We start from the raw sequence: 270856 nt of genomic DNA on the forward strand, positions 1-270856 counted from the left end.
TCGGTTTTTCAGACAGGAGGAGGAGGAGGAATAAACATTTATTGAAACCAGCATTTTGGTTGGCTGGGCCTAAGCCTCCCACGTGGGGACGTCGAGGTCTTGCCTCTCCGCCAACTCGCGGTCCTGCTGGGTCGCCCAAAGCTGGTTGTCGAGCTGGGAGCTGCGCAATACTTCAGGTGGTGCGGATTTTCTTTTTTTTTAGATTTAAGAAACCATTTGCGCAGCGGTGCTTTAACTGCAGCGAGACCAGACATAGAAATGCACGGAGCCAAAAGCAAGAGTAACGCTATGACGGTCAGGCGCCTGTCGTGTTCGTACTCGAACTCCACGTCGAGGCAGAAACACTTTGCTTCACCTAATGCTGCCTTGAAATGATTAACAAAAACTCTTAATTAACATAATAATTAATAACTTCACCACAGTTGTTTATATGGAACAGTTGTAGGACGTGACAATACATAGCACACCTATTTTTTTTAGAAATCCCAATTGAAAAACAAGTAATTTGAGATATAACTAATCGAAATTCAAGGCCCCCATCGGGGCGATATTGAAACTGAGCGCACCGGATGCGGGGAAATGCCGCCGCTGTGTTACGTTAGACCGAAACTTCACGTGACGACTTTGAAAAAAACAACAAAAAAAAACATGTCGCAGCGGATCCCATCAGATAAGCAAGAAACACCACACTCCATTAATAAGCGGTCCACTTGTGTATTTTTTCCGACGAAGTGCCGTTTTTCGTGACCAGATTCTGTTGCGACGCGCCTTTTTTCAAAGCTTGTCACGTGAAGTTCCTGAAGTTCCCGTCTGACGAAAGACAGCGATGGCATTTCCTACGCTCCCGGTGCGTTCAGTTTTGATGTCCCCTGGATCGGGGCCTTCAATTTCGATTGTGAATATCTCAAACTGCGTGTGGATTTGGGGATTTTTAAAAAATCGGTACGCCACAAATTGTCACGTCTTACAGCTTTTCCATATGAATAACTGCCCTCAAGTTAATAATTAGAAAGTTAATTTAATAGTTTTGCGAATTACTAGTTTAATGTAACTTTAAGTGCGTCAAAGTATTTCTGCTCGGCGTAGGTTGGCGGTATGGGCCAACGCTGGCGAGACCCGCCGAAATTGGACTCGCGCCGCCGGAAAAGGAGAGAAGTGATCAGGACAGCAGCGATGATGGAAGCGACGAAGCAGCGACCGGGAGTCCAAGGTAAATACTACCTTAGCGTTGCTTGTCGACCTTAATTCCTTCTGCGCCCGCCGACAAGACATTGAGACCCTTCCCAGGGCCACGTATTCTGTAAATTCGAAATAACCCTTGTTTGTTGTTATTACTGCGTGTGCGTCGTGCTTTGTGCCATATAGCACTTTTGTGCCTCCGAAGGCGATACAGCAAAGAAGCGTGTGGGTGTGTGCTGGGAAGCTAGTCAGTGTCCGTAGCACCTTACGACGTCTCCCTTTATGAATTATCTAGCGCCGGCGGCTTATGGCTTTGGAGGACCTCACACTGCCACAGCGGCCGTGCAGGTCCGGACCAAACGTGCAGATCGGAACACAGCGAAAATAGCGACCACCTACTGATCGCATAACTGGACTGATCGCATAACTTAAATGTGGCGTAGGCTACGCCACATTTAAGTTATGCGATCAGTCCGAAGAAAAAAAATTGGGGAGGGGCGAAGCATGCAGGGAAGGGTGTTTCAGCTTCACTAACGTAAAACCTGTGGAGGGGCGAAGCATGCAGTGTGCGCCGGTGTTTCCCACAGCAATGTCACTGCTAATGGGCAATGAGAGACAGAAGAAAGATTAGACAGAGACTCGCCGTCCGCTTTTAATTAAGGTGTACACTGCGAATGTTTATCATTCAACTACACACAAGAGAAGTCTCCCAGCGGCACTACATTGCAGGTCAAGATCCAGTGCCTATATATACAGGGTGGCCGCTCAACGGTTGTGCAGGGCGAGCAGTCCGTTTTTTCAAGAAACTCGCTAGGAGACGTGGCCTGCGTCGGCGTTGTCTCTCACGGACGCGTTTTTGTTCCTCGCGAGCTGGTAGTTCAGCGTTCATCGCAGAAAGAGCGTTTCCATAGTCAACGCGCGCCGTTCGCTCTCTCTCGCCACACGGCGAGCGCTGAGGCGGTGGCGTGCAACACCAGCATCAGCTGCTGCTGGTGTTGCATGTGAAGCTTCTGTACGTGCTGCGCGATCATTTGCCGCTTGACCACTTCGGGTGTCAGGTAGTCCTTGGCGTGTGCTTGGTACGAAGGTGCATCCGAGCTGGATGAAGACTCCGAGGTCGACGATGATTCTTCTTTTTCCTTACTCGACGAGCACGATGACGATGGCGAAGAATCCTGGTTGCGTCGTGCAACAACCTCGCCAAGGACGTGCATATCCACCGCTTTCAAAGGCAGCGGAGATTCGTTCACGTGCACTGTTGTCGGCAGCGGAGTGTCGGTGTCCGTCTGGGCGTCTCGAATGACGACGGACATCGAGCGGACGTCTTCGGGTGCCTGATTCTGAGCCATGGTGGCGTGCTTGGAGGCTTCGCCGCCGGAGTCTCAACATGACTTGACGACCACGGTGTCTCTCGCTTCTCGACAGGCCTCGTTTCCGCTGGATTCCTCCATCACGTGCACGGTGTACTGCTGGGGACAGGCCCGTAGCCAGGGGGGGGGGGAGGGCTAGGTGCCGCCCCCCCCCGAAATTTTGGTGAAGTATGTGTTTTTACCAAAAATAAATAATAAAAATAGGCGTTTTTCTCAAAAAAACGCCAGGCCTGCGCTGAAATCGCAGCACAGTCACAGCGAAAGCTGGAAGAGCGGCGTTTCTAGAGCTCGTTGTAAGCTCTCTTGCGGCTACAATAGAAGTGCACTAGAATGGTACCCACTACGCCATAAATCACAATTTTTGTGAAGTTGGGAAGCACCTACTAAGCCATTATTCGTCATTCTGCGGAGAAGCGAGGCACCAGCTACACGTCTGTAAGGCATTATGTGCACTTTGTTGACGCGACGACTGATGACGATGAAGAATTATGGCTCAGCCCTTTGTAATGGGTTGGAAGCATTAAATGGCCCACCAGTTATGCAATTTGCATTGGGTGACGCCCGGTCGCTATTTCCCTCTCCCGTCATGCTGTATAACATACGTTGACGTGGGAGAGAGACGGGGGGTGGCGAAGAACTTTACTGAGACCCCGAGGAAATGGATCATGCGCTTATGGGCTTCCTTGGCAACCAATACAATTGCACTTGCGAGGAACCCACTACGCTATAAATCATTGTAGTTTTTGAGAAGTAGGGCAGCAGGCACTGTGCCATTTTTCGTCATTCTACGGAGAGCCGTGGTACCTACTAAACACATGTAAGGCATTATGCGCACTTTGTTGATGCTGTGCCTGATGACGACGAAGAATTATGGCGGAGCCCTTTGTAATGGGTTGGAAGCATTCAACAACCTACTCGTTGCGCAATTCGCATTGTGTGACGCCTAGTTACAGAATTCGCTTTGTGCGACGCTTGGTGCTTTTTTTACTCTTCTACCGCAGTCAGCGGTAGAAGCGGTTGCCGCAGTCAGCGGCAAACCGTGGCCTGCTGCTAACCACTTTTTATTCTTCTAATCGGCAGGATACCCCGTCACCTTCGTATCAGTGCGTGGTGGATCGGCCATCTACGGAGCCTACTTTCGTCTCGGAATACGCGTCGACGCATGCGCTGGGCTGCTATCGTGGACGTCTCAAGCTGTGTGCCGCCACCCCCATTACCGTTGAAGTCACCGATGCTGAAGCCTTCGTCCTCCTGGCGTCGACTGTGGTGTACTTAAACCCTGCTTCTGCCACACCCCTGTGCAGTCAGCGGCAAACCGTGGCCTGCTGCTAACCACTTTTTATTCTTCTAATCGGCAGGATACCCCGTCACCTTCGTATCAGTGCGTGGTGGATCGGCCATCTACGGAGCCTACTTTCGTCTCGGAATACGCGTCGACGCATGCGCTGGGCTGCTATCGTGGACGTCTCAAGCTGTGTGCCGCCACCCCCATTACCGTTGAAGTCACCGATGCTGAAGCCTTCGTCCTCCTGGCGTCGACTGTGGTGTACTTAAACCCTGCTTCTGCCACACCCCTGTGCAGTCAGCGGCAAACCGTGGCCTGCTGCTAACCACTTTTTATTCTTCTAATCGGTAGGTGAGCTTTTGGTATCGACCTGTTTCTATTTTTGTCCTACATATCTTTGTTTGCCGCTGACTGCACCAAGATGTCAAATAGTTGTGCCCTGTGCTCCCAGTTGCTGCCAACGGATGGCAAATTTGTGACGTGTATGTTGTGTAAGCGAGGGTATCACCTTGGCAAAAATTGTTCCGCGATTGCTGAGGGTACCTACACTAAGATGTCAATTGAGAGGCGTGAAGCTTGGTCGTGTCAGGCTTGCAAACAATCTGGAGCGGCGACAAGTGATGCTTCGTTCTCCCATCAATTGACATCAGTAAGCCAAGAACTCGATCAGCTTACAACAACAGTCGGAGCGCTTGTGGTTAAAGTAGAGGAATTACTATCGTTCAAATCCACGGCAGAAAGGCTGGCTGAGACTGTAGGAGAAGTACAAAAGTCTATCGAATTCCTCTCTGCGAAGTATGACTCCGTTCTCTCCACTGTATCGGATAGCCAAGCTGAAGTTGGTGAACTTCGGGCTCAGTGCGAGTCACTGTCCACAACCGTTTCTGCTCAGGATGCAACCATCCACACCATGAACACCGAGATCAATGCCCTTGAACAATATACCAGGAGATGCAACTTTGAGATACATGGTTTGCCCATCGAGCGCAACGAGAACCTCATGTCTATACTTGGCAGGGTGGCAGAAAATCTAAGTATAGAATTTCAGCCTTCGGATGTCGCAGTTGTTCACAGGCTGCCAGCTCGCAGGGATAGCATTCCGGCTATCATTGTTCAAGCACACACAGTTGCAATCAAACAAAAATGGCTGGATGCTCGCAAAGGTCTCCCAAAACTTGTGTTGGATGGTATGGATCCGAATACTCGCCTGTATTTCAATGATAATTTGACTCGTTTAAATCGGGATTTGTTTCGTCAAGCTCGCATGAGAGGAAGGGAAAAAGAATATAAGTTTGTCTGGACACGCGATGGAAAGGTGCTGGCGAGAAAGATGGAAGGCTCTCCTCTCGTCCGCATCGATACTCTAATGGATCTCGAGAAACTTATCTAAATATGGGAATTTCCAACACACCCTCATTTGGTAGCTTTTCAGAAGCCCATAACTTCATTTTGAGTTCTAATAATGCATTAACAGCTATTCATGTTAATATCCGCAGCATCCGGAAACACTGGAATCATTTCTGTGCGCTGATCTCTCCTTTCGTGTCTATTTGTGACATATTTGTGCTGACTGAAATTAATGCCTCCGCTGAATGCATTTCGTCGTATTCCATTCCCGGTTATCAACTGTTTTCATACACGCGCTCGCTGCGTAGGGGAGGGGGTGTGGCCGTATTTGTAAAAGACGCATGGTCGGTATCAAGGTTAACGCTTTCATTTTCGCAAGCAGAAGTGGTCGCTTTGCGCCTATGCGCTGCTGAGTTATCGGCAACTATATTGTCGCTCTACGGGCCCCCATGCTGCAACGTCCGATTGTTCTTATCAGAACTTGATGCAGCGCTATCATCCCATTCTCTTGACGACAACGTGCTTGTGCTGGGCGACATCAATATTGATACCCTTCGCCCTGCTGTGCCACTGGTTGCTGATTATCTTGACCTTTTATCGAAATGGGGTTTGGAAGGTGCTATACATCTACCGACACGTGAAGAATTTCTATCGGGAAAACTGGTGAAATCGTGCATTGACCACATTAACGTCCATTGTTCTAATCTTATTACACAGGCAGCAGTCGTTGAAACCAAGGTCGCTGATCATTATTTTATCTGCTGTAGTCTTGTAAACTACTCGAAACCTCCAAAAAAAGGCAGTACAAAAAAAGAAATTTCCATTGTACATCCAAAGCTTTTCGACGACTGTATTACAAAGCATGACTGGCACTCTGTATTATGCACTGTCTCCCCAGCCAATTTATACGATTATTTTGTTCAGATACTCGATAACTACAGGAAAAAATGTACCCGCTGTGTAAAGATACGATTACGCCGAGAAGAGAACAAATGGCTGTCGCCACAAATATTAGCTGCAATCAAGGAGAAAGACCTTTTGTGGACCCAAGCGAAACGGGCTTCGAACCAACCTGAGTTGCACCAAAAATTTAAACTATGTAGGAATCGAGTGAACGCCATGATCCGGTGGGCCAAGAGAAATCACCTACGTGGAAAATTTAGCGAAGCTCACTCGAACATGAAAAAGACTTGGTCTCTAATAAATGAATTAAGAGGCGTATCTAAACGTGATGGCCATCAGTTATCGCTTCTCTCGCGCTTTGCAGATGATGGAATCACTGTTGCGAATGAATTCAATACTTTCTTTTCACGCGTCTCTGGTATTGTTAAACCACACCCCGAAGTATGTACTCTAAAATACAGCGCATGCAAATCAGCGTATCTTCCTTCTATTTCAGAATGTGACCTCAAATCAATCCTTTTCAACTTAAAATCTAATAAATCACCTGGCATTGACGGAATATCAGTAGATGAGTTACGCAGAAACTTTAATGCTATTAAGTGTGTATTATTAACATTGCTCAACCATATCGTTGACACTGGAATTATCCCAGCAGAAATGAAAAAGGCCCTTGTGATACCGTTGTTCAAGGGTGCTGCACGAAATAAGCATGAAAATTACCGTCCCATCTCTATTTTACCTTGCATCTCTCAAATACTGGAAAAACACATCTTGCAAGCTATGTTCACGTACCTTGATGCCAATAACGTTATATCAAATGCGCAATATGGTTTTATACCAGGTAAAGGCACACAGGACTTCCTAGAGTATATTTCAGACCTTATAAATTCTGCTTTCGTAGCCAACCAGGTTGTATGTGCTCTATTTGTAGATGTCAGCAAAGCTTTTGATAGTGTGTGTCATAGTCTACTATTAACAAAACTCTCATTGACTGGATTTCGTGGGCCTTTTTGAAAATTACTTACCAACTTTTTAGACGGTAGAGCACAGCTAGTATCCATAGGACAGTACCGCAGCAATATAACCTCTATAAAAGCCGGAGTGCCACAGGGATCAATATTAAGCCCACTACTTTTCAACTTGTATGTCAATGATCTCGCCGTGGCTGTGTCTACTTGCATATTTCAATACGCTGACGACACTGTCATTTTGTCTCGGCATTCCCGTTTTCCAGAAGCAGTTTCCCTTCTGCAAGATTCTACGATATATTTGATGAACTGGTTCGCCAATAATGTGATTAATGTAAACGTCTCCAAAACACAGCTCATTTGTTTCCATAACCCACTAAAAAAAGTTAGTTTAAGCGTCAAATTGCTGGCTCACTGTTCGTCTTGCTCTCCGTGTTCTTGTACACCTGTTCCATATGTTTCATCTGTTAAATACCTTGGGGTACTTCTTGACAGTGACTTCGCCTGGAATTCTCACCTGGCGTATGTTTGTTCAAGGCTCAGGGCAGTCTCCCGTACATTATACACTATGAGATACTATACACCACTATCTATTCGCAAAATGATACTGAAAGCCTTAGGTTATAGTGTTCTTCGGTATGGTGTTACGGCGTTCGGTCACTGCGCGATTCGTTGGAAAAATAGAATAGACTCTATACTTCGTACAATTTTGAAAGTGATAAGTTATGATTTAAGACTGCCCTCAGGCACAGACCTTTTTAAATCATTACGATGCTCCAACTTTGATGCCCTTCTGACTGAGACAGCTGTCCTAAGGCATTTTTGGTCTAACAAGTTTAAAGGGGCCCTGCAACACTTTTCGAGCATGCTCAAAAAGCGCTGCCGATCGGTAGTCGAGGCTCCCGAGAACACGCGAGCCAAATATTATAGCGATGCGCACGGCCTGGAATTTACAATAAATTCTCAAAGTCAGCTGAAAATCGCTCCCTCTTCTCTCGACAAATGATGTATTAGTCCGCAAAATATGACGCGATTGTCGGCAGTTCCACCATTGGCTGATGTTATAATCACGATAACACCCTCATTATTACTTTCGTTGTTAATTTTGAGTTCAATAAGTAGATAATATGTATGTTTATATTATGTTATCGCGTTAAAAAAACCGAACAAACAGTAATATTAGCGCTTCCGGTCTCACCGACAGCTCGTCTGCTCGTAGTTGCGTGGTTCCGTTTTCTTCGCCGTGCGCAGTGCCGAAAACGTGAATATTTCTGTGCTTTTGACCATCGCCGGTTGCCGTTGAGAGTGGCAGCCGTTCGAGTGTTGCCTCGTCAGCTGAGAACTGCATCGTCGGCACGTTCTCACGACCGACCGAGGCACGGGCGCAGCGTGTCTCCGATAACAATGCTGGCGTCCGGTAATGGCGGCGCTTCGGTGTCGTCTGCCAGTGCCGTCTTACGAGGCGGTGTATCGGAGTATGGGCCGAAACCGATCTCAGCTGTCATTCGTTCCAAACGAGCGCGCACGTTTGCTTCCATGGTTGGCAGAGCGATGAAAACACTACGGCGTTCGAGGTGCACACCCAACATTACCAAACCGACGCGCAGTTTTCAAGCACGCGCGATACACAGCGCGATCGACTCCGCTCCTCCGCTCGACGAGAACGACGCAAGCCGACCGGAAGTGGCGGCACAGACCACGTGGTTGCGCCGAGACGCCAGAGAGAAAAAAATGAAAAAAAATGCCGCCGGCGCTGACGTCGCCTCCTCGCACCTCCGCCCTCCCTCCCTCCCCTCACGCCGCGCGCAGCTTTCCGCGCGCTCGCTGCGTTGAGTTGAGAGAGAAAGCTGCGGAACGTGATCTCTATAATTTGGTAACACCACTTAGACTTGACGGATTCGAAAAAATTTTGCGGCATATGGCTCGTGAAGAGTCATACGTCAATAATGGGACTATTCCAATATAACAAAGAAAGGTGTTGCAGGGCCCCTTTAAAGTTCCTTACGTCCCTACACGCTGCCTCCGACCTAAAAACCGTTTTCGAGTGATTCGCTGCTCCACCAGATACGTTCAGCGCACTCGTAGCTACTGTATACCGTCTCGCCTTAATCAACTACCCCCGAGTGTCTTCCGTGCAAAAGCAAAATTCAAGCTTAAGCAACTTCTCCGTCGTATCAATCTTTAACTACTTCGTGATGTCTTTACTTTTCCTTCGGTAAATGCCGCTGCGGTATCAAAACCTTAAGGTAACTATGTATTTCAGGCTGCGCATAGCTGTGGCTGTATTAAAGGCATTTAATTTTTTTTTCTCTACAGGTTTGAATGATGTTACATTGCTTTATCATGTGTTCTTTCGTTTTTCATGGTTTTCCCGCTTATTTTTTTTTCTTTACATCACCGAAAATCTCATGGTCTTCTATTATTGTATGTTTGCCATTTACGAATGGTCAACTCATGTAAGGCTAGGTGACGTTATATGTATTACCATTAGTTTCATTTCTTCGTGCACTGCTGTACATGTGCGTCTATTGTTTGTATGTATGCGCGAAAAGATAAAAAAAAAAAGGTGTCTGCATTTAAGTGGTCCTATAGACAAATGAATTCCTGTTGTCTGCTGTCTGCCGGCTCTGCCCTTCAAGCCCAATGAGGCTTTGGCAGGCCAATTTTGTATCACATTGTTACTGTGCCAAATGTTAATAAAGTATTATTATTATTATTATTATTATTATTATTATTATTATTATTATTATTATTATTATTATTATTATTATTATTATTACCACGCTATATTGCATATGCTAATGTGGTTCCTTCCCGACATGAAGCCTGTATAGGACCTTTTTGCAAAGCAGTTTCTAACACCGGCATGGCTCAGAGGTTGAATACCGGGCTCCCACGCAGAGGGCCCAGGTTCGAACCTCGTTCCATCCTGGAATGTTTTTCTTATTTAGTTTTTTTCTTATTTCGAGCGATACTGGTTACGGACACCGGCGGCGGCGGCGGCGGCGGACAACTACGGCGCCAAAAACGGCCGGTGAAATGATCTCATAACAGCTTTCGCTGTAAAAGTCAAGGTTTTCAGCAATTGCCCCCCCCCCCCCCCAAAGAAAATTCCTGGCTACGGGCCTGGTTGGGAATGTGTGGCGTAGCGAGTGTAGATCCAGCGCTGGCCTCTGGTGTAAGGCGCCATCTTCTTGCGGTATTCGGTGTCGTCGTACGCGGCAATGGTTTGCATGTATCCGGTTGAGTGCGGGTCGTAGCAGCGCTGCTGCTTGCCGTACCAATCGTCGACTCGCTTGGGCTTGAAGGAAGACGAAATAGAGGCCCTACCGCCAGTATCGGGGACTCGCTTGGCCTTGAAGGAAGACGAACCTGCGACCCTACCGCCAGGATCGGGTTTGAGCACGCGGGGCGCGCAGTAGAGCTCCGCGTACTGTTGCTTCAGGGGCAAGTCCTGGGTGTACTCGGCGCCGTGCAACGTATAGCACATGCGTTCGCCCTCTTGGTCTGGAAAGTGAAGCTGCTCTGGCAAGCTGCGGCTCCAGGCCATTGCGAACAGGGCTCTTGTAGTCGATGCGCACGGCGCACCCAGGGTCTCCCTTGGCCATCGGACTCGGCAAGGCGTATCCCCCGGGCGAGTCCTCCAGCTGAAGTGCCTCCCCGAAGTGCCTCCTCTTGGAGGTTAGTTTACCTCCTCGAAGCACGCAGCACATCATAAGTTTGTCGGCCGCGGGAGTGTTACGGAATAAAAGAGAACGAAGGGGCTGGGGCACGACAACTGCTACGGGCGCTGGCACGTTCAGTTGTTCCAATCTTTCGATATAGCCAGACGGCCGGGTTCCGTTTCCTTCGTCTCTTCACTACATTCGTACCGGTGCCGAAACCCGGGACAGTACGAATGTAGTGAACAGACGAAGAAGGAAACAGAACCATGCTGTCTGGCTATATCGAATGATTGGAACAACTGAACGTGCCAGCGCCCGTAGCAGTTGTCGTGCCCCAGCCCCTTCGTTCTCTCTTATTTTGTAACATCACGGCCGCGGCGGCCGCATTTCGATTAAGGCGAAATGCTGTACTTAGATTTAGGCGTACGTTAAAGAACACCAGATGGTCAAAACTTTCCGGAGCCCTTCGCTGCGGCGTCCCTCATAATCATGTCGTGGTTTTCGGACGTCCAACCCCAGCAATAATTATCGAAGGCGAAAGCCATCGTGTTTTTATTCTCAGTAGATTGTATGGATTCCCCCGTCCCCGAAAGCTTTCTGCACCTTAGCGTGCTTTTGCACTGCCTTCGGGATCGGAGACATTGCAAGCTTTCTGCACCTCACGTTACTCCGCGACCGGCCCACTATACATCGCGGACATCGTGGCTTGGTCATATATATGACCAAGCGACGATGTCATTTGAAGACGTCATAGTGTACGTCACATGATGTGACATCATGATCACGTCACGAAGTTCGGTGACCTGTGACGTCACCACGTGATGATTATTTTTTGCATCACTCGTGTTGACGCCGCCGACGCCAATGGTCACTTTTCGCGTTTGATGAGGCATATAAGGATTTCGCCTTAAAAACAGAACCAGAGCAAGGGACAACACCCGTGCTCTTGCACGTATATTGATGTATCCGGCGGAAACACATTGCAAGGGACAACACGCGTGCTGTTGCTCGTACATTGATGTATCGGGCGGAAACACATGCACCAGATGGAATATATTAACACGCTGCAGCGGGTGTGGGCGCACATTCATATGTCACATGTGTCAGGGCAAATTTATTCAAACGTATACTGCACACAAAACATGCACGGATACGTGACCACCCTTACTGCATGCGCAGTAAGGGTGGTCACGTCGCACACCACCACCACCGAGTTGAACTCCGCTATAAGATGCTTCACATCTAAAACCTGGGCTTTCGCTGACTGTATCGGTGTTACACCCCTGTCACACGCCACATGTCTTGTCATTTGCAGTAAACGGCATTCATACCGAATGTCGCCGCGGTCTTGCGTTTCTGGCCTACGTCGGTATACAAAATAGAATTCGCAATGGATGTCGATGTTTTTTGTCAGTCCAGTGCTGTTTTGCTTCTTATTGTTCTCCGCTGACGAAACTGCAGAGTTTTCTTCCATTCCTGGCAGACAGACATCATATCGCGTGCGAAATTCCCACCTAGCTGCCGCGACACCACTTAACCAGAATAACATGGGGGAACTGAAAAGAAAACAGTTTCGCCGCGAGGACGAAGGAATGAATGAGATAGCAACAAACTGGAATGTTACACGAAGTAAGGCTGGCAGCTAACTCTTTTGGATCCGATCTCGCGTAACCCAGCAAAACGCTGGCTTAAGGGAATACGACCACTCCAGGTACCGAAGCTGTTTTCGTGCTGTCAGTCCTCTAAACGCCAAGTATGCGGTGATAGCAGAGCAAGTTTACGAGCCATGTCTGTCGAGATAGCGGGCGCGCCAGCGCTCGCGACCGCGCCATTATGAGCAAAATTTGCAGTTGCTGCTCGAGCGACGCAGCATCCCCCCCTTTCCCCAGCGGCGTCCCTTCACGCTCCTTCGCGGGCCGTTTTCTCTCTGCCTGACGAGCAATAGGCGCCAGGCCTCACACGTCAAGCGATGTTATCTCATGTGCCCTTCGTGAGACGGAGACGGCCGGAACTTGTCATCTCTGCTTTAGGTGCGCTCGCGCGCTTTTACTAGAGCGTAGAACATACGATGCGCGGGGCGATGTTATCGATTTCGACTTTATACGGAGCATGACGGCGGTGGAAACGGCGACGTCAGAAACCCGCCGAGAGTGTCTATATAATTGTTAGTGCAAAAAATAAGAAAGAACAGATGAGCTTTTGCGAAAATGGCCGACAGGAGGCGTTGGTATCAAGTCGCAATCTTGGAAGGAGAATATAGTTGCACAAATTGCTGCAGCTATCTTGCTGAGCGTCAAACTTTGTTTCAAAAGTTAGCACAGCGATTAATGAAAACTGTAACTTTGCTTACTTTTTGTTCTAACTTACCGATTTTGTCATTTTTTGCCAGAGTCCCTGTCGTTGATTGTCACTACAAATGTCGCGCGCCAATGAGTTCGAAAAACATGGCTGATCCCTCCGTCTTAGAAATCGCTATAAATTGAAAGTGAAACGTGTCTTCACAGAAGTAGTTAATTGTTTATTGTGCATTGATATATGAGAGCTTGTACAATGCCCATTGGTGTTCGACATCTATAGCACCGTTTGACGTGGATGCACCCACGTTGACTCCTAGTCGTGGCACATCTCAGCGAGCAAGACCCATGATCACGATTTCACCGTTGTGGTAGCTGAAGTTATAAGCATACCTGGACAAAGCATATGGTGATCCCCGCGTAACGATGGCATCAAAAAGCACATAAAAACACAGGTGCTCAATATGAACTCCTTCAAAGTGTCGTCAGTTGAGGAGAGAAACGGCAAGGCGTGCGATCCCCAGTAATAGTGTAACCTACACCTGTGCTCGTGCAAACACTACCATACTGGGCTTCAGGAACGCGGGAGGCAGAAGCTCGTAGAACCGTGAACGCGGGAAGGCATTCCGCTTGCCGCTGGCGCGTGTTTCGCTGCACGAAAGCATTCAGGGCGAGACATTCGCCCGTCGACGTCGTTGCTGTTCTGGAACACTTATTGCAGCAGTTTTATTAGTCGGTGCTATCGCACTCGAAACACTACGCGGTGGTGAAACACTGTCGTTGCATGCGGAAGCTGCACTACGGCAACGAGCCATCACAGGGTAACATGACGCGAAAGGCAAACAACATAACCGGCGTAACTGCGTCTAGGGCGCCTCCTCGAGACCATCGCGACCAGCGTTCCTTCGCTGGCGCCGAGGCCTCCTAACTGCATCGTCACCGAATCGCTCCCTATCGGCGCTCTTAGTGTCATGATGCAGTACTGCACTTCACCGCTCACAGACGTCGACACCGCCCCGCTAACAAAGAGCACCGTGCCAGAGAGAGCGTGTGAGATATTAAACAGCGCGTTTGTTGAGCCCCGTACATGTGCGTCGGTAGCGCAGTGGGTAGAGCGTCGGGTACGTCGTGGACCGAGAGGTAGTGGTTTCCGATTCCCAGGTGACTCGTGTAAATGAAACTGTTTCTCATTTTTATTTGTCATACACTAATGTGCATTTTACCAACGTCATATCCGTAACGGAAATGCGTCAGTGAGGTCTTGGTGGATCCCGGCATGAAGCACTTTCGTGCTAAAAACGCATTCAAGGGGCGAATGCCATTAGCTATGAGACACTATGCCCGTGTAGCAACAGCAAAAATGGGATTAACACGTAATCACAAGCTGCGAATGTCATTACATGTGCCGTGTGCCGGAGGTATTACCCTTCTGGGGGTGTCGGCTCAAGTCTCTGCGTACAGCAAGCATCTCTGATGCCATATTTTATCGTATGCGCGAAATAGAAAGACGTCCTTGTTGACATAATGGGACCTTTTCTGAAAGAAAATTTTATTAGGGCCTATCTAGAATATAGTCCTTACATTTTTAACACACTAAGTTAAAAGAAATTGGACTCCTTTATTATCACCAGTCCATAAGAAAAAAAATGGCAGCTTCGCACTAGTGATGCCAAACCTGAAGAATGAGCGCAGCTGGGTGGCCTTCCTTGTTTCTCTATCATTTGCTTTGTTTGTTCTTTTTCTCTTTGTTTCTTGTGTATGTTTTTTGTACCTGTTGCTTTCTATTTCTTGCTTTCTATTTCTTTCTCTCTCTATTTATTCCTTTTTCTCGCTCTTTCTATCTTTATTGCTCTCTGGTCTCTTTTTTCTCTCTCTCTGCTTCACTGGCGCTCTTTGTTTGTTTTTCCTTATTTCTCTCTTTCTGTCTTGCCCTCTGTTTTTTCCTCTCTGTTTCGTGTCTGTTTATTTCTCTCTCTTTCTGCATCTTGCTCTGTCTTTCTGTTTCTGGTGTTTTTTCTCTTTATTTCTGTCTATTTTTCGCTTTATTTTTCTTTCTATAGCATTCTTTCTCTCTCGTTGTCTTTCTTTCCATCTCTTTCTTTCTCTCTCTCTCTCTTTCACGTGTTCCACGTCCTCCAGTTCGTCGAACAGAGTGTCAGTTTAACGCTCGCACCTGCTCGACTCGGTAGTGGGGCTTGCCCAATTCTTGTGGCGCACCAGTGGTTTTCGGCCGACACCAGTATCCTGTGGTTTTTTTACGGACACCAAAGTTTTCACGGCCGGCTTAAACAGCTCCGCCGTTAAAAATCACCAGTCTGGTATCTTCGTTTATACGTTTGGCATTCTTTGTTTTCTTTTTTCTTTATTCATCCCTGCTTTCATGGCCCTTCCCACGTAGTGGGTTGAGCCATCCCTCCAGAATCTAACCCAGCAACTGTCGACTGTGCCGATCTTCTCCGTGTGTTCTTCCATGTTGCCCTTGCCTTTTCATGGCGCAAGAGAAGTCGTGGTGAATACTGCCACTTGTGGTGTTGGGACGCCAGCTGTGGTATTTCGAATAGCAACCAACGGGTGTTAGTTCATGTTCGTTTCAGTTGAATTACGGTATCCACTCGTCAATGAAGGTTGTACTAGCTAACATCGTTATGTATACGCGACATTCTTTCCTTGTGACAACTTTCAGTTAGATCGACGTGCACTTGAATGTCGCCGTGTTATTTCCAAAAAATAAGAAAAAGAAGACAGAGCAGAACGAGATCATCAATGGAAAAATAAGAAACGAAATGGCGAGCGACAGCGAGATTATAGAGTGCCGTACAGTTATGTACTCTCACCAAGTGCCCAACTTACGGACCAGAATGCAAACAACTGAAAAAAGAAGAAATCCATGCCAATGCGCTCGCAAAGGCGTTTTCCGAGGATACAGAAAACGCTCTGTGCGTTATATTTTACGCGGATGCATACGTTTGCGCTTTTACACGCTGAATCGTGCGAAGACTAAAAAAAAAAAAATCAAAGCCTTTGTCTCATATTCACTGGTGAACGCGCAAGCGGCAGTCGACCTTCTCAAGGCCAACATTTGCGCGGCGTTTACTTAGACGGCTCTATACGCAGCAGCAATTCGTACATGTGTTTATTTACAGCGCAAGAGAGAAGCGTACGTCATACGCTTGAACTCCAGCGCAGGCCACAGTGGAATCAACGAAACATGTGCTGTGCTCAGGGTGTCGGAACGGAACGAAAACCGAAAACGAAAAATAAAAAAAAACGATATTTTCGACCGGAACGAAAACGTAACCGAAGCTTTATCTATTATTTCGTTCCGGAGTGAAACCGAAATTTTTTTTCAAGCGTTTTTCGGTTCACGAGAAAAGTTCCCAATCCGGAGCAACTGAGCTCATGCAATGTCAGCATATCTCAGGGTACAGTATTAGCGCGTACCTCAGGCAGGAATTCCAAAGCAAAGATATGTTAAAATTGTGCGAAAAACAAAAACAGTGGCAACTAGAGATGTTTTATATTAACGCAAGTGGACTTTTGAACTCCTGTCACGCAGGCCAGCGTGGAGAGGGCATTGTCGGCGCTGAAGTTTGTTACAGCGAAAGCTGTTATGAGATCAGAACAGCTGATTTTAGCGCCATAGTTGTCCGCCGCCGCCGGTGTCGCTATCGCGTGATACAAGAAAAAATTAAATGAGAAACAAATTTCTAGGATTCGATGGGATTTCAACCCGCGCCCTCTGCGTGGCATTGGGGTCTTCCACCACAGTGCCACGCTGGTGCTTGTGACTCCTTCGCAAAAATACTCGATACAGGCGTCATGTCGGGCAAGGAATCACGTTAATATATGTAATATAGCGTGGCAGAATAAAATAACAACCAGTCATCACACAATGCTAATAGCGCAAAGTGTATGTTGTTTAATGCTTCCCACCAATGTTGCGAAGTTGCCCCACCAGAATTAGAATGACTCCGGAATCACACCACATTTTCGCGACCCCGGAATGGCATCGGGACAACGCTTGCAGGAATGGAATGAGAATGGAATTAAGCGCCTTTTGCACGGAATGGAATGAAAATGGAATTACGTCTTTATCAGAAAATAGAGCCCGTTTTTGTCTTTCTGCTGTTTTTCAAACTTCAAAGATTAGTAAGTCAGAGCCTCGAAATTAACAAAAAAGCAGCATTTTTAAAATGGCTTGGATGATTACAAGCACGGTACATTTATAAGCAACGCGCCTAGTAGAAACCGAGGCGTAAACTAGTGTACAAACAAATGCATTATCCCAGCAGATACCGAAGGGAGAAACAAGTTATCCCTGCGCGTTGGTTCCCATTCATACCCCCACACGGAGGTGGCGAATACTCTATGCACAGCCTGATATTTATCTCACGAGCAATTTAGTAGCTGACACACATAAATACCCTTTGCGACAAGGAAGACATTGCACACCTGCGCACAGGCGAACACAGAAAGTTCTCCTCACCGCATCCATGCTTGCGAGGCGCGCTTGACAAGCGTGAGTGCTGGCGAGCAGTGCGGTCCAGTGCTCCGTATTCGATACAAAGGCACAATGTGCCCGAGCGGTGCACTGTTCCAACTAATGTCAGCAGATCTAGAGGGTGTTATTCCCAATTAACAAAATCTTAGTTTTCTTCATATTCACGACCGCTCCAGACGCGTGGCAAAACTGCTTAGTCTTCTTGAATACTACTTTTGTCAGCATAAAAATACGCTATGTCGTCATTTTAGCAGTAACACATTTAAGCTTAAAGAATATTAAAACACCACCATTCGTTAAAACATGCTGAGCATGCAAATACTACAGGTAGCGGGAGAACTGCCCCTATGGGAATTAGTACACTGTAAACGAAAATTAGCCGAGATGGGAGCTTTTCGAGCATATGAGCCCCTAAAACCCCCATGCCCCAATCATTTACTCCGTGGTAGTGGGGTGAAGTCGGCACATGTCGTCGTAAAACGCCCCTTGCTTAATGAGGGAGTTTATGAACGACATGACCTTGTTAAACTCCCCACGGAGTTTTAGATCACGTGGTTAGAAACTCCCTATGGGAGCTTTAAAAAGTATTTTTGGTCGTGACGTGCGTGTCACGTGGTTAGCAACTCCCTATGGGAGTTTTAGAAACCATTTTTGGTCGTGATGTGCGTGCCTGTGTGAATGTGCATGTGTGTACGGGCATCTGTTTGCAGCGACGATTTGCAGCGAGGATTTGCAACGGCCGGTTGGTTTGTGTAGACGTGTAGGACTATTTTCGCCACTGAACCGTTCTGGTCAGAGACAAGTTCAACTCGCGCCAGCGTCCGACCGCGAGCACATCGAGCTGGCTGTCCCGTGTTTATTCTCCCGTCAAGCGGCAGTGCCCATGTACACGAGTGCAAGCCTCCGACACGCCACGGATAGCTCGCTTCAACGTGCCGAGTTACGAAGAACTGCGAAGAATAATTTCATCGGTAACAAAAGTAAGCTGTTGCGATCGTCAGCGGGTTGTTTCTGGAGTTTCACCGGCTAAAACTTCGAAGCAGTAAGAAGTAGGCTTCGCTATGTCGTCGGCATCAAGCCGGCCGGCGGCCGGTGTGAGAGCTGCGCCGGCGACGCGCTCGCCCCGACCACCGGCAACGCTTGCTTCTCGGAGTGTCACCGAACCGATGTTTCACCGGCTGCAACTTCTAAGCCGTTAGAAGGCTTCGCTACGTCGTCGGTACCAAGCCGGCGGCGCGTAGCGAACTCGCACAGCCACACCGGTCGCCATGGCGAGTTCTATATACGAGCTCGCACCGGCCACCGGTGAAGCAAAGAATATGTTTCACAGAAAATAAAAGCTGCTGGAATGAGTAAGTTTAAATTGTCTCTTTGTGCCATGCAACCACCGTTGTCAAACGTATAGCGAGAAGGCGAGCGCCGATACGAGATAGATTGAATCAACATGCGGCCGCCGCTGCACTGCGAGCAACAGGAACCGCGACTACGAGCCGTCTCGTTCGTTGTAAGTGCATCGCTCCGTAGCTAAACGCGGATAGCGGACACCTGTTTTTTTATTGTGTCTGTGTAAAATAACGGCGACGAAAACTGCACAGCAGCAAGCATTTTGTGATCGCGAGCTGCCGTTCGTCGTATAGCCGTGCCGTACTCCTGCGAGAGGCCTAGCGACGCCGTCGGCAACAACGCGGTATACCGGCGGGGCGGCGCGGTTCTTCGCCGGTGTTGCTGAATGTGTGCTGCTGAAGCGTTCGTGCACGGCCGCTCGTGGTTCGTGTACGATTAGGTGCATTTTACAGACTCACGCACGGTACTGCTAAGGCGGATACATCCCATGCGGCAGAGTGCCAGCTGATAATCAAAATTCGCTAATTAAAAAGGCGTTGAATGTTAGGCGGGTTTATAGTAAAAGACGTGTGTACCTCAGTAGTATCTATAAGCCCACCGCAAATATACACGTACGCCATGAATGTTTGGTGCATAATTACGCGGAAAAGGAGTGTCCCATCCGAGCTACATTGGAGGTCAAGTTGTGATGCCTATATATACTCGGTGACCAAAGTTTGGTTGTGTAGCGCGGGTGGCGAGCGGCTGTGAGTGTGAGTGTTGTATTACTTTGCGAATGTTGTGTGCATGTTTGTGTACGTGTGAACAGAGTTTGCGTGTTTCGATGCTAATTTAATTAAAGATTCTCTGGTGCATGGTGCGACAGCGAAAAGCATTTTTTTTTCGATGGTTATAAAAATTTACTCCCGTACTTACCTCGAAAAGCTCCCCTATGGATGTAAACAAATACTCCCCTCAGTCCATCCAAAACCTCCGTCCTTAAGGGGGGTAAATTTTTTACTCCCCTGGACGGAGTATATAAAACCCCCATCGGGGCGTGCGCTAGAGGACAAGTCCATTTACTCCCATCTCGGCTTTTTTTTTTTTTTTTTGCTTACAGTGTAGGTTGGTTGTACTGCACGAAATATGTCACCTCGACCTTGTCAACGTGTTTTGCGTACTTTTGCAGTTCTTAATCCATCTGATGACATCAGCTTTATGAGGTGTTCAGTCTTAACTTGATAAAACTATCAAGATGCCTTTGCTACATCGAGGAATTACAGGGTTGGAATTGAACAGCCTGAACTGCCCGACCATTCCCAGAGTACGAATGGGCTAAGTTTTTTCATTCCGAGGAATTGAAAGGAATGGAATTGCGGCAAGTTCTAATTCCCCGAAATGGAATTGAAATGGAATGTAGGCGCCCATTCCGCAACACTGCTTCGCACCCACTGCAAAGTGCTCAGCCGTAATTCTTTATCATCATCAGTCACAGCACAAAGTGCACATAATGCCTTACAGATGTGTAGCGTGTACCACGAGACTCCGAAGAATGACGAAAAATGGCATAAGTTGAAACCCGCAATAACGAAATCGGCGGGGAAAGCAGAACATTTCGCTCTTGCGGGAATTTCGTTGGCGCGATAATGCGACAGGAAAGACATGTAATTTACAAAAGCACATTTTATTTCCAAAAGTCAGTAAGTTTGCTTTGGCGGGCCTTACCATGCAGCAATTTCATGCCTCTCGATCGGGAATCTCGTTTGCCACGGCACAAAGTTCGCCCCATGCACTGGTCAGTGACGGCGGCACTGCGCTGTCACCAGTAACGTAATCAAGGGCGCCTACAGGCGAACCTTCTTCCGGCTCCGCTGGATCAGCGCGGATCAGCGCAGAATCGTGGACAGCGAGCTGCGCGCAACGCCGAATTCTTCGGCGATGTCCATTTTTTCCCTGCCCTTTTCCACCTCACTGATGATTGCAGCCTTATCTTCCAGCGTGATGAACTTCCGCTTTTTCGTTGGAGGCGGCATCTTCGCAGGCAGCGAAATCGGACGAAGCAATCGCAACACACAGTTCACGTCGCACCAAGCGACCAAGCAAACGCTCGACAAATGGCTACACACACGCGACCATGTGCGCGCAAAGCCGACAAAGCCAAGCACAGAGCCAAGCCAACGAAGGAAACTCCATGAGGAATGTGGATTTGGCTACGTAGTCCGCGATAACGAGCAGGTGTTTCGGCAAGCCATCATCATCATCATCATTGTCGCCAGCTTTGTGTTTTTTTGTAAACAATTATGGCAGCTGCTTCTCAAGTGCGCTGTAGCGATAAGTAGAATTGAAAACTGGGCAAGTTGGTAACGATTCATAGCTGGTCGAGGTAAACAGCGCAAAAGACGAAGACAGAGTAAAGGAGGGACACGAGACGAGTTTTGCACAATTTAAGTGTAGCATGAATGCATTTCAGCAGTTTTCGTGTGTAGTTAATGTTGCGAGAGTAGATTATTTGCGCACTCGTGTTTCAAAAATATCGTTAATGAGGGACTGCGGTATGAATATCTTACGTAGTCGCGAGTTACGAAATGCATCGACTCCTATGGGCGTTCGTCGGTGCTCCGAAAATATTTCGTTGCGGTGAGAATTTCGTTCCTTCGGGATTTCGTTATCGCGGGTTTCGACTGTAGTGGGAACTTCTTTTACTTCAGAAAAAAATCACAGCATATCCACGGCGTGAATGATGATGAGTGGGCGAAGCTGCGGAGGTTCATCGGTAAACCGTGAATCTTCCGTGAATTCTGCCCAGTAAATCATCACCGACGTGAGATCGGGCGCGTTTATACTAGAGGTTCGATGAGAGTTATGACAACTTGCAGCTTACTTTAATTTTACCTGTACGCTGTGAATTTTCATTGTTTAGAAAACCATTGCTTTAGAAAACATCTGGCGTCTTTCGTTAAGCAGCTGGCGTCTTTTCGTTTTGCTTTAGAAATATCTGGCGTCTTTTCGTTTTGCTTTTAGAAAACATCTGGCGTCTTTCGTTGGTTTATTTCATCAATCAACGGCGTTTTGAACAAAATTTTTATTGTTTAATCACGTTTAGGAGAAATCTCACCAGGCACTACCTTGGAGGTAAACAATGGCTGCTAATGGGAATGAGAGACAGAAGAAGTCGGCTTTTAGCTAACACTTACACTTCTACTTCTACTAACGTTTCCTACTGGAACATGCCAATGGCTGCTAATGGGGAATGAGAGACAGAAGAATTCGGCTTTTAGTTAACGCGCACGCTGCGAATTTTTTATTGTTCAACAACGCACAGGAGAAATCTCCCACCGGCACCACCTTGGAGGTCAAGATCTGGTACTAGCGTTAAGACTGGTTACGCACTACGACGGGGGAAGAACGGGTGCCGCTTTAAGGAGCTTCGCCCCTAAAGTTGGGATGATTTATGGCGTAGTAGGTACCTTGCATGTGTGCTTGTATTATTGCCCCAAGAGACTCTCCAATGGGCTCTACAAAGTCCGCTCTTCCAGTTTTCGTTGTGACTGTGCTGCGTGTTCCGCGCAGGCCTGGTGACCTTTTTATCAGAACAGCGGTGTCGCACATCAGAGAGTACACTCAATGACGTGCTGCTTCTGAGGTCGTGCCCACTCTCTTGACACAAAGCATTGAGCCCATTAAAAAAATTCATATTTGCGTTTTGATAAAATAAATACTATGACTTTAAAATTAATACTGATTTGTGCTAGTTGGTAGGAATTCGTGGTACAGTTACTTCTGCTCCTCTGAAAAACGTGTTTTACCCTTGTCCCACTTTCCTATGAGGAGGGCAAGTATTAACAACATCACAAATTCAATGTTCTTTATGATTACCTTAACTTCAAATTTTTGCATAAAAAAACCGTTGCCAACCGTTACGGAACTTTTTTTTTTCGTTCCGGAACACAAACTCAACGGAACTTTTTGCGGTGGAACGAAACTAAAACCGAAAGAAAAACATTTCGCTCCCACATCCTGGCTGAGCTGATCAATTACTAAATGCGAAGCATTTCTTCCGTTCGTTCGTCCGTCCGTCCATCCATCCATCCATCCATCCATCCATCCATCCATCCATCCATCCGCCTACGTCTGGATGCTTTCGTGATCGCCTCCTTAGCTTCGTGTAGACCAAAATTGGCATGGGAGGGTAAGATAATTTGACGAATATGACTGTCTAGTCAATGCAATAACTTGAAAATCCTGTCGCATACGTCGTCAAACCCTTTCCTCCAGACACGTGTGGCACATACCCGTTTACCACTGGCCGCGGTGTAGGGGTATGCGCCACAGATGATTGACAGTTCATATCTACCCCGAGACGGGAGAACAGACACTGGTAATTTAAAAGCGAAAGCGTTAAGAAAAAGTGACATCGGCAGCGTTGACCCGGCGAATGCAAAGAATAAAAATTAGGATCCCAGCAGAAATCGGACCAAGGCATTCTACGTGGCAGTCAGGTATTCTATCACAGAGCCACGCCTGGTCTAGGAACTGCTTTGGAAAAACACGCATGCAGGCGTAACGTTGGCGGAACGTCAATTGTGGTTGTGGTGCGGGCTATCTAATTTTATAACAAAGCAATAAACATTATATATGTACTCCTACGATGCAGGTATCATGTCAAGTTAACGTCTGTGGTTCCAGTGTTGGCTCCGCTTTTATAGCAGTTTAAGAAACATTGCATTTGTAGTCCTGTGGTTCAGCAAACTATATTTAAGCGCTGCTGGATCCTGGAGGAATACGCTAACGAAAGTTACGTATGATATTCGCATCATCGCACCGTAAAGTGCACTTCGTTTTGATAATACTGACGTATGTGCTCTAACGTGAGTGCTGACGTTACGTCAGACCATAAGTTACCTTTTGAACGCCAGTGCTGTCGACATGACTGGTAAGCCCACGATGTGCACACAACTACTACACTTACAAAAACGCGTCGATCCACCTCATAACGCTTGGCTCAAAGCCAAAAAATGCAGCATAGAACTGCTCGCTGACTGCTTCGCACGAAACCGATTACCACACGGCGTGGGTATCTGCCGTATTTTTGATTGACCGAATTTTAGGGCGAAAGCCTTAAATGTCTCATCAAACGCGAAATTTCACTGTCGGCGTCCCGCGGCGTCGGGGACGAGTGATGCAAAAAATCATCACGTGATGACATCACCTATCACCTCAAGATGACGTCACAGATCGCCAAAATTTGTGACCTCATGATGACATCATCATGACGTCACGGTGACGTAACGTCACATCATGACGTCATCAGATGACATCGTAGCTTTGTGAAAAGGTGGTCCGATCACGGAGGCAATGCAAAACCAGGTGAGGTGCCTCCGATCTTGGAGGCAGTGCAAAACCACGGTAGGTGCAGAAAGCTTTCGAAGCGTGTCGGAGCAGGATCAATACATCGACTGGCAAGAAAAAGAAGATGGTTTTCGCCTTGGAGTCGTCGTAAGTGAATGCACAAGGGACCCTGTGAGTTTATTTTTCATGAGTCGCTCAGAGACACAGCCTTGCGCTGGTGGCTTGATATCCATACATTTGTTACCTGCATCCTCTTGAAAATTCGCTGTACCCACCCACGTATGAGAAATAGCATTATGATCGACTTAAATATGATTTCTTAGCTTGTTAAGTGACAAAATTAAGATATGATTTTGATGCACATCGTAGTGTTCTGCGGAATATTTATACCACGAAGGTCTTCCATCGTGAACCTAAATTTTTAAAAAATCATGTATAGCGTTTTACGTGCAAAAAACATGATAATATTATAAGGCACGCATTAGTGGGGGACTCCGTATTGTAGTTGACCACCTGGGGTTCTTTAAGGTTCTGTAACGGACGCCACAATTCATGTGCACGACTGTTTCCACACTTCGCCTGCATCGAAATGCGGCCGCTGTGGCTGGGAAGCGAACACGCGCCCACGAGCTTAGCAGCGCAACACCTAAGCCGTTAAGGTGTTGCACTGCTAAGCTCGTCGTCCTCCGTGGTATTATGACCACGGAGGACCACGGAGGTCATAATACCACGGAGTCCTCGGTGGTCATAATGCCCTCCGTGGTCATAACACCGCGGAAGGCATTATGATTGTTCGATCGATTGATTGATTGTTTGTGACTGATTTTGTTTAACGTCCTAATGTAATATTGAGCAAATGCCAGAGGATGCAGTGGTCGGCTACGGATTAATTTTATGCACTTGAGGTTCTTCAGCGTTAACATAGACATCAGTACACCAAGCCCTTTTGGCATTTGCTGCAATCGGGACGCAGCCTCAGCGGCTCGGAATCGAGTGCGTGATCTGTATGCTCACGTTCTTGATGTCATATCATGCACATTTATCATTGCAGTCGGTATCGAAACGTTATGCAATCCTACATGACCCCGACAATGACTGCTTAATAAATAATTTTGGAAAATCAGTACTGCGGAATCGCGCAAGGTAGAGTTATGGGTTATTAATGAGAAAAGTAATTCCCCTTTTAACAAAAAATCTTACGACTCTCGATCCGAAGACGTACATTCACGTTGATAGGCGGTACATGGATGTCGCGCTTAAGTAATCGGCTGCATGGATGTAGATGTAGCATAAAGAATACATTAGTACAGCTAAAATATAGCAAATGCGTTAGTCGACTTGTACAGCACTGGTATCAGAAATGACGTTAAATCAGGGCAACAGTGTTGATCTCGCTACAGATTCAGGCGTGTGGCGGGATTCAGATAGGAATACACGGCAGTGGAAAAGATTCAACACTGAGTTGTTCTACGTCGACCCCTCGCCGTCAGGCGTCACGCAGTAGAACCAGGTCACGTGACCAGGAGAGGAGGGGAGATGAGGGTATCAGAGCAGCTGCGCCACGCAGGCGACATGACCTGAGCGCCGGGGGAGGGCAATGAATTCCGCACGACTCGAGCGGCAGCGGGAGCTCGCACGAGAGCTCGCAGCGCCGACATCGAGCAGCAAACCCTGATCTTCGAGAGCAGGAAGCGCAATCCAAGCGGCAGCGGAGGGAAGCCACCAACCACAGGTTCGAGAGAAGGAAGCGCAAAGGAAACAAAGTCCACCACAGCGTAAGACGCAAGAGCCACCGTTAAGCAGGAACACTCCACGAATCACAGCAAAACACACGTACAACACCAAAGCACAGAAAGAAAACGTTGAGAATCACAGAAAACCACCGAAAGTCACAGCAGAACAGAGAGAAACGCAGAAGGAACCACCACAGCTCCACAGTTTTCTTACATTTCACTTCGGAGAACTGGGTTCAGCTTTTTGTTTTGTTTTTTTCGCTCAGCAACCACGGCACCGGTAGAAAATGCCCTTTGCTGCATTGAAAAGGAAATTGTAAAATATGGTGGTTGCAGGAAAAGGAATAAAACAAGTGGTCCCACCAGTTTTTAAATAAAAATTGTGCAAAATTGAAAATGTTTAAGAAATGATATCGCGGAGTCTGTAAACTAGCTGTGAAAATCAGAATCACGATCTTGCGAACTGCAAAAGGAGCAAGCATTAGACACCTTTAGCTGAGCGTTTACGATCCGCTCCCGTCAGACCTGCGTATGCTAGCAATTTACATACAAACGCGTAGAAGGAACTGTATTGTGCGTGCGCAGAACGATCGTGCGAGCAGCGGAACGTTGAACGCGAACACCCTCTAGAAAAAGGAGAAGGCCTTAGTTCTGTGCCCTTTCCACTCGCACCACGTCAGCAGATGGGGCGGACGCGTGAGGCGGCAAACGAGCTCGCCCAGCCACCGCGATGCGTCGGAGTATCGCACGTTCGTCGCGCGTCCGCAGAATCGGCGTTCCCCGCCGCGTCTTTGTGCTGCTCGTGTTGCTGCGAGTTTCTGTGTCTGCGAGTTTTGGAAATATGAAAGAAGGACACTGAGATGCTGTGATAATACTGCGTACCGTGATGCAGCAGCAACTACACCGGGGACACGAAGGTGCACCTGTTCAAGTTCCCGAGGTAGGAAGACTGTAGGATAGGGCGTGTTGGTACAACATGATTATGAGTGCAAATCAGTGCAACCGGCAGGAGCGCTCTGTGTCCTCTCTGCCGTCGCCTCCTGTCGGTTGCGCTGATTTGCACTCATAGTCGAGGTAGGAAACACTGAGGAACGCTTGGATACGCGCTTTGCCGCGAGATTGGATTATCGTTAGCGTGAATTTCAGGGTAAGCTTGCAGAACACCTTGCCGACTACTTCCCCTGACCTGCTCTGGGAATGCGTACGCAAGCAGGTAGAGACATAACATTCCAGCTGCAGCGTTGTTGTAAGCAGCGAGACTCAGTCGAAGATGCAGGACGTCCTTCCGACTCTGCTTTGCGTTGTAGGATGTGCAGTGTACGGGATCTTGAAAAAACTGAATTGCGCGAAATGCAGAGGCGCGCTGACTATGGTTACAACGATCGCAGTCTCTGCCGCTCATGAAGACTACGATTTCGTGAAGCATTTGGGCCGAGTAGGTTTAGTCTAATTTTCACCTAACGCTGTTGCTGACAGCTACGTTTTCGTAGAGCAGCTCGCTACGCGGCGAGAACTGCCAATAATGCCCGCACAACGCCAGGTCGTCACGAAGCTGACGCTGCAAGTGCTGGACAATAGCAATCTGACTTCGGCGCCTGTGAGAATGGTCACGCGAGCGAAGTAGTGCTAAAACGCGACCTGCGGTGCAGTACGAACGTATTTGCTGAAGAACTTTTGTTGCAAGCTGAATGGCAACCTACTCGACGCTGCCGATAAGTAGAAAAAAAAACGGAAAGCCACAACTGTCCACAAGAAATAGATGTATTGCTCCTCAAGCACAAAACGAAACTGGGTTGTGTTAATAAATGTTTTGCTCCTATAATTTCCTTACGGTCAGATTTCGTTCAAGGTAGAATCATTCTCGTTCTTGAAAGAAACGATGTTTTCAACGGTGCATCTGCGAGACCACCTCTCGTGAAGAGCGCTCCGTATTTTTACCAATCCACCCCTCGTGTGACGTCACGCGGAGGGAGTTAAGGCCTTTGGCCTCTCGATCTGCTGTGAAGTCATTTGAGCGGAGCGCGAAGGTGCGTCCACTTGGTTTCGCCGTCGATTTGCAGCCAAGCTGACCGTGTCTCTGCAAGACGCGCTTGTCAAAACGAGAAGTCAGCAGTTCTCTACGCTGCTTCGGGGTGCTATATCTGTGCGGAGCGGAGTGCAAGCGACGCTCAGCTAACACTATCTATTGTGACAGTTTCTATTGTGACATTGTCTATTATGACAGCTCTTCCAAGCGAAAGCAAGCAACGTTGCCTGGTCCAAACGAGATCCCACCAACTACATCAGCGAGTACCTGGAAGGTGAGGCATTCTGCTGGAACCTCACCGAGATTTTCGTCGTTGAAGACTCGTGGGAAGGCATCGAAGAAAGCATGATAGAGCGATTTGCTACGCCCATCGAAGACCCATTACGCAAATTCATGCACTGCAGACTCAAAAAAAGCATCAGGCACTACTACGACGAAAAGGCGCGCCTTCGTCGCCTCGCAAAACTGACGGATGCTCGCATAATATCGGGCGTGACCGACGGTGTGCCTGAAGATGTCGAAAAGCGCCTCGCTGTATTTACATCTCTACACCAGCCAAGTGGCTTGCTCCTGCGCTCCAAGCGGAACACTCTGTCCAAACAAATGTTTCCCAACGCTCGTCGAAGCGGCAACTCGTGCAACGGGAGCCTCATCCTACAAGACGATGGAAGCCCGCAGGACCGATGCGTACCCCTCGCAGTCAATGCCGATAGTGTGCATCTGCTGGTTTGCCAAATCAACTTCACTGACACAATCAGTGCCCTCGCCGTGAAATGGTGTCTGCTCTTGCTGACGACCAGGGAAACGAAGAGAGCGGCCCAAAGCTGCACTAATACGTTTTGGTGCACTTGCGAACGGACACCTGGTGAACGCAACCCTGAACACAGGAGCCACTATTACCTGTATCAGTGACGTGTTCAGAGAGCTCAAGCTGCAATTCCTCTTCATGCATCAGTGTCCAACAAGTCACCTCAACAACAAAAACTTTGGGCCACATACACGTACAATTGGAAATGGGGAATATAAAGCAGGCAGTCCAAGTACACGTTCTCCAAGGCATGAAGACTGAATTCTTGCTAGGCCGGGACAACGCCTCCCTTTTCAACCTTTCACTGAACTTGAACACCATGGCTTCGCTTCAAGACAACAAAGCTCTACACAACCCCTTCGGAAATCAAAAGTATGTCTTCAGTGCTGACACATCCCCGCTCAAATCCGCTGGCGTCACGCACCTTCCGCCGTCGCAGCAAGTTACTTTGAGAAATGTGCTTTACAGTTAGGAGGACATTTTCTCAGTCTCAGGTGTACTTCGGATGTATTGCAGATGAACGACATCGCATCGCCCTCAGCAACAACGTCCCGATTCACAAACCACCGTATCGATGCTCCCCGGCAGACAAAAAGAAAATGTCAGGCAAGTGGACTCACTTCTGAAGCAAGGTGTTGTGAGTCCCTCTTTTACACCATACGCAGCTCCTGTTACTCTTGCGGAGAAAAAAGGCGAAGGGCGTACTCGTTTATGCATTGATTATCGAAAGCTTAATGCTGTACGTCACTGTGCCTGAGTACCAACCTATTCCGAGCATCGACGATGTGCTGGACTATCTGGGAAGATCGAAATATTTTTCAACATTAGATTAGAGGCAACACTGGCACCAACATCAGGCTGTTGGGATGTCAAAATGAGCCCAACCGACATCCCAAAAACAGCTTTCGTCACTCCGAACGGCCATTATGAATGGCTCTATGCCTTTTGGTTTTAGGAATGCTCCTGCTACATACGAAAGAGCTGTAAAATCAGTGATAAGAAAACACAACTGGAAAAATGTCCTTAATTACTTTAACGATATCGCAGACTTCTCCGACATTTTCTGAGCACCTAAAGTACCTACAAGCTCTATTGCAAGGTCTAAAAACTGAGAACGTCAAACTGAAGTTGAAGAAGTGTCACTTTGCCCAAGCTTCTATTGAATATCTGGGTCACAGGGTGGCTCACGTAAAGTCCCTAGATTTTTATCTCTTCCTTGCAAGTACCGGCAGCCATTGAAGCGCCATCGACGAATTTCACTGGTTAACGCTTGTTTTCGGTAGCCATGTTCTTTCTAACGCTTTTTCAGCACCTGATGAAACGCGCGCCCCGCCCGCTAATGATGGGGGACTAGCGGGAGGAAAAAGGCGCGTCGCGTTCCCATATTGTCCGCTGAAACATGCGTGGCTTATATACTTAGACGTACGTGGCTTTGTAAAGCTTCCAAGTTAAGAAGAGCATGGCGGCAGATGCCGGCTGCGCTTGAGAGAGGGTCAAGAGAGGAGGCAGTTGTCGGTACTTAGGCAAAAAGGGAAAAATCTAGGGACTTTAGTCTCACGGTGCAGTATAGCCTAAACGAAGCAATGTAGAAGTAGTATTGCTATTCCCAAGACCAAGATTTCCGAAAGAGCTGCAGCGTTTTCTTGGCACCACCAACGTTTGCCGCCAGTTTATACCGCATTTCAGTGACATATAATTTTCCCACTTAAAAAATTCTTGAAGAAGGACATACCATGGGAATGGTATGTCATGCGAACAAGCTTTCGAGGAAATGAAAAATCGTCTGACCGAAGAGCCAATTTTAAGAATATTTTCTTGCAAGAAACCATGCATAATTTATTGCGACGCATCTAACGTACGCATCGGTGCCGTCATGAAGCAAGGAGATAATAATGGTAAAGAACACCCTGTCGCTTATCACTCGAGCAAGCTACTGAGGCACGAATTAAATTATGCCATAAGAGAGCTTTAATGCCTAGCTATAGGTGACGCTGTTGAGAAGCGGCACTGCTACCTCCATGGAAGACCATTCACTGTTTTCACCAATCAAGCTGCCCTACAATGGTTGAAAAATATCAGAAATCCCCAGGGACGTCTGTTTCGATGGTCTCTGAAGCTGTCTATGTATGACGCCAACATTCGACACCAAGAAGATAGCGAAAACATCGAGGCAGACGCATTTTCTCGGAGTTCTGTGGTTCAACTCCTTTCGTTACCAGTACTCCAAGGTTTCCAGGATGTTCACCCTTTCTGCAAATACACTACTGAAAACGGTGTCACTATCGCGACACTTTAAAGGAATTCGCAAAGTGAACGTGTCTCACAAGCTTCGACTGGGCCTTCTGGAGAAAGGACACTACCAGTTCGGACATGTCGGGTTAAAGAAAACTCTGGGGTTCTTGTCACCTCACTATTATTGGCCGGAAATCATCACAGACGTTTTATCATACGCCCGCCACTGTGACATATGCCAGCGATGCAAGAAACCTAAAACCAGGAGATTCGGATCGCTCGAGTCGCTACCACCCGCAGAAAAGCCCTTCAATATTTTAGCAATGGACTCTATAGGTGACTTTTCTGGATGCGGCTCCGCGAAGAAATTTATTCACTTGGCGACAGATGACGCTACGCGGTATGTCTGGGCGTTTTCCCACAAAAATGAAACGTGTGACGCATACATTCCGGGCCTCACCACCACCTTCGCTGCAGGGCAGCCAAAGAAGTTCCTTTCTGATCGTGGACCAGCTTTCACTGCAGGCAAGCTCATGCAGTTCCTAAAACACAACAAGGTCCACCAACAGTGATGCTACCGATGACTTCTGATTTGGGGAAGTTTTTAAAGCAGTAAAATTTTCATTTTGGAGAACTTTGGAGCAGCCACAATTTCCATCTTGGAGCACTTTGGAGCAGGTAATTTTGCATCTGGGAGCACTTTTGAGCAGCTAATTTCACATCCTGGAATACACTTGAGAAGCAAGTTGCATTTACATTCAAGCACCCGAATAATTATTATGGGGCTCTTACGAACACCTAGAAATATTTTGATTCATTGCCAATCTCATGGGGAAAGTCATTCAGTTGAGTGTTCTGGGATAACCTCTTCACCGATTATTTTCGACACTAGCAAATAAACAGAATACTGGATCAATAAAATTGTACTTTATGAAATAACCCTCTAAATACATCTCTGTTGTTATCAGTAGATGTGGTAGGCAAACGCCGCGACGTACAACAGTGCCTCAATGAAAAAGTCACACTGCCCTTTATGCATTCCCCTAAGATGACCCCGACGTGAAAGCCAGGTTCTTTTTCTTCTCGATCGATTGTATTGCTGGGCGCAACCGGACGTCCCTTAACTCGCCTCAAAAAGCCAACCTCCTCCGACACCGCCTTCCCTCTCTCTGAGGCCTGTCTGTGCTGTAACAAAAGCACTAGAGAGTTTTATTGATGGGCACCCAAGCGCTTGGGGCCCGAAGGGCTTGGGTACGCGCGGGGTTGCGTACCGCAAGTCGCACGAAGCTCACACTAAAGTCCCTCTATCTTTACAGGGACCTTAGGTCACACGCGCTCGCAGCGCCATAGCGTCTGGTCAGTCTAGTCGCGTATGGATTGATCTTTGTTCTTTTACAATTTAAAATGTTAAACTAAGCATAGATAACGGCGTGAAATGAATTGCTTCCAATAAAATATTCTTAATTAATATGGCAAACTTATAAACCCGAGAAAAAAAAAAGTTTATTTGCACGTGTCGAAGTTGCGACTGCAGCCGGTGTCATAGCCCGAAAACGACGTACACGTGGAGAACTTGTGGCGGATGATCGGTGTCGTCTTTTCCCGTGTACCGTTCATTCTCGTCAACTGTGTGGGTTCGTTGGCGTCTTATACCCCTGTCACACGGCAAATCTAATGTCATTTACAGCGAATGTCATTCGTTTGTAATGCCATTTGTTTGCTGTCACACGGGGAAACTAATGCCATTCGATGAAAACGACATTTCCTGTCGAATGAGTTCACGAAACACATTCGCATTCGATTTCGGACCGAATGGAGATGGCTGTTAACTTAAGTACACGCAACTTTTGTAATGTGTAAATATCTTATCTTCACTAGAATAACTTATTACTGGTTTGGATGTCGTAACAGCACGTGCAATATTTCCTAAACGAAAGCTACTCTCAACTACAGCGGCTGGATGCCGGCCATGTTTCATTTCTGCTCTGTTGTCGTTGTTGCCTATATCGCGGGTGTTGATCGTCCGATTGCACGTGTTTTGGTGATCAAGGTGGTGACTACACGAATTAGCTGCCGCCGTCTCATTTCTGCACCCGGAGTGTCAGTCGTGCTCCCACGCTTCGGTTCACTGTATTCACGCCCGGTCATATCGTCGGGCATGTTGGGTTTCGATTGGCTCTCGGCTTGACTTCGTTTGTGCCGTGCAGCTGTGGCAAGTTGTGTAAAACGGCTACGTTTATATTGCTGCATCATCTCCGTCTGAACCAAATCCTCCGTTGACGCTTCTTACGAACAAGAACCTCATCGATGTGCAATGTGGACGGTATTTCTCTGACGGCACTAGTCGATACTGGAGCTCACGTGTCCATAATTAGTGCTCGTCTTTGTCACCGACTGGAAAAAGGGCTCACGCCTGCTACTACAAAAGCTGTACGCGTCGCCGATGGCGGAACTCTTCCTCTCACTGGAATGTGTACAGCTCCCATAGGCATCGCCGACCGCTACGTTCCTTCCTATCCACGGTGCTCCATAATTGTCCTCATGACCTCATCTTAGGGATGGACTTCCTATCGACCCATTCTGCCCTGATAGACTGTTCCGCTGGTACTCTTTGCTTGGACCTTCCTCTTCAGCCGGATATTCACCCCAAACTTCAACACACTCTTTGTACCACGGACTTCATCCGCCTCCCGCCTAAAGCCCTAACATTCGCCGAATTCGCAACGACTTCATCCGTGTTTGATGGGGACTACATCGTGACGCCGATTCCTGATGTCGTTCTCGCGCGTGACATCACTGTGCCTCACTGCGTCATAACTAAAGCCGCTAACCGGATGCATCTCCCCGTTATAAATTTTGGCCTCACAAAGTAAGTCCTCCCTCGAGGCATCTTAATCGCCGCGTTGCGGTCCTTAGCCGATGACCACGTCACAACTTTTGCAGCAGACGTATGCTCCAATCTTCCTTGTCGCCCACGCGATGCCACATGCCTCGACATGGCATTACGCCCCATGATCGCCCCAGACCTCCCCTCAGCGCAATTAGCCGCCCTAATCCACCTTTTGGCTTCCTACCGCGACATCTTCGACCTTGACAATCGACCACTCGGCCAAACTTCTCTTGTGCAGCACCGTATCAACACAGTGATGCTGTTCCCATTCACCGTCTACCGTATCGGGTGTCCCTATCGGAGCGCAAGATTATTCAAGACGAAGTGGACAAGATGTTAGCTAAAGGCATTATTGAGCCCTCATCAAGCCCTTGGGCATCACCCGTCGTCCTGGTTAAAAAGAAAGACAACACGTGGCGTTTCTGCATCGATTACCTGCATCTAAATCGAATTACGGAAAAGGACGTGTATCCTTTGCCCCGCATTGATGACTCTCTCGATTGTCTTCATAGCGCACGCTACTTTTAATACATAGACCTTCGCTCCGGTTATTGGCAGATTGCCGTGGATGAGAAAGACCAAGAAAAGCCCGCCTTCGTCACTCCCGATGGCGGGTACCGATTCAAGGTTATGCCCTTCGGTCTATGCAACGCCCCAGCCACTTTTGAGCGTATGATGAACTCTCTGCTAAAAGGGTTGAAATGGTCAACATGCCTGTGTAACCTAGACGACGTCCTCGTATTTTCACCTACATTTGAGACCCACCTTGAGCGCCTGTCGGCTAATCTCGACGTCTTCCGCAATGCTGGCCCCAGTTGAACTCGTCGAAGTGTCACTTCGGCCGCCGACAGATTACAGTGTTGGGCCACCTCGTTGACGCTTCCGGTGTGCGGCCGGACCCTGCGAAAATTCGAGCAGTCACCAGTTTCCCAGTACCTTAATCCGCCAAAGCTGTCCGCAGTTTTGTGGGACTCTGTTCCTACTTCAGGCGGTTCGTGAAAGACTTTGCAGCAATCGCTCGACCACTTACTGATCTTCTGAAGAAAGACGTCCCATTTTCGTGGGGGTCCACTCAACCGCCGCCTTCTCTCACCTCATCACAATTTTGACGACACCACCTATATTGGCTCACTTTGACCCATCCGCCCCGACTGAGGTCCGAACTGATGCCAGTTGTTTACGGGAATGGAGCCGTCCTTGTCCAACGCCAACAGGGACACGACCGCGTTATCGCCTACGATAGCCGCCTCATTACACCTGCAGAGCGCAACTATTCCATCACAGAGCGAGAATGCCTTGCTCTTGTCTGGGCGGTCTCCAAGTTACGTCCATATTTATATGGCACTCACTTCTCCGTAGTGACTGACCACCATGCGCTCTGCTGGCTTTCATCATTAAGGGATCCTGCAGGTCGACTTGGTAGAGTACACTTTTGCAGTGACGTACAAGTGTGGACGCCTGCATCAGGACGCCTACTGCCTATCTCGCTATCCGGTTGGCGAGTCGCGTACCGTCCCTGACACCGACGCTTGCGTCTTCTCCTTTCCCAACTGAACCACATAGCCGACGAGCAACGCCGTGATGCATCCTTACGGGCTATCGTCGAGCGCCTCGAATCCTAACCTTCGGACCGACGTCATCGCTCGTTCGTACTCCAGAATGGTACACTATGCCGCCACATCTTTCATCCAGACAGCCCATCCCTCCCTGCTTGTGATACCCAAACACGTCCGCTCGACTGTACTCCACGAACTTCACGACGTTCCAACTGCCGGTCGCCTTGATGTGTCCCGCATATACCACCGGATCCGCCGTCGCTTCTATTCGCCAGGTCTCGCACGCTCCATCAGAAGATACGTCGCGGCGTGTGAGAAATGTCAGCGCCGCAAAACACCGTCGACGCTTCCGGCTGGGTTCCTTCAACCACTCGACATTTCGTCTGAATCCTTCTTTCGCGTCGGCTTGGACCTACTCGGCCCTTTTACCCTGTCTTCTGCTGGCAACAGGTGGATAGCTGTGGCCACAGACTACGCCACACGCTACGCCATCACACGAGCTCTTCCAACAAGCTGCACCACAGATGTCGCCGATTTCCTTCTCCGCGACGTGATCTTGCAACATGGTGAGCCACGCCAGCTGCTCACGGACCGTGGCCGCACATTTCTATCCAGAGTCATAGCGGACATTCTGCGTTCATGTGAAACGCGGCACAAGCTCACTACGTCGTACCATCCGCAAACAAATGGCCTCACGGAGCGGCTGAATCGAACCCTAACCGACATGCTTTCAAAGTATGTGTACTCACACCATTCCGACTGGGACCTTGCTCTACCGTACGTGACATTTGCCTACAATTCTTCGCGCCATGACACGGCTGGTTACTCCCCATTTTTCCTGTTGTTCGGCCGCGAACCCACATTGCCCCTCGATACAGTCATTCCGTTGCCAGCAGCTCCGCCCACTGAATATGCCTTGGACGCTATCAGCCGGGCCGCCCATGCACGCGAAGGCACTCATACTCGCCTTCTGAGCTCCCAAGAGAACAAACGCCGTGGGTATGATCAAGGACACCGCGACGTGCACTTTTCGCCCGGTTCTTTGGTTCTCCTGTGGTCTCCGACCCGGCACGTTGGCCTCTCCGACAAACTGCTCTCTCGGTACACAGGGCCATACCGAGTGCTTCGTGCGGTGACTCCCGTCACTTATGAAATCGCTCCTGCTGCCTCGTCGTCTTCATCCACGCCGCAGGCCAGCGACATCGTCCACGTCGCACGCCTGAAGCCGTACCACTCGCCCAATGACGTTGACGTCTAGATTAGCCGAGACGGCGCCTTTGCCGCCGGGGGTTATGCTACATGTAGGCTGCCGGAATGCATATTGTCGAAGCGCGTGTGCACCCGACGAAGAGGACGAAGGTCGCTGGCTGCTCGAGCTCGGAGCCGGACTGGTCAGCGCTGCAAGCGCTCTTGCAAATAAATCTTGTGAATAGCCTACAGTGCAAGCGACTCGTTACTCACGTAACAATATGCTAGGAGCAGCTTTTAGATGCGAAAGAATCTTATGCTCGGGGCAGTGTCCCTTCTGCGGCGTCCGCATCCATACTGCGCATGCGCCAACTCTCCCCCTCTGCTCGCGTGAGCGCGAGGAGGTGGTGTGAGCGCTGCCTCCGCTTCGTTTCTCTTCTCCCGTTTGTCTCTCTCCGCCACAGCTGTGCGCTCGTATATAACGCGGCGCGCGCTCGCTCTCGTTGCACTCTCTTTCGCAACGGCGCTATGGACGCTCGCGAAGCTGAACGTAAACGGCAACGCCGTGAAGCTTTGCACTCTCCTTCGCAACGGCGCTATGAACGGTCGCGAAGCTGAACGTTAAAGGCAACGTCGGCAAGCGAGTCTCGAAGCTGCGAGGCTGCGAAAGCGCGCGTTCGCTGTGCTTCCGTCATTCTCTCTCTGTTCAGCGGTGTGCGAAATGCCATGAACAACGTCTGCGCTAGTTGCAGCGGCAGCGCCACCGCCGTGGACCAGAAGAAGGCTCGGGAAGCCGAACCTAAACGTCAGCGTTGGCAAGCGGTAATTCAAACACTCCGACAACCACCGTCTCATACGTCACATAAGAGAAACGGAAACTCGATGCACACCCCCCGCTTTGCTTTCGCATCCCCCCCATGGTTGCCCGTAGGGGGAGATGATGAGTAATTTTTTAGTGATAAAAATTGTTTTCAAGGATACACGAATGTTACATGCAAGTTTTATTAGATTTTTATTTCTCCCAAAGTCACGGCCCGGGAGGGCTAACGTCATGGTAATCATTTTAAAATGATATAAAATGATATTCTCGTGTGTGTGTGGTTGTGATTGTTTTTTTCCTTATTATCTTTGTCTCTCTCTCGCTTTCTCTCTCTCGCATTAAGTTCACCTAATGTCATTCGTTGTAAATGACGTTAGATTTGCCGTGTGACAGGAGTATTATAGTCTGTCCGGTATTCCGCTATCACAAAGGTGTATCATGTGCCATAGCTGCCGCCACGTCAAGTGGCGCCAGCTATGGACGAAAAAAAAGAAAACTAACAAACACATAATTTATGTCCCCCGAGATTCCGGGAGCGCCCATCCTTTCGCTAAGCCTACAGCATCGATTATTTGAGTATGGCTCTCGAAAATGGTGCCGAATCGACACGAATACTTTGCTGTAGAAGCTTAAGGACATTAATCTAAAGCAAGTAAAATTAAACGTAAACATTAGGCAGAAGTCTGCCTGGTTGGGTAAGAGAAACAGGAGAAAATAGAAAACTCCAACCAGAAATTTATTTAAGGATGCCCGACTTTTCAAAGCCTGACCGGCTTTTTCTTCAGGGGTAAGACGGCCCGAGATGCACGGCGCTTATATGCGCCTTCTTGCCGAAACTTGTCGCAAGCCTTTGCAGTAGAGGGACGGCAATGTCCCCGTGGTGCGGTTGATGTTTCCCGCTGTCTGGTATATATGCCACGACTCAAGGATAGCCGCCGGCGGAAGCTGCTTTCTTGTTCCAGGATCATCGCACAAGTTTCGGCAAGAAGGCGCATATAAGCACCGTTTATCTCGGACTGTCTCACCCCTGAAGAAGAAGCCGGTCAGGCTTCGAAACGTCAGGCATCATAAAATGAATTTCTGGTTGGAGTTTTCTCTTTTCTCCAAAGCAAGTAAAAGCATCGATTCGAAGCAGGACGTGTCCTGCTAGGGACAGCTGATCTCCACTAGGAGGCCAGTAGTGGCAGCGTTGTTTATGGCCGCGCGCACGCACGGCCCCAGCGACCCGGAGACGCATGTTCTTGGGGCTTCGCGCATGCGCAGTACCGCCGCCCCAACGTCTTGGGTACGCAAGACGCTTGGGTACCCAGCAATGAAACTCTCTATTCTCGCAGTGCTTGCAGACTATAGTTTGCGCATGCGCTGGGTTGCCTGGAAGATGGAGATCCGCTTGAAGTCGAGCTTCCGCGAAAGTGTCCGAAAGTGCGTTCAACGGGGGACTACATGATTTAACAATCTTCGTTTTCCTATTACAGCGAAGCTATATATGGCTAGGACATCCTGTTTGTTCGCCGAAAACCCCCTAGTGCCCTCTAGGGAGCAAAAAAATAAATAAATAAAAATCCTCATAGGGTCTATTTTGCATTCGCGTAAGACGACTCGAAGTCGAAAGCTGTCTTCTTTTTCTTCTCACTCGATGTATTGATTCTCGCCCGCCACCCTGTGAAATCTTTCTGCACCTAATGTGGCTGTGCACCACCTCCAGGATCGGAGGCGTTGCAAGCTTTCTGCACCTCACCTGGTTTTGACCAGGATCACTGCCTCCATTATCGGCGAACCGATCACAGACAGTGCAAAGCGACGATGTCATGTGATGACGTTATCATCTGACGTCATGGTGTGTGACGTCATGATGGCGTCACAAGTTCTGGCGATCTATGACGTCATGACGACGTCATCATGTGATGACGATTTTGTGCATCACTCGTGCTGACGCCCCCGACGGTCAATTTTCGTGTGTGATAAGGCATCTAAGGCTTTTGCATTATTATTGCGTAATGAACGTTAAGAGCCTGTCCTCACATACCAAACTGGCCTCCGCCATGTCACCTCTGTACCGTGCGCTAAAGAGCTTCGCTGGTCATCCACCTCACAGAGTGGAACAGCTCCTTTTTTTGCGATAGCAATTATATGGGCACTCTGGACGGGTTTTGGCCGTCGCCTTTCGCGCCGCCGTTGCCGTTACCGTCATTTTCATATAATGTCCAAACTGATAGCATCATCCTGGCCATCGTATGTCCTACCTGCGAATAAACCTGTGCGTCGCCGCGCCGCCGCCGCCTGTGCTTGCTCACGCCGCTCGCGCTGCCGCCGAAGTCCCAAGAGTGATGACACCGCCGCCGCCGCCGCGCCATAATTGCAGCGCGCCGCCGTTAGTCTTTTTTTTTTAACCTGAACGGGGAATATGGACATAAAATATATCACTTCGCCGGGGGAGCTCTTTTCGATGTGCCCATGTAACTAACTGTTCATTTCAGACTCCGCTGATTGACGGGAGCTCGGCGAGCAGCCCCCAGAGATCCGCTTTTGGGCGCACATCTCGGCGGCCGTGCATGAACTCTGATCGCGTAAGCCATTGATTTAGGTCCAATGCGGCCGCCCGTGCAACGCACCTGTGAAGGTCGGTACGCATCAGCTGCATCGTTCTCAAACATCTGGGACGCATTCATATGCAAGTTCAGACTTGACGAGTTCCTCTCTCTCTACATTTCGTCCACTTCTTACGCTGGGAATGTGCTGGCGGGTTCGGTGTGTCGACGTGGTCAAGAGCGAGGTGACATCACGGCTCACCGCTTTTTCGAGTAACAGAATGCGCTCAGCCGAACTGGACTGTGGACATCTCCTTTGGATGGACACATCGAGGAAGCTCCCCGGAAGTTGTCGTATCTTTCTGTCCTCCAGAAGCCTCACGAGTATCGCCTGATCTCAACGCTGCCGCGTCCTCGAGCCTTAAAGGGCGGCGACCAAACTCGCTGGATAGCATAATATTGAAGTCTTGGACCTATTACACTGTGCATAGATAAATAAAAGAGATAAGTAATATATATCGACGCGTTAGTCCACGTTTTTCCTTTCATTCTTACTCGAGTAAATCGATAAATAAATACAGAAGCAAAGACAATGAAAAACTTAGAATATAGGTATGCGCGTGCTCGTCTCTCACGTAGACCACCACTCGCACCTGACTCGTAAATATCGCCTCTTGCGTGGGAATGAGCAAATAGGTATTTGTATCTACCTTCTTTTCCGCCGCTGCAGTGTATGGCTTTTCAGTTGTTAGTCGCTTTTCTGGTATCTTGACCACTCTGTTTTGTCCGGGTTTGCAAGCCCTGATTTTTAACACGAAAGTGTTTTATGCCTGGGTCCACCAAGTACTTCCGTTACGGTAATTGATAAAATGGACGCCAACGGGTGAGAAGGGAAAAAACCAAGAAAAAGATCCGCCGCTGGGAATCGAACCCACGATCATGCGGCCGCGACGGCAAGCGCCCGACGCTGATTCGACTAGCTACTTAGGCTTTTTTTTATTTATTGCCTGGCTTGGACATTGTACAGGGCAACATTGCACACTCACATAATACAATAAAAAGGAACACGCATTGCCATCAGTCCTATTTGGACTGATGTTGTCCTCTTAAAAATACTTAAGGGTTGCCAGAGGTTCAAACCTTGACAACCATTCTGGCTCGATCTCCTGTATTTTGCTACACTCAATGAATGCAGACATGCTTTGCCTGAAATAAATCACTGCTGGCTTTGAATCCGGGTCGAAGTGGTATCCGGCCATTCGCGCACGCGATATACAGTGGAGACCGGTCAACATCACTACATCAAATGGGACCCCCTCATCATTCGTTACTGCGAGATACCTTATCCCGTGTGGATCCAGTGGAAAACTAGCTACTTAGGCAGATGACGGACACTTCACGAATGCGCCGTATATCGTTCACACATTCTCTCTCGCACGGTGCTCTCTTTTAGCGGTATAGGTAGGCGGGGCGGAGCGGGGCGATGGCGCTGTCTGTGAGAGGTAAAAAGAAGTAATGCGTCACGATCGACACTTACTAGCGCTTACTCCGAGGTTGTGCGCGATATCGGAGGTAATGGTTAATGCGTCTCGATACCAGTGAGGGACACTGGCCGCGCTGGCTTCGCCGACGGACCCTAGACGCAGTTACGTTCTTTGCCTTTGGCTTCGTGTTAGCGTGCGACGGCTCATCGGAGTAGTGCAGCTTCCACATGCACCAACGGGAGTTATCCGCCGCCGACTGCTTCGATTGCGAGAGCACCGACTAACAAAACTGCTGCAACACGCGTTGCAGAAAGGACACGATTTCGACGGGCGAATGTCGTGCCTTGGTGGAGCGAGACAGAGGCCGGCGGGACGCACGCGTTTGCGGCTCAAGCTACGAACCTCTGCCTCCCGTGTTGCTGAAGCGCAGTGTGTGGTAGTGTATGCGTGAACGTAGGCGTCGGTAACCCATTGCTAGAAAGCGCACACCATGCCGTTTCTCTCCTTAATTGACGATGCTTTGAAGAAGTGCATACCGGGTAGCAGTGTTGGTTATGAGCTTGTTGATGTCATCTTTACGCGGGATGCACGATTCGCTGTGTCCAATATATGTTCACAACTTCAGCTACCACAACGGTTTAATCACGATCATGGGCGTTAGTCGTCGCGATAGAGACATGCCACTAGGCGTCAACATGGGTGTAGCCACATCAAACGGTGCTATAGCTGCCAAACACGAAAAGTCATTGTACAAGCTCTCATATATCACTACACAGTAAGCACTATACTGCTGTGAAGACATGTTTCACTTTCGGGTTATACCGATTCCTATGACGGAGGGATCAGCCATTTTTTTTTAAATGGCCGCAAAACAGCCTTTGAAAATACACAATTCTCTCTTTGAATGCAGAATGGTTTCTTGGTGTTTCTCGTCTTTCTTGTGCACTTCATGACGCCAGAACGGTGATTCACGTAACATCATTAGGGTACGTACTCTCGACTGGTTCATATACGAGAAATAACTGTTGTGAATAGCCCCCACACGGCTTTACCATGCAGTAGCCCACCCGTTCTTGCTTGTCTCGCGTGATCATTGTGCGCGGTTTACTGATTTCGCTCCATTTTATGCGTTTACAACTGCGCATGCAAAGATAACAGTGTAACCGACAAGCGCGAAATCCTGATAGGTTCAACGCTTAGTGCTGACATTGTACGCGCGCTTTATGAAGAGATATGTGGCCAGGAGATATCCCCTGTAAAAAGGGTGGGAAGGCGAGAAGGAAACCAATGGAAAAAGCGCCTGATTAGTTGATTTTTGAACGAACGAACTGTTTACAGCGGAGACGATGAAGCTTTCCTGGAAAAAGGCGAGGCCACTTCCACAGCTTTTGTATATTTCTTATTGCGAAAGCAATTATAGGGACACTCCGGACAGGTTTTCACCGTCGCCATCATGATCCGTATAAAGTCCAAATCGATAACATCGCTCCGCGCATCCTTTGTTCTACCCGAGAGTAAAAGCTCGCGAGCGCTGGCGAGGAATACGGCTAAAGCAGAGATGAAACAAGCTGGCCATCTCCGTCGCACGGAGGGTGCATGCAATAACATCAGTCCGCGTGCGAAGCCTGCCGTCGATTGCTCCTCAGGCAGAAAGGAGACGCCCCGCCCGTCTTTCTCTGGGAGAAGGAGCATGACGGGGCGCTGGGGGAGGGGGACTGCGTGGCTCGTGCAGCAACTGTGAACATTTACTACAAGGGCGTGGTCGCGAGCGCCGGCACGCGCGCTATCTCGGCAGACATCAACGAACGGCTCGTGTATATACGAAGGGCTTCTACGCGCTGTGACCACTGATACGACAAACTGCACGAAAACAATGACGGGGGCTGTCACCCCGTTAAACTACTCACTGCAGTACCTTTTTTGTGACTGCTCATTTCTTTCTTTGAAAGACAGACATTGAATTGAATTGAATTGAATTGCAAAAACCGCTTCGCTCCCGGACCGGCCGTTTTCCCATATACCAGCGTTTTGTAGTCACGCGAGATAGGATCAAAAAGAGTTAGCTGCTAGCCTTCGTTCAAATAACATTACGACATGTTGCTATCGCATTCACTGCTTCACCCTTTCGGTGAAACAGATTTTTTTTTTCAATATTCGGGGGACAAGTTTCTCTCCACCAACTCTAGAATCCACTGCCCTCCCCCAACTCCGCGCCACGCCGCCGCCGATCCAATGAACGCCGCGTCGTTCACGCACCGCCGCCGGAGGTGGAAACACCGGCGCGCTGCCGCCGGCGATTTTGGGATCTCGCGAGCGCTGGCGACGAAGGCGGCTGAAGCGAAGATGAAACTAGCCGGCCGTCTCCGTCGCCCGGAGGACGTATGCGATAAAATCAACCCCCCGTTCGAGGCCTGCCATCGATTGCTCATCAAACAGAGAGGAGACACCCAGCCCGCCTTTCGTAAGGAGCATGAAGGGACGCCAGGGGAAGGAAGGGGGCAGGGGCTGCGTCGATGGAAGGGCGCAGTCGCTGGCGCGCGCGCTATTTCGGGGCATGAGGAGACGGCTCATAAACTTGTTGTGGTCTCAACGCTTACTTCACATTACGAGACACGAAACTGCTTCGATCCCTGCAGCGGCAACATTTCTTTAAACCAGCGCTTTGTCGAGTCACGTGAGATCGGATCCATAAGTGTTAGCTGCAAGCTTCACTTCGTATAACAATACAATTTGTTGGTATCGCATTCGTTGTTTCACCCTTGAGCGAAACGAAGATTGCGATATCAATTATATGGACACTCTCGGCGGGATTTTGCGATCGCCGTCATGTCCCGTATATGTATATGTGTATAGATATATAAAAGCGACAAGTAAAAGTAAATCAGAAGGAAAAATTTCCGAAGCGCGCGACTGGGGATTCGAACCTGCTACCCTCGCTCCGCAGCGCGCTGCGTTAGGCAATTTCGCCACGCAATATAATCCTCCAGCATACTAACGGCGAGCTATTTATACACCAGTTACCGCCGGCAGTACCGAGATATCGCAGGTGCTTCAGCGTGTTCACTATCACCCGCGAGATGGCGCGAAGGGCGCGCTTTAAAGGTCGTCGCCCTGCTAGTAGCTGCGTTTGGTCGGCTGCTCTTGTGTTCGAAGGAGCAGCAGCGTTTGATACTCGGATCAAACGCATGCGGCGTTGGGTCAAACGCACGGGACGCCACATGTGGCGACATTAAAATTATGCGAGAAGCGGGTCAGGCTGCGTCTTTGCCCGCGCTGCATTTGCATTGTCTTGCTGGCGTCCCACGCTAGTTTTCGATTTTTGGGTCTTGGGACAACGCGAGCGGAAGAGCCCAAGTGTGGCTTGGGTTCTGCGCATGCGCCCTGGCTGCTCACAAATTTCATGGGTCTCGTAGCTCCTTGGGTCCCCAATTCTAAAACTCTCTAGTGGTTCGCTGGAGTTTGGATGTGTGCCTCCGACTTGTACTTTGATAAACAGGGCGTGGTGGAGGTTTGTACGCGCCGGCGGTGCGAGTGCCTGTGATAGATGCCCCGAAGCCCGAGACTCTGGCGCAGTTTGGCGCGATTTCCATCGATATTATCACGATGGCGCAATAAATACGATTTGGCGCACTTTGGCGCAGTTGCCGCAGGAGTGGAATCACTGCACCAATGATTCACGTCCTCCCCACACCCTCAATGTAATTGCATGAACGAAAGCACGAATCAGACCATTGTAACCCGATTAAAGTGCAAAATGAATGACCAGCCGCAGAAGTCTCGGGTCAAGCATGCTTCGGATGTTGTTCAGGAAGAGAACAGAACCCCAAACGAGATAACACGATATCCACTATCATACTTAATGTACGGAATACCTTCTTACGAGACCGTTTTAGACACGTCAACGGAAAGTGTGCAAGAAGCAAGGAAAAACGCGGTCAAGAGCACGGTCGCCTGCCGTGAGAAGAACATGACCATTTATGACAAAAAAAAAAATTTCTACCGCAAGATCTTCAAGTTGGCGAGCTGGCGCTCTACGAAACACATTGTCACCCAAGCAAACGAAAGCTGAATAGCGTTGAAAGCTGGGCTAGTTGGTGACTGATCGTTATACCGTATGGTGAAGTAGCGCACTTTTGACAGGGACAAATAGGACAAGAAAAACACGACACTCGCTACACTCACAACTAAATTTATTTCAGAAAATACTTCATTTATATATGCACCCGTTGACTATCGATAGCGTGCATAGATTTTTTGAACTATCGATAGTGTAAAGAAACTATCGATAGTACTACTATCGATAAACTGTCGATAGTAATATCGATAGTGCAATTGATAGTACCGTCGGTAGTAATACTACCGACATTACTTACCAATGATGCTGTGAATAATTATGCTGTTGCTGGCCGGCGATATTGCCAAAAACATTTGCGATAGCCTACAATCATCAATACTCAGTTTAATTAATTCATGATCAATTTTTGTGGCGAAATAAAGATTATTTCAGCAGTGAAGATGTAGGAGTGCGTATATCCATAATTTCATATTCAAAGGCAACCATATACAGCATGCAATTAAGAAAGCTAGTTCTTGATGTTTTTTATTTTGAAATCACTAAATGAAATATCAATTTGAAGCCGCACAGTACCGTCAAATGTAACGATCTTGTTTCCTGTACACTTGAATAATTCAACTTAATTGTCATGTGTCAGCCGAGATTTCTGGTGAAGGAGAGCAAGATCATCAACTCTCTTGAATTTAAGCCTGTTCCTTCTGCTCATCACACTAGGGGAATCAAGTTTATGCTGCAATGAGTTCGCGTAGTTGATTTTATACTATCGGTAGAACTATAAAACGAGTTATCAATAGCGTTATCAATATTTTTTTTACCATCAATAGTTCGAAATTGACTGAACTATCGATAGTATCGATAGTACCATATAGACCATCGATAGTTCTGCATCACTAGTTGACCCGCTCTCGGGGGGAGGGGGAAACTTGTGACGGTTCACGGGTGAAAGGAAGAGGAGGAAGGTGAGGACAGTTAGAATAAAGTGGACGCCAGGTCTCCTTCGTCACACACACACACACACACACACACACACACACACACACACACACACACACACACACACACACACACACACACACACACAGATATATATATATATATATATATATATATATATATATATATATATATATATATATATATATATATATATATATATATATATATCGATAAGTTCTTTGAAACTATCTACTTTAAGCGTGTTTATAAGGAAACCCACCGCGATGTACTTGTTACTTTGACAAAGTCTGGTCCACCAGACGAAACGTTAGTAAAAATATACAGCGCCGAATCAACGAAAGTCGTAGTTTCCTTCTTCATTCCTTATTCTATCGGGGTCCGCGTGATTCTTTTCCCACTACTATATATATATATATATATATATATATATATATATATATATATATATATATATATATATATATATATATATATATATATAGTTGAATTATTCAAGTGTACAGGAAACTGGCGGCGCTGACTGACGCTCCCACGTTTACATGCACACATATACCCTATAAAAGTGGACGGGGTATGGCCGCCGCGGTAGCTCAGTTGGTAGAGCATCGGACGCGTTATTCGAAGGTCGCAGGTTCGGTCCCTGCCCGCGGCAAGCTATCTTTTCGTCCACTTTTCTTTCTTCACATTTACCTTACATTTATTACTAAAATCATCCCCTATACTTTCCTTGGCATTATTGTCTATTAGTTCTCATTAATATTGTGTATAACAAAAAAAAAAACGAGCCCTCGAAATTCACGCTTCTTTCCTTCATTCATAGCGAGGGTCTCGTTCTGGCAGACTTGATGCTTTCAGGTAGTATGCGAGGGATTATTGGTCAGCTGCCAGCTCGTAACAAGTTCACGTGCTACGTGACGCCAACAAGGCAGAAAAAGAGTGTTCCACACTCGCCATCATGGCTACTGGCGGCGCTGACTGACGCTCCCACGTTTAAATGCACACATATACCCTATAAAAGTGGACGCGGGGATGGCCGCCGCGGTAGCTCAGTTGGTAGAGCATCGGACGCGTTATTCGAAGGTCGCAGGTTCGGTCCCTGCCCGCGGCAAGCTATTTTTTCGTCCACTTTTCTTTCTTCACAATTACCTTACATTTATTACTAAAAACATCCCCTATACTTTCCTTGGCATTATTGTCTATTAGTTCTCATTAATATTGTGTATAACAAAAAAAAAAACGAGCCCTCGAAATTCACGCTTCTTTCCTTCATTCATAGCGAGGGTCTCGTTCTGGCAGACTTGATGCTTTCAGGTAGTATGCGAGGGATTATTGGTCAGCTGCCAGCTCGTAACAAGTTCACGTGCTACGTGACGCCAACAAGGCAGAAAAAGAGTGTTCCACACTCGCCATCATGGCTACTGGCGGCGCTGACTGACGCTCCCACGTTTACATGCACACATATACCCTATAAAAGTGGACGGGGTATGGCCGCCGCGGTAGCTCAGTTGGTAGAGCATCGGACGCGTTATTCGAAGGTCGCAGGTTCGGTCCCTGCCCGCGGCAAGCTATCTTTTCGTCCACTTTTCTTTCTTCACATTTACCTTACATTTATTACTAAAATCATCCCCTATACTTTCCTTGGCATTATTGTCTATTAGTTCTCATTAATATTGTGTATAACAAAAAAAAAAACGAGCCCTCGAAATTCACGCTTCTTTCCTTCATTCATAGCGAGGGTCTCGTTCTGGCAGACTTGATGCTTTCAGGTAGTATGCGAGGGATTATTGGTCAGCTGCCAGCTCGTAACAAGTTCACGTGCTACGTGACGCCAACAAGGCAGAAAAAGAGTGTTCCACACTCGCCATCATGGCTACTGGCGGCGCTGACTGACGCTCCCACGTTTAAATGCACACATATACCCTATAAAAGTGGACGCGGGGATGGCCGCCGCGGTAGCTCAGTTGGTAGAGCATCGGACGCGTTATTCGAAGGTCGCAGGTTCGGTCCCTGCCCGCGGCAAGCTATTTTTTCGTCCACTTTTCTTTCTTCACAATTACCTTACATTTATTACTAAAAACATCCCCTATACTTTCCTTGGCATTATTGTCTATTAGTTCTCATTAATATTGTGTATAACAAAAAAAAAAACGAGCCCTCGAAATTCACGCTTCTTTCCTTCACACACACACATATATATATATATATATATATATATATATATATATATATATATAGGTCCTAAATTATGTTCTTTCAGTAACTAGAATCCCATTTTCTGCTCTTCAAGTGCAACAAACTTCATTTAAATCAGTCCAGCTATTGTCTCACAAAAACAAAAGCATTCATGCGTTTGTGCCTGTATTTGTGTAGGATGCAGGGGAGTTGTCACGTATAGCTAAAGCCTCCTATTAAGAGAGACAGACCAGGAAAGGGTAAGGAAGGGAGTCTCACGGGGAAGGAGGATAGATGATAAAAAGAACGAGAGAACCCGAACAGTGCCGCTTCATTCGAGAGTGCATAGTGGCATCCCAGTTAGCCAGTGAGGTTATATTTCTGATTGTGTTAATCGAAGCGGAAAGAAGCACAAAGCATGAAGCACACGTACTCACGTTTAATGAATCATACGAAGAAAAAGAGAAAAGGGTGGTGTGCAGTTACACTGTGCAGGACTCATTCGCTAAGCGTTGACAATATTATAACAAAACTGAGAGTATTCGCGGATGACTGCTTCGAGGACCAAAACATATTCTCTCGTCTGCCCACGTTGACACACACGGCAGCTATGCATCCTAGGATAAAAAAACGCTAATGGATTCACCTGTGCGCACCATCACCATACGCCCCACGTGGTACACTGGCGCAGTGTTCTGGGCAATTGTCGTTCGCAGGAAATAACAAACGTCCCTTATAGGCGGTGCGATCGCTCTACGCAACAGAGGCACACCGAGAAACTTTGGCTGAGCTTGGCTGAGCGACGTTCACGCTAGAGCAGCTACAGGACACGCCTGCAGTAGTAGCCGAGTGACTTGCACTTCTCGCACAGGTGCTGCGGGTGCTCTTTGCTCTGGTCCGAGACGTCCAGGCCATCCGGCTTCTCCAGTGGTCTCTGCGAATTAGCGAAAAATTCCCAAGAAACACTGTAAGGCATAATTGCTCAGTGATCATTATTATTTCTTGTTTCTCATTGTGTCTTAGGCACTGGAAACCTCACTATGAGCGAAAAGCATGATGTTGATTATGATAATGATGATGACCTTTATTATCATACCCTTTCAAACGGTGCAGCGGACCAGCACGGTCCCCTAGCCTTACCGTTGACAATGAGGTGTGACTCCATCTTTTACAGTCTAGTATCCCAAGCGTCAGGACGTATTCGCAATGCGGAATCGCGAACCCACTACACCATACTCATGGGAGACTTCAGTGCGAAAGTAGGAAGGAGGGCTCGAAATCGGTAACTATGCTTTCGAATCTACACGCCTTCCACGGGTCCTGTTCGGTAAATATACCGGCATTACATTACAACGACTTGAGTGATTTCTAGACTTGTCTCGCAGCCAACATATGCCCCATTCTTTTGTGAATACTTACTCTGGTATGTTTTACTGCGACGCTGTATATGGCTATGATTCCGTGTATTTTTCTGATGCGCCAACAAACACGCATGTGCCACACAAGCTGGGTAAACGCCACCGCTCACCACCGGTCCAATACTAAATGAAGGGAACACACGGGTGGCAAAGTCCAGTTAGGATCGTGCATGAAATGCCAAGCGCATGCGGCAAGGCAGACAAGAGGGCGCATGTCACGAAGCGGATAATGCGGCAAAAAGACGCAAGCACCATTAATGCTCGAATGGAAAATTTTTAAAGGAGCATACGCTAAATTCGAAAGGGACTTTCCAGACAGACATTTCTAATTTGATCTGCTTGATCTGCCTGTTCGAGCATTGAGACATGTGAAGAGCTATGTACCAGTAAAAATTAAAAACTATGCTAGGGCTGACGATACTTCGATTCTTGACTATTTGGACATCCAACTTGATATTTTCGAGAGCATCTCTGGTTAAAAATTAGTAAAGAGCTATGGCAAGAATTCAGATGTGTTATAAGTTATTGCATAGACAAATATGTTCCATCGCGTGTTAAAAAAACGAAACAGAGAAGTCGATGGATCATCCGAGATATAATTCATATGAAAAGGAAAATTAAGAGACTGCGTAAAGGAAGCACGTCGCCAGTGGTTCTGAGAAATCTAAAAACTGAACTCAGGCGTCCTTTGGCTACATCTAAACAAACATTTTTTTGAAAAAAAACCTCGGTGATTTCCTTAGGTCTTCACTTCAGAAATTTTGGCGGTATTTTAGCGACAGGAAAGAAATAGCTGATGAAATCCATGTTGGTAGTGACATTATAAGGAAAAAAGTCACAGTTTCGCCGCAAAGGCGAAGCAATGAATGCGATAGCAAGAAACTAATGCTATACGAAGTGAGGCTCGCCAATGGATACTCTGTTTGAACAGCGCTCCTGTTGCAAAGGCGGCCGAAGCAGCGAAGGAAACTAGCGTGCTTCAAGTGTCGAGCTGTGACACTTGATAGTTCGCGCTCATCGTCTGTTTGTTCGTTTAGCGGCATCCCTTGAGCTCGAGTGACTTTTGTACGCTCCGTAACATGAGCGCGGACACCACGGTGAAAGATTGAAACAACCCTCTTCCCCTCACCACCAGAAAACCACGCGAGCAGACAGCGAAAGGGCAAGGTTCTCCCTGCGCAATGAGAAGAAGCGAGCGAGCTCGCTGACGACTTTTAAATGCGTCCGTCGTGCTCCTAGCGCCATCTCGCTGGTAATGAAGAAACGCTTATAAGCGCCGGCCGTCTCTGAGTCCGTCCAGCGGTAAAGGGTGTGTATATAACGCTCGCCGTTAGCTACGTGGAGGATCTGCGTTTCGTGGCGTAGCGGTTAGCGCCGCTCGCTGCGGAGCAAGAGGTCCCTGGTTCGATTCCGCGCTTCGGAAGCATTTTTCTGAATTATTTTTCTTTGGGGCTTTTGTATATATATACATACTTATACATATACGGTGCATGACGGCGACGGCAAAATTCAGCCGAGACTGTCCATATAATTGCTATCGCAATAAAAGCATGAGATCGCAAACCATTTTAACAACTTTTCCAGTCTGTATTTAACCCACCAGAAACTACAGCGGGTACGGAAGAAGCCTTAACAATTCCCCCTACTGTTCCAATGGAAGCACTTGAAATAGCTAGGGAAGGCGTATTTCAACAACTACTCAAATTACATACGAAAAATTCGAGCGGTCCCGACGACATACCAACTGTATTCCTCAAGCGATATGTAGAATGGATGTCGCATTATCTGACTATCATATTTAAAAAAACTTATACAACGCACTCACTGCCACAAGGCTGGCGCACCGCATTCGTCATTCCTGTATTTAAAGGAGGCAACTGAGAACAGGCAAGAAATTACCGTCCAGTGTCTCTTACTTCAGTTACTTGCAAAGTGTTCGAACATATAATAGCAAAACATATACTCAGGTTTCTAGATCAGAACACTTTGCTGTACGCTTATCAACATGGCTTCAGGCGTCACCAACCGTGACACAGTTAATAGAGACAATTCATGATTTTGCGGGTGCTGTAAATATAAGACAACAGGTTGATGTGGTTTGCGTGGATTTTGCGAAGGCGTTCGATAAAGTACCCCATGTCCAATTCATCTTAAAATTACGCAATGCAGGAAGAATTGAACTCGTAATAGAATGGATTGAGGTATATTTAACAAACCGTACGCAGGTAGTAAAATTGGATGGCCATGTATCAGATCCTTTAGTTGTGCTTTCAGGAGTGCCCAAGGCTCAGTATTGGGACCACTACTGTCTCTCCTCTATATCAATGACATCAGTAGCCTAGCGGCAGAAGAGGGTGTCCAGGTTAAACTTTTCGCAGACGACTGCTTAATCTACGCCACAATTACCAAGCTAGACGACCAACTCAAAGTTCAGAATTGTTTAAAAAATTTAGATAATTGCTGTAGGAAATGGAAAATTTCAATAAATTATTCTAAATCTACATATACACACATCAGCAAAAGGAAAACTATCCATTCATTTTGTACAGCATTGGTGGACACTTGTTGATAATGCGCACCAGTTCAAGTATCTCGGGTTAACAATTACGCGAAAATTGTCATGGAATTAACATATAGATAACGTCTGCACGACAGTCTACAAAAGTTATACGTATTGAGGAAAAAACTAGAACATGCATCGTGTCACGTAAAACATATTGCATATAACACCTTCATTAGTACGATACTAGAATATTCAGCCGTTGTTTGGAGTCCCCATCAAGTGACCCTTAAGAAAAAGCTGGAAAGAATACAGAGACTGGCGGCGGCGTTTTATTTGTTCAACGTACCGAAGGAAGGAATCGATCACGCTGATGTTACAGAGATGCAACTTAGATCCTCTTGAACTACGGAGAAAAAAATATAGGCTGAAGTTATTTATCCAAATAATTCACGATCAACTTATGATGGATAAGCTCAAATATTTACACACCCCAGGCTAAAGAAACCCCCGAACTAATCACGATTGCGTCATAAAACCATACCAAACAAATACTGACACGTTTCGATAATCTTTCTTTCCAGATGTCGTAAAAATGTGGAACAAACTACCAAACGCTATTGTTGTTTTAAACGATGTCACCGACTTCGAAAATGCTGTCGAGGCACATTTACCAGATTGTTAAAATTAATTTTTTTTCAATGCCAAATGATATAAGCGACCTCATGTTCATTGTAAATATTTTGAAAAATGTCAGTGAATTTTGAATCGTTATTTAAGGAAATACCTGTTTTCATTGTGAAGCGCCAAATATAACGCAACCTTATGTAACTTGTACATTTTTTTATGTATGTAATTGTATTGTCCTCTCTGTTATGACCCTCTAGAGTGAGGGTTGACAGTATTAACAAATAAATAAAAAAATAAAAAATAAAATAATTTAGTTGAAGGGTATGTTATGGGCATCCACATGCGGGATTGCGAGTGTAGGCCCCTCTTTGAAAACACTGCGGTCCTTGCACGCAGTCGGGACCAAAGGGTGAGGGAAATCATCGAGGCTGAGGAAATGAAATGGTCTGGGGACGCATGCTCAAGCATGCCTTCCTTGCATCTTTCTGACAAAGAGCTTTTGTTTTTGGCGAGACATGGGAAGGGGGGCGGTGTTGGCACACGTGTGTGACTTATCGGCACTTTTCTTGATTTCACCTTTTGGTTTTTACTTCCTGGTTTTTTCTTTTCTTGCTTTCCCTGTGTGTATATATACATGCGTCTCAATCCAATAAACTTTAGTTGGAAGAATGCGCTGTGTCCTTGTCCTCTCGCTCGTCTGTTGCCTGTTTTTTGCGCTGAACAACATCATGACTGACTCGTTCCAACTCGCCCAACAAGCAACGATGCTATGTTGTGGGCTTTGGTTTGAAATTCTGTCTAACCTCTGTGCCGTGCGCTGAACAGCTGCGCTGTTCATCCACCTTCACAGAGTGCTCGCAATCAGGCTCTGGGCTTAAAATAGCAAAGCGCTGCCTTTTGTGTTATCATGCACATATTCCTTTCTGACTTTTTTTTTGCGCCTTTGTATCCCCAGTCTTTTAAATGCGAAGCATTTCTATTCTATTCTATCTATCTATCTATCTATCTATCTATCTATCTATCTATCTATCTATCTATCTATCTATCTATCTATCTATCTATCTATCTATCTATCTATCTATCTATCTATCTATCTATCTATCTATCTATCTATCTATCTATCTATCTATCTATCTATCTATCTATCTATCTATCTATCTATCTAGCCGCCTACGTCTGGGGGCTCTCCTGGTCGTCTCCATAACTTATTATATACCAACATTGGCATAGTAGGGGATCAGTACATGACAAACACGACTAAGTGGTCATGTCATGAATAACGCAAAGTACCTGTCGCGTACGCCATCAAACCCTTTCTCTCTGTCACATGTGGCACATAGCCGCATACCAGAGTTCATGTTATGCGGGTATGTGCCACAGGTGATACAGAGTCTCAACCAACACAGTAACCGCGAACATACACACATTGACAAGCAAGGAAAGTGATAATAATAATAATTGTTGGGGTTTTATGTCCCAAAACCACGATATATTTATGAGAGACGCCGTAGCGAAGGGCTCCGGAAATTTTGACCATCTGGTATTCTTTAACGTGTACCGAGATCTCACAGTACACGGGCATCTAGCATTTTGCCTCCATCAAAATTCGAGCTCCGCGGCCATGATTGAACCCGCGGCCTTCGGGTCAGCAGCCGAGCACCGTAACCGCTACACTACCGCGGCGGACGCAAGGAAAATGAGGAAGCTAAAGACAGTACACCCCTGGAAGACGTTCAACTACTATCCACTCGTCCATGTGGTATGCAACGTGGACCACGTGGATTACGCAAAAACCAGGGCCAGTGCTTCCTACAATAAATCTGCCTAAAATGTCCGGCCTCTCATCATTACCGGTGGCTTCAACATTGATATATAAAGACCCAACAATGCGTGGTCCTTATAGTGCGTGAAAGACGCCTTGGATGTGGACAGGTCATTAATAGACCTCGCTGCCACGTCCAGGACAGGAGGCATCATAGATCATTTCATCGTAAGAGGCATCCAGGATTTCCACCAGCTGTACTGTACCTCGCACTTCACTACACTTAGACCCCTCGTAACCGCGATCACGAACGGATCCGATTAACAAGTCCGGTCCAGCTGCTGGTGCTCACTGATCACGGTGATGATGACCTTGTTCAAGAACTGTCGAGAACCCCTTCCACACATGCACACGGGTTCGTGAAACGTGCGTGCGTTCTCCGTCATAACAGACAAGTGCAAGAATAACAACTGTGACAACTGCAACTGTGACTGTAACGTATGCGCAGTGTGCCTGCGCGTGCTACTCGGCTGAGTATATATATCCTTCCTGAATGAAGCTAAGGTGCGAGTAACGCGTGTCCTGTGCATCTGTGTCCTTTCTTTGTCCTGTTCGGATTCGCGCTTTCCAGTATTGAAGAATATAAACACTACATATCAGCTTACCGAGTCTGGTGTTGGTAACACCCATGTTGCTATTGGCATCGTTACGCAACTGTAAACAACTGGTTACATAATACATATGCGACTCTTCAACATATGAGTGTGCGTCTACCACTTCCACATTTCTCTAGCGCCATTCCGTAACGTTTCGCTCAATGTGAAAAATTACGCCAGAGTCACCATCCCGCGCATGCTTTGCATAACGTCGATTCCCACGGTACGTGGGACCTGCCGAATTTTTTTGTTTCCATATCTTGTATAGAATTTGCCGTCTGCTTCTGTTTCTTTTTTTTTTTGTGGCACCTTTATTTACCCTTTCTATTACCTTGCACTTGGTTTCCAACTTCCTTGATCTTTTCCTCCACTCAGTGTCCATGCCTTTTACGTACACGGTATTTGTGCGCTCAAACTGCCCATTTCTTTTCATTCATATTCCTGTATCTTTATTCAAAACTAATTTGTCTATTCGCTTCTCGCTATTCAAGCGAACTCCATTCTATATACCCTTGCACTAGCTGCCTCACTTGTGGTTTTTCCTTGGGCTCCAAATGCCAGTCGACCCACTGATCTTTGGCTCACTTTCGACCCCGGCGAGATCTGTATGAAGAAGACGAGCCCCTTTATAGCAAAGAACATCATCATCGCGGCTAGATTTTGGAGCCAAATTATGATGCGAGAATTCTCTATATCATTACCAGCTGCAAGAAATTATCAGGATTTGAATCACCTATTTAACCACGGAAAAGTACCTTATGTCGCACAAAAAAAAGTCTTGAAGTTGAAATTACTATGCGAGGCGGTCGTATACCATCATTAAATTTTTATTTACGCAGAGCTGCTTTGGCACGCTTCGCACTTAGTTCTTAATGTAGGGAAATTTAAATAAAAGAACTTTTTGTGATCACTTGTCCAATTTTTACTGCATTAGGAAAGCGAACCCTAGAAACACCGCTCCGCGTACATGGATGAGATCTAACTCCTCTCAATTTACGATCCTTTTAGTCGGTGAGAACCTGAGGAAAAATGTAAGCTCCGCCCACCGAATCGCGGCGCGCCTGCCCTTCACCTGTTAAAAACTGTCGTGCTATCTGGTTTCCGCTCGAACCATAAGTACTTTTCTCGCCTGATCTAAATGCTACGCATAATACGAGTTAAAGATTCGTCGTAGCCACCTGAAACATTAAGCTCGGCTGCGCAGCGATGTCAGAATCCCTGAGATAATTGCCAGGTCGTTCAAGTTTCCGACATAAAACCAGCGACACAAACGTGTGTCTGTGAGGGAAAGTCAACTATCAGAAGCGCTGAGAACTGCTTGACGTCACGAAAATGAGTGACCACTATTGGATGGGGCATTTATGCAAATTCTCTGTGGTAGGGACAGCGGTGGCCGTGGGCGGAGCTGACATTTTAGGGGCGAAGCACCTTAGGGTCTCGGCGTGCATCGTCGTCTGCTCTCGGGACGGTCCATTTGCTTGAGCGCAAGAGAGGACGCCACCGCCTCAGCGCTCGCCGTGTGGCTAGAGAGAGCGAACGGCGCGCGTTGACTATGGAAACGCTTTTTCTGCGATGAACGGTGAACTACCAGCTCGCGAGGAACGAGAACGCGCCCTCGCCCGCGAGAGACAAAGCCGACGCAGGCAGCGTCTGCTAGCGAGTTTCTTGATTTAACCGACTGCTCGCGCTGCACAACCCTTCACCGGCCACTCCGTATATATAGGCACTTGATCTTCCCCTGAAATGTAGTGTCGGTGGAAGATTTCTCTTCTGCGTAGTTGAACAATAAAGATTCGCAGCGTGCACGTTAACTAAAAGCGGACTGCGGGTCTCTGTGTATAATGTTTCGTCTGTCTCTCATTGCCCATAAGCAGTGATTTTGCTGTGGGAAACACCGGCGCACACTGCATGATTCGCCCCTCCACAGGTTTCACGTTAGTGGAGCTGAAACGCCCTTCCCTACATGCTTCGCCCCTCGCAATTTTTTTCTTAGGTTGTAACCGACTATAGGTGTACTGACCCTTGAGCACAACGACGGGAAGGTATACGCACGGCTGTGTAAGATTTTATAGCACAGTCAGTGAGATTTAGGTTCCAATCACGCAATAAACACTTCATCTTTTAACTGAAGCATTCTCCATAATATTTTGATTGAATTTTCAAATTGCTCATTATTTTCAAAGAGCCAGTCGTGTGCCCCCCCCCCCCCTACTTTCCATCCATTTATACCAAAATGCAATATAATATATATATATATATATATATATATATATATATATATATATATATATATATAATTATTCTAATTAAGGAACAGCAATCACGTTTTCCTGTACTTTAAATATTTTCTTTTTATTGTTGCATTCTTGACCAATCTTACGGAGTGGGTGTGGGCCACCACCCTAAGGATGTACACCTACATCTACGTTCAAGCACAGAACTGCATTTACGAACGTTAGCGCTGACACGACTACTCGTTTCTAAATTCCACGCACTACCTCATACTCATTGTGACCCCAAAGTGCTCTGTGTTGCATCATTTTCGCATTTCGTTTTGCTTTTATTTTCACATGATCTTGGTGGATGTTCGCGCCCGCCTCGCCAGCCGCATAGCACGCGGCGAGGCTATTTGGCTACGCACTCAAGCTTTCCGTTTCGTCAAAAAAAAAACAATTGCTCAATTTTCCACTACGAAGTGTGAATGATGGATCATGGCTACCGAAACAAAACGGGCATTTGAGCTAGTTAGCATGTGTTCACCTTGGTAGAAAAGGCGCACTCGCAGACACAGACTAAGGAATGAAGAAACGTCTGTGTCTCCGTTTCTTCTTTCCTTAGGCAATGACTGCGAGTGCGCATTTTCCTTCAAGATGGCTACAGAACACGCAATTTAGAGCTTTCGTCTGAATGCGAAAATTAGCCACATGTCACGGAGAGATGCGAAAACATGAAAGGGGTACACTCCGCTCTCGCCTCCGCGCCAAACGTTTCATTTATCTCCGCCTTTCTTGTGGCATGCCCGTCACTCAGAACTATTATACTTGCGCTTGATATGAACGCACTGCGTATACATCGCAGCTTATAAAGCAATCTGAGTAAGCAGTGTGCATTCCAGGCATTATCATTTTGCTGTCACATTCTGCTGGTCGCGTCCACTGGCGCGTACGTTGTCAAAACAGAAAGAAGGCAAATTTCAAAATGGGTTGCAGGATATATAAATAATGGTGAGCCCCTTTCGTTTCGCAGCTCGCGACACAGCTGGGGTTCGAGTAAGGTCCCCTATTTAACCCCGAAAAGTTGGGGTGGCGCCGCCTAGCGGGGGGCCTCGATGACGTCACGGCACGGACTCTTTCGACGCCCGCCGTGTCGCGTTATGTTATGACGCCACATGACGTTATGTGGCGTCATGATGACGTGACAAATTTTGGCGGTCTGTGATGTCATGTTGACGTCATCATGCGATGATGTTTTGCATCACTCGTGTTGACGCTGCCGACGCGAGACTCCGACGGTCAATTTTCGTGTTTGATGAGGAATCTAAGGCTCTCGCCTTAAAATATTCAATCTTATTACAGCGCGGTAAAGAATAGCTAGAACCAGCCAAAGGGGCCGAAAGAACGGCGGGAAAGAGCTCCCTTTCTCCTTTTCCTGGCACCTATCACCGATTTTTCCTACTGTTTACCAAGCTGCGCTATCGGTGTCAAATGAAACACGAACAGCGGAGCGCGTTGCCCAGGCACTATATAAACTATAAAGTGCGCAACATCCTGTCATCACCCCGCCCTCCCGATTACGCAGCACTGCGCGATCGAAAGCATCAATGTGGCTCACGAGCGGCAAACCGCAGGAGAGTATCTACCTCTAATCATAAGGGTGCGAAGTGTACCACGCGCACCAATGCTGGCGTTTCGTTCGGAGCCGATAGTAGCATAACAAGTTTTAATGTGCATCTAACTTGCCCAGTCTACGCTAGTTGTCCGCAATAACCCGCTGGTCGGTGAACTTATGAATTTTATTTTGTCCGCAAACGTTTTGTGTACACAGGCCCACATGACTACAATTGGGAGCGGAGTGTGAATTTTCTTCAAATCAAGTCTGTTTACACAAAGCTAATTCATCGCGCTTCGCTTCCCAATCAGCGTAGACTCTCGTTAACGCGCTTGGCGGGACGTTTGCGCTTTCACGTAAGCTAGTTCAACGCCATCCAGCCCAGTGAGGACGCAACTAACTCGGGGGCATGATCGCGATGGCTGTGGGTATATATCGGATATGTTAAATATCAACGTTTCTTAACCTCCTGTAATGCTGGCATCCATCTATATAGAACTATCACTTGAAGGAAATACAGCTAGTAGTCGAGGAATGCCGTGCAAGGCGAGCGAAGTATGACGAAAATGCTGCTGTTCTAGCCAGAGCCTAGCAGACGACAAAAGCCGCATCCCCCGTGTTTAGTCACCGGAGCGCCGATCGCAGCGCCACCATCGGTGGCGCATGACGTGAATACAGGAAGTGCATAGACGGCACTGTACCACAGTGTATACGCAGGAGAGTAAGGTTAAGTGCTGCATTTAGTCGTCAAAAGGGGGGGGGGGGTGTCAAGTCACCACTACGACGGCGGAGCAGTCCTGAAAAACTCATGCCGTAAACGTACGTGTACGCCCTGATTGGTTGCTATACCCAAGTCAAGCTGTGAAATGCAGCTTTTTTCCCCTTCACACCTTACCACCTTACCACGTCTATGTGTGCTCCTATGTACTATTCGCCATGTGGTTGAATAAACTCAACTGAACTCAACACCCGGGCAATTACCCCTGTAAGGGGCAATTGCCCGGGTGTTGAGTTCAGTTGAGTTACAGTTACACCCGGGTGTGAACTCCCGACGGCGAGTTCATTCAATTTAGCAAGGCATATTATTCTATAACATACTATGCAAACTATACTACAAGCATGCGGACATAGGTCGGCAAACTCACTCATGAGTCGACTCACTCAGATCGAGCCTTGAGCCTGAGTTTGAGTGAGTCCGGGTGAGTAATATTTTGGTGAGTCTGAGTCCAGGTGAGTCCTCTAGAGATAATGTTTAGCGAGTCTGAGTCCGAGTGAGCCCTAAGCGCAAAATATACTTCTTGAGTGAGTCTGAATGATCGCCACACTATTTTGCCCACTTATGGTTCTATATACGTAACTTCAGCATTACTATCAGCCTTACGTTGGCTCACGTTTATACTCCCGCCGACACGCGCATACTTGAAAGCACTAGCGTTCATACGCCAGCTCAATATTTGTTAATCAGAGGCGTCAGTTACGTAGAAGGGGGGGGGGGGTGCGTTGCCCTCCCTCCCGCAAACTCTTTTGCAATAAGTTCTTGATAAAAATATCTCATGTGAGGCACCTCTTTCAATAAAAATGTCCTTACTGGATTGCAACCACTGATAACTCATATAGTATTGGTGTTAAAGAGCATTGACACCATGGTCGAAAAAGTCAATTGTGCGCTAACGGACTCATGAGTCGACTCACTCAGACTCAGATAGAGCCGTGAGTCTGAGTGAGTCCGAGTGAGTAATGTTTTAGTGAGCTTGAGTCAGAGTGAGTGCGCGTGAGAAAAATTTCAGTGAGTCTGACTCCAAGTTAGTCCGGTTGAGGAAAATTTTGGTGAGTCTGAGTCCGAGTGAGCTCCTAGGGCAAAATATATTTCATGAGTGAGTCTGAGTGAGCTCCACATTTTTTGCCGACCTATGATACGGACTACTGTTTCAATAAACCGATCAGGTTAAATCAACCCGCAGCATCAAGCAGCCTTTACGCAGCAATAAGGCGCAAAAAGCGTTCCCTTGCTGCGTTGCTGAAAATTTACACCAGCAGCGAATAGTGATATCCCTTGCAGCACCAAAACCATGGGCCTCGCCATATTTGGTCATGTGACATGATGATGATGATGATGAAACTGTGGCTTTCCCTTTGTATCGGGTGGTCGCAAAAAAATTTTGCATCCTAGCCTTCAATTAGATATTAAAAGAAAATACAGAAAAAAACAAAAAATACAGAAAAAATTGGCCGCGTATCTGCGTGCTTCGCTGCAAATGTCGTGTAAAGACGATAGAAGAGGCGCTGTGTGAGATATGGACGCCATCTGGCAATACGTCGGGAAACATGAGTGCTGTGTTGCGTGCTGGTAGTCCCGGCGCAGCAGCAGGCGAAGACCGGCGGTGACCAACGCGACCGGCGGGGACGCCAGCCAGCCCGAAAACGCGGTTTGGCGCGAAGCGCTGAAGCAGAGAAACGTCCGCACTCAACGAGTACACTCCACACACTCTTTTATTTACACGTCGCCTGAGTAAAACAGGAACGCCAGAGTGGCGCCCACAACCGGCAGCCTGAAGGCCGCCCACAACGCTGCTTTTTCATTTTTAAATATTTTTTTTCACCTTCTTGGCCTTCTCAAAACTAAAGTTTTTCAACACCAACCCATGGCATTCGTACAGTGCAATACAGAACCGAAACCGAAACACAACAATGAGCTCGTGCGAAGGGCACGGAGGAAGGCAAATTTCAGCGCAGTCGCATTTTCAGCTTTGTTGAAAGAGCGCTCACTAGACGACGACGAAGTAAAAGAAGGCACAGGACAGGCAGCGCCTGTCCTGTGCCTTCTTTTACTTCGTCGTCGTCTAGTGAGCGCTGTTTCAACAAAGATGAACGCATACCAACTCGCTCAAGCTTCCATTCTTATGCATTTTCAGCGCAGCTTAAGAAACTAGGGTCCTTAAAATTACGTATGTATGCATTTTCTATTAAAGGAACACGCCACCTAATACTTACCTAGTGATGTTGCACCTCAGATATGCATGATATTTACTTTTTGATCGACAACCTTCACAGGTAAGAACAGCCGTACCAGTTCAAGACGGCTGGCCCTTGGGCAAGTGGTTCAACTTTGGCCGAGTGGCTGAATCGAGGGACGTGCCGACAAACAGACAGACAGACAGACAGACAGACAGACAGACAGACAGAAAGACAGACCAAAATTTCTGCGTTTAAGTTCCCCAAGAAAGACTATTGTCTTTAAAAACGCGAGAAGAAAAACACTCAGAGAAGTGAGGTAGGGACCCGCTCCTAGTCCGGATCACTGGGTGCTTGTGTAAAAGTCAGAATGCGGTCCGCACTATCGTCTCTAACGTTCTTAGCGGCTCCGCGATCGGGCTGTTGGGTCAGCCACCACCACTGGCGTAGCCTCTCCTTGGTTGTCGTTACCACCATGTGGGGCGCCACGCAGTCGTGGGTCTCAAAGCCCAGCGCTTGTGCTAGGCTAGTGTCCTCTCGGTGGGCTGGCGACACTCCGACACATTCAGTGATCAAATGAATCGCGCTTTCTGCAGCCTCCCCACATGCTCGATAAACAGTGCTTTTCACAATTCGGGATGTGTCGAAGCACTGTCGGTATATAAGGGTTCGGAGGTCTCCCGCTCGTGCTTCAAATAGGAGCCTACTCCCTGCGTCGTTGTCAAAGAAGTTCTCCGTAGGTGGGAACGACTTGTGTGTACGGTAGAGCTCCAGGGTCGACTTGTCGAGCATGGCAAAGCGCCATTGTTCACATTCCGCCTCTCCTACGCGCTGTCGCACTACTTTAGTCAGCTTTTGGGTGCCTGACGTGTGTATCGGCTGGGCCAGGAAGCCAAACTTGCGGCTCAGCGTGCGCACCCGAGACGTCCACGCAGTCTGTGTGCTCTTGAAACCCATGTAGCGGGAAACGCGGCGCGCCCACCGCTGGTCCTCCATTCGCCGAAGACGGCCCTCATAGGCCACCTTGCTGCTTGCTGCGCCCGGCATTGAGCGCCCCCTGCTGAACGCCTGAGGTGCTATTCAGGACACTGAAGAATTCTGCCATCTTGTCAAATTTCGTAATGACGACATTGTAAGCCAATCAGAGAGGCCCTCTTGGAAAAGTAGATTTGACCAAACCTGGAATTCCACATGTAGCTTTGTCCAACATAGCACACCTGCTCGCTTATTTGCAACGGCTATGGCAGCTGCAGCCACCTCTCAGAAAGCCGCAGTGTCGGTCCCTGAGATGAGTAATGAATCTAGAGGACATGAAAGCTTACCTTTTAAAGCTGCATAGCGAGTGTGCGCTGTTGTGCCGCAGCACAAATGCCATAATGTCGGCGACCTTCGAACAGCGAAGGGGTCACCGTCAGTAAAGTGAAGGAAACCAGAGGCATGCACATACACACATTTCGCTTATGCTATTTACTTTTTAAACAAAGATAACAAAGGAAGACACACGAAAGGTACTGTCATCAACCATACATCTCTAATGACTGATTCGACATAGCTCATTAAAGTCGAAATCACAACCTAATTTTGCGGCACGTAAAAGACAATAAAGTCCTAATTTACTTTCTTTTGTGGCCGTTGGCGTCCGGGCTTGCACGTGAACACTCGCTGGAGCCCCCGGAGGGTAGCCGGGGGAACGAATTGAAACCAGGGACCGGAGCATAGCCGGTGTGGGTTCTGTCCAGACGGAGTCACTGTGCGTTTTTCGCCCAAGCCAAGGTTCGACTGCCCCAAGCTCTAGGTCAGCTTCTTCGAAGTCTTGCTGCGCTCTCCCGAGATTCCTTCGGGGCCGACTGTAGGGGAGGAGCCTTTCCTCCTGCTGAGCCTGGGCGCACAGTGTTTATACTGAACTTTGCCCAGCACCGGGACCGTGGGGCCCGCGCAGGGGGCAACTGCATGTTCTGCTGTGCGATTCGGGAGGCCCGCTCACGGGGATGGCTTCGCATTCGCACTGTCTGGCGACCTCTTCTCTTGGCGCAAATTCACTTGGCTTTTAATTATTAAACGATGTCCATTTGAATATGCACAGTCATGACAGAAGGATGCTTGGAATCGTGGAGCCTTCGCCCGGCCGGCCCCGACAACTGACGTCAGTCGTTGCTCTCTCGCGCTTTTCAGCGACTCAGCCATTCCGGAGCAACATTCCTGAGCAGGATGGAGGGGAGAAACAATGGCGCTCCGGGTGTCGACTCTTCGACGCCGTGCAGATGTCACCTGTCTGGTGCTTTCTTGCCCAGGTGCAGCTTCAACGAGCAGCCGATTCCCCAAAAAGGTTCATCCCATGTGTCCATCACCAACCGTAGTCACCTGGCCATTGACCTTGGGAGGCAGAGGCGTGCTCCTCATTATGTTCCTGCCAGTGCTGCAGGATTGATGGAATCCTGGCCAACGCGTGGAGAGGAGGCAGTGGGGGTGGACAAGTGTTGTACACGTTCCTCTAAAACAAGAAGGAAAGCTCGTTCATCGTTCCTTCCCAATCTTTGAGCGATTTCCCGTTACAATTTCCTTCAATTCGAAAGGAACGCGTCCCAGTTGCATTCCGAACATTGGAACGTGTCGTTCATTAACGTTACATTTGTCTTTTTAATCCACATATAATGTCCGATACTCCTGAGTCGAAACAAAGTGAGCAATTTAAAGCTCACATCGGTCTACATATATTCTACAAATTTGACATCGCCGGAAGCAGGTTATATGTAGATAAAAGAAATCTAAAGAAACGCTCCTAGACGAATTTTTTTTAGAGAGCACTGGCCATAGTACAGACATGTCTAAACGCAATTTCGGTGCTTCTCTATTACAAGTGCAACGCATGTGGCACTTTCCACCTCGGTCTTGAAATTCGCAGTCACGATACTGCACTTCAGATAATCGAATAGAAATGTCCACACATGCACCAATGTAATTAAATTTCTTGCGCGAGAAACCGCATCGAAAGGAACAATACATAGGCGTTTAATGAGTTGTGATTCAATATTGCGGTGTTAGTAGAAAATAATGTCCTGGATACGCATTCGAAACTTTAAAGCCCCTTGTTTGCACTCAGGAAAAGTTGCATCTCAATGCTGGTGCCCGACAGACGAAGTTGCTTTCTCATCAGCACTTCGTTGGCAACGCTGAAGAGCCGTTCCATTGAAGCGCTTGAGGGTACTGCCGTGTTGTATACACAAATAGGAACAAAGTCAACATAGGTCGTAGGGGCGAGGGCAGGCTCAGCGGGAGCAACAAGAATGTAGCGATGGATGTACGCGTATCGTTTATTGCATGACAGAGATGTTCCCGGTGCGACGGCTGTCGAACTGAACAATAATGTAATTATAGACCGACAGCCGCGGCGATCACTCGCATGTTGACGGAATGCCTGACAAAACAAGCATCCAAGGCACCGGACATGTTCCACTGCGGCGCACGCGTCCCCTGCGTTGTTTGTCCTCCTCCCCGCCATCCGCGCAACTGGTATCAAAAGACAGATTTGTCGATAGCTGGCGGCGGCATGCAAGAGATACTAAAGGGACGATCGAGCCAGCCCCTATAGACCACGCGACAAGAAAAATACACGCAGGTACTGGGTCGAAGCATCACAGTCGGCGAGCGCGCGAACATAAAACCAATAAAACGTCGGAAGTGCATGCTGCACGCTTCAAGGCGCTCCCTCCCAAGGGGCAGAACCAAAGTGCAACTTGGATGCAATTAAAGTGAAAACCAGGATGCACCATAGTCACGTGACAAGCGACCGGTATATTTTCGCGCCTCACGCGGTCGCCCATCCGCCCTGCTCTGCGTGATGTGCTGCGTGCGCGCGCCTGTTCAATGCCGTGGAACGTTTACGGAGGGAACGCCGTTCCCTCAGCCGTTCCTACATAAACGTAACGAGTTACCGTTACAGTTCCAACGATCCTGAACGGTACGGTGGCGCTCCTTCGTTCCTCCCAAAAGGAACTGGTTCCTGGAGCGTCGTTCCTTGGAACGCCGTTCCGTACAACACTGGCCCGGTGGACCCCAACGTTACAATTTAATCCGGCGCACCGAGCAGCACCGGAGCCTGTTGACTGAGATCGAACGATGTAAATACGTGTATTCTTTTCTTTCTTCAACTCGTCGTGATGAATGCTCCGGGCACGAAACCCACTCGTCCCACCGGCTACGCTACTCGGGTCGCAACAGTGGCTCGCAGCTCATGGGATTGGCCTACGTCGGCTGCATTGAAGTGGTGAGTGCCACGTGTTTGCTCTTTTCGCCAGACTCATTAGCGCAGATAGTCGGTAGTGTAGTAGTCTGATTTTGGTAATTTTGGTTCGTAGACCAAGAAGTGGGTGGCTCGTGGACTAGATTACCTTATAAGGGAACCACTGTGAATTTCTGAAATGGTCAAGCTTAAAGTCCAAGAACTCCTCGGAATTTGTCAGGAGCTGAACATTGAAGTCGGCTCGCTAAGACAAAAAAAAGCTAATTTTGGAGCTTTTAGAAAAGGAGCAAGTGAGCTTAGAGGAGGCCGGGAGACCAGAGAAGCCCGTTTGGAAAAGGAAGAGAAAGAGGAACGCGATCGTTTAGCTCGAGAAGAAAGAGAGAAGCGAGTAAGGAGGGATCGCGAAAACAAAGAACATGAAATCCGATTGAAAGAAATCGAGCTTCGCATATTGGCGGGAAATCAAAATTCAGTGGCGGTGAATCAAAGATAAAGGATCTAATCCACACCTTCAGGGCAGGTGACGACATTGCAATGTACCTCATGCATTTTGAGCGGGAATGTGAGAATGAAGTTTTCGTTAGGGAGACTTGGTCACAAAAACTGATATGCCTACTACCGTGCGAACTTTTCGGTGTGATTGCAAGAATGAGAAAGGGGGACTCCGAAGTGTATGGCATGGTAAAAGCTGCATTGCTACGCAAATATCTTTTATCGACAGACGCCTTTCGCCAGCGCCTCAGCACTCAAAGAAGGGCAACGAATCTCATTCAGACTTTGCCTACCAGATTAGAGCCAACATCGAGGAGTGGTGAAAAAGCGCGCCAGTATATGGCAACCATGACAAGGTTATTGAGCTCATGGTACTTGAGCAGGTTTACCGGGGAATTCCCGAGGAGGTAAGACTTCGGGTGCAAGATAGGATGACAGACGTAGACACGAACAGAGCAGCAGAATAATAGAGAGCTGTGCTAGTTGGTAAGTATTAATTCTAAAAAGACAGGGTGTGCAAACACGGACACAAGAAAGAGGTGAGGACACCACAAACGGCGTTTGTGGTGTCCTGACTTCTTTCTTGTGTCCGTGTTTGCACACCCTGTCTTTTTAAAAGAGCAGCAGAGCTCGCCCAAGGTTACTGCTCGCGCCGTAGTATGCGCAGTACGCCGCCAACCTCGGAGAAACGCGAAAAAGCGGACAGCTGGTCAGGAAATTAGGGAAGCAAGACGTTTGCCCGTAGTAGCTTGAAACCCGAGAATTCCAAGTTATCAGACACACAACAAGGGAATGACAGTGAGCTCACTGTCCTTCGAAGGTGCCTGCTGACATTACGCATGCGTTAGAAGCGCGGAAGCCCGTTATTTGTTACAGCTGCGGTGAGAAAGGCCCCATGGCCTGGAGCTGTAAGAGGCAGGTAGCAGTTGCCACTATTCAGGGATCGGAGGACAGCCTGCAGCCCTTGAATCCTTAATTGAGGCAGCTTTCAGTGAACGGCCGAATGCGCAGAGTATTTGGGACTCGGCAGCCACAATGGATGTAGCGCATCCAAATTGCGTATCTCCCGAAGGCTATAGAGGAGAGTGCCCCTGGATTTGGCAAGTGGCAGAAAAGCAAAGTGTCTGCCTAACCATAGCGAGGATTGTAATCGAGGGCCCATTCGGTCAATCGCACACGGAGGAGGCAATTTCAACCAACCCAGGCAGCACACAACGTCGGGCCGATATTGGTTTTACGGCGGCTGTGCGCGGCCCCACCTCGGGCCAGCGTTGCCAGCCTGGCGCCGATATCGGTGCAGCCATTGACTTTCGCCGGCAGAATAGGGCCGATCTTGCCGCCTTTCAGCCGATGTCAGGCTTTCACCGGCAACATTGGGCCAAGTTTGCCGGCGTTCTGCCGTCTTGCCGCCGATATCGGCTTAGCCGATTTCCTTCACCGGCAACACTGGGCCGAGTTCGCCGGCGTTTTGCTGTTCTTCCGCCGATATCGGCTGAGCCGATGGCTTTCACCGGCAACATTGGGCCGAGTTAGCCGCCGTTTTTGCCGTACTTTCGCCGACATCGGCCGAGCCGATGGTTTTCACCGGCAACATCGGGCCGAGCATGCCGTCATTCTGCCGTGCTTCAGCTGACATCGGCGGAGCCTATGGCTTATCGACGATGTTGGAACTTTCTTGTCTCCCTTCAGAGAGTTATACATTCCCCTGTTGAGAACGTCCTCCTGCGTTGCGGCGCTCCAAAAGTCCTCGTCACCGACAGAGGTACGGCTTTTACGGCATATTTAACGCAAACCATCTTGAAATAGAGCCACACAAGTCACCGATGGACATCACCCGTAGGCGAATGGCCTCACCGAGCGGCTAAATGAAACCCTCGCCGACATGCTGGCTATGTACTGTGCGTCGAACACATGACATGGGACGCCATAATATCTTCCGCACATAACCTGAAGTTAACAAGGCAGTGTAAGAAACGGCGCACATATCACGCCGTTCAAAGTAGTTCACGGAGGCCCCTCAACGACGCTGGACGCCGTGTTGCCGGCCGTCAGTGACGAGAATAACCTCGACGCTGCGCTCTACCTTCAGCCCGCCGAAGAAGCCCGGCAGCTCACCCGCCTAGGATACAATCGTAATGCAATAGAGCATTAAGCGCTTGAATATTTGTAGCTTAAGCTGCAGAATGCCGCTACATGAATTGCTTTACTAGCACAAATAACAAAGTTCAAATATTGTACCGTGCTAATGCCGCACGTACGACTCGGGGCGCGAAGTATCGCCGACTGAATAGCTTGCATTCTCTTATTAGTTTCTGCTATGACAATGACTAACAACTATCACTAGCACAGTCACTTTTCTACCAAAAAAGGTGGTCTTTAGAAGAATAACTGACTCAAATTAGATGGCCACTTTGTTGACCAGCTGTTCAACGCTATCAAAAAATGTTGAAACGTTATAACACATACCATTAACTTCATGGGCCAAATTCGAAGTAGTTTTGTTTTGTAAATGTGTTTGCCACTGGTCGGCCGACTTGACTAATCTATCCAGCATCAAAATTCACCTAAACATTACCGCACGAATGCTTTTAGCGGAAGAAGTTTTATGTGAATAATAATTCTCTGCATAAATTGAGCCTGTCATCATATTTATAGCGCTATATCCTTTCAGCCGCTGAATGTGTGGCGCGAGCGCTCATATACTACACGGACAGTTTCCGATCTCTGTGTTTACACATATTTACTCACGCGCGTGTTTGGGTCAAGCGTAACAAGCGCATTTGCTTCAGTGATGTCACATAATTTTACTTTATGAAAATTATGTGACAACTAGCTCAGCAAGGCGTGTTGCTGAGCTAGTTGGTTCAATACTTGAGAAAAATAGGTATGGTGCAAAAAAGACCGGACGAAGTGAAGACACGTTTTCTCGTTTGAGTGTTTCCAAATCAACGAGCCCGCTGACCAACGTTAACGAGCTGACAAACACATGTTTGCCACGCGTTTGTCAGTTCGTATTTGCACTTCGTTGCCGTTCATTTTGTGACATACATATCTTTTTCAAGTAAAAATCTCGCTCAACGATTGCTTCCCACGTGCTTTCAGAAACAGTCGCATAAAATTATTATTATGGCACGTGAAATACGATAAAAAATGCGGCTCCAACGTGGTGTACGTTTTCATGTAGCGACATGTGGCAACAAGTGATGCATCGAAAATTCGACGAACGCCTTCCTCAAACGGCATGCCCATAGACATGCTGGGGGGATCGCACACCATTGTGGTAGGCTGAGCCGTGCTTTCAAGAAGGGAGAATTCGACTTTTTTTTCGTCTTCTTCAACCTCTACACCCCCCCCTCCCTCCCTTCCCCTCGTTCAGCGTCATTGTTGCGAAACTCGCTTGACCAGGCAGGGTAGGGTGGCCGTCCCGACGGAGGGACAATCGTAGCTGCGGGAGCAGGTTTTTTTTACTCCGACCAGCAGAATTCTTCAAGAAGTGCGGTGTGTGGACATGTGTGGTGGAAAGTCAAAATCGTGCACGAGACGGATACGCGGCAGGATTCCGGCATTGTTTTCGGCAGAGATCACCGCAGCGAGAAACCAGTGGCCCCCTGCTTCCACGTTGAACTCGCTCACCTCATATAAGGCCACGTGTTCACTACTGTTACGTGTCATCAGATTTTTGTTCTCTTCTTATCGCGTATTTTCTATTTACCATCGTGTTTTGCGTATTCTGATAAGGTGCGCTTGCATTTTTGATTTTCTCGTGTTTTTAGCAATCCAACAGGCACACGTGAGTGGTTTTTATGCACGATTCCTTTCTGTTACACTCTTACGTTTAGATTAGGAATGCGTGCGTGTCTATCTTGTTTAGATGTAGAGTTCATTGGATCTTGTGGTACCGCTCGCAATGTTTTTCGCGTCTCGTGCAGTTTATCCATCTTTTTGGCCCTTAAGTTATCACTGAAAAAATTGCAATTTCCGCTTAAAGGATAACGCTAATTTAATTGCCAGTCATGTGTTGCGAATGCCTACCGTTCCTTGGTGAGTTTAATAAAGGTCGGGGGGGGGGGGTGCTCCTCTGCTCCTAATTAGCTCACGCGTTGCACAATCTTCTAGTCTAGTTGCCACTCTTAATCTCGCTTTTCCCGCAAGCCGCCTAACATTATCTTTCTTTTTTTCGGGTCCGTCTTTAATCCTATTTTGATGCTGCTTTCGTTTACATCTCCAGAATTTTTTTCGTGATTCGGCACCGTCGTTACTGAAAAGCGCGATATCGTCCGCAAAACGCAAGTAGCTAAGATATTCTTCGTTAATCCTTATTCCTATTTTTGCGCGTTCTAGTTCTTTCAATATTTATAGTGAATGTACCGCGCGTAACGTTGATGAGATTGTAACTCTTCGCATAGGCGTGCGCACAGGGGGGCAGGGGGGCAGCCGGCCCCCGTAGTCACCTAAGAAGAGGTGGGCGCAAGGTCTGCCAAACACATTGACTTAATAGGGAGGGGGGGGGCGCCGCGATTAACCTTCGCTTCCCCCCCCCCCTCTGAAGGGGAACCCTGCTCACGCCTATGATTTTGCGCCTGACCCCATTCTCGATTAGGATTGTCCTGCTTTTTTTGAGGAATACGGTGGCTGTGGGGTTGTTTTAGATGTTGGCTACGGTATCTATAAATGCTTAGATATTCCTTTATGGCATAATTATTCCGGAACTGCTGGCGTGTGCTCATACCTGTGAATAAATTTGCGTTTATCACCTTGCAAATGTGTTGCTCCTTAATTTCTCAGACGCATGCGTAGTTGGTGCAGCAGGCCTTTCATCAATTTAGTTGTGTTAGAGACAATATTAACTTTCGTTCTCGGCCTTGCACGGTTCGGCAGAATAGTGGGTCTTAATCGCACACTAAGACATCAGTGGAGCAGTCGTTCTAATTAGGCAGCATTTTTCGAATATGGCACCAATGGTAGTCGATGAATGCCGTTGGGCCGCGAATAGTCTATACTTGCGCTGCTGATTTACAGTACAGTAACTACAGTAATACCGAGCTGCCGTGGTCGGCACGCAGCCATTTTACTTTATAACACGTGTATCAGCCTGCCTGATCAAGTTACTTTACGCATCGAGCAACTACCGCCGGTGTCCCCATATAAACTAGGTGCAGACCACGACGGTACAGTACTACCGTACTTAACGCATGGTAAGCCACCACTGCTAAAACATAATAACGGGTGTAAACGGTCACGCCGGCGGCTACCCGACGTCGGCGGGGCCGACACCACGCCAGCATCGGTAGCATACATAGGCCCAATGACGGCTTGCCATCATCGGCTGAATAACAGCAGGCCCGTCTCGGACCGACGCTGGCTAGCCCACGTCGGCCCTAAGCCGGCAAGCTCGCATCGGCCCAACGGCGGCTAGCCCACGTCGGCCCGAAGCCGGCAAGCCCGCATCGGCCTAACGGCGGCTAGGCAACGTCGTGCCGATGCGGGTGAAAGTAGCGCGAGCGTGATTTGCCGACGTGGGGCCAATATTGCTGTCGTCAGTTGCCGACGTTGGGCCAAGATCGGTCCAATGGCGGCGTGCTGCCTGGGAACCTTCCGAGAAATTCCCTTATTTATTTTCAAATAAGTCGGAGGAAATGCTAAAGAAACGTGGAGAATCATTTGCCACTGATGTAGATTTCATGACACTTATCCCGTTCGAAGGCGTGCGAGCTGACGCAACAGCTGAGCAGCGCACCACTTGAAGAGCAGACGCCCGAGAGGTGAATAGGAAAACCTGAGGCAGGTGCGACGGGGAACGAATCGGTCATGCGGGTTGCCGAAAAAGAAACGGAGGCTATGGTCGACCAAAAGCGAGGAGCTCTCGGTAACGCGCGAAAGTGAAGACATAATCACGGGCTCAGTGTTAACACCCGCGTCCACTAGCAGGTGTCGGCTGGCCGGAACCGACCGGACAACGCTAGTGGCGATCAAAAGGCGGATCTCGCACTCTCTATGCTGCTAGATGCCATAAATAAAGAAGGTATCGCTAGAATGAACGTTTCGTTCTACACCCAAAACGAGGTGTTGCATCGCAGGTATGAGAACGCTAAAGGGCGGGTCTACAACCAATTGGTAGTTCCACTAGATTACCGGGGGCACCTTCTCGACCTGGCCCACAGCAACACTTGCGCGGGCCACTTAGGTATAAAGAAGACAAAAGCTAAGCTTGCTCAGGAGTTCTACTGACCCGGGTGCTGGAAGGATGTAGAGGTGTTTGTCCATGAATGCGACACTTGTCAGCAGATAGCTAAATCAACGGACAAGTGGAAGGCGCCAATGAAGTTAGAGCCAGTAATCACAGAGCCCTTCCGACGGTTCATGATTGACATGTGGGCCCTCTGCCCCCATCGAAATCAAGATATCGGTACGTCCTGACCGCTCTGTGTGTGCCACCAAGTTCAAGACTTCAAGACTTTCAAGACTTTATTGAGGTTGTTTACGATACCGTTCATGTAAATTCACAACACTGATTAGACCCATAGCCATAGGCTAGTAGGGGATCTAACGGAAAAATTATATAACCACAATAACAACTTGTGAAACAAAGCTTTCAGTGCAGTTCACGGAGGCAACTGCACTGAAAGAGTTGAGTTCTGCATGCGTAGTGAAATGCATTGTTGTCTATTTTTTCTGGAGTGGAATTTCCCTCTGAGATACAGTGGGACAACGGCAGCGTACTTACAAGCTGCCTTAAGACTACGTTCTTAGAACTTTGTGGCACAAAGGTCGCGCATAGCTCTATTCACCACGCACAGCGAACCCTGTGGAGCGCATGCACTCGGTTACTAAACGCGTTGTGCGTGCTCTATGCTTTGGGCATAAAGGTGACTGGGAGGGGTGTATACCAGCAGCGATGTTCTCTCTGAAGTCGGTCCCATACGAGAGTACGGGCTTTAGTCCGGCTGACCTTATCTATGGCAGGAACTTGAGAGGTTCGCTACACTTGATCCGAGAGTCATGGACTGGATACGGGGAGGACCCCTATGTTTTTTCCTACGTACTGGATTTGTTGGGACGGCTGAAAAAAACACGCTAAGTGGTGGAGAGCAGCATGCGCGCAGCACAGGCACTTTCCAAGGGCCGTTACGATTAGTCGTCTCGGAAGTGGGTCCTTAAAGTAGTCGATGAGGTAATGCTGTTGTGCCGTTCCAGAAAAAACAAGCTGGATGTACAGTGCGAGGGGCCAGCGACAGTAATATCAGTGCTTTCGGTAAAGTGGGGCCTGAAATGCCACAAAGCATGCCACAGTAACATCATGATACCCTACATGCGACGTAAAGCACGGGTAAATTTTGCACTCAATATTCCTGAAGATGAGGGCGTGGAAATCCTTTGTCTTTCCGATAGCAAGGTTAGCAGTACAGTGTCACGTACGGTAGACACAGAGAATACTCTAGTGAGGATCAAAAGGCAGATTTAGAGTGATTGGTGCGGGAATTTGCTACCGTTTTCTCCGAGAAGCCAGGCAAAATGGAGATGAGTACATTGAACTGACAGTTAACGAACCGGTCTGCTGCAAACCATATCGGGTGTCACCTAGGCAGCGAGAGATGCTGGAGGCCGAAATTCGCCGCATTATCGACCTAGGTGTTATCATTGAGGCAGACAGTGAGTTCACATAGCCTTTGGTTTTAATAGAACTTTTTGTTGGGCTAGTTGGTACATGCTTACTGAAAAACCAAAAAGACGCGTACCATCAAGGAAAAAGTAAGGACAGGACAGAAAGGGCGTCACACTTGACACGCAAACAGTCTTGAAGGAAGCGGTCGATCGGTCGGTCGGTCGGTCGGTCGGTTGGTTGGTACTTTGGCGCAACCCACTCCGGGGGATAGGCCATGAAGCGGACGGCGCCTTGCTTAGGAAACTAATTCACTTACTGAAGGAAAAAGTTGAAAATGAAATGTTTAACCTTTACATATTAACTCCCAAGATTTAAAAAAAAACGAAAAAAAAAACGCCTATATGGAAACAACAACAACAATAATAAAACGAATATATACAGTTGCATCGAAGACAACTGAATTCAGCTACACATAACGTTCAAGTCTTTTAGATTCTGGTAAAAAATTAGAGACAGCGTTGAAAACGTTCCTGTGGCTAAAACCAAATATCGTTGCCCCAAATGAAAGAATCACCGGAAGTGACAAATTCAAGCCCAATTTCCGTAGGGGTTCTTCTAGTAGTCTTTTCCTCTGTGTTTTAAATCTTCGGCACGTCAAAAAGAAGTTCTCCAGAGATTCCCTCTCATTACAGTGAATGCATAACGGTGACTGAGCCAGACCCGACCTGTGAAGCTAAAAGTTCAGTGGTGGGACTCGACAACGTAGCCTTGTAATTAGTATTTCTTCCTCCGTAGATGAACACCATCTACTCTTCCAAGGAAGCTTTAGCTGTGGGAAATCTGGTAAAAACAAAGGAGATTTATCGAAGTTATTGGCCGTGGTACGCTTTTCAAATCTCGCTGCTGTGACATACGCTGACGTGGGCAATACAGACAAAATAGGGCGATCATGGGATGATATTGCCAGTGAATCCGCATATTCATTGAGTGCTAGACCTCTATGGCCTGGTACCCACACTAATCGAACCAGCTGCACATGTCTGGGAATCAGCGAATAGAATGTCTGTAAAGTACTCGATAAATTAGGTGCACTTAAGGCAGAACAGACATAGCGGCAGTCTGTTAGAACAAGCACTGCTGATAGACACTGGGGCAGTGTACTGAATGCTAGGATTATTGCCAGCAATTCAGCCTGGTAAATAGGGGTGAATTCCGGTAACCGAATCGAGAATGACCAGTCTAGAAAGAATGATACAATTCCCACACCTGCCTTTTCTTCACAAACGGAAGCATCAGTCGCTATCACAGTGTTTATTTCTAGATTGGCCAAATGACCTTCCAAAATACAATTTAGATATTGATATGGTAAATTTTTCGCGTCCTTGGGATATATATCATCAAATTCAATCCTAATTGTTTCTACAGTGCTGAGTATATGCACTTCCCCGGCTGTTCTTATTCTGCTCTTCGTCCTTCTCCTCTTTGCGCTAGCTGTGCATTCGCCCATGCCCGAGCGCTGTCTTCATTACAACACATTGTGTTTTTGGGCTTACGCTCTTTAGATATCCGCAGTCAGATTAATCTTTTGTAGCATCTCGGGTCTCGCGATGAGAGTGGCGTGCAGGTGGCGCTTGTCGCATTGTGTGTGGCTGAAAAGGTCGTTTCTGGGAGTTGACCTGTCCTTGGAGAAGCCTTCCAGTTTGAGAAAGCCCTCCGGGAAATCAGGAGTACATCGTGGACATCACCAGTACATCGTGGACATCGATACAGCCACGGAACAACTCGACCTCCCGATGTCTCATCTGGCGGTGGGGGTGCTGTTGTGCCGCAGCAGAAATGCCACAATGTAACCGACCTTCGGACAGCGAAGGATACTGGGAATCGTGGAGTCTTCGCCCTGCCAGCCCCGAGAGCTGACACCACTCGTCGTTCTCTCGCGCTTTTCAGCGACTGAGACATTCCAGAGCAACATTCCTGAGCGGGGTGCAGGGGAGAAACAATGGCGCTCCGCGCACCTGCGGTGTCGACTCCACGACACCGTGCAGATGTCACCTGTCTGGCCCTTTCTTCTCCAGCTGCGTCTTCAACGAGCAGCCGATTCCCTAAAATGGGTCATCCCGGGTGTCCATCACCAACCGTGGTCAACTGACCATTGACCTTGACGGGGTGCACTATACGTGTGATGGTATAACAACCGGCACTCGTTGTGCAGCTTAGGCGGACGCACTAAGTCTCATAAAACATTTTCATATCTATGACGCAGTTCTTGTAGTTCACGACAGAAGAAATGTTCTTTCTGCTCGTCCTCATGTTGAATAAATAACGCTATAAGCGATCCGCGGCCCCTCGCCGGAACGTTGCTAGAGCGTTTCTTGCTCACGATTCAGGAGGCGTACAACGGCGGCGTACTGGCAGTGGCCCTCGGTGCGCGGTGCACAGACCGCTCAAATACTTGGTTGCTGCAACAATAGCTCCGCGTTTATATGCTTGAGTTCCGCATCAACAGATGGCACTACCAACCCAGCCGTTCACGTTTACCTCTCCAGTATCACACGGAAATTAGAGAACGGTAAGAAATTTGCGGACAAACTGAAGGTCTCCAGTAACGAAGCCAGGCGTTTGACGACAAACGCGTAGCTGGGATACTGCCACAAAAGTGCGCGTACACGAAGCGCGCGCCGCCGAGAGCCAGAGTCAACTTACAACTGCCGCCCACGAGATCTCGCCAAGCACAGAGCCTGCGTGCTTCAAACCGCGCAGACGCAGAACAGCTAGACCAATCCCGAATTCGCGACATGACTCCACCGCAACGCCAGCGTGCCCGAGACGGCCGTCAGCAACCGACGCCACGAGAGGATGCCAGGTTTTCGTGTTTTCCCATCTACTGGGAACGGGTCACTAAGATCGAAAGCTCTCGAACCCAGGCGAAAGCTAGCATAAGCGTGCAGAGGCGAAGGATCCAGATGACCAGCGCGACAGTAACAGAATCCCCGCGCTACAGTCAACAAATGTCAAGCAGAATTGCTTCGCACCGTGGACTGCTCAATGGGAACAAGCGCATCATGAAAATCATGATACACATGTCATGAACAGCGTGATTTACATTCCACGGCCTTGGGGCTCTTGCGGTCGTTCCGTGAATTTCATATATACCAAAGCTGGTATTGCGTGACAAGAGTTCATGACGAACACAATGACAGGTCCTAACGTGCAAATCATGACACGGATGTCATGTGCAGCATGATTTACATGACATGTTCTCGGGGCGCTAGCTGCCGTTTAAATGAATGGATATATAATAAAACTAGTAGGACGAGACATTTCTGTATGAAGAACATAACTGACACGTGGTAACTTGAAAATCATGAAAATCATGACATGTATGACATGATTTACATCCCACGCTCATGGCGCACTTGTGGCCGTTTCGCTAGATTGATGTACACCAAAATTGGTCTTGCGCGCTTTGACAGTGTGAAGAACATGAATTACAGGTGGTAACATGAAAATCATGACATGCATGTCAAGTATGTCATGATTTACATGCCACGCTCATGGTGCATTCGCGGCCGTTTCGCTAGCTTGATATACGCCAAAATTGGTATTGCGGGACCCGATTCTATGACGAACATAAGTTACAGGTGTTAAAATGAAAACCATGCCGCATGTCATGTATGGCATGATGTACATGCCACACTCATGGTGCACTCGCGGTCATTTCTCTCGTTTGATACACACCAAAATTGGTGTTGCTCGACGTGGCTGTATGACGAACATAAGTGACCAGTCCTAACATGCGAATCATGTTATATGCATGTCATGTACGGTATGATTTACATGACACTGTCATGATGCGCTTCCGGCCGTTTTGTTAACTGGATATATACCGAGAGGTGTATGGCATGACACGAGTGCTTGATGAACATAAATGAAAGGTCATGCATTGTATATACCAGAAGATACGTTTCATAAGCATGGTATATACCAGGTTGCGTATACATACGTGCATGCCGTATATGGTGAACTAGATGCCATGCCGTGAATGATTTCATTTGGCTCAAAGACAAACAAGACGATGTATGCAGCTCTTTGCTGCTGCTTCTTTTGACTTCTTGAACATGCCGCTAGTCCATGTGCTTGTAGCGGTAGTTGATGTTAACCCACCTGAGAATTTTCTTGATGCAACCAGCCAAGTGTGCATGCACATGTAATGGTTGTAATTGCCTGAATTAAGAATATGCGTTTTTTTGTGTGCGCGTGTTTTCTATGAACTATTGGCTCTGACTCGGTCTTTTGGACCACAACCGGCGTTCCTTGGAATTAGCCCGGCGACTGCATCCCTCCAATTCACTTGGTGGGACACATATGCTATGCACGGAAAAAAGTCGGTACATTGCGGAAGAAAAGTGATCAATTGAAAAGTCGTTGCACACACACACATACAAAACCTACAAGCCGAGTTCTCCGATCACCGAGTCGCCTGAACACGCTCGTTTTGTATCATCTTTCCCGCACAGAGGCCCCACAAAATACGCTGCAGAAACTCCGCTGTAGTTGTCGAAGTATGCGTATGCATTGTACCACTCGCTCATCTCCGCAGTTTTTGATGCAGGTGCTGTTCTGTTATAATACAAATTGTTGGGGTTTCCCGTCTCAAAACCACGATATGATTATGAGAAAAGCGGTAGGGGAGGGCTCCGGAAATTTTGATCGCATGGGGTCTTTAACGTGCGCATAAATCTGAGTACACGGGCCTCTAGCATTTTCGCCTCCATGAGAATGCGGCCGCCGCGGCCGGGATTCGATCCCGCGACCTGCGAGTCAGCAGTGGAACACCTTATAGGGACACTAAGGCAAATATTATGTCGACGTTGATTGTTGAAATAACGGTCCACAAACTCGTAGTGCTACTATTGGGCCAAGGAAGTGCTTATTTTGAAATAAAATCGCGTTTTAGTGGTCCACATCACGTTAGCGCACTTGAAATCACCAGCCTGAAAGCGGTGTTTCTCACGTCACTGCTGCCGTGCCCAACGTTGCCCGCCTTTACTGCTCGGCGGCGTGCACTGGCGGCGTGCGCCATTCGGGCATCCGGCAACATCACATGCATGCAGCATTTTGTCGAACTTTCTGTCAGAGCGACTTTCACGAGCGCGCAGAACACACGCGGCCGTACGCGATACCGAAAAAAAGAGAATTGAATGACTCTGCTACCACTGAGACGCGACCGCGTGAACCAAGCAGGGTGCCGGGCGAAGCGGAACCCTGCTTTGAACCAAGCGCGCCGTTCACGGAACCTTTGAATTAAGCGCGCCGTTCCCCATGGCAACGCCAAAGACGTTCTTTTTCCCATGAATCAAACAGAAACGAACAAGCAGCATTTTATTACGTCTCTTGATGCACGGAAGGTTCTTTTTTTATTGCAGCTAGTTTGATTACTAGTGATTAATTGTAGTCGAACTCTCTCACGTCATCGGGATCGTTTCCAAAATGTCCCGCTCGTGGCGCTCATCGTGTGATACATTTAGCTTAATTTCTCGGTAAGTAGGGCACTGCTGTTGATAATATTGCCGTTTTAGACGTTGTCATACATTGAGCTTTCACTCTGACATAAATTGTTATTTGCCTTTAGTGTCCCTTTAACCACTAGACCACCGTGGCGGGTCGTGCTGTTTTGTTGTTGTTGTCTTCGTTTTGTTTGATTGAACGACGAGACCTGTCTGTGGAGAAGAGGAAGTGGTAGAATACGTAAGCACACTCCTCTGTGCCTGTAGTTGTCCGTGTCCTTGAACTATAGTCGGTATTCCCGCCTTCGTCCATGGTAGGACCCTAAGAACGCTACCGAACGGTATCGTTCTTTGCATGCAACACCAGGCGTCCTTGGTCGCTATTATCGTCAAAAAACATTCTTATATAGGCATAACCCTGCGCATTAAGAATTGACGTGAAAGGTCCGAGTGAGTAAAGGTGTGGGGCAGCATTCGCGCCCCCCTCCGCCTTGCGCACACCTATGGTTCGAGGTCTGGCCTCCAGGGAAAAGAATAGCATCAAATGTACAGGTAGCTGATTGACCAGGACCTGAGTAACATATTTCAGAAGTCATTATACACTAGAACGGTTCGAATAAGAACGAATGCCAGCCATCTGTAACCTTGGTCTTATTTTACCGAAGGCAAAGATAAATTGCGAACAAAAGACTTGCGCAAATTCACCCCCTGCTTTGTCTACCAGCCCCCTCCCCTCTCCTTTCAACACACCGAAGGACTCTGGTTGGACTCACAAAAAGCGCCTGCGCTGGAATTGTTCTTAATGAGCATGTGCGCTAGAGAATCCTGATGCATGACATATTATTAGCGGAGGCCACCTCTCAACGGTAACATTGCACCTACGAGCGAAACGCTTTGTGAATTCGCTCCTAGTTTTTTTAACACACCCGAAACGAGTAGCAAACATTTTCTTCGTGAAAGAGGTAATTCCCGACAATCCTGATGTTGCACTTATTAGGAAATGCGGGAGAAATATGGCGAACAGCGTTTACGAATGAAAGGACTTGTCGAATTAACTCGTCTTCTTGAATTAACTCGTCTTCTTGTATATGTATACTATCTGTTTCCTTATGGCACGATTAAACGAACCTCCGATCAGCCGTTATTTCATATTCACAGTGAGCGTAAGTATATACACCCCAGATTGGAAAGAACGTGCCCCTTCAAGCAGGGACACTTTTCTACAAGAAAAAAAATGGCGAAGCTTGCACTTGTGGGATGCCGTGTCGATGGAAGGACGCATCCCAACATAAAACATAACGACTGTTTATTAACGTAGTAGTAGCAGCGGGGCGAGCATAGCGACGCTGCGCTTAGTCGGGTGGCGAAGGAATGATAACCTCCGAGCTTAGCAGCTCGGGTTTATAACCGCCGTCGGTGACGTAAGCCTCCGGTGACGCTGCGGTGGCGCTGTCCCTTATCGGCGGCGTGGTGCAGCATGCGGCCATGTCACGCCGAGCTGGCTAATGACGAGGCGGTGTCTGCGCCGGTTTGTGCGCAGTGTGTCGCCACATCACCCCCCCCCCCCCCCCCCCCGCGGAGTGCAGAGCCCTCAGGGTAGAAATCTGGGAGGCGTACCAGACGTCCAGAGCGTGTTGTGAAAGGAGCGGGGTGTGACGTCGGCGTCTGTGGATAGATGCCTGTGGATGGAGTGGCACTGCCCGGTTCGTTCGCAGCGATGTATGCGGGCTTGAGCCGGTCGATTGAGACGCGGACGTCGTTCCCGTTCAGGCGCAGAGTGAAGTTTTTGTCGTCGCGATGGACGACCAGGTAGGGTCCGCTGTAGGGTGGCTGGAAAGGCCTGCGGACGGTGTCGTCGCGGAGGAAAGCGTGTGTGCACGATGCTAGCTCCTTGAACACGAACGGTGTAGGCTTGCTGTGGTGGGCTGCAGGTGACGGGCGTAAGGCGGCGATGGTGCGACGGAGTCGGGCGACGAAGTCGGTGGGATCTGACGTCGTAGTACTGGATGGCGATGCAGCGAGAAATTCACCTGGGAGGCGGAGAGGTTCCCCGTAGACGAGCTCTGCTGGTGTAGCGTGGATGTCCGGCTTGAAGGTGGCGCGAAGACCAAGGATGACGGCTGGGATGGCCTCGAGCCAGGATCACGTCCGGGTCACCAGATGTGGGATGCCGTGTCGATGGAAGGACGCATCCCAACATAAAACATAACGACTGTTTATTAACGTAGTAGTAGCAGCGGGGCGAGCATAGCGACGCTGCGCTTAGTCGGGTGGCGAAGGAATGATAACCTCCGAGCTTAGCAGCTCGGGTTTATAACCGCCGTCGGTGACGTAAGCCTCCGGTGACGCTGTGGTGGCGCTGTCCCTTATCGGAGGCGTGGTGCAGCATGCGGCCATGTCACGCCGAGCTGGCTAATGACGAGGCGGTGTCTGCGCCGGTTTGTGCGCAGTGTGTCGCCACACACTGAGTCGCGCAAGGCTTGACGCAGCGAAACTGTACGATTTTGAAGTCTAATCTGGTTGCTTCTAGGTTGTTGCTAGGCTTTAGCTAGGTTAGTCACGACACGGATGTCCAAACTCGATAACCAAGCGCTCGGACCTCTCATAGATCTACGGGCACGTTGTCGTTGGCATAGGGCTTCCATCGGTTCGGGCTCTTCTCGCAGCCGCCGTTGCCTTTCCCGTTCCCTAGTGCGGCAGCTTACTATATCTTTCTCTCTCTCTTAGCGAACCAGTGGTGAGTGGTGAACCAGTGCCACATGTGTCACCACTGGTTCTTAGCGAACCAGTGGTGACACATGTGGCACATACGGTAAGCGGGTATGTGCCACAGGAGATTGACAGTTTATATCTTCCCAGGTATGGCGAGAACAGACATTGGTAATTTACGTGCGACAGCGTAAAGAAAAACTGACATCGGCAGCGTTGACCCGACGAATGGAAACAATAAAGATCAGAATCCCAACAGGAATCGAACCCAGGCATTCTGCGTGGCAGTCACGTATTCTACCACAGAGCCACACCACGTCTTGATACTGCTTTAGAAAAAGACCCTATGCAGGTTTAATGTCGTTGCAGCGTCAATTGTGGTTGCAGTGCTGGTTATCTAATTTTATAACAAACGAATAAACATTACGTATGTACACCTGTGATATAGGTGTCATGCCGGGTTAACATCAATTGTGGTTCCAGTGTTGGCTCCGCTTTCACAGAAGTTTAATAAATATTACATTTATTCCTATGATTCAGCAAGCTAAATACAAGCGTCGCTCGACCGCGGGGAATACGCTAATCAAAGTTACGTATGATATTCACATCATCGCACCGTAAAGTGCACTTTGTTTCGATAGTACTCACGTCCGTGCCCTAAAGTGAGTGCTGACGTTACGCCAGACCATAAGTTGCCCTTCAAACGCCAGTGTAGTCAACGTGCCTGATCAGGCCGCGATATGCACCCAGCTACTACTCTCACAAAAACACGTCGACCCACCTCCTAACGCTTGGCCCAAAGCCAAAACATGCAGCATAGACAACTACTCGCTGACTGCTTCGCATAACACCGATTCCCACAAGGTGTGGGATCTGCCGAATTTTTCATTCATATTCCTATATCTTTCTTCAAAACTAATTCGTCTATTCGCTTCTCGCTATTCAAGCGAACTCCAGTCTATATACCCTTGCACTAGCTGCCTCATTTGTGGTTTTTCTGTGGGCTCCAAATGCCAGTCGACCCACTGATCTTTGGCTCACTTTCGACCCCGGCGAGATCTGTATGAAGAAGACGAGCCCCTTTATAGCAAAGAACATCATCATCGCGGCTAGATTTTGGAGCCAAATTATGATGCGAGAATTCTCTATATCATTACCAGCTGCAAGAAATTATCAGGATTTGAATCACCTATTTAACCACGGAAAAGTACCTTATGTCGCACAAAAAAAAGTCTTGAAGTTGAAATTACTATGCGAGGCGGTCGTATACAATCATTAAATTTTTATTTACGCAGAGCTGCTTTGGCACACTTCTCGCTTAGTTCTTAATGTAGGGAAAGTAAAATAAAAGAACTTTTTGTGATCACTTGTGGAATTTTTACCGCATTAAGAAAGCGGACCCTAGAAACACCGGTCCGCGTACACGGATTAGATCTAACTCCTCCCAATTTACTATCCTTTTAGTCGGTTAGAACCTGGGGAAAAATGCAAGCTCCGCCCACCTAATTGCGGCGCGCCTGCCCTTCACCTGTTAACGACTGTCGTGCTATCTGGTTTCCGCTCGAACCATAACACACTTTTCTCGCCTAATGTAAATACTACGCATAATACGAGTTAAAGATTCGTCGTAGCTACCTGAAACATTAAGCTTGGCTGCGCAGCGATGTCAGAATCCCTGACGATAATTGCCAAGTCGTTCAAGTTTCCGACATAAAACCAGCGACACAAACGGGCGTCTGTCAGGGAAAGTCAACTATCAAAAGCGCTGAGGACTGCTTGACGTCACGAAAATGAGTGACCACTATTAGATGGGGCATTTATGCAAATTCTCTGTGGTAGGGACAGCGATGGCCGTGGGCGGAGCTGATATTTTAGGGGCGAAGCACTTTAGGGTCTCGGCGTGCATCGTCGTCTGCTCTCGGGACGGTCCATTTGCTTGAGCGCAATAGAGGACGCCACCGCCTCAGCGCTCGCCGTGTGGCTAGAGAGAGCGAACGGCGCGCGTTGACTATGGAAACGCTCTTTCTGCAATGAACGCTGAACTACCAGCTCGCGAGGAACGAGAACGCGCCCTCGCCCGCGAGAGACAAAGCCGACGCAGGCAGCGTCTGCTAGCGAGTTTCTTGATTTAACCGACTGCTCGCGCTGCACAACCGTTCACCGGCCACTCCGTATATATAGGCACTTGATCTTCCCCTGCAATGTAGTGTCCGTGGAAGATTTCTCTTCTGCGTAGTTTAACAATAAAGATTCGCAGCGTGCACGTTAACTAAAAGCGGACTGCGGGTCTCTGTGTATAATGTTTCGTCTGTCTCTCATTGCCCATAAGCAGTGATTTTGCTGTGGGAAACACCGGCGCACACTGCATGCTTCGCCCCTCCACAGGTTTCACGTTAGTGGAGCTGAAACGCCCTTCCCTACATGCTTCGCCCCTCGCAATTTTTTTCTTAGGTTGTAACCGACTATAGGTGTACTGACCCTTGAGCACAACGACGGGAAGTATACGCACGGCTGTTTGAGATTTTATAGCACAGTCAGTGAGATTTAGGTTCCAATCACGTAATCAACACTTCATCTTTTAACTGAAGCATTCTCCATAATATTTTTATTGACTTTTCAAATTGCTCATTATTTTAAAAGAGCCAATCGTGTGCCCCCCCCCCCTACTTTCCATGCATTTATACCAATATATATATATATATATATATATAATTATTCTAATTAAACAACAGCAATCACGTTTTCCTGTACTTTAAATATTTTCTTTTTATTGTTCCATTCTTGACCAATCTTACGGAGTGGGTGTGGGCCACCACACTAAGGATGTACACCTACATCTACGTTCAAGCACAGAACTGCATTTACGAACGTTAGCGCTGACACGACTACTCGTTTCTAAATTCCACGCACTGCCTCATACTCATTGTGACCCCACAGTGCTCTGTGTTGCATCATTTTCGCATTTCGTTTTGCTTTTATTTTCACATGATCTTGGTGGATGTTCGCGCCCGCCTCGCCAGCCGAATAGCACGCGGCGAGGCTATTTGGCTACGCACTCGAGCTTTCCGTTTCGTCAAAAAAAAAAAAAAACGATTGCTCAATTTTCCACTACGAAGTGTGAATGATGGATCATGGCTACCGAAACAAAACGGTTATTTGAGCTAGTTAGCATGTGTTCACCTTGGTAGAAAAGGCGCACTCGCAGACACAGACTAAGGAATGAAGAAACGTCTGTGTCTCCGTTTCTTCTTTCCTTAGGCAATGACTGCGAGTGCGCATTTTCCTTCAAGATGGCTACAGAACACGCAATTTAGAGCTTTCGTCTGAATGCGAAAATTAGCCACATGTCACGGAGAGATGCGAAAACATGAAAGGGGTACACTCCGCTCTCGCCTCCGCGCCAAACGTTTCATTTATCTCCGCCTTTCTTGTGGCATGCCCGTCACTCAGAACTATTATACTTGCGCTTGATATGAACGCACTGCGTATACATCGCAGCTTATAAGCAATCTGAGTAAGCAGTGTGCATTCCAGGCATTATCATTTTGCTGTCACATTCTGCTGGTCGCGTCCACTGGCGCGTACGTTGTCAAAACAGAAAGAAGGCAAATTTCAAAATGGGTTGCAGGATATATAAATAATGGTGAGCCCCTTTCGTTTCGCAGCTCGCGACACAGCTGGGGTTCGAGTAAGGTCCCCTATTTAACCCCGAAAAGTTGGGGTGGCGCCGCCTAGCGGGGGGCCTCGATGACGTCACGGCACGGACTCTTTCGACGCCCGCCGTGTCGCGTTATGTTATGACGCCACATGACGTTATGTGGCGTCATGATGACGTGACAAATTTTGGCGGTCTGTGATGTCATGTTGACGTCATCATGCGATGATGTTTTGCATCACTCGTGTTGACGCTGCCGACGCGAGACTCCGACGGTCAATTTTCGTGTTTGATGAGGAATCTAAGGCTCTCGCCTTAAAATATTCAATCTTATTACAGCGCGGTAAAGAATAGCTAGAACCAGCCAAAGGGGCCGAAATAACGGCGGGAAAGAGCTCCCTTTCTCCTTTTCCTGGCACCTATCACCGATTTTTCCTACTGTTTACCAAGCTGCGCTATCGGTGTCAAATGAAACACGAACAGGGTAGCGCGTTGCCCAAGCACTATATAAACTATAAAGTGCACACCATTCTGTCATCACCCCGCACTCCCGATTACGCAGTACTGCGTGATCGAAAGCATCAATGTGGCTCACGAGCGGCAAACCGCAGGAGAGTATCTACCCCTAATCATAAGGGTGCGAAGTGTACCACGCGCACCAATGCTGGCGTTTCGTTCGGAGCCGATAGTACGCATAACAAGTTTTAATGTGCATCTAACTCGCCCAATCTACGCTAGTTGTCCGCAATAACCCGCTGGTCGGTGAACTTATGAATTTTATTTTGTCCGCAAACGTTTTGTGTACACAGGCCCACATGACTGCAATTGGGAGCGGAGTGTGAATTTTCTTCAAATCAAGTCTGTTTACACAAAGCTAATTCATCGCGCTTCGCTTCCCAATCAGCGTAGACTCTCGTTAACGCGCTTGGCGGGACGTTTGCGCTTTCACGTAAGCTATTTCAACGCCATCCAGCCCAGTGAGTGACGCAACTAACTCGGGGGCATGATCGCGATGGCTGTGGGTATATATAGGATATGTTAAATATCAACGTTTCTTAACCTCCTGTAATGCTGGCAACCATCTATATAGAACTATCACTTGAAGGAAATACAGCTAGTAGTCGAGGAATGCCGTGCAACGCGAGCGAAGTATGACGAAAATGCTGCTGTTCTAGCCAGAGCCTAGCAGATGACAAAAGCCGCATCCCCCGTGTTTAGTCACCGGAGCGCCGATCGCAGCGCCACCATCGGTGGCGCATGACGTGAATACAGGAGGTGCATAGACGGCACTGTACCACAGTGTATACGCAGTAGAGTAAGGTTAAGTGCTGCATTTAGTCGTCAAAAGGGGGGGGGGGGTCAAGTCACCACTACGACGGCGGAGCAGTCCTGAAAAACTCATGCCGTAAACGTACGTGTACGCCCTGATTGGTTACTATACCAAATTGACGTGAACAGCGCGTGTAATACACAAAGGACGAGGAAACGACGAGGACTAGCGCTGACTTCCAACTGAAATTTATTAACACAAACATAGAAAAACGAGAACAAGTAGGCACACATGATCGCCGCTCATTTGAATTGCGCATGACGGCAGGCATGGAGAGGGAAACCAAGAACCAAAAAGAATTAATAAGCAAAAACCACGAAACCGCGAAAAGACGTCATTGAAGCTGCAGCCATCGCTAAAGGCAATTGTATCAGCAAACCTTCAATCGCCCTCACTGAAAAAGAAATAGATTACCTAAGTTCATCCGGCCAGATAACCTAGACATACTCCGGTTGCTTCTCCTGACGTCTTTTCGCGGTTTCGTAGTTTTTGCTAATTAATTCTTTTTGGTTCTTGGTTTCCCTCTCCATGCCTGCCGTCATGCGCAATTCAAATGAGCGGCGATCATGTGTGCCTACTTGTTCTCGTTTTTCTATGTTTGTGTTAATAAATTTCAGTTGGAAGTCAGCGCTAGTCCTCGTCGTTTCCTCGTCCTTTGTGTATTACACGCGCTGTTCACGTCAATATGGAATACCAACTAGCCCGGTCACACACGTTACTATACCAAAGTCAAGCTGTGAAATGCAGCTTTTTTCCCCTTCACACCTTACCACCTTACCACGTCTATGTGTGCTCCTATGTACTATTCGCCATGTGATTGAATAAACTCAACTGAACTCAACACCCGGGCAATTACCCCTGTAAGGGGTAACTGCCCGGGTGTTGAGTTCAGTTGAGTTACAGTTACACCCGGGTGTGAACTCCCGACGGCGAGTTCATTCAATTTAGCAAGGCATATTATTCTATAACATACTATGCAAACTATACTACAAGCATGCGGACATAGGTCGGCAAACTCACTCATGAGTCGACTCACTCAGATCGAGCCTTGAGCCTGAGATTGAGTGAGTCCGGGTGAGTAATATTTTGGTGAGTCTAAGTCCGGGTGAGTCCTCCAGAGAAAATTTTTAGCGAGTCTGAGTCCGAGTGAGCCCTAAGCGCAAAATATATTTCTTGAGTGAGTCTGAATGATCGCCACACTATTTTGCCCACTTATGGTTCTATATACGTAACTTCAGCATTAGTACAGGGCTGGGCAAAGATACTTTGAAATTGTATCGCGATACGATACAAGATACTCAGGGAAAAAGTATTGGAGATACAGATACAAGATACTGCCGCACTAAGTGTATCCGATACGATACTTGGCAATTGTATCTTAAGATACTTCGATACATTCTCAAATTTGTTATTATAGATCCATACAATGTAGCAGCAAACGCCTCTACACAAAGATGTGTCCTTGAAAATTTCTGAACTGTGACCTATTTGTTTCACTTGCATGAAATGTCTGTTAGTATCTCAAAAGTTTTGCCCTTCTTGCTCAAAGTACATTAGTTTCCTTCCAAAACAACTTATTGGGGCTTGTTTTAGCTTGTTCACAGGACAATTCTTTATACACTTCGCTGACAGCGGTTGTTGCTTGTCATTCTTGTAATTGATGGGAGTCGCTGCTCAACTTGCCGACCAGCTAGCGGGTTGCCATGTAATCACAATAACGTCAATAAGAAGCCTTCGCACGACGGCGCAAATACCGGTGTGGACTTTTACCTTGTCCGTAAAAGACAGTTTGCACAATACCGTATATCCGGTCAGGTGTACAGCAACAACAACTGTATAAGACGTTTTTTCTTCTTGGGGGGGGGGGGGGGGGGGGGGGGGGGGGGGGGGGCGCGGGGAACGCATGGTGTATACGGGGCTTGCGACCGTTCGCTAGCGGCCCGGCCGGCACACATGACCGTCTCCGTTCCATTTGTTTTTGTTTTCTAAATAAGTATGTTAGTGAGCTACACAGACATGACTGGTCTCAAGCATTTCTTTCGTGAGGAACACGTGGTCACCATGTGCTGAAACATAAGCGTGGAACAAAAACTCTATATTTCAATCCGCGTCCAGATTTCACTCGTTATGTACATCCGTATCGTTGTTTCTGGAATCAGGACTCAAAATCCCCTTCAGAAATGACGTATATATGAGATATGTCAAAGGCCTCCTTTCAAATGGCAACGTCATTTTGTTCAAACTCTCTCTGACCCCACCATCTTCACTGTCCCCGGGCCTTTGGAGCTAAATTTCGCGACTGCGACCCGCCGGCTATAAGCTGAGTTTGAGACCCCTGTTGTATATGCAGATGACGTAAACCTGCAATGAATTTCCATGTTCTACTTAGCTGCTGGCGTAAGGGATTCTTTGTTGATATACTCACTAACGTGCAATTTTTTAGCAATTTTTCTTGAACGAGAGAACATGTGCAACACAGAAATGTCTCAGACGTATTGCGTAGCTGCACGAAGCATCGCAGGACACCGCCGCTATTCGCGCTATTGCCGCTTATAGCGCCCTTTACGTAGCGATTAGTAATAAAAAAAATATTAAAGAAGGCCTAAAACCGGAAAACAAATATAAGTAAAATAGAGAGGTGGTTGTTTATCAAACATTCACATTGAATGAGTACAGACAGCGCCCTTAACAGCTATGATCACGAAGTATCGTCAACTTACCTGTTGAGACCAGGCCCGTAGCCAAAAATTTTTTCAGTCAGTCAGTCAGTCAGTCAATGAACTTTATTTATAAATTGTCCTGAGGAGCCGATTCCCCTCAAGAGGGAGGGTCGGCTGCGGGCCGCGCCCACGTGGGGACAGGAAGAGCGAGCCCCTCCGCGGGTGGGTGTGGGGGGGGGGGGGGGGGGAAGGGCACTTGCTGAAAACCTTGACTATTTGAGAAAAACCCCTATTTTCATTATTTATTTTTGGTATAACCACCTACTTCACCAAAATTACGGGGGGGGGGGAGTGGCCCGGGCCACTCCCCCACCCCCAACCCAGCCCTTAGCCCTGAGCCCCCGGCTAAGGGCTTGGTTGAGACAATGTGAAATTCAGTGCCTATGGAAAATTGCCTGAAACGGCTCGGGACGCTCATGAGTAAAACGGAGCATTCAGTAAAACAACGTTTCTCGAATCCCCTTCCTAACATCTTTAAGATGGCTCTTCCATTTTTATAATGCAAACTCAATTTCGCTATTTTCTTAATCGGTAAGTAGAATATTTTGTACTTTATACTCAAGGCACGCCCACATAATAATATATTTGTTTTCAAAATCGCCTTGGCAACGTGTAAATGTGTAAACAGTAGCAGAAATAAAGCAGACAGTTAGAAGAATAAAAGCAGCAATCTTTTTTTGAGAGCGCGTTACAAAAGACATACTGCAGTGACCAGACCGGAAAAACAGTGCAGAGACCTAGGTAATGTATGTGACGCAAAATTACAGCTAAGAAAGCACTTGTGCCTTGTGCTAATAATCAAATTATAATTTCATAAATTCATTGAATAAATGCAGATGGAAGTGAAAAATACCGTACGCCAAGACATTTTCTGTTAGGTAAACGCTTGCTCTATTAGATCTAGCATCAGTACCTGTGGTGCTAAAGTTGTTAGAATCTTATTTGCATATAAGTTAATTCATCGCATGCAAATCAAACTTATATCCTCGAGATCTTTTAAACCGCTAATATGTAAAATCCACGCGACGCAAAGCAACCCCATTCTTGCACGCATCACATTTCGTTACGGATCAAGACGCAAAAGAATCTGCAATAACGACACTGTAACAACATCAGAATTTGCGCGATAGACGCCGCACGCAGTGGAGTACGCGGCGCAGGACAGTGGTTATGAGCAAGTCTATAGCGGCATTGGAGCAACTAAAAAGAAAAGAAATCGAGAAAACAAAAGGTACGTGGGCTGGGCGTAGACGTCCGCGTGCTTGTCTTCCTGATCTACCCTCACTGGACGACTCTGGCGTAAAAATAACGTCACTGCCCTTAGACTTCTTCAGATCGCTTAGTGGCACCAGTACCAGCTTGAGAAGCGGAGTTTGGCCAGCGATTATTGTTTCGCACGGCTGTGTTGCGATAGAAGTATCTTGTATCTTAAAATACACGATACATTATCGAATGTATCGGAAATACAGATACAGATACTCGTCTTTCGAGACGTATCGCGATACAGATACAATATACCCAAAGTGTATCTAAGATAGTATCTAAGATACATGTATCTTCGATACTGCCCAGCACTGATGCATTACTATCAGCCTTACGTTGGCTCACGTTTATACTCCCGCCGACGCACGCATACTTGAAAGCACTAGCGTTCATACGCCAGCTCAGTATTTGTTAATCAGAGGCGTCAGTTACGTAGAAGGGGGGGGGGGGCGTTGACCTCCCTCCCGCAAACTTTTACAGTAAGTTCTTGATAAAAATATCTCATGTGAGTCACCTCTTTCAATAAAAATGTCCTTACTGGATTGCAACCACTGATAACACATATCTGAAGGTACGACACCAAAAGGCGCCAAGTGGAGTACCAATTATGCGAAGTATTGGTGTTAAAGAGCATTGACACCATGGTCGAAAAAGTCAATTGTGCGCTAACGGACTCATGAGTCGACTCACTCAGACTGAGATAGAGCCGTGAGTCTGAGTGAGTCCGAGTGAGTAATGTTTTGGTGAGCTTGAGTCAGAGTGAGTGCGCCTGAGAAAAATTTCAGTGAGTCTGACTCCAAGTGAGTCCGGTTGAGGAAAATGTTGGTGAGTCTGAGCCCGAGTGAGCTCCTAGGGCAAAATATATTTCATGAGCGAGTCTGAGTGAGCTCCACATTTTTTGCCGACCTATGATACGGACTACTGTTTCAATAAACCGATCAGGTTAAATCAACCCGCAGCATCAAGCAGCCTTTACGCAGCAATAAGGCGCATAAAGCGTTCCCTTGCTGCGTTGCTGAAAATTTACACCAGCAGCGAATAGTGATATCCCTTGCAGCACCAAAACCATGGGCCTCGCCATATTTCGTCATGTGACATGATGATGATGATGATGAAACTGTGGCTTTCCCTTTGTATCGGGTGGTCGCAAAAAAATTTTGCATCTAGCCTTCAATTAGATATTAAAAGAAAATACAGAAAAAAAATAAAAAAAATACAGAAAAAAACGCGAGAAGAAAAACACTCAGAGAAGTGAGGTAGGGACCCGCTCCTAGTCCGGATCACTGGGTGCTTGTGTAAAAGTCAGAATGCGGTCCGCACTATCGTCTCTAACGTTCTTAGCGGCTCCGCGATCGGGCTGTTGGGTCAGCCACCACCACTGGCGTAGCCTCTCCTTGGTTGTCGTTACCACCATGTGGGGCGCCACGCTGTCGTGGGCCTCAAAGCCCAGCGCTTGTGCTAGGTTAGTGTCCTCTCGGTGGGCTGGCGACACTCCGACACATTGAGTGATCAAATGAATCGCGCTTTCTGCAGCCTCCCCATTCTCGATAAACAGTGCTTTTCACAATTGGGGATGTGTCGAAGCACTGTCCGTATATAAGGGTTCGGAGTGCTCCCGCTCGTGCTTCAAATAGGAGCCTACTCCCTGCGTCGTTGTCATAGAAGTTCTCCGTAGGTGGGAACGACTTGTGTGTACGGTAGAGCTCCAGGGTCGACTTGTCGAGCATGGCAGAGCGCCATTGTTCACATTCCGCCTCTCCTACGCGCTGTCGCCCTACGTTAGTCAGCTTTTGGGTGCCTGACGTGTGTATCGGCTGGGCCAGGAAGCCAAACTTGCGGCTCAGCGTGCGCACCCGAGACGTCCACGCAGTCTGTGTGCTCTTGAAACCCATGTAGCGGAAAACTCGGCGCGCCCACCGCTGGTCCTCCATTCGCCGAAGACGGCCCTCATAGGCCACCTTGCTGCTTCCCAGGCAGCACGCCGCCATTGGACCGATCTCGGCCCAACGTCGGCAAATGACGGCAGCAATATTGGCCCCACGTCGGCAAATCACGCTCGCGCTACTTTCACCCGCATCGGCCCGACGTCGGCTAGCCGCCTTTGGGCCGATGCGGGCTTGCCGGCTTCGGGCCGACGTGGGCTAGCCAGCGTCGGTCCGAGACGGGCCTGCCGTTATTCAGCCGATGATGGCAAGCCGTCATTGGGCCTATGTATGCTAGCCGATGCTGGCGCGGTGTCGGCCCCGCCGACGTCGGGTAGCCGCCGGCGTGACCGTTTACACCCGTTATTATGTTTTAGCAGTGGTGGCTTACCGTGCGTTAAGTACGGTAGTACTGTACCGTCGTGGTCGGCACGTAGCTAGTTTATATGGAGACACCGGCGGAAGTTGCTCGATGCGTAAAGTACCTTGATCAGGCAGGCTGATACATGTGTTATAAAGTAAAATGGCTGCGTGCCGACCACGGCAGTTCGGTATCACTGTGGTTACTGTACTGTAAGTCAGCAGCGCTAAAATAGACTATTCGCGGCCCAACGACATTCATCGACTACCGTTGGTGCCATATTCGAAAAATGCTTCCTAATTAGAACGACTGCTCCACTGATGTCTTAGTGTGCGATTAAGACCCACAATTCTGTCGAACCGTGCAAGGCCGAGAACGAAAGTCAATATTGTCTATAACACAACTAAAGTGATGAAAGGCCTGCTGCACCAACTACGCATGCGTCTGAGAAATTAAGGAGCAACACATTTGCAAGGTGATAAACACAAATTTATTCACAGATATGAACACACGCCAGCAGTTCCGGAATAATTATGCCATTAAGGAATATCTAAACATCTATAGATACCCTTTTGCGCGAGGATAGCAGACCAAGTAGTTCGTCCAGGTGCTCTGGCCGAAAGTGACGCTCCTCATTCCCGTGACGGCCGCATGGACCTTCCATTTACAATGGAGGAGCTTGAGGCGGCACTAGCCCTATGCAGGCGTTCTTCATCACCGGGGCCAGATGGTATATCATATCGAGCCCTGTGCAATCTGGGTGAGACTGCGCGGGGAGAGCTGCTACGTCTGTACAACGCATCCTGGCAAGAGGGCAGTGTTCCTGACGAATGGAAGACAAGTCGTTTGGTACCACTTCTGAAGCAAGGCAAGTCCCCACTTGAACTTGCCTCATACCGCCCTATCGCACTGGCCAGCTGCGTGGGAAAGATAATGGAACGGATGATCCTCAGCCGCCTCGAGTGGTATCTTGAACGTTACAAGGTTTATCCAAACTCCATGGCTGGCTTTCGACGTGATCGCTCATCTATTGATAATGTCATTGATCTCGTAACGTATGTCCAACAGCAGAAATCACGCAAGCGTTTGTCTGCAGCCTTGTTCCTAGATGTAAAAGGCGCATACGATAACGTGCTACACGAGGCCATTCTCGACGCCCTTGAGATGGTTGGCCTGGGTGGTCGAGTTTTTCGATGGATTGCTAGCTACCTGACAGCTAGATCTTTGTGTCAACCGACGACGGCCCAACCACACGACACTATACCTGCAGGGGCGTTCCTCAGGGCGGAGTACTAAGTCCTACTCTGTTCAATCTCGCTCTCATTGATCTTGCCGAATCCCTACCATGCACGATCGAGACATCTATATACGCAGACGACATATGTGTCTGGACATCAGCCGTCACACGCCTCCAGATACGAGCGAGGCTTCAAAAAGCTGCAAGTGTGACAGCGAGCTATCTCGGGAAGCAAGGCCTTCAAATATCCCCGGAAAAATGTGCATTAGTGGCCTTCACACGTAAACCAATGACGCACTATGCCATTTCTATCGAAGGACGGACCATTGCTTATGCCCGAAACCACAAATTTCTGGGTATAATCATAGATAGAGACCTCCGTTGGAGCCCGCATGTGTCTTACATGAAACAGCGCCTGACAGCAATCTCCCAGCTGTTCAAGTTCCTGAGTGGAAAAACCTGGGGGATGTCGGTCGACGCAATGCTGGAACTGTACAGATCACTATTTCTCGGTTTTTTGAGATATAGTCTGCCTGTATTGACTAATACATGCAAGACAAATATTCGCACTCTGCAGGCTGTACAAGCTCAGGCTCTCAGAGTTTGCCTTGGCTTGCCAAAATGCGCGTCGACTGAAGCGACTATTTCCATCGCACGGGACCACCCTATGCAAACACACATTGCGGTTGAAGCCTTGAGAGCTCATATTAGGCATTTTTCCCGGGCCGATTGCCACCACCTTGCAACATTGCCTTCAGAAAGACCACGGGCATCGTATTGTGCAACGATTGCGAACCATTCTGCCCACCTTCCGTCAGGCTTCAGCCCCGCATCTAAGCCAGCGATACCTCCTTGGTGCTTCATTAAACCTGAAGTGCACCTCAACGTCCCGGGAATCAGAAAAAAATCTGAGCTCTCATCTCCAGTGCTGAAACAGCTGTCTCTGATTCTTTTACACGACAAGTACGCAGATCATGTGCATGTTTATACTGATGGGTCAACTACCCCCCAGTGTTCGTCCGGAGCAGTGGTCGTCCCAGCGAAAGCTATCAGCGTCACTTTCAAGACAGACTACCCAACGACATCAACAGCAGCAGAACTTGCCGCTCTTCGCGCTGCACTTTGTGTAGTCAACCGTGAACAGCCCCAACGATGGTCAGTCTTCTGCGATTCGAAGGCAGCCCTACAATCTTTGCTATCAGCCCTGCGACACGGACCATACGAGCAGTTGGTCTTCGAGGTTAGATATCTCCTCCATACTTCGTTAGAGAAAGGACACCACGTGACATTTCAGTGGCTGCCAAGTCACTGCGGCCTGATAGGCAATGAACACGCGACAATGCTGCTCGATCAGCTCTTCAAGGTGACAGGATCGAGACGATACCCCTATCAAGGACCGATGCTGCTAGCCAACTTCGAGTGGCTGCACAAGAAATGACTTCCTCCACTTATAACACAGTAAGCAGACTGCACAACCACCACCGCCACTGCCCGACCAATCTGCGTCTTCAGACACCTACGGGACTACGCCGAAATGATGCCACTCTGCTTTGCCGTTTATGGCTAAGAGTGGCTTTCACAAAGTCATTCTCCTTTCGAATCCAAATGGCTGACAACCCGTTTTGTGACAACTGTGGTAGCGAGGAGACACTACAGCACATCTTCTGCGACTGTCCTCGCTACAATGCGCAGAGGAAATCCTCGCCGTCGCTCTTGCTCGCATAGATCCCAGACCGATGACGGCAGGAACCATTCTGGAATGTCGTCGTGATAGGTCATCGCGGGTGAAGGCGACGAAGGCAGTGCTAAACTTCTTGAAGGCATCAGACCTGCACCGTCGCTTATAGACTAACGTCGTTATGATGACCGTGAAATGTGTGTGACTTTTTGTGCGTGCGTGCTCTCCTTCTCTCTCTCTCTCTATCTTTATATCTCCCCCATCCCTTCCCCCAGTGTAGGGTAGCATACCGGTCCTTCTAGACTGGTTAACATCCCTGCCTTTCCTTTCTCTCCTTCTCCTCCTCTATAGATACCGTAGCCAACATCTAAAACAACCCCACAGCCACCGTATTTCTCAAAAAAAGCAGGACAATCCTAATCGAGAATAGGATCAGGCGCAAAATCATAGGCGTGAGCAGGGTTCCCCTTCAGAGGGGGTGGGGGGGGGGGCGAAGGTTCATCGCGGCGCCCCCCCCTCCCCATTAAGTCTATGTGTTTGGCAGAGCTTGCGCCCACCTCTTCTTAGGTGACTACGGGGGTCGGCCGCCCCCCTGCCCCACTGTGCGCACGCCTATGAGAAGAGTTCCAATCTCTTCAACGTTATGCGCGGCACATTCACTATAAATATTGAAAGAACTAGAACGGGCAAAAATAGGAATAAGGATTAACGAAGAATATCTTAGCTACTTGCGTTTTGTGGACGATATCGCGTTTTTCAGTAACGACGGTGCCGAATCACGAAAAAAATTCTGGAGATGTAAACGAAGGCAGCATTAAAGTAGGATTAAAGACGGACCCGAAGAAAAGGAAGATAATGTTAGGCCGCTTGCCGAAAAAGGGAGATTAAGAGTGGCAACTAGACTAGAAGATTGTGTATACGCGTGAGCTAATTACGAGCAGAGGAGCACCCCCCCCCCCCCCACGTTTATTAAGTTCACCAAGGAACGGTAGGCATTCGCAACACATGACTGGCAATTAAATTAGCGTTATCCTTTAAGCGGGGATTGCAATTTTTCAGTGATATCTTAAGGGCCAAAAAGATGGATAAACTGCTGCACGCGACGCGAGAAACATTGCGAGCGGTACCACAAGATCCCATGAACTCTACATCTAAACAAGATAGACACGCACGCATTTCTAATCTAAAGGCAAGATTGTAACAGAAAGGAATCGTGCATAAAAACCACTCACGTGTGCCCGTTGGATCGCTAAAAACACGAACGAATAAAAAATGCAAGCGCACCATATCAGAATACACAAAACACGATGGTCAATAGAGAATACGCGATAAGAAGAGAACAAAAATCTGATGACACGTAACAGTAGTGAACAGGCGGCCTTATATGAGGTGAGCGAGTTCAACATGGAAGCAGGGGGCCACTGGTTTCTCGCTGCGGTGATCTCTGCCGAAAACAATGCCGGAATGCTGCCGCGTATCCGTCTCGTGCACGATTTTGACTTTCCACCACACATGTCCACACACCGCACTTCTTGAAGAATTCTGCTGGCCGGAGTGAAAAAAACCTGCTCCCGCAGCTACGATTGTCCCTCCGTCTGGACGGCTACCCTACCCTGCCTGGTCAAGCGAGTTTCGCGACAATGACGCTGAACGAGGGGAAGGGAGGGAGGGGGGTAGAGTTCGAAGAAGACGAAAAAAAAAAATCGAATTCTCCCTTCTTGAAAGCACGGCTCAGCCTACCACAATGGTGTGCGATCCCCCCAGCATGTCTATGGGCATGCCGTTTGAGAAAGGCGTTCGTCTAATTTTCAATGCATCACTTGTTGCCACATGTCGCTACAGGAGGTCGTGATCGCTACATGAAAACTTTGCGTACACCACGTTGTAGCCGCATTCTTCATCGTATTTCACGTGCCATAATAATAATTTTATGCGACTGTTTCTGAAAGCACGTGGGAAGTAATCGTTGAGCGAGATTTTTACTTGAAAAAGATATGTATGTCACAAAATGGACGGCAACGAAGTGCAAATGCGAACTGACAAACACGTGGCAAACACGTGTTTGTCAGTTCGTTAAAGATGGTCAGCGGGCTAGTTGATTTGTAAACATTTAAACGACAAAACGGGTCTTCACTTCGCCCGGTCTTTTTTGCGCCATACTTATTTTTCTCAAGTAATGAACCAACTGGCTCAGCAACACGCCTTGCTGAGCTTTTTACTATTTTTATAAAGTAAAATGTGACATCACTGAAGCAAATGCGCTTGTTACGCTTCACCCAAACACGCGCGTGAGTAAATATGTGTAAACACAGAGATCGGAAACTGTCCGTGTAGCATATGAGCGCTGGCGCCACACATTCAGCGACTGAAAGGATATAGCGCTATAAATATGATGACAGGCTCGATTTATATTCACATGAAACTTCTTCCGCTAAAAGCATTCGTGCGGGAATGTTTGGGTGAATTTTGATGCTGGATACATTAGTGAAGTCGACCGACCAGTGGCAAAAACATTCGGCAGAAGGCCGGATAACTCGGCCCAATGTTGCCGGTGAAAGACCAACATGGGCTGAAAGGCGGCAAAATCGGCCCAATTTTGCCGGCAAAAGACAACGGCGCCGCCGATATCGGCGCCAGGCTGGCAATGCTGGCCCGAGGTGGGGCCGCGCACAGCCGCCGTAAAACCAATATCGGCCCGACGTTGTGTGCTGCCTGGGTTGCTGCGCCCGGCATTGAGCGCCTCCTGCTGAACGCCTGAGGTGCTATTCAGGACACTGAAGAATTCTGCCATCTTGTCAAATTTCGTAATGACGACATTGTAAGCCAATCAGAGAGGCCCTCTTGGAAAAGTAGATTTGACCAAACCTGGAATTCCACATGTAGCTTTGTCCAACATAGCACACCTGCTCGCTTATTTGCAACGGCTATGGCAGCTGCAGCCACCTCTCAGAAAGCCGCAGTGTCGGTCCCTGAGATGAGTAATGAATCTAGAGGACATGAAAGCTTACCTTTTAAAGCTGCATAGCGAGTGTGCGCTGTTGTGCCGCAGCACAAATGCCATAATATCGGCGACCTTCGAACAGCGAAGGGGTCACCGTCAGTAAAGTGAAGGAAACCAGAGGCATGCACATACACACATTTCGCTTATGCTATTTACTTTTTAAACAAACATAACAAAGGAATACACACGAAAGGTACTGTCATCAACCATACATCTCTAATGACTGATTCGACATAGCTCATTAAAGTCGAAATCACAACCTAATTTTGCGGCACGTAAAAGACAATAAAGTCCGAATTTACTTTCTTTTGTGGCCGTTGGCGTCCGGGGTTGCACGTGAACACTCGCTGGAGCCCCCGAAGAGTAGCCGGGGGAACGACTTGAAACCAGGGACCGGAGCATAGCCGGTGTGGGTTCTGTCCAGACGGAGTCACTGTGCGTTTTTCGCCCAAGCCAAGGTTCGGCTGCCCCAAGCTCTAGGTCAGCTTCTTCCTAGTCTTGCTGCGCTCTCCCGAGATTCCTTCGGGGCCGACTGTAGGGGAGGAGCCTTTCCTCCTGCTGAGCGTGGGCGCACAGTGTTTATACTGAACTTTGCCCAGCGCCGGGACCGTCGGGCCCGCGCAGGGGGCAACTGCATGTTCTGCTGTGCGATTCGGAAGGCCCTCTCACGGGGATGGCTTCGCATTCGCACTGTCTGGCGACCTCTTCTCTTGGCGCAAATTCACTTGGCTTTTAATTATTAAACGATGTCCATTTGACTATGCACAGTCATGACAGAAGGATACTGGGAATCGTGGAGCCTTCCCCCGGCCGGCCCCGACAACTGACGTCAGTCGTCGCTCTCTCGCGCTTTTCAGCGACTCAGCCATTCCGGAGCAACATTCCCGAGCAGGATGGAGGGGAGAAACAATGGCGCTCCGGGTGTCGACTCTTCGACGCCGTGCAGATGTCACCTGTCTGGTCCTTTCTTGCCCAGGTGCATCTTCAACGAGCAGCCGATTCCCCAAAAAGGGTCATCCCATGTGTCCATCACCAACCGTAGTCACCTGGCCATTGACCTTGGGAGGCAGAGGCGTGCTCCTCATTATGTTCCTGCCAGTGCTGCAGGATTGGTGGAATCCTGGCCAACGCGTGGAGAGGAGGCAGTGGGGGTGGACTAGTGTTGTACACGTTCCTCTAAAACAAGAAGGAAAGCTCGTTCATCGTTCCTTCCCAATCTTTGAGCGATTTCCCGTTACAATTTCCTTCACTGCGAAAGGAACGCGTCCCAGTTGCATTCCGAACATAGGAACGTGTCGTTCATTAACGTTACATTTGTCTTTTTAATCCACATATAATGTCCGATACTCCTGAGTCGAAACAAAGTGAGCAATTTAAAGCTCACATCGGTCTACATATATTCTACAAATTTGACATTGCCGGAAGCAGGTTATATGTAGATAAAAGAAATCTAAAGAAACGCTCCTAGACGAATTTTTTTAGAGAGCACTAGCCATAGTACAGACATGTCTAAATGCAATTTCGGTGCTTCTCTATTACAAGTGCAACGCATGTGGCACTTTCCACCTCGGTCTTGAAATTCGCAGTCACGATACTGCACTTCAGATAATCGAATAGAAATGTCCACACATGCACCAATGTAATTAAATTTCTTGCACGAGAAACCGCATCGAAAGGAACAATACATAGGCGTTTAATAAGTGGTGATTCAATATTGCGGTGTTAGTAGAAAATAATGTCCTGGATACGCATTCGAAACTTTAAAGCCCCTTGTTTGCACTCAGGAAAAGTTGCATCTCAATGCTGGTGCCCGACAGACGAAGTTGCTTTCTCATCAGCACTTCGTTGGCAACGCTGAAGAGCCGTTCCATTGAAGCGCTTGAGGGTACTGCCGTGTTGTATACACAAATAGGAACAAAGTCAACCTAGGTCGTAGGGGCGAGGGCAGGCTCAGCGGGCGCAACAAGAATGTAGCGATGGATGTACACGTATCGTTTATTGCATGACAGAGATGTTCCCGGTGCGACGGCTGTCGAACTGAACAATAATATAATTCTAGACCGACAGCCGCGGGGATCACTCGCATGTTGACGGAATGCCTGACAAAACACAAGCATCCAAGGCACCGGACATGTTCCACTGCGGCGCACGCGTACCCTGCGTTGTTTGTCCTCCTCCCCGCCATCCGCGCAACTGGTGTCAAAAGACAAATTTGTCGATAGCTGGCGGCGGCATGCAAGAGATACTAAAGGGACGATCGAGCCAGCCCCTATAGACCACGCGACAAGAAAAATACACGCAGGTACTGGGTCGAAGCATCGCAGTCGGCGAGCGCGCGAACATAAAATCAATAAAACGTCGGAAGTGCATGCTGCACGCTTCAAGGCGCTCCCTCCCAAGGGGCAGAACCAAAGTGCAACTTGGATGCAATAAAAGTGAAAACCAGGATGCACCATAGTCACGTGACAAGCGACCGGTATATTTTCGCGCCTCACGCGGTCGCCCATCCGCCCTGCTCTGCGTGATGTGCTGCGTGCGCGCGCCTGTTCAATGCCGTGGAACGTTTACGGAGGGAACGCCGTTCCCTCAGCCGTTCCTACATAAACGTAACGAGTTACCGTTACAGTTCCAGCGATCCTGAACGGTACGATGGCGCTCCTTCGTTCCTCCCAAAAGGAACTGGTTCCTGGAGCGTCGTTCCTTGGAACGCCGTTCCGTACAACACTGGCCCGGTGGACCCCAACCTTACAATTTAATCCGGCGCACCGAGCAGCACCGGAGCCTGTTGTCTGAGATCGAACGATGTAAATACGTGTATTCTTTTCTTTCTTCAACTCGTCGTGATGAATGCTCCGGGCACGAAACCCACTCGTCCCACCGGCTACGCTACCCGGGTCGCAACAGTGGCTCGCAGCTCATGGGATTGGCCTGCGTCGGCTGCATTAAAGTGGTGAGTGCCACGTGTTTGCTCTTCTTTTCGCCAGACTCATTAGCGCAGATAGTCGGTAGTGTAGTAGTCTGATTTTGGTTATTTTGGTTCGTAGACCAAGAAGTGGGTGGCTCGTGGACTAGATTACCTTATAAGGGAACCACTGTGCATTCCTCAAATGTACAAGTTTAAAGTCCAAGAACTCTTCGGAATTTGTCAGGAGCTGAACATTGAAGTCGGCTCGCTAAGACAAAAAAAGCTAATTTTGGAGCTTTTAGAAAAGGAGCAAGTGAGCTTAGAGGAGGCCGGGAGACCAGAGAAGCCTGTTTGAAAAAGGAAGAGAAAGAGGAACGCGATCGTTTAGCTCGGGAAGAAAGAGAGAAGCGAGTAGGGAGGGATCGCGAAAACAAAGAACATGAAATCCGATTGAAAGAAATCGAGCTTCGCATATTGGCGGGAAATCAAAATTCAGTGGCGGTGAATCAAAGATAAAGGATCTAATCCACACCTTCAGGGCAGGTGACGACATTGCAATGTACCTCATGCATTTTGAGCGGGAATGTGAGAATGAAGTTTTCGGTAGGGAGACGGTCACAAAAACTGATATGCCTACCACCGTGCGAACTTTTCGATGTGATTGCAAGAATGAGAAAGGGGGACTCCGAAGTGTATGGCATGGTAAAAGCTGCATTGCTACGCAAATATCTCCTATCGACAGACGCCTTCCGCCAGCGCCTCAGCACTCAAAGAAGGGCAACGAATCTCATTCAGACTTTGCCTACCAGATTAGAGCCAACATCGAGGAGTGGTGAAAAAGCGCGCCAGTATATGGCAACCATGAGAAGGTTATTGAGCTCATGGTACTTGAGCAGTTTTACCGGGGAATTCCCGAGGAGGTAAGACTTCAGGTGCAAGATAGGATGACAGACGTAGACACGAACAGAGCAGCAGAATAATAGAGAGCTGAGCTAGTTGGTAAGTATTAATTCTAAAAAGACAGGGCGTGCAAACACGGACACAAGAAAGAGGTGAGGACACCACAAACAGCGTTTGTGGTGTCCTGACTTCTTCCTTGTGTCCGTGTTTGCACACCCTGTCTTTTTAGAAGAGCAGCAGAGCTCGCCCAAGGTTACTGCTCGCGCCGTAGTATGCGCAGTACGCCGCCAACCTCGGAGAAAAGTGAAAAAGCGGACAGCTGGTCAGGAAATTAGGGAAGCAAGAGGTTTGCCCGTAGTAGCTTGAAACCCGAGAATTCCAAGTTATCAGACACACAACAAGGGAAGGACAGTGAGCTCACTGTCCTTCGAAGGTGCCTGCTGACATTACGCATGCGTTAGAAGCGCGGAAGCCCGTTATTTGTTACAGCTGCGGTGAGAAAGGCCCCATGGCCTGGAGCTGTAAGAGGCAGGTAGCAGTTTCCACTATTCAGGGATCGGAGGACAGCCTGCAGCCCTTGAAGCCTTATTTGAGGCAGCTTTCAGTGAACGGCCGAATGCGCAGAGTATTTGGGACTCGGCGGCCACAATGGATGTAGCGCATCCAAATTGCGTATCTCCCGAAGGCTATAGAGGAGAGTGCGCCTGGATTTGGCAAGTGGCAGAAAAGCAAAGTGTCTGCCTAACCATAGCGAGGATTGTAATCGAGGGCCCATTCGGTCAATCGCACACGGAGGAGGCAATTTCAACCAACCTTCCGAGAACTTCCCTTATTTATTTTCAAATAAGTCGGAGGAAATGCTAAAGAAACGCGGAGAATCATTTGCCACTGATGTAGATTTCATGACACTTATCCCGTTCGAAGGCGTGCGAGCTGACGCAACACCTGAGCAGCGCACCACTTGAAGAGCAGACGCCCGAGAGGTGAATAGGAAAACCTGAGGCAGGTGCGACGGGGAACGAATCGGTCATGCGGGTTGCCGAAAAAAAAACGGAGGCTATGGTCGACGAAAGCGAGGAGCTCTCGGTAACGCGCGAAAGTGAAGACATAATGACGGGCTCAGTGTTAACACCCGCGTCCACTAGCTGGTGTCGGCTGGCCGGAACCGACCGGACAACGCTAGTGGCGATCAAAAGGCGGATCTCGCACTCTCTATGCTACTAGATGCCATAAATAAAGAAGGTATCGCTAGAATGAACGTTTCGTTCTACACCCAAAACGAGGTGTTGCATCGCAGGTATGAGAACGCTAAAGGGCGGGTCTACAACCAATTGGTAGTTCCACTAAATTACCGGGGGCACCTTCTCGACCTGGCCCACAGCAACACTTGCGCGGGCCACTTAGGTATAAAGAAGACAAAAGCTCAGCTTGCTCAGGAGTTCTACTGACCCGGGTGCTGGAAGGATGTAGAGGTATTTGTCCATGAATGCGACACTTGTCAGCAGATAGGTAAATCAACGGACAAGTGGAAGGCGCCAATGAAGTTAGAGCCAGTAATCACGGAGCCCTTCCGACGGTTCATGATTGACATGTGGGCCCTCTGCTCCCATCGAAATCAAGATATCGGTACGTCCTGACCGCTCTGTGTGTGCCACCAAGTTCAAGACTTCAAGACTTTCAAGACTTTATTGAGGTTGTTTACGATACAGTTCATGTAAATTCACAACACTGATTAGACCCATAGCCATAGGCTAGTAGGGGGTCTAACGGAAAAAATTATATAAGCACAATAACAACTTGTGAAACAAAGCTTTCAGTGCAGTTCCCGGAGGCAACTGCACTGAAAGAGTTGAGTTCTGCATGCGTAGTGGACGCATTGTTGTCTATTTTTTCTGGAGTGGAATTTCCCTCGGAGATACAGTGGGACAACGGCAGCGTACTTACAAGCTGCCTTACGACTACGTTCTCAGAACTTTGCGGGATAAAGGTCGCGCATAGCTCCATTCACCACGCACAGTCGAACCCTGTGGAGCGCATGCACTGGGTTATTAAACGCGTTTTGCGGGCTCTGTGCTTCGGGCATAAAAGTGATTGGGAGGGGTGTATACCAGCAGCGATGTTCTCTCTGAGGTCAGTCCCACACGAGAGTACGGGCTTTAGTCCGGCTGACCTTATCTATGGCAGGAACTTGAGAGGTCCGCTACACTTGATCCGAGAGTCATGGACTGGATACGGGGAGGACACCTATTGTAGCAAAACAGCCGTTTGGGAAGTTCTTCGAACTTCCTTTGTGTATAGACGCATGCGCCTTCATGATCTCTTAAGGGGATACCCATCTCGTTTTGTTTTGTTTCGGTGAGGAAAATTGCACAACGTGCCCTTTTTTTGTAACGTATTTATGTGTACTCTTTCAATAAACCTTCAGTTGCGAGTGTGCGCTTTGTGTCGTCGGTTCCTCCCTTTTGTCCTTGTTCCCATAGTGCGCCTATTTGCTTTAAGATATGAGGACACCTATGTTTTTTCCTATACGTACTGGATTTGTTGGGACGGCTGGAAAAAACACGCTAAGTGGTGGAGAGCAGCATGCGCGCAGCACAGGCACTTTCCAAGGCCCGTTACGATTAGTCGGCTCGGAAGCGGGTCCTTAAAGTAGGCGATGAGGTAATGCTGTTGTGCCGTTCCAGAAAAAAACAAGCTGGATGTACAGTGCGAGGGGCCAGCGACAGTAATATCAGTGCTTTCGGTAAAGTGGGGCCTGAAATGCCACAAAGCATGCCACAGTAACCTCATGAAACCCTACATGCGACGTAAAGCACGGGTAAACTTTGCAGTGAATATTCCTGAAGATGAGGGCGTGGAAATCCTTTGTCTTTCCGATAGCATGGTTAGCAGTACATTGTCATGTACGGTAGACACAGGGAATACTCTAGTGAGGATCAAAAGGCAGATTTAGAGTGATTGGTGCAGGGATTTGCTACCGTTTTCTGCAACCATATCGGGTGTCGCCTAGGCAGCGAGAGATGCTGGAAGCCGAAATTCGCTGCATGATCGACCTAGCTGTTATCATTGAGGCAGTCAGTGATTTCACCTAGCCTTTGATTTTGGTTGAAATGCCGGCACAGATTCACGGCCGTGCGTAGATTACCGATGCTTGAACTCGAACTCAGTCACGGTTGACCACACCTACTCTATCCCTAACATTGAAGAGAGAGTAGAGACAGTGTCCAAGGCGAAGTACATTTCTACATTAGACCTTGTTAGGGTATATTGGCAGGCCTCTTTAATAGAGCGCGCGAGTCGGCACGCTGCTGTCATCTCACCCATGGGTACTTTTTGACCTTTGATTAAGAGTTTTGGGCTCAGGAACGCACCGCATAGTTTCAGCCGCCTGATGGACAACGTTGTCCACGGGCTCGAGGAATTTGCGCTGCCTTACCTACACGATGTGGCGATATTTTCGGACAAATGGGAAGACCATGTTGAACACCTTCGCACGGTTCTAGAGAGGATCAAAAATGCAGGTCTAACTGTAAGGAAAGAGAAATGCCATTTAAGTTGAGCTGAAGTAAGCTATTTAGGGCACGTTGTCGTAAACAGGCGTCGTCGACAGTCCGAACTCAAGGTAGCCGCGGTGGTCGTTCACCGCCGTCCCAGCCCTAAGACCCAGATGAGAGCATTCCTCGGCCTAACAGGTTACTGTCAATGCTCTCATCTGTCAGCATTAGGTCCCGAATTACTCAGAGATTGCCAGCCATTTGACAGATAGCTTGCGCAAGACCGAACCTCTGAACTTTCAGTGGGACACTAAGAAGAAAGCCGCTTTTCAGAAGTTGAGGCACGCATTGAGTGAGAAACCCATTTTGAGGGCGCCAGATTTTGCAAAACCTTTAATTATTCAGTGTGACGTGAGCTAACGCGGTTTAGAAGCAGCGCTATTTCAGAAGGGCCAGAGTGTAGAAGAGCGACACGTTTTGTATTTGAGTCGCAAACTGAGCGTCATGGAAGAGGCTTATGCACATCGGAAAAGGAATGTGCTTGCATTGTTTGCAATGATGTAGTGTCTTTTGCGTGCAGTTGTGATACAGTGTAGGGCGTAGAGAAACATCTCACCGACTTCCTCGTCGACGGAAGCTCTGAAGTTTGCTTGTTTAGCTTTATTACAATGTTCGCTTTGTCCCAAATGGAATTACGTGTGAAAGAGTTACTGGGTGCTTGTCCAGATTAGTGTATACACTGTAATGCAGAGAAACAAGAGACAACGCCCATTCGTGGGCCGGCTGTTCTTATTCTGCTCTTCGTCCTTCACCTCTTCGCGCTAGCTGTGCATGCGCCCGTGCCCGAGCGCTGTCTTCATTACACTCGGCCACGCTGCGAGCATCAAGTTCTGCCCAAAAATGGCCCTTCTCTGGCGTTGGTCATTTCCTCGCTGGTGAAAACATTCAGAGGTCCTGGGTGCTGCACCATTACAGGTAGCACTAATGCTTCTGGCGGGCGACATTGGCTGCCTCGCGGAGGCCGGTCACGTGTCGGGTGTGGTTGTGGTGGTCGCGACTTGTTCTGCTGTGCTGTCAAACGTTTTGGTGGACGACACTGGCTGTGTCGAAGTGGTCTCATCGGTTGCAGGTCGTCGTGACAACTATCACGTCACAGTTGAGAACATAGGGCAGGAAATCGTGAATGTAGCGCCGCCACTCTCCAGAATAAGCGGGGGCGTCTGCGTGGTTCGCGGTGCGTCAAGGGGCGACGGGGCGTCTCGCTAGACATCTGCAGCAACGCAGGGCGAGGTTCACGCACTGGCTTACGAGGCAAGTCCTGCTCTTGAGGTAATGCTGACGTACTTGTTCTCGAGCTTGTGGTTCTTACCAAAGTACCGCGTGCAGTCAAGCCGTCTTGGGCAGAAGCCGTGTGATCAGCTGCAAACATGAGCTGCATGATCAGGTCTTCGATCACAATGACCTCAGGCGGGATGGGCACTTCGGCTTCCTTTAGGGAGACGGTGCTTGGCAAGTGGCGAGCGACCGCACACTCGGCCAATGACTGCGGTGACAGCCCCGGATGATGTGGCTCCTGGTTGGGGGTTAAACCGGGAGTGGTCGTTAGTGTTTCGTCACCGGCTGGTTGGGATAATGCTGACGTTGGCATACGGTAGAAGTCACCAGACGCCTCCAAGCACTCTAGCGCTGGCCAGCTTGGGTGGTGGCTCGCCGGCTGCTGTGGCTTGGAGGCGGTCTTAAAGGGGTCATGAAACGAAAATGAAACTTCCTGGTTGCAATTTTCCCTGATTTAATATGGATTAGACATACCAATTCCGAAATATTTCGGCACAATATCCATTCTGTAATTGATGACACCCATTTGAAATCGCAGTTCTTTGGAGATCGCTAGCGACCATGCGCGACCGTCGGCCGCTAAAAGCACTAAAATGTGACGTCAGTGATACGTCATGTTAAGAGAAGTTACAAAGAGAGCGTTCACTTTATTTTGCTCTGAAGTAATATAATTATAGGATACTAAAAAAAGAAAAAGCAGCAGAGCTATTTTGGCGCTCTGAGTTCTAAGCTGTACAATCACAGTGAGTGATCTGCTCGGTTCCGCTTTCAAGTACATCCGGGCTCTTTCACGTGTGTATCCATGCCTTCCCGTCGGTTTGCTGGGCTCGGTCAGTGCAGTCAGTGCAGCGTCGCAAGTTTTGTTCTACTGTGTGTTCTCGGTGGCTTAGTCCTCTCTATGCCAACTGTGTGCGTCGTCAGACAGTGCCGCACAACTTATGAAAGTGCGAACAACGTTCGCTTTCACAAGCTGCCCAGCGAGCCACAGCGCAGAGCAGTGTGGCTTCGAGCTATCAACCGCGATGGCCCCGATGGTCTGGGCTCAGAAAGTGGTTTCGTGTGTTCCGACCACTTTCTGCCAGAAGACTACCAAACCAACCTCAATGTCCTTCGGAGTCTCGGTTTGGACACAAAAAACGCTCGCCTCAAGCGTGACGCCGTACCGACGCAGAACCTCTTGCTCGACGCACCACCGAAAAAGCTCAGGAGGTGTGAGGTCATGGTCGGGGCTTCCGCTAGCGCAGGTTTTTCCACGTGGTCTCGATACAGGTGCCTCCACGGCGCAGGCTTCTTCACCGTCGTCGCCGCTGCCGCTGTCTTGCTCTGACGATGGCCGGTCTCGCACCCGCATGGGTGCGTCGGCGTACGGCTCAAAGCCTAACAGCCGACTCCGCTCTAGCAGACGACGCTGTAGTTCGGGAAGGTCAGCCATCGCCCGCTGTGTGTCCATGATGTTATGGCTGTAGTTATGGTGTTGCCGGCACCACAATCTAAACAGTATGATGCTACGAACCACGGTCAACTAAAACTCAAAAACATCGCTGCGTCGCCATGTTTTGTCAACGACAGAGACTTTTCATTGGCTGTCTTAAAATGACGTCAGCTACACAGTTGACTGGAACGTGAGCGGGGAAACCGAAATATCGCTTTTTTAGTAATTCAGCGAACCCAGACATCAAACGAGTCGATGTATAGTACTAAATGGACGGCCAGGATTCTGAATACACACGTAGTTGAAAATTTTTGGAGGACGTTTCACGACCCCTTTAATCCCTGCCAAGGATGGTCCTGTAGTGGGTATCGACGCGAAGTTTGACATCTGTAGGGGAAAGTACACCTTGCGGCTAGTGTCGATGACTGCCGCAGGGCACTCCGCGAAGCTGTCCGTGGAGCAGCTACCGGACACAGCTGCGCCGTGCCTTTCACGATCTCGGTCACCGTGAGAGGGCAGAATGGTGTGGGCTCGAGCTGCACCGTCGGGATTGTGCGTCTCACAGCTCCCATCCGCGGTAGACAGTGGGTCGGTAGGCAGGGAGTCGGAGGCATGAAAAAGCGGGCGAAAGAGACTCGTCAATTTCGCACACCAGTCCGACCAGGATCGCTGCCGGACGCCTTCGTAGGCATGCCATGCCTTGGCGACATCGCGAAGGCGGTCGACGGCAATCAGCTATTTTTGATGGTCTGACCAGGCGTGGTGGATGCAGAGCGAGTTGATAGTTTCAACCCAACCGACCCAGCCGCGGAAGACCGGCACTGCCCAAACAGCCGACGATGGTGAAGCGGCAGGCAAGAACCCGGAGTTCAGCGACGTCACGCGGTGGTGCTGACGACAGAGTTCCATGAGGACACGCATGAGTTCCGCGCCGTTGTCGGTTGAGGCACCCGACGGGCCATGGGCGGTGTCCACGGTGTACGCGGCGGTCCCGGTCCTCACAGCAGATGAATCCATTGTCAAGGACGCGTGGACGGCGTCCCTTGTCGTGAACAGGGATCACGGCGTCGATGAAGTGGTGTGGAGCCGTCGAGGAGGCCTAGGCGCCGTCCCCGTACGGTGGTTGCAGCGGCGGCAGATTAGTAGGTGCTGAGGAGGCCTGGACACCGTCCTCAACTCGCGCTTACTGCGGCTGCACGCTGGCGGGTGCCATGAACGAGGTTCGCGCTTACGGTTCGATGGTCGTAGACTGCGCCATTGTAATGCAGAGAAAGAAGAGACAACGTCCGTTGGTGGGTGGTTGGTTGGTTGGTTGGTTGGTTCCTCAGTACTTTGGCGCAACCCACTCCGGGGGATAGGCCATGAAGCGGACGGTGCCTTGCTTAGGAAACTAATTCACTTACTGAAGGTAAAAGTCGAACATGAAATGTTTAACCTTTACATATTAACTCGCAGATAAAAAAAACAAAAAAAACGCCTATATGGAAACAACAACAACAATAATAAAAACGAATATATACAGTTGCATCTAAGACAACTGAATTCAGCTACACATAACCTTCAAGTCTTCTAGATTCTCGTAAAAAATTAGAGACAGCGTTGAAAACGTTCCTGTGGCTAAAACCAAATATGGTTGCCCCAAATGAAAGAATCACCGGAAGTGACAAATTCAAGCCCAACTTCCGTAGGGGTTCTTCTAGTAGTCTTTTCCTCTGTGTTTTAAATCTTCGGCACGTCAAAAAGAAGTGCTCCAAAAGATTCCCTCTCATTACAGTGAATGCATAACGGTGACTGAGCCAGACCCGACCTGTGAAGGTAAAAGTTCAGTGGTGGGACTCGACAACGTAGCCTTGTAATTAGTATTTCTTCCTCCCTAGATAAAACACCATCTACTCTTCCAAGGAAACTTTAGCTGTGGGAAATCTGATAAAAACAAAGGAGATTTATCGAAGTTATTGGCCATGGGACGCTTTTCAAATCTCGCTGCTGTGACATACGCTGACGTGGGCAATACAGACAAAATAGGGCCATCATGGGATGGTATTGCCAGTGAATCCGCATATTCATTGAGTGCTAGACCTCTATGGCCTGGTACCCACACTAATCGAACCAGCTGCACATGTCTGGGAATCAGCGAATAGAATGTCTGTAAAGTACTCGATAAATTAGGTGCACTTAAGGCAGAACAGACATAGCGGCAGTCTGTTAGAACAATCACTGCTGATAGACACTGGGGCAGTTTACTGAATGCTAGGATTATTGCCAGCAATTCAGCCTGGTAAATAGGGGTGAAGTCCGGTAACCGAATCGAGAATGACCAGTCTAGAAAAAATGATACAATTCCCACACCTGCCTTTTCTTCACAAACGGAAGCATCAGTCGCTATCACAGTGTTTATTTCTAGATTGGCCAAATGACCTTCCAAAATGCAATTTAGATATTGATATGGTAAATTTTTCGCGTCCTTGGGATATATATAATCAAATTCAATCCTAATTGTTTCTACAGTGCTGAGTATATGCACTTCCCCGGCTGTTCTTATTCTGCTCTTCGTCGTTCTCCTCTTCGCGCTAGCTGTGCATGCGCCCGTGCCCGAGCGCTATCTTCATTACAACACATTGTGTTTTTGGGCTTACGCTCTTTAGATATCCGCAGTCAGATTAATCTTTCGTAGAATCTGGGGTCTGGCGATGAGAGTGGCGTGCAGGTGGCGCTTGTCGCATTGTGTGTGGCTGAAAAGGTCGTTTCTTGGAGTTGACCTGTCCTTGGAGAAGCCTTCCAGTTTGAGAAAGCCCTCCGGTAAATCAGGAGTACATCGTGGACATCACCAGTACATCGTGGACATCGATACAGCCGAGCTGCACGGAACAACTCGACCTCCCGATGTCTCATCTGGCGGCGGGGGTGCTGTTGTGCCGCAGCAGAAGTGCCACAATGTAACCGACCTTCGGACAGCGAAGGATACTGGGAATCGTGGAGTCTTCGACCTGCCAGCCCCGAGAGCTGACACCACTCGTCGTTCTCTCGCGCTTTTCAGCGACTGAGACATTCCAGAGCAACATTCCTGAGCGGGGTGCAGGGGAGAAACAATGGCGCTCCGCGCACCTGCGGTGTCGACTCCACGACACCGTGCAGATGTCACCTGTCTGGCCCTTTCTTGTCCAGCTGCGTCTTTAACGAGCAGCCGATGCCCTAAAGGGGTCATTCCATGTGTCCATCCCCAACCGTAGTCAACTGGCCATTGACCTTGACGGGGTGCACTATACGTGTGATCGTGTAAAAACTGGCACTCGTTGTGCAGCTTAGGCGGACGCACTAAGTCTCATAAAACATTTTCATATCTATGACGCAGTTCTTGTAGTTCACGACAGAAGAAATGTTCTTTCTGCTCGTCCTCATGTTGAATAAATAACGCTATAAGCGATCCGCGGCCCCTCGCCGGAACGTTGCTAGAGCGTTTCTTGCTCACGATTCAGGAGGCGTACAACGGCGGCGTACTGGCAGTGGCCCTCGGTGCGCGGTGCACAGACCGCTCAAATACTTAGTTGCTGCAACAATAGCTCCGCGTTTATATGCTTGAGTTCCGCATCAACAGATGGCACTACCAACCCGGCCGTTCACGTTTACCTCTCCAGTATCACACGGAAATTAGAGAACGGTAAGAAATTTGCGGACAAACTGAAGGTCTCCAGTAACGAAGCCAGGCGTTTGACGACAAAGGCGTAGCTGGGATACTGCCACAAAAGTGCGCGTACACGATGCGCGCGCCGCCGAGAGCCAGAGTCAACGTACAACTGCCGCCCACGAGATCTCGCCAAGCACACAGCCTGAGTGCTTCAAACCGCGCAGACGCAGAACAGCTAGACCAATCCCGAATTCGCGACGTGACGCCACCGCAACGCCAGCGTGCCCGAGACGGCCGTCAGCAACCGACGCCACGAGAGGATGCCAGGTTTTCGTGTTTTCCCATCTACTGGGAACGGGTCACTAAGATCGAAAGCTCTCGAACCCAGGCGAAAGCTAGCATAAGCGTGCAGAGGCGAAGGATCCAGATGTCCAGCCCGACAGTAACAGAATCCCCGCGCTACAGTCAACAAATGTCAAGCAGAATTGCTTCGCACCGTGGACTGCTCAATGGGAACAAGCGCATCATGAAAATCATGACACACATGTCATGAACAGCGTGATTTACATTCCACGGCGTTGGGGCTCTTGCGGTCGTTCCGTGAATTTCATATATACCAAAACTGGTATTGCGTGACAAGAGTTCATGACGAACATAATGACAGGTCCTAACGTGCAAATCATGACACGCATGTCATGTGCAGCATGATTTACATGACATGTTCTCGGGGCGCTGGCTGCCGTTTAAATGAATGGATATATACTAAAACTAGTAGGACGAGACATTTCTGTATGAAGAACATAACTGACACGTGGTAACTTGAAAATCATGACATTCATGTCATGTACGATATGAATTACATGCTACGCTCATGGCACACTCGCGGCCGTTTCGCTAGATTGATATACACCAAAATTGGCATTGCGCGATGTGACTTTATGAAGAACATGAATAACAGGTGGTAACATGAAAACCATGACATGCATGTCATGTATGTCATAATTTACATGCCACGCTCACGGTGCATTCGCGGCCGTTTCGCTCGCTTAATATACACCAAAATTGGTGTTGCGCGACGTCACTCTATGACAAATATAAATGACAGGTGGTAACTTGAAAATCATGATATGCATATCATTCACGGCATGATTTACATGCCATGCTCACGGTGCGCTCGCGGCCGTTTCGCTTGATTGATATACACCAAAACTGGCACTGCGCGATGCGACTGTATGAAGAACATGAATAACAGCTTGTAACATGAAAACCACGACATGCACGCCATGTATGTCATGATTTACATGCTACGCTCATGGTGCATTCGCGCCCGTTTCGCTGGTTTTATATACACCAAAATTGGTGTTGCGCGATGTGACGGTATGAAGAACATGAGCAAACAGTTGGTAACATGAAAGCCATGACATGCATGTAATGATTTACATGCCACGCTCATGGGACATTCACGGCCGTTTCGCTAGCTTGATATACACCAAAACTGGTATTGCGCGACGCGACTGTACGAAGAACGTAAATGAGAAGGGGTAACATGAAAATCATGACATGTATGACATGATTTACATGCCACGCTCATGGCGCACTTGTGGCCGTTTCGCTAGATTGATGTACACCAAAATTGGTCTTGCGCGCTTTGACTGTGTGGAGAACATGAATTACAGGTGGTAACATGAAAATCATGACATGCATGTCATGTATGTCATGATTTACATGCCACGCTCATGGTGCATTCGCGGCCGTTTCGCTAGCTTGATATACGCCAAAATTGGTATTGCGGGACCCGATTCTATGACGAACATAAGTTACAGGTGTTAAAATGAAAACCATGCCGCATGTCATGTATGGCATGATGTACATGCAACACTCATGGTGCAGTCGCGGCCATTTCTCTCGTTTGATACACACCAAAATTGGTGTTGCTCGACGTGGCTGTATGACGAACATAAGTGACCAGTGCTAACATGCGAATCATGTTATAGGCATGTCATGTACGGTGTGATTTACATGACACTGTCATGATGCGCTTCCGGCCGTTTTGTTAACTGGATATATACCAAGAGGTGTATGGCATGACACGAGTGCTTGATGAACATAAATGAAAGGTCATGCATTGTATATACCAGAAGATACGTTTCATAAGCATGGTATATACCAGATTGCGCATACATACGTGCATGGCAAACATGTGATATATGGTGAACTAGATGCCATGCCATGAATGATTTCATTTGGCTCAAAGACAAACAAGACGATGTATGCAGCTCTTTGCTGCTGCTTCTTTTGACTTCTTGAACATGCCGCTAGTCCATGTGCTTGTAGCGGTAGTTGATGTTAACCCACCTGAGAATTTTCTTGATGCAACCAGCCGAGTTTGCATGCACATGTAATGGTTGTAATGGCCTGAGTTAAGAATATGCGTTTTTTGTGTGCGCGTGTTTTCTATCAACTATTGGCTCTGACTCGGTCTTTTGGACCACAACCGGCGTTCCTTGGAATTAGCCCGGCGACTGCATCCCTCCCATTCACGTGGTCCGACACATATGCTATGCACGGAAAAAAGTCGGTACATTGCGGAAGAAAAGTGATCAATTGAAAAGTCGTTGCACACACACACATACAAAACCTACAAGCCGAGTTCTCCGATCACCGAGTCGCCTGAACACGCTCGTTTTGTATCATCTTTCCCGCACTGAGGCCCCACAAAATACGCTGCAGAAACTCCGCTGTACTTGTCGAAGTATGCGTATGCATTGTGCCACTCGCTCATCTCCGCAGTTTTTGATGCTGGTGCTGTTCTGTTATAATACTAATTGTTGGGGTTTCCCGTCCCAAAACCACGATATGATTATGAGAAAAGCGGTGGGGGAGGGCTCCGGAAATTTTGATCGCATGGGGTCTTTAACGTGCGCATAAATCTGAGTACACGGGCCTCTAGCATTTTCGCCTCCATGAGAATGCGGCCGCCGCGGCCGGGATTCGATCCCGCGACCTGCGTTTCAGCAGTGGAACACCTTATAAGGACACTAAGGCGAATATTAAGTCGACGTTGATTGTTGAAATAACGGTCCACAAACTCGTAGTGCTACTTTTTGCCAAGGAAGCGCTTATTTTGAAATAAAATCACGTTTTAGTGGTCCACATCACGTTAGCGCACTTGAAATCACCCGCCTGAAAGCGGTGTTTCTCACGTCACTGCTGCCGTGCCCAACGTTGCCCGCCTTTACTGCGCGGCGGCGTGCACTGGCGGCGTGCGCCATTCGGGCATCCGGCAACATCACATGCATGCAGCATTTTGTCGAACTTTCTGTCAGAGCGACTCTCACGAGCGCGCAAAACACACGCGGCAGTACGCGATACCGAAAAAAAGAGAATGGAATGACTGTGCTACCACTGAGACGCGACCGCGTGAACCAAGCAGGGTGCCGGGCGAAGCGCACTTCGGCGAAAACGGAATCTTTGAACCAAGCGCGCCGTTCCCCATGGCAACGCCAAAGACGTTCTTTTTCCCATGAATCAAACAGAAACGAACAAGCAGCATTTTATTACGTCTCTTGATGCACGGAAGGTTCTTTTTTTATTGCAGCTAGTTTGATTACTAGTGTTTAATTGTAGTCTAACTCTCTCACGTCATCGGGATCGTTTCCAAAATGTCCCGCTCGTGGCGCTCATCGTGTGATACATTTAGCTTAATTTCTCGGTAAGTAGAGCACTGCTGTTGATAATATTGCCGTTTTAGACGTTGTCATACATTGAGCTTTCACTCTGACATAAATTGTTATTTGCCTTTAGTGTCCCTTTAACCACTAGACCACCGTGGCGGGTGGTGCTGTTCTGTTGTTGTTGTCTTCGTTTTGTTTGATTGAACGACGAGACCTGTCTGTGGAGAAGAGGAAGTGGTAGAATACGCAAGCACACTCCTCTGTGCCTGTAGTTGTCCGTGTCCGCGAACTATAGTCGGTATTCCCGCCATCGTCCATGGTAGGTACCCTAAGAACGCTACCGAACGGTATCGTTCTTTGCATGCAACACCAGGCGTCCTTGGTCGCTATTATCGTCAAAAAACATTCGTATTGTCACGTGCGTCGTCGTCACTGGAATCCACAGAAGACGAGGGTGCGGCAGACAAGGTTTATTAGTAAGGAGGCGTACTTGTGCCTCTCGCTTAGGACACAAAAGGAACACTAACAGGATCAGAGCGGCGTGCCCATGCACAGCTGCCGTTCCACCAAAGAACAACCCACAGCTTACGTGCTGCCAGTTATTTAAGCGCTGAGAAGACAACACAGAACATGCGCACACCTATCATCAGATACTGCACTGTCTGATACGAAGGGCCCATCGAAAGTTAATCGCAGTCCGCTCTAGCCTATCTAAATGACGCGACGGCTGTCGCTCTATAGTGGCAGCTGCGCAGAACGGCATGGCACGTGGCATTGCTCCCCCCCTTCAAAAACATCGCCTCGATGTTGAAAGCAAGCACTGAAGTCATAAGGTACTGAAGTTTTCACAAAAAAGATAGAGGAACAAGGGCACATAATGTCTGCTAGCGCGCATAATAAGGTTTCAAACGCACGACGTGAACAATTTCAGACCGCACACGTCGACGCTGGGAGTCTGTCACACCATCCGGGACGATTTCATAGTTCAGTGGCCCTACGCGACGAGCAATTTTGTAGGGGCCAAAATAACGCCGCAGAAGCTTTTCGCTGAGGCCTCGTCGGCGAACTGGTGCCCATAGCCAAACTTGTTCGCCGGGTGTGTATTCCTGATGGCGGTGTCGCAGGTTGTAGTGTCGGCCATCCGTCGCTTGCTTGGTTGCCGTTCGCAGTCGAGCCAGCTGCCTGGCCTCTTCAGCGCGTTGTTGAAATATCGCTACGTCCGGGTTAGGGTCGCCTTCGTTTACATGCGGCAACATTGCGTCCAGAGTCGTTGTCGCTTCCCGTCCGTAAACAAGAGCGAATGGTGTCAGCCCAGTTGTCTCCTGGGCGGCCGTATTATATGCGAAGGTGACATATGGGAGCACTTCATCCCATGTTTTGTGTTCAACATCGACGTACATCGACATCATGTCCGCCAGGGTCTTGTTGAGCCGTTCTGTGAGACCGTTAGTTTGCGGGTGGTATGCGGTAGTTCGGCGATGGGTGGTGTGGCTGTACCGCAAAATGGCTTGCATCAGTTCGCAACACAAGGCTGTCCCTCTGTCAGTGATAACGACCTGAGGTGCACCGTGGCGCAGGACAATTTGGTGGACGAAGAATCTGGCGGCTTCTTCAGCAGTGGCTCGAGCAAGGGCGCGGGTTTCTGCGTAGCGAGTCAGGTAATCTGTCGCCACAATGATCCACTTATTTCCTGCGGTAGACGTCGGGAAGGGTCCCAGAAAGTCCATTCCGATTTGTTCGAAGGGCCTTGTTGAGGGTTGAAGTGGCTGGAGTAGTCCAGCGGGTTTTGTTGGCGGTCTCTTGCGGCGTTGACACTCTCGGCACGTCCGTACGTAATGCTTGACGTCTTCTAGAATGCGCGGCCAGTAGTAACGCTCACGGATCCGCGAAAGCGTTCGTGTGCACCCAAGATGCCCTGAGGTTGGTTCGTCATGTGACGCCTGCAAGATTTCCTGACGCAATGACGACGGCACGACGAGAAGGTAGGTGCTCTTCCTAGAGTCGAAGTTCTTTTTCACAAGGACACAGTCTTTTAAGCAGAATGTGTGAAGAGCACGCCTGAAAGTTTTGGGTATCTCCGTACGTTTTCCTTCAAGATGTTCAATGAGACAGTTCAGTTCAGGGTCGGCCCGTTGTTGGGCGGCTAAGTCGGAAGCGGTGATCATGCCCAGAAAACTGGCGTCGTCGTCTGCACACGGTGGTGGTTGCTCAACCGGTGCTCGAGACAGACAATCTGCGTCGGAATGCTTTCTTCCGTTCTTGTGCACTACCGATATGTCGAACTCCTGGAGCCGCAAGCTCCACCTTGCGAGACGCCCGGATGGATCCTTTAGGTTCGCAAGCCAGCATAAAGCATGGTGGTCGGTAATGACGGTAAAAGGTCTGCCGTACAAATATGGGCGGAATTTGGAAGTTGCCCACACAATTGCCAAGCATTCCTTTTCGGTCGTGGAATAGTTGTACTCTGCCTTAGACAAAGATCGACTGGCGTAGGCGATGACGTGTTCTCGTCCGTCCCGCCTTTGAACAAGAACGGCACCGAGGCCGACACTGCTAGCGTCGGTGTGGATCTCTGTTGCCGCGTTCTCGTCAAAGTGGGCCAAAATAGGGGGCGCTTGAAGACGTCTTTTGAGCTCCCGAAACGCTTCTTCTTGGGGTGCTTCCCACACAAACGAGCTGTCTTCTTTCGTTAGACGTGTCAGGGGCTCGGAGACCTGCGAGAAGTCCTTGACAAAGCGCCTATAGTACGTGCAAAGTCCGAGGAAGCTTCGGAGGCTCTTCTTTTCGCGGGGCTGCGGGAAGTCTCGAACTGCAGCTGTCTTCTCTGGGTCTGGTAGAACGCCGGCAGAACTGACGACGTGACCAAGGAACTTCAGCTGCTCGTAGGCAAAACGGCATTTTTCGGGCTTTAACGTAAGTCCTGAAGCCTTAAGTGCATCAAGTACCACTTTCAACCTGCTGATGTGTTCCTCGAAAGATGGAGCGAAGACTATGACGTCGTCCAAATACACCAAACAAGTTTGCCATTTCAGGCCAGCCAATACGGTGTCCATTACCCTTTGGAAAGTTGCAGGGGCAGTGCAAAGTCCAAATGGCCTGACTTTAAACTGGTATAGTCCATCTGGTGTAATGAACGCCGTCTTTTCGCGGTCCCTTTCGTCAACTTCCACCTGCCAGTAGCCAGTCCTTAGATCCATAGATGAAAAGTATCAGGCATTGCAGAGACGATCGAGGGCGTCATCAATTCGAGGGAGCGGATAAACGTCCTTTCTCGTTACCTTATTGAGTCGGCGATAGTCGACGCAGAATCTTGGAGTGCCGTCCCGTTTTTTCACGATCACGACAGGGGAAGCCCACGGGCTTTGGGAGGGCTCAATGATGTTGTCATGAAGCATTTCTTCTACCTGTTTCCGGATTGCCTCGCGCTCTTTCATGGACACACGGTACGGCGATTGGCGACTTGGTTGCACATTTTCATCAGTTATGATGCGATGTTTCACAAGCGTTGTCTGGCGGATTTTGGGTGACGTGGCGAAACAATCCTGGTAGCTATAGAGCAGTTTCCGCAGCCTTTCGTGTCTTTCCAGGGGCAACGCCGGATTCACGTTAAAGAACACGTCATGTGTATGAGGATGGAGTGCGTCGTCGATCGTGAGTACATCGCTTATGTCCGGGATGGTCTCGAATAATGCCACAGTGGTGCCCTTTGCAAGGTGACGATATTCCGAGCAGAAATTAGTGATTAGTACACTGACGGTTCCTTCAACAATGTGAACGATTCCTCTGGCGATAGCCAAACCTTTTTCAAAGAGCAAACTCTGCTTGGCCTCGACCAAAACTTCCGCGCAGATGCAGCTGTCAGCGCCCACGGGGATGACAGCACTCGAGCGTGGTGGCAATGTGACGTGCTCATCGAGAATCATTAGCGCCGCTGATAATGCAGGACTTGGATTTCGCGTGACGCCCGTATCAGGTGACAGGGTGATTGCGCTCGAAGATCTATGATTGCTTTGTTTGCCGAAAGGAAGTCCGCACCGAGAATGACGTTCCGAGAGCACTGGTCCAGGACGACGAAAACAGTAGGGTATGTATGCCCTTCCACATCCACACGAGCTGTGCATCTTCCCTTTGGTGTTATGACGTGACCGCCTGCTGTTCGTACCTGCGGGCCTTCCCACGAAGTCAGCACCTTCTTCAGCTGATCGGCGAACACCGCACTCATGACGGAGAAGTCAGCACCGGTATCAACCAACGCAATTAAGTCCCGGTTGTCGATTTTCACTGCCAGATCCGTCGATTTTACCTTGGCGTTGCAGGTCTGTCGTGGTGTACTGTTGCGGCTTGGACGGAACTTAGTGCTGATATGTCGCTCGTGTCTCTCACACGCTGCAGGTAGTGTTGCTCCAGTGGGACTTTCGGGCGGGGGAGGGCCTTCAGGGGTGCGCCGGGCAGCAACCACGCCTCCATTGGTTGCCGTCTTTAGTTTCCCAAATGAGGGCTAGGGGACCTTCCCCGTGATGCTCCTGTGTTGGCAGGGTGTGGTGATGGGTAACGGCGAGACGAAGGCGATGGTGACCTGTAGCGGCCCGCTGGCGAATTTTGTCGCTGCAAATAGTCTTCAGTCTCAGCTGGCCTTTGACCAGGTTGCGGACGTGAAGCGCCGACGTGAAATCCACGTATTCCGAGGTTCCTATAGAAACAGTTACGGTACAAGTGGCCAGGTTCGCCGCAGTGGAAACACAGCGGGCGATGGTCGTCAGTCCTCCACACGTCGGACTTTCTAGGGACGGCTCTTTCGGCAGGAGGTCGGTAGACATTTGGTTGTGGGCGTGGCGGTGGAGAGTACGTCGGTTGGGCGGGGCGCACCGGGTTGCGCGCGGCCGCGGCGTACGACATAATTTGCGGTCCTCGTGGAGCCCACTCAGGCTCCTGGCTTGGTGGAACTAATGGTCCGGTCCCCAGCGCCTGCTGAACTTCTTGTCTGACGACATCGCTCAACGTCGCGACTTGAGGACAAGAACTCGGGAACATCTTCCGTAGTTCCTCTTGCACAACAGCCTTTATGGTGTCCCGAAGGTTGCTGACGGTTACAGCATTAAGCTCGGCCGGCGACGTACCGCCTACAAGAGCAGGGCGTCCATACTGTCTCCGCCGCACATCGAGAATCTTTTCCATGGCGGCAGCTTCCGTTACAAATTGGGAGACAGTTTGCGGTGGATTGCGCATTAATCCAGCAAAACGTTCTTCCTTCACTCCTCTGATAAGGAATCAGAGTTTTTTTTCCTCTGGCATTTCCGGATCTGCTCGACCAAATAGATGCTTCATTTCTTCGACGAAGACAGCGACGCTCTCGTTAGGGAGCTGGAAGCGTGAATTCAGCTGCCTCTCCGCCCGTTCCTTGCGAGCGACGCTTGAAAACGTCTGAAGAAGGCTGCCTTTGAAATCCTCCCACGTCCTAAGCACGGATTCGTGGTTGATAAACCAGGTACGCGCAGACTCTTCCAGTGTAAAGTAGACCCACTGCAACTTCGCTTCGTCATTCCACTTGTTGATGGTCGCCACGCGCTCGAACTGTTCCAGCCAGTCCTCGGGGTCGTCGCACGGCGTTCCGCGGAATTTAGGGGGTTCACGGGGTTGCTGCAATACGACGGCTGTTGGCAACTGGGCTTCACTCATCTTGACAGGCCTGGCTTCTTTCGTGGCGGGTGGTTTTTCTGGAAGGAGGCCGTGCTCCGGGGGAAGTCCTAGCTGTCGGCGGCTTCTTCTCTGGTCGTCTTCCTTTGCTTGGTGAGGACTGGTGTCACGGCTGCACGAGGGGTTACTGAACATACCCAGCACCTCCACCAGATGTCACGTGCGTCGTCGTCACTGGAATCCACAGAAGACGAGGGTGCGGCAGACAAGGTTTATTAGTAAGGAGGCGTACTTGTGCCTCTCGCTTAGGACACAAAAGGAACACTAATAGGATCAGAGCGGCGTGCCCATGCACAGCTGCCGTTCCACCAAAGAACAACCCACAGCTTACGTGCTGCCAGTTATTTAAGCGCTGAGAAGACAACACAGAACATGCGCACACCTATCATCAGATACTGCACTGTCTGATACGATGGGCCCATCGGAAGTTAATCGCAGTCCGCTCTAGCCTATCTAAATGACGCGACGGCTGTCGCTCTATAGTGGCAGCTGCGCAGAACGGCATGGCACGTGGCAGTATATAGGCATAACACTGCGCATTAAGAATTGACGTGAAAGGTCCGAGTGAGTAAAGGTGTGGGGCAGCATTCGCGCCCCCCTCCGCCTTGCGCACACATATATAGTTCGAGGTCTGGCCTCCAGGGAAAAGAATAGCTTCAAATGTACAGGTAGCTGATTGACCAGGACCTGAGTAACATATTTGAGAAGTTATTATACACTAGAACGGTTCGAATAAGAACGAATGCCAGCCATCTGTAACCTTGGTCTTATTTTTACCGAAAGCAAAGATAACTTGCGAACAAAAGACTTGCGCAAATTCACCCCCTGCTTTGTCTACCAGCCCCCTCCCCCCTCCTTTCAACACACCGAAGGACTCTGGTTTGACTCGCAAAAAGCGCCTGCACTGGAACTGTTCTTATGAGTATGTGCGCTAGAGAATCCTGATGCATAACATATTATTAGCGGAGGCCACCTGTCAACGGTAACATTGCACCTACGAGCGAAACGCTTTGTGAATTCGCTCCTAGTTTTTTAACACACCCGAAACGAGTAGCAAACATTTTCTTCGTGAAAGAGGTAATTCCCGACAATGCTGATGTTGCACTTATTATTAGGAAATGCGGGAGAAATATGGCGAACAGCGTTTACGAATGAAAGGACTTGTCGAATTAACTCGTCTTCTTGTATTAACTCGTCTTCTTGTATATGTATACTATCTGTTTCCTTATGGCACGATTAAACGGACCTCCGATCAGCCGTTATTTCATATTCACAGTGAGCGTAAGTATATACACCCCAGATTGGAAAGAACGTGCCCCTTCAAGCAGGGATACTTTTCTACAAGAAAAAAAAATGGCGAACCTTGCACTAAGTCGCGCAAGGCTTGACACAGCGAAACTGTACGATTTTGAAGTCTAATCTGGTTGCTTCTAGGTTGTTGCTAGGCTTTAGCTAGGTTGGTCACGACACGGATGTCCAAACTCGATAACCAAGCGCTCGGACCTCTCATAGATCTACGCGCACGTTGTCGTTCGCATAGGGCTTCCATCGGTTCGGGCTCTTCTCGCAGCCGCCGTTGTCTTTCCCGTTCCCTAGTGCGGCAGCTTACTATATCTTTCTCTCTCTCTTAGCGAACCAGTGGTGAGTAGTGGAATTTTCTCCCCCTCACCCTCCTCCTGACCGTCACATCTCTCCTCCTCACGGTTACTTGCCTTCCCCACCCTCTTGCTCTCAGCTAGCGTGCCTGGATAGCCGAGTGGTTAGGACGCTCGCCTTCGGATCGAGGGTACGCGGGTTCGAATCCTGCCTCGTGAAGAAGATTTTTTCGGCAAGAATTTCTCTCTTTCTTTATATCTTTCTTTCCGTCGCTCTGTTTCTCTCTTTCTTTCTTTTTTTTTCTCTTTCTCTCTCTCTCTCACTGTACTCGTTCTCAGGGTTATTACAGGCCACGCCGTAGCGGTGAGTTGTGGGATCTGCCCAAATTCTGTGGCACATACCCGTTCATAATGATGATAGTTTTCTGATAGGCCGCACACACAAATTACGGCTAGCTTAAACGGCTTCGCTGTTAAAACTTGAAGGGCGCTTGAGCATTTCCTTCAAGAGCAGAACGCGATAGCGTAATACGGGCCCCGTTCGTGTCGCCTTCTCAATCGCTAGACTGGTTTCGCTTCTCGGTGTACACCTCCACCGTGCTGCAAGGAAAGGGACGCCTGTACGCGTAACATTGTCCGTTTGAAATTATCCTAGAATGCCTACTGCATGTACAGTATGGTCCACTGTTAAAGGGAACACTCCAATTAACACCTTTCATTTTTCTGGCCCTCTAACAGCAAGTGGAAAGGGAAACATTGTCCATGCACTGCACGAGTCTGTCAAAAAAAGGCAGAACTGTCAACCACGAGTAGTTTTATGCAAATCTAAGCCACTATATTTTTGCAAGAGAGCGAAATCTAAACATGCTCTGCACGCAAGTGTTCCCTTTAACTGTGGACCCGTCTGTACAGTTGCGAAATGCCAACTACACCAGGGTCGTAGCCAGAAATTTTTTTCGGGGGGTTCAACCATACTTTATGTATGCTCGTGCGTGCGTTTGTATGTGCGCGTGTATATATACGCAAGCAAAACTGAAAAATTTCGGGTGGGAGGGGGTTGAACCCCCCAACATCCCCTGGCTACGCCCCTGCACTACGCCATAATTCTTCCTTTTGCGAATTGGTGAACTATAGCACTATGCGTCCGTAAGGAAACACACGAACCTGCCCAGCTGCGCACTGTGTTGGTGCTGTTGCTCATGATGATTAATTATGCCTAAGCGCTTTGCAATGGGTGGACCTTTAAACCACCCTCTCGCTGCGCAATTCAGATGTTTTGACGCCTGGCGCGATTCTACGCTTCTGCCACGCAATATTACACGAGTAGAGGCCGGATTTTTAGGCTTTAAAAAAGCGCGTTTTAGGCGCCAAAAATAGGCAGGGAAAACAACGTTTTAGGCCTCCAATGTCGTAAATATAGGCACAATAAATTTTTACGTAAATGCAAATAATTTCAAAGGAAGACGTGCGCGACCTATATTTACGTCAAGAAACCAAAAAATTGTTATTGTTTAAGGTGGTACACAGGCACCATGCAGTTGAACGTAGCCGTGCAATTGTCCTTTGACACGCACGCCTTGCAGAACACGGCATCTCCGCTTATTCTGCAGCATGGTGAGTCAAGTGTTCACTGTCGAATCAACACACACCTCTCTACCTTTCTTTTCGGCATGACCGAGAAGGGCAAAGCAGCAGCAGGCATCCAAATCGCTTAAAGACCAGAAGGAGGGGGTTCTTCTTACTTGCCGGGTCGAATCGCGTAGAACCAGTTGCTCCCCTGGCGGTAAACACCTTAAAAAGTAAATTACAAACCGTAACGTAGGAAGAAATTTTTTTTTTTGGGGGGGGGGGGGGGGTTCAATTATACTTTATGTATGTTCGTGCGTGCGTTGGTATGTGTGCGTTGGTATGTATTCTTGAACCCCCTCCCCCTGGCTACGCCCCTGATTACAAGCTTCACTGTCCCCTGACGGCTCTCCGCAATTTTGCATTCGACAAACGCTCGCGCCATGTCAGCGCGGCGGCGTATGCTCACCCACGCGTCGGACTTCACTTCTGCTAGCGGTTTTTTCCGGGACTTGGTTGAACCAGAGGACTAGGTTGAACCCCATAGAGTTCCGAACAGTCAGTGTTGCGCGGTAACATGAAAAACAGGCTCAAACTGGACCGAGAAGTGAAACTTGAGGTTAAATAGTGTTCACATAGGCGCCAGTTTTGAAAATAGGCATTTACAGGCACTTATTGGCATATAGGCACGAACGCCAAAAATAGGCATTTATAGGCACTATAAAAACACTATAAAGCCCTCCTTAGCCTCTAATTCATGCTATTAAAGTGGCGCGATAGGAGCGTAAGGAACAAATAGGCATTTGCCTAAAATGCGGTCTCTATACATGAGTTAAGGAGACTCCTTGCACTGCATAACATTCGTATAGGGTTTTTTTTTTTTTTTCGCAAACGGTTTCAAGAAGTGGCATGGCTCTGTGATAGAACACCTACTTGCCACGCAAAAGGCCTTGGTTCGATTCACGCTGGAACCAAAGATTTTTACTGTTTATTTATCGAAGATTTCTACTGTATCTGTCTCGATTTTTCGCTCAAGAACAAGGACGATTTTTCAGCCAGCCTTTATGGTATGTTTTCTATGTGTATAACAGTAATAGCAGTCTGACTTTTCTCTAATCACGTGTTTGGAGTGGTTACGTTTAGTGCAGCTGTCTCGCACTCTACCATCCTGCCCTTAGATCCCCATTAAAAATACGAAAGCGGGAATATAGGACGGAATCGCGCCTGTGCTTCAAATGCGTTTATTTTTATTTTTCCTCTTCCGCGCGACGTGCACTGCGGGCAGCGCCAACGCTCGCTCGACTGTGCGGTGCATAAATGGAGCGAACCGCGAGTCGCAGGTGGCCAAAGACGCAGCGGGGCCTGAGCGGGGCTGACTGTAAACGCGATCGCTGTCGCCCGCTGAAAATCGACGCCGCTCGACAACACCGCAGGGATCCTCATCGCCGCCTCGCACAACGGGGGGAGGAATGTCGGCCGTGAACGTGGAGCACGTCACCTTCGGCGTGCTGATGGCCGCCAACCTGGGGCTCGGCCTGTACTTCGCCTTCTCGCGGCGGGCCCGCAAGGCGTCCACGGCCGACGAGGTGTTCCTCGGGAGCCGCAGCATGGGCACGCTGCCGCTGGCCGTGTCCGTGCTCGCCTCCATGATCTCGGCGATCGGCGTCATCGGCTTCGGGGCTCACTACTACGCGCACGGATTTCACTACGCCTGGAGCCTGGTGTCGGCGCCGCTTCTCGTGCCCGTCGTCACGCTCGTCGTCATTCCCGTACTCTACAAGCTGCGCGTCACGTCCGTCTTCGAGGTGGGTGCACTACAAAAGAGGAAAGAAACCTGCTCGCGCTTGGCGCGCTGGGGGTGTGATATACGGTTTCGCTCGGAACGCTACAGCGATTGTTCCGTCCGCCGCGGTCATAACGGGACGCAACGATTCGCCGAGCGTTTCGAACGGATCTGAGGGCAGTGGCTTCCGTGCGGTATTTCATTTCATTTCTTAAAATTCGATTGTACTTTCAAGACCAAGGTATTCCACAGAGTACTGGGCAAAAATACATAAATATATATGCAGCAAAGGATAACTGAAGCCAGGATGCGATGATGTCCGCTACGGCTGAAGGAAGCTTTGCGTTGTCCTTGATTGTAACAAGTGCGCCGGGAAGGTGATTCCATTCGTGAGAGTTCCCGGAAACGAGCGACCCGTAAGAGACGCTGTGACACTGAATAATTCTAACCATGTGGTTGTGATCAATTCGACATGAATGTCTAGGTTGGAGATGATATAATGTTAGAGCCCTGATAGAAGTTGTGGAAATAGGATGTATTAATCGAAGAAAGGCGAAAACACTCGAGTCGGGCTGAGAGCGGAGGACGTTGCGAAGAGTTTTGTATGAAACTCGCGCTTCATGTGCGGCTCCAATTGCTAGAAATTAAGCACGCGGCATGGTTTTGGATTAGTTCAAGTGATTGAATAAGCGTATTCGAATGCGAGTTGTAGACGGATGAAGCGTACTTCATTTGATTGTTAATTAGCACTTTATGTAATATTAAATTTGATAATACAGGAGCAGAATAGAAATGTCAGCCAATATAAGTTAGTATGCTGCTAGTAATGTGAATTACCTAGCCGGTGCGCGAAGAAGGCGAAAAGTGTCGACTTTCGTAACGCCTAGGCATTTATAGAAGGTTCCGCCGTATATAGCATTAAGGTTCAGCGGATGATGTTCGCTGCTAGTTGCACACATACCTTAATATATATATATATATATATATATATATATATATATATATATATATATATATATATATATATATATATATATATATATATATATATATATATATATATATATATATATATATATATATATATATATATATATATATATATCACATAACATCTCGACATTTTAACCTCTGTTCGCTAAGTACAGTGAAGCTAATAGCTTAGACGTGCGTCAACCTTGCAGAAAGAAAGAAGAAGCAACAACTTAATGAGGTGCGCTATATAGAGTCAGGTGAACGGCCGTGATAGGAGGATTCGTGTCTCATTTCGTAACATGTGTCATTAAGCGTATCAGCAAAAGGACATGCGTTCAAAAAAAATCTAAACGCCTAGACTGAATCTCTCGACCTTTCTTTTAACTCTCTGGAATTTAGGACGTGAGGTCAAGCTCCGCGATATACATTGGAGCTTAGTTATCATCTCCAGTGGCGGCAGGTGTCGCCTCCAGCCACTGGAGGGACATGTCCGCTGCACTGGCCATGTCCTCTACCAATGATCTCCAATTTGCTTTGTCCTGCGCGAGCCGATTCCAGTTTATGCCTGCAAATTTCTCAATTTCATCACCCCATCTAACCATCTGACGTCGTCGGTTACGTTTCCCGTCTCTTGCTATACATTTTGTCACTTCAACTGACCATTTGTTCGGTGTCCTTCAGACTACGTGACACGCCCAGGGGCATTTTTTTTCTGTTGACATCGACTAAGATATCATCTGTTACCGTTTTTAGGGGCGAAGCACCTTAAGGCCGAGGCATGTCCGTCCATCCGTATGTTCGTGCCCATGCTTACACACCTACTCGACCACTCGCCGTGATTCACTTCGTGGAGATGCGTGCGTGGTTTTAACAATAGGTTTAACAATAGACTAATACCAGTCATAATTGTGACAAAACAATATACAACACCTGCTAGCACAAACCCTTTATACTAGTCTGCGACTTCAACGTAAACACATTATGGACCTTACGACCTAGCTTTGTCGTCGACTCTCACTTGTCCGGTGCCACGGTATATAGAAAACCGTTGCTATAGTCGAAACATATATGTGTGTATGGGAATAAAAAAAGTTTTACAATAGACGAACATCAGTCATAATTGTGACTGTACAATATAAAACATCTACAAGCGCAAGCCCTTTATACTAGTTCGGCGACTTCAACGTAGACATTATGGACCTTACGACCTAGCTTTGTCGTCGACTCTTTATGTCACTTTGTGTCACTTTATGTCATTTTATGTCATTCAATTTACATTATATAGGGCAATGCTCGGGTAACGTGTGGTTACTCACCCATACATTACCCAGAACTGCGCCCACTCGTCATGATTCACTTCGAGGAGATGCGTGTTTTTTTCTCTAATCCACTGCGCTCTCCTCCTATCCCTTAGTGTTGCTCTCATGTTTCGCTCAATCGCACGCTGCTTGGTTTTTAGCTTCTTCTCGAATGTCTTTGTTATCCTCCTAGTTTCCGCCTCTTATGATAGTACTGGCAAAATACAATGGGTGTACACTTTCGTCTTTAGGGACAACGCTAAATTGTCTGCAATGATTTCGGAACACCTGCCATAAGTGCTCCAGCCCAGGCTTCACTCGAACGGACGTACACGCAGCGCGAACCGCTGAGCCCTAGCGTGATTGCGAGGCGTAGGTTGCCTTGTTAGCGCTATCTGCCTGATTATATACAATTAGATTTTCTTTAGTTATTAGTGTGTTGGTGCGTGCATGCAAGCCTTCGACCTATCGTGCTCGCTCCCTACTGAATCAGTAGCGCTGATTTCTTGCGCGCCAGATTTTGTTGTGTGCATTGCGTACGCTCTGCGGTACGCGCTTTGACAAAAGCAGCAAGATGGGTGAACTCTCAGTTCAGCAACCTGTGAAACAGGCGCTCCTGTCGTGCTTATTTCTTTCTCGTCTTTCGCTTGTGTCGCGCTGCCATTTGACGGAGTGTATACGCCTAGTGTGCGTGTGCGCCGACGGAAGCGCCATCGGCGACGAACTCGGTCATTACTCTCGGGAAACCAAGCAGACGGCCGCCGTGGTTTCCTACGTCGTTGTACGTGTGTTTTCGCGTTGTTCACGTTTCCGTAGTGAAATAAGCAACGTTCGTCGTATATGTGGTGGCGGAACCTTCAAGGGATGTCGAATAACAATTGCTGTGGAGTGGAATGCTCAAACACCTACAAAAACGCGCCCGGAACACGGTTTTACTTACCGCAAGGCCTCCTGAGCAAGAGCGACGGAAACAATGGATTGCCGCTCTTCGTTGGCAAAGGCGAGCCGCTTCGTCATTGTGCGAGGTAACACGTCGCTTCTTGTTCTAATGCTTTCGTTCTGCCATATCGGTGCTTGCTATATCGGTGCTCGCTGGATGCACTCGATCATGTTGACACTGATAGACGACCAAAGTTATCAGCCTGAGCATGTGTTGGTTCGGTTCGACCGCCGTGCCCCCCAAGGGCACTTCGCTCAAACGTTCTATATTTCAGAAGTGTTGTACTTCGGGCGAGTTGGTGATCCATGAACTTAGCTTGTACTAGCGCGGTACATGTACCGCGCTATTACAAGCTAAGTTCTATATTTATTTACAGAAACAGAAGTGCAGCAGTGGTTGACTTCAGAAAGAACAAGAAGTGATTGAGACGTCACCTTTGTAAACAAAACAAAGCGGATGTTCACCACGAGCTGCACCTCATAGCTGGGTCTTGTTACACTGGTCTGCGCGACGCACCTTTCATATTCACCGGCATGACGATTCACTCCACGCGGACGTTCGTTCTCCTCCGCAGTCGGTCATCACATGTCTCCTCGGCGACCCTCTTCAAAACTTGTCACTGCTCCCGCGGCGTCATCTCTTGATACTTTACTCACAGCACTAGATCATCAAACAACACGTCTTCTGCGGTCGAGCGAACGATGCTATCACTAGAACGACATAACTTCTTCGCTGACTGACTCCTCACTGACTGGTGGTAGTGGTTTGAAGAGGAAAAGGCGCCTAATTTCTGCAGCCCAGTCGGGAGCAAGGCGCACTGACTGACTCTCCGTCGCCCCGCACGTGCATTGCTTGCATCGCTTGCATTGCCTGTATCGGCTTGCGCCTGGGTTCGGGAAGCTGCGTATGATTCATCTGTGCGTAGCACAGCGAAAACTAGGGAGAGGGCTAGATCTTCTCACCGATTCGTCTGCGGAATCAGACGGCGCCGCCAAGGTCGATTCAAATAGGTCGCGAAGCTTCGGGCGAAAAACGGTTCAGAACTTATTGCCAACGACAACAGCAAGGGGAGTTATGGGTGCTGCGATTGAAGCGCGACTATGTTTGGAGGGAACAAACACTAATAGCGAAAAACCAAGTTTTATTCAAACGTAAAGCAATCTTTATGTTTTACAAATTATATTTATTTCCCGAACAATATTACGTAGGTGCAATGTGTCAAGAATGTACGACAGTGTTTAATTCTTACAAAAAACCTGTTTCTTAGCGCCCCCTGAAGAGAGGCGCACGTCATTTTCATTCAGTGCAGCTCTTGCGGTGCATGGAAAGGCGCGCTCGTAAGTTCGTCTGCGGCGACACGCCCCCTCAGGTGTTCTGGTGTTTCGCACTTGCATGAGTTCTGTGAATTATTGTGGTGAGAATTTGATTTTGGTGTGCGCGAAGTTGCGAGGTGCGTTTCATCGTTGGTGAACGTGTTGGCTACGGTGTTCAACGGACAACGGCACGAGGCGGCTAACATTTCTCGCCGAACGCTTTCCTCGGTATTCGCGGAAACGATGTGGTGTTCCAAGGATGCAATAGCAACACACGTACGCCTGGCGAGCCCTCTCTTCTAGATAAGACTCTAGGGCAACGGTTCGGAGTAGTGTGCTTGCTGGATTTTCATGGATCAGTATTCCTGCTGCCCGGTTTCCTTCGCGAACACGCGGTGCCTACTGTATTTCCTGTTATCGGTGAGCAGATCGCTAAGTTATCTGTCGCGCTATAATCACTACATTTCGCATGTCTTGATACGTTACACGTAAGGTTAATTTATCGGAGCAAAAGGCAAAACATAGTGCACGTAGTGTACGCACTTTTTGTACTTATTATGACATTTGTTGCTCATTGTGTAGGGTGTGTTAAACTACGTTATTAGGATCATTGAATAAAACTGAAATATCATCATTTTGGCATAACCGGGCGTCATTTATTCTCGTTAGAACTGAAGGACAGATGCAATGCGCTCTTTTAAGTCCCCTGCGCATGTGCGAAGCGAATAAGCAACGCTGCAAACATGAGAGGTACGCTGTTGCCTACTTTATTCACGCCGTGGAAGATGACACGAACGCAGAACAAAAGCTCAGAGAATAAAGTTTCCTGGTAAAACCAAGGCGAATTGCACGACGGTACACTTAAACACCGCTGTTTAGTCACGAGTCGATATTAGTTTAGCTAGCGTTGGCTTCAAGCGCATTCGCCAAGGGCTTGCCGGCTCGCCGCAGCGCGAGTCCTTAGCGATCAGGGGCCTAAGAAAAATATTTTGAGGTCAAATTCCGCGCTAGTGCCAACAAAATGACGTCACTTTTTAACCGGATATTGCGTCACATCCTCTTTATTTTTTGTTCCGCCGGAAGTGTTCCTTCCTCACACAGATGGCGCAGGGGCGTAGCCAGAAATTTTTTTCGGGGGGGGTTCAACCATACTTTATGCCTGTTCGTGCGTGCGTTTGTATGTGTGCGCGCATATATACGCAAGCAAAACTGAAAAATTTCGGGGGGGGGGTTGAACCCCCCCAACCCCCCCCCCCCCCCCTTGGCTACGCCCCTGAGATGGCGCTAAGCCCCATGAGCAGCTGATGAGCAGCCATTTCCTGAACGTATGGGCTTCTATGGAAGCTTCGCTACCATTTAAATTTACCTTGGCGCCGCTGGCGCCGCTTTGCTTTCTCGAACATCCCGATCTTTCGCGTGCGTTGGTTGTGTCGGTGGCGTCTTCTGCGGAGAGGGTAAGGGGCGCGCATTCGGCGCCTTTCTTACTTGTTTTTTTTTTTTTCGATGCGCGCGCTCTGTCGCGCACGAACCGTCGGCTCCAGGCTTTCATGCCGTCGTTCGAAATCGGCGACGTACGCTCAGTTAAGCGCTCGTTTGTGACAAACATCGTGCACAAGTCCACTTTTGTAGAGGCCCGCGCCTTTCCTGCAGCTGCCAGCGCAGAATTAGTTGTCTGTCACCCGCACGAAGGGAAAATAACAGCCGCGAACTTCATCCATCTCCTCACAGCAAAGCTGTGCAAAACGCTGTCGTCTGCTCGGCTTCCCTCACGTACTGTCGGCGGCGCCGGCTAGGTGGCTATCAGTGGCGCCTCTATAGGCGGTGCACAAGGCGTATAGACCAGAACACAGCGAATTCCATGCGCATCGCCATATTTGTAGACGCTACACAGAGAAAACGTGAAACTCCCGAAATTCAGCCCGTCGGAGAGCGTGTTTCGCGTCTTTTCTAGCCTGGACATTTTCGCTGATTTTATTGGAACATCAAGAACATCTTGCTCATACAAGTCCACAATGTATACAGTACGTGCTGAGTGGGCTGCGGAAGCAACCTCGTCAGATACGTACGGTGTTACATTTGTAAAAAAAACGTTCTCGCTGTAGTACGCGTGAATCGTAATTGCAGTGCAGCTCGCGAAGAGTGAAACGATGTTTTGTTGCCCCATATTACAAGTTGTGCACAAAGTTTTGTGAAAGCTCATCATTTCAGCATGCATCGCGTAATAATTAGAGTACGCTTTACGGGTAGTTTCGCGGAACGTAATTTTTGTTTCACGAGCGCTCTTACAATAATGCGTCTTGCTCAGAAAAGCGTGCTATCAGAGAGTATAACCTGCAGTATCGTTCAGCGATCCCTTTTGGAAGCTACCTGCGCGATTTTATTCTTGTAACGATGGTGCTTTACAAGCGAAACTGTGCTACTCTTAGTTAAGCCGGTTAGCTATGCCTGCGACGTAAAGGACACTGGCGCGAGTACTGTTTACTTACGTGCCAATATATGTATTATGTGCAGCTGGATGCCTCGTGTCCAAATAAATTTGGGGACATCAAACACTTAAATGAAAGCACGAAATTCTGGCCAGCTGTTGAGGAGCACCGTGCCATTTATTACATTTCGAAGACGAAATCTCGAAGGCGTGGATGCCATCAAAAGCACTAAAGCCTAATACTACGTTGAAAGTGGCAAAGCATGCTGATTGCTTGTGCTTGAAAGCACTACCTTGCACTACATTTTCGTCAAAGGAAACACTCAAAGGTATGAAGTGCACCCCCACACAAAGCTCGCGCCTGCCTTCAACCCAGCTGCGTGTCACTCAAATTAGGTTCGCAAAATGAAATAGGTGGGCATCACACTGCAGAATACACGCAGTTAGTATACTTACTCGCGCATTTTCACTCGGCTCCTAGTTTTTTTGCTTGAATCACAGTTATCCACTCGCGGCGAAGCTGAAAACACCGCACCGGCACTATTTCCGTGGCGTGTCGTAATCGTCGCAGACAACGCTAATATCCTCTTGTTGCGCTGCTTGTTTTGGCATCCAAAGACGACGCAGTAGTGCCCAGACGAGCTCTTATACGCTGAAGCGGCGTGAACGGGTACTTTTTCGCACTTTAAAGCCTCAGAACTGCAGCTTGCCCTGTTTACTTTGTGTAGCCCGCGCGCGTCTTGGCGGCCCGGTCAGCCCGGCGTCTGGGTGCGAGAGTATCCGCTCGGCTCGCCAGCAGCCTGGGTGCGAGACAGGCGTGCTCTGGTGTATAGCTCTGCGTAACTTGCAGCTAGACCGCATCGCCAGCGAACGCTGGGCTGACAGTGGATATGAGTGAGGCGTCGTTTTCGTAGAAGGCTCAGTGGATTCACAAAGCCCACAATACGTTTTCCGCACTCGTACAAAGCCATGTCGATGAACGGTTTTAACGGCTTTGCGTGCCATTGAATTGATAAAAAAGGATGTAGTGCTCGCGTATTTTTTTTTCTTTTTTTGCTCCTTTTCGGGACACGAAAAAGGCGTTCGATACACTGGACCATTTTTTATCAGCTGAGAAAACTGTACGTTTGCTTCATGGCTCCTTTTCCCGCACTTGTTTTATTTTTCAGACTTAATGTTCTTTTTTTATCTCCGCTCGTTTGTTAGGATAGCTGATCTTGTCAGATGGATGTTAAATGGTACCTGTGCCACACAGGCATCGACATGGTACTGCTTACCATGCAAAATGAACGATCTAACCTTCCTTCTTATTTTTTTCTAAAGTTTATTTATTGGGCTTGTTTAACATTGTACAAATCATGAGGTTCGAGCCCGTATCATGGAGTAGGATGTCATGTAACCACAGGTCGGCAGAAAGACTAACGCTCACTGCGAGTCACTCACGAAATATATTTTGCTCTGGGGGCTCACTCGGCCTCAGACTCAACAAACTTTTCTTCAACCGGACTCACTCGGACTCGATTTCACCAAAATATTACACACCCGGACTCACTCAGACTCAGACTCATGGCGAGAACTGAGTCTGAGTGAGTCGACTCATGAGTGAGTTTGCCAACCAATGCATGTAACAACAGGACTGCTTTACCTGAGATGGAATCTTCACCGAGAACCTTCACTCGGGACTAATTTACTGTGTCCACACTCAGTATTAAGGATCAACGTTATTACATCAGATGTTCTTAAATTACCGTAGCGGCTAGAATTGCTTGTACGCGTATGTAATCTCTGTGTGTGTGTGTTTGTGTGTGCGTGCGTGCGTGTGCTTTTATACGTTCATGCAAGACACTCGCAGCCGGCACGTTTGCCTCTTCTTTGCAATTGACGCGAGTACGCCGGCATATACATGTCCATTCGCTCTACCCTCTCTGCGACGGTTGTATTTTTTTTACAAAGAATCTGTTTTGCTTTTCTTTATGCCGTTACGCGTTCGCAAAAACTATCATGATCATGAATGGCCTCTACCTTTCTAGCGCGTGCAACGCAATAGCTCGGCCGGCGCGTGCTCTATTCGCCCACTTGTTCATCGTCCGCTTCGCTCCGCGAACATGTGGCCCCGGCGCGCGCTGTTTACCGCTGCACCGATTTGTCCGGCGTGGTATGCAAAAGCTGGGACGGGACGAGGAAACGAGTACAGAGAGAGAGAGAGAGAGAGAAACAAAAAGATAGAAAGAAAGAGAAAGATAGAAATCGAAAGAAAGGGAAGAAACAGAAACGAAAAGACAGAAAGACAGAAATAAATACACAAAGAGAGAAAGGTCAAAAGAAACAGAAAAAAAATAGATAGAAAGAACAGAAAGCACGAGACAAAGAGAAACAAAGAAAGAGAGAGAGAAAGAAAGAGGAAGCGAGAAGTAGAGTGAGAGGTAGAAAGAAATGTAAGAAAGTGAAAAAAGATAGAAGGAGCGAGAAGGATACAGAAAGAAACAGAGACAAAACAAGATATAGAAAAAACTGAAAGAGATAAAAGAGAGAAAGAGAAAGAAAGAGAGGAAGAAAGAAAGAAAAATAAAGAGGAACAAGGAAGGCCTCCGAGTTCCCCTGTTCCTTTAGGCTTGGAACCACTAGTACGAAGCTGCTTTTTTGCCGTTTTAGTCATTTATTGTGCCGCACGCGTGCGTTGCATGAACTTCATACGCGTGCACGAGTCAGGTTCGCTCATGCGCATTGAAGAGTACCACGTAAAACATGCATGCACTTTAAAGCAAGGAATTGGGCTGGCAACTCTTCTTCATCGGTAGTTGTGAACGGTGCTCATTCCTGAATTCTGGGGAGGTTCCCATGGCGGCACGCCCGGCGTGTTATTCTAAATGGGAAAGAGAGAAACGAAGTGCTACACGTGCAGTCGGATACAACTCTAGAAGTCCGCGGCATTTCCTCCTCAAAGGCGGATGCGCACACGCACGCACTAATGGGAGCACACTTGAGACTGACGTCATGAGCCAGACATCCGGTGACCCCGCCTTCGGAGAACATTACCATGTACAGAAGCGGGACTATTTATTTAGTCGCGGAGGCGATCGGCTGCCGCGTTTCAAACTTCTTAAGTTGTGTACGACTAGTACGTCCCCATACACAAGTACGCGCTGGCTGGTAGCTGTAAATACCAACAATTTAATGCATCTCGTTGAAACCAGCGTCTATCTGAAAAACTGAAGACGCCTTCGTTGCACGAGACGCACAGGCGTCGCTAGTGTATAGACAAAGCAGACCTGTCTTGCTTCGAGGCACGACATCTTTGGGTGTACATTAATGGCGGATTAGTACGTAGTTTGCTGCCTATACTCCAGCCGACTTCCACGTTGGAGCTCGTTCATCTGGCTCGTCTCGGTTGGAGTACGTTTCGTAAAAATGAGAGTAAACACATACAATCGGAAGTACAGCGAGCCCTAAAAATTAACTTTCATTTTATGTACGACAGGCCGCTGAACTTCTACGGCAGTGTTCGCCGACAGTCCATTTAACTTTAAAAATGCGAACATTGACCTAACAAAGTTCGTGTGATTGCGCCTACATTTACCAATGTGCGTGAATGAGTGCTCTCATTTCGAGCAAGCTTATACTACAACCAGATCGTCTATCGCGATGAAAATTCGCCTATAAACTATGACAACAAGCCGCGAAAGACTGGAAACACTGCTCGGCTGGCAGGCGGTTCTGTATGTTTCAAACGGAAGTGATGGGAAAGCACACGTGCGGCTTTTACAAGCACTAGGTTACAGACGGGAAATTGATTTTATGATTTTTGTATGTTTCATGATCTGTGCTAAAGAGAAAACAAAGTTAAAGCCTCTATAGTTGCCCTTTCTTGGAAAACCTCGTGATAACCTCGTGAAAAACAAGTGGCACATTGGCCGCATATGCTGCGTTCACCGTCATTTGCCTCAAGCTTGAAAAATATAGCGGGAGAATCAATCTATCTATCTATACGCTTGTGATGATGCGTGATCGCAGACGAGAATTGAACTCATATTTTGTATTGCTCCTTTTCTTTTAAATTAACCCGATGCTCACGCAAGTGCGTGTACGGGGAGAATGACCAGCCCGCGGTGGGCTGGTTGGCGCAGGTGCGAGGGCAAGCATGTGAGGGCGAGAAGGATGGTGGCTTGATGCGCGCAATCATCCGGCGCGTGCTATAGCGTTAAGAGGTCGTGTGATCGAACATCCGCTGACGCGTTTTTCAAATTCTAAAGAACGTAACAGCGGAACCTCCGGCTGCCGTCACATCCGGGCAATGTCAAAGCCTCTCCCGCGTGCGGCGTTCTCGCCAGCGATAAGTCACCCCTTCGCACGATGACTTCGTACAAGAGTTTCGTTATGTCGCGCTGATGTGAATGTTCGAGAAAGCTTTACTGAAAATGCATGATATATGCATGTACTGAGCGCAAAGAATCACCCGAGGGCATGCCTGTATTCGCTGAGCCCACAAAACTAAGACGATTTTAGTGCGCCGAGTAAGCAACAGCTAAGCTGACTCACCTTTTAACAAGGCACATAGCCTGTCACTTCAGTTATATGGAAATGAAGAAGAACGAAACAAACTTCATTCTATGGTGAGCATAGTGAGAAAGAGTCAGGCGCGTGGTTGCGAGTGGTGGAGATCGATTCCCACAGCCGCTCTATTTTTCTTCTTTTTTTTTCGGCGGTAATACTGCGGTAGTATATTGGTAGCCCCCGTCACCGAGCGAGCATTGCATTTTTTACCACTACTACTGGGAACGTGTGACCGGCAAACGTAGGTATCAGGGGAACACCTAAGATTATAATGAAGAAAGCGGCGCATGATCTTCGCGGCACCAACGAGGTGATGGGCACACCAAGGCTGAGATGATGATGGGCTGAGATTGTGGGCTGGGGTTCACCGAGGCCTCTGCATGCCGTACAGGGTCGAGTGTCCGCTACTGCGAGCAGCCAATTTTCTGTGCGAACACCCTCTGGCAAGCTTCGGTCCCGGCGAACCCCAAAACAGGAGTCGCAACCCGGGCGCCAGATTTGATGTCCTCACTGCCTCTTTCGCATACCGGAGGCGCCGCCTAATATGCAAAGTAATGATACGTTGTTCACACTTTGTACTGAAGACGAAGGTGTGGGCGTTTCGGCATGTTTGAAAACCAGAGGGAATGCAGGGAAACACCTCGGGAAAATGTAGTTACAGAAACAAGAAATGGCGTTCATTCAAGCTCGCGTGGCCTAATATGTATGCTATTAAGCCATTTTTTAATTTTTTGTTCGGGCAGGTTATGCAGGAGGACATTGCACTTCTTGTTCCAGTAATACATGGGGTTCATTCGAAATCTATTCGAAAAAGAAAAGCGCTGTCTATCCCAGCGCATTTTTCTTACGACGTTGTTCTAACGGAGGAGTTTTAAAAGATTCATTGCGACAGTTTTAAAAGATGCGACTACAAACAGTTAACAGGATAAACCGCTTGAACCTTCCTTAGTTTCATAAGCTTCATTAAGTCTATGCGCTTAAAACTCGCTAGAATGGAAACGCATTGAAATCCGTAACGTCGCACTAACACTGAGCTTCTGCAGTTTTGGCGCCGAAATTCAAGAATGAAAACTCGACCGTCATTTGTTTTTTTTTAATAATCACCATCTGATCGTAAAATCAAACGTCTCAAATGATACTTTCCCAGATTAAAGTTCCTTATTGCTCTGCACTCCCGAACGGCCGGAGGAGAAAATCATTCTGTCTGGCTTCCCACAATCGTCGCTATCGTTTTTTGGCTACCTTTGCTGATTCGCTCGCTCAGCCGCTCAGTTCACCATACGTAAACGCCTTCGTCAACATGGTAACGCTTTGCGTCCTACCAACGGTTGCTGGGTAGCCAGCAATCGGCGCAATTCTTCTCACGCTTTTAATCCTCACAGCTCATGGGATCTGCTTAAAAATTTCAAACAAGTGCTTTCGTGAGGTCTGGTCAAGTTTCTGACGCGCTCGCTAAACGGACGACCAGGTCTTTGTCCATCAACAGTTGTACCTATCTCCGCGAGAAACAGGCTTCATGTGGCCGCGAGCGCGCATAATCGTGCATCACTGCGGCCGATTTGTCGGGTCATTAATTGCGTGGCTACCTTCAATTAATGCTCGACACACAGCGCTCAGGAATACGCACGCGGCAATGGACGCGAAAACCTACAAGCTGACATGACATGTAGTGACAGCATAATATGGCGCTGTGTGACTCAACACTCGCGAAAAAGGAATTGCCGGGGTTTAAAACTCGGTTACAAAACGATAATTGAGGTAGTAACGTACGGACACGTCTGACAAGCTGTCGCGAGTAATTTGTGCATGCCGGACGCGGCGCACTGTTTCCATGCAGGCTGAGTTGTTCTCGCGCCTGCGTTGCTTTCCAACTTGCATGGAGCGAAAAGAAGAAACTCTCAATGAATGTCCCATAAACCGATGGGAAGTTCCTTAACCTTGTCCCTACCGAAGACGAGCTGGGCTCGTCCACGCTGGAAGGAGCGATTGGAGGCGCCGCAATGAAGCTACTTTAATTTCTTTTGTTGCGTTCGCTTTGGCTTCACAGATGGTGTAGTAAAAAAATTTAAAAACGCGCTCAAAGCGCGCATTTTAGTCGAGAAAGGACTGGGTTCTGGTAACGCGATTGAGAAAATGGCGTCTTCGTCTGCGCGCGAGCGGCGCCCACGTGCCGGCAACAGCCCCAGATAAAAAACAAAAAAAAAAAAACACAAAAAAACCCCGCTTGTTTGCCGAAGTTTTGCGGATTGAAAATTTTCAGTTCGCCTGCGAGTGTGGCAGTGCGTACACGTAGCAGAGTATGTTTTCTAGATCATCGGATACGGACGACTACCGCGTCTCAACGTATCGGTAGCGGAGAGCGATAGATGTAAACAAACCCGCACCGTCGCGTCCAAGTTTTTCTTTCTTTTTTTCTTTTTCTTTTTTGCAGTCTCCCTTGTCTCCGCATTTTTCTTTTTTTTAATTTCAGGAACATTTGCAGCACCGAAGGCTGTCGCTCGAGCAGCAACTCTGGACTTTGATTCCAAGGGCGCGGTCGCGATCGCTGGCATGCGCGCTTTCTCGGTAGCCATCAGCGGGCGGCTCGTGTACCACCTTCTACGTGCTGCGCTCTCAACGTGAAGTGACTATACGGAAAGAGCATATTTCCCTGGAAACGCCGTATTCTCTTATGCCAGCGTTTTGTAGAGTTAAGCGAGGTCGGATACAAACGAGTTAGCCTCCAGCCTCGCTTCGTACAACTTTACAATATGTTGCTATCGCGTTCATTGCTTCGCCATTGCGGTGAAACTATGACTGTTTTTTTTGTATCTTGCGAATGAAACGCATCCAAATAGTTTATTTAGTTGTTAAAAAACACGTAGAATCAGATAGGCCAATAAAACAAAGATCGGCGTTTTTGTACCGTTCTTGGCCAACAAACTCGATAGGCAAAGGGTTGAAGAAATGCAAAGGCAAACAACAATTCACGCTAGAGTGAAAGTTATGTGTAGCAGCGCTTTAGTAATCTAGAAATTAATGCAAATGTAGGACACGATTGGCGCCACCAGAGGCACATTGTAGTATCAGCCCGATGACTTCCTACATTCTCAGCCTGATTATTCATTATACTCAAACTACCCATGATGAAAAAAATTGGCGAAGCTTGCACTAAGCCGCGCAAGGCTTCAAAAAGCGAAACTGGACGATTTTTAAGACCAATCTAGTGTTGCTTCTAGGTTGTTTCTAGGCCTTAGCTAGGTGATGCAGGTTTCAGGTTGCTTCTAGATTGTTGCGAGGCTTTAGCTTGCTGACGCTAGGTCATTTCTACGTTGATTCTCAGCGCAGAGAGGTTCGACTTAAACCACAGACAGTCACAGACACGACACGGTTGTCCCAACTCCAGAGACAGAAACTCTCGCTGAAACCAAGCGTTCGCACCTCTCATAGATCTACGGGCACGTCGTTGTTGGCGTAGGCCTTCCATCGCGTCGGGGTCTTCTCGCAGCCGCCCTTGCCCTTCCCGTTCCGTAGTATTCTCTCGTTGTACGTACTCAGGGTCTTCAGCTCGCCGCCGTCGCTCCGCAGCCATTCTGTTGGGCAACTGTTGCCTTCTCTATTTTTATTGGACTAGTGGTGAGTAGTGGGATTTACCCATTTTCTGTGGCACATACCCGTTTATGATGATGAAAGTTTTCTGGATCAACTCACAAGGAACGGTTTGCGAAACAGCTTTGGTGTTAAAAGATCACTGTAGTGCATTGCAAGACGGCATAATGAGTTGCTTGTTTATTTCTGTTCTATTCCTAGCAAAAATAATTAACTCCTAACGTTACCCTTGAGGACGCGGGTGGGCGAAAGGTTTCGTTTTCACCAGGCTCTGCTCAGTTGGCGCAGTCGAGCCTCAAGAGTTGTTTAGTGGTCGCTTATTGCTGCGCGGGCTTTGCCGGCTCGTGCAACTTGCTCTAACTGCAAGTTAGAGAAAAATCCGTGTCCATGTAATGTCGTTGGATGCCCGAATTGTGTACGCCACTTGACCAAGAGCAGCTGCCGCAAGGAAATCGACGTGACTTACCACTGGGCGCCACGGAGCGAACTCCTACGTTCGAAGTGTTTAAGTGCCGCCCTGCGAGAGTGTGATGAAAAACCGAACAGTCCACTCGTGCGCTTGCTGCATTTTCGTGCCAAGGATTACTAAACCAACCAAACCTTAAGCAGGCCATGTAATGCGCCCTCCAAAGCATTGCTTTCCCGCAGCACAGTTCTGACGATCCTCCCAGGATGATCCATGCCCATGTATGGGAAATGGAATAATAAAGACACTGTTTCAAGGTTTTAAGAAACACAACTTTATTAATAGGAAGGGCTACATATCATTCTCGTGGCTGTTTTTGTGAGCCGTCCCAATTCATGCCTGGAAGCCAGCTAAGACGTACAGCTCTTCGGAGGGGATGGACGTTGGCCTGACGTGGATCACATGACGCTGCGCGCACAGATTTCAGGGCATCCATGGGTCGGTCGTGTCGCATTTCGGCGGCGTTAAAAGCGCCTCACCACCGAACGGTGCCAGCACAGAAGATGGGGAAGCCGTGCTGCGACAGCCGGATCGCATGCAGCATCCTGAACACAGCAATACCCGATTATGAAGAGCCTCGTTGAAATGATTCTTTCCGCGCAAAACATCGCAATGCAAGACGAGGAGCAGCGGTCAGCAAATCATTCGAAAACAAACGTAATAGGGTGTGTTCAGATAAGAACGTCGATGCATGTCCGCGGACCCCCTTTAATTTCGCTAAAAATATATATATCTTCCGGTTCGAGCCACGAGGGCCACGAAGCCATTCTCAGTCTTGCGAAAAAAAAAGATTTTGCCTTAGTCGAAAAAATTCGGAAGTCTCCACTCAGCACAACCGTTTTTTGAGAATTGCGCGAAAATGGGACTTTGACGAGGTCCTACAAAATAAATATTTGAGCTGTGAGTCTCAAAATTTTTCTTGACATACGACGAGTAACTCGTGTTTACCAAATATTGTTATCTTGCAGTTTGGTTGCCCATATTTTATGAAAAAGAAATCGCAAATACGGCACATTGCACAATAACGCTCTAGTTTTATATTTTTTTGCTTCGCGTCTATAATACTCAGAATTTCCAAAATTCCCCGGAGTGTTGCCACACATTAGTTTAACAATTTTGTTAAATATGATTGCCGAGAATGACGTCAAACGCAAACCAAGAATCAATAAGTGAAGGCATGTCTATAAAAATGCAATACCTAGAAATGCAATTAAAAAAAAGCCATCTTCGATATTTTTTAATCTCCCCAGAATTAAAGCCCAGTACGTGCTCTAACTTAATCTGTAAAAACGGGTTGTATTATTTCTGTGAGATCGGAGTTACAAAGCCGCCAAAGTGAACAAAATGACGTTCCCGCGCAACCACTTAAATGAGCGAGCATGTAGTTATTGTTGCCATTGTCATGATTATTAGGTCTTCAATATGTTCTCTCGTGTTCACGGAACATCAAATTGACAGAAAAAAGAGGAACTGTTGCTTTAAAGTGCAAATTTGTGCATATGGGCGTTTGTGGTCAACGTAGTATTGTTCCTGGCTAAAGCACTTATGGGAAAAAGTTCGCCTAGATGCACACTCGAGTCGGCTTTTCGCATGCAACAGTTTCTTCAGCCCTAATGCACACAGGACGCGAGACAGGCATTAAAGAAAGACTGGGTCCGCGCAGAATGTGTCCTGGAGACGGCACCAACGATCTCCGTCTTCTTGCGTCTGGCGTAGGACGTCCGACAATGACGTTTCCCTTCACCGCCATCTTCAGAGGAAAAATTTCTGTTTAGAAAACTACTACGTTTAGCTCATCATTACTAAGTTTAGCTCCTCAACAGCATTTTGCTCAGGAACAACATTTTCAACAGACACAGATGCATCTGTACATTTTACGACGATCTATTTGAAGAGGCTGAATCAATTTCCGAGACGGATAGTGTTTCGTTTGGCATAAAGCTCATGAACAAGGTGTTATCCAAAGGTTTTATACTCCCAAAGTTCCGCTTATAGCTAATCTTTTTCTTGTGCTTGTTCAGATAGAGCTAAACGCTCGCTTTGAGCACGTAGCACATTTCGTGCGTTTATTTTTTTATTCCACCTCAAGTCTAGTCATTACCTCCCTACCTGCTCGCTCCCTCTCCTTCTTCACCTCTATATATATGTCTGATGATGTGGCTATGTCTTGTAGCGCAATGGTGAAATGCAATGGCCGAATTCATAACGTGTACGTTTCCCACTTGCGCTACGATTTATGCTCATTATTTTTATCCCATATAATTGGCTTCAGAAAATAACCAAATGCAAAGTATAAAACATCTATTTGCGATCCAAATGCCTGGGCGGATCACTGACTGTATAATTGTGCAGGCGAGGCAAACATGAATTCCGATGTTAACGAAGGCTGGGGGACTTCTGACGATGGCACAGTTAGTACATTGTTAGACGCAGGGTTGGTTTGAGTGCTTTTTGTGATCAACTGAGATATATGAGCTTTCACGTGCTGCTGGCAGAAAAACCTATTGGCGCCTCCCTTTCCCCTTTCTCTCCACTGCGCACACCTATATGCGTATCAATAGAGTTGAAACATCTGTAGCGTCCGAGTGGCCAGTCTCCGGTAATGATTGTGTAGCAACTCAAGTTTGCGGTTGGTCGGCTAGCGGCATATGTTTATTATTTTTTAAAGACACGATCATCCCTTGGCGAGGACCAATATCTGAACGGGTAAAGCAAGTGAGTGATAAGGACCTTGAGTATTGGTTGTTGCCCAAACAACAGAGCCAGCGTTCAAGCGCAGCCGTGCCAAATTAAGCATCTCAGCCAATTGATATTGCTTTGCTCTGTAGAAAAGAGTGTGTGGTGCGAAAAACAAGAGACTGTAACTTTCTTGTCTCGCTTGATTTACTGGAATTTGCTGCGCATTTTTACCGGACCACACTTTTTAATGGTGTCGTTTTTCTCATTTTTCGTTTAGTTCTACAGTGTTTCACTCCTCAAGCTCAACATCTGATTGACACTGCATAATTTGAGGATTACCGCATAGGAACGACGCAGCACTACTGATGACACAGAGTGGTGTCCTCGTGTTTTCTGTCGTCCTGCGTCGTTTCTTTGCGCATAAACCTCAATATGTGATCGATAAGTGCAATTTTATAGCGGCATTTTGTGTTCCGCATCGTTCCAGCAGCACTCCTTGTTGGACGATCGCCACTTGAAGTGTCTATTATTCCCTAGGTTTCTATCTTCTTTGGTATTATTTCATACGTCGTTTATCTCTTCACTCGTCGTTAGCACCGTATATACTGAGTATTCAACAGAATAAATAGTATCGCTTATCAAACCGTTACACACTTGTGTGTAACTTTGTAACACTTGTGTGCACCTTTGTTCCACCTGCCAAACAAATTAGTGCATTTCAGGCTCTTTGAAAGCACCCGCCATAAATGTAGATATTTCATTAATCGACGAAACAAACCCCTCATCGATAGCGATTAATGGATTAAAGGCTAAACCGCTTAAATATTACTCCTTAAACGATAAAAAAAATCAATCGACGATTCCTATCTCAATATCACGTGCGATATTTTGAATTTCGAAAAAATGAAAAATTGCGAAATTTGTCTATACGTCGCGCACCAAGTTTGACATGAAATTAAATTACTCTGTCTTTTCTTGCACTGCTGTCGTGGAAGGGAACAAACTCGCGCATACCCAGAAAAAGGTGCCCTGAACGATCGCCACGACAGCACGCATCGCATTTCTGGAACGATTCAAACTTCCTCGTGTGCCACGAAGCTTCGCATGCGATCACCGTGCCGAGCCAGACCGCTCAGCACCGCCCTCTGCGCAAGTTCGAAAGCGAAATGATGTTTCGAATAAGTTATCACGTAAAGCCGCAACTGCTGCGAAAAAAGCTTGGGGCGCAGAACATGTCTGCTTGATGGGGCATCCACGCAGCGATACGCGCACCTCAGCGGCGGTGAGGGAGGCCAATATTGCGATTTTTCTCAACAGAGACGTCAAAAGCACACGAATTGCACATTCTCAGCATAAAGGCTGCAGCTACAGACTTTGTACTCGTTTCCGGGGATGATAAGTTTAACACGAAACCATTGGTGGATGACTTCACATTGGGCACAATTGGCCAAGCAATAAATGCGCAACACTCGTAGTATATAATACGGCCCATGGCCCAACGTGCAGGATTGACCTCGAGACTTCCGTAAAGAAGGCACAGCGGGACTGAAACAAACGCTTTCGCTGAAAACACGTGTGTGGTGTGTATTCGTCCCTTGTCCCTGTCGCGTTGTGCCTTCCTATCGCTATGAACCAACTGGCCCAAATCAAAGCCTTACTGTATAGTAGCAGTGGTGTTATGATTATCATCCTGCATCCCTCTTTCGTTGCGCGCCTCCGCTCACAAGGAATGTATGGTTAGGATATCTTGGTAAACTGCGCTTCTGGGAGCTTACCGCGAGGGCGAGTTTTAGTAAGCCAGAAAAGACACGAAAACGTAAAATACCGGGCTTGAAAAATTCCCGCACCATGACAATGACAGAGGATCTCTTTAAGGGGCTGTGCTTCCGCGCATGTGCGCCAAGTATTCCAGCTGCTGGAAACTGCGATAACAGACACTAAATTAGCGTAGCTATATGAGCCAGATGCAACAGTTTCGCATCTGCCCGAAGGTGCAAGAAGCAAGGCTAAAAATAGACCAAATGTTATACTAAGTGGCACATTTTGTGGAATTTTGCTGTTCTAAATAAGATAACTATGTTTTCTATTCACTGGCTGAAAGTAATGCGCGAATGAGAATTCGGGACTCGCTCTCACCTGTGCGCGATTTGCCTCCGCGTTTTCGCCTTCATTACCTCAAGATGTCGCCATGAGGTTAGGACAGCGGATGCTGTCGTAAGTTCATTTATTTTGATACTAAAGTGACAATCAAAGGGCCAGATTCAATTCTAAATTAGTCAAGTACTGTACCTATGCACTGAGTTTGGATAACTTTTTCCGAACAAAAAGGTGGCCTGAGTGCGCGAAGTATACAAGTGACACCCCTTAAATCATTTAACGCTGCGGCTGAAGCGCTTCTTTTCCTCATTTGACGCCAAAGAACGGTCAATTTAATGTTGAAAAAACTATTCCGTCAAAACTAAGTGTTGCTTCTTGGTGGTCGTTTAAGCGTAATATCAGTACTTGTGAACATCTGCCACAGTACCACTAACCAGTATACTACTGGCTTACCACTGTCATCATGCTGAAACTGACCAACCCGATTGACTGATCGATCGATCGATGAATGAATGAATCAATCAATCAGTGATGACAAGCGATTCTGAGACATCGAAATGCCATTCCACCGGGCACTGAAATTTTATACGGCTATGCAATGCTCTCTGCAAAGCGTGGAAATCCTATTTTAAATGCGAAGCATTTCTTAGCGAACTTCTGCGACTTTGAGCGTATCTATCTATCTATCTATCTATCTATCTATCTATCTATCTATCTATCTATCTATCTATCTATCTATCTATCTATCTATCTATCTATCTATCTATCTATCTATCTATCTATCTATCTATCTATCTATCTATCTATCTATCTATCTGTCTGTCTGTCTGTCTGTCTGTCTGTCTGTCTGTCTGTCTGTCTGTCTGTCTGTCTGTCTGTCTGTCTGTCTGTCTGTCTATCTATCTATCTATCTATCTATCTATCTATCTATCTATCTATCTATCTATCTATCTATCTATCTATCTATCTATCTATCTATCTATCTAGCCGCCTACGACTTTGAGCTCTCCTGGCCGTTTCGTTAATTGCATGTATACCAAAATTGGTATGACATAACATGACCGTATTGCGAGCATAAATGACAGGTCATAACATGAAAATCACGGCATGCATGTCATGAACAGCGTGATTTACATGCCACGGTCTTGGGGCTCTTGCGGCCGTTTCGTTAATTTGATATTTGCCAAGATTGGTATGGTGTGACAATAGTGTATGATGAACACTATGGTGTGACAATAGTGTATGACGAACACTATGGTGTGACAAAAGTGTATGATGAACACAAGTGACCGGTGTTAATGTGCAAATCATGACATGCAGGTCATGTACAGCATGATTTACATTACATGGTCTCGGGGCGCTCGTGGCCGTTTAAATGAATGGATACATACCGAAACTGGTATGATGAGACATTCCTCTACGACGAACATAACTGACACATGGTAACTTGAAAATCGGGACATGCATGTCATGTACGACATGATTTACATGCCGCGCTCATGGTGCACGCGCGGCCGTATCGCTGGATTTATATACACCAAAATTGGTATTGCGCGACGATACTGTATGATGAACGTAAATCAGAGGTGGTAACGAGAAAATCGTGAAATGCAAGTCGTGTACGACATGATTTCCATGACACTGTCATGGTGCGCTTCCGGCCGTTTTGTTAACCGCATATATACCAAAATTGGTATGGCATGACACTAGTGTGTGATCAACATAAATGACAGGTCATGCATTGTATATTCCAGAATATACGTTTCATTAGCATGGTACATACCGGATTGTACATGCATGCATGCATGTCAAACATGCGATTTACAGTGAACTAGATGCCATGGCATGAATGACTTCACTTGTCTCAAAGACAAACAAGGCGATGTAGCAGCTCTCTGCCGGCTGCTTCGCATTACATCGATTCCCACAATGCGTGGGATCTGCCGTCCTTTTTTTTTTCATTATTCACATTGGCCTGGCCGCATCAAAATTTTTTTGCAAGCCCCATATGCGAATGGAGGGGCAGATAAAGGCACAGCCTACACGTTCACAAACTACCTTCATTACACCCAAGAAGCCCAATATGGCCAGCGTCCTTTTGCTCGCCCTTGCCGAAAATGATGCTGTCGAAGCTGATGAGACACAGACGTGGCCCAGTTTGTAATCCCAGTAAGTTAGCAGCTGAGCTCTAAACTTACAGCCCTGGTAACCGCATGTTGCTGACTTCCTAAGAAATTCCAACTGTAGCCAGTTAGTGGCCTCGAAAACACGGCTTTCAGGGCAATGAACAACGTGTTTATTACTGCGGACGGGCATGTGCTCAATGAACTCCAGGGGAAATTCTATACATCGAATCGGTATCGCTATTGATGTTTCGTCGCTATCTGCCCCCTGAATGCTCTGGTGTTTACATCGCAAAGTTTTTCTTTTCGGTAATATGATTTTGTTGCGTTTGTATCCGTTCATCTCTAAGACAATTTTTAGAACAAGTCTGGCGCGTCTAATCGTCTTGCCTGGCAGTTGCGCACGGTTCTCAGCGCGGCTGAGCGCATACGCGGGTCTTGGAGGCAATGTGCGACGGGTTCAAAGGCTCAGAGCGATCCGAGATGGCTGTTAATTTCACGTGCACGATGTTACCGCTCGCTTAGTTCTGCAGCTTAATGGTGCTTAAGGTTAAAGCGCAAAAAAAGAAAGAAGAATAACGGATGAGAGCGGACGAAAGACAGTCGTCCGCTTTGTTTCACACCGTCTGTTATTTCGCGCTTTAAGCATGATGGTCTACCAACTTGCCCGAACCTCCTTAGTTTTTAAGGTCAACGTCAAGTTTCGGAAGCGCTTCGAAACGAAAGGCGGCACGAAGCTTTCGTTCCCTGCTGCTGGAGCTTTTCATCATGCCAGCGTTGTAACATCGAATGTTCGTGGTCGTGATTCGATTTGGCTCTTCAAGTTTGCCGGTACATAAGCTTGGTAAACTAAGATAGAGGGAAGGCTTAAGGTGTTACAAGCACCTTCATACGCCCATACTCTAAAAAAATAAAGAAATAAATAAGGAAAATATATGCACGTTTTTCTTGTGCATGCGTGACACCGCGTTTCTTAATTTATCTCGGAAACCAATATACAGTCAGTTTGTGCGGCCAATGAAACCATATATACGAACCTTCGTGCAGGTGTCTAATAGTTTACTATCGCTACCAATACTTCGCCTTTCAAGCAAAACTGTCCCGCTTTTAAGGGCGTTTCTGTAATCACTTTATGTATCTCACCGCTGAGCGCACCTGCGAAGCAGCGTCGGCGCTTGGCACGTGTAGCTGAAGGGTCAACGCACCGGGACGTGGCATTCGGGGCTTGCAGTGCGGAAGCACTAATAATTAAATCCCGGGGTTTTTCAGGCCAAAAGCAAGGTGTGATTACGAGGCATGCCACAAGAATGGACTCCGGATTTAATTTTGATCGCCCTTCATGGGTTCTCAGCGTGCGCCTAAATTTAAGTACACGGGCGTTTTTAAATCCGCCCCCACCTGGCAGCATTCACCACCGCGGTAATTTCTGCGCTCCGCAGCGCGCCTTATATTTTCAGCGAATAGCCCCGCTTAGGGCACGTTTACTGTTCTTGAGGCAGCCCTACAAAGTGGCTTGTCCGCATAACATGTGGATAACAAGCCTAACAGAGCTGCAAATAAGACAATTCTATCATCAGTTAGCAGAACAAGGGCGTAACATCACATTACAGTATAGCTACCAGGCCACTGCCACGTCATCGGCAACACGCACGCCGATAATGCGGCTGAAAGTGCTCAGGAAGAGGAGCACTTCCATTACGCTGTTAACAACTGATGCAGCAACAACAATGCAGTAACAACAATTCGCATGGTTTCGCCTGATGTCGCACGATCAATATGGAGCACAACCGGTTCACTGCATACGCGCCTGCGCCGCTTGGACACATTCCATCTAGACTGCCCCGAGACATGACAACTGTTCTCTGCCCACTGTGGCTGAAAATCTCATTGACGAACACTTTTGCTTGCCGTATCGGAATGGCTGACAGTGATGCTTGTGACGACAGTGGCAGCAAGGAAACCATCGAACACTTCCGCTGTCGTTGTCCTCGTTACAGCTGTCGCTGTTTCTCGAGAGAACATTGGACCGCGTCGACGACCAACCGCTTTTTCAGATCAGAAGGCCACCAAGGCGGCACTGAACCAGGCCAACGACATCATTTTCTGAGCGTATGCCTGTCTGTCCTTCTCTCTCACACTCTCTGGATGCGCTTTTCTTTTTCGCCATTGCGTCTCCATTTATCGCTTCCTCAATTCAGGGCAGCAAACTCGATATTTATTATCCGGTTAACCTCTCTAATAAAGAGCAATAGCGGCTATGGTGTCGCGCAGCTAAGTACGAGGGCGCGGGTCCAATTCCCCGCCATTGCGAGTGCATTTCGGTGCGAGAGAAATTGAATACCGCCCATGTACTTATAATTAGGCGCCCCTGAAAGAACCGTGATAATTCAGCCCAGAGACATATACTACAGCGTGCGTCAAAATCCTACCTTTGTTTCGGAACGCAATACCCGAGAATTTAAAAAAAGGCGTCCTACATTAATCCTCTTCCTCACCCGAAGCTCAGCAGAGTTCAGTCAGCTACTACGAGAATGTGATAGACGGGGTTTTTTCCGTCGCTGGGCTTCCTCAGTAAGATGTACTCGGACGTTGACTCTGGTTGCCCCGACTGCAGTGAAATCTTTTGTTCTATGGCTCGCATGCTCTGGCGATGCCTCCGCGTTGCCTAACAATCTTCTCTCCAGCGAAGCCGAATGGGAGGAGTTGATCAGATGCATGTCCCTCCAAAAGCAAGCACAGGATATCCAGAGGGCCCAGGAAAGGGCGGAGCGTCACGGCGTTCTGTCCTCTACGTGGGCGCGGCCAGCGGTTACAACGGCTGCCCGTTAGAGGGTCCTGTCAGTAATTCCTCAGGAGCAAATAAAGTTCGTTGTGTCTGTCTGTCTGTCTGTCTGTCTGTCTGTCTGTCTGTCTGTCCTACATTTGGATGACATTGCTTAACCGATACAAGATCTATCGCGCTTATTATTAAGGCGAAAGCCTTAGATGTCTCATCAAACGCAAAAGTGACCGTCGGCATCGGCGGCGTCGGCACGAAGTGATGCAAAAAATCATTATGGCGTGATGATGTCATCATATGACGACATTGTGACGCCGCAGATCTTCAATATTTCTGACGTCTTCGAGACGTCACTGACGACGACATCACATGACATCGTCGCTTCGCCAAAGGTGGGTCGTCCCCAGAGGCACTGCAAAACCGCGTGAGGTGCAGAAAGCTTGGAACGTCTCCGATCTCGGAGGCAGTGCAATACCACGTTAGATGCAGAAAGCTTGCGGGGTGGGTAGGAGGTGGGGGTGGGGTGCATCAAGACAATCGACTTAGAGGAAGAAGAAGAAGATGGCTTTCGGCTTCGAGTCGTCTTAGGCGAATGCATAAGGGACCATGTGACTTCTTTGGCGGACATATCGGATCAGCAGATAAGGCTATTGGTCACTGCACTGGTGTACACTATCGTAATACGTTGTTTACAAATAAATGAAGGTGAATATATATGGCGCACCCTTCCTGCGCACTTTGCCAAGTTTGATTCGTCACCGATATCACGCTAAGTGCTGCCCGACGTGAACTGTGCCGTTTGAAAAAGCTCTACATTCAAAAGGCAGCACCTAGATTATAGAAAACACAGTAGCGGCATGATACGGACTACCTTTACCGTTCATTTTACTGCACCACGTTACACTGACATTTTGTAGCGTTAGCTACACTTGCCTAGCCGGAGCCCATTTCGCGGGGATGGTCATGAGCCGTGCTGCGCATGCGCGAGGATCAGTGATGTCACACAGCTGGGTCACCGGAGCTGGCATCTCACGCGCTCTTCGACACCGCCGCGCGTGGCTCGCCACTGCTGGTCTGCGCGTTCGGGAGGAGTGGCGTCGTAGGCGCGGCAGACACGCTGGTGCCGGCGCGCGCGGACTCCGCCACCGCCGCACGCGGCTCGCCGCTGCTGCTCTGCGCCGCATTCGAGAGGAGTGACGTCGTAGCCATAGACACAGTGGCGCCGGCGCGCGCGCAGCTATTCGCCTTCGCTGTGCAGTCGCCGTCTCTGACACTGCGCTCGGGCCGCTTGATAACGCCTCTGACTGGCGTTTGCAGGTGGGTAACGCCATGGAGAAGGAGAGCGCAAATGCTGCTCGACGGCGCAGAAGAGCCGATAAGCTTATCTCATCGGATCCCGAGGTAGTTACCTGGCAATTAGCGGTTCAGCGTACGAAGAATGAACAGAAGGAGGCTAATAATCCTAGACAATCTGGAAAGCTAAGAATATGCAGCTGAACCTTTGGCTAACGCTACGTATATCCTGGCATAGCCGAGCTAAGCCACTGCAAATTTTTTTCTTTAGTTTCTCAAAAATGTATGCTTAATGTCTCTACGCCGTGTCCACAAATTGAACAAGTGGTGTAATTTTCAGCAGCACAAACGCCGATGCACCAAGTTTCTGCTAACAGTATTTCGCACCAACAAGCCCGAATTTTCAGGCGAACCTTCTTATGACTCACAGACTTCGGTGGCGGCGAAAAACCCGGCGCCGGAGAGCGTACAGAAATGCTGCCCTCGAAGGTGCGTCGGCCACATTCGCATTTGTGCGCGCCGTTTTTCAATAATTCATGCTCTCTCGATTGTGGCCTTGTCGGTGGTCAGCCGTTTCTGATGTGGCAGTCAGACCTGTTATCGAGGTGCCTTGTCATTTCACATTGCCACATTTCATTGTTGCCTGGATATGAACGCATGACCGTCGTTTGTTGCCCGTAGCAACTGAAGTGGTGCGCTGCTGAGCACGTGGATGAAGGTCCTACTCCCGGCATGGAGGAAGGAAGCAGTCAGGAGGGAGCATTGCGCAACGTGATAGAAACGTGATATAAGAAAGAGAGAAAGAAAGAAAGAGAAAGAAAAGAAAGAGAGAGAGAAAGAAAGAAAGAGAGAGAGAAAGGAAGAGAGAAAGAAAGAAAGAGAGAAAGGAAGAGAGAAAGAAATGAGAGAAAGAAAGGAGAAAGAGAGAAAGAAGGAGAAAGAAAGGAAAGAGATGAAGAAAGAGAGAACGAAAGAAGAAAGAGAGGAAAGAGAGAAAGGAGAAGAAGGAAGAGAGAGAGAAAGAAGATAGAGAGAAGAAAGAGAGAGAGAAAAAGAAAGAAAGGGAAAGAAAGAAGAGAGAGAAGGAAAGAGAGAGAGAAAGGAATAGGAGAAAGAAAGAAAGGAAGAAAGAAAGAGAGAAAGAGAGAAAGGAAAGAAGAGAGAAAGAAAGAGAAAAAGGAAGAGAGAAGAGAGAAAGAAAGAAAGAAAGGAGGAAAGAGGAAAGGAAGAGAGAAAGAAAGAAAGAGAGAAGAAAAGGAGAGAAAAAGATAGAAGAAAGCAAGAGAAGGAGAAGAAAGATAGAAAAAAGAAAGAGAGAAAGAGAGAAAAAGGAAAGAGAGAAAGAAAAGAGAAAGAAGAAAGAAAGAAAGAAAGAGAGAAAGAAAGAAAGAGAGAAAGAAAAAGAGAGAAAGAGAAAGAAGAAAGAAGAAAGAAGAAAGAAAGAAAGAGAGAAAGAGAGAGAGAGAAAGAAAAAGAAAGAGAGAAGAAAGAAAGAGAAGAAAGAAAGAAGAGAAAGAGAAAGAAAGAAAGAAGAAAGGAAGAGAGAAAAGAAGAAAAGAAGAAAGAAGAAAGAGAGAGAAAGAAAGGAAGAGAGAGAAAGAAAGAAAGAGAGAAAAAGAGAAGAGAGAAAGAAAGAAAGAAAGAGAAGAAAGAAAGAGAGAAAAGAAGAAAGAAAGAGGAAAGAAAGAAAGAGAAAGAAGAAAGAGAGAAGAGAAAGAAAGAAGAAAGAGAGAAGAAAGAAAGAGAGAAAGAGAAAGGAGAGAATAGAAAGAAAGAAAGAGAGAAAGAAAGAAAGAAAGAAAGAGAGAAAGAAAGAAAGAAGAAAGAGAGAAAGAAGAGAGAAAGAAAGAAAGAGAGAAAGAAAGAAAGAGAAAGAAAGAAAGATAGAGAGAAAGAAAGAGAGAAGAAGAGAAAGAGAGAAGAAAAAGAAAGAAAGAAAGAAAGAGAGAAAGAAGGAAGAGAGAAAGAAAGAAAGAAGAAAGAAAGAAAGAGAGAAAGAAGAAAGAGAGAAAGAAAGAAAGAGAGAAAGGAGAAGAGAAAGAAAGAGAAGAAGAAAGAAGAGAGAAAGAAGGAAAGAAGAAGAAAGAAAGAGAGAGAAGAAGAGAGAGAAAGAAAAAGAGAGAAGAAAGAAAGAGAGAAAGAAAGAAAGAGAGAAAGAAAGAGAGAAAGAAAGAAAGAAGAAAGAAAGAAAGAAGAGAGAAGAAAGAGAGAAAGAAAGAAAGAGAGAAAGAAAGAAAGAAGAAGAAAGAAGAGAAAGAAGAAAGAAAGAGAGAAAGAGAGAAGAAAGAAAGAGAGAAAGAAAGAGAGAAAGAAAGAGAGAGAGAAAGAAAGAGAGAAAGAAAAGAAAGAAAGAGAAAGAAAGAAAAGAAAAGAAAGAAGAAGAGAAAGAAGAGAGAGAAAGAGAGAAAGAAAGAAAGAGAAGAAAGAAAGAAAGAAAGAAGAGAAAGAAAGATAGAGAGAAAGAAAGGAAGAGAGAAAGAGAGGAAAAGAGAGAGAAAGAAAGAAAGAAAGAAAGAAAGAGAGAAAGAGAAGAGAAAGAAGAAAGAAAGAGGAGAAAGAAAGAAAGGGAAAGAAAGAAAGAGAGAAAGAAGAGAGAAAAGAAAGAAAGAAAGAGAGAAAAGAAAAAGAGAGAAAGAAGAAGAAAGAGAGAAGAAAGAAAGAAGAAAGAGAGAAAGAAAGAAAGAAAGAGAAAGAAAGAAGAAGAGAAGAAAGAAAGAGAGAAAGAAAGAAAGAAAGAGAAAGAAAGAGAAAGAAAGAAAGAGAGAAAGAAAGAAGAAAGAAAGAAAGAAAGAGAGAAAGAGAAGAAAGAGAGAAAGAAAGAAAGAGAGAGAAAGAAGAGAGAAAGAAAGAAAGAGAGAGAAGAAAAGAAAGAGAGGAAGAAAGAAAAGAAGAATGAGAAGAAAGAAGAAAGAAGAAAGAGAAAGAAGAGAAGAAAGAAAGAGAGAAAGAAAGAAAGAGAGAAAGAAAGGAAGAAGAAGAGAGAAAGAAAGAAAGAAAGAAGAGAAGAGAAAGAAAGAGAACGAAAGAAAGAAGAGAGAGAGAAGAAGAAGAAAGAAAGAGAAAGAGAAGGAAGAAAGAAAGAGAGAAGAAAAAAGAGAGAAGAAGGAGGAAAATAAGAAAGAGAAGAAAGAAAGAAAGAAAAGAAAAGGAGAGAAGAAAGAAGAAAAAGAGAAAAGAAAAAGGAAGAAAGAGAGAAAGGAAAAGAGAAGAGAAAGAGAAAAGAAAGAAAGAAAGAAGAAAGAAAGAAAGAAGAAAGAAAGAGAGAAGAGAAGAAGAGAGAAAAGAAAGAAGAGAGAAAGAAAGAAAGAGAGAAAGAAAGGAGAGAGAGAAAGAAAGAAAGAAAGAAGAAAGAAAAGAAAGAAGAAAGAAGGAAAGAGAGAAAGAAATAAAAGGAAGAGAGAGAAAGAAAGAAGAGAAGAGAAAAAAGAGAGGAAGAGAAAGAGAGAGAGAGAAAGAAGAAGAGAAGAAAGAAAGAAAGAGAGAAGGAGAGAAAGAAAGAAAGAGAAAAAGAAGAGAAGAGAGAGAAAGAAAGAAAGAAAGAAAGAAAGAGAGAAAGAAAGAAAGAGAGAAAAAGAAAGAAAGAAGAGAGAAAGAAAGAGAAAGGAAAGGAAGAAAAGAGAAAGAAAGAAGAAAGAGAAGAAAGAAAGAAGAAAGAAAGAAAGAAAGAGAGAAAAAAGAAAGGGGAAAGAGAGAGAAGAAAGAAGAAGAGAAAGAAGAGAAAGAAAGAAAGAGAGAGAAGAAAGAAAGAGAAGAAAAAGAAAGAGAGAAAAAGAAAGAGAGAGAAAGAAAGAGAGAAAGAAAGAGAAGAAAGAGAGAAAGAGAAGAAGGAAGAAAGAAGAGAGAAAGAAAGAGAAAGAAAGAAAGAAAAGAAGAAAGAGAGAAAGAAAGGAAAGAGAGAAGAAAGAGAAGAAAAGAGAGAAAGAAAGAGAAAAGAAAAGAAAGAGAAGAAAGAAAAGAAAGAAAGAGAGAAAGAAAGAAAGAGAGAAAGAAAGAGAGAAAGAAGAAAGAAGAAAGAGAAAAGAAGAAGAGAGAAAGAAGAAAGAGAGAAAGGAAGAAAGAGAAAGAAAGAGAGAAAGAAAAGAGAAAAGAAGAGGAGAAGAAAGAAAGAAAGAAAGAAAGAGAGAACGAAAGAAAGAGAGAAGAGAAAGAAAGAAGAAAGAAAGAAAGAAGAAAGAAGAGAAAGAAAGAAGAGAGAGAAGAAAGAAAAGAGAAAGAAAGAAGAGAAAGAGAAGAAGAGAGAGAAAGAAAGAGAGAGAGAAGAAAGAGAAGAAAGAGAAAGAAAGAAAGAAAGAAAGAGAAAAGAAAAAAGAGAAGAAAGGAAAGAGAGAGAAAGAGAAGAGAAAGAAGAAAGAAAGAAGAGAGAAGAAAGAAGAAAGAGAGAAAGAGGAAAGAAGAAAGAAGGAGAGAAAGAAAGAGAAAGAAAGAGAGAAGAAAGAGAGAAAGAAGAGAGAAAGAAAGAAAGAAAGAAGAGAAATGAAAAAGAAGAAGAGAGAAGAAGAGAGAGAAAGAGAGAAAGAAAGAAAGAAAGAGAAAAGAAAAGAAAGAAGAGAGAAAGAAAGAAAGAGAGAGAAGAAAGAAAGAGAAGAAAGAAAGAAAGAGAGAAAGAAAGAAAGAGAAAGAAAGAAAAGAGAACGAAAGAAAGAGAGAGAGAAGAAGAAAGAGAAGGGAAGAGAAAAAGAAAGAGAAAAGAAGAAAGGAGAAAGAAGAAGAAGAAGAAAGAAAAAGAAAAGAAAGAAAGGAAGAAAGAAGAAAAGAGAGAAAGAGAGAAAGAAAGAAAGAAGAAAGAAAGGAGAGAAAGAATAAAGAAGAAAGAAGAGAAGAGAAGGAAAGAAGAAAGAAAGGAGAAAGAAAGAAAGAGAAAGAGAGAAAGAGAAAGAAGAGAGAAAGAAAGAAAGAAAGAGAAAGAAAAGAAAGAAGAACGAAGAGAAAGAGAAGGAAAGAAAGAAAGAAAGAAAGAGAAAGGAAGAGAGAGAAAGAAAGAGAGAAGAAAAGAAAGAAAGAGAAAGAAAGGAAAGAAAGAAAGAAAGAGAGAAAGAAAGAAAGAGAGAAAGAAAGAGAAGAGGAGAGAAAGAAAAGAAAGAGAGAAAGAGAAGGGAAAAAAGAAAGAAAGAGAGAAAGAAGAGAGAAAGAAGAAAGAAGAGAGAGAGAGAGAAGAAAGAGGAAAGAAGAAAGAGAAAGAGAGAAAGAAAGAAAGAAGAGAGAGAAAGAAGAAAGAAAGAAGAGAAAGAAAGAAAGAAGAGAAAGAAGAGAAAGAGAGAGAAAAGAAAGAGAAGAAAGAGAAGAAAGAAAGAGAAGAGAGAGAGAATAAAAAAAAGGAAAGAGAAAAGAAGAAAGAGAAGAGAAAGAGAAAGGAAGAGAGAAGAGAAAGAAGAGATAGAGAAGAAGAAAGAAAGAGAGAAAGAAAGAAGAGAGAAGAAAAAAGAAGAGAAAGAGAAAGAAGAAAGAAAGAAGAAGAGAAAGAAGAAGAAAGAAAGAAAGAAAGAGAGAATGAAGAAAGAAGAGAACGAAGAAAGAAAGAAAGAGAGCAAGAGAGAAAGAAAGAAAGAGAAGAAAGAAGAGAGAGAAAAAGAAAGAGAAGAAGAAGAAGAAAGAGAAAAAGAAGAGAGAAAGAAAGAAGAAAGAGAGAAGAAAGAGAAAGAAGGGAGAAAAGAAGAAAAAAGAGAAAGAAGAAAGAAAGAAAGAAAGAAAAAAGAGAGAGAAGAAACGAAGAAGAAAAGAGAAAGAAGAAAAAGAGAAAGAAAGAAAGAAAAAGAAAGAAAGAAAGAGAGAAAGAAAGAAAGAGAGAAAAGAAAGAGAAAGAAGAGAGAAGAAGAGAAAGAGACAGAAGAAAGAAAGAAAGAAAGAGAGAAAGAAGTATACCAACAAATGTATGTGAAATAGCCTAGATGATTCTTACAATAAGCGCTGCTGGTATCTTGACGATACACATTAATATTTATTTGAACGGTCCTTTTGTTGAGGAGAGTGCAATTGAGAACGACAAAGATGAGATAAAGAAACGTCCTCTTGGTGTCTGGGCCAATGTTATCAATCAGTTTTTATACAGCGCGCTGTTGGCACAGTGCCTAAACCATTGCATTTGTTATTTGCAAATGAATCACCATTCTGAGGTGAATAACTACCATTACCAGTAACTTATGCTAAACCAGTAATCTGTGGGGGTGACACAAATATATTGATTGCAGATGACGACGAAAGGGCAGTGTGGTATGTGAAGTCAGCGTGCGTAGCTAATGGCGTATGTCTATTCCATTTGAGACGGTATTTTTTTGTGCTTCATTCGCCCAAAACACAAGTTTTAAACATTCGAATAGCAACGCAGCCAGTACGCAATAATCCAGCTCTAATAAAATATTAAGGCGTCTTCGTGGTCAGTCACATAAAAATTGACTCAGCGCGTAAGTTCAGTAATTAAGCAAGCCTAATTTGGTCTGCACGTATTAGTTGGATGTGAACGTTTTTTTTAAGTGGCCCTTCTGCTAGTTACTGCAGCCTTCTCCAACCCCCCACTCTTTCTTTGGGGAACCGCATACAAAAAAATTGTACCCAATATACATACCTCAGGAAAGAGGCTTATACGAATGATAACTCAATAGCAAAATTGCGTTTTCGATCCTGAATATAGTTTTACGTCTATAACTTCAATGATGTATATTTTCCTCCTTTTATGTATCCAACTAGCTCTGACAAGTTACGTTTAAAAAGTCTTGATTATTGTTCCACGGCGTTAAGTAAGCAATGCCCGCGTTTGCATGTTCTTGGAGGAATTAGGAATATGAATAACTGACCACATATAATTATGGGGTACGTTTCAACTCATTGTGCTGATTCCCCTTTTTTGTTGGCCTTCTGGAATTGCACACACACTTGTTTCCATGCTTCCTTCAGGCTTATAGTGTTTCCGCAACTCGTGTGTCCGTTAAGGTGTCGCGCTTGGAATGTGACATCATTTGCACCACATGCAATAACACCTAATCAATAAATAAATGCCATAAAAATGTGCCTTTTTTCCCTGCATGTCTCTTTAAGAGACATATCTAAAGTACATATATCGGAATTATGAAATATTAGGTAAGAAAAACAATACTGGGCAATAATCTGCAACTTCTGTCTGTGAGTGTGTACGGAGATAGGAGATTATGTTGTCGATTAGGCATTTAGAACTTCACGCTGCACACAGAGTTAGGGCGTAAGAAACGCTTCGAAGTCGAAACGCACGAAGCAACTGGTGAAATCTGTAAAACCAGTGTGTACGTTGTCCAATAAAATAATGTTCAAATGACAAAAATAGCGCATTTTTTTTCTGTAATGTTTTCTCCAGCGTCCCTGCTAATCATGAACAAAATTTTTAAACCAATGAAGACAGTGAGTGATGAATCGCGCGAAATATTTTTTGTCCCCGTTATAATGTGGTGCAAGCAGCTGTCTATTTCGAGACATAGGAGGAGAACCAGGTGGACGTACAGGGAGGGTAGCCACTTTTCAGACCACCTGCCCTGCAATAGCTTTTCACGTTTGAAAGCGTTGATACCTGGATCGGCTCGTATTTCGAAAGATAGAGAAGGTGATCTGAACTATCAACACCATCAAGTAGTCCACCAACGCTGTGAAAGTATTCTATTTCGCACTATTTCTAAAATATTTCGTCATCAGCCGAAAGCCAACTTTCGGTTACGTATAGGCTTATAGTTGTGTTCGCTGCTGCCTAGCGAGACATTATTATCATCAAAATGTTTTTACTAGCTTCGGGCATTAATATGAATTGTAGGAGCGAGTTGACGTGAACCTTTTGCATGAGCCAAAAAAAAATTTATGATGCTAATTTAAGCTGTTACGAAAGATCTGTAGGTCACCGTCACTATACAGTTTGGAAGTCATTGCCGTTCACATCCTTCCTAGCTTTGACTACGATGTTTTCAGTTCGCAGGTAAAGCCACCTGTTTTGCTGTTTTGTTCCAGAGCTGTAGCGGACAGTCTTTCTGTTTGTTGGCGTCAAAATGTTCGTTGACATTTACTGCAGCGTCAGTGCTGTCGCAGAAGCCCAGCGTCCCTGTTTTGAAACGTGCTTTTCGAGCTTTGCAGGGAAAGTATGTTCCTTTAGTACGAAAGCAAAAGCGGACGACAAAGGATTTTTTTTTTCTTTTCAGCATGACGTGCAGGAACGCATTGCAGAACATCTGCGTGGGTTAAAATTTCGCTGTGCGCATCCTGACTCCCTCGTACTGAAATAGATTTTGCCGGTGCACTGTTCGTCAGTGTAAATCACTAGGACACTTATTGTCTGGCCGTCCGGTTCATACACTTAAGCAAGGGTTAATTCCTTATTAATTCCTCATACGAAGTAACCAGCGGTACCGCATGAAATTCTCGCCCTTGTGGCGAAACGGTGGAGCACCTCTATGCCCATAGCTCATACTTGTACGCAAACAGTGCGCTCTGCGAGTCAATCTCAGCCCTAAATATCCACCTTTCTAGGAGACATCCTGGTACGTTGGCTGAAACAATAGTTTTTTTCATGTAGAATGCCCCAAAAGTCCCAGTGCAAATTTCAAAGGCAAAAGAACCGCGCGAGCACCTGTGTGACCGTGCGGCATTCGTAGTAGCAAGAGGTTGTTTATTTGAGGAAATAAACAGGAGGAGGGCGGGAAAACGACAATTTTTACCGACCACCGCAGGGCATCTATCTAGCGTGAGCAGCTATGAACAGCGAATGAGTTTGAAGGGGAGTAAAGGGCGGGGGCAGGAGATGGACGGGTGCTGCTCATATTTGTACACAAAGAAGTACATAACGAACGCCTCGCAGTTTACTTGCGCGGTGACCACCTCGCGAGAGCGTTCGCTTCCTGGCCGCGCCCACTTGCGGTGCTGTGTGCATTCACCCCTGATTTTCTTCTATCTTCCATGTACACTTCCCCAAGCGACATAAAAAGGACTTTCGAACGTTTTTTTTTTTTTTTTTTTTTAAGAAAGCGCCACATGCTGATGTTACCAGCTTTTATATGTACTGCCACAGTCCTTCAATCTTTCGAAAGACTCTCGCGCTACTAACATAGGAGGACTCTCGTACTACCAACACTTTTATATGTATGCGCGAGCGTGTGTGTGTTTGTTTTTGTGCGCGTATATATGCACACACAAACTGAAAACTTCAAGGGTACAGTTCAAACCGCCCCTCTGGTTGTCTATGTTCTCAGGGGAAGAAGGGGAACATTGCCAGAGATTACTTCATGGATAGCGACGCATAAAATTTCAGAAGTACCACGTGCGAATGACACAAAAGGCCATGCCCATGAAGTCTCCAAGTAATTTTCGAATGCGATTGCGGGCGCGTTGTTCTATAGGGTGCGCTCTTCTTGACACACTAGAAAGTCGGGTTAAATTGACTTTAACGACATCAGACTGCATTGTATTCACTTTAAAGAAACCGTTGGGCGCGTGGTCAACAAGAGCCACATAAAAGTGCGCTTTGATAGCATTGTCATTTTTTGCTCGAAGACAGCGGAACTTTTAGGCATTTGCGATCATTTGCTTTATATTGGCATTTGCTTTATTGTCACGGCGTATATGCAGTTGCTGATTCTTATGTTGCTCTGTTACGTTGTGTTATTTTGACTTGTACGGGATAAAGAAAACTGAGCATTATGATGTACCACCTGTTGAAGAGCCAAGGACTATAGCCGGCACCGCATTTGTGCGCAGATATCGCGTTGTATATTAATGATAATAATAAGGATGATGATGGAGGTAGTAGCGTTCTTTCTTTAACTCTCCGCTCTTTAATACCGCTGCTACTTGGATTGCAGCTCGCGACACCAACATTATGGCTACTCATCTCGAAACGTATTCACTCGTTCCTTCTGGGCCTTCCATCGTTCCCTCTCCTTGTGCCCACGACGGTGTACTGTGCTCCCTTGTGTGGGTTGCAGGAATTAGCGCCTTTGCTGATCTCAAGTTACAATCTCCCTAGCGACCCCAATAGGGATTCCGAACCTGTCAACCACGTGACAAATCAATAGCGACTGATTTCGACCGCATACATTTATTATGGATACTCGCTTTGAACCCGTACTCCATGCAGTAAATTCTTATTCGTGCGTATGTTAACAAAACATGCTACATGAAAGACCTTTGAAACGCTAAGCATAATAACGTCATTAATGAGATATACCACCGCTAAGAGGCTAACGCGCGTCCACACTAAGTCACGGGCAATGGGCCTTGAGCACGACTATGAGTGGGACGGTGGGTGTTATATACACAAAAAAATAGGGCAGTTTCGCACTAGTGGAGTCAAGCCTGAAGGAATCGCGGAGCTGGGCGGCCTTCTTTGTTTTCTCTTTCTTTCTTCCTCTCTGTCTTTCTTTCTCTCTCTCTGTTTTTTATGTCCTTTTTTCTCTGCTTATTTCTATTTATCTATTTCTCTCTCTCTCGCTCTCTCTATTTCTCGCTTGCTTCCTCTTTCTTTCTCTTTCCACCATTCTCTTTATTTTTCTCTTTCTCATTATTTATGTGCTATGCTTTACTCTCTCCCCTCCTCCTGAACCTCCATTTCCCTTCACCCCCTTGCTATACAATACTATACAAGGCTATGCTATGCTCTGCTACCGTGCCTGGATAGCCGAGTGGTTACGACGCTCGCCTTTGGTTCGTGGGTACGCGGGTTCGAATCCCGCCTCGCCAAGCAATTGTTTTCGGCAGGAATTTTTCTCTTTCTTTAAATCTCTTTCTTCCTCTCTCTGTTTCGCTGTACTCCTTGTCTCGCCCATGAGAATTGTTGCATCCTACGCTGGAGAGAGAGATAATATTCCTTAATGAAAATCCCGGAGAGGTTAGCCTGGTCTGTCGCCTTGCTTGCTACTCCGGGTGTCGGGTGATGACTATGGTATATAGTATATTCCCACGCTGGATAAATCGGCGCACCTGTTTTGGAAGCGAAGCGGAAAAGGACGAAGGGGAAGAGAGCGCGTGCCGGTTCATGATGATGATCATTTCCGTTCACCCGTCACGGACAAATGCTCGGCTTAAACAGCTCAGCAGTTAAAAATAACACGACCTTGAAATTTTATCTGGGAACCTTATGCCGAACTACTGTCTATTCCTGCGGTAACCCGGTAATTGATAAATGCCTAAACGGTAACAATTTTACGGACTAGCTAAATTTCTGTTTCATCGGAGACTCATCTCAGCTGTTCGCAAGTGCGCAGCCCTTGCTTCGTTGTAATGAATAAAAAACGCTATTTGAATTCGGAATTAAACAGCCAAGTAACATTAACAGCATGGTCAAAAAAGTAAAACTGCTTTTCGTTGGAATCAACGCTTCAGTATGGTACAAAAGCGCCTCGACTAGGTTATCACTGTAGTTATCACGAGCATCGACCAACCGACGCGGTGCCTTCTATATATGTAAGGCTGGAAAGTTATACATTGCGCTTGACTCTGGTGTAATGCTGCATAGTGCTCGTCACCAAATTACTCAACTCGTCATCGATTGCTCTCGCGCACTCGCAGCTTACGTATCTGTGTTTGCTTCACCGGAACCTCGAGTACTGTCTGCCACTGACGTCGCTCGCGTGCAATGAGCCCATTGCGACGGAACTGCGTTCAACACGTACCGGCATTCCGACAATATTCCACGTGGGCTCGTATACGACTGCAGAAACTCCAACTATTTTTTCTGTTTTCTTTTTAACGTTTCCCTTGTCATATTTTTTTTCTTGTCGAGCGTTTCCTGCTACGTGCACGCAGCTGACAGCCTCAGTTGAAAAGGAAGGGCGAGATCCCGTGTCTTTGGGCCTCGATTTACGACAAGCAAAACCTCCCGACAGCTCTGCTTGAATGTATAATTTTGCCAACCAAACACATTTGTCGCGCACCCGCCGTGGGAGCTTAGCAGCGCAGCATCGTGTTGTGCTACTGAGTTCGAGGACGGCGGCTTCCGCACGCGAGGCGCAATATCGTGTTATCACACTTGGACGTTGCATGGGCCACCCCGCCAACGACGAAACCGATGGCGAATTTTCGCTGGCAGTGTCCTTATAATTGCTATTGCAGTAATAAGACTCCCAAGCTCTAGCGCCAGGCACAAGGTGCCCTTGCAAAAATAGATTTAGACACTCTATAGACTGTCTACATACATTTTTGTAAGGGCGTGCGCAGTGTCTGGGAGGCGTGATAGTCTGCAGTCGCTTGTATATGCCCAATGCCGTTATTATTTTTACGGTGATGAGCGGACGACTTCGCCAAAATATATGCCGCCGTGACAGCTAAGTGTGCGCTTCTGACGGGGCTAATGCGATGCTTGGTTGCCGCATTCAGTGTATTTTTTGCGTACGCGTAGTTCTGGGTCATATTTACACAAATGTGCGAACAGTGCATCTGGAACATTATCTAAATGCAATATTCGAGCGCTTAAGTGAAACGACAGCTGCTGCTCTCTGTCTACCCGACAGTGTGCCGCATTACAACCGGCACAAGTCTTTACGGTGCACACAGAGCGTAGTTTCATGCACGGTGGAAGCGTGGAACGAAGTGCCCGTCAATGGGTTCCACGAATAGCCAGCTTCCTTTATTCTTTGGCCCCTTAATTGAAGAACTACCTAGTATCTCAGATACCACAGTGTCGCGGAGGTTTATTGTACCTCTGGGGCCTGAGGTCGTAATACTCTTTTATAATGGGATTACTGTTTGTAATTGGATGGGTCAACAACCGTCTAACTGGAGCGCTTGCGGCAGGGAAGTAAATAATTGCACATCTTTTGCACACCTGCTCATTTTATACTATGGGGCGGCAGGTACTGTGTGCTAAGTTACAGTCAATAAAAAGCTGGCTGGCCACTGTCAGAGCGCACAAGGACTGCGACGGACCTGTCAGCTGTTACGAAGATGAGGGAACCCAGTGCTTGACAGTCGACGTTACGATGTGGCGAATGGTCGAAAAAGAGAAACCATCTACTGATGCTTGTCAATGCTAATGCTTATAGCATGGTAGTTCATGAAGTGCTTCTTAAAGTACTTATCTGCGCCTACATTAGACTGAACGGTGGCTCGATGACACTCGCACAACGTTGTGGAATATGCGCCAAGCGTCAGCGCGGGATATTGTTAAAGGCATTCTATTCCGCCTGATGAGACATGAACCTGTGACGTAGTGGTTAGAGCATCTGATTTCGGCACTAGAGGCCCAGAGTTTAAATGCAGCAGTCGGAACGCGTTTTTAATAAGTGAGCATTCTTTAGCGTGTACCCCGGGAAAATCGTGGCTGTAACGCAGCACGTTTCCCTCGGCAATACAAGGCATTCAGATCCACATTTTGCATCCACAGCAAATGCATGAGTGGCGCATAGTTATTAACGACTCGAGCGTGCGGCTTACCAAGTATCTCGAAACTCGAACCCTCGACCTTCTGGGCATATGTAAGTAAATGAACAAATCAAGGGGGAAAAAAGAGAACGTTTCAGTGTTCTGAGACTCGAACATACGACGTGACGCTTGGAAGCCACGTGCCTTCCCCATCCGGCTAAACACCCACTGCTTGGAGAAGGTTTATATATCTGAACCATTTGTACCAGCGACGGCGGTGGCGTTCCTATACACCGCCGTGGCTCAAGAACGCTGAACAGCAGCGGGAGTTCAAAGACTACGGCGAAAGCTGGGAACAACTAGAGGCACAGAGGAGTACGCCGCAAGCATTCTGCCACTTGCTCATCGCCACACGTACGTCGCGTCGTATTATCAAGCAAAACGTAGACAGCGACAACAGCAGCAGCATCAAGAGTGACGGAGATGAGCAAGTGGAACAATCCTTGTATTCATACTTAGACAACTCAGTGGAATGTCTGCAATTTTTTTTTATATGCTTATCCAGTGTAGAACGTCCCTCCCGGTTATACCGCATCCGGTCCTGTAAGTGTCAGATACCGGCCAGTCGGTTCAAATGGCGGCGAGGTAGCTAAAAAAATGCCATACGTATATGTTTTTTTTTAAATAACAGTCAATAGCCCTGTGCAGGCCACCGTGAAAATTCGTGACGTTATTGGCAGCGCGACACGAAGGCTGATAATGCGCTTTAAACATTACAACATACCAACAATTTACTCTCAATACAACCGCTCCCTACCTAGTATATAGCGCTCAAACCTAAACTCAGACAACAGCGTATTTAATGAAATTGCTTGTCTGAAAAAAAAAAATATAGCTACCTTTAATGCCCGTCATGGAGAATTTAGGGGCATACCCTCTTCACTAATTAATTATGGCTTGCAAATGACTAAAATATCACAATTTCGCCACGAGGGCGAAGCAATGAATCCGATAGCACCAAATTAGAATGTCACGCGAAGTACGTCAAGTGCGACAGGAGTTACAGAGATTTGTCGCACGCTGTTTTTGCTTTCTCTCTTCTCTCGTCCCGACGAGCACGTTGGAAGATAAGCAGGGAGGGATGGCATGGGGGAAGGAACTTACGTCACGCGCGCGTCATGAATGCGCGGCCGACTTTCAGGGGGATCGCGAGCGCGCGCGCGCAGGCCCGTGACGGCCTCCCGCGGCGGCCGCGGTAACTATGCAGCCCACTATGCTCAGATCAGCCAATGACCGTGAATTTGGGTATATGGCGCGGTCATTTCGTTACATGCTATCATTTCTATAAAGAGGAGGGAAAGATTTCTATCTGACTTGGAGAATTAATTGTAGATTCCAGGCTGCGTGCTGCGCTATAACGTTTGGCTCGCGTGTTCTCAGGAGCCTCCGCTACCAATCGGCAGCGTTTTCTGACCATGCTGAAAAAGTGTTGCAGTGCCCCTTTAAGTTCCAAGAGGCGACCCTCATTGACCTACGCAGGTAACTTTTTTTTTTATTCGAAAGTTTGCCCAATGTCAGAAACTAAAAAAATTCCGGCAAGTCCCGCGCATTGTGGGCATAAATTTGATGCGAAGCGTCAGTCAGTAGTTGCTCATGCCGCACTTTGAGCCAAGTCTTCCGTGGTGGATCGACGTCTTTGTGTTACCTGAGTAGTTGTGTGCATATCGTGGGCATACCAGACCAATTGGTTATCTCTTACCTCCAGTGTTTGACGTAACGCCGGCACTCACGTTACAGCACAGGGGTCGCTTGCAAATTATCGCAATTAAGTGTAACCACCGTCATTGGCCTATTCCTACGGGGACGAGCTGCTTGTTGAGCCATAGGAGTACACATGCAAGCATTGATGTGCTACATTGAGATTGCCAACTGCAACAAATGGTATGTCTTCTCTTGAATAATCCATGTAAGGTGTCTTACAAAGTTTCAATGTATATTTTCGCTGTCCTGAGTTGATACAGACTATCAATAACCTGTGGTGCATATTTGCATACCATGGGTCATAGTATGCGGGTGCGCGCCACACGTTACTGTGGGAAAGGGCTTCAAGACGTGCGCGACAGTCATGTCTTGTTTGAAGGTGAAAGCCTTAGATGCATCATCAAACGCGTATATTTACCGTCGGCGTCCCGCTTCGGCGGCGTCAACAGGAGTGATGCAAAAAATCATCACGACGCCACCACATGACGTTATCATGAGTCACAGATCGCCCAAAATGGTGACGTCATTGTGACGTCACATAACATGACGTCATGCAATAACGTCATCACATCATATTGTCGCTTGGTCAAAGGAGGGCCGATCACGGAGGCAGTGCAAATCCAAGTGAGGTGCAGAAAGCTTACAATGCCACCGGTCCTGGAGGTTGCACAAAACCACGTTAGGTGCAGAACGGTTTCGGAGGGGGCCGGGGGAGGAAGAATACATCGACTGAGAAGAAGAAGATGGCTTTCGCCTTCGAGTCGTCTTAGGCGAACGCATAAGGCACCCTGTGAGTTTTATTCACGTCATAGATAGATAGATAGATAGATAGATAGATAGATAGATAGATAGATAGATAGATAGATAGATAGATAGATAGATAGATAGATAGATAGATAGATAGATAGATAGATAGATAGATAGATAGATAGATAGATAGATAGATAGAGAGAAAAGGTGAAATTGCCTTCGGTTTACCGAGAAATGCTTCCAATTTAAGATATTGTTACGCGGAGTATTTATTTGGCAGTCGTTCCAAAGCAATGTCGTTGTCTTCTTCCTCCATTCAGTGGCGTTTCAACGCCCATGTCGGAGTGGCATTTCTATACCCGTGACAATGACTCCGGAGTAATTTTCACGACCTAGGGTTCTTTAAAATCAACGCGCACCTAAATCCAAGCACGCGGGCGTCTTTAGTTATACTTTCATGAAATTGTGTCCTTCATGAGCGAGAATCGAACCCGGGTCCTCGACCTTAGCAGCGCAATGCCTTTGTCCCTAAGCTACCACGCGTGCATTCCTTTTAAGGCTTAGACTATAGTTAAAAAAACGACAAGGATAAAATAATTACTGCAGCGACCTTACATATTAGTGAAGATCATATGTTAGCCGTCTTTCACATTGCGTGGCAGGTAGAAATTTTCCTAGGTAATCATAAATCAAAAGACTGAAATGAACCTTCACATTGGATTTCACATTCGGTGTCAATTGTATCATCTGTGGTTAACTACTGTTGTTCGAAAAGCAAGATAACACAAAAATGAAATATTAAAACAAATAAAAGAAAAGAGAGGGACGATAAGAACGTGAATGTCTTTGCATAACTCGTGTGGCTCGAACTCCCGGAAGTTATTTCGAAAGGCGCACGCACGGGGATGATTTTTGCTCTTTCTCGTTTGTCTGGCTGTCACGCTGGAGTGAATTATGAATCAATACCAATTAACCCAACATTTAGTTCTCTCAGTACTTTTTCGCTTTGTTTTTTACTATTTTCTTTTTATTCTTTGCTGTTTGGGAGAGCTCGCCTACTTGGTGTCGTACCTCCCATTTCACTTCCTGGTTCTAAATCAGTATTTGTATTTTATTTTTATTTGTTACTTCTATGCTATCTTCGTATTGTAAGTTACATATTTCTTTGCGAGTACCAGCTTGAATTCACCTGCTTTTGCCCTGACTGCGTCTTGCTTTACCTAGACTAAAGTTTTCCTGTCACCTAACTGAGAGAGAATCCTCGACCTGACTGACCGAAATGATGACTGCCTTTTACCCTGCCTAGTACTCATCACAGCCTACACACTGGGGTCAGCAAAGTGTGTCAAAAAGCTTTTCCGGGCCCACATCTTGTTATAGAGCTTGAATGAGGAAGGTATTGATATACCTCATGATCAGGGTCACGTGGCGAAAAGGCGGCGTGTGGTACCAAAAAGGACATGATCACACAACAAACGAAAAAAAAAAAAAAACGCCAGGGCTGCGCGGAAAGCGCAGTACAGTCACAGCGAAAGCTCGAACAGCGGCATTTCTAGAGCCCGTTATAAACTCTCTTGGGGCTACTAAAACAACTACACTAGCAATGTACCCACTACGCCACAAATCACAAATCATAACTTTTGTGAAGTTGGGAAGCACCCACCACGACATTACTCGTCATTCTGCGGAGAAGCGAGGTACCATCTGTAAGGCATTATGCGCAGTTTCTTATGTGCAGTTTCTTGACGATGAAGAATTATGACTGAGCCTTTTTGTAATGGGTTGGAACCTTTAAAGGACCCACTAGTTTACGTAATTCGCATTGTGTGACGCCCGGTCGTTATTTCACTCTCCCACCACGCTTTATAACATACGCTAACGTGAGAAAGAGATAGAGAGAGGGAATTAACTTTATTCAGACCCTAAGGAAATGGATCATGGGAGCCTTACGGGCTTCCTTGGCAACCAATGGAAGTGCACTTGCGAGGAACCCACTACGCTATAAATCATAATTTGTGTGAAGTAGGGAAGCAGCCGCTATGCAATTTTTCGTCATTATGCGCAGAACCGTGGTACCTGCTAAACACCTGTAAGGCATTATGTGCACTTTGTTGATGCTGTGGCTAATGACGATGAAGAATTATGGTAGAGCCCTTTGTAATGGGTTGGAAGCATTCAACAACCCACTCGTTGCACAATTCGCATTGTGTGACGCCTTGTTACAGAATTCGCGTTGTGTGACACTTGGTTGTTATTTTACTCTTCAACCACGCTACATTACATAGGTTGATGTGGTTCCTTCCCGACATGAAGCCTGTATAGGGTCCTTTTGCAGAGCAGTTCCAAGCACCGGCAGGGCTTGGAGGTAGAATACTGTGCTCCCACGCAGAGGACTCAGGTTCGAACCTCGTTCCTTCCCGGAATTATATATATATATATATATATATATATATATATATATATATATATATATATATATATATATATATATATATATATATGCGCGCGCTTCAATTTTCTCCTAGCCTCAAGATGCTAAACAAAATGTTTTTTTTTTCTGTTCTTTGCAGTACCTGCGCCTTCGATACGGGAACAAAGTAGGACTGGGTGCCTGCGCCATCTATTTATTTCTCAGCGTAAGTAAACCGAGCTGAAAACTGGTGGTATAGTATATTGTACTTGAGCGCAACGGGGCTATAGCTACTTCAGTCGGATGTATGCGTATGGCTTTCGCCTGACGACTTCGGTCGAGAAGAACTGTTGTGAAAGCAGGAACAGCAGCCGCCGTGGCCACCAGTGTCGTTGGCTAACACAACCAGCGTTACACGTTCAGAAATACCCAATAATCTGGACGGAGGTAGGGCCCCTGCCGCCGCTGAATTGTTAGGGCGTCGGACGCGTCATCTGAAGGTTGGGGCTTCTCTCTGCCCCGACGGCAAGTTGTTTTTTTTTCTTCCATTTTAACTCATTTCTTTGATGTCCTTATCACTATACTTCAATTAAAATTTAACGATAATACTTTTCTTAGTCTCGTTATCTGTTGGCTACATAAAAGTTGTGTCTTATAAAAAAAACGGTCGCCTCGGTCCATTCGCCTTATTCCATTCAAATGTCCAGTTTGCATTCCTCAATTGCCACTCTTTCTATAGTTGAGGCCGTCCTGCCTCAGACAGCCTTCAGCTATGGACAGAGATGCCGCGTTTAATTAAAGTTGCATATCAGTGAAGCGTCGCTGTCAAGTTGCGATTCAGTTTGGGATTCAGCTTCAAAACACAAAGCAATTATTTACACAGTGGAAAATCTACACTGGCCTGCGGCTGAAGGTAACTCGTTAACGCATTTAGATGGGATAGTAGGTGCTTACTTAATGCGACCTTTTTTTTTGACGAACACACGCAACTACAGACTACACAGAACCAGGCTAGCGGATGGCCTGTGTAGGTCTGTGTAGTCTGTAGTTGTGTGTGTTCGCTAGAAAAAAGAACGGATACATTAAGTTGAAGATAACGTTCGCACTAGGAGGCCTTGTCGTTGCTTTATCAAAACGTTGGCTCCAACCTGTGTCGTCCCTCATTCGTAATTACACATAATTACCAGAGTAAGAGGACAGGAACGTTAAGAAAGAACACGTGACCACGCTTTTGTCTCGCGTCTCTTATTCTCCCACTTTGGGTCACTCAAGTGTCCGTCTAAGAGCCCGGCTTGCTTGATAATGAAGCTTTATTAAATACGCCACAGTCTGATGCTACAGCTGCTCCCACTCATTGTATATTAGCGCGCCGTGCGAATTCTGTGATCATCATCATCATCAGCCTGTCTACGCCCACTGCAGGGCAAAGGCCTCTCCCATGTTCCGCCAATCAACCCGGTCCTGTGCTTTCTGTTGCCACGGTATACCTACAAACTTCTTAATCTCATCTACCCACCTAATTTTCTGTCTTCCCCTCACGCGTTTGCCCTCTCTTGGAATCCAGTCAGTTACCCTTAATGACCACCGGTTATCCTGCCGACGTGCTACGTGCCCGGCCCATATCCATTTCTTCTTCTTAATTTCAACTATGATGTCCTTAACCCCTGTTTGTTCCCTGACCCACTCTGCTCTCTTCCTGTCGCTTAAGGTTACACCTATCATTTCCTTTCCATAGCTCGCTGCGTCGTCCTCAATTTAAGTTGAACCCTCTTTGTAAGTCTCCAGGTTTCTGCTCCGTAGGTAAGTACCGGTAAGATGCAGCTGTTATATACCTTCCTCTTGAGAGATAGTGGTAGACTACCATTCATGATTTGATAATGCTTGCCGAATGAGCCCCATCCCATCCTTATTCTTCTAGTTATTTCACTCTCATGGTTCGGCACCGCGGTTACTACCTGTCCTAAGCAGACGTAGTCCTTTACAGCTTCCGGTGTTTCGCCACCTATCGCAAAGTGCTGTTCTCTGCCAAGATTGTTCCACATTACTTTAGTTTTATGCATATTAATTTTCAGACCTACTCTTCTACTTTCCGTATCCAGTTCAGTAATCATGAGCTGTAATTCGTCTCCCGCGTTACTCATCAATGCAATGTCATCAGCGAATCGCAGGTTACTGAGATACTCTCCATTAACTCTTATCCCTAATTCTTCCCAATCTAGGGCCCTGAAAACCTCCTGTAAACACGCGGTGAATAACATTGGAGAGATCGTGTCTCCCTGTCGTACGCCCTTCTTTATTGGGATTCTGTCGCTTTCTTTATGAAGGACTATAGTGGCTGTGGATGCGCTGTAGATTTCTTCCATTATGTTTATATAGGCTTCGTCGATGCCCTGATTCCGCAGTGCCTGCATGACTGCTGATGTCTCCACCGAATCAAATGCCTTCTCGTAATCTATGAAGGCTATGTATAGGGGTTGGTTGTATTCCGCGCATTTCTCTATCACCTGATTGATAGTATGAATATGGTCTATTGTTGAGAAGCCTGTACGAAATGCTGCCTGGTCTCTTGGTTGATTAAACTCTAATGTCGTATTAATCCTGTTAGCAATTACTTTTGTGAATAGCTTGTAGACAACGGACAGTAAGCTGATGGGCCTGTAATTTTTCAGGTCCTTGACGTCCCATTTCTTATGGATCAAGATGATGTTGGCATTCTTCCAAGATTCTGGTATCCTCCCTGTCGAGAGACACTTCGTATACAGGGTGGCCAGTTTCTCTAACATAATCTCTCCACCGTCTTTCAACAGGTCTGATGTTACCTGATCCTCACCAGCGGCTTTGCCTCTTTGCATTCCCTTTAGGGCTTTCTTTACTTCTCCTGTTAATACTGGTGGAATGTCAGATTCCTCTGGGATATTACTGCTTCTTACGTTATCATCCTGACTGTCTCGGCTGCTGTACAGATCTCTGTAGAACTCTTCCGCTACCTCAACTATTCTATCCATATTGGTTGTGACCTTGCCATCCTTGTCCCTTAATGCATACATCTGATTTGTGCCTATGCACAGTTTTGTCCTCGTAGCTTTGAGGCTTCTTCCGTTCTTTAGAGCATGCTCAATTCTCTCCATATATACTTTCTTATGTCGGCTACTTAGTTGTGAATTCTGTGATAGGTGACGCTTAAAATGTCATTATTCTTTTATCGGCTTGGCTGAGGGTTGCTAGCATGCTGGATTCGTTTAGTCCTGAAGACGTAACAACTCGACATTGTATTATTTTTAAAGTATATGAACACGCTGCGCCCTTCATATCTGCATCTCTTATCTACATTTGCTTCGTCATTCTTGCTCCACGTATGATAGTGTGTACGATTTTGTTCTTCTTGAGAGAGAATCACAGCACTGCGCAAAATGTTAACCAACTGCACCGGCAAAAGTGTGCGTGTGCGATATATATATATATATATATATATATATATATATATATATATATATATATATATATATATATATATATATATGTGTGTGTGTGTGTGTGTGTGTGTGTGTGTGTGTGTGGTGTGTGTGTGTGTGTGTGTGTGTGTGTGTGTCGTGCGCACGGCAGTTATGGGGAGGCGCCGCCCCCGGTGCACGCACGCACGAGGGACCTTCGAAAAGTAAGGTCCGTTAATACAGGAGGTTTAGGACAAAGTGTTGTTATCTACATACGAAGGGCCAGCTGCTGGTTTCTTCTGCAGGCTTCTTTGGATGCAGTAGTTGTTAGCCTGTCGGTCTAAGTGCACACGACAATGTCCACGGAATTCGACATTCCCGCCGGTTACAAAGTGCGAGCTGTGATTCAACTGTTGTGTGCGAAAGGATCAGCTGCTGCCGATATTCAACGATAGTCTTCTAGTTTATGGACTTACATGAGTCAATGAAAGGTTGTGCATTGACGTCAAAACATCAGTAATAGCTGCACAAATGTACATAACGAAGGGCAGAGTTGTGAGCCCAGTATATAGACCGACGCAGTCGCTGAACAAGTGAACGAAGAATTGAGATTTTGTCGGCAGTTGACGATATGCGTTCTGACTGATATATTTCATTTTGTTGGACGCTCCACTATAGACTTCGCTATAGCAGAAAATTCCAGATATTACAAATTGTGTGCAAAGTGGCTACCAGAAATGCTTACCGATGAACAAAGAAAGAAAGAATTTCAAATGGACGATCGCATTTGGACCTCCATCGACAAAGTAGAGGCTACTTTTTTCCACACGCTGTTATGGGCTACGAGACTTGGACATACCACGCTAACACAGAAAGAAACAGCCAATATAGCTGCCTTATAAGAAACAGTGTATGCGGTTGCCTTGAAAGAAATCTAACAGCGATCTACAGGGTCAGCGAGATGCATCTTTACCTGCTTTCAGTTCTTATCCTGCAAATGGGCGCGATATAGAATCGCACCCATTTGTAGAATTCGACAGCTGTGGTTATTAGGAAGCGTAGCTTTGTGGCACATTTACAGAAGCAATAAGAGAAAAGATAATAATTGTTGGGGTTTAACGTCCGAAACCACGATATGATTATGAGGGACGCCGTAGTGAAGTCCTCCGGAAATTTCGATCACCTGGGGTTCTTTAACGTGCACCTGAATCCAAGTACATGGCCCTCAAGCATTTTCGCCTCCACCGAAAATGCAGCCGCCGCGGCCGGCATTCGATCCCGCGACCTTCGGGTCAGCCGTCGAGCACCATAACCACTAGACTACCGCGGTGGGTCAAAGAAAGAGAAGAAAAGGCAGTTTCCGATGCCAACATATGTCACTGACTTAGTTTTTCTTTCTCCATTTTCTTGTATAACAAACACATTTCCTTTCGCAGCAAACCATTGGCGCTGTGGCACTGTTCTCGGCATCCGTAGCTGCAGCCACAGGTAAGCAACTGCACTATGACGAATCAGGTGATGTAATAGCAAAACAGCTTAGTTAGAAAGCAGCGTGACTGGGTTGGATACACAGGGCAAAAAATAAGCAAACAAGGCACAAGAGCTGTGTTTGTCGTATTCAGTCATTTTGCTGTAGTTTCGTTTGGTATACAATTGATGAGTGTCAGCGATGTAATACCCAACCGTTCTTGCTCGCTCGTTGCTTGAATGTTACAAGTGAGTGGGCAGGAATTGAATGAGCGAAAACGGATCTGAGAAAGTGTCAGGGCCACAAACGGGCACACTGCGCTATTCAGGTAAGGTCACTATAATGACCAAGTCATATATTCAATTCGTGGAACGACATCAACGTTACTAAAGCAGAAGCGATAGCCCCCCCCCCCTTTTGCTACCGTCTGATTCAGATTTCCAGAGCAACTCTGAAGACATCACCGTCCGGTCAAATTCCATTAAATTTATTGCATTTGAGAGGGAAAGTTAAATTGCACCAAATTAGTTAAGCAGAACATTGACTGCTTACTCCGTACTTTTCATAAGACTTTCTGCAAATACCAGTAAGCTTAAGAAAACCGCAAGTGCGACAGTCACAAATCCTTGGTGACTTCGCCCCCCCCCCCGTCCACACACACACACACACACACACACACACGCACACACACACACACACACACACACACACACACACACCCACACACACACACACCACACACACACACACACCACACACACAACACACACACACACACAACAAAAGTTATTGCAATTTTATAACGTCTAAACTGCACTCATGGTATACCCTCTTGTAAAGGCGCCAGCGGGAACCACTGCGTGCCCTCTTTTTTTCAACATGACTACCCATGTACGGAGAGTGAGGGAGAAACGAAAAGGCAGGGAGGGAGACGTTAAAGGGAGCATCTTAGACAATACGGATTTCTAATAAAAATGCTGTGACAGTTAGGCACCTGTCATCTACACAGACGAACTCTACGTTGAAGTTTAAATAGTTTGTCGCAGCTAAAGCTGCATTAAAATGAATAATTAGCGAAAACATCTTAATTAGCTTTCTTAGTTATCGGCCTGAGGGCCATTGTTTATATCGGTGAGTAGCAGGGCGTCACCAATTTATGGCATACCCATTTTTCAGAAATCCAGAAAAGCGGACGTAATTTGAGATATTCATAATCGGATGTCAAGGCTCTGAGCGCACCGTGTGCAGAGAAAAAGGCGGACATTTTGTTACGTCAGACTGCATTTTCCGTGACGATAAGTGACGGAATTTGAATGAAGGCGCGTCGTGGCACTACCTTATCGGGGAAACCGGCAAGCCACCTCACTTGTTTTGGTGCTTATCTGTTTGTTTCTCCGTTTCCACATTTTCTTTCGCTGTACAGCGTAAAACTCGGGAGCTGCCACAGCGGCTCTTCTTCTCTTGCACAGTGCGACTAGCGAAAGAGTACTCTGCGTCTATTTGTAGTTTAAAGAAATATGACACGCTAAGAATAAATAGGCGGTGAACTCGAGCAGATCTCGGACGACTTGAGCAGACTGTGGTGCGACGAGCCTTCATGCAAGTTTACTTGTCGTGCGCTTTGAATTCTTTAATTATGATTCAGATTTCTTAACTGCTTTGTCACGGGGCGTTCCCGTCTGACGTAAGAGAGTGATCGCCTTTTCTGCACTCTCAGCACGCTTGATTTCAATATCGCCTGTACTGCATCTTGAAATTTATTTATGAATATCTCAAATTACAGAGATTTCCTGAATTTCTAAAAAAAATGTGTAATTTCTGATAATTGTGACGCCCTACAATTTTTCCATATAAGCAACTTCCCTCAAGTTGATAATAAAAATTTAATTAACAGGTTCGGTTAATTAATCCGAAAATTAAATGTAGCAGCGCCAAAGTACGTTAGCCTCGACGTAGATCTCGTCTGCGACCACGACAGGTGTCGTGCTCTCATAGTATATTTTAAAAGAAAACTTCTCTATTGTTTAAAATAACACCCTGGAATAGCAGCCATAGTCCACCACCAATGCACCGTTCTGAAGAGACTCTGTCGCGTGTGGCCCTCCCCAGTAATCAGCGGTGTGGACGCGCACTTATCAAGAATTGAATAAAATGAAAGCGGCCAGCCTGAATCGCCTGCTGCCTGTGTGTATTCAAGAAGTGCGCGCATATAAGCGATGTAAAGACAGATAACGCGAGTCCAAGACGAGCGCTCTCACTCGAGCACAGGAACGCGTCAGCGGTACTTCCCCCACGTCCGTCCTTACGACAGGGCGATGCTCCGTACGGCTATAATAGTGTGCATGCCCACAGATGGTAAAGAGACGGTGCCCTTGCGTGTCAGTCGTCAGATATGACAGCTTCACTAGAGCCGCTTGTGGATGATAGCGACGCTCGTGAAAGGGGGCTTTGGCACCGCCCCCTTCTCCGGGTAGCAGTTCAGCGACCGTTCCACACCGCCGAAATCAATCCAGCAATGGACAACGTGAATGCTCCACATTGTGCGCAACTTCATGGCATCCAATAAATTACGTGACACAACATAGTTATCTGAAAGCGCTGTTTGATGGAAACAAAGAAGAAAAAGACAGTTCCTGAGTCAGCTCCGAACTCTGTGTGATTCGAGGTTGTTCATTCTCTTGTCACACACGAGGCAAGAAAATTTGAATTATGGGGTTAAACGCTTCAGAAATGCGCGCAGTGAATCATGAGGAACGCAGCACAGTGCGAGAGCTCGACAACAGTTCTAGTCGCCTGTGATTTGTTAAGGTGATCTCAAAACAAGGCCCACGAGCGCTCTGTGCAGGGGCGGATACAGGATTTTTCTGATGGGGATGTCAGCTTATGGGAAGTCATACTTACAGGGTACATGACACGGTCACGCAACAATTTGCGGTTTTCAGCGAAAAATAGAAGTGGATGTTCTATCGTGTGTACACATACGCGAAAAATGGACTGTAGATGAATATTTCGATGCAAAATAAACCCTAGTTAGCGCCAATAAACCCCGCCCACCGCTGGCGACGGCCATTTTGCCATGATGTGTGTGACGTCATGTGCTGCACGGACCGGAGCCTTCGTCTTCTACCAAAGTTTCAGCTGCTGCAAAGCGTTCAATTTCGATGCCAACTGAAGAAAACACTAATAGCTCACTTGCACGCGGAGCTGAGGACGGAGCAAAATCGTTCGCCGGAATGCCGATGCTCGCACAGCAAGCAGCTTGTTACGTCACGGCTCGCGAGTGCGCTGTGACGTAACGGCGCACGTCACGGCCGGTCGGGCAACACAGGCCACTTTTACCCGACTCTCAGGCCGCTCGCGTGTTTATAAAAATATTCAATTATAATTTAAGTGCTGGACCAAATGCGTGGAAATTTCGCCAGCCTGTTTGCGAACGGACAAGGGTTAACCTACATAACACAGATTACGATCGAAAATTGGGTGTCATGGCCCCTTAAAGTTAAGTATGGGGCGTCAGCACCCATACTCGGCTTATACATTAAAAAATTAGGGGGGAGGGGGTCAGGACATCTGGACGTTTCCTCTGGGATCAGCCCGTGGTTCTGTGTATAAACACGAGGACTATATAATGGGGCTGTTTAGTTTAATCTGTGATGCTAAGCTCGCTCTAATGCTCACTCGCTGCTGACGTGTGCGATTTTTAGACTTGTACAAGATACTTCCAAAGCGTAGGTAAGTTACGGAGTACCGCACAGAAAGAAGTGCTTTAGAAGAGTACGAAATACCGAATTCAGAATAGTATCAGGGCACAAAAGAGTTCTAATGCTGTTTCACTAAACTCTGTACGCAACAGCCGCGCCTGGCATAAGGGAGAAGCTTTGCGGCGATACTCATTGTCTTGCATGCATAATTGTGCGAACAGTAATTAAAGTTCGCGCCCGATATCTCGGAGGACGGCCGTGCTAGAAGAATTCTGCCAAGTGCAATTTTGCCGAAACAGGTCTGCCTCTAACTTTTCGATGCAAACATGCCCGCTTACTGCAGTCACTCAGAAGTTCATTATGCAAGTTTAGTTAACCGGGCGGCTGACAGTGAGAATTGTCATCTCCTGGCTACAAAACTTATTTGGAGAGGGGGTTCTCACGTACTTCCCAACGCGTAATTTTAGGAAAACTAGGAAACCATTGAACAAGATTTTAATCACACACACACACACACACACACACACACACACACACACACACACACACACCACACACAACACACACACACACACACACACACACACACACACACCACACACACACACACACACACACACACACACAACCACACACCACACACACACACACACACACACACACACCACCCACACACACACACACACACACACACACACACACACACACACACACACCACACACACAAACACACACACACAAACACACACACACACACACGCGCGCGCGCTATAAAATCCTGATACAAAATTCTGGCTACGCCCCTGCAAGAAGAGGCCTATAACCAAGTTGCAGGCGCGAGTGGCGTGCAGCCACTTGCCCGCTTCTCATCTTTTGGCGCATTCCGCGCTGCAGCAGTAATTACAGCACAGTAATTAACAATAATATAGCGGGTCGGGAATTTTTGAGTGTGTCTTCGTATGAGATGCAGAATTTTAGACATCCGAATTTCCGCAATTAGGGAAGTAATTATTTATTTAAGCAATTAATTTTCTCTAAGAAATCAAGTATGACAGCAAAAGAAAAAATATAACGACTATGTGCGCGAGTCTAAAATGAACAAATTCCATTGGTCGCGTCTTTGGATATCGTTGCCCTTTTATTTAATTAGCTTGGCTTGAGTTCGCTGGTACACACTGTAATGTCATCGAGTGAAACTCGGTACGGTACGTTATAACCAAACACGCGCGTAAGCTTGAATAAACAGTATCCAAGTAAACATGTGGAACAGATAGAAAACAGAAAAAACCTGCAATACAGGGGCAGGAAAAACTCATTACGAGCAGTACTTCATCCCGACGTTCCCGTTACTTAAAAACTATATGCTGCCAAGAGCAGTTCATTGCTCCCGATTCTTCGTTCTCCAAACCGGGATTTTCTTTCTTTCTCTTCAATAATACAACAGCAATCCTCTAGGCTATCCAGTGATAACAATTTAGCCCATCTACCAAAAGTTCGCCGGCAATGCCAAATTTTATAGGGGCCCTGCAACACTTTTTCGACATGGTCAGAAACCACTGTCGTACTGTAGTCGAGGCTCCTGAGAACACGTGAACCAAGCATTACATAGCGCTGCGCACAGCCTGGAATTTACAATTCTTAAGGTCATCTAGAAATCGCTCGCCCTTCCCTCGACAAATGATGCCATAAACAGAAATGGCCGCGCCATAAACACAAAGTCCGCGGCCATTGGCTGATTTGAGCATCGTGAGTTGCATGGTTACTGCGGCAAACGCGGGATGCCGCCATGTGCCCGCGCGCGCGCTCGCGATCACACTGAATGTAAGCCGCGCGTTCAAAGAAAAAAAAAAGAAAGCTCTAGGGCTAGCACTTCATGTAGCGCATAATGTAATTGAAATCCAGCGCTAATGTCGTTCTTGTGTAGCGATTGGTGTAGTTCTAAATCCTGCGCTAAATGCAGCTCCACTACCGTGAAACCTGAGCAAGTGCGTAGGGTTTCCCTACGTCAACGTTTGAGGTAAGCGTGTAGGGTTTCCCCGGCGAGAGTAGAATCTTGTTGGGGAGATTCGCAAACTCAGCGCGCGACATACGCGCTACTTTTTGCTGCGCTTTATCGACTTCCTGCTTGTTACGGCCGTTCAGACACGTGTCGTCTGCAGCGAGTTCCGTTAGGTTGTTTCCCCCTTCATATGTAGCGACGAAGATGCCGGTGGGAGGGGCAATCGCGCGCTTGGCGAGGCGGTGGCGCCTTCTCTTACGCGGCGCGGGTGTCAGCCGCACGTTTCCGAAGCATTTTTAGCAATTTTAAGTTAATTATTGCTATTACTTCTTGGTTTTATCGATTAATTTTATTATTTTAGCCTCTGTTCCCTTATTTTAACCCGGGTTTAAGCATTGCTAGCCTTATTTTGAACCTCTATTAACCACTTGACTGCGATTGTTGAACACGCCACATCAGATCAATGAATGAACAAGACGGGCCCCTAAAGTGCTACGCACTTAAAAGAAATTGCTCATGGTTATGACGCGTGCTGACGACACAGACGTAGCTAGCTAATTTTTGCGGCAGTCGGTTCGTGAGGCAATAAATACATTCTTAATGAAGCATTCGACGACTACTTCGAAAAGTGTTGCAGGACCCCTTTAGATCTACATTCAGTATATGCAGTGACCAAACACGCAACTTTATAGATAAAGCGTAGTGCAATTCTTACATGTGCTTCTGTTGATTAAAATGAAGCGTTGGTTTTACGCTATATTTTATTGTAACATTTTGCTTGTCACCGCAGTCTTTCACCTACCCATACAATGGACTACGTTGGGCATCGGAGTAGCAGGAACCGTCTATACGGCATTGGTGAGTTGATGCCGCCTGAATTTTGTATTTATCGCTGAGGAACAGCTTTGTTTGCATCTTTATCTTTCTCCAATTGCTGTAGTATTGCTCGTTTATTTATTGTTTGTGTATATGTATTGTTTGTACATTCTATACGTTTGTCTTGCTGTACCTGGCCCGAAGTGCCTCACGAAGAGTGGGCCAAGTAAGGAGGACACACTCTCCTTTTGCCCCCTCCGGGCATTTTGTGAAAATGCCAAATAAAAATGAAAATGAAAAAATCAAATCAAATGAATCATAACTCGGTACATTGGTAAGCTCTCGTTAGTTCCTAGAAATTCTACATCAGAAAACCGGCAGTCGTTCGTTTCCGGAAAATTATGTCATTTTTTTCATTTAATTTCCTGGCAACCTACTTTACACAATAATTTTGTTCTCTCTCTCTCGCTATCAATTTCATAGCTGCAAAAGTCATTAAAGAAACACTAATATAAAAAGGTAGAAGCTCTTCGGATGTTGCACAGTTAAAGCGAAACATGACACGTGCCCATCTAGAGGTTACAGACTGTCACGATAAAAGAAAATTCTAGCCTTCCTGTCGTTTTCGCGGCATCATATACACATATATATATAGCGGCATTGCTATGCGCCTCAGTGGCATCGCGATCGGCATGACCGCTGCTTGTTCTTCCCGCATATATATATATATATATATATATATATATATATATATATATATGATTTTATAGTATGTGTGTGTTAAGAGAGAGAGAAATCCGGTACCGTTGCACCATTCCCGAAATTAGCCAATACCTGTCGTTCCCGCATGCTACGTAGTTGGTTACGACATCACGAAGCAAGGAGCAAGTGATTTGTGGCTGTTTCTTGCACGAAATTGTCAAGTTCCTGCTGCATGCAGTGCAAAAGTCCCACGCTCCCTTATGCACTTGTCTAAGACGACTCGAAGACGAAAGCCATCCTCTTTTTCGTTTTTGTCGATTGTATTGATTCCCCCCCCCCCCTTCCTACGACCTACGAAACCTTTAAAGCTTTCCGTAGAAGCGTGAACTGTTGGGCTAGTTGGTGCGCCATGTGTTGTTTGAAGGGCGAAAACTTGACGGATGAAACTATATCGACGAAAGGCGATGAAACTATTTCGACACACATGTGCGGTTGTTTTCTATGGGATTAATTCATGCCTATCTAATTCAGTTGCAAGTTGAGCGTCTTTCCACTCTGTACCCTTCTTCGTCGACGTAGTTTCATCAAGTTCTCGCTCTTCAAGCTACACTTTAAAGCTTTCTGCACCTCACAAGCTTTTGCAGTGCCTCCGTGATCGGCCCACCTGTGACCAAATGATAATGTCATCAGGGATATCACATGAAGTCAGGTTATGTGACGTCATGATGACGTCATCGCATGACGATTATTTTTTGCACACTTGTGTTGACCGACGGTAGCTCTTGGCGTTTGATGAGGCATCTAAGGCTTAGTAATATTTGGCTCACATATTCACGGGAGCCTTGACTGACGGGCGATGTTTGTTTGCTACGTAACGTGCTGCAGGGCACCTTTCAGAAAAGTTTGCAGGACCCCTTTAAATTACTCCATCTTCTTGTCCGATTGCGCAATGCCCTACAGCGAGTAGCACCTGACACCAATCTTTAGGGCTACATTAAAGATAGCTATCGATATAAGTCGATTTCTTAAACGAGCGCCATCATTTACAAACCTGCAAACCACTGCATGCATCAGCCGCAGTCAAGAGAGACGGGCGGCGCTGGCGAAGGAAACGCTTGTGTACTCATGTTTAGGCGCACGTTAAAGCAAACCCCTGTGGCAAAGATGCTGCCGTCGATTATACAGGGCATCTACCATGGCGACACTATGTATTTGGAACGTTCTAATTTCGTGAATCGGTCAATATTTCATTTCCTCACCCAGTGTAATATCTTACTCCGGCTACTAAAATGCACTTAAAGCACACCCTCCTCACGTTCAACGACGCACTTGTGTCTCTGTATGTGATTATTTCCGTACAGTGCAGCTGGCCCACATTTGTGAAACGTCGGTACAGTCTGAAAACGTGAACAAACGGCAGTCAGCGGTTGTAATCCTTATGGCTAAACGGAAGCAAGCTATTCGCACTTCTAAATCAAAATGTTTCGGCCCTGTTAGGAATTCCGAGAGTTGATCTTCCCAGCAGGAAGGAAGCGGGGTTGACGCATGCAAGTGGAGACACGTGCTGGGCGGAAATTACAGCGGAAACTGGGTGAAATGTCGTTTTACGCGCTGCTTTTATTGCCGCGCTAAGGGAGGCTTTGTCTACGGCACGCGTATCGCGAAATGGCGTGTATTCGCGGGAATTCCTGTCGTTTGATGCCCGCGTCGCTCTTTTTCTCGCTCTGCACTTCAAAAAGAATTTATATCACCTGTGTTGGAATCGACGCGGTAACTTAGAAGAGTAGTGGTTTGGGTTAGTCGGTTTACAATTTTGTCCCTGTCCTGCTTCGCGCTACACCACCTCAACAAACCCATCGCTATCAATTACAACGGGCCCATTACAGCGGACACGCTATTACGTGTGCCTACACAGCTTCCATGCGCAGGTTTCATCGCTGGCCTTTGGCGAACGCCACTGTTCAGGATAATTTAAAGAATAATGCACATCCACCGCCGTGAACGTGAGCGGTAGCGCTTGGTGTGACCAAGCGCCACCGCTAGACTAGGTCTACAGGGTGTTTGGTTATTGTTTTAGACAATACAGATTTTTTAATAAAAAAATCTATGACAGCCCGGCGCGCCATTTTCGCACATGAACTCTTCTTAGAGGTGGAAATGATTTGCCGCAGGCGCAGTTACACTAAAATGATTAATTAACAAGAACTTGTTAATGAGCATTTAAATTATTAGTTTGAGGGCATTTTTTATATGGAAGAATTGTAGGACGTGACAGTTTATGGCATACCTATTGTTTTAGATATCCCAAAGTAGACACGTAGTTTGAGATACTAAGCATTGAAATTAAAGACCCCGATCCAGGCGATATCGAAACTGAGCGCTCCGGGTTTGCAAGAAATGCCGCCGTTGTGATAGGTCAGATGAAATTCTTGCATGACGAACTTTCAAGGAAGGCGCGTCGCAGCAGAACCTGCTCAGGAAAAACGCTTAATTGAAGGTATTTCAACAAATAAATAAAATATTGCAGCAGGATATTTATGAAGCAAAAAAGTCCCACACGGAGGTCATTCTACAGGGCTTTCTTTTTTTAGACAATGCCGATTTTTTAATAAAAATGCTACACAGTCAGGCTTCTGCCGTTCTTGACCATGAATCCTGCTTCGAGGCGGAAATACTTTGCCGCTGCTAAACGGGCATTGAAGTGAATAATAAACACAACTCATTAATTACCTCCTTAATTATTGACCTGCGAGATGTTTTTAACGGCGACGCTGTTAAAGCTGGCAGTAAGACGTCCGTTAACAAGAAACCCCTGCTGCGCCGTGCCCGTGCTAAAAAAAAAAAAACGCCGCAGCGCCGAGGAGCAGCCGCCGCCGAGCCGTCGCCATAGCAACCGCCACAGTTTCTTACACCGTGGCTCAGGGACAGTGATTTCAACACTTCAGAGCGGCAAGCTTTGCGCGTATTCCGGATCCGCCCGTGGCCGTCTATTGGCTGCCGCTTCTTCGGCCAAGCACGCTGGATCCAAGCGCCGCCGGCGTCGTCATTCCCGTGCTGCAGCACGACGAGCTGAGGATCAGCCAGATTCGCCGTGCCAAGCTTTGCGCAGCTTAGTGCAAGCTTCCCGCATTTTTATATGGGAACATTGTCGGGCGTCACATTTTATGACATGCCCATTTTTCAAAAATCGTAAAGGTTGCCTGTGGTTTCAGATATTCATAATCGAATTTTAATTACGAAGGTGACCGCGCATGGCACTCAGGAAATGCGGTCGCTTAGTTACGTCGGACCGGAAATACCCGTGACAAGGAAGTGATAAAATTTGAATGAAGGCGCCGCTATGTTATTAATAAACCAATCCATTTTACGAAGTAGCGAAGCACTCACCACGTGTTTCTAAGACAATATGCGCACCTACGTAGCTACACACTTTCTTGTTGCTGAGGTAGATGATGAGGAGGATGATGAAGAATAATGGCTGAGCCCTTGGCGGGAAGCTTTAAACCACCCACCTGTTACGCAGTTGACATGCGGAACGCCTGGCCGCGGCGGCCGCATTTCGATAGAGGCAAAATGCTAGACGCCCGTGTGCTTAGATTGGGCACCCGGGGTTCGTTAAAAAGCCCCAGGTGGTCGTAATTTCCGGAGCCCTCCTCTACGGCATCTCTCGTAATCATATCCTGGCTGTGGGACGTAAAACCTCAACAATTGTTATTATGGTGTGACGTCTGGTGCGATTCAACTCTTCTACTACGCGGGTACTATAGGGTATTTTTCCGAAGTAAAATTACAGTTGCACCGCAAGGGCGAACCAATGAATGCGATAGCAACAAACTGGAATGTTATACGTGGTGCGCAGCGCCTATAGGGGCGCCACCGAAAGCCGCGTAGTGGCGGCCGTTGGAACTGCAGGCGGGTTTCCTGCCGGAGACGCCTGCTTCCACTGCAAGCATGGCTGCAGTGCGTGCGTGAGATTTGCCGCGTGTCCGCGTCCCAAATAATTACTTCTGCGGTGACGGTGTGCGCAAAAGACCCGCACTTTATAATAATGAACACGTGCCCGATGTCACAGCTGTATGGGACGACATTGTCACCGTACGCGCCAGCTGTTCGCCACAGACGAGCATGAACAAGCTTCCCTACGAAGTGGAGCTCATCGTAAATACGCCGCTTTCCTCATAACACCCCGACCGCTAATGGCTTCATTTGTTGACGCGTTTTTTATGGACGCACTAGCTTCGTTTACATGCCATGTGTTTGTATAGTAGATTTTAAAGGAGTGCTGTCGCGCGGGCGAATAGTTTGCACAGGTGCGGCAGCGTGAAATTTCAGCGTTGGTAAAACATCCAATCAGCACTATAAACTTGAGACAATTAGCACGTATAGGACTCCGGCAGTAACCAAGTGAGTTGAGTTTATTGGATCGTTTGATGTTTTGCCGTTCAGAAAATGCCGCCTGCAGATCCTGGTGTTCTTCGTAGGCTCCCAGGGGCTCCCACGCTCTCTAAGAGGTCCATTAGGTTTACAGAAAGGTGCAAGAAGCGAGCAATTAGTTTAAAAAGTACATATTTGCAATATTCACAGTTTGAAAGCAAATGCGAAGAGGGGCCATAAATATTGCTTGTAAGCCACGTGCTTCATTGAAATCATTTTCCAAGGAGAGACTTAACTACAGTGCAGCAACATGGACATATTGGAAGACGTAGGACCTTAAATGTGCTTATAATATATTCACCGATTTCATACACAAGAAAAAAAAACAAGCACTAGCTAGCACCACTAGCAAGAATAAAGAACGTTTCGAATTGTCTCGAACGTCTCGAAGATTTCAGAATCGACCCCACGCATTAGACAACCTGTGTAACGTGAATGTGCATTAGTGGTAGACATCAGGGCTTAGAGTTCGCGCGTTTCCCTATACCGTGAACTCATATTAAAAAGTGTTCAAAAGGAGGTTGAATTTCCTGTCAAAAGCCTTCAATGCTCACAGGTGTCAGGTTGTACAGCCAATATGCAGGTAGATGAGGCAGGCGCACAGCGAACATCTGCACCGAGGCACTCGCATTCTCGTGACATCGATAGCTAGAGCATGCAGTCTATTCCGTGCGCGCATGTGTGATTGCACGGCGCTCTCCTGAAAGCGCCGTCACCTGCTTTTTAACACGCAGTCCTTCGTTTAAAGCGTCTAAGCTCAATGACCTCTTCATAGCTTTACCCCGCATTTTCTGGATTTGCGCTTCGCATCTCATCAGTAAGAACCAACTCATGCGCATTTTAGCTTCCAGAATGTAGACGAGGCGACCAACTGTAAACGTTGTAGCGTTTACTGAACCCGTAGCGACGCAAATGGGAGAAATAAAAACACGGTAATCGTTCTAACACTGCCGAAACAAAGCACGATTGCTTACCTCCTGCGTCGAGCAGCCGCAATCCACCACCGCCGTCGCTTTTGCTCGTGAAACAGCACCGGAAACTTGTAGAAGTGTGTTCCTGGCGGGTTTTTATACGTGTTCGAACCGCCAACTACGTAGCAGTTGTTTCTGGACATCACTGAAGGCTGACAGAAGCTTTAAATTACGATGGAAGACGCAAATTTAGCAGCCCCTACAGAATTTTGACGAGTCATCGACGGCAGCCGTGGGCGATGTTAAAGCATGCGCCCTTGGTCGTGCGACGGAGATGGCCGGCTCGTTTCATCGCTGCTTCAGCCGCGTTCGTCCCCAGCGCTCGCGCGCTCCCGCATAGAACATACGATGCGCGGGGCGATGTTATCAACTTGGACTTTATACGTAACATGAAAGCGACGGCAAAAACCAGCCGAGAGTGTCCATATAATTGCGATCGCACTAAAAGTTTCAAGCACTGGCGTGACTCTGTGGTAGAGCACTTGCTTGTCACTCAGCAAGCCTGGGTTTGAATCCGCCCCAAACCCTTGTTGTTTTTTTTCTTCAATGTGCGCGATAGCTGTGACGGACAGCGGCGTCGGCGGACAACTGCACCATCAGAATTGGCTGTCGTCGTGAGCTCATAACAACTTGCGCTGTAAAACATTTATGCACCGCACCATTCGTATAGGTTATGACAAGATGCAAAGTAGAAATCAGGAGGATACTTAATGTGCGACGCCTATACAGTCACCGATTTCGCGGGGAGGAGGTGTAAGCAGAGAGAAGGACGAGACACACAAAAACGCATGCATAAGGATACTATATCCCTTGCTTCACGATGGCGTATGCTCGTTCATTCTTCAAAAATGGCATTCTGCAGGAGCCTTAGAATTTCGAGCGCTATTTTGTTAAGATATCTATCTCCTTTAGAAATACATTTAGGTCGACATTATACGTATTGCGTTTCTTACGTGATATGCTGTCTAATTACGCTGAACGAAGAAACGTTAACGGGCAGCTATGACACTCTATGCTTCAACTGGTCAGGGTAACGGGATAGCATAAGCTCAATTTCGACATTTCACATCCATCTTGCGATACACCGTACTTCGCGCCTCTACCAGAATGCACGTTATGTTAGGGCAGCACAGAATGTAATCATGGGATTAAGAGGAAATCCAGAGACTCAGGCTCACGCCATCAGTGGCAGTGCGCCCTCGTCGTCTTCGTTATCCGCACTTTGCGGCACAGTGGCATAGACAAAGCGGCCAACAGCAATAATACCACGTAATACAAAATACATTGTTTTGCAATAGATAGATAGATAGATAGATAGATAGATAGATAGATAGATAGATAGATAGATAGATAGATAGATATAGATAGATAAAGAAAGAAAGAAAGAAAGAAAGAAAGAAAGAAAGAAAGAAAGAAAGAAAGAAAGAAAGAAAGAAAGAAAGAAAGAAAGAAAGAAAGAAAGAAAGAAAGAAAGAAAGAACTGAATTGCATGAGGAGGCGGACTTTACTTTTACGGGAAATTGGTATGCATAGTAGAATAACAGCATTTCAACGTGTTTTCTACAAAGCACTTCGCGGCACCTAAATTGTGTGGCCAGCGAATTTTCAATGTATCGTTTAACAAGACGTGTTGCTGAGTTAGTTGGCTCATTGCTTGAGTTGGCGCCTCGTGTATGTCGTCTCGAGTCCTCGTTCACTTAGCGCCGCACCATTTGTGTTCCAATGTATGTCGACACTAATTCTGAGATGCGCGGTTATTACGACTGCGATTGCTATTGGCGTGATGGTGGCTCGCTGCCGTAAACACTCGTTGAGAGAATGCATCCAAGAAAACTTACATATAAGAAAAACTTTGTGAATATGCCCCCTACATTCTGTGTATGTAGTTACAAAGCGGTTGTTTACATCGTAAAGAGTGCACTATTGCTTAGAATGATCTGTCGCAATTATTTCCGCAGGGCGGGCTTCGAGGCGTCGTGTGGACAGACTGCGTGCAGGCCTTCTTAATCCTGATGGCACCTGTGACAGTCATTGGAAAAATCATCTACGACTCGAGACGTACGGACGTTTTGCTGAGGCCCCTGAGTGACATAAACATGAAGGAGTACGCTTTCAGGTAAGCCATCGCGCCGACAGACATTCGTTGCACTAAACACGGCTAAGGAACAGGACAAACCAACTTGCGATAAATAATATTGGGGCGTATTAGCGTTGCGTAACACGTCATATATTAGCGAGTTCTATCTGTGCGTTGTACGTGACACGTTATCGCAGTATATCCGCGATATCTTAAAACCAAAGCACATGTGTGTGCTATAGCGCTAACTACCGCGCAGCTTATTGTCATTTCATAAAAACATAACAGCAATTAGACCTGAAAGCTGGGCTTGTCGGTTCCGTGTACGGGCATTGTAAAGTTTTGCAGCAAAAAACAATTTAAGAACGGAGGCAAGCGGCGGCTTTCTTTTCGTTTCGTTCCACATTTTAACTGTTTTTCTCTGGAACTTTTAAAATGCAGATTATACCCCAGCTCTAACACCAGCCTATAGATCGCCCGCCTCAATTCGCCTTCGCTGCGTTCGCTTCGCCGGGACAATGGTAAATGGTGAAATTGGACATCCCTTAGACCCGTCTCACTCTGTGTCTTATCGTTACGATTGACATTCTACGCTGGTAGGTATATAGAGAAAGCGCATTAATCCGTGAAAAGTCCTTTGGCTATGTGAGGTCTGAGGCAAAATTATCATTTCTGCCGAGAACGCTTCATAAATGCAGTGTGGAATGCGGCTAACTTCTGTGGCAATGCACTTCATTGCACATTTTGAGTCATCGCTTCATCCCTCTGTCACTCACTCAACAAGGAAAACTTCCCTCATGAAGTCACTACCTGTGAAGATAATGATCTCCACTCATGATATACACAAAGCCGGATGAGCAAAAATCGTAATTTTGTCTAGAGTTCCTTATTTTTAATAATTCAAACAATACCGCAAAAACTCGCGGCGTGCATAAGACAACAGTATAATTATACGAAAGATCAGTAAACAAATGTGTGAAAGCCACGCATTGCTTATACATCTGAGACAAATCTCACGTGAAAACTGCTGATAAATCTCGATGTGGCCAACGCATAAAACACTGACGTATGTGACGGGACAAATGGTGCAAGCGCTGGACTTCTTTTGTCTTGTTTCACGCGCATGCTTCTTTTTAGTTATGTGTCGAAGCTTGCCAGACGAATACTGGGCCCTTGTTTATGTTACTTCTGGTGATTATAAATTTTGTGGACACTCACAAGTTCGTACGTATAATGACCATCGCCAAGGAGATGAGGTCTTTGTGACCTCATCTCCTTATTAGCGCCACGTTGCTAGGCAGCGTTCAATGTGACCGAGGCCAAGTTAATGATAGCGGTGCACACAAAGCAATCAAAATAAAATGAACACGAAAAATGCTTGCCACCATTATACACAGTGTCACAAACGTCTGGAATTCTCGCTCGCCCGTCCCTTCGTGCCTTGGAAGGGCGCCGTGGTGTCGGCCGCGGCCTAACAGGCGCCAGGCCCCGGAGTCGAAGGTCGAACACGGCGACGCTCGGTTCGGAGAAAAGAGGTGCGATGACAGGCAAACACCTCTCGCTTCCCGGAGCCGTTTCGAGGGGAGAGCCGTGGTCTGTTCACCATTAGTTTTAACGACCGGCGCGGCGGTCTCCGGCTCGCGGAGGAGAGGAAATGGGTGAAGGCATCCGGGGACAGCAACATCAATTATCTCGGACGTAGCCCCGCGAGCCTGCTGTCACGCATCAACACCAAGAGAGAATTTGACTGCTTACGGGAGTTGACGTTGAGCCAGCGAAGAGCGCGGTCATCGGTGTCGCGAGTCTCGCGTAGGCGGCGAGCGCGGAGTGTCCCGCGCAACGAATCGAGTCGGCTGCAACACCGGGCACCCTCGTCGTCTACCGAAGCTGCGAGTCCATCGGTGGCACCACGTCACCTCCCCTACGAGTACCACGTGCTGGAATGGTCCGTACGGAACTTTTTATTGAGTGTTTTTTTTTGTTACCGTTTTCTTTTATTTTAACCAGCTGTAAAATATCATATCAGAGTGTGCTGCGTCGCATAAGAGTTCCGAAGCGGGAGCGCGTTACTTTTCTCATAATTTGTCCTTGAATTTTTGTTAGCCACAATCATGTCCATAATGACCTTGTGGGATGCCGTGTCGATGGAAGGACGCATCCCAACGTAAACGTAAGAACTGTTTATTAACGGAGTAGCAGCAGCGGGGCGAGCATACCGACGCTGCGCTCGGTCGGGTAGCGAAGGAATGATCTCTTCCGAGCTTGGCAGCTTGGTTTTATAGCCACCGTCGGTGACGTAAGCCTCCGGTGACGCTGTCCCTTATCTGAGGCGTGGTGTAGCATGCAACCGTGTCACGCCGGCCTAGATAGTGACGAGGCGGAGGCTGCGCCGGTTTGTGCGCACTGTGTCGCCACAACCTTATTAACATCCCGCGTTGCCTCTAATGTGTACCTGTTGTTGTTCATTTAGTACGTAGCTTGCTCTGTAGTTGTTCTTTTTATCGCGCATAATTTTTGTCTCCTCTTAGTTCCCATTGTACCGCTTACCGTTGCCCTTCTCATAATTAAATGTTTATTTGTTCCGTATCAAATGTCCGTGTCTGCTCGATGAGTCCATCGGTCATCCTGCACACCACTACACGTGCAACCCCGCACGGGTCGACCGGCCATTACAAATTCGATATGCACCACTCCGAGGCCTTTCAGGCGTCGCAGGCCTAAGCGTAAAGTGGAAGCCTGCGAGTCTGCCGCAACGCCGTTGTTAGATCGGCGGGGGCCTCACCGAAGTGTGTGACACACAGCATGTCCTCCAATAATAGCGCTCGCTGTGAAGTGCCGCGTTATAGGAAATGGAACACTTGCATACGCCCGACCTCTGCAACTGTAAACTCCCCCGGCGCGAAAATGCTCCAGCTGAAATCAGCAACACGTGCACACGAACTGATTTTTTTACATCTGCGGGAACGTTTCCCTCTTCGACAACTCGAGGCCGTTTCAAGGTATACGCCAAACCGGATATCGGTTATTAGTTGATGCCAGTGATCGCATAGCTGCTGCTACGATGATAGAAAGGCCGAGAGCGGTTGTACAACGAGTTGTAACATAAATAAATAAATAAATAAATAAATAAATAAATAAATAAATAAATAAATAAATAAATAAATAAAAAGAAGCAAAATACCAACCACTGTCCTATGTATAATGTATGAAGTAACGGGATTTTTAACAGCTCAGCCGTTTAAACTTTTCTTTATGCGTCCGACGTTCGAAAAACTCGGCGGGTATACACCACTGAAAGCAGATATGCGCCAAGCAGCTCCTGTACAGCATAGCCATCGATGCCTAGCGATAACCAATAAATTCCAGAAAATGCTTTGATGTGCTTAGCATGGCCCAAATACATGACCAAGTAGGCCCAACTGAAGTTTTATCGAAATTTTTATGGGTTGAAGTAGGCACAGACAATAGTTTCGTCATTGCTGTAGTCAGAATATGGAAGCGTCTCGACAAATGGGTCATTCCAGCAGTGTACTACGGGTACTACGGGTATAGGACGAAATGCAGCTGGTGATTCGGACTGCTCAGGTATGGGGCCCCAAGTGGGGGGACCTAGTGAACACCCTTATTTGAGCTCTTAATTCATTGCGGCGACGCTCAAATGGCGTTGTGCGTTTTCATCTTATGTCATCTTCGACAAATCGCACCGGTGCGCACCGGGGCATTCAGGCGCTACGACGATTGGACGAAACGGCGCACCAGGGCGCCCCGGTGCGCACCAGTGCGATTTGTCGAAGATGCCAATAATGTTGCGCTGTGAAATGCACAGTGACGCACGAAATTCGTACGTGCTGTACTTTTCGTATCTCTTTTTTTAACAACGAAGCTGGTTAAGCCGGTCGTAATGTTGACCCTGCCGCAAAGCTGTCATCATCATCATTAAACGGGTACCTGCCACAGAATTTGGGCAAATCCCACTGCTCACCGCTATGGCGTTGCCTGCAATAACCCTGAGAACGAGTACAGAGAGAGAGATAAAGAAAGAAAGAAAGAAAGAAAGAGAAAAATTCTTGCCAAAGAGATAAAATCATTCGCAAGGCGGGACTCGAACCGGCGTACCCTAGATCCAAAGGCGATCGTCCTGACCACTAGGCTATCCAGGCACGCTAGCAGAACATGCGAGCAGACCTAGATCGGGCGTCCTAAGAAAGTACGTACTCCCGGGGAGGAAGACGCGCATCTCGAAGGTAGACGTGTCGGTCGAAGGGGAGTACGAGCGGCGACGGGCCCGCGCTTCGCTGTGACTGGATTTTCGCGAGTCAGTGCAAACATTAAACTTTTTTTTTTTCTGCTAACTTTGTATGCACCATTGCCGAGTAGAGTGTAATGTATACGTGAAACTACACCAACTAGAGCCACTTCAAGCTCTTTTTACGAAGGTTTCATGGTGCGCATATGAATATAAGTGTTGTACCCGCATATACAGTTGACAGTGTTGCGCTCAATCACTTCGCCCTTCTTTTACACATTTTTGGCCTACTTTCCGCCATGTCAACACACCAACTATCCTAGCAAAACGTCGTGCTTTTCTGAAAACACCGCACCGACGCGATTCTCATCGTCGCTCGTAGTCGTATAGCACGCAGCGCTAAGTAACCTGCACGCTCCTCTTGAGCTAGTTATTTTTGGATAAAAACACGATAAAATATCGCCGAGATGACTTGTTCCATTAAGGCGAAAGCTTCAGATGTTTAGTCAAACGCGAAACGTGACCACCGGCGTTGGCGGTGTGAGCACGAATAATGCAAAACGTCACGCGATCAGAGATCGCGACTTGACGAAGTCACCATGTGACGTCATCACAACATCACAGATACCAAAAGGTGCGGCGTCATTATGACGTCATCATGACGCCACTATGGCGTCATATAACATGACGTAACATGGTGACGTCATCACACAAACTCATCGCATGGTCAAACGTGGGCCGATCCCGGAGGCAGGGCAAGACCATGTGAGGTGCAGAAAGCTTGCAATGCCTCCGATCTTGGAGGCAGTGCAGAACCACGTTAGGTGTAAAAAGCTTTCGGTGTGTGTGTGTGTGTGTGTGTGTGTGTGTGTGTGTGTGTGTGTGTGTGTGTGGTGTGTGTGTGTGTGTGTGGAGTGGGGTTGGAGGAGGAGGATCACTACATTGACTGCGTAGAAAGATTAAGGTAGCTTCGCACTAGGGGTGCCAAGCCTGAAGGAAGTACGGAGCTGGGCAGCCTTCTTTGTTTCTCTTCGGTTTTCTCTTTCTTTCTTTTTCCCTTTTTTCCGTTTCTTTTTGTCTTTTTTTCTCTCTTTATTTCTATTTATTTCGTCCTCTCTCTTTACCTATTTCTTTATCATTCTAGCTCTAATACACTTGTGGTATTACAAGTGTATGCTCGACAAGTGTACGCTAATACACTTGTGGAGCCCGGCGCAACACACTTTCCGATAAATTGAAATGTTATTCACTGCTCGAAGATTCAGTACGTGAGTACAAATCTCATCAAAGTGAAAGTTGCTTTGAGCGCCAAATAGTAAATCGTCATGTAGCCAGCCAATGTCACAGCTAACTAAATATAAGAGTCAAAATACGTCGGCATCTAGCACGCCTTAAAGTGACCACGTAGCGCGTGACGTGCCGAATAGTATGCGCTCGCGGTTTCCGAAGCTACAGTTTAAAAAATGTGACGTATATTGCACGTACTGCAGGATGAACCTCGACTTCACGAATGACGAAAACTTTTGGGCTTGCTTTCTTGGCCTGCTCGTCCACAATCTTCTTCGCACCGGCATCGATCAGAGCGTCGTCCAGAGGTACATGGCGTCCAGGACTATCAAGGAAGCGCAAAGGTATGCAGCGTATGATCCAGTAATCCACTGCTATAAAGACTGAATGATCGGCTCTGATTTAAGGGCCGTTCGTCGACAGAAAAGTGCAGTGCAAGACAGCTAAGCGCGAAACCTATGCACGAGGTTATAACAGTTTATAGTGTACTTTGTGTGTGCAGTATTAACGCACAGCGCCTGACAAATACATGAAGTCTTTTTCGCGCGCTGTTGCTCTGTCGTTAGAGCGCTCACTGGAACGCGAATAATAATAATAATAATAATAATAATAATAATAATAATAATAATAATAATAATAATAATAATAATAATAATAATAATAATAATAATAATAATAATAATAATAATAATCAATCAATCAATCAATCAATCAATCAATCAATCAATGATTTATTTAACGTGCCCAGGAACAACCGTAAGGTCTTTGTGCTGGGGCACGCAAAAAAACAATAAAAATAAACAATACAATACAGACAGTTTTCAGAAATAAATAGAGCAAAAACACGTAGACAAAGAGAAATGAACACAAAAGGGGAGGAGTAAAATAAGACAACACGAGAAATATTGACGGGGCATAAAAAATTAGATTGCATATATACAACTATGTGGAAAGACTGAGAAGGGAAGACTTTGTACATTGTGCCACACTATGTCAAAACAGTGCAAAGCTCGGATAAAAACAATGATTGTGGGCTATGAAAAACGTCAAGATCAAGAAAATTAACATTATAGAGACTTTGTATTCTGTGAACGGTAGAGTGTTGGAAGAAGCAGGCGGGTACATGAAACGGTCTGTTCTCTCTGGTTAACTTACGCGGAATTCGAAAATTTACACAATTGAGAAGTACAGGGCAGGATATGATACCGTGGACTAGCTTGTAAAGAAATAAGAGATCAGAGCGATTTCGTCGGCAGTGATAATAATAATAATAATAATAATAATAATAATAATAATAATAATAATAATAATAATAATAATAATAATAATAATAATAATAATAATAATAATAATAATCAATCAATCATTTATTTAACGTGCCCAGGAACAACCGTAAAGTCTTTGTGGTGGCGCACGCGAAAAAAAAAACAATAAAAATAAGCAATACAATACAGACAGTTTTCAGAAATAAAAAGAGCAGAAACACGTAGACAAAGAGAAATGAACACAAAAGGGGAGGAGTAAAATAAGACAACACGAGAAATATTAACGGGGAATAAAAAATAGATTCCATATATACAACTATGTGAAAAGACTGAGAAGGGAAGACTTTGTACATTGTGCCACACTATGTCAAAACAGTGCAAAGCTCGGATAAAAACAATGATTGTGGGCTAAGATCAAGAAAATTAACATTATAGAGACTTTGTATTCTGTGAACGGTAGAGTGTTGGAAGAAGCAGGCGGGTACATGAAACGGTCTGTTCTCTCTGGTTAACTTACGCGGAATTCGAAAATTTACACAATTGAGAAGTACAGGGCAGGATATGATACCGTGGACTAGCTTGTAAAGAAATAAGAGATCAGAGCGATTTCGTCGGCAGTGATAATAATAATAATAATAATAATAATAATAATAATAATAATAATAATAATAATAATAATAATAATAATAATAATAATAATAATAATAATAATAATAATCAATCAATCATTTATTTAACGTGCCCAGGAACAACCGTAAAGTCTTTGTGGTGGCGCACGCGAAAAAAAAAAAAACAATAAAAATAAGCAATACAATACAGACAGTTTTCAGAAATAAAAAGAGCAGAAACACGTAGACAAAGAGAAATGAACACAAAAGGGGAGGAGTAAAATAAGACAACACGAGAAATATTAACGGGGAATAAAAAAATAGATTCCATATATACAACTATGTGAAAAGACTGAGAAGGGAAGACTTTGTACATTGTGCCACACTATGTCAAAACAGTGCAAAGCTCGGATAAAAACAATGATTGTGGGCTAAGATCAAGAAAATTAACATTATAGAGACTTTGTATTCTGTGAACGGTAGAGTGTTGGAAGAAGCAGGCGGGTACATGAAACGGTCTGTTCTCTCTGGTTAACTTACGCGGAATTCGAAAATTTACACAATTGAGAAGTACAGGGCAGGATATGATACCGTGGACTAGCTTGTAAAGAAATAAGAGATCAGAGCGATTTCGTCGGCAGTGATAATAATAATAATAATAATAATAATAATAATAATAATAATAATAATAATAATAATAATAATAATAATAATAATAATAATAATAATAATCAATCAATCATTTATTTAACGTGCCCAGGAACAACCGTAAAGTCTTTGTGGTGGCGCACGCGAAAAAAAAAACAATAAAAATAAGCAATACAATACAGACAGTTTTCAGAAATAAAAAGAGCAGAACACGTAGACAAAGAGAAATGAACACAAAAGGGGAGGAGTAAAATAAGACAACACGAGAAATATTAACGGGGAATAAAAAAATAGATTCCATATATACAACTATGTGAAAAGACTGAGAAGGGAAGACTTTGTACATTGTGCCACACTATGTCAAAACAGTGCAAAGCTCGGATAAAAACAATGATTGTGGGCTAAGATCAAGAAAATTAACATTATAGAGACTTTGTATTCTGTGAACGGTAGAGTGTTGGAAGAAGCCGGCGGGTACATGAAACGGTCCGTTCTCTCTGGTTAACTTACGCGGAATTCGAAAATTTACACAATTGAGAAGTACAGGGCAGGATATGATACCGTGGACTAGCTTGTAAAGAATAAGAGATCAGAGCGATTTCGTCGGCAGTGATAATAATAATAATAATAATAATAATAATAATAATAATAATAATAATAATAATAATAATAATAATAATAATAATAATAATAATAATAATAATAATAATAATCAATCAATCATTTATTTAACGTGCCCAGGAACAACCGTAAAGTCTTTGTGGTGGCGCACGCGAAAAAAAAAAAAACAATAAAAATAAGCAATACAATACAGACAGTTTTCAGAATAAAAAGAGCAGAAACACGTAGACAAAGAGAAATGAACACAAAAGGGGAGGAGTAAAATAAGACAACACGAGAAATATTAACGGGGAATAAAAAATAGATTCCATATATACAACTATGTGAAAAGACTGAGAAGGGAAGACTTTGTACATTGTGCCACACTATGTCAAAACAGTGCAAAGCTCGGATAAAAACAATGATTGGGGCTAAGATCAAGAAAATTAACATTATAGAGACTTTGTATTCTGTGAACGGTAGAGTGTTGGAAGAAGCAGGCGGGTACATGAAACGGTCTGTTCTCTCTGGTTAACTTACGCGGAATTCGAAAATTTACACAATTGAGAAGTACAGGGCAGGATATGATACCGTGGACTAGCTTGTAAAGAAATAAGAGATCAGAGCGATTTCGTCGGCAGTGATAATAATAATAATAATAATAATAATAATAATAATAATAATAATAATAATAATAATAATAATAATAATAATAATAATAATAATCAATCAATCATTTATTTAACGTGCCCAGGAACAACCGTAAAGTCTTTGTGGTGGCGCACGCGAAAAAAAAAAACAATAAAAATAAGCAATACAATACAGACAGTTTTCAGAAATAAAAAGAGCAGAAACACGTAGACAAGAGAAATGAACACAAAAGGGGAGGAGTAAAATAAGACAACACGAGAATATTAACGGGGAATAAAAAAATAGATTCCATATATACAACTATGTGAAAAGACTGAGAAGGGAAGACTTTGTACATTGTGCCACACTATGTCAAAACAGTGCAAAGCTCGGATAAAAACAATGATTGTGGGCTAAGATCAAGAAAATTAACATTATAGAGACTTTGTATTCTGTGAACGGTAGAGTGTTGGAAGAAGCAGGCAGGTACATGAAACGGTCTGTTCTCTCTGGTTAACTTACGCGGAATTCGAAAATTTACACAATTGAGAAGTACAGGGCAGGATATGATACCGTGGACTAGCTTGTAAAGAAATAAGAGATCAGAGCGATTTCGTCGGCAGTGATAATAATAATAATAATAATAATAATAATAATAATAATAATAATAATAATAATAATAATAATAATAATAATAATAATAATAATAATAATCAATCAATCATTTATTTAACGTGCCCAGGAACAACCGTAAAGTCTTTGTGGTGGCGCACGCGAAAAAAAAAAAACAATAAAAATAAGCAATACAATACAGACAGTTTTCAGAAATAAAAAGAGCAGAAACACGTAGACAAAGAGAAATGAACACAAAAGGGGAGGAGTAAAATAAGACAACACGAGAAATATTAACGGGGAATAAAAAAATAGATTCCATATATACAACTATGTGAAAAGACTGAGAAGGGAAGACTTTGTACATTGTGCCACACTATGTCAAAACAGTGCAAAGCTCGGATAAAAACAATGATTGTGGGCTAAGATCAAGAAAATTAACATTATAGAGACTTTGTATTCTGTGAACGGTAGAGTGTTGGAAGAAGCCGGCGGGTACATGAAACGGTCCGTTCTCTCTGGTTAACTTACGCGGAATTCGAAAATTTACACAATTGAGAAGTACAGGGCAGGATATGATACCGTGGACTAGCTTGTAAAGAAATAAGAGATCAGAGCGATTTCGTCGGCAGTGATAATAATAATAATAATAATAATAATATAATAATAATATAATAATAATAATAATAATAATAATAATAATAATAATAATAATAATAATAATAATAATAATCAATCAATCATTTATTTAACGTGCCCAGGAACAACCGTAAGTCTTTGTGGTGGCGCACGCGAAAAAAAAAAAAACAATAAAAATAAGCAATACAATACAGACAGTTTCAGAAATAAAAAGAGCAGAAACACGTAGACAAAGAGAAATGAACACAAAAGGGGAGGAGTAAAATAAGACAACACGAGAAATATTAACGGGGAATAAAAAAATAGATTCCATATATACAACTATGTGAAAAGACTGAGAAGGGAAGACTTTGTACATTGTGCCACACTATGTCAAAACAGTGCAAAGCTCGGATAAAAACAATGATTGTGGGCTAAGATCAAGAAAATTAACATTATAGAGACTTTGTATTCTGTGAACGGTAGAGTGTTGGAAGAAGCCGGCGGGTACATGAAACGGTCCGTTCTCTCTGTTAACTTACGCGGAATTCGAAAATTTACACAATTGAGAAGTACAGGGCAGGATATGATACCGTGGACTAGCTTGTAAAGAAATAAGAGATCAGAGCGATTTCGTCGGCAGTGAAGTGATGGCAGTGATAATAATTCAGCAGTATTTGAACGAGATCCAGAGTCATTTTTAGCAAAGCGATGGTTATATATGCTGAGGAATTTTTTCTGGACTCGTTCAATGGTGTTACCGCTGGATTGAGCAATGCCATTCCATATCACGGACGCATACTCAAGTTGCGGAAGACATATTGCCGTGTACAATTTGTGTAGGGCCATGGGAGACCTGAATTCTCGAGATATTCTACAAACACATCCGAGAGAACGAAGGCCCCGCATAGCAGCACGCTTAACGTGAGAAGAAAAGTTTAACGCGCTGTCAACAACAACACCAAGATCACTGATTTCATAAACCTTGCATAGCGGCACAGAATTGACAGAGTATTGAAATGACACGCTAGATGTTTTGCGAGTGATAGACATGAATTTTGTCTTAGAGGTATTCAGAGAAAGGTTATTACCGTCGCACCATTCGGAAAAAGAGCGCAAGTCTGACATCAGCAAGCGACAGTCGTTAACTGAATGAATTTCCTTAAAAATCTTGATGTCATCGGCATACAAGAGGAAAGAAGAATTACGAATGGCAAAAGAAACATCATTACGTAAATTAAAAATAAGAGTGGGCCTAATACCGACCCTTGAGGGACCCCACTAGTCACTTTATACAAAGAAGACGTTTGGCCATTTACGGCAACATAACAATATCTATTGAGCAGATAGCTCTGCAGGAGATTCACAACTGACAAGTCAACATCAAAGTGCGCAAGTTTAACCATAATCAGCGTGTGGCTGACTACGTCAAAAGCCTTGCTCAGGTCACAGTAAATTACGTCAACCTGTCCTCTCTGAGAAATAGGTGTGGAGATCTGCGTCATGAAACTAGCAAGATTTGTGGTAGTTGAGCGGCCAGCGAGAAAACCATGTTGATTAGGAATCAATGAGTTTTTCACACTAAAAGACAATATGTCGTGAAGAGCCAGCTCGAAGATCTTTGATGCGGCACATAGTAGAGAAATCGGACGATAATTAGAAGCATCTGTTTTAGAGCCCGACTTAAATACTCGAAAAACACGAGCAGTTTTCCACATGCTAGGAAATGTGGAAGTGTCCAGGCAGTTATTAAATATCGTAGTTAGTACTGGGACAAATATACTACCATAAGCTTTTAGTATGGCGGAGGGGATGCCATCTGGCCCACATGATAAGGATGGTTTTAAGCGCTTAATGCATTCGCAGATAAGATTTTCATCCAGCGACAAAGCACTGGATGAGCTAACCGCCTTGGGCTGTTGTCTGATATCTGATAAATAATAATAATAATAATAATAATAATAATAATAATAATAATAATAATAATAATAATAATAATAATAATAATCAAATGTTTATTTATTTAATGTGCCCAGGAACAACCGTAAGGTCTTTGTACTGGCGCACGAAAAGAACAAAAAAAAACAAAAAAACAAAGGAAACATTCATAATAAAATATCAGGGATAAAAAACGTTATAAAATTGCACATATACAACTATGCGCAGGCAGAAAAAATATATGAACAGTGTACAAGGCTATGTAAGTACAGTGCAAAGCTCGTAAGGCTATGTAAGTACCCCGCAAAGCAACACGCATAGCGTGAGCAGAAAAGTGTAAGGTGCTAAAAGAACACCTAGATCATTGATCTCACATACCTTACACAACGACACAGAATTGACAGAATATAAAAATGGCACACTAGCTGTTTTTCGAGTGAAACTCATTACCTTGGTTTTTGAAATATTTAGGGAGAGGTTATTGCTCCTGCACCATTCAGAAAAAGAACACAAATCAGATTGCAGCAAGCGACAATCGATAACTGAATGAATTTCCGTAAATATCTTTATGTCATAGGCATACAAAAGGAAAGAAGAATTCCGAATGACAGAAGAAACATCATTAACATAAATTAAAAAGAGGAGTGGGCCCAGTACCGACCATTGAGGAACCCCACTAGTAGCTTTATACAAAGAGGATGTTTGGCCATTAACGGCAACGTAACATAATCTATCAAGAAGATAGCTATGGAGGAGATTCACAATTGAAGAATCAACATCAAAGTGTGCAAGTTTATCAACAAGCAGCGAATGGCTGACAACATCAAAAGCTTTGCTAAGGTCACAGTAAATAGCGTCAACCTGTCCTCTCTGCGAAATAGGCGTGGAGACTTGCATCATGAAACTGGCAAGATTAATAATAATAATAATAATAATAATAATAATAATAATAATAATAATAATAATAATAATAATAATAATAATATTATTATTATTATTATTATTATTATTATTATTATTATTATTATTATTATTATTATTATATCCCCACTGGTTCTCATCTGAAGTTATCAGTGCACTGAAGCATAAAGATCACGCACACAGGAAATCTAAATGTTCTCCTTCCAGCGAGTGGAAGGAAGAGTTCAGCTTCCTTCGAACTCTCTCTAAACGCCTATATAAACGGGATCATAGTTCGTATATTGAATTCTTAGAAAAAAGCGCCTCTGACAGGCCGGCTGAGTTTTGGAAGTATGTACGTAAACGGTCCAGAGAAAGCGGAGAGTCCTTCAGACTACTGGACTCAAATGGGGTAGAAGTGCATGCCGTCGCTGACTGTTTTGCCACGCATTTCTCATCCGTTTATAAGGCCTCAGACTCTAGCACTGATATCAGACAACAGCCCAAGGCGGTTAGCTCATCCAGTGCTTTGTCGCTGGATGAAAATCTTATCTGCGAATGCATTAAGCGCTTAAAACCATCCTTATCATGTGGGCCAGATGGCATCCCCTCCGCCATACTAAAAGCTTATGGTAGTATATTTGTCCCAGTACTAACTACGATATTTAATAACTGCCTGGACACTTCCACATTTCATAGCATGTGGAAAACTGCTCGTGTTTTTCCAGTATTTAAGTCGGGCTCTAAAACAGATGCTTCTAATTATCGCCCGATTTCTCTACTATGTGCCACATCAAAGATCTTCGAGCTGCCTCTTCACGACATATCGTCTTTTAGTGTGAAAAACTCATTGATTCCGAATCAACATGGTTTTCTCGCTGGCCGCTCAACTACCACAAATCTTGCTAGTTTCATGACGCAGATCTCCACACCTATTTCTCAGAGAGGACAGGTTGACGTAATTTACTGTGACCTGAGCAAGGCTTTTGACGTAGTCAGCCACACGCTGATTATGGTTAAACTTGCGCACTTTGATGTTGACTTGTCAGTTATGAATCTCCTGCAGAGCTATCTGCTCAATAGATATTGTTATGTTGCCGTAAATGGCCAAACGTCTTCTTTGTATAAAGTGACTAGTGGGGTCCCTCAAGGGTCGGTATTAGGCCCACTCCTATTTTTAATTTACGTAATGATGTTTCTTTTGCCATTCGTAATTCTTCTTTCCTCTTGTATGCCGATGACATCAAGATTTTTAAGGAAATTCATTCAGTTAACGACTGTCGCTTGCTGCAGTCAGACTTGCGCTCTTTTTCCGAATGGTGCGACGGTAATAACCTTTCTCTGAATACCTCGAAGACAAAAATCATGTCTATCACTCGCAAAACATCTAGCGTGTCATTTCAATACTCTGTCAATTCTGTGCCGTTATGCAAGGTTTATGAAATCAGTGATCTTGGTGTTGTTGTTGACAGCGCGTTAAACTTTTCTTCTCACGTTAAGCGTGCTGCTATGCGGGGCCTTCGTTCTCTCGGATGTGTTTGTAGAATATCTCGAGAATTCAGGTCTCCCATGGCCCTACACAATTGTACACGGCAATATGTCTTCCGCAACTTGAGTATGCGTCCGTGATATGGAATGGCATTGCTCAATCCAGCGGTAACACCATTGAACGAGTCCAGAACAAATTCCTCAGCATATATAACCATCGCTTTGCTAAAAATGACTCTGGATCTCGTTCAAGTACTGCTGAATTATTATCACTGCCATCACTTCACTGCCGACGAAATCGCTCTGATCTCTTATTTCTTTACAAGCTAGTCCACGGTATCATATCCTGCCCTGTACTTCTCAATTGTGTAAATTTTCGAATTCCACGTAAGTTAACCAGAGAGAACAGACCGTTTCATGTACCCGCCTGCTTCTTCCAACACTCTACCGTTCACAGAATACAAAGTCTCTATAATGTTAATTTTCTTGATCTTGACGTTTTTCATAGCCCACAATCATTGTTTTTATCCGAGCTTTGCGCTGTTTTGACATAGTGTGGCACAATGTACAAAGTCTTCCCTTCTCAGTCTTTCCACATAGTTGTATATATGCAATCTAATTTTTTATGCCCCGTCAATATTTCTCGTGTTGTCTTATTTTACTCCTCCCCTTTTGTGTTCATTTCTCTTTGTCTACGTGTTTTTGCTCTTTTTATTTCTGAAAACTGTCTGTATTGTATTGTTTATTTTTATTGTTTTTTTTGCGTGCGCCAGCACAAAGACCTTACGGTTGTTCCTGGGCACGTTAAATAAATCATTGATTGATTGATTGATTGATTGATTGATTGATTGATTGATTGATTGATTGATTGATTGATTGATTGATTGATTGATTATTATTGTTGTTGTTGTTGTTGTTGTTACAGTAGTATTGAAAGTTGGGCCATTTGGTACGGTAGCATGTTTGTGTACAGCGCGAGGATCGACGAAGACGGAAAGAACAGAACGTTCTGTTCTTTCCGTCTTCATCGATCCTCGCGTTTGTTGTTGTTGTTGTTGTTGTTGTTGTTGTTCATAGGTACCCATGTAGTCATCACCCTCGTCCTTGTGCACTGCAGCGAATCATTTAAAGCAGGGGTCTCAAACACGGGGCCCCCGCGGTGTTCTCGCTAGCGGCCCGACCATATTTTTTTTTAAATGTTCCTAGTAAGTATGCTAATGAGCTACACATGCATGGCTGGTATAAAGCTTTTACTTGTGAGGCAACCCGTGGAACAACTCCTTATTTCAGAACCGGCGTCCTGATTTCATTCATGTTGAAGATCGGTAGCGATATGTTGTTGGAATCATGGCGCCGAATCCCCTTAAAAAATGACTCATATCCGAGATATGGGAAATGTATTCTTCCATATGGCAAGGTTAGCTTTGTGCAAACTACCCTCACCCCCCCCCCCCTCCTTCCGCTTTTATCTCCTTCACTCTTCCGGCCCCTGTGGTTTTAAATTTCGTGACTGCGGCCCGCTAGCTGAGGTTAGTTTCAGGCCCCTGATTCAAAGGATGTACCATAAAATGTGCAAGAAACCCAGCCAATATGGAGCTCGGCGCTGTGATATTGTCTTGCGCACGTGCGTCTGTGTGGCCACGTACAGTCACTTTTTTGACAGCATCGACGTTTCTTGTTCAGTCAGTGGCACTTACTTATTCTGTCCGCGCTAAGACCTGGAGCAGTGTTCTGTAAGAGTCCGCAAAGTCGACTCTCCATTTCAGCGCGCGTTGATCGGGTAAAGCTCGATAGCCGCGGCTACAATTGTACAACTGGCGCCCGTCCACCAGCTCTCGAGCTGTACAGAAAACGGCGCGTCGTCTGCTACGGCACTTCCGGTTCAAGACCTAGCTCTTCGCGGCTCCGAGCTGCCGACCGTTCAGCGTAATCGTAGAGGAAACGCGTACACTTCTGCGACGCCGTTATTATCGCCTGCTTAGTGATCGTGGTCCCGTAATTATTTCGTTAGTAGATAGAAAATGGTTCGCATTTCACGGAACGAAACGCCCAAGTGTAAATGGGTAGTCGTTGGGACTGACACACGGTGAACGCCGAAGGGTGTGTCTCAAGCGTAGCAGCCCGTGCGCGTAGAGGATATGCTTTTGCAACACGCAGTTTTGGCGAATAAATTTGCTGGCGACTGTGATCTACAGCAAATTTGCGTTTCGACATCAAACTTCGCGTTTGGTGACGTTAGTTTAAAGGATATTAAAACCACCTAAATGATTCTACGGGTAGTGATTCATGCTGCGACGGGTATCATCCTCAGCTGTATATGATAACAAAACCTGAAGAGAAACTAGTTGAAGCGCGGAGACCCTTCGAGGTAGCGTATCCTAGCATTGCTTCTTCATTAAATTATCTGCACACTCACGGACTCACGATCCGCAACATTTTTCTACCTTCTAGGGGTGTTTTCCTACCTTCTTACCATATTTTCCCACCTTCTACACTGTAAACATTTTCACACACATAAGGGTGTTTCGGTCACTGAAAGAGCCTTCGTACACCCTTATTTCTCTCACAATTTTTTTCAAAGGGGTGTAAATACGACACAAACGCCATTTGCACACCCTTATTTCTGGCGCAACAAGGGCATATGTTCAAATATAACAACCTAATAACTGGTAGGGTGTGGGGATGTTTCTTGAAATGTTACACCTATGCACTTTTGTGAAGAAGTTTCGGTATGTTACCCTAGCGAATGTTTTAAGCTGTTAAACCTCAGTTACAATTTACAGCTGCGAGCAGCGACATTCCGGTTTTTTTTTTCTCTCGATTCCGATCGTTGTGCGCGCACACCCACTGCTACAACATTTTACGATATAGCATGCATGCACGAAATAAGTACAGTTGCATCCGGTATTTTCCCAGAGTGGGTAGTGAATTATAGCCATAGTTATCCTCTGGAAGGACTAGCCATGGGATTTGCTTTATAGTGCTTCAAAAGAGAGGGCGACGGGGGGGGGGGGGGGGGGACCGCTTTATTTATATTTTGAAAGGGACCCGACACAGTGGTTTAGTGGTTGTGGTGCTCGACTGCTGACCCGCAGGTCGCGGGATCGAATACCCGCCGCGGCGGCTGCATTTTCGATGGAGGCAAAAATGCTTCAGGCCCGTGTACTTAATTTAGGTGCACGTTAAAGAACACCAGGTGGTCGAAATTTCCGTAGCCCTCCACTACGGCGTCTCTCATAATCATATCGTGGTTTTGGGACGTTAAACCCCACCAATTATTCTTATTATAAATTTTTAAAGGGTGCTAATAAGCGTGTAGTTCTCCTTGTTGCGCCCTTTCCGTGGGGCTCTTGGGTGCGAGTTACAGACACTAAAAACATCTACATGGGTGTAATATAGTTTACTGAGTAGGGGTGTTTTTCCACCTACTTACCACATTTTCCCACCTTCAAAGGGTGTTTTCCCACCTTCTTACCACATTTTCCCACCTTCTTACCACATTTTTCCATCTTCTAGGGTGTTTTTCCACCTTCTTACCTCATATTTCCACCTTCTAGGGGTGTTATACAGCGAAGCTATAAACTTCCCTATAGGCTGTCCAGAAAATAAAGGAAGCTTAATCGCTGTGGTATGCAGTCACCATAGGTCGGCAAAAACTTTGGAGCTCACTGAGACTCACACAAGAAATACATTTTGCTCTGAGGGCTCACTCGGACTCAGACTCACCAAATTTTTCCTCAATCGGACTCACTCGGGCTCAGACTCACTAAACTTTTTCTCAACCGGACTCACTCGGACTCAAGCTCACCGACGTATTACTCAGACTCACGGCTTGACCTGAGTCTGAGTGAACCTGTGTGAGTCGACTCTTGAGTCCGTTTGTGTAAAATTAGCTTTTTCGATCATGATGTTGATGTTTCTTAACGCCAATATCTCTCATAAACGGTGCTCTACGATATGCCTTTTTATCTTGTACCTTCAAATACGAGTTATCAGTGGTTTAAATCCAGTAAGGACATCTTTATGAAATACCCGACTCACACAAGATATTTTTACCAAGAAATTCTCGGGAAAGAGTTTACGTGGAAACGTCAGGGCACTGTCCCCCCACCCCCCCAACTCACGCCTCTGATCAATAAATGTTCAGGTGTGCATGAACGCTTGTGCGTTGACATATGTGTGAATAGACTTGAGTATAAACGTAAGCCGATATAAGGCTGATAGTAACGCTGAAGATGAGTAGATAGGAGCATAGGTCGGCAATAAAAGGTGGAGCTCACTCACACTCACTAAATTTTTTCTCAGCCGGACTTACTCGGACCCAAACTCACCAAAATATTACTCACCCGGACTCAGACTCAGATTCACAGCCCGATCTGAGTATGAGTGAGTCGACACATGAGTGAGCTTGCCGACCGATGGCAGTCACCATCTTCGTGTTTGTCTGCGGAGGTTTTTCGTTCGTCAAAGATACATTAAAAAGGCAAATTAACAACTCTTCCAAAGGCCTTCCTTGAGAGCGCTGTTACCTTTGCATTCTTAATGTCATGACTCATGACCCGGCCTGTTCAGTGCGACGAATGCATGCCCTCACATATGTCTCAGTGCATAGTAGTTGAGGAGATGAAGCCAATTGTGTGGAGTGCAAAGGCAAAGGCGCTGTAGTGGCGCAGCGGTATAACATGAAACATGATCCCAAGTTCAAGGCGTGCTACCCGCGTATCTGAATAGAAGTTGCATTATTTTTTTTAACCTGGATGTACCACGCAATTGTACATGCTTCTGCTTAATGGGTTGCGTGATCTCTTGGCACTCTCATGATGTCTTCCAGAACGATGTGCATTGGAGTCTTCCTGAACATCATCTACATGATTGTCATCGGAGTGATGGCGATGGCCTTGATTTACTGGTTCCGAGACTGCGATCCCTTATTGACCGGCGAAATTAAGAAGTACGATGAGGTATAGTATTTTAGGTTGCCTGTATCTCTAAAGGCTGCATAGGCGAACGCTTCATACAGGAAACGTAGCCCAGGCGCACATAATTTCCTCTTAGTAGACGTAGAGTTACGGCACATGGCCTCCAAACGGAGTCATAGTTGTGAATCTTTTTCCCCACGAGCTACCCCGTGGCCATTCGCCGTTTCTCGGTCACGTGAAATTCTAAATTGCTGCAGAGAAGCTGTCTCGTGCAATCACCTTTCAAAGTACTATAGGGCTTTCGTCATAAATTCCCGGTACATGTGCCGCATGCCACTCATGGAAGGGCTGCATGCAAATTGCATGCCATGTCATGCAAGTAACTGCTGTATGTAAACTTCATTACGATTTCTTGTCATGCCTGCATGCCATCCATGTGATATCACTACATATTTTAGGTTGTTCTTATCATCGTATTCATCTCATGTCATGCATGAATTGTGTGTACTTCATGTCTTGCATGAAATGCCAGGCAACGATGTCATTTTTTTTCGCGCATGCTATCATTGTCTTCTCATTCGTGTCATGCGTGCGTGTCATTCATGTCATCTCATTCATGTACCGCAATTCGTGTCAGGCATGCATGTCGTTCCTGTCATGTCATTTTTAGCTTTTCTTTAAGTATCAAATAGACACTATTTTAGGCGCAAACACAAAATCATTAAGCAGAGTTGACGAGTTCTGCGCCGCATCCATGACAAGCATCAACAGAAACATATACGACGAAAACTTAGCCATTCAAGTAAAAAGAATTTTATTGCTACTACTAATAGTACACTTAAACACTATACAGTCGAACCCACATATATCGAACTCGCTAAAAAATGGGAATTAGTTCGATATATCGTATAAATTGATATAAAACGTTTCGAGAATTTACCGTGTTGTTAGTGCTAATTTCGGTGGGCAAGTTGGCTTCACGAAACTACTTTACGATAATGCAAAGAAGGCGGCTTACGGCGACACGCGCGTTTTTTTTTTTCTTTATGTCTTGTTTTTCCGCGGTTCGTAGTTGAGAGTGCGGGTCGTAGGCGAGCGAATACGGCACCGATGTAAATAGCGAACATCTTTACACGCACCTGTATTCGTCTTGTACCTAATATTGGGGTTGTTTTAACGCGATAGCGTTAAAGAGCTCGTATCGCAAAAATTCTGCCGTCGGCGTCGGCACCGTTGGTTGTGAGCAAAAAATCATCTTGTCCGTGACCGAAAAATCGAAAAAGCTGCAAATAAAATAAATAATAAAAATGTTCGGTCCGAGTGAGAATCGAACCCAGGCCGTCTGCGTGGCAAGCAGGTGTTCTACCACACAGCCACGCCTCTGCTTGGAGCTGCACTGAAAGTAACTTTCATGCTTCCCAAAAATACGCGTCCTGTATACAGGTGTCACAGTAGGAGATGTAATATCGCAGTAATATTGCGTGGTACAAGCGTACATTGCCATCGGGCGTCACACCATGTCAATATCATAACGACTCGGTGGTTTAAAGACAGCCACCCATTACAAAAGGCACACACATTACTGCGCGTATTCCCTTAAGACCACGTAGTGGGTGTATCGCAACTTCGAAAAAGTTTCTCGCGCATAATTGCTCCTGGTTTAAAGCATGCCACCCTTTACTAAGGCACACACCTTAGTGCGCGCATTCTGTTAAACACTCGTAGCGTTCGAAGTGCGCACTAGGGGCAGGATATCGCTATCGCGTTCAACTCTTAAAGGTGAAGCTTAAGCGTCCCCCAATTTTTCAGTATCATGCAAAGCACGCTTCTTCGGATGCTGCAGGCATCAGCGACATCAGACTTCTTTTGTGTACGGTCGACTGTGTTGATTATCGCCGTGTTTGCGGAGAACAGCGAGGTTCTTCCTTTTTACGGTAGCCATTGCGTTAACAAAGGGAGTTGAGAAGCGAACGGCGACCCCGCACGACGGCCACTACGACGAGGAATCATGGGAGAGAGCAGGCGATGGCAAGCGATAGTTTCTACTCTCTCTGCGCGGCGCCCTCCTAATCACACCGCTCACTTCCGCATGCGGGAAAGCCCCCTTTCCGCAGGAAAAAGCCAACTTCTTGTGAGGAAACGCCGACTTCTTGGGGCGTTTCGCTCTGCCCGATGTTCGATGTATGAAGTGTACCGGCAGTTTTTATTCGATGGAGCCGAAGACTTTCCTATGAATCGACGTTAAAGCATTGTCGTGTTCGAAAATAGTTCAATATGAAAGATAATGCAATTTATCGGAGTTCGATATAGACGGCTTTGGCTGTACACAGTAACTCTTTTCCGTACACGCTTCTGCAATCTTCATCAAAATGGCGGCGACTGTGTTACATAACTGCATGGTATGAAGAAGGGCTGCATCAAAGCGCAGCCTAAAATTTGTTTTCTTTTCAGATTCTGCCTTACTATGTGAAGCAACACCTCTTCAGTTTTCCGTGTTTTTCTGGTCTTTTCCTAACTGGCGTCGTCAGCGCAGCCACAAGGTATTGTACAAGAGCATTGCGGGACCTTAAGAGCTCGCTATTTTGTGTTTATTTACTCACTAGCTGCCAATCAGGGGTGGCATATCAAACACACTGATCTTATTGTTCTCGCAGCACGATATCCTCTATTATCAATTCTCAAGCCGCTGTGTGCTACATGGACGTTGTCTCTATGTTCGTCAAACTCGAAGATCATACGGCCAGCCACTTCACAAAGGGACTAGGTACGTTGATGGTTCTGAACTTTTTTTTTTCTTGTTATTCTGTGCCTTTCGGGCATACTTCCAAATAAAGTGCGGCCAATCAAGATCGTCGAAAGATGTCCGCCTCCCACGCTATTCAGCGACTTGTACTTGTAGCACGATGTTTTCGTACGCTGCAGATATAACCTAAAAGAAAAAACTTTCGCTTCTCAGATAAAGGGCGCTGACCACTGTATGTTAGGATGTTTCTCCACTGGAAACTCCACGTAGGTTAAATGAGATGGTGGGAACTGCTTGACAGTATCTGCTTTAACTTGGTGAAAATGGTATCAGACGCTTACTGCGCTTAATAGTTTTAGTTTCAAGTTCACGAGGTTATATTTTACAACTCATGGCTAGTTCAGGCTCCTCTTGTGTCCAGCACTTGTCCCACCTTCTTTATGGTGTCAATGTTGCTGATTTTTTTTTCGCGGCTCAAAGTGTGGTTAGGTTTCATGTACGTTTATGATTTCCAGCCAGACTCACTGCAAGTTGTTTGATACACTTCATCGACAAAGTAGTTCGCCGCGTCTCTCGACAAAACGTAGAACACTCAAGAACAATCCAAATGTTGGTAAAACCCTAAATGAGGGAATGATGACAGCTAATTGACAGCGCATCTGCACGGCAATGTTGGTACCTTATGACAACTACTTGGTGAAAATACAGTACATGCATCATCTGCAAGTATACTTTCTCCCGTTGAATAAATACATAGATAAATTAATTTATGGGGTTTCACGGGCTAAAACCTCGATATGATTATGAGGCACGTCGTAGTGGAGGGCTCCTCCTCCGAATTTATTGCAACCCCCTGACGCTCCTTCACGTACACCTAAATCTAAGTACACGAGGTGTCCTTCCTACTTACCCCCGTCAAAATGAATCGAACCCGCGACCCCGAACTTAGCAGCGCGACACCTCTGCCTGCTAAGCTACCTCAGCTGGTTGTCCAAAATAAAGACAGGTTGACGCCTTCTGCTTCTGCCTCTTTCTTTGTTTGTTGTGGGTCTTATTTACTCATTGTAGCAGGTACCGACAAGCCCCGCAACAAAGGTTATAATTCGTGCCTGTTGGTCTTCCATTAGAATGCACAAAGTTGCGCGATTGGGACACGGACAGAAGGGAGACGCGATTAGACACACGAAGCTCAAACCCACAAGTTTTCCTTCGAAAACTGCGCGACCTTTTATGATCCTGCTAATAACACAACTACATGCTAACATACTCGTGCAGGGGTCTCAGACTCGCCTTAGTGAGTGGGCCGTAGTCATGAAATTTAATGGTGCAAGTCCCGCAACAGTGAAGGCAGGAGCGGGGGTTTGGCTAGTTTGCAAAAAATGTCTGCTAACATTACCATTTGAAAAGTGACCTCTCCGATCTCTTATATATGGGTCATTTCCGGAGGGAATCAGGTGTCAGGATTCAAACAGCGTATCGATACCGATCTCCATACATAATGACTGAAATCTGTGCTCTTGAATCTGGATTCTGAACTACAGGTTTTGTTTCATGGTTATGTTTTGACACATGTTGACCGCATGGGATGGTTCAAGAACGAAATGCCTGAGGCCAGTCATGTCTGTAGCCCAGGAAAATACTTACTAAGAAAATGCAAAAAAGCATATGGCACGAAGACAGCCATGTGCGGGCCGAGCAGATAGCGAAAGCAATAAAGTTGTTTCCGCAATAAAGTTGTTTCCATCCATAGCGAAAGGTTCGGGGGCCGTGTGTTTGAGACCCCTGCACTAGTGTGTTGTTAGCATGTGCATGAAAGGTCGCGAAATTTTCGAAATAAAATTGTAAGCTTGCGCTTCGTGTGTGTAACCGTGTCTCGCTTCTGTCCGTCTCTCAATCACGCAACTTTCGACAAAGTGACGTGTCTTCGACATGGCCCGCAATTTCGGACCGTAGCTTCTACCCTGACGTAGAGAAGTCATCGTGGCTGAGCGCTGGCTTCGGAGTTATCCCTTGTTCTACACCTCACAATCGCATCGTGAACGTTCTACTGTGCATACCTCTTTACTGTTTCGATTATCGCACCACGTCATTCGGCAATATTCGCTAAAGCAAGTATATGAAGTTTTCTGGGCTGACGTTTGTCTCGAGCTCACGAAGTCTGCACTAAACTAACAAGCTTGTTTCGCATTGAAGACTCGGCTTGTCGCTATGTGTTGCGGTCCGCGTATTACTAACGTACTCACTTCTTGCTGCAGCATTTCTTTTCGGAATCCTCATGACCATCTACTCAATGATTGTGCCCTACTTGGGATCAGCAGTTCGGGTGAGTACGGAGCATGCGCCTAAGATACGAGGGAGGAGCAGCGGAAATGTTCATGTGTCCTTTTTTTGTTCTCTCACCAGGTGGTTGTTGTGATGCACAATGGAGCTTCCGGTCCATTTGTCGGGATGTTTCTCTTGGCGTTCTTATTTCCTTGGGCAAACAGCAAGGTAATGTAAATGCAGTATCTAACGTTAATGTCTACGTGTCCTGGTCAGGATTCATGTTCTTAGTTGTTTGTGTTGCTTTGATCTCTCTTTAATTGCAATCTCTCTTACAGGGTGTGGTTGCAGGCACGCTCCTCACAACGGCTCTGCAGTTCTGGCAAATGTTTGGAAAGATCTATTACGGGATCAGAGCACCCATGATGCCAGTCAGCACGGACTACTGCCCCGCTAACTCAACTATGACAATAGACGCGATGCGTACGTCATCCTACTCCGCTGCTCACAGGTAAGACTCCTACTATAAAAAAAATGTAAAAAAAAACATGTTATTCGAGATTCACTCATAACGCTGAAGTTCTAAATGAGGTTAACCTTTGAAAGATTCAAATACGTAGAAGCATATTTTATATTCGCTCCAAACACAGCCGCTCATTCAGTACAAATACCACATTAAGTTCTTCAAATCGGAACATAGGAACTGCACAATTAGCGGCGTATTATGTGCGCTTATGACTTCAAAAGATACCCTCAGAAGAAGCGCGCCTGAAGTGCGAAAGGCAAAAAGCTTTTCATAACTAGGACAGATGAGAGGAGAGCGCCCGTGTTGTGTCCTCTCATCTGTCTTCATTCATTTCGCGCTGTGCAAATATGTCGATGCTAAATCACCAACTAGCCCAAGCTACCATTCTCTCAAGAAGGGGGTAACCACAGGTGCAGGTTTTTCCCTTGTTAGAATCGGAAAATGGAGGGGTATCACCGCTTCTGTGAGTGATTCTGTGCATACCGACTTACTGATTCGACATTAGCCCCTTCAAAATCCGCGAATAGCTAATGAAGGCGCAGTTATATGGAGCCCATGAAGTATCTGTTCCTGATTTATTATTGATTTTGTTGCCTTGTTGCTATGTAAGATTCAACGATGCGTTCGCCAGTTGCATAACCCTTGTAAAAAACCAGAGCAAACGCTACTTTAAGAGCACTGATCGTGGAAAGGCGAGGATTTTTTTTTATTCAAATACAGATAATCACTGCCGCTTTACTTGATGAAATAACGATGTGATTATGAAGCACGCTGTTTAATTATTATTTGTTATTAACTTTGTACACCCAGTGCCCGGTACGCTAGTGTTTTCAGATTGTGTCCCAATAGGAATGTGGCCTTTGTATAGGAGGCGTTGTATTCACTAGACTTCTATGTCACTGGCGGCACACGTCCGTGGAGTAGATTGCGCTTGATGAAGATGATAACGGATGTGGTTACACGAAATCGGAGGACAATCTGAAGTAACTAGAAAGGCCGCTGGTTGCGACCAACGTGCAAATCGTTGTTCGTCATTCACGAAGAAAGTTAGGTGTTCGCGTGGTAGAAGTTTGGAAACACTTTCGATCGCGGAATACCTCAATTGAGATCACACTCAATCGGAAGCATTAAGCGCTGCTACACGGTCATTTTCAACCAAAATTGCGTCTGTCCTTGGTCATCCCAATCGTGATCCAAGCCGACGCGTCCGTCTTACAGGCGCCTTAGAAAACCAGAAGCTCACAAAGTTGGAGCACGCTTTTCTGAGGTTGCGTTAATGACACGACCATGTATAACATTGTAAACGTTTTAACGCGTTGCATTGACATATTACACCGAGGGTTTCGGTGAAATACATGAGTACATTGGACAGCATCCCAGTGAGAGTAAAGGGCAGACACATTCAGACAGTCCGTGTGTACAAAATGTTGCGTCTCTTCCCGAAGACCTGCAATGTGGCCACGCGGTAGATTTTAAGACATACGAACGCATTCGCCATCGCTACTACTGGCACGGCATGTACATTTTTTTTACGGAAGTTTTTTCAGTGTAGTTCAGTGCTGCCCTGACCGCGAACGCTGCAAATCGCCGCCCTTAGGCGTGTCTGACGCCTTACAGCCGCTTCCCTGCCTTGCCAAAGTCCTCGATCGCGTCGGCGTTGACCTCTACGGCCCGATTCCCATGACGTCGGATGACGATCGGGGGATCATATTTGCCGTCGCTACACGCAAAAACTGCTGTTTTACCCAGTGCTACAACGCTAGATGTAGCGCTCTTTCGTTCTACATCACTTTATCCTTCGGCTTGGCCGGTGCACCTCGAGAACTCCAGTGAAAGAAGCCGCGCTTCATCCTCTGCAGTTGTTGAAGGTTTGGGAATGCCACATCATTCATCGAAGGAGGTACAGGTATATGAAGTGTACTAACGGGAGCATACGAAGAACGATATTTTTATTTCCAGCGTTTTCAGGGAACTTTTTTTTACCTGTTTGATATTACTACACGTTCACACCTGCGTAGTGGCACATGGATGCTGCAGTGGTTAACTTTCTTATCTTTTTTTATTGCGATAGCAATTATATGGACAGTATCGGCTGGATTTTGCCGTCGCCGTCTCCGCCGTCATGCACCGTATATGTATAAGTATGTATATCAAAGTCCCAAAGAAAAGTAATGAAAGAAGAATGCTTCCGAAGCGCGGAATCGAACCAGCGACCTCTCGTTCCGCAGCGCGTGGCGCTAACCACTACGCCAGAAAGCGCAGATCCTTCAGGTAGCTAACGGCGAGCGTTATATACACACCCTTTACCGCTGGCAGGACTCAGAGACGGCAGGCGGTTATAAGCGTTTCTTCATTACCGGCGAGATGGCGCGAGGAGCGCGACGGGCGAATTTAAAAGTCGTCGGCGAGCTCGCTCGCTTCTTCTTATATTTGCGCAGGGAGAACCTTGCCCTTCCGCTCTCTGCTCGCGCGGTTTTCTCGTGGTGAGGGGAAGAGGGACTTTTCGAGCTTTCACCGCGATGTCCACGCTCATGTTACTGAGCATACGAAAGTCACTCGAGCTCAAGGGACGCCGCTAAACGAACAAACAGAAGATGAGCGCGAACTATCAAGTGTCACAGCTCGACACTTGAAGTACGCTAGTTTCCTTCGTTGCTCCGGCCGCCTTTGCAACAGGAGCGCTGTTCAAACTGAGAGTATCCATTGGCGAGCCTCACTTCGTACAGCATTAGTTTCTTGTTATCGCATTCATTGCTTCGCCCTTGCGGCGAAACTGTGACATTTTTGTTATTACTGGCGTAATATGATACAACGAGATGTTGACACAGAAAACAGGCGCTGGATACTCCTTGCCTTTGAGCTAGTAGAACATAAATACAAGGTGCAGAGTAATATATCAAATAACCTTATAGAAGTAACACCAGGACGTTTAAAAAATGTTTCGGACACATAACAAGTTTGGTATCACACCTTTCTTTATCTCATAACTACCTCTCTTTATCTATTTGCACTTGCGCACACTTCATATGATGATATTTATGAAACAGTGATAGCTATTTTTTTTCAACCTTTACTGATGGAATGCCCTCTGCATTTAGATGGTTGTGAGGACGCTGCTGCATTGTATCGAAATGCGCCAAAGGGTTTCCTCAACTGCATCTCTTTTGTTGCAGCAATGCCGATGTGTTCCCGTTGTACCGTTTCTCGTCGAACTGGGGTGTCTTGGCTTCTGCGGGACTCACAATACTCATCGGCCTGGTCGTCAGCCTTCTCACAGGTTGGTAGACTCTCTTAGCGCGAGAGAAATTCGGGATGGTTCTGTGCCCGTACACAACCGAATATGCACGCCAGAATTCGAAGTTTCGAACACTTCTGTGATGACGTTTCCGTTGTATTCTGCCCACACTCTCACTTCCAGTCCACTTGCTGAGAAATAAGCAAACTAATGGCTAGTGTCAGAGCTCGTTGTCATGGAACGGCGCGCACGCACACGTACGCACACACACGCGAGCACACACACACGCAAAAGAGGTTTTGCGTTGCCGCGCCTGTGGTAGTGACGTCACCGTGTAAGCACGCTATTTTTAAGCCATATCTATGGGTGGTGCCCATTTAACACCTATACGACCTTATCACCCACATGGCAGTGTTGTAGGCCGGATATGGCGTTGTAACTTGCGGATGTGAGACATCGTGGGAGGGGATGCGAGCGTCACAGTTGGATGGCCACATTTGCACACTCGTTCGCGTTTTAGTTACGTCATTCTCATTCCCCAGAAAACAAACCGGATATTAAGCGCACCTTTGCTACGCTGATTAAACGCCTACGGTAAGGACGAAAGATGCCCTAAATCTCATCTTCGCACGGGGTCTCGAAGACCTCAAAGTGTTTAAATGTGTATCCTACTTCAACGTCCACCGTCCCGTGCTTTCACTCGTGGAGGCAACGAATGGCGATGACATGCAAGTTCAAATATCATTGATATGACCAGTGCTGCTTACCTTGTATGAGGTGTGACGTTGCAGTAAACAAACACGTGTGTCTGCAGAATCAGTAGTGTTCGTGCGTGCGTAGTGCTCAAAATGCATAAACTGTCGCAATCATCGTTAGATAGTTTCTGCCACATTTCTTTTTTCTATCGATTCTACTTTTTTTTTCTTGTAGCCACAAACGTGCAATAGCGGCTACAACGTAATCATGGCATCCTGCCAGCCTTTAAGGGAGGCCAAGGTTAGATTATAATGCAGAAGTAATAACTCTGATACGGATCAGCCGCGTATTGAGACCGCCTGAGCGCGGCGGTAGTGAGAAAGACGAAGAGGAAAATGTGCGGTTGCCTCTTCGTCCATCGACATGCTGGTTGCGTTTAAGCAAGTGTAAATATTGCCACACACGCTCCTTTCTTTCTATGTTTTAGGTTACCGGCCCATTGCACGTGTAGCTGCTGCCTTGCGCAAATTGCGCCAGCATGTCTGGGAACACTCGAGATTATTTTAGGATCATCTGTTAGGCTTGAGTGCGCAAACGCGAACGGCTGAGTTTATTCTCGAACTGACAGCGATAGGCATCGAATGTTCGATACCGCATGTATAAACGCCTACGCGCCTTGCCATGGTTCAGATTATCAACGGCCGACGCTCTGTTCGTTGATATCAGAGTACAGCGTGTATTGCTTGCTGTAGTTTGAGTTTCCGTTTCCAGGCCACAAGTTCGGCCAGATGAAGAGTTTAATCTTGGACACGCCGGCTGCTGCCTTTGTCAACGTCCCGACCCCGTGACAGTATGCTTGAGTTACACGTAACAATAGACACAACGGCCCTAGAAGATATTTTTACGCGCTTCTAAAAACGGCAGAAGTTCAGGGAAAGATGTAAGCTTGAGGAGATGAAAAATCCGTGAACACGGGGTGTCGCTGCAGCCGACGTTTCGACAAGCAGACTCGTCTTCTTCACTTGTTTTGGTGACTTGTTTGGGTTGGATGAGGGAGTACGAAGCATATACATACACGCGCTAAGGAAAGCAGTTGCCCCTTCCTCCACTTCTGTTTGGATTGGAGGAGAGGTACGAAGCGTATGATACACGCCCTAAGGAAAGAAGTTGCAGCCTTGAAGAAGACACGTCCGCTTGTCGAAACGTCGGCTCCAGCGACACCCCGTGTTCACGAATTTTTCACTTTACGCGCAGTGACTTGTACTTAGATGCTTCACTTCCAATTTCCATTTGCCGAGCGTTCCTAATTATCAAACGCCAACGTGATTTTTGAAGTAAATAGCACTGTCCGCAAGCGCGATGGAAAATTTAATAGCGGGAAGGGTATTCACAAAACAAGTTGTTACGTTAACTCTGCTCTTTTAAGATAAAATTTCAGCCAATCCTGATGCCAAGCATGTTAGTGGCGGCCTATGACAAACCACAAATTAAGAGATAAGGTATCAAAAAGGGGAAAAAAAGATTGAAAAAAACTGGCCGAATTCGTAAGGCGTTTCATTTGTAAGTATTCCTTATTGCGCCATTGGCCAGACACCTTCGCTGAAAGTATGTCCAGTAGCAGCATTGGCTGAGACTTCCTCTTACGAAGATTTTTCTTTCAGTCTTCCTTTGGAAGGGGGGGTGGGTGCGATGCCTTTTCAGAGGGGGGCAATGCCACGCTCGCTTCTTCTTTTATTTTGATGTATTCGGGTTTGACCAGCAAGGGCGGTTATCAACGCTCGACGCTGACCGCGCCGCAGTATTCGAGAAGCTTCGCGAGTGTAGTAAATCGTTTTGTTAAGATTGCACGCAGGACGCGAATAGTCTAGATTATTCCAGTGCTTGCACGACAACCAGTGATAAGACTGGAAAGTTCGATGTGTGATGAATAAAAGACGGCGCATCCCAGCCATGAGCAGTTGATCGACGGTCGACGCTCTGTTCGCCCCTATCAGTGTATTGCTGTAGCTTGACTTTCAGTTTCCCGGCCACAAGTTCGGCCAAATAAACAGTTTCATCTCGGACGTGCTGACTGCTGTCTTCGTCGACGTCACGACCACGTGACAATATCTTAGGTTTTGGCAGAATCCTTCAATAATTTTACTGGTCATGAAGCTTCGCCGTAACTCTGTGGGGGAGCTTTGTGCGCGGCAAGCAGCGGCCGCGGGACGGCGCTGCGTCCAGTCTGTTGGCAGCGAAGGCGGCTGCCGGTGTCAGCACGAAATATCGTGGCGAGTAAGCGCGCAGTTTTCACCTCATGTCCTGTATTGCGTGTGACTAGTGTGCTGTGCCTGAAGGTCGGAAAGGGTGCCGCGTACCTGGGTGTCGATCAGGATAAAAGGTAAATGAGGAGAAAGTGTCGATGTTCTGGCTTCCTAGAGACAGCGAACGGCGGGAAAAGTGGAAGCGCGCCTTAACACGACAAGAAACTGGTGGTTTCACAATTGGCTCCCCGCATGTGCGTGTCTGCGAAAGGCACTTCGATGAGAGTGGCATTGTTCGCGTGGACCAGTGGCTAGTCGGAGGTGTCGCTGTGACGTCGCAGCGCGAAGTTCCGAAACTTTTGCCGGACGCTGTTCCGTGCAGTTTCGACGGCCTCCCGGCGTATTTGTCGAGTACCAAAAAAAGTCCATAGCTCGCCCGCATGCACAGCAACAACGTGAAATGTACACACAAGGTATGTGCTGTGCATTTGTATTAGAGCAAAGATCTGAACTAAATAAAAGTATTTGGTTGCGAGTGCTGGTCTCATAGGATATGAATTTGGTGGAGCAATAAACAATTCCTAACCCTCGTGTAAAACAAGTCTGGTTCTGACACACTAACTGTAGATGTAATCAGCACCTGATGAAGACCGAGGCGCTTACGAATACCGGAAACAAATAAAAATACTTTAATAGAAGTCGGAACTGAAGAGCGGAACAAACGTACGGAGTGCCTTATATTTCGCCCAAGACGACTCGAAGGCGAAAGCCATCTTCTTTTTCTTCAGTCGATGTACTCATCCTCCCCCTGCCCCCTCCGAAATCTGCCTGCGCCTAAGGTGGTTTTGCACTGCCTCCAGGATTGGAGGCGTTGCAAGCATGCGAAACCTCGCCTGTTTTTGTACTGCCTCCGTGATCGGCCCTATGATCACGGAGGCAATGCAAGTTGACGATGTAATGTGGTGATGTCATTGTGTGACGTCACGTTATGCGACGTCATGGCGATGTGACATTTTTCATTATCTGTGACGTCATGATGACGTCGTATGGTGACGCCATCACATGATTTTTGCATAACTCGAGTTGACGCCGCCGACGCGGGGCTCCGACGCCGCCTGCGCCGACGGCCAATTTTCGCGGTTGATGAGGCATCTAAGGCTTCCGCCTTAAAAACAGTAAAGATGACCTGTGAAAACTACACAGCATTGCATGAGCAACCGAACTTCAAGCGTGGCACGGCGCCGCAGTGATAAATCAAAGCAAAATAAAGCACGAAATCCAGAAAAAAGCCGTACGAAGTATCCCTTGGTCCTTGTCAATAGCTCAATTCAAAGGACTGATTCATTCAAACTGACTGTTGGTTCGATAAATGCGAGGCTATGTTGAGATATCTTCGTATACAAACACCAGGTGTATATATAGACTGAAAGATTTGATATGCGCGGTCGAGAGTTGCAACCACTGCGCTTCCGCGACGCATCAAGATCCGCCAGAGTCCTTGAAGGGCTCTGGATCATCCACATCTTTCCACTAGACATTCTAGGAAAACAGAAGAAAGACGATTTTATAGCGGTAGTATATCGCACAGCGGAAGCAGCATGCGTTTGTTGCCGTCGAATTTCGAGCTCCAAGGCCTCATTCTACGCTAAATTGCACTGCATTAGAGCGTTCCATAATTTGCTTGAAGGTAATATCACTCTGAACATATAATCAACTTTCACGGGTACATTTAATCACGTTTTTCAGTTCGGACGCGTGCTGCAGCGCCGGCGCCGTTCCGATGCCCTCACACGGGCGATGGCACCCCTAGCGCCTGCTCCTGTCGCTATATGAAACTTTCGCGGAAGCTTCATGACCAGTAAAAGTATTGAAGTACTCTGGTTTTGGTACTAACTGCGACTCAGGAAGATTAAATGCTCAGGCTTCGTCATCACGCAAGAAGTGATTGCGAAAATGACTACGATATATGCTTCAATGCCATTATTCCAGCAACTGTGATCTTGAGCATAGTCGTGCCATACTCATTTCATTAGGCCATATTCGTTTGTATTGTCGCCACAAGGCTTCTGGTCTTCTTAAGAAAAGTCACGCAAAAGGCGTGAAGACCGTGTCACTTGATAGTTTTATACTAGGGTTTGTAACGTCTGTGTTGCTTCAGTGCGTACGCAATATTAGAAATATGACGTGCGTACCCAAGTGGTTAGCGTATGACGTATGCGCAGCGGCACCAAGCGCTAACGCCAAGCTCTGCGTATCCTATTCTAAAGCTGCCTATTTTTGCAACAGCGCAAGAAACTTCGTTATCCTGCAACAAACCATTGCTAAATTCAGTAATTTATGGTTGAATCTCAGCAATTGTGATTTTCGAGGAATAATGCAGTATCTATTTAGATTTTCGCCAAAAATGTTTCATATATTCTGTGATTTCAATACAGACGTCGCCGTTGTTTTCGCACAAGCGTGGCTACTTTTGGATATATATTTACTGCCCTTGACTCAAGTTGGCTACTTATTGGCTAGTTTTTCCAACTTTCTGGCTATTTTTGTCTTTTCGACATGGCAACCCTGCATTTGTGCGCTGTTTCATGATATCGTCGGGAACTCCGGGCTTGGAAAATTATTGAGGTGTTGGTTCCTTGCGAATTTCCTTTGGCCTTTCACAACTCACGGTAGCATGCACAGCCGTGGCTCTGTGAGCGATACTTAGCCGAACACGCGCCGCTCTCTCTCTTCTCTCTCTTTCTCTCTCTCGCGGAATTCTCCCAAAGACTCGGCAAACAACGAGAAGTTAATACCGGGAATTACTGAAAATGCGGCTTATGAATGAGAAACAAGTACGCCTTTGTGAATGCAAAATTCATCCAAAGGCGGCGAAATAAATGGCGTCGCATCGGATCGGGCAGGCCGCGATGGTAGTTGTAGCTTCAACGAAGAATCAAGTTCATGCAATTAACGCAGGTCTGCGTCACCGCATGTAGACTTGATGTGTTGGCTTTATTTCGCATAACATTCCGGTCTATTGCTATCGCATTCATTGCTTCGCCATTGCTACGAAACTGTGAATTGCTTCGCATTTCTATCTGCCCGGACTCCTCACCAGTGTTGGGTACCAAAGAAGATGTTTCTCTTCCGCTTATTGTCATCATTGTTTGCTTACGCCCCCCCCCCCCCCCCCATTCATCTAACTTCTCTTGATATCCCTGGAAGTTATGAAAATGTTTTTATTAATAAATGCATGCAATAATGTCTTCATGTATTTTGAAGGTGATGCTGTGCTTTCACAAGTAGGGCTCATTTTCCATTCCTTGCAACTTTCAGGCGGAAGAGAAGTTAATGAGAAACACACACAGTTGACGAGTGATATTTTCGTCTCTTTATGGAGGAAATTGGGCCTGCTTCCCCGATACGAAAAGGTGGGTGGCAAAAAAAACGTCGTTGTGTGCCAGTGGCGCTTAACATAAATGTACTTGGCACTTGTTGCAGGCAAAGATCGCCGAGATTTTACCTATAGATGACGACGACTCAACGTCAGACACGAAGACGACCTTGACTCTACTGGGCAACGAGAGCTTTGTATAGAAACGAAGGATTAGAATTCAACACGACGATTCGCACTCTGTTATGTCACACAGGCCACACATTGGTGATCCTTTCTGCTTTTAACTAGTAACTATTACGCTGGAGTCATGGAGCAAGAAACATTTAGGAGGTGATACCCCCGTCAGTACGGGCGTGCGGGGGCGACCAGCTAATAGTCTTTTAGCAAGTTAAGAAAATACGGTACGCAAATACGATACGGTATTACGGTACCGCTCCTCCTTTCTCGCTCGTTGTGATTTTGCCCTCCTAATTCCAGTGAAGGCACCCCAACACCACAAAACATTTTTCAAAGATGGTTGTGGGCTTGTGACGCCTCATAGTTGCCTCTCAGCCTGCGCATTGTTAACGAGGAACCGTTCGTTCAGGAGATGCACTGTCACTAGAACTGGGAGAGGCCTAAGCATAACGAGCGAGAAAGGAGGAGCGCTACGGTAAGGCCTTACCGTATTTGCGTACCGTATTTCCGTAACATGCTAAAAGACTCTGTTGTCACAAGAATAGTATGCGCCGGCGGGGGCACATCAAGTGGCGGTGCCTTGCGGCGCGAAGCGGCAGCCACGGAAAGCGAAAAAAAAAAAAATGTGAAAGGCCGGTCGAGTACTTCCGCACGCGCTCTCTTCGGCGACGTTTTTGAGGAAACGACACCGACGTTGCTGTTGTTAGTCTACCCTTCGCCGTTGACATTACGCTGCTCGGCGAAAGGAATGTGCCGATGCAGAGGAGGTGGGGGAGGAGGCGACCAATGCCAGGCCTCGCTGGGCGCGAGAAGCAGAGGCGCGGTGGCGACGAGGCGACCGTTTATGGTTAAGGGCGTGGGGGGGTGGGGGATGTGCGCTGTGCCCCCCCCCCCTTTCAGAAGATGGGCAAAAGACTTCTCTTACGCCCGAGGAAGAAGCCGCTTGTCGCGAGCGGCTTCTTTCACAGCGTTGCTTTACTTTTTTTTGTCACTTTCTGCGCGTTTAAGCAAGGAGTCCGCGGCGTCGGATCAAGTAACACACGTGGCCGAACACGCTCCGTGTCTGCGTCCGAACGGTAAAAACACACGTGATCTGGTTCCTTGACAATCGAAACGGCAGCAATTTCCTTGTCGGCCGCCAGATGGCGCTAGCACGATGTGGCTCCGCGGGAGCGTGACATTATCTGGCCGCCGCAAACAGCGGAGTTTCGACTACTAAACATTTCTTGCTCCATGGCTGGAGTTCAGCACGTTACACGAACGCCTAATACACGTGTCTCCCGCAGAAAGCAACTGGAATAAATGGGGCGGCAACTTCAACTTTGGCACCTCAAACCAACTGATTAGCATTCTTTGCTTCCTTTTGACATATTTGTTTTTATATGTGCGAGTTGACGAAGAGGGGAGGAGACGTGAAATTTGTTTAGTGTTTTTCCGAGAAGACAAACACTAGGAGGTGTATTTGTCTGCCTCAAGCGCTGCTTCTAAGTGAGTAAAGCAGCAGCAAGCAACGTGTATTCTATTTTGCTTTGATTTGATCGCCATCTGTCTAACTTATAACTGATTGCAACCGCATCGGTGGACATCGATATGCCGATGTAGGACCTCAAATGATTGGGGTGTATAGTCCGCAGCTGCGCACAACGAGTAAAGAATTCTGAATAATGTTACGGCCTCACCAATGCCGAAGATCACACGCACATCTTGTTTTCAAAGCTCATAACCACGTGCGGCGTGCATCTTCAGTCCTCCTCGTATAAAGGTTAGTGATGACATCCCACCTGAGTACACATAGGGAAACAGTCGGAAAAGCTTTCTGTGCCAACCAAGTGGAAACTGCGTTATCTTCAAGAGATGCCGTCATCGCGAGGGCCACGTTCTATGCGGTGCACCGATAAACAAGAACACACGCGACGAAGTACACTGGATCGAGCTGTGCATTTTTATATAAGCTGCAAATGGGTGCCATTGTGCTTCTGAAAGCGGCTAAATTAGGAAAATAAAGGTGGACCATGACTGTAGTTAAGTAGACGATGGTCAGAAGCATCGGTCGGCAAAAAATGTGGAATATACTGGACTAAAGTCACTGGAACGCGAAAAGTACCGCGTTCCTTTTCTCTTCGCCGCCGCGCCCTTTCGGCGGCTTCGCCACATAAATGGTCCAGCTCGTTCGCCTCGCTAGTGTTTCCCTGCCGCAGACGCACGGCGCTTTGGAGGGTGATTGTTTTTATAGGCTCAGGAAAGCGTGCAGGAACATTGCGACATCCCGTATCCTTTTGAGACTTCATCGAAAGCCTATCGAGGGATCGAAGAATGCCTGGGTGCTGCGCTTTTGGGTGCAGCAACCAGCGGGAAACGAGCAAGGCCCTCTTTGCCATTCCCAGCGGCAAAAAGGATGCCAAGCGACGGGCTGTGTGGCTGCACAGAATAAGGCGGGAAAATTTTGTTCCCACGACTGATACCCGCCTTTGTGAGGTAAACGCTTCATTGAGAATTCGCGAATGTTCTTCGGGGAATGTTTGCGCCTACCCTGCACTAGTGCAGCTTGTTTCGCGTGGTTGTCGCAGGAGGTTCATGCACAATACCATTGCCAGGCGGCTCTTTATTATGTTTGACGTAAAACTGACGCCTTTGGGCTCACATATAATGATCAGCGCACCATGATAAATGACTGCTACAGATTGGTACTGCCTGACGTGACTGTATGACGAACACAAATAACAGGTGATAGCATGAAAATAATGGCTGATGCTCTCGCAGCCGGTTCGCTTGTTTGATATGCACGAAAATCGGTATTGCGTGACGTGACTGTATGACGAACATAAATACCCTGCGGTAACATGAAAATAATGGTATGCATGTCATGTAAGGCATGATTTACATGCCATGCTCATGATGCTCTCGCAGCCGGTTGGCTTGCTTGATATGCACCAAAATCGGTATTGCGTGACGTGACTGTAATGCGAACGTAAATAACAGGTGGTAACATGAAAATAATAGCACGCATGTCATGTAAGGCATGATTTACATGCCCTGCTCATGATGCTGTCGCGGCCGGTTCGCTTGTTTGATATGCACCAAAATCGGTACTGCGTGACGTGACTGTATGACGAACCTAAATACCCTGCGGTAACATGAAAATAATGGTACGCATGTCATGTAAGGCATGATTTACATGCCATGCTCATGATGCTCTTGCAGCCGGTTCGCTTGCTTGATATGCACCAAAATCGGTATTGTGTGACGTGACTGTATGACGAACGTGAATACCCTGCGGTAACATGAAAATAATGGTACGCATGTCATGTAAATCATGTTTTACGTGTCATGTCTGTCATGATTTGCACCTTATAACCAGTCACTTATGTTCGTCATACACTCTGGTCACGCCATACCTATTTTGTTGTGTATCAAGCTATCGAAGCGGCCGCGAGCGCACCATGAGCGTGGCATGTAAATCATGCCATACATGGCATGCATATCATTATTTTCATGTTATCACCTGTAATTTGTATTCGTCATACAGTCATGTTATGCCGTACCAAATTTGGTGTACATCCCATTAACGAAGCGGCCAGGACAGCACAAAGTCGGGGGCGGCTAGATAGATAGATAGATAGATAGATAGATAGATAGATAGATAGATAGATAGATAGATAGATAGATAGATAGATAGATAGATAGATAGATAGATAGATAGATAGATAGATAGATAGATAGATACGTACAAAGTCGCAGAAATTCGCTAAGAAATGCTTCGCATTTAATAAATGCAGACAGCCGAGCGCGTAAATGCCGCGCAGTTCGCATTTATTTATCGCGTTAGTACGCGTGCGTGCGCATCTAGGCAAGCGCTATTTCTTTCCTAATCAGTCAGAGAACAACGGTATGCTTCTCTCGGGGCTGCAAAAGCGCACGCAATGCGTAAAACATGGGTTACTCCACGTGAAATCAACACCGCACCGCCGCCGCTTCGGCCGCGCTGGACCAAATATGGCGGCGCGCAGGACGGTCGCGGTACTTTTCCCGTTCCAGTGACTTTATACTGGACAAGGGTGTCAATGCAGGGTAGTTGGTATTTCATTGCAGTTGCGCCGATTGCAAATATAAAGCTATGAAAAGCACCACGTGTTACCTATAACACTGCCACATAGTATCTTTCATAGCTTTATATTTGCAATCGACGCAAAATAAGGTTCAGTTGCGAATGCGCCTCTTTCCTGTCATCTTCTTACCAATTCGTACGCGGCGCTACACCCAAAAACCTGCAAAAATGTGGAGCTCACTCAGACTCACTCATGACATATAGTTTGCCCTTAGAGCTCACTCGGACTCAGACTCACCAAAACTTTCCTCAACTGGGCTCACTCGGACTCAAGCTCACCAAAATATTACTCGCTCGGACTCAGACTCACGGCTCGATCTGAGTCTGAGTGAGTCGACTCATGAGTCCGTTAGCGTATAATCGGCTGTTTTGACCATTGTGGCAATGCTCTTTAACACCAATATCTCGCATATTTGGTGCTCTGCTTGACGCCTTTTGATCTCGAACCTTCAAATATGAGTTATCAGTGGTTGCAATCCAGTAAGGACATTTTTATTGAAAGTGGTGACTCATACGAGATATTTTTTTTCAATAACTTCTTGTGAAAGAGTTTGCGGGGGGGGGGGGAGTCAACCTGCCCCCCCCTCCCCTCCTTCTATGTAACTCACGCCTCTGATGAATAAACATTGAGCTGGCGTATGAACGCTAGTGCTTTGAAGTATGTGTGAGTCGGCGGGAGTATAAACGTGAGCCGACATAAGGCTGAAAGTAACGCTGAAGTTGTTTAGATACAACCATAGGTCGGCAAAGAAGTGTGGAGCTCACTCAGACTCACTCAAGAAATATATTTTGCGCTTAGGGCTCACTCGGACTCGGATTCACCAAAACTTCCCTCTACCGGACTCCCTCGGACTCAGAATCACTAAAATTTTTCGCAACCGGACTCACTCGGACTCAAGCTCACCAAAATATTGCTCACCCGGACACACTCATACTCAAACTCATGGATCCATCTGAGTCTGAGTGAGTCGACTCATGAGTGAGTTTGCCGACCTATGGTCAGAAGTAGACCATGCTGTCGGTGTAAGTCGGAAAAAATCCAGCGCTCTGATACAGTTGAATTGCCTTTCGAGAATGAATTTTACCGCAACAGCAATAAAAATTTGGAAACTGGGGTTTCGTGCCTTCGTTCGTCCTTAACGTTACGCTAACGACGACTACAGCCGTCAAATCCATCGTCCGGAGACCTCTTCCTCAGCTTTATCCTTGCCATCGAGTGGAGCAAAACGAAACTTTACGTCTGCCAATGGGACTTGAATCTAGCGCCAGGTACACTATGTGCACTTGTCACATTAACCATACCGCCTATATTCGGAGAAATTCTGCGAGGAAAGAACACAAACGAGACATGCGTCAAACTTCCAACCAGTTTTATTTCGAATGAGAAAACGTTTTTTTAAGCACGTGAAGACATGTGATCATGATGAATATGTACAAAAAGAAGAAAAAGAAAACTTGCGAGTGCCCAGCGAACATCTCAACACACGGATCATAGGGCACGCAAAGTGTTGCCCTGAAGGTGGTTGTGTTCTTTGTCCACGTGTAATTTGCGTCAAGAATTTCTTCGGATATTACTCACGAGCAACTAGATCAAACTTAGAAATTGCCATATCGCTGTCGCAAAGTTTTATTTCTCTTCCTTCGCGGTATACTATATTGCAATGTATACAGAGATGTACAGGATCTGCGCACAGAGTAGCGAGCACAGAATGGCGATGTCCTGTGACGGGAAAGCGCCAGAGCATCGAGAAGTATATAATCGTGTATGTAACAGAACCACGAGTGACGAGGTCGTCAAGGCGGCCGTCACTGTTTATTGCCGTTGTTGCGCTGTATATCGGCTCACAGCAATTTCGGGAAACCCACCTAGAATTGGGTGATCTATAACAGTTAGGCGGGAACTGCGCCACTAAAGAGAAATTCTCGATTGTTCAGAATAGATGTACAGTGCTCGTCAAATCAAACCCGAACAGCGGCGAGCCTTCGCAGTGGTATAGTGCGCGCCGTCCAGTTATCACCATTGACAGGCGCGCGCATCCGGTTTGACCGCACTGCGCATATGCGCGCCTGTCCATGGTGATAACTGGACGGCGCGCACTATACCCCTGCGAAGGCTCGCCGCTGTTCGGGTTTCATTTGACGAGCACTGTACCTGTTTTGGGGCTTAGCGAAAAAATAGTCCTGTTTGAACTGAAATCTTTAAAACAGCTACGCAGAGATCTCCTTTCTGTCATTGGGGAGCCTCCCAAAGACAGATAAGTAGGGATGTGGTCGCTACCCCGCGTTTCCAAATCCAAATTGAAGGTTTATCTAGCTCCAAGTGCACCAGAGCCATCCAGTGCACCGACTGGCCAAAATACAAGTTAATCTTGGAGGACTGTTGTAACGGCTCACCCTTCAACCTGGTGGACGCAATGAAGAGTGCACTACAGACTACCACGCGTTCGCTTTCGATGAGTTCAGCGCGCACCGATTTTAACATTGAACTCGAGAAACTTCGAGCAATTCGCCGTCGTGCGGAACGACGATATAGACGCACAAAGTCAAATTACGATTTGAGACTGGCTAGACGCACACAAAAGAAAATACAGCGTCACATGAACAAGCTGGCTTCACGCCGATGGGTATCTTTTTGTGAGTCCCTGGATCCACGAAAGCCTTTGTCGCTTATATGGTGAACTGTTCGTGGTCTGCATACAACCTTCGGTCAACGCCATCCGTTTAAATCTTTGGCACTACATCTACAATGTACGGAGATGGCCGTCGCAGAATATTTCTGTAGAAGGATTGCCGGTGAGGCAAATTCCGCAGAAACGGAGATGGGAACGCCCGACTGCCCACTAGCTTCACGTGATCCCCGCATGGAGTGTCCATTTTCTATGGAAGAACTAAACGCTGCGCTGGCTTTGTGTAGACGTTCTTCAACGCCGGGACCTGACGGCATTACCTACCGTGCCCTCTGTCACCTAGGAGATCAAGCTCGGAAGGCGCTATTGTTGCTGTACAATGACTCCTGGGAGACTGGTCTGGTTCCACAGGAATGGAAGTCAAGTCGCCTGATTCCACTCCTCAAAGCTGGCAAGTCGCCTTTGGACATTTCCTCCTACCGCCCGATTGCGCTAGCTAGCTGTGTGGGAAAGGTAATGGAAAGGATGATCCTCACGCGTCTGGAATGGTACTTAGAATATTACGAAATCTATCCAGATGCTATGGCCGGGTTCAGACGCAGTCGCTCGTCAATAGACAATGTGGTTGACTTGGTGACATACGTCCAACATCAGAAGGCCTGCAAACGATTATCTGCTGCTCTGTTTCTAGACGTTAAAGGGGCTTATGACAATGTCACCCACGAAGCCATTCTAAGCGCGTTAGAAGCAGTGGGACTTGGTGGCAAGATGTATATGTGGGTGCACAGCTACTTGCAGAAGAGATCATTTCACGTGCAGACAGAGAATGGCCCGACACCTGATTATTACGGTAGCCGAGGAGTCCCTCAAGGCGGAGTGCTAAGCCCGACATTGTTCAACCTGACGCTCATTAGACTAGTCGACAACCAGCCAAGCAGCGTACGACTTTCCATTTATGCTGACGACATCTGTATATGGACGTCAGCTGTGACGCGGCTTCAACTTCGCGCTCGACTTCAGAAGGCAGCCACAGTGACATCGCGCTACCTGCGTAATCAAGGACTCGAGATCGCAAGTGAAAAGTGCGCAGTCGTGGCATTCACCAGAAAGCAAATGTCCGCTTACGGCTTATCAATCAACGGCCAATGTGTATCATCCAGCAGGAGTCACAGGTTCTTGGAAGTCGTAATCGACAGAGATCTGTCTTGGACCCCTCACGTAAACTATGTGAAAAAGCGGCTGACTGCTATCTGTCACTTGTTCAGGTTCCTCGCAGGGAAAACTTGGGGAGTGTCTATACATTCTATGCTACAGCTGTACCGGGTATTGTTTATTGGGTTCCTGCGACACAGCCTACCTGCAATATCCAAGACCTGCAAAACTAACCTTCGTACGATACAAAGCATTCAAGCTCAGGCTCTTAGGATATGCCTTGGTTTACCACGCTGCTCTTCAACAGCTGAAACCATTGCCATTGCCCAGGACTACTCAATCACGACACACATCACCGTTGAGACCATGCGCGCTTACCTCAGGCAATATGCCAGGAACCCTTCACACCACCTGGCAAGCCTCGCTGCTGAAAGGCCCCGCACGACATTTAGTGCAACTGTCCATGCCCATCGCGCATCGTTTACATCAGGGTATGCGCCTGCTGAGAAACGGGTGTTTCCTCCGTGGTGCTTGTACCTTCCACAAGTACGCCTAACAATTCCAGGACTGCAGAAGAAATCGGCTTTACCCGCCCCAGCACTAAAACAATTGAGCCTACTTTTCTTCCATGAAACCTACAGTAACCACGTGCACATCTACACCGATGGGTCAACCACGGTGTCCAGTTCGGTGGTGCAGTGGTCATACCAGCACGAGAAATCACCCTAAAACTCAAATATCCCATGTGACTACATCTACGGCGGCAGAACTTACGGCTCTGCGTTGTGCACTAGAGTACATCGATTCGGAGAGACCGAGCAAATGGTCTGTTTTCTCCGACTCGAAACCGGCGTTACAGTGCCTGCAGTCAGCTCTCCGACGCGGATGCCACGAACAGCTTACGTACGAAATTCTGAAGATTCATCACCGCGTCAAAGAAAAAGGCCACGAGGTTAACTTTCAGTGGCTACCTGGTCATTGCGGGATTAGTGGCAATGTTTCCGCAGACAATGCTGCTCGCACATCCCATCAAGAAGAGACCACCGTTTCGATTCCTCTTTCTAGGACAGACGCTGCAAGGCAGCTTCGTCACCTGGCACGTAGTCTCTGTTTGGCGGAGTGGAACATGCCAAGTATAAGACGTACAAGACTCCACCAAATAAACCCTTCGCTGGAACTCCGACCTCCATCCGGACTTCGTCAACGTGAAGCTTCGCTTCTATGTCGGCTTTGGTTAGGAGTTGCCTTCACGAAGGCATACACAACATTAATTGGAGTGACCGACAGTGCAGCATGCGAGGTCTGCAGTACTGAGGAAGACATTGATCATCTGTTAGGCCGCTGCCCTCGATTTGCCTCTGAACGACGAACTCTTTCCGACGCGATGCGACGATTGGGCGATCGACCGCTCTCCGTGCAGATGCTGCTGGAGCACCGTCCCCATCGCTCGGCGGCCCACAAGGCAGTTAAAGCACTTTTGTGCTTCTTAAGAACTACGGGCCTTTGTGAACGCCTATGACTGTTGTACAGTGCCACCGCCACATACGTGTCAGCTCATTTATTGATCATTTAATTTTTTTTCTCGCTCCCCCTCTCTCTCTTTGTCTCTCCCATCTTTCCACTCCCCTTCCCTTTCCCCCGGCGTAGGGTAGCCAACCGGACTGCTGTCTGGTTAACCTCCCTGCCTTCTCCCTTTTTGTGTTCCTCCTCCTCCCAAAGACAGAATACTTGGGAAGAAAAGGCTCAATCCAATTTAATGTAATCATCCGCCCGCTGCGCGTTCACGAGCGTCCTAAAGGTCCATCGCAAATAGAAAGACTACTGCTGTCTAGCTCTTACTATTTCTTTAATAAGAGTTTTGCGCTGCAATATCATGTCCTTCAGTAAGCACCAGCTTGCCCAAAAAAAGTTATTGTGAGAAGGAAGTTTAGCAATATTTGAGATGGTAGAGGTGAAGTAACAGCGATTTGAGGAAGACCGCGTGACTGTCAACATCTTTTTGAAGAAAAAAATACGACTCGAAGGCGAAAGCCATATTCTTTTCCTTCTCAGTCAGTGTACTGATCCGCCCCTGAGCCCCTCCGAAAGCTTTCTGCATCTAACGTGGTTTTGCACTGCCTCCGTGATCGGCCCACTTTTAACCAAACGACGGCGTCATATGATGACGTCATCAGATGCCGTTATGGTGACGTGACGAATTTCGGCGATCTGTGGCGTTATGATGACGTCATATGTGACGTCGTCACGCGATGATGGTTTTTTGCATGACTCGTGTTGACGCCGCTGATGCCGACGCCGAAGGTCAATTTTCGCGTTTGATGAGGCATCTAAGGCTTTCGGCTTAGTAACTTTTTAGAAGGCAATAAAATTATTTCGCAGCTAAAAACTCACCACCTGCCTCAATATATATTTTTGGATCTCTATACACTTTAATCGATTCAATGAAACTTTGTGTACTACACTACCATACGCTTTTGACATACTTAATGTTATAAGACCTATGGCTTGTTTCTGGCTGGCAGCATGCTAATGCCGCACTGCCTTGTGGCCCTGGAAAGCCAAGCAAGATTAACATGCCACCAGGGACTAGCCACTGCTCTGGTAATATTGGATATATATATCTAAAGACTGCGATAGTGCAGAACACGAAAATTTTATCGCAGCGACTAAAAAGCAATGAGATCCAGAATTGTGTACTGAGGTTGTTTTGTGAATTTGACAAGGGCTGCGAACTTCTTTATTCTCTGCATATTTCGTAAAGTGAGCAAAAGGACCATTTTAAGTTCATTCAACCCGTTTAGAAGTTATCACAAGTGGTGTAATGTTGTCCACAGTCTACCCTTCTCTGCAAATTTTGAGAACTGGAATTATTCAAGCGAGACGGCAGTTACAGAGGATCCACGCACATTTCATAGAATGGCTTAGAAAAGCTCTGCCAAAACATATTGAATATACTTTTTAAGATTTTTGAGGTTACTCCGTCACCAGCAGGAGCTGAATGTACTAGTATTTTTATCACCGTAGCAAGTTCAACCGCCGAAATTTCACTGAAATCATTAATCGGGAATCGTAATTTTGTACGTGTAGGCACGAGGGAAGAGAGTATACTTTCGAAATTTTTCGCTATTTTTTTAACGGCTCATATGCTGCTTAATAAGTGAATACCAACGAATCGTGGTTACTTCGTCGTTGAAGCTTCCTGCTACGAAACGATTTGAGAGTGCATTCTTGTTTCTTGGATAGGAAAGCATAGGCCTCGCTTTCTTAGTTGTATTTCGCTTTTATGTCAAGTGATGGTTCTGTGGAATTAATGCCCGCTGCAATTTTGGGGGCACTGGTTATGTAATAGCTTTTCCAGGCAGCCTGTCATCTTTTACAGTCACGCGAACAGTCTACGTTACACCAAGGGGTGTGAGAGTAATCCTTACTAGATCGAATTTGAAATTCCTGATTTTGCTGCATTTTTCAAGCGCAGTACAAATTGTCCTCGATTCTTGATCGTATTTATTTTCTATTCGTTTCCTTTTGCTGATGTATCTACCAGAGCAGATTGGCGAAGATTTTTATTGCTATTACTGAATATTTAATATAGTTATTCGACAGCGTAATTGCGTCTAAATTACTCTCGGTTTCCTGGTTTTTAAATAATTTTCTTACCAAGGGAGTAGGAGGTGTCTATACTCTTCAAAATTAAATATAGCTGGGCTTAAATATTCTTGAATAATTGCATGTCTTCGGAACATGGAGTATTTTCTTGCTGTTGTTGTTGCTTAGGAGATTCTGTAACGCCGGCAACTCCTTTTCACAGATTATACAATTAGTGAAAAATTGCAGCCATGAAAACAAACTACATAAAATCGCTCTTAAAAGCAGCTTGTATAAGGCAGTAAAGCGATAAAGAATCATATAAGCACGAAGTCCATTCACGTAGTGACGCTTACGTACGTAGACAGAGGGACGTAGCAACGTGGTAAAGCTGATGAGATTTCGTTCGCCCGTGATTGAAGGGCCAAAACTCATCCTTTGACAATTACGGCTTTTACATAATACTAGCCAAATCATGTAAATAAGACATCGCCGTGCAGCCAGTGTGGGCATCGGGTCTCGGTACGGCCGATACGCCATTTCATGCATAGAGCAGGCAACTCTGCGGAAGCCACAAAAGTATTGCACAAACCCATGAACAAAAAGCATGCATTCGAGAAGTACGGGCCAGGAGGTAAGAAAATATTTAGCGGGTGGACAAAGCTGACACCGCTGTCTGGGCCAGAAAAACGCCCTGTAATAACACTCTTAAAGAGTGAAGGAAATAAGTGGAAATTTTAAGGGCTCGTTTTTTCTTTGTTATACACAATATTATTGAGCACTAACAGACAAAAATGCCGAGGAAAGCATAGGGGATGTTATTAGTTGTAAATGTAAGGTAAATGTGAAGAAAGTGGACGAAAAGATAACTTGCCGCGGGCAGGGACCGAACCTGCGACCTTCTAATAACGCGTCCGATGCTCTACCAACTGAGCTACCGTGGCAGCCTTCCCCCCGTCCACTCAATGGGGTATATATGTACATTTAAACGTGGGAATGTCAGCCAGCGCCGCCAGTAGCCATGACGGTGAGTGTCACGGCACACGTATATGTACGTGTGCCATGACGATGCCCAAGACTGCCGCTGCAACGTAATCAAGAAAATTATGGTTCGCCTGAAATTTTGCTACAAGTGTCACAATTATAGAGTAACACACTACGGTCAGTAGAGGCAGTAACGAGTGCCATCTAGAGGTGTGTGAATAGTTCGAATACGAATCGACTACTATTTGAACAGTTTTTGTAGAGTAAGGTGCTTTCAACACTGCCCTAGAATTCCGCGACGTTTTATTCCAAACAAATATTCTCGAGCTTCAAGAAATGAACATTATGATTACTTTTAACCGACAAAAAATACCACGCTTATGTAAACTGAGGTAAGTTCGCATCTACTATGGAGCCTTTGGGATATTTTGTAACTGTAGGTTAGACACAGTGGTGACTAAACTACTCAAGGTGGCACCAGCTTTGAAAACAGACCTACGATTTAAATAATGCTTAACCAGACACCACACATACAGCTAATAAATAAGTAATGAAATAGATAAACCAGCTACCACAGCATGAGCCTTAGCGCCAAAAGCAGGTACTGAAAAATCAGTGCTGAATAGTGCATCTGCACGAACGATTCGCACAAACACAACATTTTAGTATTTTGTTAATGACGTAAACGTATATCGGGGGGGGGGGGCGACATTGTGTGAGAGAGGGTTGCGATGTATCGCCAAGAGCCCGGCCAACAAAACCACCAATCCCATGATGACGATATAGCGGAGTGATGACACTTTCGCTTCGGCGACACTGGAGTTTGAAGCAAAACGCTTTCATCTGGTCATAAAAATAGTGCCGCAAAGGCTTTAGCTGCACACACATTGGTAAAGCAGCGACTAGAAGAACAAAAACGATCCCTCGCTGTTTTAACGTTTCATCCTTTTAGGGTTTTCCTGTCGGTACAGATCATTTGAAAAATATTCGAGAAATATTCGATGTTTCGAATGCGCACAATTCAATTGGAAGACCGAATCGAGCAAAGCGCTATTCGATTTGTGATTCGAATTTTTCGAATATTCGCACACCCCTAGTACTAACACGTCACGTACGCAAGTAATAATAACAATTGTTGGGGGGTTTTAAGCGCCAAAACCACGATATGATTATGAGGCACGCCGTAGTGTGGGACTCCAGCTTAATTTCGACCACCTTAAGTTGTATAACGCGACCTAAATCTAAGCACACGGGTCTTGTTTGCATTTCGCCCCCGTCAAAATGCTGTCGCTGAGGCCCACATACGCAGTCAGTGACCTTCCCTAACCTTTACTAACCTTCACTCGGTCACTCTCACACTGACGGTGTGGAACGCGCCAAACATAAGGCACAGCAGACTGCATCAGTTGAGCGGTTCGCTGCAACTCCGGCCTCCATCCGGCCGTCATCGACGCGAAGCTTAGGTTCTCTATCGCCTTTGTTTTGGAAATGCCTTCACGGACGCATAAGCACCGTTAATTGAAATGACTGACAGTGCGGCATGCGATGTTTGCGGCAACGAAGAAAGCATCGACCACCTGCTGTACCATTGTCCTCGACTTGCCCCGGAGAGACCAGTACATTCCAACGCACTGCGACAACTGGGCGATAGGCCGCTTTCCGTGCAGGTGCTAATGCAATACCGTCCCCAAGGGACGGTGTTGAAAAAACATTACACCATCTCCCACTGAAGGGAACCCTGTGTGGATGCGAAGCAGCGGGGAGATGGCTTTCTTGAGCGGGAGATGGTGTATTTTTTTTTCTTGCGTCCTCGAGCCTGTGCCTTCCTCTGGCGTAGAATTAGCACTGTCTTCCAGTCTCCATCCATTCGACTCCCGCAAAGTCGCAAGATCATGTGCGTCTGCCTCTCTGCAGTCCATGCCATTGGTGTCGTCGTGGGAATCTTCAGCGAGGGAAGGAGAGTGCTCTCCTTCCCTCGCTGAAGATGGGCTATGGGCGACTTTACTGCCTAGGTAGGCAAGAAGCAGGCTGGAGACCAGGCAATGGATAATATAGCATCGGTTCTAGAAATGAGAGGGGAGTTATTAGCAGAGTTCGCTGACCGCAATAATTTACGAATCTTGAACATCTACCGAAAACGGGTGAACCGTAATTGGACGTGGAAGAGCCCTAATGGCGAAACTAAGAATGAAATAGACTTATACTGTGCGCACACCCTGGCATCGTGCAGGATGTGGAAGTGGTTGGGAAGACACGATGCAGGTACCATATAATGGTAAGGTCTCGAATTCGCCTAGACTTGAGGAAGGAACGGCAGAAACTGATACGCAAGAAGCCAATTAATGAGCTAGCGCTGAGAGAGAAAGTAGAGGAATTCAGGGTCTCGCTTCAGAAGAGATATTCGGCTCTAACCGAGGAAACCGGCCTTAGCGTTGACGCAATGAATGATAACCTGACAAGCATCGTAACGGAGTGTGCTGTGGAAGTCGGAGGTACAGTCATGAGACTGTACCACATAAGACTGGACACTGGTAAGCTCTCCCAGGAGACGAAAAACCTCATTAACAAACGTCAAAGAATGAAAGCCTCAAAAACGGCAGACAAAACACAACTGGTAGATATTTAGGAGTTAATCAAGAGGCGCAAAATAGCAGACGTAAGAAGATATAACGTGGTGTAAATTGAACACGCTCTAAAGAACGCGCGCGGCCTCAAAGCGGTGAAGGGAAAACTGGGCACAGGCAAAAACCAGACGTATGTACTTAGGGACAAGGAAGTCAAAGTAACTAATATGGATAGGATATTTGAAGTAGCTGAGCAGTTTTACAGAGATCTGTAAAGTAGCCGGGACAACCAGGACGACAATGTAAGTAGTAGTAGGCCAGAGGAAGTGTACATGTTACCAGTAACGGCATCGGAAATAAAGAAAGCCTTAGAGGGAATGCAAAGATGCAAAACCGCTGGTGAAGATCAGGTAACATCAGATCTGTTGAAAGACGGTGGACAGATTGTGTTAGAAAAACTGGCCACCCTGTATACGAAATGTCTCTTAACGGTGAGGGTACCAGAATCTTGGAGAACGCTAATATCATCTTAATCCATAAGAAAGGGGACCTCAAGGACTTGGAAAATTACAGGCCGATCAGCTACTGTCCTTTGTCTACAAGTTGTTTACAAAGACAGTAGCTAATATAATTAGGACAACATTAGAATTCAATCAAGCAAAGGACCAAGCAGGAGTTCGTACATGCTACTCGACAATCGATCACATTCACACTACTAATAAGGTGATAGAGAAATGCGAGGAATATAATCAACCCCTATATACAGCCTTCATAGAATACGCGAAGGCATTTGATTCGGTCGAGATGTCAGCAGTAATGCAGGCAATACAGAATCAGGGCGTCAACGAACCATATATATATAAATATACTTGAAGAAATCTGCCGCGGCTCCACAGCCACCATAGTCCTCCATAAAGAAAGCGACAAAGACTCAATAAAGAAGCATGTAAGGCAGAGCGACACCATCTCCCCGATGCTCTTCACCGCGTGCTTACAGGAGGTTTTCAGGGCCCTAGATTGGGAAGGGTTCAGAACACCAGTTAAAGGAGAGTACCTTAGTAACCTGCGGTCCGCTGATGACATTGCATTGGAGTAGCTCAGGAGACGAATTGCAGCTCATGATTACTGAATTGGACAATGAAAGCAGAACGGTAGGTCCCAGAATTAATATGCAGAAAACTAAGGTAATGTGCAAGAGTCTCGGAAGAGAACAGCGCTTTGCGATAGGTAACGAGGCACTGGAATTTGTAAGAGAATAGTCTACTTAGGACAGGTAGTAACCGCGGAGCCGAACCACGAGACTGATGTAACTAGGTGAATAAAAATGGGATGGAGCACATTTGGCAAGCACTCTCACATCATGAATGGTAGTTTACCACTATCACTTAGAGGAAGGTATATAACAGCTGCATCTTACCGGTACTCACCTACGGAGCAGAAACCTGGAGGCTTACAAAGAGGTTTCCACTGAAACTGAGGACGACGCAGCGAGCAATATTAATGGAAATGAAAATGATAGGTGTAACCTTAAGGGACAAGAAGAGAGCAGAGTGGGTCAGGGAGCAAACGGGTGTTAAGGACATCTTAGTCGAAATGAAGAAGACAAAATCGACATGGGCAGGGCATGCAGCACGTAGGCAAGATAACCGCTGGTCATCAAGAGTAACTGACTGGATTCCAAGTAAAAGGCAAACGCGCGAGGGGCAGACAGAAATTTAGGTGAGCAGATGAAATTAAAAGTTTGCGAATATAACGTGGCAGCAGCAAGCACAGGACCGGGTTGATTGACAGAACATGGGAGAGGCCTTTGCCCTGCAGTGGGCGTAGTCAGGCTGATGATGATGATGATGATGAAAACGTTACCGTCACGTAGTAAAGTTGACATCATGGAGGAAGTAAATGCAGCAGTTATTAACGCTTTACAACCTTTTTTAAGAATGAAGGCTTTAGAGTCCCTAGGTGCAAAGAAGGTTTTTATCGAAATACACGTCATCATCACCATCATCATTCGCCACCGACAACATAGCACCTAAACCTCCTGACGCCGCAAAGCCCTAGGGCGACACCACTAGGGCGTAGCGGTGATAGGACATCACTATCTCTGACTAGGACAGCAATGGTGCTATGGCTTGTAATGAGCCTCATGCACTTTGCAACGGTGGCCTCTGGACTCGAAGAACGACGCAATCGAGTCAAAGGCGACCGCTCACCCAAACGTTGATACACAGCACGCTGCAATTATCTGACAAGCCGATAGTCGCTTATCATGTTTTATCTCAGCACGCACTTGCGTGCACTCTACATGCACGAACCAGCAGTAAGAGAAGCATGCTATCGTTCAAGCACACAAGTCTAAAAAGTCTTACTGCGATAGCCAGTCAGCCAGCTCTCCGAAGAGACAGTCAGCCCTCCCGATCTCTCTACCACCTGTACAGTGTTATTTACGATGCCACATTTCCTGACCGGGAATGCCAGCGATGAGGACAACGCTACGTTTTCGTCGTTGCCTCTATATAGGGGCAAGGTACGGCAACCGCGCATGTAGCGCAGGCGTTAAAATTGTGAAGTTGTAACCGTGTAATAGGATGTCTGCTCACTTTTCGGGACAGTATTGCTTTGTCCCGCGAATGGCATCCATAACGCACACATTCAGAGCTGCAAGTATATGCAATCTTCTTGGCCCTGCATAATTAGGATTGCAATATATCTGTACAGTGAAAAGCCAAAGTGACGGTCATCACATGACTACATAGAACATTCAGAAGCACTGAACATTAAGGAGCTTTTACACTCAGAAACAAACGAAAGTTTCTCTTTAATTGTACGTAAAACTATATTGACGCGATTTCACCCCTTGACGCATACAGGTATAAACATATATATATGAATAGATACCGAACTGACGTGTCGCGATCACACCGATTTCACGTCACATGTGCTATATGTGCAAGAAAAACAACTCACTCACTGGCACATTAAGTAAAAATAGATTTTAAAAAAAAACTTTCGCCTGTGACACAGAAACAAAAATAGCACGTACCTGGAAATAAACACGCTCGACCTTAATTAGTCGAGCACAAAACAAGTAAGACAGCGCAGAAACAACCCCTATTACAGCTATCTCAGTCCCACATCTGCTCTCACTGTCGTATTTTATGTGTATAAACAAAACGCCTAAAAGGACACAGTTATAACAAAGGCCAGCATCATCCACTTCCATTTTATCCACGTCGAGGAGAAAAAAAAAAGAGAAACCTAAAGGAAAGCCAAACTAGAATGCAGCCATCCCTCCCCTCCGGCCAAGTCGGTCCCTCTCGCTCGTTCTCCACTAGTATCCCCGACGTGCCGATAAAGAAGGCACAATTTTGCGCGCACACATCAGAGAGACGGAAGAGACCGGCGCATAGCGTCCATCGATAGTCACGCAACCGCAACGTCGAAGCCGGCGGTGCTGCACGCAGGGAAACCAGGCCGCGCAGCTGTGGCGGCAGCGACAGACGCGCATTGCGACAGGGCGCTGCATTTTTGCCGCGCCCGCCGGTGCGTGTAGTCGTAGTAGAGAGTGAGCGTCTCACTGAGAAGCATGGCAGCAGCGCACGTGCTCGACTACGTGCTCTACGCAGTGCTGATGGCACTGGGCGTGGCGCAGGGCATATACGTCTCGTGCCGCAAGCGCCACGGCCACGACGTGAGCCGCGAGGCCTTCCTGGGCGACCGCAGCCTGGGCGTGCTCCCGCTGGCCGTGTCCGTGCTCGTCTCCACCGCTTCGCCGCTCGGGCTGGTGGCCCTGACGGCGCACTTCTACGCCTACGGTCTACACCTCGCCTGGAACGTGCTGATCACTGTGGCGGCGGTGCGGCTCGTCGTGTACTGCGTCGTGCCCGTCTTCTACAGGCTCGGCGTCACCTCCGTCTTCGAGGCAAGCAATGTCAAGGGCTTCCCGCGCCCAGCAGGGCCCACGCGCGTTAGGGCGAAATGTTTACATGAGGACGATGGTGCTTGCGCCACGCCGTCGTGTCGACATGTAGAGCGCGTACTGCGAAAGGAATTGACGGCAAGATGAGACAATCGCCACGCGTACTCTTAACGTGTGTACAAGTTTAGAGTTTGTCCTGGCCGTTTCTTGCCGTATTTTCATAGCAGACGCTGTTTCAGGCCCCTATGTTGTCAGCGTTCCCTCCTAAAGTTGCGCAATGCCGTGTGCAGCCATCCACATGCGAGGCCTCAAAGGCCGTCGTTTGAAACTTTTGTCCTCGCCTTGTTTCCCACGTGCACCTGTTTTCAAAACAAACGCCACTGCGCCTGGCGATGTGCCCCGGCGAGTCGTATCATCGTCCCCACGTCGGCCACGCTGCTTTGCGATAAAGCTAATGGCCCATTCACTAAGCACGTCACGATTTACTTTCACGACTGCACCACCAAACGCTGCAGCCTTGGAAAACTGTCGCCGCAATCGCGGGTGCAGACTTCAAAGGGGCTTTAAAGCTGGCGCCAAATCGGCGGCTGCGCTGCCTGCTGACGCAAAGATGAACTACGTCTCGCGTCCCACGTTACTTGGCGCAATTTCACTGGTAGTACGTCTTTTAAAGCCACAGCTTTAAATTCGAAAATTGTTTCAATGCGTAAGCATTCTTTGGCGAGCTCCCCAGGAAAACCGCGTTTGTAAAGTCAACCCCTTGTTATTGAAAAGTAACTTGGTAATAAGACTATTTGTGACATTCGAATGTTAGAACATTGGAGATGTGGATTGTTGGCAACATCAGCGTGTTCTTCTGAAACATTTTTTTAATCACATAGGGATACATGCACCTCCTTCGTAAACACAAGGAAACGTGTATTTGCTATGGAGCCTTGCAGATATATTGCCTTCATAATTGTATTGTATTCGTCGAGGCAGCAACTACCCTGACGAAGACAAATCTATATTGTCGAAAACTTGGCTCCCTCTCTAGCAATTTTTCATCTATGGAAACAGATCATGGTATACAGACCAGATTATTTATACCCTCGCATCCACGTTTAGAGCAAGCGTACATGATCTTGATCCTAGCTATCATAAGTCGGCGCGGCCAGCGCTAGGGGCTGTGGGATTGGTTACTGATGGCGAGGCAGCACTCGCGGCCAGCACAGCCAGCAGGCGATAAGGACAGGCCGGGCATTATCGCAGTCATCCGTTGCATGTGATCAGCAAACCCCCACCAAAGATGGCTGCCGCTTGCAAGCGATGAAAATTCTGGTCTATAGTGAATAAGGAATCGAACCCACGATTTACCAAGCGTGTGGAGGCTCGAACCCTCGACCTCCGAAGTATATAAGAACTTGAACTCCGAATCTTACAAGTGTTCTGGGTATTCAGTCGATGTTCAGTAGGTGTCAAGCAGTGGTCAAGCGATGGTCAGTACCAAACAACGGAGATGAGGAAGCGGCACGATGCTTGAACATACTTACACAAATCCAGTAGAGGTTTCGCACATCTTTTTGATTTACTGCGATCTATAGTTCAGTTTGTGAATGCAGGCGTATGTACGCAACTCTCTAAATATACAATTGCGCTCTATCTTGAGCACAAGTGGTACCGTTAATAACTTTATCAAATGGACTTCAGAGACGTCACTAATAAGAACGAACAGCATGGTTTGCGGCAACATCTATGTATTAGTGACGAAACAATTTGTCATGCAAGCGTTAACGTCGGATAATTTCTTGACTTTCAGCGTTTTGCCGCCATGTAAGGACTAAGGACTCCTATTCCTTCCCTAGTACCTTGTCATTTCTATTAACGACGTTTCTGTGCAACCTCTTTCGGCAAAGAGTGTTTGACACTTGACCGGTTGATACGTGAACTTAAAAACGAAAATAACACGAGAAAGAAAATGATACACGCTTTGTGCTTCACCGCGAGCTATCACTTTTTACCGGCGATTTTCTCGTTAGTTGTTTAATACAGGATCACTGATTACATTATGTATCTTAAAAACAACGAAAAATCAGCTCTACCATCGTGCTAAGCTGCAGTGTGATATCAGTACTTGAGCATGTTGCACTGAAGGAAGCGTGATATTAGATCAGGTAGCTGACTGCACTCTTGTAATTGTAAATAAGAGGCCTTTTCTGCAACGTGGAAGTTTGTAGTTGTCGAAAAACAAAGTAATTAAAAAAGAGGATGACAAAGGATTACGGAGGAGGTCGATGACGCCAAGGATTTTTATGGTGTATGACCGCGACTGGTTTGCGCGTCGATTCTTAAGTCGGATTAAATCGCGTCTGACAAAAAATTTTCAACAAACCTTTTTGAAAACATTCTTAATGTTTTGTGTACAAAGGGCAAATCGGTTAGCGAGAGCAATAACAACGTCAGGAGGTCCAAATTAACCCCGAGGTCTCAAGTATGACGGGCCTAATAACCAAATTATGGCATTGAGATCTAGAACTACCTAATTTATTCATTAAGTGAAAATTATTTATAATTAATTTGAAGGCAGTAACGAAGCCTATCCCGACGCAAAGGTTCCACTTTCTGTACGATGTCATTATTGTTATTTATAAAGAGTTAAGCACAACAATCTCAAAGTATGGGATCACTATCTGTTCACAATAAACAAGTACATTTGCTAGTTAGGTATCGTTTAATGGACATTGTAAGACTTTGGATTAAATTCTAAGATTTTACGTTCTAAAACCACGATATGATTGATGATGAGAGACGTCGGATTAATTTCGTTCAGATTTCGGGTTTTCTTAACTTTTTCCTATAACTTTAGGCAGGCTAGCGCTTTAGCTTTCATGAATATGCTACCATTGCGGCGGGGAATCGAACCTGCGCCCTCGAATTCAGCTGCGCGACGTCATTGCCACTGGGCTGCCGCGTAAGGTGGCTTGTACAGAGATAAAGCTGAAAAATTCCAGTCATGCATCCAAGGCGTTGCGATAGATAAGTGAATCCTTGCAATCAGTTACACTTATAACTTGGTCTTCTTTCTATCAGCTTTTTTTTTTCTTTCCTCTATCGTCTATGGCTACACTGTTAAACTAGCCCTTTTCAACTAAGGAAATGTTTTAACTGGTAGTGATGGCACTTGCACTTCATGAGTAGAAATGTAGCTTGCGTACATATGTGTGACCCTCCTGGCCAATTATGGTCGAGCCTTACGGAGAAGCCTGCGATGCGAGCACGTAAGGTGTGAGCACGCCAGCCCGAAGCGATGTGTCGCACTTGCGCAGAGCTACCCCGCAGTGCATACAAGAGAGAGTTCAAATAACGTTATCAACAAAGTCGAGCGAGTCTTCATTCGTGCAGATAATGACAGCGATTCCCGATGAAAACGCCGGAAAACAACCCTCAAAAACACCATTGTCAATGGCGGTCGACATGACAATGCTGGCCCTTAGATGAGCACTACGTGTCCTTCGTGTGGTTGCTCTCCGCAGATGGCCATTATATCCATGGTTGTGCCGCTATCACAGCGATTGCTATCATGGAGGGCGGGCTCCAAGCTGTCAGCTATACAAGGAGAATAAAGTGATTAGGCGACAATAATTCCGCCAATGAGAAACAAAGATGCTCATTCTGGTGTTATGATGTTTTGGAAAATTATTTTGGAAAGAAAGAAGCCGTGAAAGTAATCGCCTACTTTCTTTTATGCATAAATACATACTTTATGGCGGCTATACGAGGTAGGCATATACTTGAGGAGAACTTCTTCTTGACCTAGTTGGTATTGCTTACTGCATGACATTCCGCCGCTAGTGAAAACAACACGCACAAGAAAGACACGAACACGACGACATGGGCGTCCGTGTCGCCCCATGTCGTCGTGTATCGTGTCTTTCTCGTGCGTGTTGTTTTCACTAGCGGCAGAATGTCATACAGTAGGTAGGCATCTCAAATCAACTACTCTTTTTATTTGCAAATATTATTTTGCTATTCAGTCGCCTTTTCTCTGTAGCGTGTACGATACTAGAACGTACACGTGTAGCTCGCCATTCTAAAGGTTTTGGATCTATTCGTGCTACATTCCTTCCTAAACGTTTACACTGTTCTTGTATTTCCCATGACACCGCCATAATACAGGAACAACTGTCGGAACGTCTGTTTCTCTCGCGTTCTGCACAGTGTGAAAGGAGCAGCTTTTATGTAGGTCACCTGTCGGACTCGTCACCCTCAACGAATATGTTCAAAATAAAGAATCGAACTATAAAATCTACATTGATTAACCTAGTTTAACAAGATGAATAGAAAACTTTATCCCATTAATCATACTTAGGTAGTTAAGTACGTGAGCTAGAGCTAAGCATAACTCGTGGCTTGTGTACATAAACCTTCTCACAAAATAAAAGGATAAAGCATGCTGTCATGTACTTTTTCTCTGTCTTTAATATTTCTTTTTTTTTGTAAACGGCCGATGCCTTTCAGAGATTTCCAGCGGCAGTTTAAGTGAGTGCATGTATCAAGCTTATCGTGCTCACTCAGACATCATCGAAGCGTACATCGCAAAAGAACTTGCTCTTGTACTAGAGAGTTCCTTTGCACGCAGTCAAGTGAGCTGCACTGAAGAGGCACTCGAGAATGTTGCTCGCCTTTGCGGTTTAGGAAGCCAAGCGAGGGCGTTCGCGATCGACTCTAGCATGATGTGCCTGGCAGTTCGACTGATCATTCGCGCTCAGAAAAAAAAAATAAAAGTAATAATTGCGATTAAGATGCCAATTCATTAGTCCGAAAGTTCGTCGATCAATCGCCGAGCCCTAAAGAATGTAAGCAGTCTCAGGACATTATAGCAGCTTCGCGCGAATGGGGATTTCTATCGTCGTGGCTTTTAAAGGCTTACGCCCGTATTCTCGAACAATGCTAGACTCGAAGCTCATTTTTCTTTCCACCGAGTTGAGGACAACGCAATCCTTCGACTGAATGAGACTCTGCACTTATGAAAAGTTTTCTTGAACGGTCATGAACAACAGTGACTATACGTCGATTGAGAGATGCTATCTGCTTTCTTGTGTGGAGTTTGCGTGTTCAGCGAAGTAACCTTCTGTATAAGACGGAGGTTATTCTCTAAGGAGGCTTTCTGACTACTTTGTCTCTTGCTTTGCAGTACATTCGAATGAGATACAACGCTTTTATTTCGCTGACGGCATGTGCAATCTACATCATTTTAACGGTGAGTTTACTCCTGTTTACGCGAACGATTGCGACCCGAATTGCTGTTTTGCTGAAAAGTGTAGTGTAGAACTGTTAGGGTAGCGCAGGCTATCTAGCTCCGGATACGGTAGAAAATTATTTTAATAATAATAAATTATTATTATTATTATTATTATTATTATTATTATTATTATTATTATTATTATTATTATTATTATTATTATTATTATTATTATTAGTGCTACTAATACTACTCCTATGAACGCTAGTTCTTAATCGGAAAAGGGATTTTACGCGTTCGTTTTCCAAGGAATACATGGGCAAATACAATATGTGCATTTTCGATAGAAGTAGCTAGAAAGAAAATAACAGCTTTTATGTCAATGTGATAGCGCCTTTTTAAATGACCGCTTCACTTGCTTAAAACTGTTGAACTCCGTCAGTTCTTGGAAGATATACAGGAACATGAATTGCACGTATATTTAGCTATTTTTGTAATATAATTAGTGTAAATACTCTATAGTCGGATACAGCTTAAGAAGTCCGGGGTGGCGCCGCCGAGACAACCTAAGCGCGGCAGTCGACCTCCTCCGCGACTAAAGAAAAAGACCCGCTCATGCACTCGGCAATGTTCTCCGAAGGCGGGGTCAGTAGCAGCCCGGCTCATGACGTCAGTCTGGAGTGCGCGCCCGTTGGTGAAGGCTTGTGTGCATCCGCCTTTGAGAAGGAAATGCCGCGAACATCTAAAGTATGCACAGTTCATTAGGTATTTAATCAGTCTAGCCTTATGGGGTTGCAAACCATGATCTTTATTATTCTCCTAATAATTCTATCAATTCTTGCCAGACTATTTTTAGACCAACAACCAGCAATTCAGTTATCAGATCACCATGCACTTTCACCGAGTCACATGTAAACGTTTCAAACTTTCTTCCCATCCGCAGCCTATAAATATGGGCTAACACTTCCATAGTTACTTGCAAACATGCAGCACTAGCTTCCCTCAGTTTTAAAGTTTATAGGCAGGTAAGCCATGGTATATCGAAGTGGCACTGTCTTCCAATGGCGAGCAGGTGGATCGAGACAGTGTTGTCAGCAAAAGAAATTATGTTCCTGAATTCGTCAGTGCGCTGAAATTGTCACATGGTCATAAAAGCGATGTGTATATGTAGGGCAGGTTTTCAATAAAAACCACTTGCTAGAGCGCTTCCGTCTGTGTGTCCGTGTGTCTTGCTTTAGTCCGTGTCCACTAGAGCTACCCTTCCAAGGTGTAACAGATTTGATAGTTCCTGGTTATACACCAGACTTGTTGTGCAGATTGCTTTTGTTTTGTACTTTGGTTAATAAACATGTCTATTTGATACATTTAACTTTAAATTTTTAAGGAATAATTACCTGCATGTCATCCCATGCGACTTGCCTGTATGCACTAATGCTGTGTACAAATTATGTCCTTGCGGATTTCTGCACAAAACGATCTCTTTTACTTTTTCTCTGATCACGTTGCATAGTTTTGATTGCCCAATACGTACCTCTGTATTGGTTTATGAAGGAGCTGCAAATTTGTATTTATAACTCATCAGTTGAGTTCATATGCGTGATCCGCAATGTCGAGTGCCTGGATTGTAAAAAAGCAAGCCAAAACAAAACCTAGGAAATTAAATTTCGCGGCAGTTCAGACCAGATTTTCCAACGCCAGTAAAGTTATAACGTACCAGTATCTGGTCGCAACCTTAATAGAGCGCAGCAAATTTTGTCTCGGCCATTAGTGCACCAGCATTTAATTCTACAAACAATAAGCAGAAAATTAGAATAGGCAAAGTTTTCCCTGCCCGAAAGAGAAAGTTGATCGATACAGAACGTTCATCTTTGACAAAGCTGGGAAGAATCACTCGAACTTGGAATGTGAGATAAGGAAGTAAAATCACGAAAAACAAAAACGGGGAGGAAGAGGAAAACAGAAAGGCGTATGTATGGTTTGGTAGAATGAGAATGGAAAGGTTAGAGAGAGGTACAGCGGAGGGAGGTGAAGAAATGTGCGGCGAATTCGTGCAAGCGTGACGGCGGCATCACTCAGTCAAAGTGTTCAAGTAAGCCAGTCATCCTCGAGACGCACAAAAATGGCTTCGCTGCTTTGTGGGTCGTTGCCCAATGACAGGAACGGGGTTCGAGTAGCACGGACAGCAGGGGATTGTCCAGTCATCGCAATGCTTTGGAGATTGATAGACTTTGTGATTCACTCACATCGGAGACAGGGACAGAATTTAAAAAAAAAGAACAATAAATCTAATGCAATCCCACGCATTGTTTGGAAATTTGTTTATGTTCTCGTTACTTCGTCTGTTTTTCCTTCTGTTTGCTTCGGTCAGAAAATGGCCCCGCCACGGTGGTCTAGTGGTTAAGGTGCTCGACTGCTGATCCGAAGGTCGCGGGATCGAATGCCGGCCGCGGCGGCTGCATTTTCGATGTAGGCGAAAATGTTTGAGGCCCGTGTACTTAGATTTAGGTGCATGTTACAGAACCCCAGGTGGTCGAAATTTCCGGAGCCCTCCATTACGACGTCCCTCATAATCATACATCGTGGTTTTGGGACATTAGATATTATTATTATTCGGTCAGCAAATGGATATCGAACATGAAATTTCCTTACAAAATGTAGTTCAACAAGGCTTGAGAAGGCATTGCCTTTAAAAACAAACACATACTCTACTCTATAGCAACCGTGCATAAAAATAGCAATTGTAGGCCGCTACGTCTCTTCAATGTATAGCATTGTACAGTGTAAATGATGCTTGATGAAATTCAGAGAAAAGACATAAGTTTTTGCTCATCCTTCTATATATTTCAGCAAAGCGTCGGCGCTGCCCTCATCTTCTCAGCTGCACTGACATCATCGACGAGTAAGTCCCTTATCCCCCTTATCTACTGGCACCTCAAATTATGTTTATTTCTTCCAGTATTTGGGATACCTGTCACAACAGCCAGCATCCTCTTCGGCCTAATGGGCACCTACTATGGCGCTGTTGTAAGTATATGATACTGGCACGCGTATACATCCGCCCACATCTTTCACTAGCGTGTGCGAGCGGCGACTTTTCTGGGCGTCAGCGCCATTGGACGGAGCCAAGTTGAAAACACGGGTAAGCGCATGCCCACAAATCGCGCTACGCTGTGGCCATCGTCTGCCAGGCTATTATTTTTTGAGGACGTCCCTCCATATCAACGCACTTCACACGAAGAGTCAGCGTGAGTAGGCGAATGGTTTTGCTCGAATTTTAAGTTCTGAAGATGAACGTTGCAGCAAGCAATCGAGGAAATAAAATTTAAAGATACACCAAACGAACCCACCCATGAGATAAGCTGAAGAACATGGTTCGCCTGAAACGCGCTATAGTATGGGTTGACGACCTTAAGAAAGAACAGCCCTAGTGTCTGATGGGCCCAGCTGAGCGAGCTTTGTGGGCATGCGCTTACCCTCGTCCTGTTTGCAACTCGCGGCTCCCTCATATGGCACTGACGCACAGAAAAGTTGCCGCTCGCGCACGCTAGTTAAATATTTGGGCGGCTGTACTTGTTTGTCTGTTGCCATGCGACCGGGTTTCACTAAGACATGTGTTATCATTCGCCGCAAACCGCCATTCAGCGTATCGGAATGTTCTCGAATGTTATCGACAATTTTAACCTATTGCCTGCGCAACACAAAAAACTGCGTACGTTCTGTAAATTGCACGAGCATCAGCGATAACGTTGGAGCGCACGATGACCCATAGATAAAAGCCGTCGTGCTTCACTGACGGTGTAGATTATCGACGATCGCGCTCTCCGCTATCACTGCACTGTGACTGCTATACTTGCATGCTTTGCTGGGCCTAGGTCCCCCCAATACAGAGTAGTCTTTATTTCATGGTGAGTTCTCTACGTGACACTACATACATTGTTTTACTTGTGTGCTTATTTGGGCCAGCAAAACATTGCCATGGGTTGTTTCAAAGAAGGAATATGGGTTTCAACCATGATTCAAAGTTCTCTTCAGCACAAACGTAATAATAAAAAAGAAGGCTTTCGTCACTTATGTTTAAAAAAGAACGACAATTAATGAAGTCGAACACGCATGAAAAATACCATGGGCACCGGGACATTGTGAAAATTAACTAAGCGTCGGCGAGGTACTTTTTTAGAGATACGCAAAGGCCTTGCAGCCCCTTGACAGCCGCAGAATTTCTATGTTGTCAATTGGAAGCATCACCTAAGAATTAGTTAACTGAATGTAACAAAACGTTCACCAGAAATAATAGAAATGCTGCTCCATGAGATGGAATTCCGTAAGAAAGGGTACGGAAAGGCGGTGTGAGCACACGCGCACACACATGCCCCTGCGCGCCAAAATAATTCCTTAAAAAGTAAATTCTTTTTACCATATTACTGTCCTAGACACCACGAATATCAGCGTAGCATGCAGTTAAGACGTCGTGTACGGTGTAGTTTTCCGTGTTTTCTGCAAGCTGCAGTTATGTATGGCAGCTTTGTACAGAGTGCAGTTACATGATCTTATTTCTATTATGGTTAAAGGGTCAGGTTCATGACATGGGGTCCGTAGAACACGACAACAAGGAAATATTGCTTGAAGTAGCACAGTTGCGGGTGCATAAGTCTTTTTTTCTGCTTTCGTGCAGTGCTGCGCTTCGTCCTGTACGAAATACGAACGTATTTTAACACATCCACGGATTTACATTTTTTACACATCCTGCATTCATCACATATAAGACCCGACAACTTATTTCGGTGGGCTACAGCATTTCATGCAATCTGAATCATTCCGTTGGCCGTCAAGTGGCGAACACCAAATTCTGATGTGTCGCACAAGAGAGGAGTACATTCAAATTTCCGGAAATCATTGCTGCCTTTGCAATGATCTCTGCAAAGGCAGCATCCCTAACATTCTCTATGTGCAGTACCACGAGCGGCAACCAGACGTTTTTCGAACATTCGTGGGGTAAGTGGTAAGTGGAATGTTAGTCAGGTTGTGAGTTGGGAAGCGTTGTCTCTTTGGCCGATATCACTACATTAAAAGCCGAGTGCGTTAAACGACCCACACCTTTGCGCAGGCTGGTCTGCGTGGTGTCGTGTGGACGGACTGCCTGCAGGCGCTGATCACCCTGCTGGCGCCACTGGTGGTAATCGGCAAAGTGGTCTACGACTCGATCGCCGGTACGCTACCCTTGCGCCCCTTGAACGACATCGACGTCACCGAGTACATACTGGAGTAAGCGGATTCTCTTCAGTGCCTCGTCATTTTGCAGCCGAGGAAGTCATAAAGAAAACGCTATCTTCATCCGTCGATAAGCATTGATAGAGGCAATCGTCAATTGTTTGGCCTACCTACAAAACAAGCTAAAAGCAGGAAAGAAAACAGCGCTCTTCACTCGTGAAACGAATTCTTGAACTATCCGTCGCGATCTAAACGTGCTGGAATATCGCCATTTCATTGCGCCAGATTCAGGTATACGTGCCACAGATCCGGAGGTGAGCTTAATTCAGTGCGTATAAATGCATTCTCTCATAGTAGAGGATACACTTCGACACCTGAAACAGCGCGTCACTATAATAATTCAAATAATCTAAAATATCATGCCTTACTCAGAGAAATCCTAATTAATGTTTAATTTCAGAAATTATAGGTACTAATTGAAGATGTTGTGCTATACGATTCGAGTATTCATTATCCGGCTGTCGACAAAAAAAAATAAAAAACTCGAGAAGTTGAGAACCACGCAACGTGCGACGGGACGAAACATGATAGGCGTAACACTAAGAGGCAAGAAGAGAGCACGGTGGATTAGACAAAGAGGCGTACCCGACATTCTAACTAACATTTGAAAAAAAAGTTCGACCTGGCCAGGACACGTAATGCGAAGGACATATAACCGATGGTCAGCTCAGAGCGACAGAAGGGATTCGAGTAAGTGGGAAACGTAGCAGAGGACAGCGGAGGTCTAAATGGAGTGACGAAACGAAGAAGTTCGCAGCCGTAAAACGAAATTAGCTGGAGCAAGATAGGCTAAACTGGAGATTAATGAAAGAGGCCTTCATCCCGCAGTGGACACACAATAGCACAAAAGTGATGATGATGATGATGATGAGGAGGATGATGACGACGTTTCGTCAGCTTGGGCACTGTGGGAGTGCACATTCGTCATTCATTTTCTCCTTTAAAGGCGCTCCAGTCATAACAAAGCACCGTTTATAACAAAGTAAACTTGTTCCGACGAGTTTCTTTATGACGGTTCAGGGTACCAGTTTCACAGTCAAATCACTCGAGATTGGACAATGCTGCCTTATTCCAACGCGTCATTGGAGAACGCGTCGGGTTTTGTGGAAAGTGAAACCTCTGTACGCGAGCCATTCAGTTTATTTGCACCCCCTTTCAACTGTGGCCTATAAGTATGAGAAAAAAAATTATCACAGCTCCGAACTAGTGGGGCCAAGCCTGAGGGGAGAGCGAGGCTCGATGGCCTTCCTTGTGTTACTATTTATTTTAAAGACGATAGTCATTCTTGGGGAACCCAAACGCAGAAATTTTGGTCTGTCTGTCTTTCTGTTTGTCTGTCTGTCACCCGATTCAGCCACCCGGCCAAAGTTGAACCACTTGCTTACCGCCCACCCATCTTGAACTGCTACGGCTGTTCATACTTGTGAACGTTGTCGATCAAAAGGTAAATATTACGCATATCTGAGGCGTAACATCACTAGGTCACTATTAGGTGGTGTGTTCCTTTAATAGAAAATACATATATACGCAATTCTAAAGACCCTAGTTTCTTAAGCTGTGCTGAAAATGCCGCTGCGCTGAAAATGCCATATGCGCGCTCTGCCACGGAGGAAGGAAACCCTCTGCACAAGCTCATGTTTCCTGACGTATTGCCAGATGGCGTCCATATTTCACGCAGCACCTCCTCTATCGTCTTTAGGCGGCATTTGCAACGGAGCACGCAGATACGCGGCCAGTTTTTTTTCTTACCTTCTTCACTTTCTCTCTCTTTCTTGTATCTCTTTTTATATCTGTTTTTTTTTATTTTTTTCTCTATCTATTTATCTCTTTCTATATTTCCTTCTTTATTCCATTTCTCTCTCTCTCTCTCTCTCTCTCTATATATATATATATATATATATATATATATATATATATATATATATATATATATATATATATATATATATATATATATATACCGAATTCTTTGAACGTCACTGGTGGACCAGCCTTCGTCAGAGTAACGCGAGAACATTTGATACATGGCTTTAAAAGCACTTTTCAAAAACACGTCAGCGCCATCTGCACTGATTGGAACAGCAATGCGCATCACACATTATCACGTGTTTTAAGAACAGAACAGAATGCGAATACAGACAGTAAGACATACAGATCGAATCTCTCCGATAATTGTGACGTGTACCGTGATTATGCGTAGTTAGAAGATGTACATATGCACAGGTGTAATGACAAGGCATGACAGTATAAGTACAATCTCAGTGTAACGAGGGTGATAAATGAGCGTACAATTCAAGCCACTGCAATAAGTAAAGGAAAAAAAGGGAAAAAAACTCGGCCCCCATGAAGCACGTTTGCTGAGTCTTTACGAAAGGAAAAAAGTAAACGCCTTAGGCAAAATAAAAACTCGGAAGCTATTGCGGGACAGTGTTCCAGTAGCCCCCAATTTGGCCAAAATAAGCAGTTCGCCTAGTTCTGTAATCCCAACTCCTAAAAAATTGCCGGAGGTAACCCAACAAAACGCCAACATAGTCAACCTTTCTGACGTTACTCTTCTCCCTGCGGAAGAAAGGGTTCTTTCTAAAGGCCTCAATTTCTGCCCAGCCTCTGGCGGCTTTGACGAATTTCAGTTGCTAAAGGATATAGAAAACTTCGCTCGGAATCTAAGACTAAAAGAATATTTTTATGACCATGCTAGCAACAAAGAGGATCGCCCGGCCATACCGTCCACGACACACTGGACGCCCGCCTCACAAAGGGACAAGTGCCTAGACCTATACATCAAAGCTGTTTCACGCGACGTGCTCGACACTTACAAGACACGTGGCCGGTTCCAGAGAAATCTTTCCGCCAGTGAATCTGATGCTCTTAGAAGCCTGAATGCACGCGATGACATTATCATAAAACCAGCGGACAAGGGTGGTTCGATTGTGATAATGAGTAAAGAAAATTACATAAAAGAAGCCGGAAGACAGTTATCTGACGCGACGTTTTACGAACAACTTCCCGCTGATCCTACTGCCGACTTTCTTGTCATCATAAAAGATACCATTAAAGCATTGGTGAAGAAGAAAAGGATCGACGATAAGACAGCACGCAGCCTCATTCCGCTTAGTCCCGTTGCCGGAAGATTTTACCTACTGCCTAAAATACACAAACCAGGAAACCCAGGCCGCCCCATTGTTTCGGGCATACAAACAATAAAGGAAAACATATCTCGTTACGTTGACAGTTTAATCAAATTTATTCCAGCCACATTCGCTTCCTTCGTTAAAGATACTAATGACTTTCTCAACGGCATAGCACACCTAACTGTTCCTGAAGGCTCGTTTCTGGTGACGATGGACGTCACTTCCCTCTATACTAATATCCCCCACAAGGATGGCATTCAGGCTGTTCTAGATTCGTATGAACACTTCCAATCTGACAAGCTGATTGACAGCTCAACCCTTGAAACCTTGCTGAAGTTAATTCTTGAGTTCAACAACTTCGAATTCAACGGTTCTCATTATGTACAAATAAGTGGAACATCGATGGGAACAAAGATAGGCCCTACCTACGCCAACGTCTTCATGGGAGTGCTCGAAGACGCGTTTCTTAAAAGTGTGCCACTAAAGCCTATGTATTTCAAACGCTACATCGATGATATATTTTTCATTTGGACACACAGTGAAAGAGAACTGCTTAACTTCATAGCGAAATTCAACCAGGCACACCCCACTATCACATTCTCGCATATTTACTCACCCTTGACTGTCGACTTCCTCGACGTCACGATTACCATTTCCCATGGACGCCTAAGTACTAAACTCTTTCAAAAGCCAACTTATAATCATCAATTTCTTCATTTTGAAAGCAGCCACGTGCGCCATTGGAAGATTGGCATCCCATATAGCCAGGCACAGCGCTTTAGGCGCATATGCTCTGAAGAGCAGGATTTTAATTCTTGTTGTCAGGAGCTCAAGAAGAAACTTCTCAAACGAAAATATCCGGAGAAAATTATCGACGATGCTATACACCGAGCTGCAGAACGCGACCAGATGGACAGTTTAAAAGGTAGCAGAAAGGCCAGCGTGTCGCAGTCTGCTAATTTGGCGCTAACACATTCGGCGTCCATCCCCAAGGTTGGAGGCATACTTCGTAAACATTATAACATACTTACCAAAAGCGACAGACTAAAAGCCGTTTTTCCTGAGCCTCCTCGTGTCGTGTACAGACGCTCGAAAAACATAGGTGACATTCTTACGTCGTCTAAAATTGTCACCGCTAATCATACCGGTTGCAGCCGCTGCAACAAACCACGGTGTAAAGTTTGTCCTCATATAACACCTTCAATCACTGCCACCAGTACATCAAACCAATTCACATTTACACTTAGAGGAAGTTTCAACTGTGATTCATCTAACGTAGTGTACCTCCTTGAGTGTGGCACCTGCCACATGCAAAACATAGGGCAGACGGAAACACCATTCAGAATCCGGTTCAACAATCACAGATCGCATGCCAAATCACAACCAAACCTTCCACTATCAAAACATGTCAACATGCCGGGCCACTCATTTAACAACCTCAAAGTGACGATACTAGAATCTGGATTCCGCACTAGCCATGACCGTGAGCTTCGTGAATCGCACCTGATTCATAAATTTAACACTCTCTCCTCTGGAATCAACGAAAGCAAAGAAAAACTAACTTGTCTAGCGCTAGACTAAGAATGAAGATGCGCTTGTTGCACAGTGTAGCGCCTGTATCGCCTGTATCGCGCCTTCTTGGTCTTTTATTTCGTTTTAATGGGTTGTTTTTTTTTCCTTTTTTTTCGTTTTTCTCCTTTTTTTCCTTTTTTCCCCTTTTTTTCCTTTTTTTCCTTTTTTTCCTTTACTTATTGCAATGGCTTGAATTGTACGCTCATTTATCACCCTCGTTACACTGAGATTGTACTTATACTGTCATGCCTTGTCATTACACCTGGGCATATGTATATCGCTTACTCTTTCTTCCTCTCTCCAGCCACCTGAATTGCTTAAAGAGCTTCGCTTTAAAAAAAAAAAAAAACAGCGGTTGACAGTGAGACACAGTGTGCTGCGAATTATTCTTGTCTAATTGAATTCCCAATGGGGGGAGGGCAGCGTCAGCATCGACTTGACCAAGGAAGAGAACGTGTTGTCCTGCCTCGTGGGAGGCGCGGCGTCTTTCCTCTACCGGCTGGGATTTGACCAGATGGTTCTGCAGAGATACCTCGCCTCGAGAAACCTCAGAGCTGCCCAGAGGTTCGTGCAAATAAATATTTTAATAAATCTCATCAACAACTTCCTAAGCTGATTACGCGTAGATACTACATGATCCAAAGTTCCCCGTCAACGAAGGGTAAATATGTACAGTATTTTACGTTCGACTGGGACACCGCGTTAGTAATAAAGCCACTATGATAGCTGAAACATCCGTTCGCCTTTGTCGGAAAGGAGTGGACGCTAATGTATAATCAACTGGAAGTAATACCGTTTTCCAATGAAACGCGAACAGGGGAGCGTGTACCCAAGCGTATAAGTAGGTGTACTGTGCGCGCTGCCGGCCAGTCACCGCACTTAGAGACAGGCGTAACCATCCACGGTTTCCACGCAGGGTTGGAGGGTCCTAGCACTGCTACGATAGCTTTGTTTTTAAATGCGCAAGGAATTTCTATTCCGACTAAACGAAAGAAGTGTCCGTTCCTCTGTCACGTAAGATGATCGTCGCCATACAGAAATACATTTAAAAATCGAAATAGGCTTCCTTGGCAGTGCTGGATTTGAACATAGGCCCCAACGCTCCTAAGGCGAGAGTCTTAACCACTGGGCTACCCAATCACGCCTGCAGGATGTGCATATATGTGAACCATATGTGAATTAGTTATACACGGGGTGCAAAACAAACATAAATGGACAACACTTTCTATGAACGCTTCGCTGAATTTCGTGGTAGTAAAATAAAAGTGCTCTGCAGGACAACATGTAAAGCCGATACGAAGGATTACGCACCAGGAAAATTCGAACTTTGCGAAAATTTGATTCCAAACACGCCTTTCGGTGATCGCGGGATGGGCCTGCCATGGGGCCGTGCGATATGCTGACGGATGCCGGAAGAAGATGAAAGACGCTCAAGAACAGCGTTAGCGTCTTTCAATAACAGTCTACGCTTGCGCATCACTTAGACGACTCCCAAAAGAGATTCTTCGTGGCGATTTGGTAACCTCATTTGGTTTAATGTCTTTCTTTTCGTCCAGCTGAAAGAAAGTGAACAAAACAGAAGCATAAGCTTTGGCATGCAGTATATTCACCATCACAGTGAATATACGCATATGTCCGCATGTGTGCGTGACTTTAAATAGCGGTGCCACAGAAACGTAAAGCGCTTATATATGAGGCCGTTTGGATGATATGGAAATTACATTAAATTGCGTTCCTCTGCCTGTTAATTCTTCTGTCACCTTGCAGGACTGCCATAGTCGGAGTATGGTTTTCTGCACTGTACTACCTGGTGCTAATGGCAGGAGCTGTCGCCCTAATATATCGGTTTCGTGACTGCGATCCGATGCTGTCAAAATCAATATCAACCCTGGACCAGGTAAACGAACTCGCGTTCCACACGCACACCTATAATAACTATGTACCGATGCCTATAGATAAGTGGCTTGTACAATTTATCTCGATTATTTGCTGCAGATCCTCCCTTATTATGTCAAGAAAGAGCTGGCGCCTGTGTTGGGATTTTCTGGCATATTTTTGGCCGGGGTAGTGAGCTCCTCTACAAGGTGAGTCGTCACACGACGCATGCAAGCACCCTCGTCATAAATAAAAGTACACACACACACACACACACACACACACACACACACACACACACACACATATATATATATATATATATATATATATATATATATATATTATATATATATATATATATATATATATATATATATATATATATATATGTGACGCTATGAATGAGAGACGTCCAGCGGCTCAGACGCCATACTTTTATTCCATTCACGCGCACTTCTTCCTCGTCGGCATCTACCAGCCATCCCTGCATGCCTGCTTACGTCACAGGATTCCCCCTCCCCCCGGAAGAATGCGCGAGTTACGAACAACAAAGCATGAACAAGCAGTCTTAGAAGCAAAAAATGTCGAAATGCGCAGTAGTTCCATGTCACCATGAGGTTCCGTTAACTCGCACAAAAGACTTCACAGAAGAGGCCAGCAGTCCGGGGATATCAAGGAGAGCTCTGGTGGGCGAGGCTGGCTGTTGCGTTCTGGACAACACATGTGCACCTTGCACGTGGAAACTGGTGTTGATACATCTTGTATTCTGGCGAGGAATGAGCGAGGTTGTAACGGCTTGGAGCACCAGCGGCTCGAATTTCGTAGGTGTCGCTTTCTTTGTCGTGAGTGGTACACATGCGTCGCTACCAGTTCGCGTATTCGTTGACCGAGACTGAAGGGGCGATCTCTGTGTCCTTCCGGAATACAGGATGTGGTTTTGCGCCTCTTTGGTCGTTTTCTGTCCTGTTGTCTGAGTAGCTTTGGCCGCAGGCAGAGTCGTGATCTTTGCTGGAGAAAACTTGCTTGACGTTCCCTCTTGCGAAAATGTCTTGATTTTCTTGAATTTGATGTCTTGTTTGTCTTGACACCTTGAATTTGTCGTCGCTTCAGTTGACTCGCTTGTAAACGTCTTCCTTTAAGCCGTGACTGTTGTTTCGATGTCTGTAGTTGTCCTTGTCGGACAACATGTCGCTTAACCTGGCTGATTTGCTTGGGCTTGTCTCGTTGATGTTGCGGCCGATGTTGCTGATGTGGCATTCTTTTCAGAACATGACTTTCCTTTTCGTCGTGAGTGAATGCAGAATTCAATGGGTCGTTGGTGCACAAAGGGCTAATGCTTGGCGGGTCGGGCTTTGATGGTGGTATGTCAGAATGATTAGAAAGCTTCTCACAGGGTTCCACGACGCCTTTAACTACGAATGCTTCTGGCAGTTGGCCGCGTGCGAGGTTCGATGCATCTGAGCCTTCGGGATTGCTTCGACTCTCGCGTATGTGGGTGCTGATCAATCGTGAGGGTGACTCAACATTGCTTCTCCTTTCAAGTGGGTGAGCATTAGACGACGATACCGCAGCAGAGATGTCTTGGTTAGGTTCCGGTTGCGAATACTGGTAACACTTCGTAAGTGTTGAATTAAAACCTTGTGGCGAAAGTGACTGGGTATCTTCCCGATGCGTCAGCTGCTCCATCCTAACCTCAGCGTGCTTATGAGGCGGGCAGTGAACATTATGAGCAATCGAAAAGCCAAGTGACGGAAAACCAGGTGGCGGGCCACGGATGCGAGGTGAGGAACCACGTGCATCGGGTACGTCAGTAACACCTCGAGTGCTGTAATGCTGTGACGGCTGAGAAAAGGCCGATTTTTCTGCACATGGGAAACCTGGTGGAAAGCTGGGTCTTTGAGGTAAAGGACCTGGATGTCTTTTAGTGAACGAATGCTTTAACTTGTTGCTTGGAAATTCAAAGGTCGTGCTCGTCGTCGTTTGACTATGATGGTAGCTACGAAGGGGATGCTTGTTACTGCGACGACAGAGTTGAAATGTCCCGAGTTGGTGGGTAATAGGCGAGTCTTCATGGTATTCTTTAAAACGAACGATCATTTCTTCTTTGATTTTCTTCCAAGATTCTTCGTTCTGAAAGATGTGTGTGAGGTAAAATTTGAAAGCCTCACCGGTGACGTAGTCGTTAAAGTTGGCGACCATGTCCCGTTCCGTCCATGATGCAGCGGTAGCGTGGCGTTCAAAGAGGTTGAACCAGTCCTCTACGGGTCCATCGTCCGCTGATCCGGCGTACTGTGGGATGTGAAGGTCTGTTGCTGATGCCGTCATGATGCTGGGCGTTGTGTGCAGCTAGGATCTGCTTCGGTGGTCCGTGTATGGTCAGGGCGTCTTGTTGAGAACTTCGATGATGACGTGCGGCTGATGAAGTGGCTGCTAGGTCTTCATCCTGTCGACTTGTGTGACGCTATGAATGAGAGACGTCCAGCGGCTCAGACGCCATACTTTTATTCCATTCACGCGCACTTCTTCCTCGTCGGCATCTACCAGCCATCCCTGCATGCCTGCTTACGTCACATATATATATATATCTTTATATATATATATATATATCTTTATATATATATATATATATATATATATATATATATATATATATATATATATATATATATATATATATATATATATATATATATATATATATGAACCACAACCGGCTTATTCACATCTTGTCAAGTGTCAAATATAGGTTCACGATCAGATAGGATGGATAAGGTTAAGGGAGGGACATGGCGAAAAGACTAGATGAAAACAAAGCAAGAATATAGCATATGCCTTCGTAAGCATAGACAAATTTTCGGCATATCAGCGTATGTCATTTTCTAGAAATTTTATTTCTGCCTGCGTTAAATGCAACGAGGGTGTGCTGATGCATTCCTCTTTTGCAGCTATGACGAAAAGGGCTTCTTTTGCCTCTCTGGTATGCTTACGAAGGCATATGCCATATATTCTTGCCTTGTTTTCATGTAGTTTTTTTGCTATGTCCACCCTTCATCTGATCCATCCCATCTGATTGTTAACCTACATTTTGACACTTTGCAAGATGTGATTAAACTAGTTGTGAGTTTGCGCACCACCTGTCCTGTAGTCCCTGTCGCGTAATCCGAAGTGCAACAAGAAATCATGAAGGAAATCCGTCACCGAGCGGACATGATAGCGCCTTTAGAAATTTACTGGCAAATGAGATGTTGCCAATTTTCAATCGATGTGGCGCCTTATTATATTTCAGTGCCGTTTCATCCATCATCAACTCGCAAGCTGCCGTCTTGTACGTGGACGTGTTTTCCCAGTACTTCCCAATAAAAGAAAAGTGGGCTTCCAGGGCCACAAAGGGACTTGGTAAGCCCGCTCTACCGCAAAGCTTACCTCACATATTATTGCACAGTGAGAGTCAGCCCTGCAGTTTCGGAGAGTTAACCTCTTAAGGGGTCGTGTCCGCTATGAACGATGCTTTCATTGCGTTTGCCTTCACCTGTCACTATAGCCCCGTTATACTCACTGAAATAGCATTTGAATGCGCACTTCCTTCACCAGCACAAATGAAGTCACCGACTTCGCTTCCTTATTTATTACTCCAGACCTACATTAATTATGTCAACTTAGTTTCGCCCCTTCCCAAGTGCCAGATCCTACTTTCTGGACAAAGAAAGAAAGAAAGAAAGAAAGAAAGAAAGAAAGAAAGAAAGAAAGAAAGAAAGAAAGAAAGAAAGAAAGAAAGAAGTGACATTTACAGGAAATCGCGAGACAGGCAACCATATGAACAGTTACTGTGCTTTCGTAACTGGCTCTTTCTTACAAATGCTCATTTTCAGCCTTTGCATCAGGCATAGTTATGACTGCTTACAGCCTGGCGGTTCCTTTCATTGGCTCTACGATGAGAGTAAGTACACGATGTCGAAATGCGCGATATTAGAAATGTGGACGACCATCTCCGAGTGTTAACAGTGCCAAAAAAAATTAATCTTAGAAGTACATTTTTGATGATCAGCGACAAATGTTGCGTCACAGGCCACGAACTGGTACTTCACATTAAACGTCTTAACTTTAACTTAACTTCTGTAATGCTGAAAAGACGACAAAATTCGGGGTTCGTTAATTTCAACATGCCGAGGGATGGCGAGAGGTTGACCATGTTGGAATCTGTTACGATAGATGCATTTTGTAATTTTGTTTCCTTGGCCGGCAAGCCGGACAGAGTCTATTACAGGAATATAACAGATGAAAGTTATAGTTGTACTGCTTCTAAAACACTTCCGAATTGGCAGCAGGCCACTCCAGCAATTCCGTTCAGAGTTTTAGCATGGTGTAGTTGAGCGGGCCCAACGGCTGCAATGCGCGCCCCGTCGTGCGAGCTGGCTGTAGTTCACTGGGTAATTCGCACTATTCCGCGAAGATTTTACATTCATACGTTCATGCTCACTAATAGACACAAATAATACAACGCTCCTTGCCCCACATTTTTACAAACAATTAGAGTACAAAATGCAATAAGAGAAGCTAGATGCGTACATGCTTCGTCTTTTTGAACCGATCTCTTCTTTGGTTTTGGCATTTGCTGAGTGTGTTTGCTGCATGTTTTTCCTCGCCCTGTACTGGGTCAATAATAAACTGCCCCGGTGTTCGCAAAATTCATATTACGCTGGAAACGTTTGTTAGAAAACATGCCCGCCAACCGAAGTGGCGGAGTGCTGAAACTCTTTGCCTCCATTCACATAGCTATATTTAGAAAAAAAAAGAGAGAGACAAAACAGCACGGGTACGTAGTAATAGCTAGAAACGGTTCATTATCCAAGAGCTCGAAATCGTACAGTGCCAGAAAACAGGGTCAGAAAACACGAGGGACAAGGAAGGAGGATGAGGGCGATAACATGACGCGGTTCGCTGAACAAATTAGCCTAACAACCCGATTTCACTCGACAATAATTTTTTTTCCTAGAAACCCCAAACTATATACGGCCCCCTTCTTTTATTTTCTTTTCCTGTCCATTCCACTTAGTAAAGGAAACAACGTGGACCACCAAACAAACCTAGTAGCGAAGCATGGTATAGCTCGAAATAACAGAAAACAACTCGATGATTATGTATAAACAAGCCAATATCTGACCACATATTATTTGCCATGACGCTTTTTGGTACGGCTTGACAGGAAAAGGCAATGAACTGGCTATGAACTCTGCACAGATAGCTAAAAGTATCGTGCAGTGTTAACAGCAGTTGTGGTTGCATTGACTGTAGCTAGTTCTTTCGAAGAGAGGTCACGTTCGATATTCAGGCTACTCAAGAGCCAGCGATGCGTTTTGTGCTTATTTTGCGGCGATGCTGCATTGTCGATGAGGGCGGAAGGCATGGGGAGGGATGGCGTGAACTTTTTTCCGAGCTCTCTTTTAAGTAGCACAATTTGTTGGCAGATCTTCGTGCTGATCAACAGTGCCGTGACGGGCCCCTTCGTCGGCCTCCTCGTGCTCGCAATTCTGTTCCCTTTCGCCAACTCCAAGGTGAGAATCAAAATTGTTTGGCATATCTTGATGTCCGAGCTGCCGAAACTTAGCGAAAATGGCGCGATAACGAAGGACACATCCCCGCATATCCATTAGACAGTAGAGCATAGTAACAAAAAAGTCTTACTTTTGGCAAGGCGCAGTGAACGATCGAGTGACGAGGCAAATTAGAAGGAAAACATGCGTGCTTTCTTCGCCTCTTCCCTCGTACTGCATGCCTTGTCAAAATAATACTCAAAACCGACACGTACAGTTTATTGATATTCGCTATAGTATAAACTGGCGTCCGTGAAGCAGTGCGAAGCCAGCGATGCCGCTGACTGTAGAGATAAATAAATACGCAACAGCGATCATTGGGTACCTCCCACATACCGACGGTGCGCCAGCAGAAAAAATGAACGACTGGCGGGCAAATCGCACCGCGATCGAAAAGCAAGTCCTCTCTGGCCGATGTTTTCTCTGTCGTGGAAGACACGAGGCAATAATTTTATGTTTGCGCTTTCTCCTCATTCAATGATCTGAGAAGATTCAAGGGAAAGCGTCAGTTCGACTCGACACTTTCTTGCTAGTTTAGGATACTAAGCACATCATCAGGTACCGCTTTTTACTGGCTTTTTGTATAGTCTCCACGCAAATTCTATAGGGAGCGTGTATAGCTTCTTCGAGAGCAGCAAATCTTTTTTTCTTCATACACATTTAGGCGCGCGCTTTGTCCCACGTGTCCTGTTGCTACTCCTGCGTGCCTGTGTCATGACACAAAACAAACGCGCTTTGGTTTTTTGCACCAACGTTCACAATCGCGTATATCGACCTAACATCTCTCGCGCGCGTTTACTCTCCTCTGCAGGGAGCTGGAGCTGCGACGTGTCTGACCATTGCCTTCCAGCTATGGCACATGATCGGTAGACTGCGCAGCGGCATCCTTCCTCATCGCATGCCGGTAACGTTGGACTACTGTCCCGACAATACGACGGCTGGATTCGATACAACCGAGTATCCGTCAAACACGACGGACTCTGCAGGGTATGTCCCCATTCATTCATTCTGCCGCCGTCGCGCTAAAATGTATTAAAGTTAAAGCTCGATCTAACGAAACCCGATTTAACGAAGTTTTCTCCAGAAATAACTGAGTAAAGAAAGCAAAGATTTCCTTTCAGTTCTCTGCAGAGACGGGTTTTTCTTCGAGCCTGCGCCCTAACGCTATTGCATTAAAACGTCCAGGCTACTCAGGGCCCTACAGCTTTAGTGTGACGAGGCTGCACGCCGCGCCCATGGATGGAGCAATGGACTCGGCAGTCGGTAGCGCTCTTACGTGCCGGATGGTGCTACGGGCGGCGGTGGTTGGTTTCGTGATTTCACGGCGCTGATTGTCCCCTCGCAGCTTTCTGGCTCGGCCTGCTCGCGCGATCACTTCATTCGTTCTCCGCGTCTCCGCATATCGTTCGCCCGTCATTGCTTCACGTAACCGTCTTTCTGGCTTGCATCGCCTGGACATGGTGCCCCCTATGTGCGGGCGACATGGGGGGGGCTCCATGTCAGGGCCCCCTTTGGGCCGCCCTCGCGGACTTTTCACATGCACAAGAGTAGATTGCTGGCAAGAACAATGACCTGGTAGTACGTTACAATTTTAGATTTCGAAGAGCCGAAAATTCCTTTTCTTCCCCATTTAATGAATTCATTCGAGCGTCCCCATCACTTCGTTAGAACGAGTGTCAACTGTATATTTATATGCATCGATGGTGACTGACATCTGGTTTTTGTTGTTTCGTCTCCCTTAAATATCCATCGCGACGCTGTGCGGTTTTTCCCGCA

The 270856-nt window shown here is 46.6% G+C and overlaps 2 protein-coding genes across 2 annotated transcripts in view; both read left to right on the forward strand.

Annotated features, from left to right (window-relative positions):
• Positions 1-127676: 127676 nt before the first annotated feature.
• On the forward strand, positions 127677-228340 carry LOC119391668 (sodium-coupled monocarboxylate transporter 2). Its single transcript, XM_037659336.2, has 15 exons — positions 127677-128142; positions 173028-173093; positions 177735-177786; positions 184257-184324; positions 192348-192505; positions 198203-198343; positions 212138-212267; positions 214677-214765; positions 214880-214989; positions 217224-217291; positions 217372-217458; positions 217569-217741; positions 220930-221033; positions 227249-227343; positions 227414-228340. Exons 1-15 carry the CDS (start codon positions 127807-127809, stop codon positions 227507-227509), a joined length of 1773 nt encoding a protein of 590 aa, XP_037515264.1. The 5' UTR covers positions 127677-127806; the 3' UTR covers positions 227510-228340.
• A 17746-nt stretch (positions 228341-246086) lies between these two features.
• Positions 246087-270856, forward strand: part of LOC119391073 (sodium-coupled monocarboxylate transporter 2-like) — a 25251-nt gene continuing 481 nt past the window's right edge. Inside the window, exons 1-12 of the mRNA XM_049416106.1 lie at positions 246087-246422; positions 251593-251658; positions 254488-254539; positions 254597-254664; positions 256745-256902; positions 262035-262175; positions 263379-263508; positions 263607-263695; positions 266776-266885; positions 267359-267426; positions 268955-269041; positions 269892-270067. Of these exons, the coding sequence (XP_049272063.1) occupies positions 246087-246422; positions 251593-251658; positions 254488-254539; positions 254597-254664; positions 256745-256902; positions 262035-262175; positions 263379-263508; positions 263607-263695; positions 266776-266885; positions 267359-267426; positions 268955-269041; positions 269892-270067 (1481 nt within the window). The remainder of the gene's footprint in view (positions 246423-251592; positions 251659-254487; positions 254540-254596; positions 254665-256744; positions 256903-262034; positions 262176-263378; positions 263509-263606; positions 263696-266775; positions 266886-267358; positions 267427-268954; positions 269042-269891; positions 270068-270856) is intronic.

This window comes from Rhipicephalus sanguineus, chromosome 1 (genome assembly GCF_013339695.2).
Source record: "Rhipicephalus sanguineus isolate Rsan-2018 chromosome 1, BIME_Rsan_1.4, whole genome shotgun sequence".
In the NCBI taxonomy this organism is placed as follows: domain Eukaryota; kingdom Metazoa; phylum Arthropoda; class Arachnida; order Ixodida; family Ixodidae; genus Rhipicephalus; species Rhipicephalus sanguineus.

What these genes read in the sequence shown, in the direction of transcription:
- LOC119391668 (XM_037659336.2), top strand. Translation starts at nt 127,807, where the DNA reads ATGTCGGCCGTGAACGTGGAGCACGTCACCTTCGGCGTGCTGATGGCC. An exon ending in GCGTCACGTCCGTCTTCGAG is followed by an intron (nt 128,143 to 173,027) that starts GTGGGTGCACTA and finishes TGTTCTTTGCAG; the next exon opens with TACCTGCGCCTTCGATACGG. An exon ending in AAATTAAGAAGTACGATGAG is followed by an intron (nt 212,268 to 214,676) that starts GTATAGTATTTT and finishes TTTTCTTTTCAG; the next exon opens with ATTCTGCCTTACTATGTGAA.